Source organism: Salvelinus alpinus, chromosome 19, assembly GCF_045679555.1.
Source record: "Salvelinus alpinus chromosome 19, SLU_Salpinus.1, whole genome shotgun sequence".
Classification (NCBI taxonomy): Eukaryota; Metazoa; Chordata; class Actinopteri; order Salmoniformes; family Salmonidae; genus Salvelinus; species Salvelinus alpinus.
This window is the reverse complement of record NC_092104.1, coordinates 17,014,823-17,303,180: the sequence shown is the minus strand read 5'-3', so window position 1 is coordinate 17,303,180 and position 288,358 is coordinate 17,014,823. Positions and strand designations below refer to the sequence as shown.

Below are 288,358 nucleotides of genomic sequence, written 5' to 3'. Positions count from 1 at the left end.
TTCTAAACTAGGCATATGAAGACCTGTATCGAACCATTATTCCCGTTTCATGTGTTTTCTGTTCTCAAATTATGACATCTATAAACTCTTAATCACTGTTCATGCGTTTTCCTTTCACCATTTGGAGAATTTCTCGGTGTTGACAAAAAGCTACTTTTTTAGGCAAAAGCTGTGTCAGAAGAGAGATTTGAACCTTCGCCTCCAGTCGGAGACCAGAATACCCTTATAACCAGGAAGTTTTCTCACCTTGAGTCTGGCGCCTTAGACCACTCGGCCATCCTGACAACTATGACCCATAAAATTCATATTTTTTCAGGATTCTGTAACGTAAAGTCTGATATGTCTGATGGAAACATGCAGATCTTAAGATACAAAGAACGGAAAAGATTTTTTTTTTAAAAGGTAATGAAAGATATAGTAAAAAACATTTTTATTAAAGGAATTGAGTAACTACTGAATTCTAAACTAGGCATATGAAGACCTGTATCGAACCATTATTCCCGTTTCATGTGTTTTCTGTTCTCAAATTATGACATCTATAAACTCTTAATCACTGTTCATGCGTTTTCCTTTCACCATTTGGAGAATTTCTCGGTGTTGACAAAAAGCTACTTTTTTAGGCAAAAGCTGTGTCAGAAGAGGGATTTGAACCCTCGCCTCCAGTCGGAGACCAGAATACCCTTATAACCAGGAAGGTTTCTCACCTTGAGTCTGGCGCCTTAGACCACTCGGCCATTCTGACAACTCTGACCCATAAAATTCATATTTTTTCAGGATTCTGTAACGTAAAGTCTGATATGTCTGATGGAAACATGCAGATCTTAAGATACAAAGAACGGAAAATAACATTTTTTTAAAAGGTATTGAAAGATATAGTAAAAAACATTTTTTTAAAGGAATTGAGTAACTTATTGAATTCTAAACTAGGCATATGATGACCTGTATCGAACCATTATTCCCGTTTCATGTGTTTTCTGTTCTCAAATTATGACATCTATAAACTCTTAATCACTGTTCATGCGTTTTCCTTTCACCATTTGGAGAACTTCTCGGTGTTGAACAAAAGCTACTTTTTTAGGCAAAAGCTGTGTCAGAAGAGGGATTTGAACCCTCGCCTCCAGTCAGAGACCAGAATACCCTTATAACCAGGAAGGTTTCTCACCTTGAGTCTGGCGCCTTAGACCACTCGGCCATCCTTACAACTATGACCCATAAAATTCATATTTTTTCAGGATTCTGTAACGTAAAGTCTGATATGTCTGATGGAAACATGCAGAACTTAAGATACAAAGAACGGAAAAGATTTTTTTTTAAAAAGGTAATGAAAGATATAGTAAAAAACATTTTTATTAAAGGAATTGAGTAACTACTGAATTCTAAACTAGGCATATGAAGACCTGTATCGAACCATTATTCCCGTTTCATGTGTTTTCTGTTCTCAAATTATGACATCTATAAACTCTTAATCACTGTTCATGCGTTTTCCTTTCACCATTTGGAGAATTTCTCGGTGTTGACAAAAAGCTACTTTTTTAGGCAAAAGCTGTGTCAGAAGAGGGATTTGAACCCTCGCCTCCAGTCGGAGACCAGAATACCCTTATAACCAGGAAGGTTTCTCACCTTGAGTCTGGCGCCTTAGACCACTCGGCCATTCTGACAACTCTGACCCATAAAATTCATATTTTTTCAGGATTCTGTAACGTAAAGTCTGATATGTCTGATGGAAACATGCAGATCTTAAGATACAAAGAACGGAAAATAACATTTTTTTAAAAGGTATTGAAAGATATAGTAAAAAATTTTTTTTTAAAGGAATTGAGTAACTTATTGAATTCTAAACTAGGCATATGATGACCTGTATCGAACCATTATTCCCGTTTCATGTGTTTTCTGTTCTCAAATTATGACATCTATAAACTCTTAATCACTGTTCATGCGTTTTCCTTTCACCATTTGGAGAACTTCTCGGTGTTGACCAAAAGCTACTTTTTTAGGCAAAAGCTGTGTCAGAAGAGGGATTTGAACCCTCGCCTCCAGTCAGAGAACAGAATACCCTTATAACCAGGAAGGTTTCTCACCTTGAGTCTGGCGCCTTAGACCACTCGGCCATCCTTACAACTATGACCCATAAAATTCATATTTTTTCAGGATTCTGTAACATAAAGTCTGATATGTCTGATGGAAACATGCAGAACTTAAGATACAAAGAACGGAAAAGAAAAAAATGTTAAAAGGTAATGAAAGATATAGTAAAATACATTTTTTTTAAAGGAATTGAGTAACTACTGAATTCTAAACTAGGCATATGAAGACCTGTATCGAACCATTATTCCCGTTTCATGTGTTTTCTGTTCTCAAATTATGACATCTATAAACTCTTAATCACTGTTCATGCGTTTTCCTTTCACCATTTGGAGAATTTCTCGGTGTTGACAAAAAGCTACTTTTTTAGGCAAAAGCTGTGTCAGAAGAGGGATTTGAACCTTCGCCTCCAGTCGGAGACCAGAATACCCTTATAACCAGGAAGTTTTCTCACCTTGAGTCTGGCGCCTTAGACCACTCGGCATTCCTGACAACTATGACCCATAAAATTCATATTTTTTCAGGATTCTGTAACGTAAAGTCTGATATGTCTGATGGAAACATGCAGATCTTAAGATACAAAGAACGGAAAATAACATTTTTTTAAAAGGTATTGAAAGATATAGTAAAAAACATTTTTTTAAAGGAATTGAGTAACTTATTGAATTCTAAACTAGGCATATGATGACCTGTATCGAACCATTATTCCCGTTTCATGTGTTTTCTGTTCTCAAATTATGACATCTATAAACTCTTAATCACTGTTCATGCGTTTTCCTTTCACCATTTGGAGAACTTCTCGGTGTTGACCAAAAGCTAATTTTTTAGGCAAAAGCTGTGTCAGAAGAGGGATTTGAACCCTCGCCTCCAGTCAGAGACCAGAATACCCTTATAACCAGGAAGGTTTCTCACCTTGAGTCTGGCGCCTTAGACCACTCGGCAATCCTTACAACTATGACCCATAAAATTCATATTTTTTCAGGATTCTGTAACATAAAGTCTGATATGTCTGATGGAAACATGCAGAACTTAAGATACAAAGAACGGAAAAGATTTTATTTTAAAAAGGTAATGAAAGATATAGTAAAAAACATTTTTATTAAAGGAATTGAGTAACTACTGAATTCTAAACTAGGCATATGAAGACCTGTATCGAACCATTATTCCCGTTTCATGTGTTTTCTGTTCTCAAATTATGACATCTATAAACTCTTAATCACTGTTCATGCGTTTTCCTTTCACCATTTGGAGAATTTCTCGGTGTTGACAAAAAGCTACTTTTTTAGGCAAAAGCTGTGTCAGAAGAGGGATTTGAACCTTCGCCTCCAGTCGGAGACCAGAATACCCTTATAACCAGGAAGTTTTCTCACCTTGAGTCTGGCGCCTTAGACCACTCGGCATTCCTGACAACTATGACCCATAAAATTCATATTTTTTCAGGATTCTGTAACGTAAAGTCTGATATGTCTGATGGAAACATGCAGATCTTAAGATACAAAGAACGGAAAATAACATTTTTTTAAAAGGTATTGAAAGATATAGTAAAAAACATTTTTTTAAAGGAATTGAGTAACTTATTGAATTCTAAACTAGGCATATGATGACCTGTATCGAACCATTATTCCCGTTTCATGTGTTTTCTGTTCTCAAATTATGACATCTATAAACTCTTAATCACTGTTCATGCGTTTTCCTTTCACCATTTGGAGAACTTCTCGGTGTTGACCAAAAGCTAATTTTTTAGGCAAAAGCTGTGTCAGAAGAGGGATTTGAACCTTCGCCTCCAGTCGGAGACCAGAATACCCTTATAACCAGGAAGTTTTCTCACCTTGAGTCTGGCGCCTTAGACCACTCGGCATTCCTGACAACTATGACCCATAAAATTCATATTTTTTCAGGATTCTGTAACGTAAAGTCTGATATGTCTGATGGAAACATGCAGATCTTAAGATACAAAGAACGGAAAATAACATTTTTTTAAAAGGTATTGAAAGATATAGTAAAAAACATTTTTTTAAAGGAATTGAGTAACTTATTGAATTCTAAACTAGGCATATGATGACCTGTATCGAACCATTATTCCCGTTTCATGTGTTTTCTGTTCTCAAATTATGACATCTATAAACTCTTAATCACTGTTCATGCGTTTTCCTTTCACCATTTGGAGAACTTCTCGGTGTTGACCAAAAGCTAATTTTTTAGGCAAAAGCTGTGTCAGAAGAGGGATTTGAACCTTCGCCTCCAGTCGGAGACCAGAATACCCTTATAACCAGGAAGTTTTCTCACCTTGAGTCTGGCGCCTTAGACCACTCGGCATTCCTGACAACTATGACCCATAAAATTCATATTTTTTCAGGATTCTGTAACGTAAAGTCTGATATGTCTGATGGAAACATGCAGATCTTAAGATACAAAGAACGGAAAATAACATTTTTTTAAAAGGTATTGAAAGATATAGTAAAAAACATTTTTTTAAAGGAATTGAGTAACTTATTGAATTCTAAACTAGGCATATGATGACCTGTATCGAACCATTATTCCCGTTTCATGTGTTTTCTGTTCTCAAATTATGACATCTATAAACTCTTAATCACTGTTCATGCGTTTTCCTTTCACCATTTGGAGAACTTCTCGGTGTTGACCAAAAGCTAATTTTTTAGGCAAAAGCTGTGTCAGAAGAGGGATTTGAACCCTCGCCTCCAGTCAGAGACCAGAATACCCTTATAACCAGGAAGGTTTCTCACCTTGAGTCTGGCGCCTTAGACCACTCGGCAATCCTTACAACTATGACCCATAAAATTCATATTTTTTCAGGATTCTGTAACATAAAGTCTGATATGTCTGATGGAAACATGCAGAACTTAAGATACAAAGAACGGAAAAGATTTTATTTTAAAAAGGTAATGAAAGATATAGTAAAAAACATTTTTATTAAAGGAATTGAGTAACTACTGAATTCTAAACTAGGCATATGAAGACCTGTATCGAACCATTATTCCCGTTTCATGTGTTTTCTGTTCTCAAATTATGACATCTATAAACTCTTAATCACTGTTCATGCGTTTTCCTTTCACCATTTGGAGAATTTCTCGGTGTTGACAAAAAGCTACTTTTTTAGGCAAAAGCTGTGTCAGAAGAGGGATTTGAACCTTCGCCTCCAGTCGGAGACCAGAATACCCTTATAACCAGGAAGTTTTCTCACCTTGAGTCTGGCGCCTTAGACCACTCGGCATTCCTGACAACTATGACCCATAAAATTCATATTTTTTCAGGATTCTGTAACGTAAAGTCTGATATGTCTGATGGAAACATGCAGATCTTAAGATACAAAGAACGGAAAATAACATTTTTTTAAAAGGTATTGAAAGATATAGTAAAAAACATTTTTTTAAAGGAATTGAGTAACTTATTGAATTCTAAACTAGGCATATGATGACCTGTATCGAACCATTATTCCCGTTTCATGTGTTTTCTGTTCTCAAATTATGACATCTATAAACTCTTAATCACTGTTCATGCGTTTTCCTTTCACCATTTGGAGAACTTCTCGGTGTTGACCAAAAGCTAATTTTTTAGGCAAAAGCTGTGTCAGAAGAGGGATTTGAACCTTCGCCTCCAGTCGGAGACCAGAATACCCTTATAACCAGGAAGTTTTCTCACCTTGAGTCTGGCGCCTTAGACCACTCGGCATTCCTGACAACTATGACCCATAAAATTCATATTTTTTCAGGATTCTGTAACGTAAAGTCTGATATGTCTGATGGAAACATGCAGATCTTAAGATACAAAGAACGGAAAATAACATTTTTTTAAAAGGTATTGAAAGATATAGTAAAAAACATTTTTTTAAAGGAATTGAGTAACTTATTGAATTCTAAACTAGGCATATGATGACCTGTATCGAACCATTATTCCCGTTTCATGTGTTTTCTGTTCTCAAATTATGACATCTATAAACTCTTAATCACTGTTCATGCGTTTTCCTTTCACCATTTGGAGAACTTCTCGGTGTTGACCAAAAGCTAATTTTTTAGGCAAAAGCTGTGTCAGAAGAGGGATTTGAACCCTCGCCTCCAGTCAGAGACCAGAATACCCTTATAACCAGGAAGGTTTCTCACCTTGAGTCTGGCGCCTTAGACCACTCGGCCATCCTTACAACTATGACCCATAAAATTCATATTTTTTCAGGATTCTGTAACATAAAGTCTGATATGTCTGATGGAAACATGCAGAACATAAGATACAAAGAACTGAAAAGATTTTATTTTAAAAAGGTAATGAAAGATATAGTAAAAAACATTTTTATTAAAGGAATTGAGTAACTACTGAATTCTAAACTAGGCATATGAAGACCTGTATCGAACCATTATTCCCGTTTCATGTGTTTTCTGTTCTCAAATTATGACATCTATAAACTCTTAATCACTGTTCATGCGTTTTCCTTTCACCATTTGGAGAATTTCTCGGTGTTGACAAAAAGCTACTTTTTTAGGCAAAAGCTGTGTCAGAAGAGGGATTTGAACCCTCGCCTCCAGTCGGAGACCAGAATACCCTTATAACCAGGAAGGTTTCTCACCTTGAGTCTGGCGCCTTAGACCACTCGGCCATCCTGACAACTATGACCCGTAAAATTCATATTTTTTCAGGATTCTGTAACGTAAAGTCTGATATGTCTGATGGAAACATGCAGATCTTAAGATACAAAGAACGGAAAAGAACATTTTTTTAAAAGGTATTGAAAGATATAGTAAAAAACATTTTTTTAAAGGAATTGAGTAACTTATTGAATTCTAAACTAGGCATATGATGACCTGTATCGAACCATTATTCCCGTTTCATGTGTTTTCTGTTCTCAAATTATGACATCTATAGACTCTTAATCACTGTTCATGCGTTTTCCTTTCACCATTTGGAGAACTTCTCGGTGTTGACCAAAAGCTACTTTTTTAGGCAAAAGCTGTGTCAGAAGAGGGATTTGAACCCTCGCCTCCAGTCGGAGACCAGAATACCCTTATAACCAGGAAGGTTTCTCACCTTGAGTCTGGCGCCTTAGACCACTCGGCCATCCTTACAACTATGACCCATAAAATTCATATTTTTTCAGGATTCTGTAACATAAAGTCTGATATGTCTGATGGAAACATGCAGAACTTAAGATACAAAGAACGGAAAAGATTTTATTTTAAAAAGGTAATGAAAGATATAGTAAAAAACATTTTTATTAAAGGAATTGAGTAACTACTGAATTCTAAACTAGGCATATGAAGACCTGTATCGAACCATTATTCCCGTTTCATGTGTTTTCTGTTCTCAAATTATGACATCTATAAACTCTTAATCACTGTTCATGCGTTTTCCTTTCACCATTTGGAGAACTTCTCGGTTTTTGACCAAAAGCTACTTTTTTAGGCAAAAGCTGTGTCAGAAGAGGGATTTGAACCCTCGCCTCCAGTCGGAGACCAGAATACCCTTATAACCAGGAAGGTTTCTCACCTTGAGTCTGGCGCCTTAGACCACTCGGCCATCCTTACAACTATGACCCATAAAATTCATATTTTTTCAGGATTCTGTAACATAAAGTCTGATATGTCTGATGGAAACATGCAGATCTTAAGATACAAAGAACGGAAAAGAACATTTTTTTAAAAGGTATTGAAAGATATAGTAAAAAACATTTTTTTAAAGGAATTGAGTAACTTATTGAATTCTAAACTAGGCATATGATGACCTGTATCGAACCATTATTCCCGTTTCATGTGTTTTCTGTTCTCAAATTATGACATCTATAAACTCTTAATCACTGTTCATGCGTTTTCCTTTCACCATTTGGAGAACTTCTCGGTGTTGACCAAAAGCTACTTTTTTAGGCAAAACTGTGTCAGAAGAGGGATTTGAACCCTCGCCTCCAGTCAGAGACCAGAATACCATTACAACCAGGAAGGTTTCTCACCTTGAGTCTGGCGCCTTAGACCACTCGGCCATCCTTACAACTATGACCCATAAAATTCATTTTTTTTCAGGATTCTGTAACATAAAGTCTGATATGTCTGATGGAAACATGCAGAACTTAAGATACAAAGAACGGAAAATAATTTTTTTTTAAAAGGTAATGAAAGATATAGTAAAAAACATTTTTATTAAAGGAATTGAGTAACTACTGAATTCTAAACTAGGCTTATGAAGACCTGTATCGAACCATTATTCCCGTTTCATGTGTTTTCTGTTCTCAAATTATGACATCTATAAACTCTTAATCACTGTTCATGCGTTTTCCTTTCACCATTTGGAGAATTTCTCGGTGTTGACAAAAAGCTACTTTTTTAGGCAAAAGCTGTGTCAGAAGAGGGATTTGAACCCTCGCCTCCAGTCGGAGACCAGAATACCCTTATAACCAGGAAGGTTTCTCACCTTGAGTCTGACGCCTTAGACCACTCGGCCATCCTGACAACTATGACCCATAAAATTCATATTTTTTCAGGATTCTGTAACGTAAAGTCTGATATGTCTGATGGAAACATGCAGATCTTAAGATACAAAGAACGGAAAATAATTTTTTTTTAAAAGGTATTGAAAGATATAGTAAAAAACATTTTTTTAAAGGAATTGAGTAACTTATTGAATTCTAAACTAGGCATATGATGACCTGTATCGAACCATTATTCCCGTTTCATGTGTTTTCTGTTCTCAAATTATGACATCTATAAACTCTTAATCACTGTTCATGCGTTTTCCTTTCACCATTTGGAGAACTTCTCGGTGTTGACCAAAAGCTACTTTTTTAGGCAAAAGCTGTGTCAGAAGAGGTATTTGAACCCTCGCCTCCAGTCGGAGACCAGAATACCCTTATAACCAGGAAGGTTTCTCACCGTTGGGCCTGGCGCCTTAGACCACTCGGCCATCCTGACAACTATGACCCATAAAATTCATATTTTTTCAGGATTCTGTAACGTAAAGTCTGATATGTCTGATGGAAACATGCAGAACTTAAGATACAAAGAACGGAAAAGAAAAAAATGTTAAAAGGTAATGAAAGATATAGTAAAAAACATTTTTATTAAAGGAATTGAGTAACTACTGAATTCTAAACTAGGCATATGAAGACCTGTATCGAACCATTATTCCCGTTTCATGTGTTTTCTGTTCTCAAATTATGACATCTATAAACTCTTAATCACTGTTCATGCGTTTTCCTTTCACCATTTGGAGAATTTCTCGGTGTTGACAAAAAGTTACTTTTTTAGGCAAAAGCTCTGTCAGAAGAGGGATTTGAACACTCGCCTCCAGTCGGAGACCAGAATACGCTTATAACCAGGAAGGTTTCTCACCTTGAGTCTGGCGCCTTAGACCACTCGGCCATCCTGACAACTATGACCCATAAAATTCATATTTTTTCAGGATTCTGTAACGTAAAGTCTGATATGTCTGATGGAAACATGCAGATCGTAAGATACAAAGAACGGAAAAGAACATTTTTTTTAAGGTATTGAAAGATATAGTAAAAAACATTTTTTTAAAGGAATTGAGTAACTTATTGAATTCTAAACTAGGCATATGATGACCTGTATCGAACCATTATTCCCGTTTCATGTGTTTTCTGTTCTCAAATTATGACATCTATAAACTCTTAATCACTGTTCATGCGTTTTCCTTTCACCATTTGGAGAACTTTTCGGTGTTGACCAAAAGCTACTTTTTTAGGCCAAAGCTGTGTCAGAAGAAGGATTTGAACCCTCGCCTCCAGTCGGAGACCAGAATACCCTTATAACCAGGAAGGTTTCTCACCTTGAGTCTGGCGCCTTAGACCACTCGGCCATCCTGACAACTATGACCCATAAAATTCATATTTTTTCAGGATTCTGTAACGTAAAGTCTGATATGTCTGATGGAAACATGCAGAACTTAAGATACAAAGAACGGAAAAGAAAAAAATGTTAAAAGGTAATGAAAGATATAGTAAAAAACATTTTTATTAAAGGAATTGAGTAACTACTGAATTCTAAACTAGGCATATGAAGACCTGTATCGAACCATTATTCCCGTTTCATGTGTTTTCTGTTCTCAAATTATGACATCTATAAACTCTTAATCACTGTTCATGCGTTTTCCTTTCACCATTTGCAGAATTTCTCGGTGTTGACAAAAAGCTACTTTTTTAGGCAAAAGCTGTGTCAGAAGAGGGTTTTGAACCCTCGCCTCCAGTCGGAGACCAGAATACCCTTATAACCAGGAAGGTTTCTCACCTTGAGTCTGGCGCCTTAGACCACTCGGCAATCCTGACAACTATGACCCATAAAATTCATATTTTTTCAGGATTCTGTAACGTAAAGTCTGATATGTCTGATGGAAACATGCAGATCTTAAGATACAAAGAACGGAAAATAACAATTTTTTAAAAGGTATTGAAAGATATAGTAAAAAACATTTTTTTAAAGGAATTGAGTAACTTATTGAATTCTAAACTAGGCATATGATGACCTGTATCGAACCATTATTCCCGTTTCATGTGTTTTCTGTTCTCAAATTATGACATCTATAAACTCTTAATCACTGTTCATGCGTTTTCCTTTCACCATTTGGAGAACTTTTCGGTGTTGACCAAAAGCTACTTTTTTAGGCAAAAGCTGTGTCAGAAGAGGGATTTGAACCCTCGCCTCCAGTCAGAGACCAGAATACCCTTATAACCAGGAAGGTTTCTCACCTTGAGTCTGGCGCCTTAGACCACTCGGCCATCCTTACAACTATGACCCATAAAATTCATATTTTTTCAGGATTCTGTAACATAAAGTCTGATATGTCTGATGGAAACATGCAGAACTTAAGATACAAAGAACGGAAAATAAAAAAATGTTAAAAGGTAATGAAAGATATAGTAAAAAACATTTTTATTAAAGGAATTGAGTAACTACTGAATTCTAAACTAGGCATATGAAGACCTGTATCGAACCATTATTCCCGTTTCATGTGTTTTCTGTTCTCAAATTATGACATCTATAAACTCTTAATCACTGTTCATGCGTTTTCCTTTCACCATTTGGAGAATTTCTCGGTGTTGACAAAAAGCTACTTTTTTAGGCAAAAGCTCTGTCAGAAGAGGGATTTGAACACTCGCCTCCAGTCGGAGACCAGAATACGCTTATAACCAGGAAGGTTTCTCACCTTGAGTCTGGCGCCTTAGACCACTCGGCCATCCTGACAACTATGACCCATAAAATTCATATTTTTTCAGGATTCTGTAACGTAAAGTCTGATATGTCTGATGGAAACATGCAGATCTTAAGATACAAAGAACTGAAAAGAACATTTTTTTTAAATGGTATTGAAAGATATAGTAAAAAACATTTTTTTTAAGGAATTGAGTAACTTATTGAATTCTAAACTAGGCATATGATGACCTGTATCGAACCATTATTCCCGTTTCATGTGTTTTCTGTTCTCAAATTATGACATCTATAAACTCTTAATCACTGTTCATGCGTTTTCCTTTCACCATTTGGAGAACTTTTCGGTGTTGACCAAAAGCTACTTTTTTAGGCAAAAGCTGTGTCAGAAGAGGGATTTGAACCCTCGCCTCCAGTCAGAGACCAGAATACCCTTATAACCAGGAAGGTTTCTCACCTTGAGTCTGGCGCCTTAGACCACTCGGCCATCCTTACAACTATGACCCATAAAATTCATATTTTTTCAGGATTCTGTAACATAAAGTCTGATATGTCTGATGGAAACATGCAGAACTTAAGATACAAAGAACGGAAAATAAAAAAATGTTAAAAGGTAATGAAAGATATAGTAAAAAACATTTTTATTAAAGGAATTGAGTAACTACTGAATTCTAAACTAGGCATATGAAGACCTGTATCGAACCATTATTCCCGTTTCATGTGTTTTCTGTTCTCAAATTATGACATCTATAAACTCTTAATCACTGTTCATGCGTTTTCCTTTCACCATTTGGAGAATTTCTCGGTGTTGACAAAAAGCTACTTTTTTAGGCAAAAGCTCTGTCAGAAGAGGGATTTGAACACTCGCCTCCAGTCGGAGACCAGAATACGCTTATAACCAGGAAGGTTTCTCACCTTGAGTCTGGCGCCTTAGACCACTCGGCCATCCTGACAACTATGACCCATAAAATTCATATTTTTTCAGGATTCTGTAACGTAAAGTCTGATATGTCTGATGGAAACATGCAGAACTTAAGATACAAAGAACGGAAAAGAAAAAAATGTTAAAAGGTAATGAAAGATATAGTAAAAAACATTTTTATTAAAGGAATTGAGTAACTACTGAATTCTAAACTAGGCATATGAAGACCTGTATCGAACCATTATTCCCGTTTCATGTGTTTTCTGTTCTCAAATTATGACATCTATAAACTCTTAATCACTGTTCATGCGTTTTCCTTTCACCATTTGCAGAATTTCTCGGTGTTGACAAAAAGCTACTTTTTTAGGCAAAAGCTGTGTCAGAAGAGGGTTTTGAACCCTCGCCTCCAGTCGGAGACCAGAATACCCTTATAACCAGGAAGGTTTCTCACCTTGAGTCTGGCGCCTTAGACCACTCGGCAATCCTGACAACTATGACCCATAAAATTCATATTTTTTCAGGATTCTGTAACGTAAAGTCTGATATGTCTGATGGAAACATGCAGATCTTAAGATACAAAGAACGGAAAATAACAATTTTTTAAAAGGTATTGAAAGATATAGTAAAAAACATTTTTTTAAAGGAATTGAGTAACTTATTGAATTCTAAACTAGGCATATGATGACCTGTATCGAACCATTATTCCCGTTTCATGTGTTTTCTGTTCTCAAATTATGACATCTATAAACTCTTAATCACTGTTCATGCGTTTTCCTTTCACCATTTGGAGAACTTTTCGGTGTTGACCAAAAGCTACTTTTTTAGGCAAAAGCTGTGTCAGAAGAGGGATTTGAACCCTCGCCTCCAGTCAGAGACCAGAATACCCTTATAACCAGGAAGGTTTCTCACCTTGAGTCTGGCGCCTTAGACCACTCGGCCATCCTTACAACTATGACCCATAAAATTCATATTTTTTCAGGATTCTGTAACATAAAGTCTGATATGTCTGATGGAAACATGCAGAACTTAAGATACAAAGAACGGAAAATAAAAAAATGTTAAAAGGTAATGAAAGATATAGTAAAAAACATTTTTATTAAAGGAATTGAGTAACTACTGAATTCTAAACTAGGCATATGAAGACCTGTATCGAACCATTATTCCCGTTTCATGTGTTTTCTGTTCTCAAATTATGACATCTATAAACTCTTAATCACTGTTCATGCGTTTTCCTTTCACCATTTGGAGAATTTCTCGGTGTTGACAAAAAGCTACTTTTTTAGGCAAAAGCTCTGTCAGAAGAGGGATTTGAACACTCGCCTCCAGTCGGAGACCAGAATACGCTTATAACCAGGAAGGTTTCTCACCTTGAGTCTGGCGCCTTAGACCACTCGGCCATCCTGACAACTATGACCCATAAAATTCATATTTTTTCAGGATTCTGTAACGTAAAGTCTGATATGTCTGATGGAAACATGCAGATCTTAAGATACAAAGAACTGAAAAGAACATTTTTTTTAAATGGTATTGAAAGATATAGTAAAAAACATTTTTTTTAAGGAATTGAGTAACTTATTGAATTCTAAACTAGGCATATGATGACCTGTATCGAACCATTATTCCCGTTTCATGTGTTTTCTGTTCTCAAATTATGACATCTATAAACTCTTAATCACTGTTCATGCGTTTTCCTTTCACCATTTGGAGAACTTCTCGGTGTTGACCAAAAGCTACTTTTTTAGGCAAAAGCTGTGTCAGAAGAGGGATTTGAACCCTCGCCTCCAGTCAGAGACCAGAATACCCTTATAACCAGGAAAGTTTCTCACCTTGAGCCTGCCGCCTTAGACCACTCGGCCATCCTTACAACTATTACCCATAAAATTCATTTTTTTTCAGGATTCTGTAACATAAAGTCTGATATGTCTGATGGAAACATGCAGAACTTAAGATACAAAGAACGGAAAAAAAAAAAAATGTTAAAAGGTAATGAAAGATATAGTAAAAAACATTTTTATTAAAGGAATTGAGTAACTACTGAATTCTAAACTAGGCATATGAAGACCTCTATCGAACCATTATTCCCGTTTCATGTGTTTTCTGTTCTCAAATTATGACATCTATAAACTCTTAATCACTGTTCATGCGTTTTCCTTTCACCATTTGGAGAATTTCTCGGTGTTGACAAAAAGCTACTTTTTTAGGCAAAAGCTGTGTCAGAAGAGGGATTTAGAACCCTCGCCTCCAGTCGGAGACCAGAATACCCTTATAACCAGGAAGGTTTCTCACCTTGAGTCTGGCGCCTTAGACCACTCGGCCATCCTGACAACTATGACCCATAAAATTCATATTTTTTCAGGATTCTGTAACGTAAAGTCTGATATGTCTGATGGAAACATGCAGATCTTAAGATACAAAGAACGGAAAAGAACATTTTTTTAAAAGGTATTGAAAGATATAGTAAAAAACATTTTTTTAAAGGAATTGAGTAACTTATTGAATTCTAAACTAGGCATACGATGACCTGTATCGAACCATTATTCCCGTTTCATGTGTTTTCTGTTCTCAAATTATGACATCTATAAACTCTTAATCACTGTTCATGCGTTTTCCTTTCACCATTTGGAGAACTTCTCGGTGTTGACCAAAAGCTACTTTTTTAGGCAAAAGCTGTGTCAGAAGAGGGATTTGAACCCTCGCCTCCAGTCAGAGACCAGAATACCCTTATAACCAGGAAGGTTTCTCACCTTGAGTCTGGCGCCTTAGACCACTCGGCCATCCTTACAACTATGACCCATAAAATTCATATTTTTTCAGGATTCTGTAACATAAAGTCTGATATGTCTGATGGAAACATGCAGAACTTAAGATACAAAGAACGGAAAATAAAAAAATGTTAAAAGGTAATGAAAGATATAGTAAAAAACATTTTTATTAAAGGAATTGAGTAACTACTGAATTCTAAACTAGGCATATGAAGACCTGTATCGAACCATTATTCCCGTTTCATGTGTTTTCTGTTCTCAAATTATGACATCTATAAACTCTTAATCACTGTTCATGCGTTTTCCTTTCACCATTTGGAGAATTTCTCGGTGTTGACAAAAAGCTACTTTTTTAGGCAAAAGCTGTGTCAGAAGAGGGATTTAGAACCCTCGCCTCCAGTCGGAGACCAGAATACCCTTATAACCAGGAAGGTTTCTCACCTTGAGTCTGGCGCCTTAGACCACTCGGCCATCCTGACAACTATGAAAACTTTAAATTCATATTTTTTCACGATTCTGTAACATAAAGTCTGATATGTCTGATGGAAACATGCAGAACTTAAGATACAAAGAACAGACAACAATATTTTTTTAAAAGGTAATGAAAGACATAGTAAAAAACATTTCTTTAAAGGAATTGAGTAACTTATTGAATTCTAAACTAGGCATATGATGACCTGTATCGAACCATTATTCCCGTTTCATGTGTTTTCTGTTCTCAAATTATGACATCTATAAACTCTTAATCGCTGTTCATGCGTTTTCCTTTCACCATTTGGAGAATTTCTCTGTACTTTTTTAGGCAAAAGCTGTGTCAGAAGAAGAATTTGAACCCTCGCCTCCAGTCTGAGACCAGAATACCCTTATAACCAGGAAGGTTTCTCACCTTGAGTCTGGCGCCTTAGACCACTCGGCAATCCTGACAACTATGACCCATAAAATTCATATTTTTTCAGGATTCTGTAACGTAAAGTCTGATATGTCTGATGGAAACATGCAGATCTTAAGATACAAAGAACGGAAAAGAACATTTTTTTTAAATGGTATTGAAAGATATAGTAAAAAACATTTTTTTAAAGGAATTGAGTAACTTATTGAATTCTAAACTAGGCATATGATGACCTGTATCGAACCATTATTCCCGTTTCATGTGTTTTCTGTTCTCAAATTATGACATCTATAAACTCTTAATCACTGTTCATGCGTTTTCCTTTCACCATTTGGAGAACTTCTCGGTGTTGACCAAAAGCTACTTTTTTAGGCAAAAGCTGTGTCAGAAGAGGGATTTGAACCCTCGCCTCGAGTCAGAGACCAGAATACCCTTATAACCAGGAAGGTTTCTCACCTTGAGTCTGGCGCCTTAGACCACTCGGCCATCCTTACAACTATGACCATAAAATTCAATTTTTTTCAGGATTCTGTAACATAAAGTCTGATATGTCTGATGGAAACATGCAGAACTTAAGATACAAAGAACGGAAAAGAAAAAAATGTTAAAAGGTATTGAAAGATATAGTAAAAAACATTTTTTTAAAGGAATTGAGTAACTTATTGAATTCTAAACTAGGCATATGATGACCTATATCGAACCATTATTCCCATTTCATGTGTTTTCTGTTCTCAAATTATGACATCTATAAACTCTTAATCACTGTTCATGCGTTTTCCTTTCACCATTTGGAGAACTTCTCGGTGTTGACCAAAAGCTACTTTTTTAGGCAAAAGCTGTGTCAGAAGAGGGATTTGAACCCTCGCCTCCAGTCTGAGACCAGAATACCCTTATAACCAGGAAGGTTTCTCACCTTGAGTCTGGCGCCTTAGACCACTCGGCCATCCTGACAACTATGAAAACTTAAAATTCATATTTTTTCACGATTCTGTAACATAAAGTCTGATATGTCTGATGGAAACATGCAGAACTTAAGATACAAAGAACAGACAACAAAAAAATGTTAAAAGGTAATGAAAGATACAGTAAAAAATATTTTTTTAAAGGAATTGAGTAACTTATTGAATTCTAAACTAGGCATATGATGACCTGTATCGAACCATTATTCCCGTTTCATGTGTTTTCTGTTCTCAAATTATGACATCTATAAACTCTTAATCACTGTTCATGCGTTTTCCTTTCACCATTTGGAGAATTTCTCGGTGTTGACCAAAAGCTACTTTTTTAGGCAAAAGCTGTGTCAGAAGAGGGATTTGAACCCTCGCCTCCAGTCGGAGACCAGAATACCCTTATAACCAGGAAGGTTTCTCGCCTTGAGTCTGGCGCCTTAGACCACTCGGCCATCCTGACAACTATGAACCATTAAAATTCATATTTTTTCACGACTCTGTAACATAAAGTATGATATGTCTCATGCAAACATGCAGAACTTAAGATACAAAGAACGGATTTTTTTTTTTTTTTAAAGGTAATGAAAGATATAGTAAAAAACATTTTTTTAAAGGAATTGAGTAACTTATTGAATTCTAAACTAGGCATATGATGACCTGTATCGAACCATTATTCCCGTTTCATGTGTTTTCTGTTCTCAAATTATGACATCTATAAACTCTTAATCACTGTTCATGCGTTTTCCTTTCACCATTTGGAGAACTTCTCGGTGTTGACCAAAAGCTACTTTTTTAGGCAAAAGCTGTGTCAGAAGAGGGATTTGAACCCTCGCCTCCAGTCGGAGACCAGAATAGCCTTATAACCAGGAAGGTTTCTCACCTTGAGTCTGGCGCCTTAGACCACTCGGCCATCCTGACAGCTATGAACCCATAAAATTCATATTTTTTCAGGATTCTGTAACATAAAGTCTGATATGTCTGATGGAAACATGCAGAACTTAAGATACAAAGAACAGACAACAAAAAAATGTTAAAAGGTAATGAAAGACATAGTAAAAAACATTTCTTTAAAGGAATTGAGTAACTTATTGAATTCTAAACTAGGCATATGATGACCTGTATTGAACCATTATTCCCGTTTCATGTGTTTTCTGTTCTCAAATTATGACATCTATAAACTCTTAATCGCTGTTCATGCGTTTTCCTTTCACCATTTGGAGAATTTCTCTGTACTTTTTTAGGCAAAAGCTGTGTCAGAAGAAGAATTTGAACCCTCGCCTCCAGTCTGAGACCAGAATACCCTTATAACCAGGAAGGTTTCTCACCTTGAGTCTGGCGCCTTAGACCACTCGGCAATCCTGCCAACTATGAACCCTTAAAATTCATATTTTTTCACGACTCTGTAACATAAAGTCTGATATGTGTGATGGAAACATGCAGAACGTAAGATACAAAGAACGGAAAAGAAAAAAATGTTAAAAGGTAATGAAAGATATAGTAAAAAACATTTTTTTTAAGGAATTGAGTAACTTATTGAATTCTAAACTAGGCATATGATGACCTGTATCGAACCATTATTCCCGTTTCATGTGTTTTCTGTTCTCAAATTATGACATCTATAAACACTTAATGACTGTTCATGCGTTTTCCTTTCACCATTTGGAGAATGTCTCGGTGTTGCCCAAAAGCTACTTTTTTAGGCAAAAGCTGTGTCAGAAGAGGGATTTGAACCCTCGCCTCCAGTCGGAGACCAGAATACCCTTATAACCAGGAAGGTTTCTCTCCTTGAGTCTGGCGCCTTAGACCACTCGGCCATCCTGACAACTATGACCCATAAAATTCATATTTTTTCAGGATTCTGTAACGTAAAGTCTGATATGTCTGATGGAAACATGCAGAACTTAAGATACAAAGAACAGACAACAAAAAAATGTTAAAAGGTAATGAAAGATACAGTAAAAAACATTTTTTTAAAGGAATTGAGTAACTTATTGAATTCTAAACTAGGGATATGATGACCTGTATCGAACCATTATTCCCGTTTCATGTGTTTTCTGTTCTCAAATTATGACATCTATAAACACTTAATCACTGTTCATGCGTTTTCCTTTCACCATTTGGAGAATGTCTCGGTGTTGACCAAAAGCTACTTTTTTAGGCAAAAGCTGTGTCAGAAGAGGGATTTGAACCCTCGCCTCCAGTCAGAGACCAGAATACCCTTATAACCAGGAAGGTTTCTCACCTTGAGTCTGGCGCCTTAGACCACTCGGCCATCCTGACAACTATGAAAACTTAAAATTCATATTTTTTCACGATTCTGTAACAGAAAGTCTGATATGTCTGATGGAAACATGCAGAACTTAAGATACAAAGAACAAACAACAAAAAAATTTTAGAAGGTAATGAAAGACATAGTAAAAAACATTTCTTTAAAGGAATTGAGTAACTTATTGAATTCTAAACTAGGCATATGATGACCTGTATCGAACCATTATTCCCGTTTCATGTGTTTTCTGTTCTCAAATTATGACATCTATAAACTCTTAATCGCTGTTCATGCGTTTTCCTTTCACCATTTGGAGAATTTCTCTGTACTTTTTTAGGCAAAAGCTGTGTCAGAAGAAGAATTTGAACCCTCGCCTCCAGTCTGAGACCAGAATACCCTTATAACCAGGAAGGTTTCTCACCTTGAGTCTGGCGCCTTAGACCACTCGGCAATCCTGCCAACTATGAACCCTTAAAATTCATATTTTTTCACGACTCTGTAACATAAAGTCTGATATGTGTGATGGAAACATGCAGAACGTAAGATACAAAGAACGGAAAAGAAAAAAATGTTAAAAGGTAATGAAAGATATAGTAAAAAACATTTTTTTTAAGGAATTGAGTAACTTATTGAATTCTAAACTAGGCATATGATGACCTGTATCGAACCATTATTCCCGTTTCATGTGTTTTCTGTTCTCAAATTATGACATCTATAAACACTTAATCACTGTTCATGCGTTTTCCTTTCACCATTTGGAGAATGTCTCGGTGTTGCCCAAAAGCTACTTTTTTAGGCAAAAGCTGTGTCAGAAGAGGGATTTGAACCCTCGCCTCCAGTCGGAGACCAGAATACCCTTATAACCAGGAAGGTTTCTCACCTTGAGTCTGGCGCCTTAGACCACTCAGCCATCCTGACAACTATGAAAACTTAAAATTCATATTTTTTCACGATTCTGTAACAGAAAGTCTGATATGTCTGATGGAAACATGCAGAACTTAAGATACAAAGAACAGACAACAACAAAAAATTAAAAGGTAATGAAAGACATAGTAAAAAACATTTCTTTAAAGGAATTGAGTAACTTATTGAATTCTAAACTAGGCATATGATGACCTGTATCGAACCATTATTCCCGTTTCATGTGTTTCCTGTTCTCAAATTATGACATCTATAAACTCTTAATCGCTGTTCATGCGTTTTCCTTTCACCATTTGGAGAATTTCTCTGTACTTTTTTAGGCAAAAGCTGTGTCAGAAGAAGAATTTGAACCCTCGCCTCCAGTCTGAGACCAGAATACCCTTATAACCAGGAAGGTTTCTCACCTTGAGTCTGGCGCCTTAGACCACTCGGCAATCCTGCCAACTATGAACCCTTAAAATTCATATTTTTTCACGACTCTGTAACATAAAGTCTGATATGTGTGATGGAAACATGCAGAACGTAAGATACAAAGAACGGAAAAGAAAAAAATGTTAAAAGGTAATGAAAGATATAGTAAAAAATATTTTTTTTAAGGAATTGAGTAACTTATTGAATTCTAAACTAGGCATATGATGACCTGTATCGAACCATTATTCCCGTTTCATGTGTTTTCTGTTCTCAAATTATGACATCTATAAACTCTTAATCACTGTTCATGCGTTTTCCTTTCACCATTTGGAGAATTTCTCGGTGTTGACCAAAAGCTACTTTTTTAGGCAAAAGCTGTGTCAGAAGAGGGATTTGAACCCTCGCCTCCAGTCGGAGACCAGAATACCCTTATAACCAGGAAGGTTTCTCACCTTGAGTCTGGCGCCTTAGACCACTCGGCCATCCTGACAACTATGAACCATTAAAATTCATATTTTTTCACGACTCTGTAACATAAAGTATGATATGTCTCATGCAAACATGCAGAACTTAAGATACAAAGAACGGATTTTTTTTTTTTTTTTAAAGGTAATGAAAGATATAGTAAAAAACATTTTTTTAAAGGAATTGAGTAACTTATTGAATTCTAAACTAGGCATATGATGACCTGTATCGAACCATTATTCCCGTTTCATGTGTTTTCTGTTCTCAAATTATGACATCTATAAACTCTTAATCACTGTTCATGCGTTTTCCTTTCACCATTTGGAGAACTTCTCGGTGTTGACCAAAAGCTACTTTTTTAGGCAAAAGCTGTGTCAGAAGAGGGATTTGAACCCTCGCCTCCAGTCGGAGACCAGAATAGCCTTATAACCAGGAAGGTTTCTCACCTTGAGTCTGGCGCCTTAGACCACTCGGCCATCCTGACAGCTATGAACCCATAAAATTCATATTTTTTCAGGATTCTGTAACATAAAGTCTGATATGTCTGATGGAAACATGCAGAACTTAAGATACAAAGAACAGACAACAAAAAAATGTTAAAAGGTAATGAAAGACATAGTAAAAAACATTTCTTTAAAGGAATTGAGTAACTTATTGAATTCTAAACTAGGCATATGATGACCTGTATTGAACCATTATTCCCGTTTCATGTGTTTTCTGTTCTCAAATTATGACATCTATAAACTCTTAATCGCTGTTCATGCGTTTTCCTTTCACCATTTGGAGAATTTCTCTGTACTTTTTTAGGCAAAAGCTGTGTCAGAAGAAGAATTTGAACCCTCGCCTCCAGTCTGAGACCAGAATACCCTTATAACCAGGAAGGTTTCTCACCTTGAGTCTGGCGCCTTAGACCACTCGGCAATCCTGCCAACTATGAACCCTTAAAATTCATATTTTTTCACGACTCTGTAACATAAAGTCTGATATGTGTGATGGAAACATGCAGAACGTAAGATACAAAGAACGGAAAAGAAAAAAATGTTAAAAGGTAATGAAAGATATAGTAAAAAACATTTTTTTTAAGGAATTGAGTAACTTATTGAATTCTAAACTAGGCATATGATGACCTGTATCGAACCATTATTCCCGTTTCATGTGTTTTCTGTTCTCAAATTATGACATCTATAAACACTTAATGACTGTTCATGCGTTTTCCTTTCACCATTTGGAGAATGTCTCGGTGTTGCCCAAAAGCTACTTTTTTAGGCAAAAGCTGTGTCAGAAGAGGGATTTGAACCCTCGCCTCCAGTCGGAGACCAGAATACCCTTATAACCAGGAAGGTTTCTCTCCTTGAGTCTGGCGCCTTAGACCACTCGGCCATCCTGACAACTATGACCCATAAAATTCATATTTTTTCAGGATTCTGTAACGTAAAGTCTGATATGTCTGATGGAAACATGCAGAACTTAAGATACAAAGAACAGACAACAAAAAAATGTTAAAAGGTAATGAAAGATACAGTAAAAAACATTTTTTTAAAGGAATTGAGTAACTTATTGAATTCTAAACTAGGGATATGATGACCTGTATCGAACCATTATTCCCGTTTCATGTGTTTTCTGTTCTCAAATTATGACATCTATAAACACTTAATCACTGTTCATGCGTTTTCCTTTCACCATTTGGAGAATGTCTCGGTGTTGACCAAAAGCTACTTTTTTAGGCAAAAGCTGTGTCAGAAGAGGGATTTGAACCCTCGCCTCCAGTCAGAGACCAGAATACCCTTATAACCAGGAAGGTTTCTCACCTTGAGTCTGGCGCCTTAGACCACTCGGCCATCCTGACAACTATGAAAACTTAAAATTCATATTTTTTCACGATTCTGTAACAGAAAGTCTGATATGTCTGATGGAAACATGCAGAACTTAAGATACAAAGAACAAACAACAAAAAAATTTTAGAAGGTAATGAAAGACATAGTAAAAAACATTTCTTTAAAGGAATTGAGTAACTTATTGAATTCTAAACTAGGCATATGATGACCTGTATCGAACCATTATTCCCGTTTCATGTGTTTTCTGTTCTCAAATTATGACATCTATAAACTCTTAATCGCTGTTCATGCGTTTTCCTTTCACCATTTGGAGAATTTCTCTGTACTTTTTTAGGCAAAAGCTGTGTCAGAAGAAGAATTTGAACCCTCGCCTCCAGTCTGAGACCAGAATACCCTTATAACCAGGAAGGTTTCTCACCTTGAGTCTGGCGCCTTAGACCACTCGGCAATCCTGCCAACTATGAACCCTTAAAATTCATATTTTTTCACGACTCTGTAACATAAAGTCTGATATGTGTGATGGAAACATGCAGAACGTAAGATACAAAGAACGGAAAAGAAAAAAATGTTAAAAGGTAATGAAAGATATAGTAAAAAACATTTTTTTTAAGGAATTGAGTAACTTATTGAATTCTAAACTAGGCATATGATGACCTGTATCGAACCATTATTCCCGTTTCATGTGTTTTCTGTTCTCAAATTATGACATCTATAAACACTTAATCACTGTTCATGCGTTTTCCTTTCACCATTTGGAGAATGTCTCGGTGTTGCCCAAAAGCTACTTTTTTAGGCAAAAGCTGTGTCAGAAGAGGGATTTGAACCCTCGCCTCCAGTCGGAGACCAGAATACCCTTATAACCAGGAAGGTTTCTCACCTTGAGTCTGGCGCCTTAGACCACTCAGCCATCCTGACAACTATGAAAACTTAAAATTCATATTTTTTCACGATTCTGTAACAGAAAGTCTGATATGTCTGATGGAAACATGCAGAACTTAAGATACAAAGAACAGACAACAACAAAAAATTAAAAGGTAATGAAAGACATAGTAAAAAACATTTCTTTAAAGGAATTGAGTAACTTATTGAATTCTAAACTAGGCATATGATGACCTGTATCGAACCATTATTCCCGTTTCATGTGTTTCCTGTTCTCAAATTATGACATCTATAAACTCTTAATCGCTGTTCATGCGTTTTCCTTTCACCATTTGGAGAATTTCTCTGTACTTTTTTAGGCAAAAGCTGTGTCAGAAGAAGAATTTGAACCCTCGCCTCCAGTCTGAGACCAGAATACCCTTATAACCAGGAAGGTTTCTCACCTTGAGTCTGGCGCCTTAGACCACTCGGCAATCCTGCCAACTATGAACCCTTAAAATTCATATTTTTTCACGACTCTGTAACATAAAGTCTGATATGTGTGATGGAAACATGCAGAACGTAAGATACAAAGAACGGAAAAGAAAAAAATGTTAAAAGGTAATGAAAGATATAGTAAAAAACATTTTTTTTAAGGAATTGAGTAACTTATTGAATTCTAAACTAGGCATATGATGACCTGTATCGAACCATTATTCCCGTTTCATGTGTTTTCTGTTCTCAAATTATGACATCTATAAACACTTAATCACTGTTCATGCGTTTTCCTTTCACCATTTGGAGAATGTCTCGGTGTTGCCCAAAAGCTACTTTTTTAGGCAAAAGCTGTGTCAGAAGAGGGATTTGAACCCTCGCCTCCAGTCGGAGACCAGAATACCCTTATAACCAGGAAGGTTTCTCACCTTGAGTCTGGCACCTTAGACCACTCGACCATCCTGACAACTATGAAAACTTAAAATTCATATTTTTTCACGATTCTGTAACATAAAGTCTGATATGTCTGATGGAAACATGCAGAACTTAAGATACAAAGAACAGACAACAAAAAAATGTTAAAAGGTAATGAAAGATACAGTAAAAAATATTTTTTTAAAGGAATTGAGTAACTTATTGAATTCTAAACTAGGCATATGATGACCTGTATCGAACCATTATTCCCGTTTCATGTGTTTTCTGTTCTCAAATTATGACATCTATAAACTCTTAATCACTGTTCATGCGTTTTCCTTTCACCATTTGGAGAATTTCTCGTTGTTGACCAAAAGCTACTTTTTTAGGCAAAAGCTGTGTCAGAAGAGGGATTTGAACCCTCGCCTCCAGTCGGAGACCAGAATACCCTTATAACCAGGAAGGTTTCTCACCTTGAGTCTGGCGCCTTAGACCACTCGGCCATCCTGACAACTATGAAAACTTAAAATTCATATTTTTTCACGATTCTGTAACAGAAAGTCTGATATGTCTGATGGAAACATGCAGAACTTAAGATACAAAGAACAAACAACAAAAAAAATTTAGAAGGTAATGAAAGACATAGTAAAAAACATTTCTTTAAAGGAATTGAGTAACTTATTGAATTCTAAACTAGGCATATGATGACCTGTATCGAACCATTATTCCCGTTTCATGTGTTTTCTGTTCTCAAATTATGACATCTATAAACTCTTAATCGCTGTTCATGCGTTTTCCTTTCACCATTTGGAGAATTTCTCTGTACTTTTTTAGGCAAAAGCTGTGTCAGAAGAAGAATTTGAACCCTCGCCTCCAGTCTGAGACCAGAATACCCTTATAACCAGGAAGGTTTCTCACCTTGAGTCTGGCGCCTTAGACCACTCGGCAATCCTGCCAACTATGAACCCTTAAAATTCATATTTTTTCACGACTCTGTAACATAAAGTCTGATATGTGTGATGGAAACATGCAGAACGTAAGATACAAAGAACGGAAAAGAAAAAAATGTTAAAAGGTAATGAAAGATATAGTAAAAAACATTTTTTTTAAGGAATTGAGTAACTTATTGAATTCTAAACTAGGCATATGATGACCTGTATCGAACCATTATTCCCGTTTCATGTGTTTTCTGTTCTCAAATTATGACATCTATAAACACTTAATCACTGTTCATGCGTTTTCCTTTCACCATTTGGAGAATGTCTCGGTGTTGCCCAAAAGCTACTTTTTTAGGCAAAAGCTGTGTCAGAAGAGGGATTTGAACCCTCGCCTCCAGTCGGAGACCAGAATACCCTTATAACCAGGAAGGTTTCTCACCTTGAGTCTGGCGCCTTAGACCACTCAGCCATCCTGACAACTATGAAAACTTAAAATTCATATTTTTTCACGATTCTGTAACAGAAAGTCTGATATGTCTGATGGAAACATGCAGAACTTAAGATACAAAGAACAGACAACAACAAAAAATTAAAAGGTAATGAAAGACATAGTAAAAAACATTTCTTTAAAGGAATTGAGTAACTTATTGAATTCTAAACTAGGCATATGATGACCTGTATCGAACCATTATTCCCGTTTCATGTGTTTCCTGTTCTCAAATTATGACATCTATAAACTCTTAATCGCTGTTCATGCGTTTTCCTTTCACCATTTGGAGAATTTCTCTGTACTTTTTTAGGCAAAAGCTGTGTCAGAAGAAGAATTTGAACCCTCGCCTCCAGTCTGAGACCAGAATACCCTTATAACCAGGAAGGTTTCTCACCTTGAGTCTGGCGCCTTAGACCACTCGGCAATCCTGCCAACTATGAACCCTTAAAATTCATATTTTTTCACGACTCTGTAACATAAAGTCTGATATGTGTGATGGAAACATGCAGAACGTAAGATACAAAGAACGGAAAAGAAAAAAATGTTAAAAGGTAATGAAAGATATAGTAAAAAACATTTTTTTTAAGGAATTGAGTAACTTATTGAATTCTAAACTAGGCATATGATGACCTGTATCGAACCATTATTCCCGTTTCATGTGTTTTCTGTTCTCAAATTATGACATCTATAAACACTTAATCACTGTTCATGCGTTTTCCTTTCACCATTTGGAGAATGTCTCGGTGTTGCCCAAAAGCTACTTTTTTAGGCAAAAGCTGTGTCAGAAGAGGGATTTGAACCCTCGCCGCCAGTCGGAGACCAGAATACCCTTATAACCAGGAAGGTTTCTCACCTTGAGTCTGGCACCTTAGACCACTCGACCATCCTGACAACTATGAAAACTTAAAATTCATATTTTTTCACGATTCTGTAACATAAAGTCTGATATGTCTGATGGAAACATGCAGAACTTAAGATACAAAGAACAGACAACAAAAAAATGTTAAAAGGTAATGAAAGATACAGTAAAAAATATTTTTTTAAAGGAATTGAGTAACTTATTGAATTCTAAACTAGGCATATGATGACCTGTATCGAACCATTATTCCCGTTTCATGTGTTTTCTGTTCTCAAATTATGACATCTATAAACTCTTAATCACTGTTCATGCGTTTTCCTTTCACCATTTGGAGAATTTCTCGTTGTTGACCAAAAGCTACTTTTTTAGGCAAAAGCTGTGTCAGAAGAGGGATTTGAACCCTCGCATCCAGTCGGAGACCAGAATACCCTTATAACCAGAAAGGTTTCTCACCTTGAGTCTGGCGCCTTAGACCACTCGGCCATCCTGACAACTATGAACCCTTAAAATTCATATTTTTTCACAACTCTGTAACATAAAGTATGATATGTCTCATGCAAACATGCAGAACTTAAGATACAAAGAACGGATTTTTTTTTTTTTTTTAAAGGTAATGAAAGATATAGTAAAAAACATTTTTTTAAAGGAATTGAGTAACTTATTGAATTCTAAACTAGGCATATGATGACCTGTATCGAACCATTATTCCCGTTTCATGTGTTTTCTGTTCTCAAATTATGACATCTATAAACTCTTAATCGCTGTTCATGCGTTTTCCTTTCACCATTTGGAGAATTTCTCTGTACTTTTTTAGGCAAAAGCTGTGTCAGAAGAAGAATTTGAACCCTCGCCTCCAGTCGGAGACCAGAATACCCTTATAACCAGGAAGGTTTCTCACCTTGAGTCTGGCGCCTTAGACCACTCGGCAATCCTGCCAACTATGAACCCTTAAAATTCATATTTTTTCACGACTCTGTAACATAAAGTCTGATATGTCTGATGGAAACATGCAGAACTTAAGATACAAAGAACAGACAACAAAAAAATGTTAAAAGGTAATGAAAGACATAGTAAAAAACATTTTTTTAAAGGAATTGAGTAACTTATTGAATTCTAAACTAGGCATATGATGACCTGTATCGAACCATTATTCCCGTTTCATGTGTTTTCTGTTCTCAAATTATGACATCTATAAACTCTTAATCACTGTTCATGCGTTTTCCTTTCACCATTTGGAGAATTTCTCGGTGTTGACCAAAAGCTACTTTTTTAGGCAAAAGCTGTGTCAGAAGAGGGATTTGAACCCTCGCCTCCAGTCGGAGACCAGAATACCCTTATAACCTGGAAGGTTTCTCACCTTGAGTCTGGCGCCTTAGACCACTCGGCCATCCTGACAACTATGAACCCTTAAAATTCATATTTTTTCACGACTCTGTAACATAAAGTATGATATGTCTCATGCAAACATGCAGAACTTAAGATACAAAGAACGGATTTTTTATTTTTTTTTAAAGGTAATGAAAGATATAGTAAAAAACATTTTTTTAAAGGAATTGAGTAACTTATTGAATTCTAAACTAGGCATATGATGACCTGTATCGAACCATTATTCCCGTTTCATGTGTTTTCTGTTCTCAAATTATGACATCTATAAACTCTTAATCACTGTTCATGCGTTTTCCTTTCACCATTTGGAGAACTTCTCGGTGTTGACCAAAAGCTACTTTTTTAGGCAAAAGCTGTGTCAGAAGAGGGATTTGAACCCTCGCCTCCAGTCGGAGACCAGAATACCCTTATAACCAGGAAGGTTTCTGACCTTGAGTCTGGCGCCTTAGACCACTCGGCCATCCTGACAGCTATGAACCCATAAAATTCATATTTTTTCAGGATTCTGTAACATAAAGTCTGATATGTCTGATGGAAACATGCAGAACTTAAGATACAAAGAACAGACAACAAAAAAATGTTAAAAGGTAATGAAAGACATAGTAAAAAACATTTCTTTAAAGGAATTGAGTAACTTATTGAATTCTAAACTAGGCATATGATGACCTGTATCGAACCATTATTCCCGTTTCATGTGTTTTCTGTTCTCAAATTATGACATCTATAAACTCTTAATCGCTGTTCATGCGTTTTCCTTTCACCATTTGGAGAATTTCTCTGTACTTTTTTAGGCAAAAGCTGTGTCAGAAGAAGAATTTGAACCCTCGCCTCCAGTCGGAGACCAGAATACCCTTATAACCAGGAAGGTTTCTCACCTTGAGTCTGGCGCTTTAGACCACTCGGCAATCCTGCCAACTATGAACCCTTAAAATTCATATTTTTTCACGACTCTGTAACATAAAGTCTGATATGTCTGATGGAAACATGCAGAACTTAAGATACAAAGAACAGACAACAAAAAAATGTTAAAAGGTAATGAAAGACATAGTAAAAAACATTTCTTTAAAGGAATTGAGTAACTTATTGAATTCTAAACTAGGCATATGATGACCTGTATCGAACCATTATTCCCGTTTCATGTGTTTTCTGTTCTCAAATTATGACATCTATAAACACTTAATCACTGTTCATGCGTTTTCCTTTCACCATTTGGAGAATGTCTCGGTGTTGACCAAAAGCTACTTTTTTAGGCAAATGCTGTGTCAGAAGAGGGATTTGAACCCTCGCCTCCAGTCGGAGACCAGAATACCATTATAACCAGGAAGGTTTCTCACCTTGAGTCTGGCGCCTTAGACCACTCGGCCATCCTGACAACTATGAAGACTTAAAATTCATATTTTTTCACGATTCTGTAACAGAAAGTCTGATATGTCTGATGGAAACATGCAGAACTTAAGATACAAAGAACAGACAACAAAAAAAAATTAAAAGGTAATGAAAGACATAGTAAAAAACATTTCTTTAAAGGAATTGAGTAACTTATTGAATTCTAAACTAGGCATATGATGACCTGTATCGAACCATTATTCCCGTTTCATGTGTTTTCTGTTCTCAAATTATGACATCTATAAACTCTTAATCGCTGTTCATGCGTTTTCCTTTCACCATTTGGAGAATTTCTCTGTACTTTTTTAGGCAAAAGCTGTGTCAGAAGAAGAATTTGAACCCTCGCCTCCAGTCTGAGACCAGAATACCCTTATAACCAGGAAGGTTTCTCACCTTGAGTCTGGCGCCTTAGACCACTCGGCAATCCTGCCAACTATGAACCCTTAAAATTCATATTTTTTCACGACTCTGTAACATAAAGTCTGATATGTGTGATGGAAACATGCAGAACGTAAGATACAAAGAACGGAAAAGAAAAAAATGTTAAAAGGTAATGAAAGATATAGTAAAAAACATTTTTTTTAAGGAATTGAGTAACTTATTGAATTCTAAACTAGGCATATGATGACCTGTATCGAACCATTATTCCCGTTTCATGTGTTTTCTGTTCTCAAATTATGACATCTATAAACACTTAATCACTGTTCATGCGTTTTCCTTTCACCATTTGGAGAATGTCTCGGTGTTGCCCAAAAGCTACTTTTTTAGGCAAAAGCTGTGTCAGAAGAGGGATTTGAACCCTCGCCTCCAGTCGGAGACCAGAATACCCTTATAACCAGGAAGGTTTCTCACCTTGAGTCTGGCGCCTTAGACCACTCGGCCATCCTGACAACTATGAACCCTTAAAATTCATATTTTTTCACGACTCTGTAACATAAAGTATGATATGTCTCATTCAAACATGCAGAACTTAAGATACAAAGAACGGATTTTTTTTTTTTTTTTAAAGGTAATGAAAGATATAGTAAAAAACATTTTTTTAAAGGAATTGAGTAACTTATTGAATTCTAAACTAGGCATATGATGACCTGTATCGAACCATTATTCCCGTTTCATGTGTTTTCTGTTCTCAAATGATGACATCTATAAACTCTTAATCACTGTTCATGCGTTTTCCTTTCACCATTTGGAGAACTTCTCGGTGTTGACCAAAAGCTACTTTTTTAGGCAAAAGCTGTGTCAGAAGAGGGATTTGAACCCTCGCCTCCAGTCGGAGACCAGAATACCCTTATAACCAGGAAGGTTTCTCACCTTGAGTCTGGCGCCTTAGACCACTCGGCCATCCTGACAACTATGAACCCATAAAATTCATATTTTTTCAGGATTCTGTAACATAAAGTCTGATATGTCTGATGGAAACATGCAGAACTTAAGATACAAAGAACAGACAACAAAAAAAAATTAAAAGGTAATGAAAGACATAGTAAAAAACATTTCTTTAAAGGAATTGAGTAACTTATTGAATTCTAAACTAGGCATATGATGACCTGTATCGAACCATTATTCCCGTTTCATGTGTTTTCTGTTCTCAAATTATGACATCTATAAACACTTAATCACTGTTCATGCGTTTTCCTTTCACCATTTGGAGAACTTCTCGGTATTGACCAAAAGCTACTTTTTTAGGCAAAAGCTGTGTCAGAAGAGGGATTTGAACCCTCGCCTCCAGTCGGAGACCAGAATACCCTTATAACCAGGAAGGTTTCTCACCTTGAGTCTGGCGCCTTAGACCACTCGGCCATCCTGACAACTATGAACCCATAAAATTCATATTTTTTCAGGATTCTGTAACATAAAGTCTGATATGTCTGATGGAAACATGCAGAACTTAAGATACAAAGAACAGACAACAAAAAAATGTTAAAAGGTAATGAAAGACATAGTAAAAAACATTTCTTTAAAGGAATTGAGTAACTTATTGAATTCTAAACTAGGCATATGATGACCTGTATCGAACCATTATTCCCGTTTCATGTGTTTTCTGTTCTCAAATGATGACATCTATAAACTCTTAATCACTGTTCATGCGTTTTCCTTTCACCATTTGGAGAACTTCTCAGTGTTGACCAAAAGCTACTTTTTTAGGCAAAAGCTGTGTCAGAAGAGGGATTTGAACCCTCGCCTCCAGTCGGAGACCAGAATACCCTTATAACCAGGAAGGTTTCTCACCTTGAGTCTGGCGCCTTAGACCACTCGGCCATCCTGACAACTATGAACCCATAAAATTCATATTTTTTCAGGATTCTGTAACATAAAGTCTGATATGTCTGATGGAAACATGCAGAACTTAAGATACAAAGAACAGACAACAAAAAAAAATTAAAAGGTAATGAAAGACATAGTAAAAAACATTTCTTTAAAGGAATTGAGTAACTTATTGAATTCTAAACTAGGCATATGATGACCTGTATCGAACCATTATTCCCGTTTCATGTGTTTTCTGTTCTCAAATTATGACATCTATAAACACTTAATCACTGTTCATGCGTTTTCCTTTCACCATTTGGAGAACTTCTCGGTATTGACCAAAAGCTACTTTTTTAGGCAAAAGCTGGGTCAGAAGAGGGATTTGAACCCTCGCCTCCAGTCGGAGACCAGAATACCCTTATAACCAGGAAGGTTTCTCACCTTGAGTCTGGCGCCTTAGACCACTCGGCCATCCTGACAACTATGAACCCATAAAATTCATATTTTTTCAGGATTCTGTAACATAAAGTCTGATATGTCTGATGGAAACATGCAGAACTTAAGATACAAAGAACAGACAACAAAAAAATGTTAAAAGGTAATGAAAGACATAGTAAAAAACATTTCTTTAAAGGAATTGAGTAACTTATTGAATTCTAAACTAGGCATATGATGACCTGTATCGAACCATTATTCCCGTTTCATGTGTTTTCTGTTCTCAAATTATGACATCTATAAACTCTTAATCGCTGTTCATGCGTTTTCCTTTCACCATTTGGAGAATTTCTCTGTACTTTTTTAGGCAAAAGCTGTGTCAGAAGAAGAATTTGAACCCTCGCCTCCAGTCGGAGACCAGAATACCCTTATAACCAGGAAGGTTTCTCACCTTGAGTCTGGCGCCTTAGACCACTCGGCAATCCTGCCAACTATGAACCCTTAAAATTCATATTTTTTCACGACTCTGTAACATAAAGTCTGATATGTCTGATGGAAACATGCAGAACTTAAGATACAAAGAACAGACAACAAAAAAATGTTAAAAGGTAATGAAAGACATAGTAAAAAACATTTCTTTAAAGGAATTGAGTAACTTATTGAATTCTAAACTAGGCATATGATGACCTGTATCGAACCATTATTCCCGTTTCATGTGTTTTCTGTTCTCAAATTATGACATCTATAAACACTTAATCACTGTTCATGCGTTTTCCTTTCACCATTTGGAGAATGTCTCGGTGTTGACCAAAAGCTACTTTTTTAGGCAAAAGCTGTGTCAGAAGAGGGATTTGAACCCTCGCCTCCAGTCGGAGACCAGAATACCATTATAACCAGGAAGGTTTCTCACCTTGAGTCTGGCGCCTTAGACCACTCGGCCATCCTGACAACTATGAAGACTTAAAATTCATATTTTTTCACGATTCTGTAACAGAAAGTCTGATATGTCTGATGGAAACATGCAGAACTTAAGATACAAAGAACAGACAACAAAAAAAAATTAAAAGGTAATGAAAGACATAGTAAAAAACATTTCTTTAAAGGAATTGAGTAACTTATTGAATTCTAAACTAGGCATATGATGACCTGTATCGAACCATTATTCCCGTTTCATGTGTTTTCTGTTCTCAAATTATGACATCTATAAACTCTTAATCGCTGTTCATGCGTTTTCCTTTCACCATTTGGAGAATTTCTCTGTACTTTTTTAGGCAAAAGCTGTGTCAGAAGAAGAATTTGAACCCTCGCCTCCAGTCTGAGACCAGAATACCCTTATAACCAGGAAGGTTTCTCACCTTGAGTCTGGCGCCTTAGACCACTCGGCAATCCTGCCAACTATGAACCCTTAAAATTCATATTTTTTCACGACTCTGTAACATAAAGTCTGATATGTGTGATGGAAACATGCAGAACGTAAGATACAAAGAACGGAAAAGAAAAAAATGTTAAAAGGTAATGAAAGATATAGTAAAAAACATTTTTTTTAAGGAATTGAGTAACTTATTGAATTCTAAACTAGGCATATGATGACCTGTATCGAACCATTATTCCCGTTTCATGTGTTTTCTGTTCTCAAATTATGACATCTATAAACACTTAATCACTGTTCATGCGTTTTCCTTTCACCATTTGGAGAATGTCTCGGTGTTGCCCAAAAGCTACTTTTTTAGGCAAAAGCTGTGTCAGAAGAGGGATTTGAACCCTCGCCTCCAGTCGGAGACCAGAATACCCTTATAACCAGGAAGGTTTCTCACCTTGAGTCTGGCGCCTTAGACCACTCGGCAATCCTGCCAACTATGAACCCTTAAAATTCATATTTTTTCACGACTCTGTAACATAAAGTCTGATATGTGTGATGGAAACATGCAGAACGTAAGATACAAAGAACGGAAAAGAAAAAAATGTTAAAAGGTAATGAAAGATATAGTAAAAAACATTTTTTTTAAGGAATTGAGTAACTTATTGAATTCTAAACTAGGCATATGATGACCTGTATCGAACCATTATTCCCGTTTCATGTGTTTTCTGTTCTCAAATTATGACATCTATAAACTCTTAATCACTGTTCATGCGTTTTCCTTTCACCATTTGGAGAACTTCTCGGTATTGACCAAAAGCTACTTTTTTAGGCAAAAGCTGTGTCAGAAGAGGGATTTGAACCCTCGCCTCCAGTCGGAGACCAGAATACCCTTATAACCAGGAAGGTTTCTCACCTTGAGTCTGGCGCCTTAGACCACTCGGCCATCCTGACAACTATGAACCCATAAAATTCATATTTTTTCAGGATTCTGTAACATAAAGTCTGATATGTCTGATGGAAACATGCAGAACTTAAGATACAAAGAACAGACAACAAAAAAATGTTAAAAGGTAATGAAAGACATAGTAAAAAACATTTCTTTAAAGGAATTGAGTAACTTATTGAATTCTAAACTAGGCATATGATGACCTGTATCGAACCATTATTCCCGTTTCATGTGTTTTCTGTTCTCAAATTATGACATCTATAAACACTTAATCACTGTTCATGCGTTTTCCTTTCACCATTTGGAGAATGTCTCGGTGTTGACCAAAAGCTACTTTTTTAGGCAAAAGCTGTGTCAGAAGAGGGATTTGAACCCTCGCCTCCAGTCGGAGACCAGAATACCCTTATAACCAGGAAGGTTTCTCACCTTGAGTCTGGCGCCTTAGACCACTCGGCCATCCTGACAACTATGAAAACTTAAAATTCATATTTTTTCAGGATTCTGTAACAGAAAGTCTGATATGTCTGATGGAAACATGCAGAACTTAAGATACAAAGAACAGACAACAAAAAAAAATTAAAAGGTAATGAAAGACATAGTAAAAAACATTTCTTTAAAGGAATTGTGTAACTTATTGAATTCTAAACTAGGCATATGATGACCTGTATCGAACCATTATTCCCGTTTCATGTGTTTTCTGTTCTCAAATTATGACATCTATAAACTCTTAATCGCTGTTCATGCGTTTTCCTTTCACCATTTGGAGAATTTCTCTGTACTTTTTTAGGCAAAAGCTGTGTCAGAAGAAGAATTTGAACCCTCGCCTCCAGTCGGAGACCAGAATACCCTTATAACCAGGAAGGTTTCTCACCTTGAGTCTGGTGCCTTAGACCACTCGGCCATCCTGACAGCTATGAACCCTTAAAATTCATATTTTTTCACGACTCTGTAACATAAAGTCTGATATGTCTGATGGAAACATGCAGAACTTAAGATACAAAGAACAGAAAACAAAAAAATGTTAAAAGGTAATGAAAGACATAGTAAAAAACATTTCTTTAAAGGAATTGAGTAACTTATTGAATTCTAAACTAGGCATATGATGACCTGTATCGAACCATTATTCCCGTTTCATGTGTTTTCTGTTCTCAAATTATGACATCTATAAACACTTAATCACTGTTCATGCGTTTTCCTTTCACCATTTGGAGAATGTCTCGGTGTTGACCAAAAGCTACTTTTTTAGGCAAAAGCTGTGTCAGAAGAGGGATTTGAACCCTCGCCTCCAGTCGGAGACCAGAATACCCTTATAACCAGGAAGGTTTCTCACCTTGAGTCTGGCGCCTTAGACCACTCGGCCATCCTGACAACTATGAAAACTTAAAATTCATATTTTTTCAGGATTCTGTAACAGAAAGTCTGATATGTCTGATGGAAACATGCAGAACTTAAGATACAAAGAACAGACAACAAAAAAAAATTAAAAGGTAATGAAAGACATAGTAAAAAACATTTCTTTAAAGGAATTGAGTAACTTATTGAATTCTAAACTAGGCATATGATGACCTGTATCGAACCATTATTCCCGTTTCATGTGTTTTCTGTTCTCAAATTATGACATCTATAAACTCTTAATCGCTGTTCATGCGTTTTCCTTTCACCATTTGGAGAATTTCTCTGTACTTTTTTAGGCAAAAGCTGTGTCAGAAGAAGAATTTGAACCCTCGCCTCCAGTCGGAGACCAGAATACCCTTATAACCAGGAAGGTTTCTCACCTTGAGTCTGGTGCCTTAGACCACTCGGCCATCCTGACAACTATGAACCCTTAAAATTCATATTTTTTCACGACTCTGTAACATAAAGTCTGATATGTCTGATGGAAACATGCAGAACTTAAGATACAAAGAACAGACAACAAAAAAATGTTAAAAGGTAATGAAAGACATAGTAAAAAACATTTCTTTAAAGGAATTGAGTAACTTATTGAATTCTAAACTAGGCATATGATGACCTGTATCGAACCATTATTCCCGTTTCATGTGTTTTCTGTTCTCAAATTATGACATCTATAAACACTTAATCACTGTTCATGCGTTTTCCTTTCACCATTTGGAGAATGTCTCGGTGTTGACCAAAAGCTACTTTTTTAGGCAAAAGCTGTGTCAGAAGAGGGATTTGAACCCTCGCCTCCAGTCGGAGACCAGAATACCCTTATAACCAGGAAGGTTTCTCACCTTGAGTCTGGCGCCTTAGACCACTCGGCCATCCTGACAACTATGAACCCTTAAAATTCATATTTTTTCACGACTCTGTAACATAAAGTCTGATATGTCTGATGGAAACATGCAGAACTTAAGATACAAAGAACAGACAACAAAAAAATGTTAAAAGGTAATGAAAGACATAGTAAAAAACATTTCTTTAAAGGAATTGAGTAACTTATTGAATTCTAAACTAGGCATATGATGACCTGTATCGAACCATTATTCCCGTTTCATGTGTTTTCTGTTCTCAAATTATGACATCTATAAACACTTAATCACTGTTCATGCGTTTTCCTTTCACCATTTGGAGAATGTCTCGGTGTTGACCAAAAGCTACTTTTTTAGGCAAAAGCTGTGTCAGAAGAAGAATTTGAACCCTCGCCTCCAGTCGGAGACCAGAATACCCTTATAACCAGGAAGGTTTCTCACCTTGAGTCTGGCGCCTTAGACCACTCGGCCATCCTGACAACTATGAAAACTTAAAATTCATATTTTTTCACGATTCTGTAACAGAAAGTCTGATATGTCTGATGGAAACATGCAGAACTTAAGATACAAAGAACAGACAAAAAAAAAAAAAAAAAGGTAATGAAAGACATAGTAAAAAACATTTCTTTAAAGGAGTTGAGTAACTTATTGAATTCTAAACTAGGCATATGATGACCTGTATCGAACCATTATTCCCGTTTCATGTGTTTTCTGTTCTCAAATTATGACATCTATAAACTCTTAATCGCTGTTCATGCGTTTTCCTTTCACCATTTGGAGAATTTCTCTGTACTTTTTTAGGCAAAAGCTGTGTCAGAAGAAGAATTTGAACCCTCGCCTCCAGTCGGAGACCAGAATACCCTTATAACCAGGAAGGTTTCTCACCTTGAGTCTGGCGCCTAAGACCACTCGGCCATCCTGACAACTATGACCCATAAAATTCATATTTTTTCAGGATTCTGTAACGTAAAGTCTGATATGTCTGATGGAAACATGCAGAACTTAAGATACAAAGAACAGACAACAAAAAAAATTTAAAAGGTAATGAAAGATACAGTAAAAAACATTTTTTTAAAGGAATTGAGTAACTTATTGAATTCTAAACTAGGCATATGATGACCTGTATCGAACCATTATTCCCGTTTCATGTGTTTCTGTTCTCAAATTATGACATCTATAAACTCTTAATCGCTGTTCATGCGTTTTCCTTTCACCATTTGGAGAATTTCTCTGTACTTTTTTAGGAAAAATTTCTCTGTACTTTTTTAGGCAAAAGCTGTGTCAGAAGAAGAATTTGAACCCTCGCCTCCAGTCTGAGACCAGAATACCCTTATAACCAGGAATGTTTCTCACCTTGAGTCTGGCGCCTTAGACCACTCGGCAATCCTGCCAACTATGAACCCTTAAAATTCATATTTTTTCACGACTCTGTAACATAAAGTCTGATATGTGTGATGGAAACATGCAGAACGTAAGATACAAAGAACGGAAAATATTTTTTTTTTAAAAGGTAATGAAAAATATAGTAAAAAACATTTTTTTAAAGGAATTGAGTAACTTATTGAATTCTAAACTAGGCATATGATGACCTGTATCGAACCATTATTCCCGTTTCATATGTTTTCTGTTCTCAAATTATGACATCTATAAACACTTAATCACTGTTCATGCGTTTTCCTTTCACCATTTGGAAAATGTCTCGGTGTTGACCAAAAGCTACTTTTTTAGGCAAAAGCTGTGTCAGAAGAGGGATTTGAACCCTCGCCTCCAGTCGGAGTCCAGAATACCCTTATAACCAGGAAGGTTTCTCACCTTGAGTCTGGCGCCTTAGACCACTCGGCCATCCTGACAACTATGAAAACTTAAAATTCATATTTTTTCACGATTCTGTAACATAAAGTCTGATATGTCTTATGGAAACATGCAAAACTTAAGATACAAAGAACAGACAAAAAAAAAAATTAAAAGGTAATGAAAGACATAGTAAAAAACATTTCTTTAAAGGAATTGAGTAACTTATTGAATTCTAAACTAGGCATATGATGACCTGTATCGAACCATTATTCCCGTTTCATGTGTTTTCTGTTCTCAAATTATGACATCTATAAACTCTTAATCGCTGTTCATGCGTTTTCCTTTCACCATTTGGAAAATGTCTCGGTGTTGACCAAAAGCTACTTTTTTAGGCAAAAGCTGTGTCAGAAGAGGGATTTGAACCCTCGCCTCCAGAATACCCTTATAACCAGGAAGGTTTCTCACCTTGAGTCTGGCGCCTTAGACCACTCGGCCATCCTGACAACTATGAAAACTTAAAATTCATATTTTTTCACGATTCTGTAACATAAAGTCTGATATGTCTTATGGAAACATGCAGAACTTAAGATACAAAGAACAGACAACAAAAAAAAATTAAAAGGTAATGAAAGACATAGTAAAAAACATTTCTTTAAAGGAATTGAGTAACTTATTGAATTCTAAACTAGGCATATGATGACCTGTATCGAACCATTATTCCCGTTTCATGTGTTTTCTGTTCTCAAATTATGACATCTATAAACTCTTAATCGCTGTTCATGCGTTTTCCTTTCACCATTTGGAGAATTTCTCTGTACTTTTTTAGGCAAAAGCTGTGTCAGAAGAGGGATTTGAACCCTCGCCTCCAGTCGGAGACCAGAATACCCTTATAACCAGGAAGGTTTCTCACCTTGAGTCTGGCGCCTTAGACCACTCGGCCATCCTGACAACTATGACCCATAAAATTCATATTTTTTCAGGATTCTGTAACGTAAAGTCTGATATGTCTGATGGAAACATGCAGAACTTAAGATACAAAGAACAGACAACAAAAAAATGTTAAAAGGTAATGAAAGATACAGTAAAAAACATTTTTTTAAAGGAATTGAGTAACTTATTGAATTCTAAACTAGGCATATGATGACCTGTATCGAACCATTATTCCCGTTTCATGTGTTTCTGTTCTCAAATTATGACATCTATAAACTCTTAATCGCTGTTCATGCGTTTTCCTTTCACCATTTGGAGAATTTCTCTGTACTTTTTTAGGAAAAATTTCTCTGTACTTTTTTAGGCAAAAGCTGTGTCAGAAGAAGAATTTGAACCCTCGCCTCCAGTCTGAGACCAGAATACCCTTATAACCAGGATTGTTTCTCACCTTGAGTCTGGCGCCTTAGACCACTCGGCAATCCTGCCAACTATGAACCATTAAAATTCATATTTTTTCACGACTCTGTAACATAAAGTCTGATATGTGTGATGGAAACATGCAGAACGTAAGATACAAAGAACAGAAAAGATTTTTTTTTTAAAAGGTAATGAAAAATATAGTAAAAAACATTTTTTTAAAGGAATTGAGTAACTTATTGAATTCTAAACTAGGCATATGATGACCTGTATCGAACCATTATTCCCGTTTCATATGTTTTCTGTTCTCAAATTATGACATCTATAAACACTTAATCACTGTTCATGCGTTTTCCTTTCACCATTTGGAAAATGTCTCGGTGTTGACCAAAAGCTACTTTTTTAGGCAAAAGCTGTGTCAGAAGAGGGATTTGAACCATCGCCTCCAGTCGGAGTCCAGAATACCCTTATAACCAGGAAGGTTTCTCACCTTGAGTCTGGCGCCTTAGACCACTCGGCCATCCTGACAACTATGAAAACTTAAAATTCATATTTTTTCACGATTCTGTAACATAAAGTCTGATATGTCTGATGGAAACATGCAGAACTTAAGATACAAAGAACAGACAACAAAAAATTTTTAAAAGGTAATGAAAGACATAGTAAAAAACATTTCTTTAAAGGAATTGAGTAACTTATTGAATTCTAAACTAGGCATATGATGACCTGTATCGAACCATTATTCCCGTTTCATGTGTTTTCTGTTCTCAAATTATGACATCTATAAACTCTTAATCGCTGTTCATGCGTTTTCCTTTCACCATTTGGAGAATTTCTCTGTACTTTTTTAGGCAAAAGCTGTGTCAGAAGAAGAATTTGAACCCTCGCCTCCAGTCTGAGACCAGAATACCCTTATAACCAGGAAGGTTTCTCACCTTGAGTCTGGCGCCTTAGACCACTCGGCAATCCTGCCAACTATGAACCCTTAAAATTCATATTTTTTCACGACTCTGTAACATAAAGTCTGATATGTGTGATGGAAACATGCAGAACGTAAGATACAAAGAACGGAAAAGAAAAAAATGTTAAAAGGTAATGAAAGATATAGTAAAAAACATTTTTTTTAAGGAATTGAGTAACTTATTGAATTCTAAACTAGGCATATGATGACCTGTATCGAACCATTATTCCCGTTTCATGTGTTTTCTGTTCTCAAATTATGACATCTATAAACACTTAATCACTGTTCATGCGTTTTCCTTTCACCATTTGGAGAATGTCTCGGTGTTGCCCAAAAGCTACTTTTTTAGGCAAAAGCTGTGTCAGAAGAGGGATTTGAACCCTCGCCTCCAGTCGGAGACCAGAATACCCTTATAACCAGGAAGGTTTCTCACCTTGAGTCTGGCGCCTTAGACCACTCGGCCATCCTGACAACTATGACCCATAATATTCATATTTTTTCAGGATTCTGTAACGTAAAGTCTGATATGTCTGATGGAAACATGCAGAACTTAAGATACAAAGAACAGACAACAAAAAAATGTTAAAAGGTAATGAAAGATACAGTAAAAAACATTTTTTTAAAGGAATTGAGTAACTTATTGAATTCTAAACTAGGCATATGATGACCTGTATCGAACCATTATTCCCGTTTCATGTGTTTCTGTTCTCAAATTATGACATCTATAAACTCTTAATCGCTGTTCATGCGTTTTCCTTTCACCATTTGGAGAATTTCTCTGTACTTTTTTAGGAAAAATTTCTCTGTACTTTTTTAGGCAAAAGCTGTGTCAGAAGAAGAATTTGAACCCTCGCCTCCAGTCTGAGACCAGAATACCCTTATAACCAGGAATGTTTCTCACCTTGAGTCTGGCGCCTTAGACCACTCGGCAATCCTGCCAACTATGAACCCTTAAAATTCATATTTTTTCACGACTCTGTAACATAAAGTCTGATATGTGTGATGGAAACATGCAGAACGTAAGATACAAAGAACGGAAAATATTTTTTTTTTAAAAGGTAATGAAAAATATAGTAAAAAACATTTTTTTAAAGGAATTGAGTAACTTATTGAATTCTAAACTAGGCATATGATGACCTGTATCGAACCATTATTCCCGTTTCATATGTTTTCTGTTCTCAAATTATGACATCTATAAACTCTTAATCACTGTTCATGCGTTTTCCTTTCACCATTTGGAAAATGTCTCGGTGTTGACCAAAAGCTACTTTTTTAGGCAAAAGCTGTGTCAGAAGAGGGATTTGAACCATCGCCTCCAGTCGGAGTCCAGAATACCCTTATAACCAGGAAGGTTTCTCACCTTGAGTCTGGCGCCTTAGACCACTCGGCCATCCTGACAACTATGAAAACTTAAAATTCATATTTTTTCACGATTCTGTAACATAAAGTCTGATATGTCTGATGGAAACATGCAGAACTTAAGATACAAAGAACAGACAACAAAAAAATGTTAAAAGGTAATGAAAGACATAGTAAAAAACATTTCTTTAAAGGAATTGAGTAACTTATTGAATTCTAAACTAGGCATATGATGACCTGTATCGAACCATTATTCCCGTTTCATGTGTTTTCTGTTCTCAAATTATGACATCTATAAACTCTTAATCGCTGTTCATGCGTTTTCCTTTCACCATTTGGAGAATTTCTCTGTACTTTTTTAGGCAAAAGCTGTGTCAGAAGAAGAATTTGAACCCTCTTCTCCAGTCTGAGACCAGAATACCCTTATAACCAGGAAGGTTTCTCACCTTGAGTCTGGCGCCTTAGACCACTCGGCCATCCTGACAACTATGAACCCTTAAAATTCATATTTTTTCACGACTCTGTAACATAAAGTCTGATATGTGTGATGGAAACATGCAGATCGTAAGATACAAAGAACGGAAAAGATTTTTTTTTAAAAAGGTAATGAAAGATATAGTAAAAAACATTTTTTTTAAGGAATTGAGTAACTTATTGAATTCTAAACTAGGCATATGATGACCTGTATCGAACCATTATTCCCGTTTCATGTGTTTTCTGTTCTCAAATTATGACATCTATAAACACTTAATCACTGTTCATGCGTTTTCCTTTCACCATTTGGAGAATGTCTCGGTGTTGCCCAAAAGCTACTTTTTTAGGCAAAAGCTGTGTCAGAAGAGGGATTTGAACCCTCGCCTCCAGTCGGAGACCAGAATACCCTTATAACCAGGAAGGTTTCTCACCTTGAGTCTGGCGCCTTAGACCACTCGGCCATCCTGCCAAATATGACCCATAAAATTCATATTTTTTCAGGATTCTGTAACGTAAAGTCTGATATGTCTGATGGAAACATGCAGAACTTAAGATACAAAGAACAGACAACAAAAAAATGTTAAAAGGTAATGAAAGATACAGTAAAAAACATTTTTTTAAAGGAATTGAGTAACTTATTGAATTCTAAACTAGGCATATGATGACCTGTATCGAACCATTATTCCCGTTTCATGTGTTTTCTGTTCTCAAATTATGACATCTATAAACTCTTAATCGCTGTTCATGCGTTTTCCTTTCACCATTTGGAGAATTTCTCTGTACTTTTTTAGGCAAAATTTCTCTGTACTTTTTTAGGCAAAAGCTGTGTCAGAAGAAGAATTTGAACCCTCGCCTCCAGTCTGAGACCAGAATACCCTTATAACCAGGAATGTTTCTCACCTTGAGTCTGGCGCCTTAGAGCACTCGGCAATCCTGCCAACTATGAACCCTTAAAATTCATATTTTTTCACGACTCTGTAACATAAAGTCTGATATGTCTGATGGAAACATGCAGATCTTAAGATACAAAGAACGGAAAAGAAAAAAATGTTAAAAGGTAATGAAAAATATAGTAAAAAACATTTTTTTAAAGGAATTGAGTAACTTATTGAATTCTAAACTAGGCATATGATGACCTGTATCGAACCATTATTCCCGTTTCATATGTTTTCTGTTCTCAAATTATGACATCTATAAACACTTAATCACTGTTCATGCGTTTTCCTTTCACCATTTGGAGAATGTCTCGGTGTTGACCAAAAGCTACTTTTTTAGGCAAAAGCTGTGTCAGAAGAAGAATTTGAACCCTCGCCTCCAGTCTGAGACCAGAATACCCTTATAACCAGGAAGGTTTCTCACCTTGAGTCTGGCGCCTTAGACCACTCGGCAATCCTGCCAACTATGAACCCTTAAAATTCATATTTTTTCACGACTCTGTAACATAAAGTCTGATATGTGTGATGGAAACATGCAGATCGTAAGATACAAAGAACGGAAAAGATTTTTTTTTTAAAAGCTAATGAAAGATATAGTAAAAAACATTTTTTTTAAGGAATTGAGTAACTTATTGAATTCTAAACTAGGCATATGATGACCTGTATCGAACCATTATTCCCGTTTCATGTGTTTTCTGTTCTCAAATTATGACATCTATAAACACTTAATCACTGTTCATGCGTTTTCCTTTCACCATTTGGAGAATTTCTCGGTGTTGACCAAAAGCTACTTTTTTAGGCAAAAGCTGTGTCAGAAGAGGGATTTGAACCCTCGCCTCCAGTCGGAGACCAGAATACCCTCATAACCTGGAAGGTTTCTCACCTTGAGTCTGGCGCCTTAGACCACTCGGCCATCCTGACAACTATGAACCCTTAAAATTCATATTTTTTCACGACTCTGTAACATAAAGTCTGATATGTCTGATGGAAACATGCAGAACTTAAGATACAAAGAACAGACAACAAAAAAATGTTAAAAGGTAATGAAAGACATAGTAAAAAACATTTCTTTAAAGGAATTGAGTAACTTATTGAATTCTAAACTAGGCATATGATGACCTGTATCGAACCATTATTCCCGTTTCATGTGTTTTCTGTTCTCAAATTATGACATCTATAAACACTTAATCACTGTTCATGCGTTTTCCTTTCACCATTTGGAGAATGTCTCGGTGTTGACCAAAAGCTACTTTTTTAGGCAAAAGCTGTGTCAGAAGAGGGATTTGAACCCTCGCCTCCAGTCAGAGACCAGAATACCCTTATAACCAGGAAGGTTTCTCACCTTGAGTCTGGCGCCTTAGACCACTCGCCCATCCTGACAACTATGAAAACTTAAAATTCATATTTTTTCACGATTCTGTAACATAAAGTCTGATATGTCTGATGGAAACATGCAGAACTTAAGATACAAAGAACAGACAACAATTTTTTTTTAAAAGGTAATGAAAGACAGTAAAAAACATTTCTTTAAAGGAATTGAGTAACTTATTGAATTCTAAACTAGACATATGATGACCTGTATCGAACCATTATTCCCGTTTCATGTGTTTTCTGTTCTCAAATTATGACATCTATAAACTCTTAATCGCTGTTCATGCGTTTTCCTTTCACCATTTGGAGAATTTCTCTGTACTTTTTTAGGCAAAAGCTGTGTCAGAAGAAGAATTTGAACCCTCGCCTCCAGTCTGAGACCAGAATACCCTTATAACCAGGAAGGTTTCTCACCTTGAGTCTGGCGCCTTAGACCACTCGGCCATCCTGACAACTATGACCCATAAAATTCATATTTTTTCAGGATTCTGTAACGTAAAGTCTGATATGTCTGATGGAAACATGCAGAACTTAAGATACAAAGAACAGACAACAAAAAAATGTTAAAAGGTAATGAAAGATACAGTAAAAAACATTTTTTTAAAGGAATTGAGTAACTTATTGAATTCTAAACTAGGCATATGATGACCTGTATCGAACCATTATTCCCGTTTCATGTGTTTTCTGTTCTCAAATTATGACATCTATAAACACTTAATCACTGTTCATGCGTTTTCCTTTCACCATTTGGAGAATGTCTCGGTGTTGACCAAAAGCTACTTTTTTAGGCAAAAAGCTGTGTCAGAAGAGGGATTTGAACCCTCGCCTCCAGTCGGAGACCAGAATACCCTTATAACCAGGAAGGTTTCTCACCTTGAGTCTGGCGCCTTAGACCACTCGGCCATCCTGACAACTATGAAAACTTAAAATTCATATTTTTTCAGGATTCTGTAACATAAAGTCTGATATGTCTGATGGAAACATGCAGAACTTAAGATACAAAGAACAGACAACAAAAAAATGTTAAAAGGTAATGAAAGATACAGTAAAAAATATTTTTTTAAAGGAATTGAGTAACTTATTGAATTCTAAACTAGGCATATGATGACCTGTATCGAACCATTATTCCCGTTTCATGTGTTTTCTGTTCTCAAATTATGACATCTATAAACTCTAAATCACTGTTCATGCGTTTTCCTTTCACCATTTGGAGAATTTCTCTGTACTTTTTTAGGCAAAAGCTGTGTCAGAAGAAGAATTTGAACCCTCGCCTCCAGTCTGAGACCAGAATACCCTTATAACCAGGAAGGTTTCTCACCTTGAGTCTGGCGCCTTAGACCACTCGGCAATCCTGCCAACTATGAACCCTTAAAATTCATATTTTTTCACGACTCTGTAACATAAAGTCTGATATGTGTGATGGAAACATGCAGAACGTAAGATACAAAGAACGGAAAATATTTTTTTTTTAAAAGGTAATGAAAAATATAGTAAAAAACATTTTTTTTAAGGAATTGAGTAACTTATTGAATTCTAAACTAGGCATATGATGACCTGTATCGAACCATTATTCCCGTTTCATGTGTTTTCTGTTCTCAAATTATGACATCTATAAACTCTTAATCACTGTTCATGCGTTTTCCTTTCACCATTTGGAGAACTTCTCGGTGTTGACCAAAAGCTACTTTTTTAGGCAAAAGCTGTGTCAGAAGAGGGATTTGAACCCTCGCCTCCAGTCGGAGACCAGAATACCCTTATAACCAGGAATGTTTCTCACCTTGAGTCTGGCGCCTTAGACCACTCGGCAATCCTGCCAACTATGAACCCTTAAAATTCATATTTTTTCACGACTCTGTAACATAAAGTCTGATATGTGTGATGGAAACATGCAGAACTTAAGATACAAAGAACGGAAAATATTTTTTTTTTAAAAGGTAATGAAAAATATAGTAAAAAACATTTTTTTTAAGGAATTGAGTAACTTATTGAATTCTAAACTAGGCATATGATGACCTGTATCGAACCATTATTCCCGTTTCATGTGTTTTCTGTTCTCAAATTATGACATCTATAAACTCTTAATCACTGTTCATGCGTTTTCCTTTCACCATTTGGAGAATTTCTCTGTACTTTTTTAGGCAAAATTTCTATGTACTTTTTTAGGCAAAAGCTGTGTCAGAAGAAGAATTTGAACCCTCGCCTCCAGTCTGAGACCAGAATACCCTTATAACCAGGAATGTTTCTCACCTTGAGTCTGGCGCCTTAGACCACTCGGCAATCCTGCCAACTATGAACCCTTAAAATTCATATTTTTTCACGACTCTGTAACATAAAGTCTGATATGTGTGATGGAAACATGCAGAACGTAAGATACAAAGAACGGAAAAGAATTTTTTTTTAAAAGGTAATGAAAAATATAGTAAAAAACATTTTTTTTAAGGAATTGAGTAACTTATTGAATTCTAAACTAGGCATATGATGACCTGTATCGAACCATTATTCCCGTTTCATGTGTTTTCTGTTCTCAAATTATGACATCTATAAACTCTTAATCACTGTTCATGCGTTTTCCTTTCACCATTTGGAGAATTTCTCGGTGTTGACCAAAAGCTACTTTTTTAGGCAAAAGCTGTGTCAGAAGAGGGATTTGAACCCTCGCCTCCAGTCAGAGACCAGAATACCCTTATAACCAGGAAGGTTTCTCACCTTGAGTCTGGCGCCTTAGACCACTCGGCCATCCTGACAACTATGAACCCTTAAAATTCATATTTTTTCACGACTCTGTAACATAAAGTATGATATGTCTCATGCAAACATGCAGAACTTAAGATACAAAGAACGGATTTTTTATTTTTTTTAAAAGGTAATGAAAGATATAGTAAAAAACATTTTTTTAAAGGAATTGAGTAACTTATTGAATTCTAAACTAGGCATATGATGACCTGTATCGAACCATTATTCCCGTTTCATGTGTTTTCTGTTCTCAAATTATGACATCTATAAACTCTTAATCACTGTTCATGCGTTTTCCTTTCACCATTTGGAGAACTTCTCGGTGTTGACCAAAAGCTACTTTTTTAGGCAAAAGCTGTGTCAGAAGAGGGATTTGAACCCTCGCCTCCAGTCGGAGACCAGAATACCCTTATAACCAGGAATGTTTCTCACCTTGAGTCTGGCGCCTTAGACCACTCGGCAATCCTGCCAACTATGAACCCTTAAAATTCATATTTTTTCACGACTCTGTAACATAAAGTCTGATATGTGTGATGGAAACATGCAGAACGTAAGATACAAAGAACGGAAAATATTTTTTTTTTAAAAGGTAATGAAAAATATAGTAAAAAACATTTTTTTTAAGGAATTGAGTAACTTATTGAATTCTAAACTAGGCATATGATGACCTGTATCGAACCATTATTCCCGTTTCATATGTTTTCTGTTCTCAAATTATGACATCTATAAACACTTAATCACTGTTCATGCGTTTTCCTTTCACCATTTGGAGAATGTCTCGGTGTTGACCAAAAGCTACTTTTTTAGGCAAAAGCTGTGTCAGAAGAGGGATTTGAACCCTCGCCTCCAGTCGGAGACCAGAATACCCTTATAACCAGGAAGGTTTCTCACCTTGCGTCTGGCGCCTTAGACCACTCGGCCATCCTGAAAACTATGAAAACTTAAAATTCATATTTTTTCACGATTCTGTAACATAAAGTCTGATATGTCTGATGGAAACATGCAGAACTTAAGATACAAAGAACAGACAACAAAAAAATGTTAAAAGGTAATGAAAGATACAGTAAAAAATATTTTTTTAAAGGAATTGAGTAACTTATTGAATTCTAAACTAGGCATATGATGACCTGTATCGAACCATTATTCCCGTTTCATGTGTTTTCTGTTCTCAAATTATGACATCTATAAACTCTTAATCACTGTTCATGCGTTTTCCTTTCACCATTTGGAGAATTTCTCGGTGTTGACCAAAAGCTACTTTTTTAGGCAAAAGCTGTGTCTGAAGAGGGATTTGAACCCTCGCCTCCAGTCGGAGACCAGAATACCCTTATAACCAGGAAGGTTTCTCACCTTGAGTCTGGCGCCTTAGACCACTCGGCCATCCTGACAACTATGAACCCTTAAAATTCATATTTTTTCACGACTCTGTAACATAAAGTATGATATGTCTCATGCAAACATGCAGAACTTAAGATACAAAGAACGGAAAATATTTTTTTTTTAAAAGGTAATGAAAAATATAGTAAAAAACATTTTTTTTAAGGAATTGAGTAACTTATTGAATTCTAAACTAGGCATATGATGACCTGTATCGAACCATTATTCCCGTTTCATGTGTTTTCTGTTCTCAAATTATGACATCTATAAACTCTTAATCACTGTTCATGCGTTTTCCTTTCACCATTTGGAGAATTTCTCGGTGTTGACCAAAAGCTACTTTTTTAGGCAAAAGCTGTGTCAGAAGAGGGATTTGAACCCTCGCCTCCAGTCAGAGACCAGAATACCCTTATAACCAGGAAGGTTTCTCACCTTGAGTCTGGCGCCTTAGACCACTCGGCCATCCTGACAACTATGAACCCTTAAAATTCATATTTTTTCACGACTCTGTAACATAAAGTATGATATGTCTCATGCAAACATGCAGAACTTAAGATACAAAGAACGGATTTTTTATTTTTTTTAAAAGGTAATGAAAGATATAGTAAAAAACATTTTTTTAAAGGAATTGAGTAACTTATTGAATTCTAAACTAGGCATATGATGACCTGTATCGAACCATTATTCCCGTTTCATGTGTTTTCTGTTCTCAAATTATGACATCTATAAACTCTTAATCACTGTTCATGCGTTTTCCTTTCACCATTTGGAGAACTTCTCGGTGTTGACCAAAAGCTACTTTTTTAGGCAAAAGCTGTGTCAGAAGAGGGATTTGAACCCTCGCCTCCAGTCGGAGACCAGAATACCCTTATAACCAGGAATGTTTCTCACCTTGAGTCTGGCGCCTTAGACCACTCGGCAATCCTGCCAACTATGAACCCTTAAAATTCATATTTTTTCACGACTCTGTAACATAAAGTCTGATATGTGTGATGGAAACATGCAGAACGTAAGATACAAAGAACGGAAAATATTTTTTTTTTAAAAGGTAATGAAAAATATAGTAAAAAACATTTTTTTTAAGGAATTGAGTAACTTATTGAATTCTAAACTAGGCATATGATGACCTGTATCGAACCATTATTCCCGTTTCATATGTTTTCTGTTCTCAAATTATGACATCTATAAACACTTAATCACTGTTCATGCGTTTTCCTTTCACCATTTGGAGAATGTCTCGGTGTTGACCAAAAGCTACTTTTTTAGGCAAAAGCTGTGTCAGAAGAGGGATTTGAACCCTCGGCTCCAGTCGGAGACCAGAATACCCTTATAACCAGGAAGGTTTCTCACCTTGCGTCTGGCGCCTTAGACCACTCGGCCATCCTGAAAACTATGAAAACTTAAAATTCATATTTTTTCACGATTCTGTAACATAAAGTCTGATATGTCTGATGGAAACATGCAGAACTTAAGATACAAAGAACAGACAACAAAAAAATGTTAAAAGGTAATGAAAGATACAGTAAAAAATATTTTTTTAAAGGAATTGAGTAACTTATTGAATTCTAAACTAGGCATATGATGACCTGTATCGAACCATTATTCCCGTTTCATGTGTTTTCTGTTCTCAAATTATGACATCTATAAACTCTTAATCACTGTTCATGCGTTTTCCTTTCACCATTTGGAGAATTTCTCGGTGTTGACCAAAAGCTACTTTTTTAGGCAAAAGCTGTGTCAGAAGAGGGATTTGAACCCTCGTCTCCAGTCGGAGACCAGAATACCCTTATAACCAGGAAGGTTTCTCACCTTGAGTCTGGCGCCTTAGACCACTCGGCCATCCTGACAACTATGAACCCTTAAAATTCATATTTTTTCACGACTCTGTAACATAAAGTATGATATGTCTCATGCAAACATGCAGAACTTAAGATACAAAGAACGGAAAATATTTTTTTTTTTAAAGGTAATGAAAAATATAGTAAAAAACATTTTTTTTAAGGAATTGAGTAACTTATTGAATTCTAAACTAGGCATATGATGACCTGTATCGAACCATTATTCCCGTTTCATGTGTTTTCTGTTCTCAAATTATGACATCTATAAACTCTTAATCACTGTTCATGCGTTTTCCTTTCACCATTTGGAGAATTTCTCTGTACTTTTTTAGGCAAAATTTCTATGTAGTTTTTTAGGCAAAAGCTGTGTCAGAAGAAGAATTTGAACCCTCGCCTCCAGTCTGAGACCAGAATACCCTTATAACCAGGAATGTTTCTCACCTTGAGTCTGGCGCCTTAGACCACTCGGCAATCCTGCCAACTATGAACCCTTAAAATTCATATTTTTTCACGACTCTGTAACATAAAGTCTGATATGTGTGATGGAAACATGCAGAACGTAAGATACAAAGAACGGAAAAGAATTTTTTTTTAAAAGGTAATGAAAAATATAGTAAAGAACATTTTTTTTAAGGAATTGAGTAACTTATTGAATTCTAAACTAGGCATATGATGACCTGTATCGAACCATTATTCCCGTTTCATGTGTTTTCTGTTCTCAAATTATGACATCTATAAACTCTTAATCACTGTTCATGCGTTTTCCTTTCACCATTTGGAGAATTTCTCGGTGTTGACCAAAAGCTACTTTTTTAGGCAAAAGCTGTGTCAGAAGAGGGATTTGAACCCTCGCCTCCAGTCAGAGACCAGAATACCCTTATAACCAGGAAGGTTTCTCACCTTGAGTCTGGCGCCTTAGACCACTCGGCCATCCTGACAACTATGAACCCTTAAAATTCATATTTTTTCACGGCTCTGTAACATAAAGTATGATATGTCTCATGCAAACATGCAGAACTTAAGATACAAAGAACGGATTTTTTATTTTTTTTAAAAGGTAATGAAAGATATAGTAAAAAACATTTTTTTAAAGGAATTGAGTAACTTATTGAATTCTAAACTAGGCATATGATGACCTGTATCGAACCATTATTCCCGTTTCATGTGTTTTCTGTTCTCAAATTATGACATCTATAAACTCTTAATCACTGTTCATGCGTTTTCCTTTCACCATTTGGAGAACTTCTCGGTGTTGACCAAAAGCTACTTTTTTAGGCAAAAGCTGTGTCAGAAGAGGGATTTGAACCCTCGCCTCCAGTCGGAGACCAGAATACCCTTATAACCAGGAATGTTTCTCACCTTGAGTCTGGCGCCTTAGACCACTCGGCAATCCTGCCAACTATGAACCCTTAAAATTCATATTTTTTCACGACTCTGTAACATAAAGTCTGATATGTGTGATGGAAACATGCAGAACGTAAGATACAAAGAACGGAAAATATTTTTTTTTTAAAAGGTAATGAAAAATATAGTAAAAAACATTTTTTTTAAGGAATTGAGTAACTTATTGAATTCTAAACTAGGCATATGATGACCTGTATCGAACCATTATTCCCGTTTCATATGTTTTCTGTTCTCAAATTATGACATCTATAATCACTTAATCACTGTTCATGCGTTTTCCTTTCACCATTTGGAGAATGTCTCGGTGTTGACCAAAAGCTACTTTTTTAGGCAAAAGCTGTGTCAGAAGAGGGATTTGAACCCTCGCCTCCAGTCGGAGACCAGAATACCCTTATAACCAGGAAGGTTTCTCACCTTGCGTCTGGCGCCTTAGACCACTCGGCCATCCTGAAAACTATGAAAACTTAAAATTCATATTTTTTCACGATTCTGTAACATAAAGTCTGATATGTCTGATGGAAACATGCAGAACTTAAGATACAAAGAACAGACAACAAAAAAATGTTAAAAGGTAATGAAAGATACAGTAAAAAATATTTTTTTAAAGGAATTGAGTAACTTATTGAATTCTAAACTAGGCATATGATGACCTGTATCGAACCATTATTCCCGTTTCATGTGTTTTCTGTTCTCAAATTATGACATCTATAAACTCTTAATCACTGTTCATGCGTTTTCCTTTCACCATTTGGAGAATTTCTCGGTGTTGACCAAAAGCTACTTTTTTAGGCAAAAGCTGTGTCAGAAGAGGGATTTGAACCCTCGCCTCCAGTCGGAGACCAGAATACCCTTATAACCAGGAAGGTTTCTCACCTTGAGTCTGGCGCCTTAGACCACTCGGCCATCCTGACAACTATGAACCCTTAAAATTCATATTTTTTCACGACTCTGTAACATAAAGTATGATATGTCTCATGCAAACATGCAGAACTTAAGATACAAAGAACGGATTTTTTTTTTTTTTTTAAAGGTAATGAAAGATATAGTAAAAAACATTTTTGTAAAGGAATTGAGTAACTTATTGAATTCTAAACTAGGCATATGATGACCTGTATCGAACCATTATTCCCGTTTCATGTGTTTTCTGTTCTCAAATTATGACATCTATAAACACTTAATCACTGTTCATGCGTTTTCCTTTCACCATTTGGAGAATGTCTCGGTGTTGACCAAAAGCTACTTTTTTAGGCAAAAGCTGTGTCAGAAGAGGGATTTGAACCCTCGCCTCCAGTCGGAGACCAGAATACCCTTATACCCTTATAACCAGGAAGGTTTCTCACCTTGAGTCTGGCGCCTTAGACCACTCGGCCATCATGACAACTATTAAAACTTAAAAATCATATTTTTTCACGATTCTGTAACATAAAGTCTGATATGTCTGATGGAAACATGCAGAACTTAAGATACAAAGAACAGACAACAAAAAAATGTTAAAAGGTAATGAAAGACATAGTAAAAAACATTTTTTTAAAGGAATTGAGTAACTTATTGAATTCTAAACTAGGCATATGATGACCTGTATCGAACCATTATTCCCGTTTCATGTGTTTTCTGTTCTCAAATTATGACATCTATAAACACTTAATCACTGTTCATGCGTTTTCCTTTCACCATTTGGAGAATGTCTCGGTGTTGACCAAAAGCTACTTTTTTAGCCAAAAAGCTGTGTCAGAAGAGGGATTTGAACCCTCGCCTCCAGTCGGAGACCAGAATACCCTTATAACCTGGAAGGTTTCTCACCTTGAGTCTGGCGCCTTAGACCACTCGGCCATCCTGACAACTATGAAAACTTAAAATTCATATTTTTTCACGATTCTGTAACATAAAGTCTGATATGTCTGATGGAAACATGCAGAACTTAAGATACAAAGAACAGACAACAAAAACATGTTAAAAGGTCATTAAAGATACAGTAAAAAACATTTTTTTAAAGGAATTTAGTAACTTATTGAATTCTAAACTAGGCATATGATGACCTGTATCGAACCATTATTCCCGTTTCATGTGTTTTCTGTTCTCAAATTATGACATCTATAAACACTTAATCACTGTTCATGCGTTTCCCTTTCACCATTTGGAGAATGTCTCGGTGTTGACCAAAAGCTACTTTTTTAGGCAAAAGCTGTGTCAGAAGAGGGATTTGAACCCTCGCCTCCAGTCGGAAAACAGAATACCCTTATAACCAGGAAGAATTCTCACCTTGAGTCTGGCGCCTTAGACCACTCGGCCATCCTGACAACTATGAACCCTTAAAATTCATATTTTTTCACGACTCTGTAACATAAAGTATGATATGTCTGATGCAAACATGCAGAACTTAAGATACAAAGAACGGAAAATATATATTTTTTAAAAGGTAATGAAAGATATAGTAAAAAACATTTTTTTAAAGGAATTGAGTAACTTATTGAATTCTAAACTAGGCATATGATGACCTGTATCGAACCATTATTCACGTTTCATGTGTTTTCTGTTCTCAAATTATGACATCTATAAACACTTAATCACTGTTCATGCGTTTTCCTTTCACCATTTGGAGAATGTCTCGGTGTTGACCAAAAGCTACTTTTTTAGGCAAAAAGCTGTGTCAGAAGAGGGATTTGAACCATCGCCTCCAGTCGGAGACCAGAATACCCTAATAACCAGGAAAGTTTCTCACCTTGAGTCTGGCGCCTTAGACCACTCGGCCATCCTGACAAATATGAAAACTTAAAATTCATATGTTTTCACGATTCTGTAACATAAAGTCTGATATGTCTGATGGAAACATGCAGAACTTAAGATACAAAGAACAGACAACAAAAAAATGTTAAAAGGTAATGAAAGACATAGTAAAAAACATTTCTTTAAAGGAATTGAGTAACTTATTGAATTCTAAACTAGGCATATGATGACCTGTATCGAACCATTATTCCCGTTTCATGTGTTTTCTGTTCTCAAATTATGACATCTATAAACTCTTAATCGCTGTTCATGCGTTTTCCTTTCACCATTTGGAGAATTTCTCTGTACTTTTTTAGGCAAAAGCTGTGTCAGAAGAAGAATTTGAACCCTCGCCTCCAGTCTGAGACCAGAATACCCTTATAACCAGGAAGGTTTCTCACCTTGAGTCTGGCGCCTTAGACCACTCGGCAATCCTGCCAACTATGATCCCTTAAAATTCATATTTTTTCACGACTCTGTAACATAAAGTCTGATATGTGTGATGGAAACATGCAGAACGTAAGATACAAAGAACGGAAAAGAAAAAAATGTTAAAAGGTAATGAAAGATATAGTAAAAAACATTTTTTTAAAGGAATTGAGTAAATTATTGAATTCTAAATTAGGCATATGATGACCTGTATCGAACCATTATTCCCGTTTCATGTGTTTTCTGTTCTCAAATTATGACATCTATAAACACTTAATCACTGTTCATGCGTTTTCCTTTCACCATTGGGAGAATGTCTCGGTGTTGACCAAAAGCTTCTTTTTTAGGCAAAAAGCTGTGTCAGAAGAGGGATTTGAACCCTCGCCTCCAGTCAGAGATCAGAATACCCTTATAACCAGGAAGATTTCTCACCTTGAGTCTGGCGCCTTAGACCACTCGGCCATCCTGACAACTATGAACCCTTAAAATTCATATTTTTTCACGACTCTGTAACATAAAGTATGATATGTCTGATGCAAACATGCAGAACTTAAGATACAAAGAACGGAAAATATATATTTTTTAAAAGGTAATGAAAGATATAGTAAAAAACATTTTTTTAAAGGAATTGAGTAACTTATTGAATTCTAAATTAGGCATATGATGACCTGTATCGAACCATTATTCCCGTTTCATGTGTTTTCTGTTCTCAAATTATGACATCTATAAACACTTCATCACTGTTCATGCGTTTTCCTTTCACCATTTGGAGAATGTCTCGGTGTTGACCAAAAGCTACTTTTTTAGGCAAAAAGCTGTGACAGAAGAGGGATTTGAACCCTCGCCTCCAGTCGGAGACCAGAATACCCTTATAACCAGGAATAATTCTCACCTTGAGTCTTGCGCCTTAGACCACTCGGCCATCCTGACAACTATGAACCCTTAAAATTCATATTTTTTCACGACTCTGTAACATAAAGTATGATATGTCTGACGCAAACATGCAGAACTTAAGATACAAAGAACGGAAAATATATATTTTTTAAAAGGTAATGAAAGATATAGTAAAAAACATTTTTTTAAAGGAATTGAGTAACTTATTGAATTCTAAACTAGGCATATGATGACCTGTATCGAACCATTATTCCCGTTTCATGTGTTTTCTGTTCTCAAATTATGACATCTATAAACACTTAATCACTGTTCATGCGTTTTCCTTTCACCATTGGGAGAATGTCTCGGTGTTGACCAAAAGCTACTTTTTTAGGCAAAAAGCTGTGTCAGAAGAGGGATTTGAACCCTCGCCTCCAGTCAGAGACCAGAATACCCTTATAACCAGGAAGATTTCTCACCTTGAGTCTGGCGCCTTAGACCACTCAGCCATCCTGACAACTATGAACCCTTAAAATTCATATTTTTTCACGACTCTGTAACATAAAGTATGATATGTCTGATGCAAACATGCAGAACTTAAGATACAAAGAACGGAAAATATATATTTTTTAAAAGGTAATGAAAGATATAGTAAAAAACATTTTTTTAAAGGCATTGAGTAACTTATTGAATTCTAAATTAGGCATATGATGACCTGTATCGAACCATTATTCCCGTTTCATGTGTTTTCTGTTCTCAAATTATGACATCTATAAACACTTAATCACTGTTCATGCGTTTTCCTTTCACCATTTGGAGAATGTCTCGGTGTTGACCAAAAGCTACTTCTTTAGGCAAAAAGCCTTGTCAGAAGAGGGATTTGAACCCTCGCCTCCAGTCGGAGACCAGAATACCCTTATAACCAGGAATAATTCTCACCTTGAGTCTGGCGCCTTAGACCACTCGGCCATCCTGACAACTATGAACCCTTAAAATTCATATTTTTTCACGACTCTGTAACATAAAGTATGATATGTCTGACGCAAACATGCAGAACTTAAGATACAAAGAACGGAAAATATATATATTTTAAAAGTTAATGAAAGATATAGTAAAAAACATTTTTTTAAAGGAATTGAGTAACTTATTGAATTCTAAACTAGGCATATGATGACCTGTATCGAACCATTATTCCCGTTTCATGTGTTTTCTGTTCTCAAATTATGACATCTATAAACACTTAATCACTGTTCATGCGTTTTCCTTTCACCATTTGGAGAATGTCTCGGTGTTGACCAAAAGCTACTTTTTTAGGCAAAAAGCTGTGTCAGAAGAGGGATTTGAACCCTCGCCTCCAGTCGGAGACCAGAATACCCTTATAACCAGGAAGGTTTCTCACCTTGAGTCTGGCGCCTTAGACCACTCGGCCATCCTGACAACTATGAAAACTTAAAATTCATATTTTTTCACGATTCTGTAACATAAAGTCTGATATGTCTGATGGAAACATGCAGAACTTAAGATACAAAGAACAGACAACAAAAACATGTTAAAAGGTAATTAAAGATACAGTAAAAAACATTTTTTTAAAGGAATTTAGTAACTTATTGAATTCTAAACTAGGCATATGATGAGCTGTATCGAACCATTATTCCCGTTTCATGTGTTTTCTGTTCTCAAATTATGACATCTATAAACACTTAATCACTGTTCATGCGTTTTCCTTTCACCATTTGGAGAATGTCTCGGTGTTGACCAAAAGCTACTTTTTTAGGCAAAAGCTGTGTCAGAAGAGGGATTTGAACCCTCGCCTCCAGTCGGAGACCAGAATACCCTTATAACCAGGAAGGTTTCTCACCTTGAGTCTGGCGCCTTAGACCACTCGGCCATCCTGACAACTATGAAAACTTAAAATTCATATTTTTTCACGATTCTGTAACATAAAGTCTGATATGTCTGATGGAAACATGCAAAACTTAAGATACAAAGAACAGACAACAAAAAAATGTTAAAAGGTAATGAAAGATATAGTAAAAAACATTTTTTTAAAGGAATTGAGTAACTTATTGAATTCTAAACTAGGCATATGATGACCTGTATCAAACCATTATTCCCGTTTCATGTGTTTTCTGTTCTCAAATTATGACATCTATAAACACTTAATCACTGTTCATGCGTTTTCCTTTCACCATTTGGAGAATTTCTCGGTGTTGACCAAAAGCTACTTTTTTAGGCAAAAGCTGTGTCAGAAGAGGGATTTGAACCCTCGCCTCCAGTCGGAGACCAGAATACCCTTATAACCAGGAAGGTTTCTCACCTTGAGTCTGGGGCCTTAGACCACTCGGCCATCCTGACAACTATGAACACTTAAAATTCATATTTTTTCACGATTCTGTAACATAAAGTCTGATATGTCTGATGGAAACATGCAGAACTTAAGATACAAAGAACGGAAAATATATATTTTTTAAAAGGTAATGAAAGATATAGTAAAAAACATTTTTTTAAAGGAATTGAGTAACTTATTGAATTCTAAACTAGGCATATGATGACCTGTATCAAACCATTATTCCCGTTTCATGTGTTTTCTGTTCTCAAATTATGAAATCTATAAACACTTAATCACTGTTCATGCGTTTTCCTTTCACCATTTGGAGAATGTCTCGGTGTTGACCAAAAGCTACTTTTTTAGGCAAAAGCTGTGTCAGAAGAGGGATTTGAACCCTCGCCTCCAGTCGGAGACCAGAATACCCTTATAACCAGGAAGGTTTCTCACCTTGAGTCTGGCGCCTTAGACCACTCGGCCATCCTGACAACTATGAAATCTTAAAATTCATATTTTTTCACGATTCTGTAACATAAAGTCTGATATGTCTGATGGAAACATGCAAAACTTAAGATACAAAGAACAGACAACAAAAAAATGTTAAAAGGTAATGAAAGATATAGTAAAAAACATTTTTTTAAAGGAATTGAGTAACTTATTGAATTCTAAACTAGGCATATGATGACCTGTATCGAACCATTATTCCCGTTTCATGTGTTTTCTGTTCTCAAATTATGACATCTATAAACACTTAATCACTGTTCATGCGTTTTCCTTTCACCATTTGGAGAATTTCTCGGTGTTGACCAAAAGCTACTTTTTTAGGCAAAAGCTGTGTCAGAAGAGGGATTTGAACCCTCGCCTCCAGTCGGAGACCAGAATACCCTTATAACCAGGAAGGTTTCTCACCTTGAGTCTGGGGCCTTAGACCACTCGGCCATCCTGACAACTATAAACACTTAAAATTCATATTTTTTCACGATTCTGTAACATAAAGTCTGATATGTCTGATGGAAACATGCAGAACTTAAGATACAAAGAACGGAAAATATATATTTTTTAAAAGGTAATGAAAGATATAGTAAAAAACATTTTTTTAAAGGAATTGAGTAACTTATTGAATTCTAAACTAGGCATATGATGACCTGTATCGAACCATTATTCCCGTTTCATGTGTTTTCTGTTCTCAAATTATGACATCTATAAACACTTAATCACTGTTCATGCGTTTTCCTTTCACCATTTGGAGAATTTCTCGGTGTTGACCAAAAGCTACTTTTTTAGGCAAAAGCTGTGTCAGAAGAGGGATTTGAACCCTCGCCTCCAGTCGGAGACCAGAATACCCTTATAACCAGGAAGGTTTCTCACCTTGAGTCTGGCGCCTTAGACCACTCGGCCATCCTGACAACTATGAAAACTTAAAATTCCTATGTTTTCACAATTCTGTAACATAAAGTCTGATATGTCTGATGGAAACATGCAGAACTTAAGATACAAAGAACAGACAACAAAAAAATGTTAAAAGGTAATGAAAGACATAGTAAAAAACATTTCTTTAAAGGAATTGAGTAACTTATTGAATTCTAAACTAGGCATATGATGACCTGAATCGAACCATTATTCCCGTTTCATGTGTTTTCTGTTCTCAAATTATGACATCTATAAACTCTTAATCGCTGTTCATGCGTTTTCCTTTCACCATTTGGAGAATTTCTCGGTGTTGACCAAAAGCTGCTTTTTTAGGCAAAAGCTGTGTCAGAAGAGGGATTTGAACCCTCGCCTCCAGTCGGAGACCAGAATACCCTTATAACCAGGAAGATTTCTCACCTTGAGTCTGGCGCCTTAGACCACTCGGCCATCCTGACAACTATGAACGCTTAAAATTCATATTTTTTCACGACTCTGTAACATAAAGTATGATATGTCTGATGCAAACATGCAGAACTTAAGATACAAAGAACGGAAAATATATATTTTTTAAAAGGTAATGAAAGATATAGTAAAAAACTTTTTTTTAAAGGAATTGAGTAACTTATTGATTTCTAAATTAGGCATATGATGACCTGTATCGAACCATTATTCCCGTTTCATGTGTTTTCTGTTCTCAAATTATGACATCTATAAACACTTAATCACTGTTCATGCGTTTTCCTTTCACCATTTGGAGAATGTCTCGGTGTTGACCAAAAGCTACTTTTTTAGGCAAAAAGCTGTGTCAGAAGAGGGATTTGAACCCTCGCCTCCAGTCGGAGACCAGAATACCCTTATACCCTTATAACCAGGAAGGTTTCTCACCTTGAGTCTGGCGCCTTAGACCACTCGGCCATCATGACAACTATTAAAACTTAAAAATCATATTTTTTCACGATTCTGTAACATAAAGTCTGATATGTCTGATGGAAACATGCAAAACTTAAGATACAAAGAACAGACAACAAAAAAATGTTAAAAGGTAATGAAAGATATAGTAAAAAACATTTTTTTAAAGGAATTGAGTAACTTATTGAATTCTAAACTAGGCATATGATGACCTGTATCGAACCATTATTCCCGTTTCATGTGTTTTCTGTTCTCAAATTATGACATCTATAAACACTTAATCACTGTTCATGCGTTTTCCTTTCACCATTTGGAGAATTTCTCGGTGTTGACCAAAAGCTACTTTTTTAGGCAAAAGCTGTGTCAGAAGAGGGATTTGAACCCTCGCCTCCAGTCGGAGACCAGAATACCCTTATAACCAGGAAGGTTTCTCACCTTGAGTCTGGCGCCTTAGACCACTCGGCCATCCTGACAACTATGAAAACTTAAAATTCATATTTTTTCACGATTCTGTAACATAAAGTCTGATATGTCTGATGGAAACATGCAAAACTTAAGATACAAAGAACAGACAACAAAAAAATGTTAAAAGGTAATGAAAGATATAGTAAAAAAATTTCTTTTAAAGGAATTGAGTAACTTATTGAATTCTAAACTAGGCATATGATGACCTGTATCGAACCATTATTCCCGTTTCATGTGTTTTCTGTTCTCAAATTATGACATCTATAAACACTTAATCACTGTTCATGCGTTTTCCTTTCACCATTTGGAGAATTTCTCGGTGTTGACCAAAAGCTACTTTTTTAGGCAAAAGCTGTGTCAGAAGAGGGATTTGAACCCTCGCCTCCAGTCGGAGACCAGAATACCCTTATAACCAGGAAGGTTTCTCACCTTGAGTCTGGCGCCTTAGACCACTCGGCCATCCTGACAACTATGAACGCTTAAAATTCATATTTTTTCACGACTCTGTAACATAAAGTATGATATGTCTGATGCAAACATGCAGAACTTAAGATACAAAGAACGGAAAATATATATTTTTTAAAAGGTAATGAAAGATATAGTAAAAAACTTTTTTTTAAAGGAATTGAGTAACTTATTGATTTCTAAATTAGGCATATGATGACCTGTATCGAACCATTATTCCCGTTTCATGTGTTTTCTGTTCTCAAATTATGACATCTATAAACACTTAATCACTGTTCATGCGTTTTCCTTTCACCATTTGGAGAATGTCTCGGTGTTGACCAAAAGCTACTTTTTTAGGCAAAAAGCTGTGTCAGAAGAGGGATTTGAACCCTCGCCTCCAGTCGGAGACCAGAATACCCTTATACCCTTATAACCAGGAAGGTTTCTCACCTTGAGTCTGGCGCCTTAGACCACTCGGCCATCATGACAACTATAAAAACTTAAAAATCATATTTTTTCACGATTCTGTAACATAAAGTCTGATATGTCTGATGGAAACATGCAAAACTTAAGATACAAAGAACAGACAACAAAAAAATGTTAAAAGGTAATGAAAGATATAGTAAAAAACATTTTTTTAAAGGAATTGAGTAACTTATTGAATTCTAAACTAGGCATATGATGACCTGTATCGAACCATTATTCCCGTTTCATGTGTTTTCTGTTCTCAAATTATGACATCTATAAACACTTAATCACTGTTCATGCGTTTTCCTTTCACCATTTGGAGAATTTCTCGGTGTTGACCAAAAGCTACTTTTTTAGGCAAAAGCTGTGTCAGAAGAGGGATTTGAACCCTCGCCTCCAGTCGGAGACCAGAATACCCTTATAACCAGGAAGGTTTCTCACCTTGAGTCTGGCGCCTTAGACCACTCGGCCATCCTGACAACTATGAAAACTTAAAATTCATATTTTTTCACGATTCTGTAACATAAAGTCTGATATGTCTGATGGAAACATGCAGAACTTAAGATACAAAGAACGGAAAATATATATTTTTTAAAAGGTAATGAAAGATATAGTAAAAAACTTTTTTTTAAAGGAATTGAGTAACTTATTGAATTCTAAACTAGGCATATGATGACCTGTATCGAACCATTATTCCCGTTTCATGTGTTTTCTGTTCTCAAATTATGACATCTATAAACACTTAATCACTGTTCATGCGTTTTCCTTTCACCATTTGGAGAATGTCTCGGTGTTGACCAAAAGCTACTTTTTTAGGCAAAAAGCTGTGTCAGAAGAGGGATTTGAACCCTCGCCTCCAGTCGGCGACCAGAATACCCTTATAACCAGGAAGGTTTCTCACCTTGAGTCTGGCGCCTTAGACCACTCGGCCATCCTGACAACTAAGAAAACTTAAAATTCATATTTTTTCACGATTCTGTAACATAAAGTCTGATATGTCTGATGGAAACATGCAGAACTTAAGATACAAAGAACAGACAACAAAAACATGTTAAAAGGTAATGAAAGATATAGTAAAAAACATATTTTTAAAGGAATTGAGTAACTTATTGAATTCTAAACTAGGCATGTGATGACCTGTATCGAACCATTATTCCCGTTTCATGTGTTTTCTGTTCTCAAATTATGACATCTATAAACACTTAATCACTGTTCATGCGTTTTCCTTTCACCATTTGGAGAATGTCTCGGTGTTGACCAAAAGCTACTTTTATAGGCAAAAAGCTGTGTCAGAAGAGGGATTTGAACCCTCGCCTCCAGTCAGACACCAGAATACTCTTATAACCAGGAAGAATTCTCACCTTGAGTCTGGCGCCTTAGACCACTCGGCAATCCTGCCAACTATGAACCCTTAAAATTCATATTTTTTCACGACTCTGTAACATAAAGTCTGATATGTGTGATGGAAACATGCAGAACGTAAGATACAAAGAACGGAAAATATATATTTTTTAAAAGGTAATGAAAGATATAGTAAAAAACTTTTTTTTAAAGGAATTGAGTAACTTATTGATTTCTAAATTAGGCATATGATGACCTGTATCGAACCATTATTCCCGTTTCATGTGTTTTCTGTTCTCAAATTATGACATCTATAAACACTTAATCACTGTTCATGCGTTTTCCTTTCACCATTTGGAGAATGTCTCGGTGTTGACCAAAAGCTACTTTTATAGGCAAAAAGCTGTGTCAGAAGAGGGATTTGAACCCTCGCCTCCAGTCAGACACCAGAATACCCTTATAACCAGGAAGAATTCTCACCTTGAGTCTGGCGCCTTAGACCACTCGGCAATCCTGCCAACTATGAACCCTTAAAATTCATATTTTTTCACGACTCTGTAACATAAAGTCTGATATGTGTGATGGAAACATGCAGAACTTAAGATACAAAGAACGGAAAATATATATTTTTTAAAAGGTAATGAAAGATATAGTAAAAAACTTTTTTTTAAAGGAATTGAGTAACTTATTGATTTCTAAATTAGGCATATGATGACCTGTATCGAACCATTATTCCCGTTTCATGTGTTTTCTGTTCTCAAATTATGACATCTATAAACACTTAATCACTGTTCATGCGTTTTCCTTTCACCATTTGGAGAATGTCTCGGTGTTGACCAAAAGCTACTTTTTTAGGCAAAAAGCTGTGTCAGAAAAGGGATTTGAACCCTCGCCTCCAGTCGGAGACCAGAATACCCTTATAACCAGGAAGGTTTCTCACCTTGAGTCTGGCGCCTTAGACCACTCGGCCATCCTGACAACTATGAAAACTTAAAATTCATATTTTTTCACGATTCTGTAACATAAAGTCTGATATGTCTGATGGAAACATGCAGAACTTAAGATACAAAGAACAGACAACAAAAACATGTTAAAAGGTAATTAACGATATAGTAAAAAACATTTTTTTAAAGGAATTGAGTAACTTATTGAATTCTAAACTAGGCATATGATGACCTGTATCAAACCATTATTCCCGTTTCATGTGTTTTCTGTTCTCAAATTATGACATCTATAAACACTTAATCACTGTTCATGCGTTTTCCTTTCACCATTTGGAGAATGTCTCGGTGTTGACCAAAAGCTACTTTTTTAGGCAAAAAGCTGTGTCAGAAGAGGGATTTGAACCCTCGCCTCCAGTCGGAGACCAGAATACCCTTATAACCAGGAAGCTTTCTCACCTTGAGTCTGGCGCCTTAGACCACTCGGCCATCCTGACAACTATGAACCCTTAAAATTCATATTTTTTCACGACTCTGTAACATAAAGTATGATATGTCTGATGCAAACATGCAGAACTTAAGATACAAAGAACGGAAAATATATATTTTTTAAAAGGTAATGAAAGATATAGTAAAAAAACATATTTTTAAAGGAATTGAGTAACTTATTGAATTCTAAACTAGGCATGTGATGACCTGTATCGAACCATTATTCCCGTTTCATGTGTTTTCTGTTCTCAAATTATGACATCTATAAACACTTAATCACTGTTCATGCGTTTTCCTTTCACCATTTGGAGAATGTCTCGGTGTTGACCAAAAGCTACTTTTATAGGCAAAAAGCTGTGTCAGAAGAGGGATTTGAACCCTCGCCTCCAGTCAGACACCAGAATACCCTTATAACCAGGAAGAATTCTCACCTTGAGTCTGGCGCCTTAGACCACTCGGCAATCCTGCCAACTATGAACCCTTAAAATTCATATTTTTTCACGACTCTGTAACATAAAGTCTGATATGTGTGATGGAAACATGCAGAACGTAAGATACAAAGAACGGAAAAGAAAAAAATGTTAAAAGGTAATGAAAGATATAGTAAAAAACATTTTTTTAAAGGAATTGAGTAACTACTGAATTCTAAACTAGGCATATGATGACCTGTATCGAACCATTATTCCCGTTTCATGTGTTTTCTGTTCTCAAATTATGACATCTATAAACTCTTAATCATTGTTCATGCGTTTTCCTTTCACCATTTGGAGAATTTCTCGGTGTTGACCAAAAGCTGCTTTTTTAGGCAAAAGCTGTGTCAGAAAAGGGATTTGAACCCTCGCCTCCAGTCGGAGACCAGAATACCCTTATAACCAGGAAGATTTCACACCTTGAGTCTGGCGCCTTAGACCACTCGGCCATCCTGACAACTATGAACGCTTAAAATTCATATTTTTTCACGACTCTGTAACATAAAGTATGATATGTCTGATGCAAACATGCAGAACTTAAGATACAAAGAACGGAAAATATATATTTTTTAAAAGGTAATGAAAGATATAGTAAAAAACTTTTTTTTAAAGGAATTGAGTAACTTATTGATTTCTAAATTAGGCATATGATGACCTGTATCGAACCATTATTCCCGTTTCATGTGTTTTCTGTTCTCAAATTATGACATCTATAAACACTTAATCACTGTTCATGCGTTTTCCTTTCACCATTTGGAGAATGTCTCGGTGTTGACCAAAAGCTACTTTTTTAGGCAAAAAGCTGTGTCAGAAGAGGGATTTGAACCCTCGCCTCCAGTCGGAGACCAGAATACCCTTATAACCAGGAATAATTCTCACCTTGAGTCTGGCGCCTTAGACCACTCGGCCATCCTGACAACTATGAACCCTTAAAATTCATATTTTTTCACGACTCTGTAACATAAAGTATGATATGTCTGACGCAAACATGCAGAACTTAAGATACAAAGAACGGAAAATATATATTTTTTAAAAGGTAATGAAAGATATAGTAAAAAACATTTTTTTAAAGGAATTGAGTAACTTATTGAATTCTAAACTAGGCATATGATGACCTGTATCGAACCATTATTCCCGTTTCATGTGTTTTCTGTTCTCAAATTATGACATCTATAAACACTTAATCACTGTTCATGCGTTTTCCTTTCACCATTTGGAGAATGTCTCGGTGTTGACCAAAAGCTACTTTTTTAGGCAAAAATCTGTGTCAGAAGAGGGATTTGAACCCTCGCCTCCAGTCGGAGACCAGAATACCCTTATAACCAGGAAGGTTTCTCACCTTGAGTCTGGCGCCTTAGACCACTCGGCCATCCTGACAACTATGAAAACTTAAAATTCATATTTTTTCACGATTCTGTAACATAAAGTCTGATATGTCTGATGGAAACATGCAGAACTTAAGATACAAAGAACAGACAACAAAAACATGTTAAAAGGTAATTAAAGATATAGTAAAAAACATTTTTTTAAAGGAATTGAGTAACTTATTGAATTCTAAACTAGGCATATGATGACCTGTATCAAACCATTATTCCCGTTTCATGTGTTTTCTGTTCTCAAATTATGACATCTATAAACACTTAATCACTGTTCATGCGTTTTCCTTTCACCATTTGGAGAATGTCTCGGTGTTGACCAAAAGCTACTTTTTTAGGCAAAAAGCTGTGTCAGAAGAGGGATTTGAACCCTCGCCTCCAGTCGGAGACCAGAATACCCTTATAACCAGGAAGGTTTCTCACCTTGAGTCTGGCGCCTTAGACCACTCGGCCATCCTGACAACTACGAACCCTTAAAATTCATATTTTTTCACGACTCTGTAACATAAAGTATGATATGTCTGATGCAAACATGCAGAACTTAAGATACAAAGAACGGAAAATATATATTTTTTAAAAGGTAATGAAAGATATAGTAAAAAACATATTTTTAAAGGAATTGAGTAACTTATTGAATTCTAAACTAGGCATATGATGACCTGTATCGAACCATTATTCCCGTTTCATGTGTTTTCTGTTCTCAAATTATGACATCTATAAACACTTAATCACTGTTCATGCGTTTTCCTTTCACCATTTGGAGAATGTCTCGGTGTTGACCAAAAGCTACTTTTTTAGGCAAAAGCTGTGTCAGAAGAGGGATTTGAACCCTCGCCTCCAGTCGGAGACCAGAATACCCTTATAACCAGGAAGGTTTCTCACCTTGAGTCTGGCGCCTTAGACCACTCGGCCATCCTGACAACTATGAAAACTTAAAATTCATATTTTTTCACGATTCTGTAACATAAAGTCTGATATGTCTGATGGAAACATGCAGAACTTAAGATACAAAGAACGGAAAATATATATTTTTTAAAAGGTAATGAAAGATATAGTAAAAAACTTTTTTTTAAAGGAATTGAGTAACTTATTGAATTCTAAACTAGGCATATGATGACCTGTATCGAACCATTATTCCCGTTTCATGTGTTTTCTGTTCTCAAATTATGACATCTATAAACACTTAATCACTGTTCATGCGTTTTCCTTTCACCATTTGGAGAATGTCTCGGTGTTGACCAAAAGCTACTTTTTTAGGCAAAAAGCTGTGTCAGAAGAGGGATTTGAACCCTCGCCTCCAGTCGGCGACCAGAATACCCTTATAACCAGGAAGGTTTCTCACCTTGAGTCTGGCGCCTTAGACCACTCGGCCATCCTGACAACTATGAAAACTTAAAATTCATATTTTTTCACGATTCTGTAACATAAAGTCTGATATGTCTGATGGAAACATGCAGAACTTAAGATACAAAGAACAGACAACAAAAACATGTTAAAAGGTAATGAAAGATATAGTAAAAAACATATTTTTAAAGGAATTGAGTAACTTATTGAATTCTAAACTAGGCATGTGATGACCTGTATCGAACCATTATTCCCGTTTCATGTGTTTTCTGTTCTCAAATTATGACATCTATAAACACTTAATCACTGTTCATGCGTTTTCCTTTCACCATTTGGAGAATGTCTCGGTGTTGACCAAAAGCTACTTTTATAGGCAAAAAGCTGTGTCAGAAGAGGGATTTGAACCCTCGCCTCCAGTCAGACACCAGAATACTCTTATAACCAGGAAGAATTCTCACCTTGAGTCTGGCGCCTTAGACCACTCGGCAATCCTGCCAACTATGAACCCTTAAAATTCATATTTTTTCACGACTCTGCAACATAAAGTCTGATATGTGTGATGGAAACATGCAGAACGTAAGATACAAAGAACGGAAAATATATATTTTTTAAAAGGTAATGAAAGATATAGTAAAAAACTTTTTTTTAAAGGAATTGAGTAACTTATTGATTTCTAAATTAGGCATATGATGACCTGTATCGAACCATTATTCCCGTTTCATGTGTTTTCTGTTCTCAAATTATGACATCTATAAACACTTAATCACTGTTCATGCGTTTTCCTTTCACCATTTGGAGAATGTCTCGGTGTTGACCAAAAGCTACTTTTATAGGCAAAAAGCTGTGTCAGAAGAGGGATTTGAACCCTCGCCTCCAGTCAGACACCAGAATACCCTTATAACCAGGAAGAATTCTCACCTTGAGTCTGGCGCCTTAGACCACTCGGCAATCCTGCCAACTATGAACCCTTAAAATTCATATTTTTTCACGACTCTGTAACATAAAGTCTGATATGTGTGATGGAAACATGCAGAACTTAAGATACAAAGAACGGAAAATATATATTTTTTAAAAGGTAATGAAAGATATAGTAAAAAACTTTTTTTTAAAGGAATTGAGTAACTTATTGATTTCTAAATTAGGCATATGATGACCTGTATCGAACCATTATTCCCGTTTCATGTGTTTTCTGTTCTCAAATTATGACATCTATAAACACTTAATCACTGTTCATGCGTTTTCCTTTCACCATTTGGAGAATGTCTCGGTGTTGACCAAAAGTTACTTTTTTAGGCAAAAAGCTGTGTCAGAAAAAAGATTTGAACCCTCGCCTCCAGTCGGAGACCAGAATACCCTTATAACCAGGAAGGTTTCTCACCTTGAGTCTGGCGCCTTAAACCACTCGGCCATCCTGACAACTATGAAAACTTAAAATTCATATTTTTTCACGATTCTGTAACATAAAGTCTGATATGTCTGATGGAAACATGCAGAACTTAAGATACAAAGAACAGACAACAAAAACATGTTAAAAGGTAATTAACGATATAGTAAAAAACATTTTTTTAAAGGAATTGAGTAACTTATTGAATTCTAAACTAGGCATATGATGACCTGTATCAAACCATTATTCCCGTTTCATGTGTTTTCTGTTCTCAAATTATGACATCTATAAACACTTAATCACTGTTCATGCGTTTTCCTTTCACCATTTGGAGAATGTCTCGGTGTTGACCAAAAGCTACTTTTTTAGGCAAAAAGCTGTGTCAGAAGAGGGATTTGAACCCTCGCCTCCAGTCGGAGACCAGAATACCCTTATAACCAGGAAGGTTTCTCACCTTGAGTCTGGCGCCTTAGACCACTCGCCCATCCTGACAACTATGAACCCTTAAAATTCATATTTTTTCACGACTCTGTAACATAAAGTATGATATGTCTGATGCAAACATGCAGAACTTAAGATACAAAGAACGGAAAATATATATTTTTTAAAAGGTAATGAAAGATATAGTAAAAAAACATATTTTTAAAGGAATTGAGTAACTTATTGAATTCTAAACTAGGCATGTGATGACCTGTATCGAACCATTATTCCCGTTTCATGTGTTTTCTGTTCTCAAATTATGACATCTATAAACACTTAATCACTGTTCATGCGTTTTCCTTTCACCATTTGGAGAATGTCTCGGTGTTGACCAAAAGCTACTTTTATAGGCAAAAAGCTGTGTCAGAAGAGGGATTTGAACCCTCGCCTCCAGAATACCCTTATAACCAGGAAGAATTCTCACCTTGAGTCTGGCGCCTTAGACCACTCGGCAATCCTGCCAACTATGAACCCTTAAAATTCATATTTTTTCACGACTCTGTAACATAAAGTCTGATATGTGTGATGGAAACATGCAGAACGTAAGATACAAAGAACGGAAAAGAAAAAAATGTTAAAAGGTAATGAAAGATATAGTAAAAAACATTTTTTTAAAGGAATTGAGTAACTACTGAATTCTAAACTAGGCATATGATGACCTGTATCGAACCATTATTCCCGTTTCATGTGTTTTCTGTTCTCAAATTATGACATCTATAAACACTTAATCATTGTTCATGCGTTTTCCTTTCACCATTTGGAGAATTTCTCGGTGTTGACCAAAAGCTGCTTTTTTAGGCAAACGCTGTGTCAGAAGAGGGATTTGAACCCTCGCCTCCAATCGGAGACCAGAATACCCTTATAACCAGGAAGATTTCTCACCTTGAGTCTGGCGCCTTAGACCACTCGGCCATCCTGACAACTATGAACGCTTAAAATTCATATTTTTTCACGACTCTGTAACATAAAGTATGATATGTCTGATGCAAACATGCAGAACTTAAGATACAATGAACGGAAAATATATATTTTTTAAAAGGTAATGAAAGATATAGTAAAAAACTTTTTTTTAAAGGAATTGAGTAACTTATTGAATTCTAAACTAGGCATATGATGACCTGTATCGAACCATTATTCCCGTTTCATGTGTTTTCTGTTCTCAAATTATGACATCTATAAACACTTAATCACTGTTCATGCGTTTTCCTTTCACCATTTGGAGAATGTCTCGGTGTTGACCAAAAGCTACTTTTTTAGGCAAAAAGCTGTGTCAGAAGAGGGATTTGAACCCTCGCCTCCAGTCGGCGACCAGAATACCCTTATAACCAGGAAGGTTTCTCACCTTGAGTCTGGCGCCTTAGACCACTCGGCCATCCTGACAACTATGAAAACTTAAAATTCATATTTTTTCACGATTCTGTAACATAAAGTCTGATATGTCTGATGGAAACATGCAGAACTTAAGATACAAAGAACAGACAACAAAAACATGTTAAAAGGTAATGAAAGATATAGTAAAAAACATATTTTTAAAGGAATTGAGTAACTTATTGAATTCTAAACTAGGCATGTGATGACCTGTATCGAACCATTATTCCCGTTTCATGTGTTTTCTGTTCTCAAATTATGACATCTATAAACACTTAATCACTGTTCATGCGTTTTCCTTTCACCATTTGGAGAATGTCTCGGTGTTGACCAAAAGCTACTTTTATAGGCAAAAAGCTGTGTCAGAAGAGGGATTTGAACCCTCGCCTCCAGTCAGACACCAGAATACTCTTATAACCAGGAAGAATTCTCACCTTGAGTCTGGCGCCTAAGACCACTCGGCAATCCTGCCAACTATGAACCCTTAAAATTCATATTTTTTCACGACTCTGCAACATAAAGTCTGATATGTGTGATGGAAACATGCAGAACGTAAGATACAAAGAACGGAAAATATATATTTTTTAAAAGGTAATGAAAGATATAGTAAAAAACTTTTTTTTAAAGGAATTGAGTAACTTATTGATTTCTAAATTAGGCATATGATGACCTGTATCGAACCATTATTCCCGTTTCATGTGTTTTCTGTTCTCAAATTATGACATCTATAAACACTTAATCACTGTTCATGCGTTTTCCTTTCACCATTTGGAGAATGTCTCGGTGTTGACCAAAAGCTACTTTTATAGGCAAAAAGCTGTGTCAGAAGAGGGATTTGAACCCTCGCCTCCAGTCAGACACCAGAATACCCTTATAACCAGGAAGAATTCTCACCTTGAGTCTGGCGCCTTAGACCACTCGGCAATCCTGCCAACTATGAACCCTTAAAATTCATATTTTTTCACGACTCTGTAACATAAAGTCTGATATGTGTGATGGAAACATGCAGAACTTAAGATACAAAGAACGGAAAATATATATTTTTTAAAAGGTAATGAAAGATATAGTAAAAAACTTTTTTTTAAAGGAATTGAGTAACTTATTGATTTCTAAATTAGGCATATGATGACCTGTATCGAACCATTATTCCCGTTTCATGTGTTTTCTGTTCTCAAATTATGACATCTATAAACACTTAATCACTGTTCATGCGTTTTCCTTTCACCATTTGGAGAATGTCTCGGTGTTGACCAAAAGTTACTTTTTTAGGCAAAAAGCTGTGTCAGAAAAAAGATTTGAACCCTCGCCTCCAGTCGGAGACCAGAATACCCTTATAACCAGGAAGGTTTCTCACCTTGAGTCTGGCGCCTTAAACCACTCGGCCATCCTGACAACTATGAAAACTTAAAATTCATATTTTTTCACGATTCTGTAACATAAAGTCTGATATGTCTGATGGAAACATGCAGAACTTAAGATACAAAGAACAGACAACAAAAACATGTTAAAAGGTAATTAACGATATAGTAAAAAACATTTTTTTAAAGGAATTGAGTAACTTATTGAATTCTAAACTAGGCATATGATGACCTGTATCAAACCATTATTCCCGTTTCATGTGTTTTCTGTTCTCAAATTATGACATCTATAAACACTTAATCACTGTTCATGCGTTTTCCTTTCACCATTTGGAGAATGTCTCGGTGTTGACCAAAAGCTACTTTTTTAGGCAAAAAGCTGTGTCAGAAGAGGGATTTGAACCCTCGCCTCCAGTCGGAGACCAGAATACCCTTATAACCAGGAAGGTTTCTCACCTTGAGTCTGGCGCCTTAGACCACTCGCCCATCCTGACAACTATGAACCCTTAAAATTCATATTTTTTCACGACTCTGTAACATAAAGTATGATATGTCTGATGCAAACATGCAGAACTTAAGATACAAAGAACGGAAAATATATATTTTTTAAAAGGTAATGAAAGATATAGTAAAAAAACATATTTTTAAAGGAATTGAGTAACTTATTGAATTCTAAACTAGGCATGTGATGACCTGTATCGAACCATTATTCCCGTTTCATGTGTTTTCTGTTCTCAAATTATGACATCTATAAACACTTAATCACTGTTCATGCGTTTTCCTTTCACCATTTGGAGAATGTCTCGGTGTTGACCAAAAGCTACTTTTATAGGCAAAAAGCTGTGTCAGAAGAGGGATTTGAACCCTCGCCTCCAGAATACCCTTATAACCAGGAAGAATTCTCACCTTGAGTCTGGCGCCTTAGACCACTCGGCAATCCTGCCAACTATGAACCCTTAAAATTCATATTTTTTCACGACTCTGTAACATAAAGTCTGATATGTGTGATGGAAACATGCAGAACGTAAGATACAAAGAACGGAAAAGAAAAAAATGTTAAAAGGTAATGAAAGATATAGTAAAAAACATTTTTTTAAAGGAATTGAGTAACTACTGAATTCTAAACTAGGCGTATGATGACCTGTATCGAACCATTATTCCCGTTTCATGTGTTTTCTGTTCTCAAATTATGACATCTATAAACACTTAATCATTGTTCATGCGTTTTCCTTTCACCATTTGGAGAATTTCTCGGTGTTGACCAAAAGCTGCTTTTTTAGGCAAACGCTGTGTCAGAAGAGGGATTTGAACCCTCGCCTCCAGTCGGAGACCAGAATACCCTTATAACCAGGAAGATTTCTCACCTTGAGTCTGGCGCCTTAGACCACTCGGCCATCCTGACAACTATGAACACTTAAAATTCATATTTTTTCACGACTCTGTAACATAAAGTATGATATGTCTGATGCAAACATGCAGAACTTAAGATACAAAGAACGGAAAATATATATTTTTTAAAAGGTAATGAAAGATATAGTAAAAAACTTTTTTTTAAAGGAATTGAGTAACTTATTGATTTCTAAATTAGGCATATGATGACCTGTATCGAACCATTATTCCCGTTTCATGTGTTTTCTGTTCTCAAATTATGACATCTATAAACACTTAATCACTGTTCATGCGTTTTCCTTTCACCATTTGGAGAATGTCTCGGTGTTGACCAAAAGCTACTTTTATAGGCAAAAAGCTGTGTCAGAAGAGGGATTTGAACCCTCGCCTCCAGTCAGACACCAGAATACCCTTATAACCAGGAAGAATTCTCACCTTGAGTCTGGCGCCTTAGACCACTCGGCAATCCTGCCAACTATGAACCCTTAAAATTCATATTTTTTCACGACTCTGTAACATAAAGTCTGATATGTGTGATGGAAACATGCAGAACGTAAGATACAAAGAACGGAAAAGAAAAAAATGTTAAAAGGTAATGAAAGATATAGTAAAAAACATTTTTTTAAAGGAATTGAGTAACTACTGAATTCTAAACTAGGCATATGATGACCTGTATCGAACCATTATTCCCGTTTCATGTGTTTTCTGTTCTCAAATTATGACATCTATAAACTCTTAATCATTGTTCATGCGTTTTCCTTTCACCATTTGGAGAATTTCTCGGTGTTGACCAAAAGCTGCTTTTTTAGGCAAAAGCTGTGTCAGAAAAGGGATTTGAACCCTCGCCTCCAGTCGGAGACCAGAATACCCTTATAACCAGGAAGATTTCACACCTTGAGTCTGGCGCCTTAGACCACTCGGCCATCCTGACAACTATGAACGCTTAAAATTCATATTTTTTCACGACTCTGTAACATAAAGTATGATATGTCTGATGCAAACATGCAGAACTTAAGATACAAAGAACGGAAAATATATATTTTTTAAAAGGTAATGAAAGATATAGTAAAAAACTTTTTTTTAAAGGAATTGAGTAACTTATTGATTTCTAAATTAGGCATATGATGACCTGTATCGAACCATTATTCCCGTTTCATGTGTTTTCTGTTCTCAAATTATGACATCTATAAACACTTAATCACTGTTCATGCGTTTTCCTTTCACCATTTGGAGAATGTCTCGGTGTTGACCAAAAGCTACTTTTTTAGGCAAAAAGCTGTGTCAGAAGAGGGATTTGAACCCTCGCCTCCAGTCGGAGACCAGAATACCCTTATAACCAGGAATAATTCTCACCTTGAGTCTGGCGCCTTAGACCACTCGGCCATCCTGACAACTATGAACCCTTAAAATTCATATTTTTTCACGACTCTGTAACATAAAGTATGATATGTCTGACGCAAACATGCAGAACTTAAGATACAAAGAACGGAAAATATATATTTTTTAAAAGGTAATGAAAGATATAGTAAAAAACATTTTTTTAAAGGAATTGAGTAACTTATTGAATTCTAAACTAGGCATATGATGACCTGTATCGAACCATTATTCCCGTTTCATGTGTTTTCTGTTCTCAAATTATGACATCTATAAACACTTAATCACTGTTCATGCGTTTTCCTTTCACCATTTGGAGAATGTCTCGGTGTTGACCAAAAGCTACTTTTTTAGGCAAAAATCTGTGTCAGAAGAGGGATTTGAACCCTCGCCTCCAGTCGGAGACCAGAATACCCTTATAACCAGGAAGGTTTCTCACCTTGAGTCTGGCGCCTTAGACCACTCGGCCATCCTGACAACTATGAAAACTTAAAATTCATATTTTTTCACGATTCTGTAACATAAAGTCTGATATGTCTGATGGAAACATGCAGAACTTAAGATACAAAGAACAGACAACAAAAACATGTTAAAACGTAATTAAAGATATAGTAAAAAACATTTTTTTAAAGGAATTGAGTAACTTATTGAATTCTAAACTAGGCATATGATGACCTGTATCAAACCATTATTCCCGTTTCATGTGTTTTCTGTTCTCAAATTATGACATCTATAAACACTTAATCACTGTTCATGCGTTTTCCTTTCACCATTTGGAGAATGTCTCGGTGTTGACCAAAAGCTACTTTTTTAGGCAAAAAGCTGTGTCAGAAGAGGGATTTGAACCCTCGCCTCCAGTCGGAGACCAGAATACCCTTATAACCAGGAAGGTTTCTCACCTTGAGTCTGGCGCCTTAGACCACTCGGCCATCCTGACAACTACGAACCCTTAAAATTCATATTTTTTCACGACTCTGTAACATAAAGTATGATATGTCTGATGCAAACATGCAGAACTTAAGATACAAAGAACGGAAAATATATATTTTTTAAAAGGTAATGAAAGATATAGTAAAAAACATATTTTTAAAGGAATTGAGTAACTTATTGAATTCTAAACTAGGCATGTGATGACCTGTATCGAACCATTATTCCCGTTTCATGTGTTTTCTGTTCTCAAATTATGACATCTATAAACACTTAATCACTGTTCATGCGTTTTCCTTTCACCATTTGGAGAATGTCTCGGTGTTGACCAAAAGCTACTTTTTTAGGCAAAAAGCTGTGTCAGAAGAGGGATTTGAACCCTCGCCTCCAGTCGGAGACCAGAATACCCTTATAACCAGGAAGGTTTCTCACCTTGAGTCTGGCGCCTTAGACCACTCGGCCATCCTGACAACTACGAACCCTTAAAATTCATATTTTTTCACGACTCTGTAACATAAAGTATGATATGTCTGATGCAAACATGCAGAACTTAAGATACAAAGAACGGAAAATATATATTTTTTAAAAGGTAATGAAAGATATAGTAAAAAACATATTTTTAAAGGAATTGAGTAACTTATTGAATTCTAAACTAGGCATGTGATGACCTGTATCGAACCATTATTCCCGTTTCATGTGTTTTCTGTTCTCAAATTATGACATCTATAAACACTTAATCGCTGTTCATGCGTTTTCCTTTCACCATTTGGAGAATGTCTCGGTGTTGACCAAAAGCTACTTTTTTAGGCAAAAAGCTGTGTCAGAAGAGGGATTTGAACCCTCGCCTCCAGTCGGAGACCAGAATACCCTTATAACCAGGAAGGTTTCTCACCTTGCGTCTGGCGCCTTAGACCACTCAGCCATCCTGACAACTATGAACCCTTAAAATTCATATTTTTTCACGACTCTGTAACATAAAGTATGATATGTCTGATGCAAACATGCAGAACTTAAGATACAAAGAACGGAAAATATATATTTTTTAAAAGGTAATGAAAGATATAGTAAAAAACATATTTTTAAAGGAATTGAGTAACTTATTGAATTCTAAACTAGGCATGTGATGACCTGTATCGAACCATTATTCCCGTTTCATGTATTTTCTGTTCTCAAATTATGACATCTATAAACACTTAATCACTGTTCATGCGTTTTCCTTTCACCATTTGGAGAATGTCTCGGTGTTGACCAAAAGCTACTTTTTTAGGCAAAAAGCTGTGTCAGAAGAGGGATTTGAACCCTCGCCTCCAGTCGGAGACCAGAATACCCTTATAACCAGGAAGGTTTCTCACCTTGAGTCTGGCGCCTAAGACCACTCGGCCATCCTGACAACTATGAAAACTTAAAATTCATATTTTTTCACGATTCTGTAACATAAAGTCTGATATGTCTGATGGAAACATGCAGAACTTAAGATACAAAGAACAGACAACAAAAACATGTTAAAAGGTAATTAAAGATATAGTAAAAAACATTTTTTTAAAGGAATTGAGTAACTTATTGAATTCTAAACTAGGCATATGATGACCTGTATCAAACCATTATTCCCGTTTCATGTGTTTTCTGTTCTCAAATTATGACATCTATAAACACTTAATCACTGTTCATGCGTTTTCCTTTCACCATTTGGAGAATGTCTCGGTGTTGACCAAAAGCTACTTTTTTAGGCAAAATGCTGTGTCAGAAGAGGGATTTGAACCCTCGCCTCCAGTCGGAGACCAGAATACCCTTATAACCAGGAAGGTTTCTCACCTTGAGTCTGGCGCCTTAGACCACTCGGCCATCCTGACAACTATGAACCCTTAAAATTCATATTTTTTCACGACTCTGTAACATAAAGTATGATATGTCTGATGCAAACATGCAGAACTTAAGATACAAAGAACGGAAAATATATATTTTTTAAAAGGTAATGAAAGATATAGTAAAAAACATATTTTTAAAGGAATTGAGTAACTTATTGAATTCTAAACTAGGCATGTGATGACCTGTATCGAACCATTATTCCCGTTTCATGTATTTTCTGTTCTCAAATTATGACATCTATAAACACTTAATCACTGTTCATGCGTTTTCCTTTCACCATTTGGAGAATGTCTCGGTGTTGACCAAAAGCTACTTTTTTAGGCAAAAAGCTGTGTCAGAAGAGGGATTTGAACCCTCGCCTCCAGTCGGAGACCAGAATACCCTTATAACCAGGAAGGTTTCTCACCTTGAGTCTGGCGCCTAAGACCACTCGGCCATCCTGACAACTATGAAAACTTAAAATTCATATTTTTTCACGATTCTGTAACATAAAGTCTGATATGTCTGATGGAAACATGCAGAACTTAAGATACAAAGAACAGACAACACATTTTTTTTAAAAGGTATTGGAAGATACAGTAAAAAACATTTTTTTAAAGGAATTGAGTAACTTATTGAATTCTAAACTAGGCATATGATGACCTGTATCGAACCATTATTCCCGTTTCATGTGTTTTCTGTTCTCAAATTATGACATCTATAAACTCTTAATCACTGTTCATGCGTTTTCCTTTCACCATTTGGAGAATTTCTCGGTGTTGACCAAAAGCTACTTTTTTAGGCAAAAGCTGTGTCAGAAGAGGGATTTGAACCCTCGCCTCCAGTCGGAGACCAGAATACCCTTATAACCAGGAAGATTACTCACCTTGAGTCTGGCGCCTTAGACCACTCGGCCATCCTGACAACTACGAACCCTTAAAATTCATATTTTTTCACGACTCTGTAACATAAAGTATGATATGTCTGATGCAAACATGCAGAACTTAAGATACAAAGAACGGAAAATATATATTTTTTAAAAGGTAATGAAAGATATAGTAAAAAACATATTTTTAAAGGAATTGAGTAACTTATTGAATTCTAAACTAGGCATATGATGACCTGTATCGAACCATTATTCCCGTTTCATGTGTTTTCTGTTCTCAAATTATGACATCTATAAACACTTAATCACTGTTCATGCGTTTTCCTTTCACCATTTGGAGAATGTCTCGGTGTTGACCAAAAGCTACTTTTTTAGGCAAAAAGCTGTGTCAGAAGAGGGATTTGAACCCTCGCCTCCAGTCGGAGACCAGAATACCCTTATAACCATGAAGGTTTCTCACCTTGAGTCTGGCGCCTTAGACCACTCGGCCATCCTGACAACTATGAAAACTTAAAATTCATATTTTTTCACGATTCTGTAACATAAAGTCTGATATGTCTGATGGAAACATGCAGAACTTAAGATACAAAGAACAGACAACAAAAACATGTTAAAAGGTAATTAAAGATATAGTAAAAAACATTTTTTTAAAGGAATTGAGTAACTTATTGAATTCTAAACTAGGCATATGATGACCTGTATCAAACCATTATTCCCGTTTCATGTGTTTTCTGTTCTCAAATTATGACATCTATAAACACTTAATCACTGTTCATGCGTTTTCCTTTCACCATTTGGAGAATGTCTCGGTGTTGACCAAAAGCTACTTTTTTAGGCAAAAAGCTGTGTCAGAAGAGGGATTTGAACCCTCGCCTCCAGTCGGAGACCAGAATACCCTTATAACCAGGAAGGTTTCTCACCTTGAGTCTGGCGCCTTAGACCACTCGGCCATCCTGACAACTATGAACCCTTAAAATTCATATTTTTTCACGACTCTGTAACATAAAGTATGATATGTCTGATGCAAACATGCAGAACTTAAGATACAAAGAACGGAAAATATATATTTTTTAAAAGGTAATGAAAGATATAGTAAAAAACATATTTTTAAAGGAATTGAGTAACTTATTGAATTCTAAACTAGGCATGTGATGACCTGTATCGAACCATTATTCCCGTTTCATGTGTTTTCTGTTCTCAAATTATGACATCTATAAACACTTAATCACTGTTCATGCGTTTTCCTTTCACCATTTGGAGAATGTCTCGGTGTTGACCAAAAGCTACTTTTTTAGGCAAAATGCTGTGTCAGAAGAGGGATTTGAACCCTCGCCTCCAGTCGGAGACCAGAATACCCTTATAACCAGGAAGGTTTCTCACCTTGAGTCTGGCGCCTTAGACCACTCGGCCATCCTGACAACTATGAACCCTTAAAATTCATATTTTTTCACGACTCTGTAACATAAAGTATGATATGTCTGATGCAAACATGCAGAACTTAAGATACAAAGAACGGAAAATATATATTTTTTAAAAGGTAATGAAAGATATAGTAAAAAACATATTTTTAAAGGAATTGAGTAACTTATTGAATTCTAAACTAGGCATGTGATGACCTGTATCGAACCATTATTCCCGTTTCATGTGTTTTCTGTTCTCAAATTATGACATCTATAAACACTTAATCACTGTTCATGCGTTTTCCTTTCACCATTTGGAGAATGTCTCGGTGTTGACCAAAAGCTACTTTTTTAGGCAAAAAGCTGTGTCAGAAGAGGGATTTGAACCCTCGCCTCCAGTCGGAGACCAGAATACCCTTATAACCAGGAAGGTTTCTCACCTTGAGTCTGGCGCCTAAGACAACTCGGCCATCCTAACAACTATGAAAACTTAAAATTCATATTTTTTCACGATTCTGTAACATAAAGTCTGATATGTCTGATGGAAACATGCAGAACTTAAGATACAAAGAACAGACAACACATTTTTTTAAAAAGGTATTGGAAGATACAGTAAAAAACATTTTTTTAAAGGAATTGAGTAACTTATTGAATTCTAAACTAGGCATATGATGACCTGTATCGAACCATTATTCCCGTTTCATGTGTTTTCTGTTCTCAAATTATGACATCTATAAACTCTTAATCACTGTTCATGCGTTTTCCTTTCACCATTTGGAGAATTTCTCGGTGTTGACCAAAAGCTACTTTTTTAGGCAAAAGCTGTGTCAGAAGATGGATTTGAACCCTCGCCTCCAGTCAGAGACCAGAATACCCGTATAATCAGGAAGATTTCTCATCTTGAGTCTGGCGCCTTAGACCACTCGGCCATCCTGACAACTATGAACCCTTAAAATTCATATTTTTTCACGACTCTGTAACATAAAGTATGATATGTCTGATGCAAACATGCAGAACTTAAGATACAAAGAACGGAAAATATATATTTTTTAAAAGGTAATGAAAGATATAGTAAAAAACATATTTTTAAAGGAATTGAGTAACTTATTGAATTCTAAACTAGGCATATGATGACCTGTATCGAACCATTATTCCCGTTTCATGTGTTTTCTGTTCTCAAATTATGACATCTATAAACACTTAATCACTGTTCATGCGTTTTCCTTTCACCATTTGGAGAATGTCTCGGTGTTGACCAAAAGCTACTTTTTTAGGCAAAAGCTGTGTCAGTAGAGGGATTTGAACCCTCGCCTCCAGTCGGAGACCAGAATACCCTTATAACCAGGAAGGTTTCTCACCTTGAGTGTGGCGCCTTAGACCACTCGGCCATCCTGACAACTATGAGCCCTTAAAATTCATATTTTTTCACGATTCTGTAACATAAAGTCTGATATGTCTGATGGAAACATGCAGAACTTAAGATACAAAGAACAGACAACAAAAAAATGTTAAAAGGTAATGAAAGATACAGTAAAAAACATATTTTTAAAGGAATTGAGTAACTTATTGAATTCTAAACTAGGCATATGATGACCTGTATCGAACCATTATTCCCGTTTCATGTGTTTTCTGTTCTCAAATTATGACATCTATAAACACTTAATCACTGTTCATGCGTTTTCCTTTCACCATTTGGAGAATTTCTCGGTGTTGACCAAAAGCTACTTTTTTAGGCAAAAGCTGTGTCAGAAGAGGGATTTGAACCCTCGCCTCCAGTCGGAGACCAGAATACCCTTATAACCAGGAAGGTTTCTCACCTTGAGTCTGGCGCCTTAGACCACTCGGCCATCCTGACAACTATGAAAACTTAAAATTCATATTTTTTCACGATTCTGTAACATAAAGTCTGATATGTCTGATGGAAACATGCAAAACTTAAGATACAAAGAACAGACAACAAAAAAATGTTAAAAGGTAATGAAAGATATAGTAAAAAACATTTTTTTAAAGGAATTGAGTAACTTATTGAATTCTAAACTAGGCATATGATGACCTGTATCAAACCATTATTCCCGTTTCATGTGTTTTCTGTTCTCAAATTATGACATCTATAAACACTTAATCACTGTTCATGCGTTTTCCTTTCACCATTTGGAGAATGTCTCGGTGTTGACCAAAAGCTACTTTTTTAGGCAAAAAGCTGTGTCAGAAGAGGGATTTGAACCCTCGCCTCCAGTCGGAGACCAGAATACCCTTATAACCAGGAAGGTTTCTCACCTTGAGTCTGGCGCCTTAGACCACTCGGCCATCCTGACAACTATGAACCCTTAAAATTCATATTTTTTCACGACTCTGTAACATAAAGTATGATATGTCTGATGCAAACATGCAGAACTTAAGATACAAAGAACGGAAAATATATATTTTTTAAAAGGTAATGAAAGATATAGTAAAAAACATATTTTTAAAGGAATTTAGTAACTTATTGAATTCTAAACTAGGCATATGATGACCTGTATCGAACCATTATTCCCGTTTCATGTGTTTTCTGTTCTCAAATTATGACATCTATAAACACTTAATCACTGTTCATGCGCTTTCCTTTCACCATTTGGAGAATGTCTCGGTGTTGACCAAAAGCTACTTTTTTAGGCAAAAAGCTGTGTCAGAAGAGGGATTTGAACCCTCGCCTCCAGTCGGAGACCAGAATACCCTCATAACCAGGAAGGTTTCTCACCTTGAGTCTGGCGCCTAAGACCACTCGGCCATCCTGACAACTATGAAAACTTAAAATTCATATTTTTTCACGATTCTGTAACATAAAGTCTGATATGTCTGATGGAAACATGCAGAACTTAAGATACAAAGAACAGACAACAAATTTTTTTTAAAAGGTATTGGAAGATACAGTAAAAAACATTTTTTTAAAGGAATTGAGTAACTTATTGAATTCTAAACTAGGCACACACCTGTATCGAACCATTATTCCCGTTTCATGTGTTTTCTGTTCTCAAATTATGACATCTATAAACTCTTAATCACTGTTCATGCGTTTTCCTTTCACCATTTGGAGAATTTCTCGGTGTTGACCAAAAGCTACTTTTTTAGGCAAAAGCTGTGTCAGAAGAGGGATTTGAACCCTCGCCTCCAGTCGGAGACCAGAATACCCTTATAACCAGGAAGATTTCTCACCTTGAGTCTGGCGCCTTAGACCACTCGGCCATCCTGACAACTATGAACCCTTAAAATTCATATTTTTTCACGACTCTGTAACATAAAGTATGATATGTCTGATGGAAACATGCAGAACTTAAGATACAAAGAACGGAAAATATATATTTTTTAAAAGGTAATGAAAGATATAGTAAAAAACATATTTTTAAAGGAATTGAGTAACTTATTGAATTCTAAACTAGGCATATGATGACCTGTATCGAACCATTATTCCCGTTTCATGTGTTTTCTGTTCTCAAATTATGACATCTATAAACACTTAATCACTGTTCATGCGTTTTCCTTTCACCATTTGGAGAATGTCTCGGTGTTGACCAAAAGCTACTTTTTTAGGCAAAAGCTGTGTCAGTAGAGGGATTTGAACCCTCGCCTCCAGTCGGAGACCAGAATACCCTTATAACCAGGAAGGTTTCTCACCTTGAGAGTGGCGCCTTAGACCACTCGGCCATCCTGACAACTATGAACCCTTAAAATTCATATTTTTTCACGACTCTGTAACATAAAGTATGATATGTCTGATGCAAACATGCAGAACTTAAGATACAAAGAACGGAAAATATATATTTTTTAAAAGGTAATGAAAGATATAGTAAAAAACATATTTTTAAAGGAATTGAGTAACTTATTGAATTCTAAACTAGGCATATGATGACCTGTATCGAACCATTATTCCCGTTTCATGTGTTTTCTGTTCTCAAATTATGACATCTATAAACACTTAATCACTGTTCATGCGTTTTCCTTTCACCATTTGGAGAATTTCTCGGTGTTGACCAAAAGCTACTTTTTTAGGCAAAAGCTGTGTCAGAAGAGGGATTTGAACCCTCGCCTCCAGTCGGAGACCAGAATACCCTTATAACCAGGAAGGTTTCTCACCTTGAGTCTGGGGCCTTAGACCACTCGGCCATCCTGACAACTATGAACACTTGAAATTCATATTTTTTCACGATTCTGTAACATAAAGTCTGATATGTCTGATGGAAACATGCAGAACTTAAGATACAAAGAACGGAAAATATATATTTTTTAAAAGGTAATGAAAGATATAGTAAAAAACATTTTTTTAAAGGAATTGAGTAACTTATTGAATTCTAAACTAGGCATATGATGACCTGTATCAAACCATTATTCCCGTTTCATGTGTTTTCTGTTCTCAAATTATGACATCTATAAACACTTAATCACTGTTCATGCGTTTTCCTTTCACCATTTGGAGAATGTCTGGTGTTGACCAAAAGCTACTTTTTTAGGCAAAAAGCTGTGTCAGAAGAGGGATTTGAACCCTCGCCTCCAGTCGGAGACCAGAATACCCTTATAACCAGGAAGGTTTCTCACCTTGAGTCTGGCGCCTTAGACCACTCGGCGATCCTGACAACTATGAACCCTTAAAATTCATATTTTTTCACGACTCTGTAACATAAAGTATGATATGTCTGATGCAAACATGCAGAACTTAAGATACAAAGAACGGAAAATATATATTTTTTAAAAGGTAATGAAAGATATAGTAAAAAACATATTTTTATAGGAATTGAGTAACTTATTGAATTCTAAACTAGGCATATGATGACCTGTATCGAACCATTATTCCCGTTTCATGTGTTTTCTGTTCTCAAATTATGACATCTATAAACACTTAATCACTGTTCATGCGTTTTCCTTTCACCATTTGGAGAATGTCTCGGTGTTGACCAAAAGCTACTTTTTTAGGCAAAAAGCTGTGTCAGAAGAGGGATTTGAACCCTCGCCTCCAGTCGGAGACCAGAATACCCTTATAACCAGGAAGGTTTCTCACCTTGAGTCTGGCGTATAAGACCACTCGGCCATCCTGACAACTATGAAAACTTAAAATTCATATTTTTTCACGATTCTGTAACATAAAGTCTGATATGTCTGATGGAAACATGCAGAACTTAAGATACAAAGAACAGACAACAATTTTTTTTTAAAAGGTATTGGAAGATACAGTAAAAAACATTTTTTTAAAGGAATTGAGTAACTTATTGAATTCTAAACTAGGCATATGATGACCTGTATCGAACCATTATTCCCGTTTCATGTGTTTTCTGTTCTCAAATTATGACATCTATAAACTCTTAATCACTGTTCATGCGTTTTCCTTTCACCATTTGGAGAATTTCTCGGTGTTGACCAAAAGCTACTTTTTTAGGCAAAAGCTGTGTCAGAACAGGTATTTGAACCCTCGCCTCCAGTCGGAGACCAGAATACCCTTATAACCAGGAAGGTTTCTCACCTTGAGTGTGGCGCCTTAGACCGCTCGGCCATCCTGACAACTATGAACCCTTAAAATTCATATTTTTTCACGACTCTGTAACATAAAGTATGATATGTCTGATGCAAACATGCAGAACTTAAGATACAAAGAACGGAAAATATATATTTTTTAAAAGGTAATGAAAGATATAGTAAAAAACATATTTTTAAAGGAATTGAGTAACTTATTGAATTCTAAACTAGGCATATGATGACCTGTATCGAACCATTATTCCCGTTTCATGTGTTTTCTGTTCTCAAATTATGACATCTATAAACACTTAATCACTGTTCATGCGTTTTCCTTTCACCATTTGGAGAATGTCTCGGTGTTGACCAAAAGCTACTTTTTTAGGCAGAAGCTGTGTCAGTAGAGGGATTTGAACCCTCGCCTCCAGTCGGAGACCAGAATACCCTTATAACCAGGAAGGTTTCTCACCTTGAGTGTGGCGCCTTAGACCACTCGGCCATCCTGACAACTATGAAAACTTAAAATTCATATTTTTTCACGATTCTGTAACATAAAGTCTGATATGTCTGATGGAAACATGCAGAACTTAAGATACAAAGAACAGACAACAAAAAAATGTTAAAAGGTAATGAAAGATACAGTAAAAAACATATTTTTAAAGGAATTGAGTAACTTAATGAATTCTAAACTAGGCATATGATGACCTGTATCGAACCATTATTCCCGTTTCATGTGTTTTCTGTTCTCAAATTATGACATCTATAAACACTTAATCACTGTTCATGCGTTTTCCTTTCACCATTTGGAGAATGTCTCGGTGTTGACCAAAAGCTACTTTTTTAGGCAGAAGCTGTGTCAGTAGAGGGATTTGAACCCTCGCCTCCAGTCGGAGACCAGAATACCCTTATAACCAGGAAGGTTTCTCACCTTGAGTGTGGCGCCTTAGACCACTCGGCCATCCTGACAACTATGAAAACTTAAAATTCATATTTTTTCACGATTCTGTAACATAAAGTCTGATATGTCTGATGGAAACATGCAGAACTTAAGATACAAAGAACAGACAACAAAAAAATGTTAAAAGGTAATGAAAGATACAGTAAAAAACATATTTTTAAAGGAATTGAGTAACTTAATGAATTCTAAACTAGGCATATGATGACCTGTATCGAACCATTATTCCCGTTTCATGTGTTTTCTGTTCTCAAATTATGACATCTATAAACACTTAATCACTGTTCATGCGTTTTCCTTTCACCATTTGGAGAATGTCTCGGTGTTGACCAAAAGCTACTTTTTTAGGCAAAAAGCTGTGTCAGAAGAGGGATTTGAACCCTCGCCTCCAGTCGGAGACCAGAATACCCTTATAACCAGGAAGGTTTCTCACCTTGAGTCTGGCGCCTTAGACCACTCGGCCATCCTGACAACTATGAAAACTTAAAATTCATATTTTTTCACGATTCTGTAACATAAAGTCTGATATTTCTGATGGAAACATGCAGAATTTAAGATACAAAGAACAGACAACACATTTTTTTTTTAAGGTATTGGAAGATACAGTAAAAAACATTTTTTTAAAGGAATTGAGTAACTTATTGAATTCTAAACTAGGCATATGATGACCTGTATCGAACCATTATTCCCGTTTCATGTGTTTTCTGTTCTCAAATTATGACATCTATAAACACTTAATCACTGTTCATGCGTTTTCCTTTCACCATTTGGAGAATGTCTCGGTGTTGACCAAAAGCTACTTTTTTAGGCAAAAAGCTGTGTCAGAAGAGGGATTTGAACCCTCGCCTCCAGTCGGAGACCAGAATACCCTTATAACCAGGAAGGTTTCTCACCTTGAGTCTGGCGCCTTAGACCACTCGGCCATCCTGACAACTATGAAAACTTAAAATTCATATTTTTTCACGATTCTGTAACATAAAGTCTGATATTTCTGATGGAAACATGCAGAACTTAAGATACAAAGAACAGACAACAAATTTTTTTTAAAAGGTATTGGAAGATACAGTAAAAAACATTTTTTTAAAGGAATTGAGTAACTTATTGAATTCTAAACTAGGCATATGATGACCTGTATCGAACCATTATTCCCGTTTCATGTGTTTTCTGTTCTCAAATTATGACATCTATAAACTCTTAATCACTGTTCATGCGTTTTCCTTTCACCATTTGGAGAATTTCTCGGTGTTGACCAAAAGCTACTTTTTTAGGCAAAAGCTGTGTCAGAAGAGGGATTTGAACCCTCGCCTCCAGTCGGAGACCAGAATACCCTTATAACCAGGAACATTTCTCACCTTGAGTCTGGCGCCTTAGACCACTCGGCCATCCTGACAACTATGAACCCTTACAATTCATATTTTTTCACGAATCTGTAACATAAAGTATGATATGTCTGATGCAAACATGCAGAACTTATGATACAAAGAACGGAAAATATATATTTTTTAAAAGGTAATGAAAGATATAGTAAAAAACATATTTTTAAAGGAATTGAGTAACTTATTGAATTCTAAACTAGGCATATGATGACCTGTATCGAACCATTATTCCCGTTTCATGTGTTTTCTGTTCTCAAATTATGACATCTATAAACACTTAATCACTGTTCATGCGTTTTCCTTTCACCATTTGGAGAATGTCTCGGTGTTGACCAAAAGCTACTTTTTTAGGCAGAAGCTGTGTCAGTAGAGGGATTTGAACCCTCGCCTCCAGTCGGAGACCAGAATATCCTTATAACCAGGAAGGTTTCTCACCTTGAGTGTGGCGCCTTAGACCACTCGGCCATCCTGACAACTATGAAAACTTAAAATTCATATTTTTTCACGATTCTGTAACATAAAGTCTGATATGTCTGATGGAAACATTCAGAACTTAAGATACAAAGAACAGACAACAAAAAAATGTTAAAAGGTAATGAAAGATACAGTAAAAAACATTTTTTTAAAGGAATTGAGTAACATATTGAATTCTAAACTAGGCATATGATGACCTGTATCGAACCATTATTGCCGTTTCATGTGTTTTCTGTTCTCAAATTATGACATCTATAAACTCTTAATCACTGTTCATGCGTTTTCCTTTCACCATTTGGAGAACTTCTCGGTGTTGACCAAAAGCTACTTTTTTAGGCAAAAGCTGTGTCAGTAGAGGGATTTGAACCCTCGCCTCCAGTCGGACACCAGAATATCCTTATAACCAGGAAGGTTTCTCACCTTGAGTGTGGCGCCTTAGACCACTCGGCCATCCTGACAACTATGAACCCTTAAAATTCATATTTTTTCACGACTCTGTAACATAAAGTATGATATGTCTGATGCAAACATGCAGAACTTAAGATACAAAGAACGGAAAATATATATTTTTTAAAAGGTAATGAAAGATATAGTAAAAAACATATTTTTAAAGGAATTGAGTAACTTATTGAATTCTAAACTAGGCATATGATGACCTGTATCGAACCATTATTCCCGTTTCATGTGTTTTCTGTTCTCAAATTATGACATCTATAAACTCTTAATCACTGTTCATGCGTTTTCCTTTCACCATTTGGAGAATTTCTCGGTGTTGACCAAAAGCTGCTTTTTTAGGCAAAAGCCGTGTCAGAAGAGGGATTTGAACCCTCGCCTCCAGTCGGAGACCAGAATACCCTTATAACCAGGAAGATTTCTCACCTTGAGTCTGGCGCCTTAGACCACTCGGCCATCCTGACAACTATGAAAACTTAAAATTAATATTTTTTCACAATTCTGTAACATAAAGTCTGATATGTCTGATGGAAACATGCAGAACTTAAGATACAAAGAACAGACAACAAAAAAATGTTAAAAGGTAATGAAAGATACAGTAAAAAACATTTTTTTAAAGGAATTGAGTAACTTATTGAATTCTAAACTAGGCATATGATGACCTGTATCGAACCATTATTCCCGTTTCATGTGTTTTCTGTTCTAAAATTATGACATCTATAAACACTTAATCACTGTTCATGCGTTTTCCTTTCACCATTTGGAGAATGTCTCGGTGTTGACCAAAAGCTACTTTTTTAGGCAGAAGCTGTGTCAGTAGAGGGATTTGAACCCTCGCCTCCAGTCGGAGACCAGAATACCCTTATAACCAGGAAGGTTTCTCACCTTGAGTGTGGCGCCTTAGACCACTCGGCCATCCTGACAACTATGAAAACTTAAAATTCATATTTTTTCACGATTCTGTAACATAAAGTCTGATATGTCTGATGGAAACATGCAGAACTTAAGATACAAAGAACGGAAAATATATATTTTTTAAAAGGTAATGAAAGATATAGTAAAAAACATTTTTTTAAAGAAATTGAGTAACTTATTGAATTCTAAACTAGGCATATGATGACCTGTATTGAACCATTATTCCCGTTTCATGTGTTTTCTGTTCTCAAATTATGACATCTATAAACACTTAATCACTGTTCATGCGTTTTCCTTTCACCATTTGGAGAATGTCTCGGTGTTGACCAAAAGCTACTTTTTTAGGCAAAAAGCTGTGTCAGAAGAGGGATTTGAACCCTCGCCTCCAATCGGAGACCAGAATACCCTTATAACCAGGAAGGTTTCTCACCTTGAGTCTGGCGCCTTAGACCACTCGGCCATCCTGACAACTATGAAAACTTAAAATTCATATTATTTCACGATTCTGTAACATAAAGTCTGATATGTCTGATGGAAACATGCAGAACTTAAGATACAAAGAACAGACAACAATTTTTTTTTAAAAGGTAATGAAAGATACAGTAAAAAACATTTTTTTTAAAGGAATTGAGTAACTTATTGAATTCTAAACTAGGCATATGATGACCTGTATCGAACCATTATTCCCGTTTCATGTGTTTTCTGTTCTCAAATTATGACATCTATAAACTCTTAATCACTGTTCATGCGTTTTCCTTTCACCATTTGGAGAATTTCTCGGTGTTGACCAAAAGCTACTTTTTTAGGCAAAAGCTGTGTCAGAAGAGGGATTTGAACCCTCGCCTCCAGTCAGAGACCAGAATACCCGTATAATCAGGAAGATTTCTCATCTTGAGTCTGGCGCCTTAGACCACTCGGCCATCCTGACAACTATGAACCCTTAAAATTCATATTTTTTCACGACTCTGTAACATAAAGTATGACATATCTGATGCAAACATGCAGAACTTAAGATACAAAGAACGGAAAATATATTTTTTTTAAAAGGTAATGAAAGATATAGTAAAAAACATATTTTTAAAGGAATTGAGTAACTTATTGAATTCTAAACTAGGCATATGATGACCTGTATCGAACCATTATTCCCGTTTCATGTGTTTTCTGTTCTCAAATTATGACATCTATAAACACTTAATCACTGTTCATGCGTTTTCCTTTCACCATTTGGAGAATGTCTCGGTGTTGACCAAAAGCTACTTTTTTAGGCAGAAGCTGTGTCAGTAGAGGGATTTGAACCCTCGCCTCCAGTCGGAGACCAGAATACCCTTATAACCAGGAAGGTTTCTCACCTTGAGTGTGGCGCCTTAGACCACTCGGCCATCCTGACAACTATGAAAATTGAAAATTCATATTTTTTCACGATTCTGTAACATAAAGTCTGATATGTCTGATGGAAACATGCAGAACTTAAGATACAAAGAACAGACAACAAAAAATGTTAAAAGGTAATGAAAGATACAGTAAAAAACATTTTTTTAAAGGAATTGAGTAACTTATTGAATTCTAAACTAGGCATATGATGACATGTATCGAACCATTATTCCCGTTTCATGTGTTTTCTGTTCTCAAATTATGACATCTATAAACACTTAATCACTGTTCATGCGTTTTCCTTTCACCATTTGGAGAATGTCTCGGTGTTGACCAAAAGCTACTTTTTTAGGCAGAAGCTGTGTCAGTAGAGGGATTTGAACCCTCGCCTCCAGTCGGAGACCAGAATACCCTTATAACCAGGAAGGTTTCTCACCTTGAGTGTGGCGCCTTAGACCACTCGGCCATCCTGACAACTATGAAAACTTAAAATTCATATTTTTTCACGATCCTGTAACATAAAGTCTGATATGTCTGATGGAAACATGCAGAACTTAAGATACAAAGAACGGAAAATATATATTTTTTAAAAGGTAATGAAAGATATAGTAAAAAACATTTTTTTAAAGAAATTGAGTAACTTATTGAATTCTAAACTAGGCATATGATGACCTGTATTGAACCATTATTCCCGTTTCATGTGTTTTCTGTTCTCAAATTATGACATCTATAAACACTTAATCACTGTTCATGCGTTTTCCTTTCACCATTTGGAGAATGTCTCGGTGTTGACCAAAAGCTACTTTTTTAGGCAAAAAGCTGTGTCAGAAGACGGATTTGAACCCTCGCCTCCAGTCGGAGACCAGAATACCCTTATAACCAGGAAGGTTTCTCACCTTGAGTCTGGCGCCTTAGACCACTCGGCCATCCTGACAACTATGAAAATTTAAAATTCATATTTTTTCACGATTCTGTAACATAAAGTCTGATATGTCTGATGGAAACATGCAGAACTTAAGATACAAAGAACAGACAACCATTTTTTTTTTAAAAGGTAATGAAAGATACAGTAAAAAACATTTTTTTAAAGGAATTGAGTAACTTATTGAATTCTAAACTAGGCATATGATGACCTGTATCGAACCATTATTCCCGTTTCATGTGTTTTCTGTTCTCAAATTATGACATCTATAAACTCTTAATCACTGTTCATGCGTTTTCCTTTCACCATTTGGAGAATTTCTCGGTGTTGACCAAAAGCTACTTTTTTAGGCAAAAGCTGTGTCAGAAGAGGGATTTGAACCCTCGCCTCCAGTCAGAGACCAGAATACCCGTATAATCAGGAAGATTTCTCATCTTGAGTCTGGCGCCTTAGACCACTCGGCCATCCTGACAACTATGAACCCTTAAAATTCATATTTTTTCACGACTCTGTAACATAAAGTATGACATATCTGATGCAAACATGCAGAACTTAAGATACAAAGAACGGAAAATATATATTTTTTAAAAGGTAATGAAAGATATAGTAAAAAACATATTTTTAAAGGAATTGAGTAACTTATTGAATTCTAAACTAGGCATATGATGACCTGTATCGAACCATTATTCCCGTTTCATGTGTTTTCTGTTCTCAAATTATGACATCTATAAACACTTAATCACTGTTCATGCGTTTTCCTTTCACCATTTGGAGAATGTCTCGGTGTTGACCAAAAGCTACTTTTTTAGGCAGAAGCTGTGTCAGTAGAGGGATTTGAACCCTCGCCTCCAGTCGGAGACCAGAATACCCTTATAACCAGGAAGGTTTCTCACCTTGAGTGTGGCGCCTTAGACCACTCGGCCATCCTGACAACTATGAAAACTTAAAATTCATATTTTTTCACGATTCTGTAACATAAAGTCTGATATGTCTGATGGAAACATGCAGAACTTAAGATACAAAGAACAGACAACAAAAAAATGTTAAAAGGTAATGAAAGATACAGTAAAAACATTTTTGTAAAGGAATTGAGTAACTTATTGAATTCTAAACTAGGCATATGATGACCTGTATCGAACCATTATTCCCGTTTCATGTGTTTTCTGTTCTCAAATTATGACATCTATAAACTCTTAATCACTGTTCATGCGTTTTCCTTTCACCATTTGGAGAATTTCTCGGTGTTGACCAAAAGCTGCTTTTTTAGGCAAAAGCTGTGTCAGAAGAGGGATTTGAACCCTCGCCTCCAGTCGGAGACCAGAATACCCTTATAACCAGGAAGAATTCTCACCTTGAGTCTGGCGCCTTAGACCACTCGGCCATCCTGACAACTATGAACCCTTAAAATTCATATTTTTTCACGACTCTGTAACATAAAGTATGACATATCTGATGCAAACATGCAGAACTTAAGATACAAAGAACGGAAAATATATATTTTTTAAAAGGTAATGAAAGATATAGTAAAAAACATTTTTTTTAAGAAATTGAGTAACTTATTGAATTCTAAACTAGGCATATGATGACCTGTATTGAACCATTATTCCCGTTTCATGTGTTTTCTGTTCTCAAATTATGACATCTATAAACACTTAATCACTGTTCATGCGTTTTCCTTTCACCATTTGGAGAATGTCTCGGTGTTGACCAAAAGCTACTTTTTTAGGCAAAAAGCTGTGTCAGAAGAGGGATTTGAACCCTCGCCTCCAGTCGGAGACCAGAATACCCTTATAACCAGGAAGGTTTCTCACCTTGAGTCTGGCGCCTTAGACCACTCGGCCATCCTGACAACTATGAAAACTTAAAATTCATATTTTTTCACGATTCTGTAACATAAAGTCTGATATGTCTGATGGAAACATGCAGAACTTAAGATACAAAGAACAGACAACAATTTTTTTTTAAAAGGTATTGAAAGATACAGTAAAAAACATTTTTTTAAAGGAATTGAGTAACTTATTGAATTCTAAACTAGGCATATGATGACCTGTATCAAACCATTATTCCCGTTTCATGTGTTTTCTGTTCTCAAATTATGACATCTATAAACACTTAATCACTGTTCATGCGTTTTCCTTTCACCATTTGGAGAATTTCTCGGTGTTGACCAAAAGCTACTTTTTTAGGCAAAAGCTGTGTCAGAAGATGGATTTGAACCCTCGCCTCCAGTCAGAGACCAGAATACCCGTATAATCAGGAAGATTTCTCATCTTGAGTCTGGCGCCTTAGACCACTCGGCCATCCTGACAACTATGAACCCTTAAAATTCATATTTTTTCACGACTCTGTAACATAAAGTATGATATGTCTGATGCAAACATGCAGAACTTAAGATACAAAGAACGTAAAATATATATTTTTTAAAAGGTAATGAAAGATATAGTAAAAAACATATTTTTAAAGGAATTGAGTAACTTATTGAATTCTAAACTAGGCATATGATGACCTGTATCGAACCATTATTCCCGTTTCATGTGTTTTCTGTTCTCAAATTATGACATCTATAAACACTTAATCACTGTTCATGCGTTTTCCTTTCACCATTTGGAGAATGTCTCGGTGTTGACCAAAAGCTACTTTTTTAGGCAGAAGCTGTGTCAGAAGAGGGATTTGAACCCTCGCCTCCAGTCGGAGACCAGAATACCCTTATAACCAGGAAGGTTTCTCACCTTGAGTGTGGCGCCTTAGACCACTCGGCCATCCTGACAACTATGAAAACTAAAAATTCATATTTTTTCACGATTCTGTAACATAAAGTCTGATATGTCTGATGGAAACATGCAGAACTTAAGATACAAAGAACAGACAACAAAAAAATGTTAAAAGGTAATGAAAGATACAGTAAAAAACATTTTTGTAAAGGAATTGAGTAACTTATTGAATTCTAAACTAGGCATATGATGACCTGTATCGAACCATTATTCCCGTTTCATTTGTTTTCTGTTCTCAAATTATGACATCTATAAACTCTTAATCACTGTTCATGCGTTTTCCTTTCACCATTTGGAGAATTTCTCGGTGTTGACCAAAAGCTGCTTTTTTAGGCAAAAGCTGTGTCAGAAGAGGGATTTGAACCCTCGCCTCCAGTCGGAGACCAGAATACCCTTATAACCAGGAAGATTTCTCACCTTGAGTCTGGCGCCTTAGACCACTCGGCAGTCCTGACAACTATGAAAACTTAAAATTAATATTTTTTCACAATTCTGTAACATAAAGTCTGATATGTCTGATGGAAACATGCAGAACTTAAGATACAAAGAACAGACAACAAAAAAATGTTAAACGGTAATGAAAGATACAGTAAAAAACATTTTTTTAAAGGAATTTAGTAACTTATTGAATTCTAAACTAGGCATATGATGACCTGTATCGAACCATTATTCCCGTTTCATGTGTTTTCTGTTCTCAAATTATGACATCTATAAACTCTTAATCACTGTTCATGCGTTTTCCTTTCACCATTTGGAGAATTTCTCGGTGTTGACCAAAAGCTAATTTTTTAGGCAAAAGCTGTGTCAGAAGAGGGATTTGAAACCTCGCCTCCAGTCAGAGACCAGAATACCCGTATAACCAGGAAGTTTTCTCACCTTGAGTCTGGCGCCTTAGACCACTCGGCCATCCTGACAACTATGAACCCTTAAAATTCATATTTTTTCACGACTCTGTAACATAAAGTATGACATATCTGATGCAAACATGCAGAACTTAAGATACAAAGAACGGAAAATATATATTTTTTAAAAGGTAATGAAAGATATAGTAAAAAACATTTTTTTAAAGAATTGAGTAACTTATTGAATTCTAAACTAGGCATATGATGACCTGTATTGAACCATTATTCCCGTTTCATGTGTTTTCTGTTCTCAAATTATGACATCTATAAACACTTAATCACTGTTCATGCGTTTTCCTTTCACCATTTGGAGAATGTCTCGGTGTTGACCAAAAGCTACTTTTTTAGGCAAAAAGCTGTGTCAGAAGAGGGATTTGAACCCTCGCCTCCAGTCGGAGACCAGAATACCCTTATAACCAGGAAGGTTTCACACCTTGAGTCTGGCGCCTTAGACCACTCGGCCATCCTGACAACTATGAAAACTTAAAATTCATATTTTTTCACGATTCTGTAACATAAAGTCTGATATGTCTGATGGAAACATGCAGAACTTAAGATACAAAGAACAGACAACAATTTTTTTTTAAAAGGTAATGAAAGATACAGTAAAAAACATTTTTTTAAAGGAATTGAGTAACTTATTGAATTCTAAACTAGGCATATGATGACCTGTATCAAACCATTATTCCCGTTTCATGTGTTTTCTGTTCTCAAATTATGACATCTATAAACACTTAATCACTGTTCATGCGTTTTCCTTTCACCATTTGGAGAATTTCTCGGTGTTGACCAAAAGCTACTTTTTTAGGCAAAAGCTGTGTCAGAAGAGGGATTTGAACCCTCGCCTCCAGTCAGAGACCAGAATACCCGTATAATCAGGAAGATTTCTCATCTTGAGTCTGGCGCCTTAGACCACTCGGCCATCCTGACAACTATGAACCCTTAAAATTCATATTTTTTCACGACTCTGTAACATAAAGTATGATATGTCTGATGCAAACATGCAGAACTTAAGATACAAAGAACGGAAAATATATATTTTTTAAAAGGTAATGAAAGATATAGTAAAAAACATATTTTTAAAGGAATTGAGTAACTTATTGAATTCTAAACTAGGCATATGATGACCTGTATCGAACCATTATTCCCGTTTCATGTGTTTTCTGTTCTCAAATTATGACATCTATAAACACTTAATCACTGTTCATGCGTTTTCCTTTCACCATTTGGAGAATGTCTCGGTGTTGACCAAAAGCTACTTTTTTAGGCAGAAGCTGTGTCAGTAGAGGGATTTGAACCCTCGCCTCCAGTCGGAGACCAGAATACCCTTATAACCAGGAAGGTTTCTCACCTTGAGTCTGGCGCCTTAGACCACTCGGCCATCCTGACAACTATGAAAACTTAAAATTAATATTTTTTCACAATTCTGTAACATAAAGTCTGATATGTCTGATGGAAACATGCAGAACTTAAGATACAAAGAACAGACAACAAAAAATGTTAAAAGGTAATGAAAGATACAGTAAAAAACATTTTTTTAAAGGAATTGAGTAACTTATTGAATTCTAAACTAGGCATATGATGACATGTATCGAACCATTATTCCCGTTTCATGTGTTTTCTGTTCTCAAATTATGACATCTATAAACTCTTAATCACTGTTCATGCGTTTTCCTTTCACCATTTGGAGAATTTCTCGGTGTTGACCAAAAGCTACTTTTTTAGGCAGAAGCTGTGTCAGAAGAGGGATTTGAACCCTCGCCTCCAGTCGGAGACCAGAATACCCTTATAACCAGGAAGGTTTCTCACCTTGAGTGTGGCGCCTTAGACCACTCGGCCATCCTGACAACTATGAAAACTTAAAATTCATATTTTTTCACGATTCTGTAACATAAAGTCTGATATGTCTGATGGAAACATGCAGAACTTAAGATACAAAGAACAGACAACAAAAAAATTTTAAAAGGTAATGAAAGATACAGTAAAAAACATTTTTTTAAAGGAATTGAGTAACTTATTGAATTCTAAACTAGGCATATGATGACCTGTATCGAACCATTATTCCCGTTTCATGTGTTTTCTGTTCTCAAATTATGACATCTATAAACTCTTAATCACTGTTCATGCGTTTTCCTTTCACCATTTGGAGAATTTCTCGGTGTTGACCAAAAGCTACTTTTTTAGGCAGAAGCTGTGTCAGAAGAGGGATTTGAACCCTCGCCTCCAGTCGGAGACCAGAATACCCTTATAACCAGGAAGGTTTCTCACCTTGAGTGTGGCGCCTTAGACCACTCGGCCATCCTGACAACTATGAAAACTTAAAATTCATATTTTTTCACGATTCTGTAACATAAAGTCTGATATGTCTGATGGAAACATGCAGAACTTAAGATACAAAGAACAGACAACAAAAAAATGTTAAAAGGTAATGAAAGATACAGTAAAAAACATTTTTTTAAAGGAATTGAGTAACTTATTGAATTCTAAACTAGGCATATGATGACCTGTATCGAACCATTATTCCCGTTTCATGTGTTTTCTGTTCTCAAATTATGACATCTATAAACTCTTAATCACTGTTCATGCGTTTTCCTTTCACCATTTGGAGAATTTCTCGGTGTTGACCAAAAGCTGCTTTTTTAGGCAAAAGCTGTGTCAGAAGAGCGATTTGAACCCTCGCCTCCAGTCGGAGACCAGAATACCCTTATAACCAGGAAGATTTCTCACCTTGAGTCTGGCGCCTTAGACCACTCGGCCTTCCTGACAACTATGAAAACTTAAAATTAATATTTTTTCACAATTCTGTAACATAAAGTCTGATATGTCTGATGGAAACATGCAGAACTTAAGATACAAAGAACAGACAACAAAAAAATGTTAAAAGGTAATGAAAGATACAGTAAAAAACATTTTTTTAAAGGAATTGAGTAACTTATTGAATTCTAAACTAGGCATATGATGACCTGTATCGAACCATTATTCCCGTTTCATGTGTTTTCTGTTCTCAAATTATGACATCTATAAACTCTTAATCACTGTTCATGCGTTTTCCTTTCACCATTTGGAGAATTTCTCGGTGTTGACCAAAAGCTACTTTTTTAGGCAAAAGCTGTGTCAGAAGAGGGATTTGAACCCTCGCCTCCAGTCGGAGACCAGAATACCCTTATAACCAGGAAGATTTCTCACCTTGAGTCTGGCGCCTTAGACCACTCGGCCATCCTGACAACTATGAACCCTTAAAATTCATATTTTTTCACGACTCTGTAACATAAAGTATGATATGTCTGATGCAAACATGCAGAACTTAAGATACAAAGAACGGAAAATATATATTTTTTAAAAGGTAATGAAAGATATAGTAAAAAACATATTTTTAAAGGAATTGAGTAACTTATTGAATTCTAAACTAGGCATATGATGACCTGTATCGAACCATTATTCCCGTTTCATGTGTTTTCTGTTCTCAAATTATGACATCTATAAACACTTAATCACTGTTCATGCGTTTTCCTTTCACCATTTGGAGAATGTCTCGGTGTTGACCAAAAGCTACTTTTTTAGGCAGAAGCTGTGTCAGAAGAGGGATTTGAACCCTCGCCTCCAGTCGGAGACCAGAATACCCTTATAACCAGGAAGGTTTCTCACCTTGAGTGTGGCGCCTTAGACCACTCGGCCATCCTGACAACTATGAAAACTTAAAATTCATATTTTTTCACGATTCTGTAACATAAAGTCTGATATGTCTGATGGAAACATGCAGAACTTAAGATACAAAGAACAGACAACAAAAAAATGTTAAAAGGTAATGAAAGATACAGTAAAAAACATTTTTTTAAAGGAATTGAGTAACTTATTGAATTCTAAACTAGGCATATGATGACCTGTATCGAACCATTATTCCCGTTTCATGTGTTTTCTGTTCTCAAATTATGACATCTATAAACTCTTAATCACTGTTCATGCGTTTTCCTTTCACCATTTGGAGAATTTCTCGGTGTTGACCAAAAGCTGCTTTTTTAGGCAAAAGCTGTGTCAGAAGAGGGATTTGAACCCTCGCCTCCAGTCGGAGACCAGAATACCCTTATAACCAGGAAGATTTCTCACCTTGAGTCTGGCGCCTTAGACCACTCGGCCATCCTGACAACTATGAACCTTTAAAATTCATATTTTTTCACGACTCTGTAACATAAAGTATGATATGTCTGATGCAAACATGCAGAACTTAAGATACAAAGAACGGAAAATATATATTTTTTAAAAGGTAATGAAAGATATAGTAAAAAACATATTTTTAAAGGAATTGAGTAACTTATTGAATTCTAAACTAGGCATATGATGACCCGTATCGAACCATTATTCCCGTTTCATGTGTTTTCTGTTCTCAAATTATGACATCTATAAACACTTAATCACTGTTCATGCGTTTTCCTTTCACCATTTGGAGAATGTCTCGGTGTTGACCAAAAGCTACTTTTTTAGGCAGAAGCTGTGTCAGAAGAGGGATTTGAACCCTCGCCTCCAGTCGGAGACCAGAATACCCTTATAACCAGGAAGGTTTCTCACCTTGAGTGTGGCGCCTTAGACCACTCGGCCATCCTGACAACTATGAAAACTTAAAATTCATATTTTTTCACGATTCTGTAACATAAAGTCTGATATGTCTGATGGAAACATGCAGAACTTAAGATACAAAGAACAGACAACAAAAAAATGTTAAAAGGTAATGAAAGATACAGTAAAAAACATTTTTTTAAAGGAATTGAGTAACTTATTGAATTCTAAACTAGGCATATGATGACCTGTATCGAACCATTATTCCCGTTTCATGTGTTTTCTGTTCTCAAATTATGACATCTATAAACTCTTAATCACTGTTCATGCGTTTTCCTTTCACCATTTGGAGAATTTCTCGGTGTTGACCAAAAGCTGCTTTTTTAGGCAAAAGCTGTGTCAGAAGAGGGATTTGAACCCTCGCCTCCAGTCGGAGACCAGAATACCCTTATAACCAGGAAGATTTCTCACCTTGAATCTGGCGCCTTAGACCACTCGGCCATCCTGACAACTATGAAAACTAAAAATTAATACTTTTTCACAATTCTGTAACATAAAGTCTGATATGTCTGATGGAAACATGCAGAACTTAAGATACAAAGAACAGACAACAAAAAAATGTTAAAAGGTAATGAAAGATACAGTAAAAAACATTTTTTTAAAGGAATTGAGTAACTTATTGAATTCTAAACTAGGCATATGATGACCTGTATCGAACCATTATTCCCGTTTCATGTGTTTTCTGTTCTCAAATTATGACATCTATAAACTCTTAATCACTGTTCATGCGTTTTCCTTTCACCATTTGGAGAATTTCTCGGTGTTGACCAAAAGCTACTTTTTTAGGCAAAAGCTGTGTCAGAAGAGGGATTTGAACCCTCGCCTCCAGTCGGAGACCAGAATACCCTTATAACCAGGAAGATTTCTCACCTTGAGTCTGGCGCCTTAGACCACTCGGCCATCCTGACAACTATGAACCCTTAAAATTCATATTTTTTCACGACTCTGTAACATAAAGTATGATATGTCTGATGCAAACATGCAGAACTTAAGATACAAAGAACGGAAAATATATATTTTTTAAAAGGTAATGAAAGATATAGTAAAAAACATATTTTTAAAGGAATTGAGTAACTTATTGAATTCTAAACTAGGCATATGATGACCTGTATCGAACCATTATTCCCGTTTCATGTGTTTTCTGTTCTCAAATTATGACATCTATAAACACTTAATCACTGTTCATGCGTTTTCCTTTCACCATTTGGAGAATGTCTCGGTGTTGACCAAAAGCTACTTTTTTAGGCAGAAGCTGTGTCAGAAGAGGGATTTGAACCCTCGCCTCCAGTCGGAGACCAGAATACCCTTATAACCAGGAAGGTTTCTCACCTTGAGTGTGGCGCCTTAGACCACTCGGCCATCCTGACAACTATGAAAACTTAAAATTCATATTTTTTCACGATTCTGTAACATAAAGTCTGATATGTCTGATGGAAACATGCAGAACTTAAGATACAAAGAACAGACAACAAAAAAATGTTAAAAGGTAATGAAAGATACAGTAAAAAACATTTTTTTAAAGGAATTGAGTAACTTATTGAATTCTAAACTAGGCATATGATGACCTGTATCGAACCATTATTCCCGTTTCATGTGTTTTCTGTTCTCAAATTATGACATCTATAAACTCTTAATCACTGTTCATGCGTTTTCCTTTCACCATTTGGAGAATTTCTCGGTGTTGACCAAAAGCTACTTTTTTAGGCAGAAGCTGTGTCAGAAGAGGGATTTGAACCCTCGCCTCCAGTCGGAGACCAGAATACCCTTATAACCAGGAAGGTTTCTCACCTTGAGTGTGGCGCCTTAGACCACTCGGCCATCCTGACAACTATGAAAACTTAAAATTCATATTTTTTCACGATTCTGTAACATAAAGTCTGATATGTCTGATGGAAACATGCAGAACTTAAGATACAAAGAACAGACAACAAAAAAATGTTAAAAGGTAATGAAAGATACAGTAAAAAACATTTTTTTAAAGGAATTGAGTAACTTATTGAATTCTAAACTAGGCATATGATGACCTGTATCGAACCATTATTCCCGTTTCATGTGTTTTCTGTTCTCAAATTATGACATCTATAAACTCTTAATCACTGTTCATGCGTTTTCCTTTCACCATTTGGAGAATTTCTCGGTGTTGACCAAAAGCTGCTTTTTTAGGCAAAAGCTGTGTCAGAAGAGCGATTTGAACCCTCGCCTCCAGTCGGAGACCAGAATACCCTTATAACCAGGAAGATTTCTCACCTTGAGTCTGGCGCCTTAGACCACTCGGCCTTCCTGACAACTATGAAAACTTAAAATTAATATTTTTTCACAATTCTGTAACATAAAGTCTGATATGTCTGATGGAAACATGCAGAACTTAAGATACAAAGAACAGACAACAAAAAAATGTTAAAAGGTAATGAAAGATACAGTAAAAAACATTTTTTTAAAGGAATTGAGTAACTTATTGAATTCTAAACTAGGCATATGATGACCTGTATCGAACCATTATTCCCGTTTCATGTGTTTTCTGTTCTCAAATTATGACATCTATAAACTCTTAATCACTGTTCATGCGTTTTCCTTTCACCATTTGGAGAATTTCTCGGTGTTGACCAAAAGCTACTTTTTTAGGCAAAAGCTGTGTCAGAAGAGGGATTTGAACCCTCGCCTCCAGTCGGAGACCAGAATACCCTTATAACCAGGAAGATTTCTCACCTTGAGTCTGGCGCCTTAGACCACTCGGCCATCCTGACAACTATGAACCCTTAAAATTCATATTTTTTCACGACTCTGTAACATAAAGTATGATATGTCTGATGCAAACATGCAGAACTTAAGATACAAAGAACGGAAAATATATATTTTTTAAAAGGTAATGAAAGATATAGTAAAAAACATATTTTTAAAGGAATTGAGTAACTTATTGAATTCTAAACTAGGCATATGATGACCTGTATCGAACCATTATTCCCGTTTCATGTGTTTTCTGTTCTCAAATTATGACATCTATAAACACTTAATCACTGTTCATGCGTTTTCCTTTCACCATTTGGAGAATGTCTCGGTGTTGACCAAAAGCTACTTTTTTAGGCAGAAGCTGTGTCAGAAGAGGGATTTGAACCCTCGCCTCCAGTCGGAGACCAGAATACCCTTATAACCAGGAAGGTTTCTCACCTTGAGTGTGGCGCCTTAGACCACTCGGCCATCCTGACAACTATGAAAACTTAAAATTCATATTTTTTCACGATTCTGTAACATAAAGTCTGATATGTCTGATGGAAACATGCAGAACTTAAGATACAAAGAACAGACAACAAAAAAATGTTAAAAGGTAATGAAAGATACAGTAAAAAACATTTTTTTAAAGGAATTGAGTAACTTATTGAATTCTAAACTAGGCATATGATGACCTGTATCGAACCATTATTCCCGTTTCATGTGTTTTCTGTTCTCAAATTATGACATCTATAAACTCTTAATCACTGTTCATGCGTTTTCCTTTCACCATTTGGAGAATTTCTCGGTGTTGACCAAAAGCTGCTTTTTTAGGCAAAAGCTGTGTCAGAAGAGGGATTTGAACCCTCGCCTCCAGTCGGAGACCAGAATACCCTTATAACCAGGAAGATTTCTCACCTTGAGTCTGGCGCCTTAGACCACTCGGCCATCCTGACAACTATGAACCTTTAAAATTCATATTTTTTCACGACTCTGTAACATAAAGTATGATATGTCTGATGCAAACATGCAGAACTTAAGATACAAAGAACGGAAAATATATATTTTTTAAAAGGTAATGAAAGATATAGTAAAAAACATATTTTTAAAGGAATTGAGTAACTTATTGAATTCTAAACTAGGCATATGATGACCCGTATCGAACCATTATTCCCGTTTCATGTGTTTTCTGTTCTCAAATTATGACATCTATAAACACTTAATCACTGTTCATGCGTTTTCCTTTCACCATTTGGAGAATGTCTCGGTGTTGACCAAAAGCTACTTTTTTAGGCAGAAGCTGTGTCAGAAGAGGGATTTGAACCCTCGCCTCCAGTCGGAGACCAGAATACCCTTATAACCAGGAAGGTTTCTCACCTTGAGTGTGGCGCCTTAGACCACTCGGCCATCCTGACAACTATGAAAACTTAAAATTCATATTTTTTCACGATTCTGTAACATAAAGTCTGATATGTCTGATGGAAACATGCAGAACTTAAGATACAAAGAACAGACAACAAAAAAATGTTAAAAGGTAATGAAAGATACAGTAAAAAACATTTTTTTAAAGGAATTGAGTAACTTATTGAATTCTAAACTAGGCATATGATGACCTGTATCGAACCATTATTCCCGTTTCATGTGTTTTCTGTTCTCAAATTATGACATCTATAAACTCTTAATCACTGTTCATGCGTTTTCCTTTCACCATTTGGAGAATTTCTCGGTGTTGACCAAAAGCTGCTTTTTTAGGCAAAAGCTGTGTCAGAAGAGGGATTTGAACCCTCGCCTCCAGTCGGAGACCAGAATACCCTTATAACCAGGAAGATTTCTCACCTTGAATCTGGCGCCTTTGACCACTCGGCCATCCTGACAACTATGAAAACTAAAAATTAATACTTTTTCACAATTCTGTAACATAAAGTCTGATATGTCTGATGGAAACATGCAGAACTTAAGATACAAAGAACAGACAACAAAAAAATGTTAAAAGGTAATGAAAGATACAGTAAAAAACATTTTTTTAAAGGAATTGAGTAACTTATTGAATTCTAAACTAGGCATATGATGACCTGTATCGAACCATTATTCCCGTTTCATGTGTTTTCTGTTCTCAAATTATGACATCTATAAACTCTTAATCACTGTTCATGCGTTTTCCTTTCACCATTTGGAGAATTTCTCGGTGTTGACCAAAAGCTACTTTTTTAGGCAAAAGCTGTGTCAGAAGAGGGATTTGAACCCTCGCCTCCAGTCGGAGACCAGAATACCCTTATAACCAGGAAGATTTCTCACCTTGAGTCTGGCGCCTTAGACCACTCGGCCATCCTGACAACTATGAACCCTTAAAATTCATATTTTTTCACGACTCTGTAACATAAAGTATGATATGTCTGATGCAAACATGCAGAACTTAAGATACAAAGAACGGAAAATATATATTTTTTAAAAGGTAATGAAAGATATAGTAAAAAACATATTTTTAAAGGAATTGAGTAACTTATTGAATTCTAAACTAGGCATATGATGACCTGTATCGAACCATTATTCCCGTTTCATGTGTTTTCTGTTCTCAAATTATGACATCTATAAACACTTAATCACTGTTCATGCGTTTTCCTTTCACCATTTGGAGAATGTCTCGGTGTTGACCAAAAGCTACTTTTTTAGGCAGAAGCTGTGTCAGAAGAGGGATTTGAACCCTCGCCTCCAGTCGGAGACCAGAATACCCTTATAACCAGGAAGGTTTCTCACCTTGAGTGTGGCGCCTTAGACCACTCGGCCATCCTGACAACTATGAAAACTTAAAATTCATATTTTTTCACGATTCTGTAACATAAAGTCTGATATGTCTGATGGAAACATGCAGAACTTAAGATACAAAGAACAGACAACAAAAAAATGTTAAAAGGTAATGAAAGATACAGTAAAAAACATTTTTTTAAAGGAATTGAGTAACTTATTGAATTCTAAACTAGGCATATGATGACCTGTATCGAACCATTATTCCCGTTTCATGTGTTTTCTGTTCTCAAATTATGACATCTATAAACTCTTAATCACTGTTCATGCGTTTTCCTTTCACCATTTGGAGAATTTCTCGGTGTTGACCAAAAGCTGCTTTTTTAGGCAAAAGCTGTGTCAGAAGAGGGATTTGAACCCTCGCCTCCAGTCGGAGACCAGAATACCCTTATAACCAGGAAGGTTTGGCATGGCATGGCACCTGGCATGATGACTCCTTGCTGTCCCCAGTCCACCTGGCCTTGCTGCTGCTTCAGTTTCAACTGTTCTGCCTGCAGCTATGGAACCCTGACCTGTTCACTGGACGTGCTAAAAAAGCCAACTGACATTTACTCCTGAGATGCTGACTTGCTGCACCCTCAATAACTACTGTGATTATTATTATTTGACCATGCTGGTCATTTATGAACATTTGAACATCTTGGCCATGTTCTGTTATAATCTCCACCCGGCACAGCCAGAAGAGGACTGGCCACCCCTCATAGCCTGGTTTCTTCCTAGGTTTTGGCCTTTCTAGGGAGTTTTTCCTAGCCACCGTGCTTCTACACCTGCATTGCTTGCTGTTTGGGGTTTTAGGCTGGGTGTCTGTACAGCACTTTGAGATATCAGCTGATGTACGAAGGGCTATATAAATACATTTGATTTGATTTGATCTGTAGGTAGGATGCAGACAGGACTTAAGCTATAAAGAACTGAAAACAAAAAAATGCTGAAACCTAATACAACAGATAGTAAAACAATTTTTTTTAAGTAAAGGACATATGTGAGTGAATTCTAATCTAGGCAAATGATGACCTGTATCAAACGATTATTCCCGATTCATGTTTTCTTTTCGCAATTGGTGACGTGTATCAAACTATTCATCACTGTTCATGTGTTTTCCTTTCACCATTTGGAGAAATTCTCTGTGTATATTACCAGCTATTTATATAGTCACGATGGCAGAGTAAACCTATAGGTTCCATTCACACGGTTGTCACACAATCTCCTTCAGTGATTGTGGCTCTGCACGTTGAATCTGGAGTGTTCACTCTGGTTATTCACAGGTAACTCAGACTCTTGTAAATTATGCACCGACGTTAATGGGAGATTTACATTAACATTTTAGTTTCACATGGGCATCTCAAGCTAGGATCCAGCCACCTTGTTTATATTCTGAGGAATGAGCAGCCTTTTCGGTGAATCATTAAACATGTAAACAAGTGCATGAAGCGTAATTATTAACATAGTAGTTAGTGCCCAAGTCCTTGGACAGCCATCAGGAACATTTATGTCTCACTTTCCTGACCACTCACTGGCTCACAGTGGAAACAGGTGCTTGTGGTATCACCCTGTGGAGGCATATATTTAGTTGAGTGTTTTAGGAACCAATGTATAACATACTGAATTTGTCTGTGAAGTTGATGATGTTTAGGTGTTAATGGAAAACAGGTGATATGGCCTCATCTTTGGGGTTTTATATTGTGAATAATCACATTTTATTTGTCATATGCGCCGGATAGTCGAGGTAATTGAGGTAATATGTACATGTAGGTAGAGTTAAAGTGACTATGCATAGATAATAAACAGAGAGTAGCAGAAGCGTAAAAGAGGGGACTGGGTAGCCCTTTGATTAGCTGTTCAGGTGTCTTATGGCTTGGGGGTAGACGCTGTTAAGAAGCCTTTTGGACCTAGACCCGGCGCTCCGGTAACTGGTGCCTGGAGTCGTTGACAAATTTTAGGACCTTCCTTTGACACCGCCTGGTATAGAGGTCCTGGATGGCAGGAAGCTTGGTCCCAGTGATGTACTGGACCGTACGCACTACCCTAATTAGTGCCTTGCAGTTGGAGGCCGAGCAGTTGCCATACCAAGCAGTGATGCAACCAGTCAGGATACTCTCGATGGTGCAGCTGTGGAACATTTTTAGGATCTGAGGACACATGACACATTTTTTCAGTCTCCTGAGGGGGAATAGGTGTGGTCGAGCCCTCTTCACGACTGTCTTAGTGTGTTTGGACCATGACAGTTTGTTGGTGATGTGGACACCAAGGAACATGAAGCACTCAACCTGCTCCACTGCAGCCCCGTCGATGAGAATGGGGGCATGCTCGATCCTCCTTTTCCTGTAGTCCACAATCCTCTCTTTTTCATGTTGAGGGAGAGGTTGCTGTCCTGGCACCACACGGCCAGGTCTCTGACCTCCTCCCTATAGGCTGTCTCATCATTGTTGGTGACCAGGCCTACCACTGTTGTGTCATCGGCAAACTTGATGATGGTGTTGGAGTCGTGACTGGCCATGCAGTCATCACTGAACACGTTGACGATCAGCGTGGCGGATGTGTTTGTTACCTACCCTTACCACCTGGGGGCGGCCCGTCAGGAAGTCCAGGATCCAGTTGCAGAGGGAGGTGTTTAGTCCCAGGGTCCTTAGCTAGGTAATGAGGTTTGAGGGCACTATGGTGTTGAACCCTGAGCTGTAGTCAATGAATAGCATTCTCACATAGGTGTTCCTTTTGTCCAGGTGGGAAAGGGCAGTGTGGAGTGCAATAGAGAGTGCATCATCTGTGGATCTGTTGGGGCGGTATGCAAATTGGTGTGGGTCTAGGATTTCTGGGATAATGGTGTTGATGTGAGCCATGACCAGCCTTTCAAAGCACTTCATGGCTACAGACGTGAATGCTACGGGTCAGTAGTCATTTAGGCAGGTTAACTTAGTGTTCCTGGGCACAGGGACTATGGTGGTCTTGAAACATGTTGGTATTACAGACTCAGTCAGGGACAGGTTGAAAATGTCAGTGAAGACACTTGCCAGTTGGTCAGCGCATGCTCGGAATACACGTCCTGGGAATCCCTCTGGCCCTGCGGCCTTGTGAATGTTGACATGTTTAAAGGTATTACTCATATCGGCTACGGAGAGCATGATCACACAGTCGTCCGGAACAGCTGACGTTCTCATGCATGTTTCAGTGTTGCTCTCCTCAAAGCGCGCATAGAAGTAATTTAGCTGTGCTTCCCTTTTTAGTCTGTAATAGTTTGCAAGCACTGCCACATCCGACGAGTGTCGGAACCGGTGTAGTACGATTCGATCTCAGTCCTGTATTGATGCTTTGCCTGTTTGATGGTTCGTCGGAGGGCATAGAGGGATTTCTTGTAAGCTTCCGGGTTGGAGTCCCGCTCCTTGAAAGCTGCAGCTCTACTCTTTAGCTCAGTGCGGATGTTGCTTGTAATTCATGTCTTCTGGTTGGGGTATGTACGTACAGTTTCTGTGGGGACGACGTCATCGATGCACTTTTTGATGAAGCCAGTGACTGATGTGGTGTACTCCTCAATGACATTGGAAGAATGTCGGAACATATTCCCAGTCTGTGCTAGCCATACAGTCCTGTAGCTTAGCATCTGCTTCATCTTACCACTTTCTTATTGACAGAGTCACTGGTGCTTCCCGCTGTAAGCAGGAATCAGGAGGATAGAATTATGGTCAGATTTTCCAAATGGAGCGCGAGGGAGAGCTTTTTACACGTCTCTGTGTGTGGAGTAAAGGTGGTCTAGAGTTTTTTTCCCCCTCTGGTTGCACATTTAACATGATGGATAGAAATGAAATAAAACGGATGAGATTTTCCCTGCATTAAAGTCCCCGGCCACTAGGAGTGCCGCCTCTGGATGAGCGTTTTCCTGTTTGCTTATGGCCGTATACAGCTCATTGAGTGCGGTCTTAGTGCCAGCATCGGTTTGTGGTGGTATATAGACAGCTATGAAAAATACAGATGAAAACTCTCTTGGAAAATAGTGTGGTCTACAGCTTATCATGAGATACTCTACCTCAGGTGAGCAAAACCTCGAGACTTCCTTAGATTTCGTACACCAGCTGTCGTTTACAAATATACATAGACTGTTCTATCCTGCCGAACAAGCTTAAAACCCACCAGCTGTATGGTATTCATGTCATTCAGTCACGACTCGATGAAACATAAGATATTACAGTTTTTAATGTCCCGTTGGTCGGATATACGTGATTATAGTTTGACTATTTTTATTATCGATTGTTTGTATGTTGGCTAATAGGACCGATGGTAACGGTAGATTACCCTCTCGGCAAAGGATCCTTACAAGGCACCCGGACCTTCGTCCCCGATACCTCCGTCTCTTTCTCCTGCGAATGACGGGGACGAGGGCCTTGTCGGGCGACTGAAGTAAATCCTTCCCATCTGTCCGACTCGTTGAAGAAAATGTATTCCTCCAGTACAGGGTGGATAATCGCTGTCCTGCTATCTAGAAGCTCTTTTCGGTCATAAGACACGGTGGAAGAAACGTTATGTACATAGTAAGTTAGAAATAACGTGAAAAACATACACAATAGCACAATTGGTTACGGGATCGTAAAACGGCAGCTATCTCCTTCGGCGCCATTCTAATATGTGAATCATTTAGCTTAATAAGCCCATTAATCAGGTTAAGTAAGTAAGCCTTTTCAATAAAGTTTCTTATCTAGACCCAGCACTACCTCCCTTTCATTCCCATCTCACAGGTTGTACAGTATGTCTAGTTTGTCTATAAATCATTTTATGATTATTTCATTCAACTATATTTGCTAGTTCCACTCTTTGTCAGGTTGAGTGTTGTGATTATACTCTACTTCATCAAACGTAAAAAGGTTAATTTGTTTACATACTGCTACGGTACTGTAGCCCTACCTCTCTCTCTCAATGTTGCCCAGTGAGAGTGTGCAAAGATGTCATCAAGGCAAAGGGTAGCTACTTTGAATAATCTCAAATATAAAATATATTTTGATTTGTTTAATACTTTTTTGGTTACTACATAATGCCATATGTGTTATTTCATAGTTTTGATGTCTTTACTATTATTATAAAATGTAGAAAATAGTAAAAATAAAGAAAAAATCCTGTAATCAGTAGGTGTGTACAAACTTTTGACTGGTACTGTATATCATGACCATGTCAGGAGGGCAGTAGAATTGCTGTGTCCCCAGAGTCTGAGGGCTCCCTCGTAACTCATACTTACTGTAGGGTCACTCAGACAGTATCTACATCAAAGCTCTCTCTTCACAACTTTCACACCATTGTTTGTATATCCAGTTATTAAAGCTATAGCTATACAGGATTAGAAGTAGTAGGTTATTCATTGGTTTAAATTGAATGACTTCAAAGGTATGTGTTTAATTTCAAGCCATGTCTGGAGGCTGAAGGAACTTCTGTCAGATCCTACTACCAGTCAGGAGATACTGTTTATGTAGGCTACTGTTTTTGGAAGAAAGTGAATATAGAGAGAAATTAGAGAGCAATGAGAGTAATCTCATTTGTAAATGCAGATTTTATGTTTTCACGTTTGCCATGTTTGTGCAATATTCTGTAAAAACATAACACGTCTGCAAACCCTCAAAACAAATCAATTTGATCTTATTTGCTCTCATGAATCTTTTAGCAGGCTTTAATTGGTTAAATATGCAGCATTTTTCTTGATGAATTACTTTAGATTAATAAACACTTCTCTCCAGAGACACCAGTGCTGCGAGATGCTGAGCCAACAAAAACATACCCTTGCAGCATCTTATCCTAAAGTATTTACAGACACAGCACACACAGGGGAGATGCTGTCATGTCACAAGCTGCAGAAAATGTTCTCTTCCCATTACATCTGGACCCCAAGAAGAGTAGCTGCTGCCAAGTCAGCTAATGGGGATCCTTAGTAAATACAAATACAAATCTGTACGTCACATCTAGAAATCAAGATAGAGAAGAGTTCTGGGAACTTCAACTTGTAATTCCAGAAAACAAGCAGCACAGGGGAGGAATAGAATAACATGAGCATTTGTTGATCAAGCATTTTTGAGGACCCGCACTACAGTCGTTTGAGGGAACACTGAGTTTTCTACAGGGGTGATGGAACACTCTTCTGAAGTCAAGAGGTTTTCTCAGTTTCTAAATAGCCATCACTCATTAATGTGTCATATCAGAAAACATATTTAAACAGGATGACATATAACATTCCTTTAGACAAGCAGTTAATGTACAGTATGTTTTATAATGTATATTAGTTCAGATACAGTAGAAATGTATTTAATAGAACATTGATGATCTTATGTTGTGTGCTATAGAGCATTTTGACACCTCATTTATTACATTTTTATCTGCATTGTTCTAAAACCACACTGGAAATACAATACCAGTCAAAAGTTTGGACACACCTACTCATTCAAGGGTTTTTCTTTATTTTTTTACAATGTTCTACATTCTAGAATAGTCGTGAAGACATCAAAACTATGAAATAACATATGGAATCATGTAGTAACCCAAAAAGTGTTAAACAAACAAAAAATAAATGTTCTATTTTAGATTCTTCAAAGTAGCCATACTTTGCCTTGATGACAGCTTTGAACACTCTTGGCATTCTCTCAACCAGATTCACCTGGAATGCTTTTCCAACAGTCTTGAAGGAGTTCCCACATATGCTGAGCACTTACTGGCTGCTTTTCCTTCACTCTGTGGTCCAACTCATCCCAAACCATCTCAATTGGGTGAGCCTGATGTGATGCAGCCTGGATTCAAACCAGGGACTGCAGTGATGCTTCTTGCACTGAGATGCAGTGCCTTAGACCGCTGCGCCACTCGGGAGCCCAGTGGTGAATGCTGTGAATGCTGTGGTAGCCATGCTGGTTATGTGTTCCTTGAAATCTAAATAAATTACAAACAGTGTCACCAGCAAAGCAGCCCCCACAACATCACACCTCCTCTGTGCTTCACGGTGGGAACCACACATGCGGAGATCATCCATTCACCTACTTTGCGTTTCACAAATACACGGTGGTTGGAACCAAAACTCTCAAATTTGAACTCATCAGACCAAAGGACAGATTTCCACCAGTCTAATTTCCATTTCTCATGTTTCTTGGCCCAAGCAAGTCTCTTCTTCTTTTTGTGTCCTTTAGTAGTGATTTCTTTGCAGAATTTCAACCATGATGGCCTGATTCACAGTCTCCTCTGAACAGTTGATGTTGAGATGTGTCTGTTACTTGAACTCTGTGAAGCATTTACAAGATACTTTAGTCTTCTTACTATACTGTTATGCCACTGTTGATACTGTCGATTTCCAGACGACACATAAAGAAAGACCTGTCAACTTCTAAACAAGGGCCAAGCAATTCACCTCCGATCTGGATCTGTGACGGTGTGTTTTTCTTTGTGGCAATGGCCGACAGGATAAGGCTAAGAAATTCAACTGTATTCATGCACGTGTAAAGAACAAACTTTGTTTTCCCTAGATCAGTCATCAGCTCCCCTAGGATTGTATAACACCCCCCCCCACACACACACACACAAAGGTCTACATGTGCTCTCACAAACACCTCCATCTGAGAGAAGAGAGGAAATGGAGTGGGAGGATGTGAAGCCATGATTTCCCCCGCTTTCCTCCTTTTCTGCTTACATGAGGTCATAGTGGCCATCAGGCTTAACAATCACTAGACTGGAGCTAGACCAAAAACATCAAGTTGCTGTCCACAACAGGAAATACAACATATTTTCAAAGAAAACTCAGAAATCTTAAGAAACCTAAGCTAAGGATGAAATAGAGGTTACGAGTCTTATGTGTAACAATGCATGTAACTATAAACTAAGCTCTCTGATTTGTTCATATTTGAGTATAAAGCAAGTCAAGAATCATCATTATTTGTTGATCATGATAATTTAATACAGACAAAATTCTATCATGGGGAGTTGACATCTTGTTCACGGTACATTGCTAAACTGTGAATGGCATTTGTACAAAAGACACAAACAAAAAGGTTACATGAAATAAACTGATTTCAGGAGACAACAGATTATATTACATATTTCAAAAACGACCCTCACTTTTCATGTATGTTTCACTGCAGACGATGTAGGGACCCCACAGGTTATGAAAAAGTACCAGTAATATGTATTGATGCTTTGTGGTGGTATACACTGCAAGGAATGCACCATGAACACCCTCTAGCTGTGTGTTCAGCGCTATTGTGCGGCTGCCTTGGCTGCCTGACGGGCCTGTCTCTCTTCCTCAGCCCTCTCCCTCATCTCCTTCTCTCTTCTGATGAGCTGCTGCCTCTCTGCCTCCCACTCCCCTACCTTCCTCTGGTACTGCTCCATGTCAGGGCCCTCTGCTGAGGCCAGGCCCTGCTGGACCAGGCTGGAGACCAGCACCTGCAGGGGACTAGGGTCCACCTTACCCCGAGACTGGAGCTGCCCACTCAGCTCCTACACACGGTCAGAGGAGAGGAGGTGGTTAGAAATGGGGTCTAGGGAAAAGGAGCGATTAAGTGTAACTGTTGTTATAGACTAAGAGTGCTTAATAGCAATATATTCACCTTCTTAAAATGAGAAATCTGTAATCATAACACAACATACATGTACTGTCCATACACACTCTTTCCCTGTTTGACTGATTGATCTTTGCCCAGTCTCTACCTTGAACCTGCTGGCATAGAGCGGTAGTTTTTCTCTCTCTTCCTGGTCGTCTTCATCCTCCTCCTCCTTCTTCCCCTCCTCCTCCTCTCCTCCTAACTCGTCCTTACCAGAGGAGGACTTGGAGTCCAAGGCAGAGGAGAGGTCCTGTAGCAAGCCCTCCAGGTAATCAACCTAAGAGAAACACACACACACACACAGATATAAGGAAAAACACAACTGGGACCGCCAGACCTGCACTCAGACAGACACAATAACTTGCGAAGCGAAGCCACACTGGAGCATCCTCTCAGAAGTCCATCAGGACAAAAGACAGACATAAAAACAAACAAACGCAAACAGACAATGACACACAATTAATAGGTCCTGTCTGTCCTGACCTACACAGAGGCATCAGGTCTGACACTGTCCTGCTTTCTAGCAAACCTGGTTTGGTGCCCAAAGGACAGATTCTTACAGATTTCCCCTGGGCTCCAGACTCCCATAAATCATATTACTTTGTTCAGAGTTGAACTATTTAACTAGACAGGGCTAGAAGAGTGCTGCACTGACGTGTGTCAGGGTATAAATAACACAGACATGACAGTGTCGCTCCATCTCAACCCTAAGCCCTGCAGAGAAAGACTCAGACTGCGTCATACATCATACCTGGACAGTAACAGCTTTCCACTGCCACCATGTTTGTGTCATATGGTAACTGTGTTATTTGATGAGTTAACTGAAATTGCTAACGATAAGCTCTGTAGCAGTATAAACTGCATGCTTCTTACTCGTGGTGCATGCTTTACAAAGAGTTACTATTATAATGTAATGTGTTACTAACAATGTTGTTAGTGTGAGACAGTAATTGAACAATTGCAGAAAGTACAGCACTGAGACATGTATTGGTAAGTAGGCAACGTACGGCATCCTTTGATAGTTTGCTATCTCCAGGAGCGGCAGCTACTCTCTCCATAATGGCCAGGGCCCGGCCCAGATACCCTGGGTTCCACATCAGAGGCATGCCCCTGAACACAGCATGGATCCCAGCTGCCATCTCCACCTTACCTAGAGACAGACAAAGAGAGAGGAGCAGGGAGAGGAAACTATCAGAGACTTGATCAGCACAACATGAGGCAAAGACCATGTGGCATGGAGAGAGAGAGAGGTTGATTTCAATGATGTTTGACAAGAAGATGAAGAGAAGGGATTCTTGAGAAATGGAGAGAAAACCTCCTCCTGCCATCACCAAAGGGTTAGGAACATGAGGAAGGGCTTGATTTAGGCCCAGGTCTGTGGTATGACTGGAGGAACACATACCTAGCAGAGCACAACCCAACAGTTGAGCGCTGAGGCCTGTAGAGTTGTCCTGCTTCAGACCACATATCAGCAGTGCTGCTCCCAGAGCCCTCTGCTCTGACACCTGTAGTGAACCAACACACACACACACACACACTTCAGACAGCACTAGCACAACGTTTACAAAAAGCATAATAACTAATTTATACAGAAAAAAACTGTGGCTGCTGAATTCAAACTCCGGCATATGCATATTTTGTTATGGGAATGATGTTGTGCTGGGATCAGACTTAACTTCTCTACACAAATAGGATTATGTCCTCCTTAAGTTTCCAACAATCGTTCAGTTCTACATAATTCAAACATTCCAAATGTACTTTGGCACGATAACTTCTCCAAACATGTTGGTACACACACAGTACCAAGCAGCGAATGCTACTTTACTTACACTGAGCTCTGGTTTGGTTGCTAGGTAACTGCTCAGTGCATACATGGACAGGATCTGTGTTGATGGTAGATCAAAAGACTCCTGAAGCATCACCTCTTCCACGACAGAACAGGCACCTACAGAAGAGGACCAACCTTTTTAGGTTTTAAGGTAGATATTATGTGTGTGAATATAGAATATACACAACCGTTCAAAAGTTTGGGGTCACTTATTGCATCTTTAAATCAGCACCACAGTTTTCAGCTGTGCTAACATCATTGCAAAAGGGTTTTCTAATGATCAATTAGCCTTTTAAAATTATAAATTTGGATTAGTTAATTAACACAACGTGCCATTGGAACACAGGAGTGATGGTTGCTAATAATGGGTCTCCGTAAGCCTATGTAGATATTCCATGTAAAAAATCTGCCGTTTCCAGCTACAATAGTCATTTACAACATTAACAATGTCTACACTGTATTTCTGCTCAGTTTGATGTTATTTTAATGGACAAAAAAATAGCTTTTCTTTCAAAAACAAGGACATTTCTAAGTGACCCCAAACTTTTGAACGCTAGTGTACATTATTGGTTTCGTTGAGTTTAACTGAGTTTTTCCAAAGGGGTCCTGGGATAACTTTACAGTTTGACAAATACTAATTTCAGATGTCATAGACTCTTCACCTTTGAAGTCTTCATCTTTAATGAATGAATCTATCAGCAGGTTGAATGTGAAATCATCTGGGAACATTCCATATTGCACCTAAATACAGAAACAGAAAATGTTAATAAAAAAAAAATCAATAAATAAAAATACCCCCGGCAATATTATAGTCCACCTCAGAAATGGAAGTTGTCAAACTCTTTAGAATGTAGGTTTTCAACAGGCACCATGTATTGGACAATACAACTGTAGTTAGAATGCAAATTATTTTATGTTCATTAATGCGTTTAATCACCATTTTATCTCTGCAGGCTATATATTTGAATGTATTTCAAAGCCAGCTCTTTAAAAGTGTAGTTTGGATGTTGATGGTGAAAATCTATTGAATGATACTGAACATGCTGGTCAGGAGTTCTCTTTTGGGAAATTCATTGATAATGAAGTCCTGGATGCTTCGCTAACACTAGACAAAATAAAATCCACAGGGGCTGATCATTTGAAGCATGGTCTGCTTAAGCGTGCAGCTCCCTTTATTGCTGACTCAGTAGGCCGCATGTTTTATTTAACATTGTAATCAGGAAGTATTCCAAAAGCCTGGAAATCCGCATATGTGCTACCACTCCATAAGGGTGGGGGAAAAATTATCTTGACAACTATCGCCCCATTTCAAGACTACCTTCTTTAGCTGAGATTCTTGAATCCTTGGTTAATGTACAACTTCGTTCCTTTTTATCTGATAATTGTATTTTTAATATAAACCAATCAGGGTTTAGGCCTGGGCATAGTGCTACCACAGCAACCACGCTAGTTGTTAATGATCTTGTCAATGCCTTGGATGCTAAAAAGAGCTGTGCTGCCTTGTTCATTGACCTGTCAAAGGCGTTCAACACTGTTGATCATTCTGTTTTGCTGAAGAAGTTATCAAAAATAGACCTGGGATATACAGCCTGTTCATGGTTTCAGAATTACCTTGGCGACAGACCTCAGGCCATCTTGACAGATGGGGTTAAATCTGAATTTCTTGAGATTCAAAAAGGTGTAACTCAGGGTTCGATTTTTGGTCCATTATTGTTCACCTTGTATATTAATGACATAGGAAACACTGTTAATACTTGTAACATTCATCTCTATGCAGATGACACAGTTTTGTGGTCCTGTGCCACCTTGGTGCAGGAGGCCATTCGTGAACTTCAGCATGACTTGATTCAATTCAGAAATTGCTTACAGATCATAAATTAGTGTTAAATACAAGTAAAATCAAGCTCATGCTGTTCTCTAGGTCACGAAATGTTGACCCTGAGGACCTGCATATTTGCGCAACAAATGGTGCCCAAATTGGCTCTAACCCAAAGTACCTGGGTGTCTGGATTGATGACAAGTTGTCCTTGGTAACGCATATGAAAATCTGACTAAGAAGCTTAGATCCAAGATAGTTTTTTTATATCGAAATAAATCATGCCTCAGTATTGAAAATAGGAGAAAGATTGTTCAAACAACGCTTCTCCCTGTATTGGATTTTGGTGATATTGTTTACATGCATGCTGCAACCTCTGTTTTGAAACCGTTGGACGCAGTCTACCATTCCGCAATACGTTTTATCACAGGGGACAATTTTAGGACTCATTTTAGTCTGTATAAAAATGTCTGTAAGAAGAGAGCTACATTCTCTTTTATTTATTTACAAATCAATCTTACAGAAATTGCCTCCATATTTTTTTTATTTAACCTTTATTTAACTAGACAAGTCAGTTAAGAACAAATTCTTATTTACAATGATGGCCTAGGAACAGTGGGTTAACTGCCTTGTTCAGGGGCAGAACAACAGATTTTTACCTTGTCAGCTCGGGGATTCAATCTAGCACCTTTCGGTTACTGGTCCAACGCTCTAACCACTAGGCTACCTGCCACCCCCAAACATATGTAACTTCCTTAATTAAGTTAAGACTCATAAGTTACCAAACCCGTTCTCAGGAATGGACAACATTAGAGATCCCTTCAGTCCCCACAGATTCAGGAAAATCTGCATTTAGTTTTTTTGCCCCTAATTTGTGGAACAATCTGCAGAGTTCACTGCAGTTAGATGTGCTGGTGTCACTCAGGCAGTTTACATTATTGATTATGCAGTTGAATGTGATTGCTTTTATTAAATATGTTTAGTTTGTTATTGTGTGCTGAATTACATTGTTTTATACATTGTTCTACTTGCACATCATCATCTGCACATCTATCACTCCAGTGTTAATGCTAAATTGTCATTATTTCGCCTCTATGGCCTATTTATTGCCTACCTCCCTACTCTTCTCCATTTGCACACACTGTACATAGATTTTTCTATTTTGTTATTGACTGTACGTTTGTTTATGTGTATCTCTGTGTTGTTGTTTTTGTCGCACTGCTTTGCTTTATCTTGGCCAGGTCGCAGTTGTAAATGAGATCTTGTTCTCAACTGGCCTACCTGGTTAAATAAAGGTGAAATAAATAAATAAATACACATATTGAAGTGTATGGTTTATTACTCTGTTTTTATTGTAATGTATACAGGGCTCTCTTGTAAAATAGATTTTTAATCTCAATGTGACTCCCTGTTTAAATAAAGGCTAAATATATATATATTTTTTAAAGAATGGTATGGCCATGTGTAACAGTATAACTTTACGTCCGTCCCCTCGCGAACCAGGGACCCTCTGCACACATCAACAACAGTCACCCACGAAGCATCGTTACCCATCGCTCCACAAAAGCCGCAGCCCTTGCAGAGCAAGGGGAACCACTACTTCAGGGTCTCAAAGCGAGTGACGTCACCGATTGAAACGCTATTAGTGCGCAGCACCGCTAACTAACTAGCCATTTCACATCCGTTACACTCACCCCCCTTTCGACCTCCTCCTTTTCCGCAGCAACCAGTGATCCGGGTCAACAGCATCAATGTAACAGTATAACTTTACGTCCGTCCCCTCGCCCAGACCCGGGTGCGAACCAGGGACCCTCTGCACACATCAACAACAGTCACCCACAAAGCATCGTTACCCATCACTCCACAAAAGCCGCGGCCCTTGCAGAGCAAGGGGAACCACTACTTCAGGGTCTCAAAGCGAGTGACGTCAACGATTGAAACGCTATTAGCGCGCAGCACCGCTAACTAACTAGCCATTTCACATCCGTTACACATGGAAGGTTGTGTGCCACAATGGAGGACAGTTTGTGGAACCTTGTTTCTATGGCTCTGCTCGGCATAATATAGAACTACCTTGTTCTTGAGGGTGTGTAAGGCCTTGTCTCTGGCCCCATATCTGAGACACTGTCTCACCCAGCTGTGGACGGTCCAGTCTCTGAGGTACCAACAGTTTGGGCTGTGGCGAAATCTACAGGAGAGAAATGTTCAAACATTAAAAAACAACAACAAACAAGACATGAATGTTTATGACTTCTGTTATGTAATTATTATGATGCCTTTATGATAGATGGGTCAAGTCAAGTGTAATTGCTTCTTAATCCATAGGCTTGCAACACAATATTAATGTAAATCTTTTAATCACATAAGAAACAGATTCCAGAGAAGTGGAAAACAGGAAAGCTCTAACACAGCACAGAACAAAGAAACATGCATGTGACTGAACATAAACACGCCCAAAAAGACTAGGACAAAACAGAGGACTGAACATAGAGGATTAGCCAGCAACTTAGACCAGAAAGTGAACACCCTAACAAATAAATAATTTTACAGGGCGTGCAAATGAGGCTTACTTATAAAGATAGTACTCTGCTTGATCAACCTCTTCTCTTGACGATATGTTGTCAACAAACTGAAAAAGAAAATACACAGAGAAATTATGGATTAATATCTCACTTATTTGACTACAGGTTGATCAGAACATAAATCATATTAGCTAGGGTGCCCACTAGATTCTGTTTCGGCAAGGGTTGCACAATTCCAGGAACTTTCAATAAATTGGTTTTCCAGAAATTCTAGTTGGGAGGATTTCAGATTTCTTTCTTATTCCCCCCTTATTCCAGGAATCCTCCAACCGGGATTTCGGGAAAACGACGGAATTTATTGAAAGTTTCTGAAATTTTGCAACCCTAGTTTTAGCCAACATATCGGATTCTGTTTTAGCCTGAATGTACCAGATATGACAATGAAGCAGTTTTCTAAAGGAGAAACAGGCTGACATCTGGGCTAGAAGGGTGTAATCTCTCTGCACTCTAACATGCTCTTACCCGTGATATTGTCAGAGAGCTGACAGGGAAATTTCGGTCATAAATCCTGTCCATCAAGGCGGCCATCAATGCTGTAGAATAGCGTACTCACATTAAGCTTTACTTTCACAACAACTAGTCCAAGCTCAAACTCTCTGCCATTTAAAAATATGATTTCAACCCTTGAAACATTTTACAGTATGAATGACACAGTATAGTAACTGTCAATATGTAGCTAGCTAACACTGCCCTCCTGTGTTCATTTGGTGCAGACACTCACAGACATTGTCATCGACTTACAGTTGTTATGTCTTCGGGTACTTATGCACAGAATGTCTATTCTATATTCACATGGGTTTCAGAAAACTAAAACGCAACTGATGTCATGTCCACTTACTTGACAGCTAATGTGTGACAGATGTGTTTGAGATCCACTTTTTATTAGTTGTGATGGGTAGTGACAAAGGGGATGGTTAGTAATGAACAATACATAATTGGTAATGAGTGTATTGGGTTACCCAGCTTACCCAGATTTTGATGATCTTTCTCTCTCTCCTCCCATAATTTGGTGTCTGTGTATGCTGCTGAAAGTAGACATCTTCTGTCTGTAGGATATAAACAATAATCATTACAAGTTACATTGGGTAACTTGCTGGAACTGAAGATAACAAGCACAATGCAATTAATTGCGATTTCAGTACAAGCAAATACTAAGGTCAATCATTGAACAAACGGGAGAAGATGCATCTTATTTAGACAGTTATGAGTTATGTCAGAATGGATTAATTTTAGGAAGCTAGCATTAGCTGGCTAGCCATATGCTCACTTGGAAAAATAAAAATAGTTCGGGGAAAAATGAATGAATCAATGATAGCAAATGTTACTGATTTAAATACTTATATTTTACATATACAAATATGTACCTATAAAACTGTAAGTCCCACATTTATGGATAACTTTGACAGCTCCTAAACAGCGTTGCAACAGGGAGGCTGCCATCTTGGGACGATACCACCATGACAGAGGGGGGCAACAATTTTGAGTGAGAAAGAGCCGTGCTCAAATACATTTGTAATACATTTGTAACACTATAAAAAACGGAATATAAAATAATGAAATAGAAACTACGTTAATATTTCTAAATACTGCAATTATGTACGTTTAATTTAAGATATCAAACATAACATTTGAATGAACACCTTTCTATGTATTGGTACGGCCTCAAGCGCCTGTTGTCGTGAACATCCAATGTCAATTGCCCCAGTGGCTAATTCATTGGTAATATCAAGTGTGTAGCAGCAGTTTGTAGGCCCTACTTAGTGCCTTCTGTCTACTAGTCTTTTTCTTCACACATAGTCGTCAATCTGTGTCTTTTGTTCTTCTATGCTCTTGTATGTTTATGTAAATTGTTCTATCCCCCCTCCTCTTATTGGAAAGTCCAGTGAAGCAAGTGTTGCCAACTGTCCTGTACTAGCCGGGATGTCCATTATATTGGGCTAAATTGGTTTGTCCCATACGGGATCTCCCTTGCCCAGTATATTCATCCAATCACAGTAATAGAGTAAACGCGCCAATTCCTGCAAAGTAATTTCTGTTGTTGTTCGGTCTGTTTGGCATATCAAGGAAATATGGATAAACCTGCAAAAAAGAAAAGTCCAGGAGCCTGTATCTGGGTATGAACTTGAGCAAACAATGGGAAGCAAAAAAGACGTGGGTTAAGGCTGTCAGTGGTGACTCGACGACAGCTTTCTGTACTTTATGCCGTCGGGAATTCTCAATTGGCCATGGAGGGGAGAGTGACCAAACTCAGCATGCATCCACAGAAATGCACACCGCCAGGCTAGCTAAAGGTGCTAGCAATATCTGTGCATTCTTCGTGACGCCTACTGCGGAGAATGACGATCTGCCTCCTACGGAAGGTGAGGCGGTGTATTTCTCAGTTGCCAGTGATGCCTCAAACAAGGGAAATAGAAACATGTTTGCAGTGTTTGTGAGATATTTCTCTGTGTCTGATGGAGTGCAGTGCAAGTTACTTGACTTTTATATAGACAGTGATGAAACTGCAAATGGCATACATCAAGCTCTGATGAACTGTCTGGAAAATGATGAACTGGATATTAGACAGATAATGCCAATGTCAACTTTGGAAAACACCACTCCGTTTACCAGTTATTGAGCAGTGACAACAATCGCATTCTGAAAGCTAATTGCCCAGCTCACATAACTCATAATGCCTTTTGCCTTTCCAATTGAATAAGACTATGAATATACACTGTATTTTAATTCCCATAACACCATACCCACACCGCCGTGTCACCATGCACTGGCACGCCACCTTTTGGCCCTTATTTGGTAGTGAGAAAGTTGGCAACCCTAAGTGAAGCTGATCAATGCCTTTGGGGAAACTGATGACAAAAGGGGGACCAAGGAGGTGAACCTGCTCAAGTTCATACCCAGATACAGGCTCCTGGACATCAATTATCTGGAATTTGTTGGGGAGAATGTAAGAATGACCTCACGCACATGATGTCCTGTAAAAGGATCATGTTGTCCCTCTAGGTCAGCCACAGCAGGACTTTTAGTTTGAAGTAAAGTACTGTATTTTACTTTACTCTTGGGCAGGAACAGGTCAAACCTGAATGAAATGGAATTGATTTGATATTGGTATTGGGTGGTGGTATCCTTAGCTTACAACATGTGACTGGAACAGAATGGACTGGCAACACATAGTATTAACACAGTACGTCCTCTTCCATTGCCAGTTACTGTCCCTGTCGAACATACAGTACATACTACCACTGCAAGGTCACAAAGGTGCCAAAGCTCAACAGGAAAAATCACATCATTTGTGTAAATTACCCCTCTTTCATTTTATGGTCTAAGCATTTTACAATTATGTCATACGTTTATCCCTAAAGATTTCTGAAATCTCTTACCTTTCCCTGCTCCTTCCCATGTTTCCCTCTCTCTCTATCGATCTCAGATTGAGCACCTGGACCTGGTCCACCACATGTTGCTCTATGGCTGCCCCTTGTCTTTGAACCAGACCCACGTGCAGAAATGCTTCACGGGGGGACCAGCGGACGAATGCTTCAGAGTGGTGTTTGCCTGGGGTGTGGGAGGAGGGGTAAGAGACTGCCCCGTTATGGGGACATTAATACATACACACGCATGTTGTCTGAGCTCTGTCTCTTCAGTGTCTTCTCCATTCCAGGCTTTCGATCTTCCAGAAATTCGCTGGCATCCCTATTGGAGGACAGGATTATGATGACTTCTACAGGCTGGTAATTTACTACAGCAACCCAGCCCAACAACCCATTTCACTAGCTACTAGCTGGTAATAAGAAACATTTTCCAAACCACTGATATAGGATCATCGTGCTTACCCTGCTCCAATCTTCATGATTAGGTGCAGGGCCGGTTCTAGCCTTTTGGGGGCCTTAAGTGAGATTTGGTTGCCCCACCTCACGCCAAAAATTTTAGTGGCCCTAAAATTAGTTTTAAAGTTCATTTCCTGCGATATAATAATTTTTCCATGGGGGTGTAGAGAAAATGTTGCCTTTTAAAGCAAGATTTCTACAATTCTACACATTTTGCCATGGGGTTAAGTGAAATGTTTGCTATTTTAAAGTTAATTTCCTGCAATTCTACATATTTTCTTATGACTTATGCCATGTTGATATGATATCTGAGTGAGAATGACTAAGAAAATCAATGGGGGCCCCCTGGAGGTCAGGGCCTCTGAGCACATACCGGTCGGTATTCGGTATTTAGATACAGTGCCTTTAGAAAGTATTCACACCCCTTGACATTGTCTATATTTTGTTGTGTTACAGCCTGAATTTAAAATTGATTACATTTATATATATTTTTGTCACTGGCCAACACACAATACACTATAATGTCAAAGTGGAAATACGTTTTTCTATATTAAAAAAATAAATAAAAAATGGTGGAAAAAATATCAAAATTGGGCTGCCTGCCTAAAAGCAGCCAAGGATGTCCAGAAAGGAAGGCAGTTGCTGGCCTGAGCTATGTTCCCTGCAAGCTTGATCTGATCAATGTTAAAGGTAGACTAATTCATGTTAATTATCTTGTATTGTTCACCTTGTGTAAACCTGCCTGATTTAAAAGCATTTGCAGAAACCTAGAACTGCTAACATTCTTATGTTAAATAATGTAGGTACTTGAAAAGAAACTGACATAGGCTGCATTTACATGCACCCCACTTCTGATGTTTTTTCCACTAAGTGGTCTTTTGACCAATCACATCAGATCTTTTTCACATTAGATCTGAATGGTCAAAAGACCAATTACAGGAAAAACACAAATAATTGAAAAAAGTATCAGAATTAAACTACATACAAATATGCTTTATTTAATATTTTTCCAGGTTTTTAGGTAGGATGCTTTTTTTAAGTACTTTTGTTGATAATGGAGGTACAGGTAACGGAAGTACCACAAATCCAATTCTAAATCCTGATTTACTTTAATTAAACCCATGAACGAATAATTTGTACACATTCAATATTTTAAAGTAATGTCCAATCATAAAGTATAAGCGATAATAATGTTTCTAATGTACATACTGGAGATGCCATTTGCTGTAGTAAAAAAGGGGAAAACTTACAACAGTCATGCTTTATGTTGTACAAAGTAACACTGTTTAAACACACCATCATAACTTTTGATAGGATCCAGTTACAAACAAAATTAGGTGTACTCCAGACTGTATCACAACCGGCCGTGATTGGGAGTCCCATAGGGCGGCGCACAATTGGCCCAGCGTCGTCTGAGTTTGGCCGGTGTAGGCCGTCATTGTAAATAAGAAATTGTTTTTAACTGACTTGCCTAGTTAAATAAAGGTCAAATCATTTAAAAAAAAATGTAATGGTAAAAAGCAGTTTCTCATTGTATACACTGAACACAAAATATAAATGCAACATGAAACAATTTGAAAGATTTTACTGAGTTACAGTTATATAAGGAAATCATCAATTGAAATAAATACAGATATGCATCTGTTGGTCACAGACACCATAAAACCAAGGTAGGGGTGTGGATCAGAAAACCAATCAGAATCTTGTGTGACCACCATTTGCCTCACACAGAGTTGGTCAGGCTGTTGATTGTGGCCTGTCTAAAGTTGTGCTTTGCTTTCACCAAGCACACCTTATAACACAGAACTCTGGTAGGCTCTATTTATACATACTCCAGATAACATCAGTATTTATTTTCTCTCCTTCAGGATTATCATGCCACAAGCAATGGATTCCCCTTGGTGGATGAGAAACAGAACTACACCCTCCTGACTGAGGCAGATGGTCAAACCACATTGACCTTCTGGAGGACCATCCAATCATGTGACGAGGAAAACTTCCGCATCACTGCGAGTCAACTGTTTCGCAGACAAACTGTTAAAAAGTAAAGCGAACTGAAAGCGCTGTAATGGGAATTGTAATGTTTGTGCTTTTCTTATAACTAATTTCTGTGTTCTACTCATGTGCTGTTCTTATAACTAAGATTGACTTCGAGTGTCCCTGTGTAAGAATTTCCACAACAGTGCTAAAAGTATTAAAGCGTAACATCATGTTCCCTTATCATTGACTTTCTATTCAGAAAAGGTTTGCTAATATCGACTCAACCTAAAGCCTGCTGAGCAGTTGCCCTTTTACCTAAATGCATGTATTCTGCAGAACGAAGTTAGATAAGTTTCTCAAGGGAGGATGGGCCAAAATATCCTTCCCCAGGAGGAAATTTGTGCCACGGTAATAATGGCATGGCCTTTTATACTAGACCATGGATCTCCAACCCTTTTCCTACAGAGCTACCGTTCTGTAGTGTTTTTCACTCCAACCCTTATCCATCATGCATTTTTAATCAGCTGTTTGGTAAGGTAAATCGGGTGAGTTTTAAGAGGTTGGAGTGACCCTAAAGGTGGGTAGTTTTCCAGGAACAGTGTTGGAGTGACCCTATAGGAGGGTACTCTCCAGGAACAGTGTTGGAGTGACCCTATAGGAGGGTACTCTCCAGGAACAGTGTTGGAGTGACCCTATAGGAGGGTACTCTCCAGGAACAGTGTTGGAGTGACCCTATAGGAGGGTACTCTCCAGGAACAGTGTTGGAGTGACCCTATAGGAGGGTACTCTCCAGGAACAGTGTTGGAGTGACCCTATAGGAGGGTACTCTCCAGGAACAGTGTTGGAGTGACCCTATAGGAGGGTACTCTCCAGGAACAGTGTTGGAGAGCCCTGCGCTGGACCATTGTTTCCTGGGTTCACGTTTAGATTTTTGCCCTAGAAATCCACAACTGATTCAAATAACCAACTAATCAAGCTTAGACTATTTGAATCGGCTGTAGTGCTAGGGTAAAAACTGGGACACAGGACTGAGTTTGAGGGGGGGACTGTGCTAGTGTTGCATCGACCTACTGGTTATTTTATTTGTAGTAATTTGCCAAAAACGACAGCATGAACACAGGGACGCTTGCAAACATTATCAAAAGTGAGCTGTTGTAACCCTACATAGTTCCCGAGGTATTCAGAAATCTATGCAGTTTAAATGGCCTTATTAAAGACGGTGGTGTCATAACTTCAATGACTCAACATTATGTAGACACTACTAGGAATTTTCTAAATGGTCCTTAACAAAGGGAAACAAAAGGAAACCCAGACACGAGCTGCCCAGTGACGTGAGCCTACCAGACAAGCTAAATGCCTTTCATGCTCGCTTCGAGGCAAGCAACACTGAAGCATGCACGAGAGTACCAGCTGTTCTGGATGACTGTGATAACGCTCTCGGTAGCCAAAGTGAGCAAGACCTTTAAACAGGTCAACATTCACAAAGCCGCTGGGCCAGATGGATTACCAGGACGTGTACTCAAGCATGCGCGGACCAACTGGCAAGTGTCTTCACTGACATTTTAAACCTGTCCCTGACTGAGTCTGTAATACCTACATGTTTCAAGCAGACCACCATAGACCCTGTGCCTAAGAACAACAAGGTAACCTGCCTAAATGACTACCGACCCGTAGCACTCACATCTGTAGTCATGAAGTGCTTTGAAAGGCTGAATATGACCCTGGGACTAAACATCTCCCTCTGCAACTGGATCCTGCACTTCCGGACGGGCCGCCCCCAGGTGGTAAGGGTAGGCAACAACACGTCTGCCACGCTGATCCTCAACACTAGGGCCCCTCAGGGGTGTGTACGTAGTCCCCTCCTGTACGCCCTGTTCACTCACGAGTGCGTGGCCAAACACGACTCCAACACTATCATTAAGTTTGCTGATGACACCACAGTGGTAGGCCTGATCACTGACAACGATGAGACAGCCTATAGGGAGGAGGTCAGAGAACTGGCAGTGTAGTGCCAGGACAACAACCTCTCCCTCAATGTGAGCAAGACAAAGTAGCTGATTGTGGACTACAGGAAAAGGCAGGCCGAAAAGGAATGCGCTGTCTTACACTGATCCAGAGCATTCCAAACATGTTCAATGGGTGACATCTGTAAGGCCATGGCATAACTGGGATATTTTCAGCTTCCTGGAATTGTGTACAGATCCTTATGACATGGGGCTGTGCATTGTTGCAACATGAGGTGATGGTGGTGGATGGATGACATAAATGGACCTCAAAATCTCAAAGGATCACTGCATTTAAATTGACATTGATTTAAAATACTTGTCTGTAGCTAATGCTTGCCCATGCCAAAGCCACTCTGTTCACAACGTTGACATCAGCAAACCGCTCGCCCGCATGACATACGATCTGCCTGTTGAAACTGGGAGTCATCCATGATGAGCACGCTTCACCATGCTAGTGGCCATTGAAGGTGACCACTTGCCCACTGAAGTCTGTTACGACGCCAAACTGTAGTCAGGTCAAGATCCTGGTAAGGACGATGCGCCTACCTGAGACAGTTTATGCAGAAATTCTTCCGTTGTGCACACCCAGTTTCATCAGCTGTGTGGGTGGCTGGTCTCAGATGATCCCGCAGGTGACGCAGCTGGATGTGGAGATCCTGGGCTGGCTTGGTTACGTGTGGTCTGCAGTTGAGGCCGGTTGGATGTACTGCCAAATTATCGAAATTGATGGCAATGGCTTATGGTAGAGAAATTAACATTAAATTATCTGGCAACAGCTCTGATTGGCATTCCTGCATTCAGCATGCCAATTGCACACTCCCTCAATTTGAGACATCTGTGGCCTTGACCACCCCACTAATTTTGTGGCCTTTTATTTTCACATCAATCAGGTGGATGGATTATCTTGGCAGAGGAGGAATGCTTACAAACAGGGATGTAAACATTTGCGCAAAGAATTTGACAAATACGCTTTTCATGCCTATGGAGCATTTCTGGGATCTTTATTTTATCACTTTACATATGTTTTATATTTCGTTCAGTATAATTTAATGAAATCAAAGTCTAGCTATTTTGAGTCTAAGATTTATGGCTTCACTCCTGTGTAATGTATGGCTCTTCCAGTAGATGGCAACATTGATCCATAACCCTACTGAATCAAACAGAATTGGGGAAACCCTAAACCAGCATCTAACCCGAGCGGCAACATTGCGAAACCTCTGGGAACGCTTGTGAATCAGACTAAGCAGACCTGGTTTGGGAATTCAATGGGAGAGGTGAGAAATTCTAACTTTGTTAATTTTCTCAATCTGAAGGCACACACTAGATTCCAAAAAGAAAAAGAGAGCCGCACACTAGGTGCTGAGATGCAGTAATTTAATACCAACGTTTTGACAGCAAACCTCTCTTCCTCAGCGTATAATGACAAGCACCGCCGGTCACTAGATATTGGCCTATAGTTTTAAAGGACACACACAGATGTCTGTCTTGATTTCATTGGTCTATTTACAGCTAAACTCAGCAAAAAAAGAAACGTCCTCTCACTGTCAACTGTTCATTTTCAGCAAACTTAACGTGTAAGTATTTGTATGAGCTTAACAAGATTCAACAACTGAGACATAAACTGAACAAGTTCCACAGAATAATGTGGAATAATGTGTCCCTCAACAAAGGTGGGGTCAAAATCAAAAGTAACAGTCAGTATCTGGTGTGGCCACCAGTTGCATTAAGTACTGCAGTGCATCTCCTCATGGACTGCATCAGATTTGCCAGTTCTTGCTGTGAGATGTTACCACACTCTTCCACCAAGGCACCAGCAATTTCCCTGACATTTCTGGGGGGAATGGCCCAAGCCTTCACCCTCCGATCCAACAGGTCCCAGATGTACTCAATGGGATTGAGATCCGGGCTCTTCGCTGGCCATGGCAGAACACTGACATTCCTGTCTTGCAGGAAATCACGCACAGAACGAGCAGTATGGCTGGTGGCATTGTCATGCTGTAGGGTCATGTCAGGATGAGCCTGCAGGAAGGGTACCACATGAGGGAGGAGGATGTCTTCCCTGTAACGCACAGCGTTGAGATTGCCTGCAATGACAACAAGCTCAGTCCGATGATGCTGTAACACACCGCCCCAGACCATGACGGACCCGCCACCTCCAAATTGATCCCGCTCCAGAGTACAGGTCTCGGTGTAACGCTCATTCCTTCGATGATAAACGCGAATCCGACCATCACCCCTGGTGAGACAAAACCATGACTCGTCAGTGAAGATCACTTTTTGCCAGTCCTGTCTAGTCCAGCGACGGTGGGTCTGTGCCCATAGGCGATGTTGTTGCCGGTGATGTCTGGTGAGGACCTGCCTTACAACAGGCCTACAAGCCCTCAGTCCAGCCTCTCTCAGCCTATTGCGGACAGTCTGAGCACTGATGGAGGGATTGTGCATTCCTGGTGTAACTCGGGCAGTTGTTGTTGCCATCCTGTACCTGTCTCGCAGGTGTGATGTTCGGATGTACCGATCTTGTGCAGATGTTACACGTGGTCTGCCACTGCGAGGACAATCAGCTGTCCGTCCTGTCTCCCTGTAGCGCTGTCTTAGGCGTCTCACAGTACGGACATTGCAATTTATTGCCCTGGCCACATCTGCAGTCCTCATTCCTCCTTGCAGCATGTCTAAGGCAGGTTCACGCAGATGAGCAGGGACCCTGGGCATCTTTCTTTTGGTGTTTTTCAGTGAGTAGATTGGCCTCTTTAGTGTCCTAAGTTTTCATACCTGTGACCTTAATTGCCTACCGTCTGTAAGCTGTTAGTGTCTTAACAACCATTCCACAGGTGCATGTTCATGGTTCATTGAACAAACATGCGAAACAGTGTTAAAACCCTTTACAATGAAAATCTGAAGTTATTTGGATTTTTACGAATGATCTTAGAAAGACAGGGTCCTGAAAAAGGGACATTTCTTTTTTTGCTGAGTTTATAAATAGAACATAGGCTATAAAAAGCATGAATGGCTACATAGGCCTACAAACATTATTTACAATGGATAGCAAAAAAACACAATCACAAAAATGTCTTCAGCTCTAACTCTATATTGAGACCGAAGGGAACACGGGTCTTTAAATTAAAGATGCAGACAGCCCCTAATTTTAACAAATTGTCAAGGTCACCCCCTCCTAGGGAGGATGTGTTCGATGCCAATATAGCTAAGGGAGGAAATAGTGGTGCTCTTCCAAATACCACACCCTAGATTCAAGCCAGTCTTATGTAGTTGAACATGAAAGTGACAAACTGACACTGTCATTTTCATTAACAACGTTATACAGAGTGCACTTGACGACCTGCACATGCACAGTTTGGCGCGAGACAACCATTGGATCCGATTAGCTGTTTCTGCGCATGAGTTTAGCTAGCCAATGTCGCCATGACGATGCCTACAAATGTGATCGGGGATTTCTATTGGAGAAGAAGTTTCTGCCCATCTTCATACTGTAGGCTCTAGCCAACGTCTCATATTGTGTACTAGGGTTAACTAGCCACCCTAATAACTATTATCTAATTGCTGACACAAAAAAGCAATGTTTGGAAAAAAATACACACCATTTAAATTTTAGACAAGCGATTGCAATGTTAGGATGGGAGACTATAGCTAAATTTCAATCCAAGTGACACCATTTCCACACTGTTTCCACTAAATCAAATGTTTTTGGTCATATACACATGGTTAGCAGATGTTAATGCGAGTGTAGCGAAATGCTTGTGCTTCTAGTTCCGACTATGCAGTAAAATCTAACAAGTAATCTACCAAATTCACAACTACCTTATACACACAAATGTAAAGGGAAGAATATGTACATATAAATATATGGATGAATGATGGTGTGCGGCATAGGCACGATGCAATAGATAGTGTAGAATACAGTATATACATATGAGATGAGTAATGTAGGATATGTAAACATTGTTAAAGTTGCGTTATTTAAAGTGACTAGTGGTACCTTTATTAAGTCCGTTAAATTAAGTGGCCAGATATTTGAGTCTGTATGTTGGCAGCAGCCTCTATGTTAGTGATGGCTGTTTAACAGTCTGATGGCCTTGAGGTAGAAGCTGTTTTTCAGCGTCTTGGTCCCAGCTTTGATGCACCTGTACTGACCTCGCCTTATGGATGATAACGGGGTGAACAGGCAGTGGCTCGGTTGGTTGTTGTCCTTGATGATCTTTTTTGGCCTTCCTGTGACATCGGGTGCTGTAGGTGTCCTGGAGGGCAGGTAGTTTGCCCCCGGTGATGCGTTGTGCAGATCTCACTCCCCTCTGGAGAGCCTTGCGGTTGAGGGTGGTGCAATTGCCACCTTCTTCACTATTGTCCTGTCGAAACAGCTCCCTCTGTTTCCTGAAGTCCACGATCATCTCCTTTTGTTTTGTTGACGTTGAGTGAGAGGTTATTTTCCTGACACCACACTCCGAGGGCCCTCACCTCCTCCCTGTAGGCTTTCTCATCGTTGTTGGTAACCAAGCCTACCACTGTAGTGTCGTCTGCAAACTTGATGATTGAGTTGGAAGCGTGCATGGCCACGCAGTCGTGGGTGAACAGGGAGTACAAGAGAGGGCTGAGAACGCACCCTTGTGGGACCCAGTGTTGAGGATCAGCGGGGTGGAGATGTTGTTTCCTACCTTCACCACCTTGGGGCTGCCCTTTATTGCAACAACCCCACTAAGCGGCCTTGTTGCAATACAAATCAGTGCGTGATGACAGTGCACACAATGTACTTTTTTGATTAAGTTTTCATGTACCCAAATAAAAATCTAAAGTTCAATGTGTTTCTATCGCATTTTCAACTCTACCAATAGTTTTGTCACACCGTTGCATTAAATAGGCACCTGCGCTCTGGCCAACAGCTCGCATATACAGTGCTGGTTGGCTAGTCTACATGAGATTGTTATGGATAGCCAATTAGAGAATATTTGTCAAACAGCAGTCAAGTATCGATCAGGTCATCAGAATAAGACCCTCGATATTTATTGGAAAGCATCATCAAGCTCATCACCATGCACTTTCAGCACCCTGTGAAGTGTATTTATTTATTCTGTAACCTAATAAACTGCATGGTTTCCTGAGTCATAGTGGGAGGACCCCACACCATATCATCACATGACTCTAAATGTACTTCTATATGATGGCTATTATATAAACATTACACTGATACAATAAATTGTTGTTTGTATGTGGATGTTTGTTTGGAGAAACACAATTAAAAATGTAATATAAAAAAAAGAAGAAATGCGTGTTTTTCTTTTCCGTTAGGTTGTGTGCTATTTATGATCTATTTATGATCTTGATGTCATACCTTGCCCTCTGTCACCTGTTTAGGTACTGTGGCTGCGGATGAGCCAATGAAACGACAGGCTCTCCTGTGGATCTCAGCTGCCCTAACAAAACTTTTCTTCCCCTGCAAAAAAAAAGGACCCAGAAGGTAGTTGTATCAGTACCAACTTATTTAAGTGCAGTTGCCACCTCTCCACAAACTTGAAGCTAACGAGAGGGAGACAAACCCATTTCATTCAATACATGTAAAGTACTTCCATCTATTATGGTCCTCTTGATTCTGAAGTGCAAGTATTTTTGACTGTTTACTGTGCCAGTCATTGTAGCCAATTTAGGATAATAGTCATTGCCCTAACTGAATTGCAGTTGACACAAGTTAGTGTAACTGCTATGTATCCCACCCTGACTCCACCACTCACATATAGGCTACCTCAAATTCAAGAGAACTTTAATGGCTTAATCTTCTCTGAATCAATTGAATAAATGAATTTACCAAAGGTAAGGCATAGAGCAGGCCTTTCTAACCAAAGACCATATAGCTACTAAAGTAGTCTAAGGTATTTGTGTCAGATCACAGTCCTTGAATTTGAGACAATGTTTTTATATTCATAACATAGTGTAATCTATTTGTTAACAAAATCAAATAACATTTGATTTGTCACATGCTTTGTAAACAACAGGTGTAAACTAACAGTGGAATGTTTTCTTACTTGGGGAAACCATGACCGATGTATGTGAACTTCTTGGTCTAGGGGGGTGACAGGTCGTGCCCTGGGTGGGTCTTTGTTATTAAACAAAAGAGGGAATAATTTCTGTACACTTTAGTCCAGTGACCACTGAAACAGGAAGTCCTTACCTGAGAAACGTGCCAAAGAGAACACACAGGAAGTGAACCGTTTCGGTCACAACAGTGGGGCTGCAGACAGAATGCTGTCCCTCATCCAGAGACACACACTATTGCCTCTGTGAAACTTTGTGTGTTCCTGGCAATAGTGAATGCAAAGACGGAGAGAAGCTACACACCCAACTTTAAATGTCTTAAGGCATTTTATAAAGGCCTGTCAGAAATATCTCTACACATGCATTGATTCAAGTCACAAACTCTTATTTTTTATTGACCTTCCAAGTCTAAAAAGGTTTTCTCCGTGACTGTGAGGCAGTGATAAGAATCCAGAAGTAATCTTTTTCAGTACCTTAAGTGGCTTTCATCCCGTAAACTGGTTCCTCTTTATTCCAAGCTAAATGTAGCCTGATTTGTGTGTACAATCTATCCCCACAATCTGTATAGTTTAACTGAGCCATTCATGGTGATTACTGATAATACACTCATCTATTATTACATATTGTCCAAATTTAACATCAAACTGCACACTGAAACACTCTCAGGACTCTAATAACAGTTTGGAACTCTACAACCCAGTTTGGGGCTCTGATGACAATTACAACCAAGTTGCAAGGACACGATCCTCCCCATGAGAACAGACAGAAGGTCTGGCCAGGGGAGAAGAAAGGAATGGTAGAAATGTACATTGAATAAGGCAGCGGAAGTGTCTGTATTTGAAAACAGAAGAGGTTGTATCAATCATTTCAGATGCAATCGAACGATAACACATTAAGTAGAAAAACACAAAATGGTGACAGTAACTGCCTACAACTCTAGCTGCTGTGGTTCAATACATTCACCAAAATACACAGTGTACAAAACATTAGGAACTCTTTCCATTACATCGACTGACCAGGTGAAGCCTATGATCCCTTATTGATGTCACTTGTTAAATCCACTTCAATCAGTGTAGATGAAGTGGAGGAGACAGGTTAAAGAAGGATTTTAAATTGTGTATGTGTGCCATTCAGAGGGTAAATGGACAAGAAAAAATATTTAAGTGCCTTTGAACGGGGTACGGCAGTAGGTGCCAGGCGCACCGGTTTGAGTGTGTCAAGAACGGCAACGCTGCTGGGTTTTTCAAGCTCAACAGTTTCCCATGTGTATCAAGAGTGGTCCACCACCTCAAGGACATCCAGCCAACTTGATGCAACTGTGGGAAGCATTGGAGTCAACATGGGTTAGCATCCCTGTGGAACACTTTCGACACCTTGTAGAGTCCATCCCCTGACTAATTGAGGCTTTTCTGACGGCAAAGGGGGGTGCAACTCAATATTAGGCATGTGTTCCTAATGTTTTGTACACTGTGTGTATATCTGGCTTTGAAATGGAATTCAGCTTTGTTATGTTGATTGACACCGTAAGGTCTGGTAAGGTAAGGCCTGGTAAGGTCAAAACAGAACCCTTTCGGGCCAATCACTAACGGCCACATTAACTTTTCTTCAACGACAGGACACCTTTTCCAGTGAGTGACTCATTTACCAGAATGCCTTTGTCCTGACTCCCCCAACAGTTTCACTTCTGCAGAACCTGAGCTAGAGTGAACCCCACTACCTCTTTCAGAGGTATTCTCTCTGTGGTCGATCTGGACCAGCAAGAAGTTGCCCTTAAAGGAAAACTCCACTCAAAAACAATATTTTGGGATTTGATTTCATTAGTCCACTGTTGATACAGCCCCACACTGTTTTGCATGTCAGCAGTCAAGTTTTCAAGATCTTGGACTTTCAAGAAGCAAAGTGCAAAATGCATCATATGATGCAAAACACATCATCATGATGATGTGGTATGTCACACTGCTTTTTAAAAGTCCAATATCTTGAAAACTTGACTGCAGACATGCAAAACATTTTGGGACTGTAACAACAGTGGACTAATGAAAACAATGACAAAATAGTTTTGGAGTGGATTTTTACTTTAACTGCTGATGTAATGTTAGTTTAGCATTTTCCCTCTCATGGTTAAGGTTCAGATTGGGGGAGGTTGAGCTGATCCTAGATCTGTGCCTACTAACTTCTACCTAGAACCTTCTCTGCCTTTTACTTTCTGTGTCGTTTAGCTGGTGGTTGGGATCGAAACATTTAGGTCAAGAGAGAAGAGAAGAAGAGGAGGATCTGAGAAGTTCCTCTTACCATTTGCAGTTTCATCCCTGGGATTTGGTGGTCTCTCTTGATAGAATAGGGAAGCATTCATACTTCGTTGTCAAGCAAATTACCTGAGATCACAAATGGTGGTTTGGCTGTTCCAAATGTCCAATGATCAACATGTTAGTGATCAAGAACTGGCCTTGACTTTCAAAATAACACTAAGTTAAACTCACAAGTACAATGCACACACTCCCCTTTTCCTACAATCAACAACAAAATGCTTTATTCTGAATCACGTAAGAGTTCTGGAGACGTGTTGTCTGGGACACCCACAGAGTCTAGTGAACAATTGTTTGATCAGGACCTAAAAGAGGTATGAGGAGAGATGTTTTCTCTTCCTCTTCCTCTCCTTTGTGAGAGAAGTGAGAGATCTCTGTTCCCGGAGAAGAAAGGCAACTCATTTGAAAGTCATTGTGATCATCTCTGGTTCTGTATTGTTCAGTTTCAGAGAGAAGGTAATGTGGCAGGTGGATGATACTTAGTGCCTGGGGGGGAACAGGAGACACGAGTCTTACATTCGTATGTCTGTTAGTCTCCTAAGTACACCTCCTATTATGGGTGTCTCACTGTTTCTGATGTCACAATGCTACGCTATTGCCTAGCCAATAAATACAACTATGAATTGTCTAAAGCAGAAACAAACTGGCACCATTGCAAAGCCTAAGTGGGGAAATACTGTCAGTGTGCATATATATATATATATATACAGTGGGGCAAAAAAGTATTTAGTCAGCCACCAATTGTGCAAGTTCTCCCACTTAAAAAGATGAGAGAGGCCTGTAATTTTCATCATAGGTACACTTCAACTATGACAGACAAAATTAGAAAAGAAAATCCAGAAAATCACATTGTAGGATTTTTAATGAATTTATTTGCAAATTATGGTGGAAAATAAGTATTTGGTCACCTACAAACAAGCAAGATTTCTGGCTGAGTTTGAAGGTAGGCCTTGAAATACATCCACAGGTACACCTCCAATTGGCTCATATGATGTCAATTAGCCTATCAGAAGCTTCTAAAGCCATGACATCATTTTATGGAATATTCCAAGCTGTTTAAAGGCAATGTCAACGAAGTGTATGTAGACTTCTGACCCACTGGAATTGTGATACAGTGAATTATAAGTGAAATAATCTGTCTGGAAGCAATTGTTGGAAAAATTACTTGTGTCATGCACAAAGTAGATGTCCTAACCGTCTTGCCAAAACTATAGTTTGTTAACAAGAAAATGGTGGAGTGGTTATAAAACAAGTTTTAATGACTCCAACCTAAGTGTATGTAAACATCCGACTTCAACTGTATATATATACAGTACCAGTCAACGGTTTTGACATACCTACTCATTCCAGGGTTTTTCTTTATTTTTACAATTTTCTACATTGTAGAATAATATTGAAGACATCACAACTATGAAATTACACATATGGAATCATGTAGTAACCAAAAAAGTGTTAAACAAATCAAAATATATTTCATATTTGAGATTCTTCAAAGTAGCCACCTTTTACCTTGATGACAGCTTTGCTCACTCTTGGCATTCTCTCAACCAGCTTCATGAGGGAGTCACCTGGAATGCATTTCAATTAACAGGTGTGCCGTGTTAAAAGTTCATTTGTGGAATTTCTTTCCTTCTTAATGCGTTTGAGCCAATCAGTTGTGTTGTGACAAGGTAGGGGTGGTATACAGAAGATAGCCCTATTTGGTAAAAGACCAAGTCCATATTACGGCAAGAACAGCTCAAATAACCAAAGAGAAATAACAGTCCATCATTACTTTAAGACATGATGGTCAGTCAATCCAGAAAATGTCAAGGACTTTGAAAGGTTCTTTTTTGCAGTCGCAAAAAACATCAAGCGTTACGATGAAACTGGCTCTCATGAGGAGCTCCACAGGAAAGGAAGACCCAGAGTTACCTCTGCTGCAGAGGATACGTTCATTAGAATAACTGAACATCAGATTGCAGCCAAAATAAATGCTTCACAGTGTTCAAATAACAGATACGTCAACTGTTCAGAGGAGACGGCGTGAATCAGGCTTTCATGGTCACACTGCAAAGGAACCACTACTAAAGGACACCAATAAGAAGAAGAGACTTGCTTGGGTCAAGAAACACGAGCAATCGACATTAGACCAGTGGAAATCTGTCCTTTGTTCTGATTAGTCCAAATTTGAGATTTTTGGTTCCAACTTCCGTGTCTTTGTAAGACACAGAGTAGGTGAACGGATGATCTCCGCATGTGTGGTTCCCTCTGTGAAGCATGGAGGAGGATTAGTGAGGGTGTGGGGGTGCTTTGCTGGTGACACTGTCGGTGATTTATTTATAATTCAAGGCACACTTAACGAGCATGGCTACCACAGCATTCTGCAGCGATACGCCATCCCATCCGGTTTGCCCTTCTTAGCAGCCGACTTGATGTTTGACCACTATTTTTTATGGTGTTATCACTGTCCCTTGCCATACCCCATACGGCAGAGACAAACTCAGCCACTCTCGCTCTCATCCTCTCTTTTTGGTCCCGGCAGTGCCCACACAGTTTTTGAGTCTCCCCAACAGCAACCTTTTCCTGGCTGCTATTTCCTCCACCATCACAGCAATCTTTTCCATTTCTGTTTTTGACATAGCTAGTCTGATGGCTATAATGTGTGAAACAATAACATTTGTTTTTGTGCATAAAAGGTTCGCGAGCAAACATTTGTTTTTATCTTGAGACATAAAGCAGATAAATAAATGTAATCAAATAGAAATATCAACACTTTATTGTAGTGGTCCAAATCCTATCATCCCTGTCACAAAGGGTTATTTATTGGTTTCAAGCACGTCACCAATGTCAATGTCACTTAAGAAGATATTTACGAAGTTCTTAGGAAAGATATTTACAAAGTTCCTAAGAAAACTATGAATTCCTAAGAACATTTTGAGGAATTGCACTTACGGACTATCTTAAGAAACTTCTTAAGTTTTTTCGTAAGTAATGTTTTGTGAATCCGGTCCCAGATTCACAAAACCTTATTAAGAAGAAATGTTTTCTTAACTGCCATATTTTCCTTAACTATAGATTTAAGAAGAAAGTTAAGCAAAGTTGCTATTCCTCAAAAAGGTTATTGAACATTCATTGTGCTATTTCTTATGTTTCTCCTTAAGAAAAAAGTTAAGAAGAAATTAGATTCTTCAAAATAAGGTTATTGGAAATGTTCTTAATTCCAAGATAGCTAAACACTTGTTTTAAACTCAGGGCAGTTAGAGAAAAAGCTAATGAAAGCAACTGAACATGTTCATTTACTCACAAACTTAATCTGAAAGTATTGATTATTTTAACCCCAAGAACATGTTTTAGAACAGTAATCTCAGTAAGAAATATGCTAACATGATTGCCATAGCTAGCTAGATAGCTAGCTAAAATGTTTGCCTAGCAACAAACATCTTAAGAAGATTTGTAAGAGATATTTGAAAAGTTAGTGAGAAAATAAAAAAAATCTTAAGATATTGTTGAGGAATTACACTTATGAACTATCTTATGAACTTCTTATTTTTTCTCTTAAGTTTTTGCATAAGAAGTGTTTTGTGAATCTGTACCCTGGCCTCCACAATCACCCGACCTCAAACCAATTGAGATGGTTTGGGATGAATTGGACCGCAGAGTTAAGGAAAAGCAGCCAACAAGTGCTCAGCATATGTGGGAACTCCTTCAAGACTGTTGGAAAATCATTCCAGGTGAAGCTGGTTGAGAGTATGCCAAGAGTGTGCAAAGCAGTCATCAAGGCAAAGGGCGGCTACTTTGAAGAATCTCAAATATAAAATATATTTTGATTTGTTTCACACTTTTTTGGTTTCTACATGATTCCATATGTGTTATTTCATAGTTAGATGTCTTCACTATTATTCTACAATGTAGAAAATCGTAAAGAAATTAAGAAGAACCCTTGAATGCGTAGGTGTGTCCAAACATTTGACTGGTACTGTATATATTTTTATGCTGTTTCACATGACAGGCTAGAAATGGAAATTCACTATTCATTATTCCAGTGTTGTCATTTTTCTCTTTTATCGTCAGCCATACCGTAGTTGCTATAGAATGCAAATGTGGATACATTACTGGTAGATTACTGGCAATTCCATCACTGCCTGGTATGGCAACTGGTCGGCCTCCGACCACAAGGCACTACAGAGGGTAACGCGAACGGCCCAGTACATCACTGGGTCCATGCTTCCTGCCATCCAGGACCTCTAGACCAGTCGGTGTCAGAGGAAGGCCCTAAAAATTGTCAAAGACTCCAGCCACCCTAGTCATAGACTGTTCTCTCTGCTACCGCACGGCAAGCAGTACCGGAGCGCCAAGTCTAGGTCCAAGAGCCTTCTAAACAGCTTCTACTCCCAAGCCATAAGATGCCTGAACCACTAATCAAATGGCTACCCAGACTATTTGCATTCCCCCCCCCTTTTCACTGCTGTTACTCTCTGTTGTTATCATTTATGCATAGTCACTTTAATAACTCTACCTTCATGTACATATTACCTCAACTAACCGGTGCCCCCGCACATTGACTCTGTACCAGTACCCCCCTGTACATAGTCTCACTATTGTTATTTTACTGTTGCTCTTTAATTACTTTGTACTTTTTTTCTTATTCTTATCCATATTTTTTTTAACTGCTTTGTTGGTTAGGGGCTCGTTAGCATTTCACCGTAAGGTGAATACAATTTGATTCGATTTGAATTATCAGCAGGACATTTCGCCATATACACAAGGCTTTGACAGAGTCATATTGAAAGATGCTGTGGAGTTGATAAGACAGGAAGGGACTACAGATAGGGTATCTGCCCCATATAGAGTTGAGTAGTAGCCTATGTGGCCCAGGGAGGCTGTACTACTATGGCTGACACTTTAAAACAATACATTTTACTGCATTTATCTGGGGTATATGACTATATATTATAGCCTTCCTACCTTGTGGTGTGCCTTCTCACTATCCTCTACACGTGGAAATATAAAACACAACCTTGTGTTTTAAAATCTCAGTTCATTTTTTATAAATACAGATTACAGACACTCATTTATTTCAAAGTCAGTCACTCAAGTGTTTACAAGAAATCACAAAATCATGGCTTCCCTAAACTTTTGTTGACTCATTACATCACACAACAAAACAACACAATTTACAGACTGATGAAAACTTTCAGTAGAAAATCATTTAAAACTACCATTACAAAAGATAAATGATTGTTATCACATTGAAATCCCATGCTCATTCATTACAGATTGGCTTTATAAAAGTACTAGTTAAAAAATAACAATTTAGGACAAAATATTTTCATATTTTCTTAACAATTTTCATTATATTTACATCATAATTTCATGCAAATGTAAGCTTAACATTTTCTTAAAGACACATATTTTCACATGCACAAGTATTGTCAGTCCTATCAGTCTGAAATACAATACGCTTCACAGCTTATTCAAGGTACTACTTAATTATCTCCCCACCCCTTTTGGAATAGTCCTCGACCCTCTTCTCTTCAGCACAGTAGCCTATTCCCTACTCCTCCTGCTAAGAATGTCAATGCTTCTTCCTCTGTTCTTCCTTTACCCTGCTTCCAGCTCTCACCATATCCTATTCTTTCTCCTTATCAGGCCCTATGGTTTCTGATAATAAACACCTGGGTCTGAGTGGTAGTCTCTTTCACATGGTTCAGGTGTGTCCATCATCTCTTCACCTGCATCAGAATGGTAAACCTGGTCACCTATCTCTAGCTGGTCAGGGTCAGGCTTATACAACTGGTCATCTAACTCTGAATCTGAGTGGTACACATGTTTACCTGTATTACCTGACCCAGGGTAACGCACATTGTCACCGATGTGGTGTCCACCTGCCTCTTGTTCATACAGCTGGCCCCCCAGCTCGGAGTCGGAGTCATACACCTGTCTACCTGTCACACGCTGGTACACCTGTTCCTCTGCAACACCTGGATCTGACACAGGCTGATTAACCTCTTCACCTGCCCTAGGCGGGTACACCTGTCCACCTGTTCCCATGTCCTGTCCATACACCTGTCTATCTGTTTCAGACCTGTACCCCTGTCCACCTGTCTCCATGTTCTGTCCATACACCTGTCTATCTGTATCAGACCTGTACCCCTGTCCCCCAGTGTGGTGTTGGTAGACCTCGGGGCTGTACTGGCTCCTCCTGTACAGGCTGTCTTCCTCATCCTCCTCCTGGCAGGAGCTCCCCGGGACGCTCTCCCCGTCCGACTGGGAGAGGCGCAGGCTGGGCCGCGGCGGCCGGGGCTTCTGGGAGAGGTCAAAAGGCTCTTCCTGGCTGGAGCGGGTCCGAAGACCCAGAGGGGCCGACAAGCAGAACCGCCCCCGCCGCCTGAACACTGGAGGAGAGACACATGATACAATCTGAATTTGCTGAACACTGGAGAACAGAGACACATATCACAACAGAGGTACGTATTTAGTATTTTATTAGGATCCCCAATTAGCTGCTGTCAAGGCAGAGGCTACTCTTCCTGGGGTCCAAACAGGAAACAAAACACAACAAATAGAATACATAAAATACATATTATACATGACACACCTAATACAATTTAAAATACAATACATAACACAATATATAAATCAATATATAATACAATACATAATACAAAATATGATACATTATATAATTCAATATATAATAAAATACATAATACAATATAGTATAATACAATATATAATACAACATATAATACAATACACAATCCAATATATAATGCAATATAGAATACAATATATAATAAAACAAAGACCAATAGTGTGCAATCAATCTCTACTCAACTTTGAGCCAGGAGAGATAGACATGCATGTCAAGACATTCGCCCTCCGTGTACATCTAAGTGCAATACGTGCTGCTCTGTTCTGGGCCAACTGCAATTTGCCTATGTCCTTCTTTGGTGCACCTGACCACACAACTAGGTAGTAGTCCAGGTGCGACAAAACGAGGGCCTGTAGGACCTGTCTGGTGATTGAGATGTCACTTATTTACATAAGTATTCAGACCCTTTGCTATGAGACTCGAAATTGAGCTCAGGTGCATCCTGTTTCCATTGATCATCCTTGAGATGTCTCTACAACTTGATTGAAGTACACCTGTGTTAAATTCAATTGATTGGACATGATTTAGAAAGGCCCACACCTGTCTATATAAGGTCCCACAGTTGGCAGTGCATGTCAGAGCAAAAACCAAGCCACGAGGTCGAAGGAATTGTCCGTAGAGCTCCGAGACAGGATTGTGTCGAGGCACAGATCTGGGGAAGGGTAGGAAAAAATGTCTGCAGCATTGAAGGTCCCGAAGAACACACTGACCTCCATCATTCTTGAATGGAAGAAGTTTGAAACCACCAAGACTATTCCTAGAGCTGGCCATCTGGGCCAAACTGAGCAATTGGGGGAGAAGGGCCTTGGTCAGGGAGGTGACCAAGAACCCGATGGTCACTCTGACAGAGCTCCAGAGTTCCTCTGTGGAGATGGGAGAACCTTCCAGAAGGACAACCATCTCTGCAGCACTCCACCAATCAGGCCTTTATGGTAGAGTGGCCAGACAGAAGCCACTCCTCAGTAAAAGGCTCATCTGTGGGAATGTTTTTCAGTGGCAGGGACTGGGAGACTAGTCAGGATCGAGGCAAAGATGAATGGAGTAAAGTACAGAGAGATCTTTAATGAAACCTGCTCCAGAGCGCTCAGGACCTTAGACTGGGGCAACGTTTCACCTTCCAACAGGACAACAACCCTAAGCACACAACCAAGACAATGCCCGAGTGGCTTCGGAACAAGTCTCTGAATGTCCTTGAGTGGCCCGGACTTGAACCCAATTAAAAATCTCTGGAGAGACCTGAAAATAGCTGTGCAGCAACACTCCCCATGCAACCTGACAGAGCTTGAGAGGATCTGCAGAGAAGAATGGGAGAAACTCCCCAAATACAGGTGTGCCAAGCTTGCAGAGTCATACCCAAGAAGACTCAAGGCTGTAATTGCTGCCAAAGGACCTTCAACAAAGTACTTATGTTAATTATATATTGCCGTTTTATTTATTTATATAAATTAGCAAACATTTGCAAAAATATGTTTTTTCTTTGTCATTATGGGGTATTGTGTGTAGATTGATGAGAGGAAAAAACAATTCAATACATTTTAGAATAAGGTTGTAACCTAACAAAATGTAGAAAAGTAATTTCCGAAGGAACTGTTTATCCCAATTTGACTGGCTGATTCTGATTTAGCTTCAGGGTAGGAAGGTTATAGAAAGTCTCACTGCAGAAAGGGAGGAACCATATGATGCATTTATCCATAGCCTGGACTGCTTACCTCTTGCATTCAGGCCCATGTCCATGATCCCGTGTTTGACCTTCATATGGCGGGTGAGGTTCCCCTTCAGAGTGAACTTGCTGGGGCAGTAGCGGCACTTGAAGGGCCTGCTGTCAGAGTGCAGGTGCATATGGCCCATCAGGTTATGCATTCTGTTGAACTCCTTCCCACACAGCTGAAAACAAGGAAGAACAAAAATAAAATTGTCAGATATGTGCTCACGGACGAACCAATAAGGCACATGAATTGAAGAACAAACAGAATGTGGAACAGATTTATTTTCGGCATTAAAAGACTTCATCAGGCTCCTAGGAAAGCAGTGCATGTGCTTGGAAGCAACAGACAATCAGCTGATAAACCCAAACCAGCAATTTGGCAAATAATTATTGTAATTTTTCCTCAAACAAATGCATTGAATACCAACTATTGAAATAGTTTGTGTACACATTCCTTGATTACAATTTGGGAATTCCATTATTCCTCGAACCACATCATAGCACTTCCTGGTATAGTAAACACCATTCAAGGGCAGAAAAACGACGGCAAGTCTAGAACTGTGTCCACTTATCAAACCTTCCTCTCTATCAAACAACTGATGTGTTAGATGACGAATCCTCAAAGCATTCAGAGCTGTAATAGGAGCTGGACGCAATCATGAACGTATGTGTGCACACAGACAGACACACACACACACACACACACACACACACACACACAGACAGACAGACAGACAGACAGACAGACAGACAGACAGACAGACAGACAGACAGACAGACAGACAGACAGACAGACAGACAGACAGACAGACAGACAGACAGACAGACAGACAGACAGACAGACAGACAGACAGACAGACAGACAGACAGACAGACAGACAGACAGACAGACAGACAGACAGACAGACAGACAGACAGACAGACAGACAGAGAGAGAGAGAGAGAGAGAGAAAGGGCCAGAAGAGGAGGGATGGGAAGGGCAACTCCTGCGCTGTCCTTCCTCTGTATTCTTTTTGATTAGGGTTTCCTTCAGGAGGAGAGCGGGACTGTAAACTGTCCAAGAGGACCGTGAGAAAACAGGAAGTGTTCCCTCCAGCAGCAGAGAAAGCGAGATGAAATCTATTTTCGGGGCCTGATCTCCGGGGAGGCTGGGGGCCATTGTTAGAGAGGCAGTTTGTGCAGCGATATCCTTCCTATGGAAGAGGAGGGATCTCACTGCCAAATCTTCTCTCTGTCTACATTCTCCTCATCGTCTCAACTCTTCTATTAGTGAACAAGGTCATACAGACACTCAGAAACAGTGTTGAGCTGCTTCAGAGTGTCTATTGGCTTCTCTAGACTTTATATTATAGTAATAAAACTATTGTTTGTGTTATTTTTTATTTATTTTTTTATTCCCAATTTTGTGATATCCAATTGGTAGTTACAGTCTTGTTCCATCGCTGCCACACCTGTGCGGACTCGGGAGAGGCGACGTTCGAGAGCCATGTGTCCCCTGAAGCCACACTGCTTCTTGACACACTGCTCCCTCAACCCGGAAGCCAGCCGCACCAATGTGTCGGAGGAAAGATACCCCGGCTTTAATAAAAGGAGTTGTTGCAGTTGATTTTGAAATGTCATAAATGAAACTGTCTCTAGCGCTCTCCTCAACATATTGTACCATAAGAACACTCACCTTGCATTTGTAGGGTTTAATGTCAGAGTGGACGATCATGTGGGCCTTGAGGGTCTGTTTCTGGACAAAGCTCTTGAAGCAGAGGTGACACTGGTAAGACCTGATGTTAGTATGGATCAAGACGTGGCGCTTCATATTTGCCAAGAGGGTGAACTCCCGACCACAGATACGACACTTGTGCTCCTTCACCCCCTGAGAGAGAGAGAGAGAGAGAGAGAGAGAGAGAGAGAGAGAGAGAGAGAGAGAGAGAGAGAGAGAGAGAGAGAGAGAGAGAGAGAGAGAGAGAGAGAGAGAGAGAGAGAGAGAGAGAGAGAGAGAGAGAGAGAGAGAGAGAGAGAGAGAGAGAGAGAGAGAGAGAGAATGTTTTAATTAATTGTTAATTTGTTTAAATAACCATCATAGTGGAAAATTGTCTTACATGTTGACAAGCAAGGCCATCAGGGACAAGAAGGACAAGAAAGACATGTTAGCTTGACAACAAGAGAGTGGATGCCTTGTATCGCCGGAAAAAGTCAGAATAATAGGATTCTCACAATATTACATGACTGAACTTGTAGCCACGGTTACTGTAGCATGCACTCACATCTCTCTCTAAAGTGTCATTTGTCTGTTTGCTGGGCTCAAGGTTTTTGAGGAGATCTGCTCTTTGTCCTGGCTTCACCATGTAGTACTAAAAGACAGTTTGAAGCAGAAACAATGATGTGAAATTTGTAGTGTGAAAGTCATCATACTGTCATGTACGTATATCCCATAAAAAAAACATTTAATGTCAACAAATGTAAAGGCCCTTGATGTAGGCTACGTGTCATGGCACCAGCCAGCTGATGCTGTCAACAGATAAAGCCTGCCTTAACACCCCTTTGACCCACAGACACTTAATCTCCACAACACAACACAACCTAGCCATGTAAAGACACGTCCCTCCAAACACACATGTTGACATTAGTGGACAGTATGAAAACCCCACCAGTCTTACCTTATGTGTGAGTGTGTGCTGTTTGAGGTGATGGGACTGTATAAACTCCATGCCACACTCGCTGCAGATGTATGGCCGGATGTCTTTGTGCTTCATCATGTGGTTCTGCAGCTGGCTGGGGTACTGGAAGCTCTTCTGGCACTCACTACACCTGGACAGAAAACAGACACTCACTACACCTGGACAGAAAACAGACACTCACTACACCTGGACAGAAAACAGACACTCACTACACCTGGACAGAAAACAGACACTCACTACACCTGGACAGAAAACAGACATTCACTACACCTGGACAGAAAACAGACACTCACTACACCTGGACAGAAAACAGACACTCACTACACCTGGACAGAAAACAGACACTCACTACACCTGGACAGAAAACAGACACTCACTACACCTGGACAGAAAACAGACACTCACTACACCTGGACAGAAAACAGACACTCACTACACCTGGACAGAAAACAGACACTCACTACACCTGGACAGAAAACAGACACTCACTACACCTGGACAGAAAACAGACATTCACTACACCTGGACAGAAAACAGACACTCACTACACCTGGACAGAAAACAGACACTCACTACACCTGGACAGAAAACAGACACTCACTACACCTGGACAGAAAACAGACACTCACTACACCTGGACAGAAAACAGACACTCACTACACCTGGACAGAAAACAGACACTCACTACACCTGGACAGAAAACAGACACTCACTACACCTGGACAGAAAACAGACACTCACTACACCTGGACAGAAAACAGACACTCACTACACTTGGACAGAAAACAGACACTCACTACACCTGGACAGAAAACAGACACTCACTACACCTGGACAGAAAACAGACACTCACTACACCTGGACAGAAAACAGACACTCACTACACCTGGACAGAAAACAGACATTCACTACACCTGGACAGAAAACAGACACTCACTACACCTGGACAGAAAACAGACACTCACTGCACCTGGACAGAAAACAGACACTCACTACACCTGGACAGAAAACAGACACTCACTACACCTGGACAGAAAACAGACACTCACTACACCTGGACAGAAAACAGACACTCACTACACCTGGACAGAAAACAGACACTCACTACACCTGGACAGAAAACAGACACTCACTACACCTGGACAGAAAACAGACACTCACTACACCTGGACAGAAAACAGACACTCACTACACCTGGACAGAAAACAGACACTCACTACACCTGGACAGAAAACAGACACTCACTACACCTGGACAGAAAACAGACACTCACTACACCTGGACAGAAAACAGACACTCACTACACCTGGACAGAAAACAGACACTCACTACACTTGGACAGAAAACAGACACTCACTACACCTGGACAGAAAACAGACACTCACTACACCTGGACAGAAAACAGACACTCACTACACCTGGACAGAAAACAGACACTCACTACACCTGGACAGAAAACAGACACTCACTACACCTGGACAGAAAACAGACACTTGCTACACCTGGACAGAAAACTATCGAAATAGAATGAGAATTAGAATTGAGATAGAATGAAATAGAAGTATAATTCTATACAGAAAACCCACACTCTGATGTGGCCTGGATTTAGCCAAAAAGTAACAGTTTCCTGATAACCCGCTTGTTGTTTTTTTACTGTCAAACCCACAAATCTTCCAGTGGAGGTAATGTAAAATATCTACAAGCAGAAATTGGGGTAACAGACACATGAGGTAATGTGAAACCCATCGGGTGTTTCTGGGCATACGTAACGTAGGCTACCTGTAAAGGGTGGGTCCTCTGTGGGCCGTCAGGTGTCTCTTGAGCTGGGCCAGAGTGGGGAAGTCCAAACCACACTCCACACACACATTCTCCTGGCCTTTCTCATGCTTCAGCTCATGGGCCCGCAGCTCACTAGGGTAGGCAAAACCCCTCCCACACACCCCACAACTAGAGAGGAGAGGAGAGGATAGGAGTAGAACCCATACACAAAATTAATAATTTGACCAAATATTTCGGAAGAGGTCCTAATTTCATGGAGTCTGTGAAGGAAGAAACCACATGGAAAAAGTGATAAGCAAGTTACGTTAAAAATAACAACAGATTTATTGTGTTAGAGATTTCATGAAGCTTGTATCTAAACCAAAGTAAATAATTTTAAGATTGCTCTATGCATCAGTTGGGGTCTCTACACGCTTAGAAAAAAGGGTTCCAAAATGGTTATTCGGCTGTGCCCATAGGAGAACCCTTTTTGGTTCGAGGTAGAACCACGCTCAGTGGACAGTTTACTAGGTACACCCTATCTAGCACCGGGTTGGACCCCCCTTTGCCTCCAGAACAGACTGAATTCTCCAGGGCATGGAAACGTTACTCAATTCATATTAAAGGACCTAATGTGTGCCAGGAAGAAATTCCCCACACCATTACACCACCAGCCTGTACCATTGACACCAGGCAGGATGGGTCCATGGACTCATGCTGCTTAAGCCAAATCCTGAATCTTCCATCAGCATGATGCAACAGGAACCGGGATTTGTCGGACCAAGCAAGGTTTTTCCACTTCTCAATTGTCCAGTGTTGGTGATCGCATGCCCACTGGAGCCGCTTCTTCTTGTTTTTAGCTGATAGGAGTTGAACCCGGTGTGGACGTCTGCTGCAATAGCCCATCCATGACAAGGGCTGACTAATTGTGCGTTCCGAGATGCCGTTCTGCACACCACTGTTGTACTGCGCCATTACTTGCCTGTTTGTGGGCCGCATGTTAGCTTGCGCGATTCTTGCCGTTCTCCTTCGACCTCTTATCAACAAGCTGTTTTCGCCCACAGGTGTGCCGCTAACTGGATGTTTTATGTTTGTCACACCATTCTCGGTAAACCCTAGACACTGTTGTGCGTGAAAAGTCCTAGGAGGGCGGACATTTTTTTAGATACTGGATCCATTACGCCTTGTACCGATGATCATACCTCAAATCCTCTTAGGTCTCTCTTTTGCCCATTCTAACATTCAATTGAACAGTAACTGAATGCCTCGATGCCTGTCTGCCTGCTTTATATAGAAAGCCATGGCCACGTGACTCACTGTCTGTAGGAGTGAGCCATTTTCGTGAATTGGGTGATGTACCTAATAAACTGAGAAAACGGAGTCTATGTAGATACCTTTGTTAGAAAGAATACTATATTTCCCTTGATGGAGTGATGCTGAATGAAAACATTTAATGAACATTTTTGTCAACTTACCCCACTCTCCCATACTGATGACAATTCATGGACAGGTCTAAGTTTGTTCTATCCTTGGTCTGCGTTTGAGTCACAGACTAGGCATGTAATGTAAGGTCCTTGTTGAACTAATTTTCTTAATTCTCGGCTAGACTAAATAAAGAGTAACTCTAGTCTAGTAACTCGAGTAACTCTAATCTAGACAAAGATTACCATTACTGACCTGTACGGCTTCACGTCACTATGCTGCATCATATGTCTCTTCAGGTGGCTGGTCTGGGTGAAGGCCTTGTGGCACACCTGGCACTTGTGTGGCCGTGTGCCCTGGTGGGTGAGCAGGTGAGTGTGCAGGTGGCTCAGCTGCTTGAACCGATTCCCACACAGATGGCAGCTGTGAGGCTTGATACCGCTGTGGCCCAGGATGTGTGTCACCAGGTTATACTTGGATGTGTATGACTTCTCACACGTACGGCACTTCCAACGCTTCTGGTTTCCTCCTACATCTACGTGGTAGCTGTCGTCAATGCGGATGTTGAGACCCAGCTTCTCAGCGCTGGTCATCCCACCTCGGGGCCCTCCGTCTGGGCTGCGCCGACTAGGTCGTAGTGCCTCTCTGGGGTAGAAGGCTCCAGGAGAGAGGTGCATGATGGGCCCAGGCATGAAGAAGGGGAAGGGGAGGAGGCTGGTGTGGAGAGGGGGGAAGAATAGGGGAGGAGGGTGGTGATGGAGGAGAGGAGAGGGAGGCCACAAAGGTGAGGGGCTAAGTGGTTCCTGTTTCACCTGCAATGGGAGGCCCATAGTTGGCTCATATCTGGACATAGCCCTGTGGTGCAGCTGGAGCCGGCTCAGGTCGATCATACCTGGAATGGGCATGGGAGAGGGAGGGAGACGTGGGCGAGGAGGGAGGGAGAACGGAAGGTGGGAGAGATCAACAGTCCTGGTGTTGCCTCGACGCTCCACCTCCTCCATGTCTCCTGTAGGGGATTCGGAACCCTCCATTTTTTGTGGCCTCCTTTTGCGTTTTTGGGAACCTTCCCTCTGGGTGTAATGCATGCCCTCAGAGCCCAGGGGCCGATGGTGAGTCAGGGGGCTGTAGGCCTCTCTGGTCGGGAAGAGGGAGAGTTTGGTCGGGTTCAGGTAGAGTGGAGGTGGGCTCAGATAAAGACTGTGGTGAGAGACAGGTCTCAGGTCTTCCCTATGAGGACTCCTAGGTCTGAAACCTAGAATGTCTGTGTCCATCATTTACCTGCATGGGGAAATATACAGAGGAAATCAGTTATGTATGTCAACCATTACAATATGATTACCATAAGCATGCTTCTCCAACACCTGAGGAAGAGAAACAGTCCTTCTAGAGTTACCTACCTACTGCACAGGTAGCCGTGACAACACTAATCGCTGTCCTCTGTTACACCGTTATAACCTGTCACTTCCCGCTTCTGTACTACCATCCCTTCTTCCTCTACCATCCATTCCTCTGAAACAGGAACTAACGTTCACTTCTCCTCCTCTCTCTGCTTTGTTCATCTTTTTCCATGGATTGGTGGAAGGCCACTTCTCCTTTTGTCCTCCACTACAACTCTGTGTTAGATCTCTTACTTAGGTCTAGAGAAGCACAAGTTCCAAACAAATTGACCACTTTGTAGATCTGCATACTCTGCTTAAGACGAGCCAACCAACTACATCCACTATAGAGTGTGAATGATCGGATTAATGTTGGCATTTTTGTAGTTATGAGCTGAAGACAGTTGGACACAGGAGATTGGCTGTGACAGAGGGAATCAGACAATCAAACAATGAAGTGTTCAACTTCTGCAGTTCGGCTAAAAGAGGACGAGACAATACTGTTAGTAGCCCTTTCCTGCAGTCAATGACCAAAAGCGCTCTCTTTGGCTTCATGGGTGGAATGTTATTAATATTTTTCATCATTTTATTATTAATAAAGATGATAAAAAATACTGTGTTTCAATGTCAAATAAAGTGTAATATTGGAATGCAACCTCAAAATTGAATAGATTTCAACTCTACAGTGGATTCGGAAAGTATTCAGACCCCTTGACCTTTTCCACATTTTGTTACGTTACGGACTTATTCTAAAATGGATTAAGTAATTTTTTCCCCTCATCAACCTACACACAATACCCCATATTGACGAAGCATTGAAGGTCCCCAAGAACACAGTGGCCTCCATCATTCTTAAATGGCTGCACACAGCCAAGACAACGCAGGAGTGGTTTTGGGACAAGTATCTGAATGTTCTTGAGTGGCCGATGGAACATCTCTGGAGAGACTGTGCAGCAACACTCCCCACCCAACCTGACAGAGCTTGAGAGAATATGCAGAGAGGAATGGGAGAAATTCACCAAATACAGGTGTGCCAAACTTGTAGCGTCATACCCAAGAAGACTCGAGGCTATAATCGCTGCCAAAGGTGCTTCAACAAAGTAGTGAGTAAAGGGTTGAATACTTACATAAATGTGATATTTTTGTTTTTTATTTGCAATACGTTTGCAAAAATTTCTAAAAACCTGGTTTTGCTTTGTCATTTTGGGTTATTGTGTGTAGATTGATTAGGGGGGGAAACTATTTAATCCATTTTAGAATAAGGCTAAATGTGGAAAAAGTCAAGGTGCCAGAATACTTTCCGAATGCACTGTATATCTGACATTTTACAGGTGTCTTCTTTTTTGTTGTTTGTGCCCATAACCATGTGTGTCAGGTGTATACTTCTGTTTCAAAGTTGATTTCTTTTAGCCCACTGCTGTAAAAGGTTCATTAATAATGATGCCAGTTATGTAAATACAGAGTGTGATATTTCTCTGAACTGCTGTCAATCTACAGAGCAAAACCACTGAGGATTTCCAATGTTGATAGGGATTGGGATCGTGATGGTCATCATCAAGAATAAAGATTAGGTCACAATTAAATTATTGTTAATAAAAATACACTTAATAATGGGCTACTAAGCTTCAGTGTGTTATTCCAGTCACAGTGTGAAAGAATATCATGATGTAAAGTATGCGATATTAACATATTACGATATTATGAAAACCAGTTAAATCAAATGTTTCCTCAAATGCACACAGATGACAAGTAACCAGTCACAGGTAACCAGTCACCTGACTGTCAGACACTCAAGCAATTCATTATCAACCAGATGTCAATGCATATTCAAACACTTTCTCTATTAATTTTTATGAATCACCTCAAATACGTTCACTATATTACTCTGCTCCACACACAGTACTGTCAGATACACAAGTACTTACAATATCTCTATTTAGGCAATACACACCGTTTCTCAACATTTTTTAAATGCAAGAATGTTCTCCAGAACCATGCCCTTACTGTCTATTCTACACAGAACGGTGCAGTATTGAAAGACCACTCTGTCTCTTCCTCTCTCTCTCTGTCTGCCCTGCTAGTGTATATCCCCAGTGAATACAATATAACACAACTAAGACAATAAAACAAAAGCCCCCCCCTCACCCTCCTGTCATGCCATGCCCTGTTAGTCCTCAGCTGGACCTGAGAGACTCACCAGCTCAGTGTAGCTCAGTGTAGGCTTAACCTCTCTGTCCAGTGGTAGTGCAGTAGCTGTGTTAGGCTGTATTCCAGCTCCTGTAACGATCTCTCTGGCCTGCTGCTGTCCTGACAATGAGCCACCCGTCCACGGACAGCATTTGATGTGACTTAAGAAAGAGAACAGGAACAATCGCTTTGTTCTCATTTTTCAGATGAGTACCTTCGGAGAGAAGGAAGGAAGGGAGGGAGAGGAAGTCAACAAGCCTTCCTGCTGAAAAATAAGGAAACACTAGATAGACATCTCAATTTCTCTACAAAATAAGGATTTACACAGCTTTGGGAGAGACTGGATGAGGCTTGTTTTAAACAATTGAATAGTAGTACAATGCTGATTGAATGTTGTGCATTGGTAAACAAGCATGGAAGTCTAGGAGAGGAGTTTTCAACTGCCAAAACCAACAGTTCTGGGAATCACTTTCACAACCCTGTTTTTCCCATCCTGCAGATACCCCTCACATACTAGATTCACACTGCTTAAACATAACATCTGTGACGTTAGTTAGTGCAATAATGGCTTCAGGATGTGTGGAAAAAATGTGATGCTGGAAAGACAATTCTGCATAGATTATTTAATTGGCCAATTAGGAACCACCACAGAAAGGTAATGAATATGTTGTCATGTGAAGCTGGTGTATGCTCTGTGAATGCTCATGGTGATGATATAACGTTTAAGTGTCTTGATGACATGACAGTATTCCAAGTCATTTAGACGCACGTCTAAATCAAAGTGAAGCTCTGTCTGATTTACACATATACTAGGGTATCAACGTAACGACTAGGAATATTAGAGTATTTCAAGGTATTCATTTGTTCAACTAGTCTGCTTTAGCCTCTTGGGTGATGGGTAGATTTTATTCAGCATAAACAGAAGGATTGAGTTGGCTCATGTATGACAGTGTAACATGTAGTGAGTCAATACAGCCACATGTGGGAAGGATAACCCAACTGCACCATGGGAGAAGAGCTCAGTTGGGCCATTTCAAATACTCTTTAAAAGTGATGAAGGGTGCATATACAAAATATTTGAACTGGGCCAACATTAATCTCTCAGACAGGCCTATACACAAGCATATAGACATGTTCCTGGCAGCAACACCAAGCCTTTACTTGTCTTACCTCACAGTGACTCTTCATAGTGGGTACTGGCTCTTAAAGGTTGAAAACTGTGATATCACATACATCTTATGACACATGTATGCACCAATCATCCGACGTAAACTCGTCCCCCCCAATTTGAGTATATATTCACCCTGCCTTTCTGCATCAATACAGGATGACATAACCGGAAGGCACTAATTGAGCTCATCTCATTGGAAGAGTGAACGTCTCTCATAGGAAGCCGATTAGTGTTGTCTGTGTTAATGGACTCGGTTAATCAATTAACCTAAGACCTCGACAATGTGTACTAATTGCTATGAGGTACTAGAAAGTTTATTAAGGTGACATATCAGGTATATCTTGTGTGTGTGTGTGTGTGCTAGTGTGCCAATGTGTGTAGCCAATAAAAGCTCATAAAGTGCAGTAATAAGATAACCCCTAGTGCAGGGTTCACCAACTGGGCTGAATTTGGCCCATGGGTGGTTTTATTTGGCCCCCCAAGTTTTCTGAGCAAAAATAATAATAATAATAATCACTTAAAACAATTATAAAAATGGTGTGGAATTTTCATTGTTGGACACAGCAGGAAATCAGCTCTAAGTGATTTTAATTTAAGAAATAGTTGTTTAGTATTCCCACGCATAATACAGAGACACGTGATCATATACAAATATAAACAAGGTTTGAAATGATTACATTTTAGTCAAACATTTTATCTATTTGGGCTTCTTGTCAATTTTCAGTCCACAAATTATTTGTAATTACGTTCCGGCCACCGACCCTCTGCTCAAGCAAAAATTCGTCCCGCGACTGAATCTAGTCGATGAAATGGTGTATAATCTCAGTAGGTACAAATATGTCTTCTTATCCCATTACTACATGATGCTGTTTTCTCAATCCTTGAACTGGAACCATCTACAGGATGTAGCCAACTAGTCTGTCAGATAGTTAGCTAACACTGAAATACACTGCTCTCCAGTAATTGCCTCACAATCACCATCTCATTTCGTCATCTCTCTAATAATAGGTCATAGGTCATAGGTCCAGGTTCAACACATCCCCCCATCCCCATCTACACACCAAACACTTCCCGTCTGTCTCATTCTTCTGACACCTCTCCTCTTTCACATGCATAGTCACGGACACAGGCCCTCCACTAATGATTGTCTCTATGGCTGAGGCAGTGCCAGGCCACTCACTGTATGAATGTACTGCTGGCCAGGCATCTGCCAAGCCCAAGCCAGGGGCCAGCGCTATCAGGAGGGATGGGGAGTAAGACAGGTTCGTTAATTAACCCTAAGTGGATGTCAGGGGTCCGTGTCACTCCCCGGGCGAGAGGGGAGAGGGTATATAAGAGGTCTGGGTGCTACTGAAGATACAGAACTTCAACATTCACCTGGGAGTCACTCCGAAATGAAGAAACACATTCGACTTGTACTCTATTCCTCTTCTCCCAGTAGAGATGTGTCACGACCCCGGGCGGCGCTCGGCGCTCGTCGTTATCGGTCTACTAGCTGCCACCGATCCCCTTTTCTGTTTGTTATGTCTTATTGGTTGCACCTGTTTCTTGTTTGAGTTTTGTTTCAGGGCTATTTAAGCCTGTTAGGCCCGCCTGCTTTTGTGCGGGCTTGTTCTCTGTTTGTCTAGGTTGGTTGCATGTTATGTTCACTGACTGTTTGGTGTCCAGTTTTGGGTTGGACATATTTATTTTCGCCTGTCGTTTTTGGCGTTACTTTTGGATACCGTAATAAAGTTCGGTTTTCCCCATTATTCCTCTGCGCCTGACTCCGCACCCACCACTTCTAGCTGTGTGACAAGATGACTGGAGCCGCTGTGTCCTTGTGTTTATTCTTCCTCATGTCTTTCTGTTCACCCTGCTACATCTCCAACTGTCCCATCGGGGGCAAGAGGTCCGTCATGGACTCTCCACAACGCAAGGTGAGTGGCTAGATCTAGAATCTAGATCTACACTATTTAAATCTTATGTGTATTGTAAATAGCAGGTATGATTTGTCTTATGTATCAAGAGGAGTGGGAACTGAAAGTGAGGCTCTGTAGAAGCACTGAATTCTGAAGAAACTGAAATCTGAGATTTGACAATGAACCTTTACCTTCCCTGTGAAAAAAGGGAGTAAGAATGTTGATAAGAATCTATGTTTTTGAATGATGGTACAACTTAATACCCGATTGTCCCTTCTCTTCTCCTGCGGTGCATGTTGTGTGGGCCAGGGGAGCAGGGCCGCTGCTTCGGCCCCAGTATCTGCTGTGGGGAAGGGCTGGGCTGCTGGATGGGCTCCCCAGAGACGGCACGCTGCATGGAGGAGAACTACCTGCCCACCCCCTGTCAGGCAGGAGGGAGACCCTGTGGATCTGAAGCAGGATGCTGCGCCGCACCAAGCATCTGTTGTGACTCAGGTAAAGAAACTTCAATGTCATGTTTCTGGGATGATCTCTATGGTTATTCCACTGGTTCTAATAGAGCGGTGGATAAAATGCTTTGCTTTCTGTATCTCAGAGGGCTGCAGTGCGGACCAATCCTGTCTGGCAGAAGAGGAAGGCGACAATCAAATCAGCCAATCAGAGGGCAGCGATGACGTCCTCATCAGGCTCCTTCACTTGGCTGGCCACACCCCTCCTCATCGAGTCCACCAATGTGATGCCAGGGTTCCATGGGGGACACTTGAGAGATTTGTTGTTAGGATTTGTAGTTCAAAGTAACCTAGTTGTAGTTCATCGATCAATTCATCTATTTCACCTACCCACCCATTTACTGGCATTCTTCTTCAGTTTATAGGCAACCTCACTGGATTGGACCCTGAGCACTCCTCTGTAGATTGCCTTTGTATTGCATACTAATATAGTTTATGTACTGTATGTATAGGAATAGCTATGATTAATCTTACAAGTGTAAAGAGTCCACATGTGTATTTTAATAAAGCGTGAGAGTGTGCATGGTTTAGGCCTTTTTCTCTATCAGCTAAACAATTACCAGTTGTTTAACATCTACATCTGAAACATGAAATGAGTGGCTAAGTGCTCTGCATCATGTAGTTCTCATATTTACTGTAACATTAGGCTCAGTATTTAGGCCAGCACAAAGTTTTGTTATGTCACAATGGACCATGAAAAATCTGTTCTATGGACTTTACTCTCCTTCACTATCACAGCTGTCCTTATATAATAATAATAATAATAATACTACCACACAAACCTTTGAGCGGATATCCTGTAGGTCATTTAGATCCATAAACAGGAACTGGAATTGCTGAATTTGATATCCAAAATAGGTTGTAACTGGGATAGTGACCTTAGGTTTCAAATAAAAACCCAAATAAAACTTTTTGCATTACTACTACCAAGGTTAATATAGTAAACGAAAACTATTTAGTAAACTGAATTAAAATAATGAACCCATTTGAAAAACTATATTGAAACTATTATCTTTGACTCCAAAACGAACTAAAATAAAACCATCATGACTTCTCAAAAAAATATTATTTTTTTTGGGGGGGGGGGCTTTTCAAGCTACTTAAATCTGGCGGGTAACTGCGGCCAGGAGATGGCGATGTTTCAAAAAAGTTCTAGCTTGTGCATCCCTATCACTAGCTAACAGAGGGAAAAAAATGTCTAGGTATCGAACTTGATTATTCTTGTACTACTAAAGTAAAAGCATTGGATTGGTGAAACATGGCCAAGATAGAGTTTCCTTCCACCATATTTTATGCTCTGGTCTCGACGCTATTCCTTTTAAATCCAAGTCACATTGAGATTTTCTTTATAATTTAAAAACTAACCTGAGCTCTTGAGAACCCAAGGCAATACAGCCATAAGGTTCTAATTTGAACAATTGGCCTTATCTGTTCTGACACACTCAAATGCAATGTGGTTTTGGAAACCGCCAAAATTCTACTTTCAGAATGATTTACAAATACAATAGATACATATTTAGTGGAAATCTGTGGTTTAACAGCTAACAGTAGGTGTATAATTTGTAAGGTTATTTTTGAATGATAATCAACCTCTAAAAGTCTCAATCCCATGATTTGATGTATTGAATTTGGCCTTTATTACTATTGCCCGTAGAAACGCATGGAATAACACATTCATAAATGGCAAAAAAGGCAGTCAAATAATACATCATAAGGTTGAGGTGTCTGTCCTGTACCTAGGACATATATAAAAGCTCAGGAAATTGTGTTTTTTCTGACACATTTAACCCCTTGTTTTTGTTGGCACGAAACTACCTCCATACAAAATGTGACAAGGAATAGCGCAGACACTGCTGCAAAAAAATATGGAAGGAAACCCTCTTGCCCATGTTTACAACCAATACAATGCTTTTAAACTTTTGTAGTAGGCCTAGTATATGTAATGATGAAGTTAGCGACCTAGCCAATTTTCAGTGAAAGCTAGTGATAGTGATGCAGAAACTAGGCATTTTTTAAACATCTTCTCCTAGACGCATTTATCAGGAGCATTGAGTCAAACATAATTATTTCAGTATAGTTAGTTTTTCAAATGGGTTTGTTAATTATTTTATTTCAGTTTACTAAATAGTTTTTCCATGATTAGTTTCAGCTTTAGTTTACATTTACATTACATTTAAGTCATTTAGCAGATGCTCTTATCCAGAGCGACTTACAAACAGTTTACATAATATCCTTGCAGTATACCCACATCTAACAGCAGTTCAAAAACTCACGTTTTATTGTCCCGTATACATGATACAGCAGGTGTAAAACATTACAGTGAAATGCTTAACTTGTGAGCTCTTTACTAACAATGCACAATAAAAGGTAATACTTTAGATATAAAAAAACCCACATGAAACACAAGAAAAATAATAAGTGCTATGACCTCCTCCCTGTAGGACAAGTCATCACCATCATCACCACGTCATGTCATCAGCAAACTTGATGATGGTGTTTGAGTCCTGCTGACCACGCAGTGTAGCGAACACGATGGGAGAGAGCTGGTTTCAAGTGCAGGGCGCAGCAGGTGTTTATTTGTACAGGACCACAGGAGGAGGCAGGTGTCACAACCGTCGTATGAATAATTGGACCAAGGCACAGCGTGAGTAGAGTTCCACATTTTAATGATGGTGAAACTTCCAAAACAACAAAGATATATCAATCATGAAATACGTAGCACACATAGGCACTAATACAAAACAATATCCCCCATAGCAGGTGGGAAAAAGGACAGACTAAGTATGATCCCCAATTAGAGGTAATGATTATCAGCTGCCTCCAATTGGGAACCATACACACACACCAACATAGAAATATAATACCTAGAAACCCCCCTAGTCACGCCCTGACCTATTACACCATAGAGAACCCAGAGGGCTCTCTATGGTCAGGGCGTGACAGTACCCCCCCCCCCCCCAAAGGTGCGGACTCCGACTGCAAAACCTGAAACTAGATGTGGAGGGTTAGGGTGGGCAACTAGCGTCGGTGGCGGCTCCGGTGTGGAACGTAGCACCCGCTCAGACCGCGGATCCGGCCATGGAGCTGGGCTGGACGCCGTGCCTGGACTGGGCACCGGCGCAGAGGAAGGCTCCGGCCATGGAGCGGGACTGGACGCCGTGCCTGGACTGGGCACTGGAGGCCTGGTGCGTGGAGACGGCACAGGTTGCACCGGACTGATGACACGCTCTTCAGGGCGAGTGCGGGGAGCCGGCACAGGACGTACCGGGCTGGGGAGGCGCACTGGAGGCCTGGTGCTTGGAGCCGGCACAGGTTGCACCGGACTGATGACACGCTCTTCAGGGCGAGTGCGGGGAGCCGGCACAGGACGTACCGGGCTGGGAAGGCGCACTGGAGGCCTGGTGCTTGGAGCCGGCACAGGTTGCACCGGACTGATGACACGCTCTTCAGGGCGAGTGCGGGGAGTCGGCACAGGACGTACCGGGCTGGGAAGGCGCACTGGAGGCCTGGTGCGTGGATCCGGCACGGGTTGCACCGGACTGATGACACGCTCTTCAGGGCGAGTGCGGGGACCCGGCACAGGACGTACCGGGCTGGGAAGGCGCACTGGAGGCCTGGTGCGTGGATCCGGCACGGGTTGCACCGGACTGATGACACGCTCTTCAGGGCGAGTGCGGGGACCCGGCACAGGACGTACCGGGCTGGCAAGGCGCACTGGAGGCCTGGTGCGTGGATCCGGCACAGGTTGCACCGGACTGATGACACGCTCCTCAAAACGCCTGCGCTGCATCATACTCCTAGCCAACATCTCTCTCCGGTATCCCTCCTCAAACTGCTCCATCAACTCCCAGACGGTCTCTGGCTCTCTCCTCGGCTCGGACGACCGCCTCTTGTGCCGTCCCCCCCAAAAAACATGGGGTTGCCCTTGGGCTGTTTGTGGCCGCGGACCCCGGCGTCGTTGCTGTCCTCCTTTACTCCTCGGTGACTCCCGCCAAGGAAGGGTCTCGCATCCACCTAGTATCTCTTCCCATGACCCATGGCACGCTGCTTGGTCCTGACTATGGGGGATATTCTGTCACAACCGTCGTATGAATAATTTGACCAAGGCGCAGCATGAGTAGAGTTCCAAATTTTAATGATAGTGAAACTTCCAAAACAACAAAGATATAACGATGGTGAAATACGTAGCGCACATAGGCATTCATACAAAACAATATCCCCCATAGCAGGTGGGAAAAAGTACACACTAAGTATGATCCCCAATTAGAGGTAACGATTATCAGCTGCCTCCAATTGGGAACCATACACACACACCAACATTGAAATATAACACCTAGAAACCCCCCTAGTCACGTCCTGGTTGCACCATAGAGAACCCCGAGTGCTCTCTATGGAACCTGGGTCCAGGGGCAGGCAGTAGGTCATAAACAGGGGGTCCAAAAAGGCAACAGTACAGGCAGGTTAAAAGCTAGTAAGGTCATCTGGGAGATCAGGCATTAGCTTGATAGCAGGCTAAAGTACAGGCAGGGAATAGGCAAAAGGTGTTGCTAGTGAGGCAGGCCAAAACTATCATACACGGGAGGAGAAAATCACGGGAAACCCAGCGCTCCGAATAGAAGTGTGTCACAAAACAAACAATACCTCACAATGATGGGGTGCAAAGAACTGAACTAAATAGCGTATGATAATGACATACAGGTGTGTGAACAGGTGATCAGAATTCAGGTGATTGGGATCTGGAGAGTGAGCTGCGTTCAGGGGATCTATGTGTTTGAGAGTGTGAGCTGGAAGGTGGACTGGAAAGTGAGCTGCATTTAGGGGAGCTACATGTTTGAGAGTGTGAGTTGGAAGCAGACGTTAGACGCAGAGTGCTGAGAAGTTAAAAGTAACTTGATACATTACAACGTTACTTCCTTTAAAAGTAACTCGTTATGGTATAACATTATTTGCTGTGGAAAGTAACCCCAAAAAACGGACTTGTTGGTCATTCTTAGGGTATTTCCTTTACACTAGAAAAGCCAGGTCTTGTCACGCCCTGACCATAGAGAGCTTTTTATTCTCTATGTTGGTTAGGTCGGGGTGTGACTAGGGTGGGTTAACAAGGTGATTCTATTTCTATGTTGGTCTGGTATGGTTCCCAATCAGAGGCAGCTGTTTATTGTTGTCGGTGATTGGGGATCATATTTAGGCAGCCATTTCCCCATTGTGCTTTGTGGGATCTTGTCTATGTATAATTGCCTGCGAGCCCTATATTAGCTTCACGTTTTTATTTTGCGCATTATTGTTTTCTTTGAGTTTCACTTCCAAATAAAGAGGATGGAACCATATTACGCTGCATCTTGGTCCACTTATTACAACGCTCGTGACAGAAGTTCCCACCACAAACGGACCAAGCAGCGTGGCCAGGAGGAGCAGACATGGACATGGGAGGATATCTTGGACGGTAAGGGATCCTGGAGGTCGGAGGAGATCCTGGCCAGAAAGGATCGCCTTCCATGGGAGCAGAAGGTGCGTGTCACCAGCCCGGTGCCACTTGTACCGGCCCCAAGCATCAGGCCTCCAGTGCGCCTCCCCAGTCCAGTACATCCTGTGCCTGCTCCTCGCACTCGCCCTGAGGTGCGTGTCACCAGCCCGGTACCACCAGTGCCGGTCCCACGTACCAGGCTTCCGGCGACGATCCCAAATCCAGAGCTTCCGGCGACGTTTCACATTCCGGAACCTCCAGCGACGGTCCACAGTCCGGAACCTCCAACGACGGTCCACAGTCCGGAACCTCCAACGACGGTCCACAGTCCGGAACCTCCAACAACGGTCCACAGTCCGGAACCTCCAACGACGGTCCACGGTCCGGAACTTCCAACGACGGTCCACGGTCCGGAACCTCCAACGACAGTCCACGGTCCGGAACCTCCAACGACGGTCCACGGTCCGGAACCTCCAACGACGGTCCACGGTCCGGAACCTCCAACGACGGTCCACGGTCCGGAATCTCCAACGACGGTCCACAGTCCGGAACCTTCTGAGACGGTCCACGGTCCGGAACCTCCTGAGACGGTTCACGGTCTCTGAGACGGTCCACGGTCCGGAACCTCCTGAGACGGTCCACGGTCCGGAACCTCCTGAGACGGTCCACGGTCCGGAACCTCCTGAGACGGTCCACGGTCCGGAACCTCCTGAGACGGTCCACGGTCCGAAACCTCCTGAGACGGTCCACGGTCCCCTGAGACGGTCCACGGTCCGGAACCTCCTGAGACGGTCCACGGTCCGGAACCTCCTGAGACGGTCAACGGTCCGGAACCACCAGCAACGGTTGGCAGTGCAGAGCCTCCAGCGATGGTCTGCGGTCCAGAGCCTCCAGCGACAGTCTGCAGTCCAGAGCCTCCAGCGACAGTCTGCAGTCCAGAGCCTCCAGCGACAGTCTGCAGTCCAGAGCCTCCAGCGGGGGTTCCCAGTCCAGAGCCTCCTGCGAGGGTTCCCAGTCCGGAGCCTCCGGCGACGATCCATGGTACGGTTCCTCCGGCGACGATCCACAGTCCGGAGATCCCGGCGACGATTCACGGTCCGATTCCTCCGGCGACGAGCCACGGTCCGGTTCCCCCGGCGACGATCCACGGTCCGGAGCTTCTGGCGACGATCCCCGCACCAGAGCCGCCATTGAAGATGACGTATCCACGAGCAGAGTGGGTACTACGCCCCGCACCGGAGCCACCCCCGACGGTAGATCCCCACCCGGACCCTCCTCTATTGAGTCAGGTTTTGTGGTCGGAGTCCGCACCTTTGGGGGGGGGGGGGTACTGTCACGCCCTGACCATAGAGAGCTTTTTATTCTCTATGTTGGTTAGGCCAGGGTGTGACTAGGGTGGGTTATCTAGGTGATTCTATTTCTATGTTGGCCTGGTATGGTTCCCAATCAGAGGCAGCTGTTTATCGTTGTCTCTGATTGGGGATCATATTTAGGCAGCCATTTTCCCATTGTGCTTTGTGGGATCTTGTCTATGCGAGCACTATATTAGCTTCACGTTTTCGTTTTGTGCTTTATTGTTTTCTTTGAGTTTCACTTCCAAATAAAGAGGATGGAACCATACCACGCTGCATCTTGGCCCACTTATTACAACGATCGTGACAGGTCTTGATACCCCATAGGCTGCCTAAGTCATTGATACAGCTTCTTGATGTCAGCGTTCTAAGTCTAATAAATACATTTCATATAGGCCTATGTCTATCGCAAAAATAATAATTTGGTTGTGTTTATGAAGGTCTAAGGCAAATTTAGAATATGAAAGAAAATGTAGGCTATTTTAGTTTATATAGGCTAACTGTAGGCTATATGGAAAACACCACAATTCAAGTGTACTATAATCCATTAAATAAACAACATCACAAATATAATTCCTTATTAATTCATTAAGGGCAAGTCTTAAAGAACATTATGAAACTTTGAAAATTAATTTCAAAGGAACAGAATGGCATACTTTGAGTTTAAATATATTACTGTGCTTTGAGTGTTGCAAGTGCATGTGGGGAGTGCATGGAATCACAGTAATTCTGCCCAAAAGTAATATTTTGAAATAGAGCTCAGGGGGTCATTTTTATGAGTTGTTCGGCAAGTGTAGGTGATTTGGAAACTGCAGAATGTGTTTAGAAGTGTTTCATTTTAAATTTAGGCATTAACTCGGGAATGGTTAACGTAAGAGTTAAGGTTTGGGATAGGCTTAAAACAAAAATCTAAAAAACAACATTCTATCGCTGCATTCAAACTTGCAACCCTTGGAATCAGATGGTTACAATCCATGGCTGTGACAGCACCATTCTCTCAGTAGTTGGGTGAGTGAGAGAATGTATCTAGTTGAGCCGAACATGTCAGATCACACTGCCGTCTCATCCATGTCAATGATATTGCTCACCTTTATCTTATTTTGCACAATCTTTACGGTACTGACTGAAGTTCACTCTAACACAATTCATTTAGACCCGGCATTTATTTGAAACAGGCATTTATTTGCTGAAATGTGTGCCGATGCCCGGCTATGAAAAGGGACATTACATCCCCTCACATACCTGCTGCACACCTGTCAAATGAATTTTCCATACGTGACCATCCAATAAAATTGATGCAGAGACCAGTTGACCATGGTTGGTGTCCACTGATTTCAGATGTAACCTTTTAACCTCTCTGAAGGTCTCTCTGAAGGGGATCGAAAATGTCACAGATCTGGCGGATGTAAACACCATCGTCAACGTGAGTCTAGGGGCACATGTATGGGGGGTTCATTTAACAACACTATTTTAGGGTTCAGTTATCATTAAATTGTGAATTAATTAATTGTTTATGACTGATGTGAAATGAATGCAATTCAACCCTTTGCCGCCACCTGTGCTCTTATTACAGCCTTATTAGCCCTATAGGCCTACTGTACTGGCATGGATATATTGAGTGTAATGATTAAATGTATCCACTAGATGAAGCTCTTTCTCTTTTCCGATCATGACTGTAGCTGGCACCGCAGCAAACAAATGTGCATTGTGAATTAATATAATTTAAAAGGCATGGAATAGTCTGGTCTCACTGCAATGCATTGTAATAACATTTTACATACTTAGGTAGAACTTCAGGGAAAATTGAAATTCAGCAATAATGAGACACCAATGGTGGAATTTAGAAGAATATTGATCAGTGGATTAGTGGGATACAATGCATTAGGAAATCAGCACACAAGCCAACAATTGATTTTTCTCAACAATTTTAATGTGACTTTACTTTTTTTTTTATATAAAGTTAAAAAAGCCCAGCAGTGTAGAAAATAAAGCTAGAATTCTTAATTGAACCAATAACAAAGCAGTCACCCCTCCTCTGTTTTGGTATGAAGCCGATAGATGGGCCTGGAGAAATGTAACAACTGTCAAATTGATATACAGAGCTATGGATGCAAGGACTGACCATTCACAATATAATAATTATAGTTTTACCCACGTTTTAAAGCTATACAGTGTTTGTTTACATTTCCATTGTTTACAAACATTGGAGTAAAACCAGCTTTTATTTTGGGTTCTCATGGAGTGACAGTTGAACTAAGCTCATGAGGCATTTATAAGTTATATTCTTCAAGAATCAATAGGTATATATAATTGATTTATAAGTCCAAAAATAGATATAGCAACTAAGGATTCTAGCTTTAAAGGATTGGTAGGGCCATCCATCTAGTCTGTTACAATATAAGGGTTACCAGATAGGTTCGAATCCTTCCATTAAAGGGCCCATAATAGTTTAAAAGTGGCTTCCTCAAATTGCTAGTGATATTGAAAATGCAAGTTGGGTTAAAGCAATGGTGGATGTGTTTTGGGAATTTGCTTTTACTATCTCTTTCACACCAGTGTAGCTGACAAGGGGATAAAGAGAGGGGATATGAGGGTGAGGCGTTTCCCAGCTACAGTATGGTTGGTGAGGAGCCATGGATGTTGGAACTGAGAAGGGTTGATTCCTCTGACAATCTGTATGTAAACTGATATCAAGGTGTGTACTGTGTACACTGCTATGCTATTGTGTGTGTCTGTGTGTCTGTGTGTGTGGTGTGTGTGTGTGTGAGATCACTTCTTCTGCCGGCGGAAGAGATTCTTGACGCTCTCCGCCATAGGTTCGTTCATCATGCTCATTGGCTGGTTCTTCAGGGCAGCCTCCCGCATACTTTTGTAAATATACTCATTCTCTCTAAACATCCTCAACTCCATTTCTGTCTGCATACGCATAGCCTAGGGAGAGGGGGAGGGATCAGGTCGTCAAGGTGACTTTAATCTTGGAGATCGTTCCCTGTGTGTGTGCGTTTCTGTGTGAGAATGCATGTGTGTGTGTGCATGTCTCATGTCTTACCTCAAGGTCTTTGGTGATGGGATGTGTGGGTCCGTGTGTTCTCTGCAGGATGGCATAGGCCTTACAGATCATGCCGTGTCCCACCTCTATCTTCCCTGCCTGCCAGTGGGTCACTCCTGCCCTCATGGTTGCCATCCCCAGGTGGGCGTTGCATGGATGGTATAGCTTGCTGTCAAAATGTGATACAGTGATACATTTAATTACACCATTTTTTCTTCTAAACTCTGTTAAGAGGTTTCTTATGGTCAATTGTACTTACTTGTATCCGTCCACCATTTTGCGTGCATAGTCAGCGGCCTCGTCAATAAACTGCAGGTAGGCTGACACTTCGCTGGCTGTGCTCCACATCCTTAGCTGGTAGATGTGTGTATCAGCCAACACTGGCTCCTGTTTCTCCATACACTCCCTGCATATCTTAATAACCTGGGAGGAGAGAGGAGGAGAGCGGGAGGGTTGATTTAGGCTTGGAATCCTGTGTGTGTGTGTGTGTGTGTGTGTGTGTGTGTGTGTGTGTGTGTGTGTGTGTGTGTGTGTGTGTGTGTGTGTGTGTGTGTGTGTGTGTGTGTGTGTGTGTGCGTGCGTGCGTGCGTGCGTGCGTGCGTGCGTGCGTGCGTGCGTGCGTGCGTGCGTGCGTGCGTGCGTGCGTGCGTGCGTGCGTGCGTGCGTGCGTGCGTGCGTGCGTGCGTGCGTGCGTGCGTGCGTGCGTGCGTGCGTGCGTGCGTGCGTGCGTGCGTGCGTGCGTTTATGTTGTACCTCATGGTAGTTCCCCTCCAAGCGAGCCTTATCCATCTTCTGCAGCATCTGCAGACTGTACTCTGTTACCTCCTTCACCTGCTCCTCTGGTACCTACAGGACATGAGAGGACAGGAGAAGACATGAGAGGACAGGAGATGACAGGAGAGAAAAGGACAAGAGAGGACAGGAGAAAACAGGAGAGGACAGGAGAGGAGAGAAGAGGAGAGAAGAGGACAGGCGAGTACAGGAGAGGACAGTAGAGGAGAAAATAGGACAGGAGATGAGAGGAGAGAAAAGGCCAGGAGAGTACAGGAGAGAAGAGGACAGGAGAGGAGAGAAGAGGACAGGAGAGGAGAGAAGAGGACAGGCGGGGACAGGAGAGGACAGAAGAGGAGAGAAAAGGACAGGAGGAGAGAAGAGGACAGGAGAGGAGAGGAGGACAGGAGATGAGAGGAGAGAAGAGGACAGGAGAGGACAGGAGAGGAGAGAAGAGGACAGGAGAGGACAGGAGAGGTCAGGAGAGGAGAGAAGAGAAGCGGACAGGAGAGAAGAGGAGGACAGGAGAGGAGAGAAGAGAAGAGAACAGGAGAGGACAGGAGAGGAGAGTAGACGACAGGAGAGGTCAGGAGAGGTCAGGAGACGAGAGAATAGGATAGGGGAGGAGAGAAGAGGACAGGAGATGAGAGAATAGGACATGAGAGGAGAAAAAAGGACAGTAGATGAGAGGAGAGAACAGGAGTGGAGAGGACAGGAGAGGTCAGGAGAGGAGAGAAGAGAACATGAGAGGGGAGAAGAGGACAAAAGAGGAGAGAAGAGGACAAAAGAGGAGAGAAGAGGACAGTAGAGGACAGTAGAGGACAGTAGAGGACAGGGGAGGAGAGAAAAGGAGAGGAGAGGAGAGGAGGACAGGAGATGAGAGGAGAGAAGAGGATAGGACAGTAGAGGTCAGGAGAGGTCAGGAGAGGAGAGAATAGGACAGGAGAGGAGAGAAGAGGACAGAAGATGAGAATAGGACAGGAGAGGACAGTAGAGGAGAAAAAAGGACAGGAGATGAGAGGAGAGAAGAGGACAGGAGTGGAGAGAAGAGGACAGGGGAAGAGAGAAGAGGACAGGAGAGGACAGTAGTGGACAGGTGAGGAGAGAATAGGACAGGAGAGGAGAGAATAGGACAGGGGAGGAGAGAAGAGGACAGGAGAGGACAGTAGAGGACAGGGGAGGAGAGAATAGGACAGGAGAGGAGAGAAGAGGACAGGAGATGAGAGAATAGGACATGAGAGGAGAGAAGAGGACAGGAGATGAGAGAATAGGACAGGATAGGACAGTAGAGGTCAGGAGAGGAGCCCTGGTTTAGAGAAAAATATTCTTCTTCTGCTCTGCTCCCACCTCCCCCAGACAACACACACACACACACACACACACACACACACACACACACACACACACACACACACACACACACACACACACACACACACACACACACACACACACACACACACACACACACACACACACACACACACTCATTGGAAGGAGCACAGTCAGCCGCAGTGCAGTGTTCCTGGAGCTTGTCTAAGTGCCTTGCTCAAATCAAATCACATTTTATTGGCCGCATACACATATTTACTAGATGAAATTGTGGATGTAGCGAAATGCTTGTGTTTTTAGCTCCAACAGTGCAGTAATATCTAGCCATACGCAGCAATCCACACAAATGTAAAAAGTTAAATAATGGAATTAAGAATGTCCAATGACTACGGAGTATAAATATACAGTACCAGTCAAAAGGTTGGACACACCTGCTCATTCATGGGTTTTTCTTTATTTTTACTGTTTTCTACATTGAAGAATAATAGAGAAGACATCAAAACTATGAAATAACACATATGGAATAATGTAGTAACCAAAAAAGTGTTAAACAAATCTAAACATATTTTAAATGTGACATTCTTGACAGTAGCCACCCTTTGCCTTGATGACAGCTTTGCGTTCTCTTGGCATTCTCTCAACCAGCTTCATGAGGTAGTCACCTGGAATGCATTTCAATTAACAGGTGTGCCTTGTTAAAAGTTAATTTGTGGAATTTCTTTCATTCTTAAAACTTCTTCAGGATCAGTGGGCCCCCGGTGGGACGGTTGAGCTAACATAGGCTAATGCGATTAGCATGAGGTTGTAAGTAACAAGAACATTTCCCAGGACATAGACATGTCTGATATTGGCAGAAAACTTAAATTCTTGTTAATCTAACTGCACTGTCAAATTTACAGTAGCTATTACAGTGAAAGAATACCAAGCTATTGTTTGAGGAGAGTGCACAGTTTTGAACATGAAAAGTTATTAATAGACGAATTAGGCACATTTGGGTGGTCTAGATACAACATTTTAAACAGAAATGAAATGGTTCATTGGATCAGTCTAACACGTTGCAAATACACTGCCTCCATCTACTGGCCAAAATATATATTGCATCTGGGCTGGAATAATACATTATGGGTTTTCACTTGAATTTCAAAGATGATGGTACAAAAAAAATACTATAAAACGTTTTTTTCTTTGTATTATCTTTTACCAGATCTAATGTGTTATATTTTCCTACATTCCTTTCACATTTACACAAACGTCAAAACGTTTCCTTTCAAATGGTACCAAGAAAATGCATATCCTTGCTTCAGGGCCTGAGCTACAGGCAGTTAGATTTGGGTATGTCATTTTAGGTGAAAATTGAAAAAAGGGACAGAGTCTTAAGAGTTTGAGCCATTAAGTTGTGTTGTAACAAGGTAGGGGTGGTATACAGAAGATAGCCTTATTTGGTAAAAGACCAAGTCCATATTATGGCAAGAACAGCTCAAATAAGCAAAGAGAAAAAACAGTCCATCATTACTTTAAGACATGAAGGTCAGTCAATCCGTAAAATTTCAAGAACTTTGAAAGTTTCTTCAAGTGCGGTAGCAAAAACATTAAGCGCTATGATGAAACTGGCTCTCATGAGGACCACCACATAAAAGGAAGACCCAGAATGACCTCTGCTGCAGAGGATAAGTTCATTAGAGTTAACTGCACCTCAGATTGCAGCCCAAATAAAGTTCAAGTAACAGACACATCTCAACATCAACTGTTCAGAGAAGACTACATGAATCAAGCCTTCATGGTTTGATTGCTGCAAAGAAACCCCCACTAAAGGACACCAATAATAAGAAGAGACTTGCTAGGGCCAAGAAACACGAGCAATGGACACTAGACCGGTGGAAATCTGTCCTTTGGTGTCATGAGTCCAAATTTGAGATTTTTGATTGCAACCGCCTTGTCTTTGTGAAATGCAGAGTAGGTGAACGGATGATCTCTGCATGTGTGGTTCCCACCGTGAAGCACGGAGGAGGACGTGTGATGTGTGGGGGTGCATTGCTGGTGACGCTTTCAGTGATTTATTTAGAATTCAAGGCACACTTAACCAGCATGGCTACCACAGCATTCTGCAGCGATGTGCCATCCCATCTGGTTTGCGCTTAGTGGGACTATCATTTGTTTTTCAACAGAACAATGACCCAACACACCTCCAGGCTGTGTAAGGGCTATTTGACCAAGGAGAGTGATGGATTGCTGCATCAGATAACCTGGCTTCCACAATCACCTGACCTCAACCCAATTGAGATGGCTTGGGATGAGTTGGACTACAGAGTTATGGAAAAGCAGCCACACGTGCTCAGCATATGGAAAAGCATTCCTCATGAAGCTGGTTGAGAGAATGCTATAAGTGTTTAAAGCTGTCATCAAGGCAAAGGGTGGCTACTTTGAAGAATCTCAAATATAAAATATATTTTGATTTGTTTTATACTTTTTTGGTTGGTACATAATTCCATATGTGTTAGTTCATAGTGTTGATGTCTTCGCTATTACTCTATAATGTTGAAAATAGTAAAATAAAGAAAAAACCTCGAATGAGTAGGTGTTTGCAAGCTTTTGACTTGTTCTATATATATATATATACACACAAATGGACCACAGAGTGAAGGAAAAGCAGCCAACAGGTGCTCAGCACATGGAAAAGCATTCCTCATGAAGCTGATTGAGAGAATGCCAAGAGTGTGCAAAGCTGTCATCAAGGCAAAGGGTGGCTACTTTCAGGAATCTGAAATATAAAATATATTTTGAATTGTTTAACACTTTTTTGGTTACTACATAATTCCATATGTGTTATTTCATAGTTTTGATGTCTTCACTACTACTCTACAATGTAGAAAATAGTAAAAATAAAGAAAAACCCTTGAATGAGTAGGTGTTCTAAAACTTTTGACTGGTAGTGTATGTATGCTGGAATACATGTGGGGGTAGTATATAATGTATCACTAGACATGTCTCACATGTCAGTCTGGTCTTGTCAAAATTACACTCTGATTGACACCGATGACAACACGTTATTATCACGTGACAATATATTGTGCCTTGTTACCAATGTCACCGTTGCAGATGCTCAATAATGTTCTCAATAATGTTCTCTGTTTTCATAATGATGCCATATGTGAACATACTGACTGACAAAAGCCCTAGGAACAGAATTCTAATTCTATAGTCCCAGTACTCTAATGTTAGGGTATTGCTTTCATGATCGTAGTCGTCGAGGGCAGCTGTCTTGGCTGGCTTTTGTCCTGAGTCTGACCTCTCAAGCAGTGACTCATCTAGATGTAGGAAAGAATGTGAGTGGACCTATTAGCAACTTTAAAGTGGTTTGATATTATGTTACAGCTAGCAGTGATTTAGCCTACAGCAAGTCAACACATTCCCACAAGGCCTAGTACAGGATATGATGTTCATAAATCGAAAGCAACACAAGGTTCAGTTCTTTTCACTTTAAACAATAATCAGTCCTAGGACCCATCATTTGATCCTATCATAATAAGTAATGCACTGAACCCAGTGGGATATTTGCTGGTCAAATTTAAATCACATACATGGGTGGATTTCACATTCACATGCCCCTACCTTGACCCCGTCCACCTCCTTGCCTCCCATCTTGAGGTCGTCTTTAATGTGACCTTTACAGTGTTCACAGGTACAGTCAAAGAAGTAATGCATTTTCAGCTGTCTCTGTCTGTCCTCAGTCACGTTCAGGAAATCCACGTAGGACACTGTCACCTCCTCACCCGGCTCGATCTTGCCCAGGGCACGCAGCTCAATCCTGGGGTGAGGAGAGGGGCAGTGAGTGGGTTATGTGGGGTGCGCCGGAGGCAAAGGACAGGGTGCATCTCAATAGTCTAAAATGGAATTCTGAGATTAACCTGTAGCTACAGTTGTAGATCACGGACATGTGACAATGCACAGATCACCTGAGGGGTCTTAGGCAACATTTGGTAAAATTTTTATACAGATCTTTTCATCAATATTTCCAAATACCAGCATAGAATTTGCTACTATCTACTATCACTCACATGGCACTCTGTTCAAGACAGACAAGGAGACAGGGGGAGATAGACAGAGAGACAGAGAGAAAGGGAGACAGACGGAGACAGAGCGAAGGAGAGACAGAGAGAAAGGGAGACAGAGGCAGATAGAGGGTGACAGAGGCAGATAGAGGGTGACAGAGGGAGACAGAGGGTGACAGAGGCAGACAGAGATAGACAGACAGCGGGAGACAGCGGGAGACGGAGGGAAACCCAAACACAATGTTCAGAGACGAGCCAACAGCACAAATGGTGAAGGAAGACATGATGACAGGTGGACATTCCTTATGTTTGCTGAGCTAGCAAACAGGTGGTGCTAGTGACTTGCAGGACTGGAGTGGTGGAAAGGGGGAGGGCAGAGCCATATATATCTAAAGATATGGATCTGGGAGAGGTAGGTGGAGTTGTAACAGAATTAGTAAGTTAGCAAGTGTAGCAAATGAGGATTTGTGAATTTCACTCCTCATTTACAATGGTGCCCTGACCCCAATCTGCAATTGCTCTAAGATCAATGCTGGGGTCGCTGCGGAGTGAGTTTAGGAGGTGAATGTAGCTTTTGGGGATCTGTGAAAATCCTCCACCTGAAGTGTCTCCACTTGTGCTGCGTCACGACTGGGTAAGACACTTCAGGAAGGTGGTCATGTGTTTTTGCGAGGCAGAGGTCCTGGGTTCGAGCCTCAGTATGGGTCGAATCAGGAGGAAGCAGTGTGATGTCCTTTACACAAGCAACCATTTTTGATATGGTGAAGCAACTCAATTTTAAACTTGAAGTCAGGTCTATGAAGAACCCTGTTTCAAGTTTATCTCTGATAGTGATGCATCATAGGAGGGATGGTGATTCATGATGGTGAGATTTTAATTGATGATATTTAGGAAGTTGTTGGGGTTATACTATTGTACCAGAAAGACCCACCTCATCTGAGAGTGATACACAGTATTCACAGCCGACTGACTGAAAGACAAAGCAAGAAGCAGTTTACACCAAACACACACACACACACACACACACACACACACACACACACACACACACACACACACACACACACACACACACACACACACACACACACACACACACACACACACACACACACACACACACACACACACACACACACACACACACACACACACACACACACACGCTCATGGTGTCCCTATTGTTATTGAATTACAGTACATACTTGCCATGGTTGAGGATGACAGTGCAGTTAGGCCAGCAGTCATGGTTGACCAGACACAGGTTAGGGAACAGACCCACTCCCACGGCATTTAGACCTCTCTGGTCACTCACTGTGAAGCCATTACAGTTGATCTACAGAGGGATGGAGAGGAACAGATGGACAGATGAAAAAAGGAAAGTGATAGAATAAGAAGAAACAGGAAGAGAAACAGGAAGAAATGGAGAGAAGAAAGAGAAGAGGGAAGAACCTACCACTCCAAAGATGTGCGAGATGTCGTCTACACGGTGTTGCTTGCTGTTGCGTGGCCAGTAGTCCAAGAAGTTGTGGATGTCCACCTTCAGCTCCTTCAGATCATCCTCAGGCATGTCACTGATGTGGTTCTCCAGATCGTCCAATGAGGTCATCTGCATGTCTGACATGACACTGCCCTCTTTATCGAGGCGCCACATGATGCGGGCGGCCAAACTGACAGGGACACGGAGCATGAGTTGTTAGGTCAAACCTTAATGCTCATCCATAACATGATAATGACTCAATTGACAGTAAACTATTCAACATTGCACACTTTCTATCCCCCTGCATCCCCCATCTCTCGCTCCCCATGCACCCCCCTAAGTCTTTGGCTCCTCTCTCTCTCTCTCTCTGCTTATCTCCCAGACGCCCTCCTCATCCCTCTATTCCCCCTCACCTCACCTCACCCACAAGTGCCACCCACACACACAATCCCTCCTCACCGGATGTTCTCATTGGGTGCCTTGCCGAAGTTGTCCCCGATGGCCCCGAAAGCCTTGATGGCTCCACACTCCAGCTTGTGTTCCTTCCAGCCAGCGCTCTGGCATGTCTTGTCACAGTACTGGGCGAACTTACACTGGCCACAGCGCTGCAGCTTGTCCTGTCTGCGGAAACAGCTGTGGCAGATCTTGTCTGCAAGACTGGAGAGAGAGAGAGAGGAGAGAGAGGAGAGAGAGGAGAGAGAGGGAGCGAGAGAGAGGGAGCGAGAGAGAGAGAAAAGAGAGAGAGAGAAAAGAGAGAGAGAGAAAAGAGAGAGAGAGACAGACAATAGAAAGTGAGGGGAGTATGAAGGATGTGAATGGAAGAGAGGGATATATAGAGTTATAGAGTTCCTATAGGCCTACTGCAGGCTACATGAGGTTTAACCAACTCAGTGGCCTTGTGGTTCTATACAGGGGGTGTACTTGTACAACAGAGAAGGCTGTTGAGAGGAGCTATATTAGGAAACGCTCATTGTAATGGTTGGAATGGAATAAATGGAACGATATCAAACACATCAAACATATGGAAACCACGTTTGACGACTCCGTTCCATTAACTCCATTTCAGCCAATACAATGAGCCCGTCCTCCTATTGCTCCTCCCACTAGCCTCTTCTGTTGTACACACTACAGAAATAGGAGATTTGGGCCTTCTGGCTCCAGCAAAGTGTACTTGTCCAATGCTTACTTACTTACATGAGATTGAGGCTAGTTCCATGATCCACAGCAGGGGAAGAAGGATGGGAAAGTACATCACCACATGACTTCATGTGATGACTTTGACCCCATGTCTCTGTCCCCTGCTGAGGTCATAGCACTCTGATCTTGTTGTTCACAAACTGATTTGTACCTATAATATCTTGTGAAGTTTGTTGTGTCTCTCCAGATAAAAACAAAATGCTCCACCACAATAATAATATATTTTGCTTCTTGAGACCTAACCTGTCCCGGCCTGTCCCACTGCCCTGAGAACATGTGGTGTGACAACAGGCCAATTCATATGGCTGTCATCTAACTGTCATGTCCAATCATGTGCAGATGACAGAGAGAACTACAGCATAGTACAGTATAGAACAATACAGTACAGTAATATGGTAAAGTGCTGTATCTTCAACTAAACGATGGCAGGCTTTAGCCTATGTGTCAGCATGCATGGGACCTGTGTGTGACCTGTCCTCATCACCATTTTACACTATGTAAATGTTTTGAACTAATTATATGTGGCTGTGAATAACACATGTTAATGGTTGCAGCCCAATTCTGATCTTTTGCCCAATAATTGGCAAAAGATTTGATCAGATTGGCCAAAATATCAATAAGTCGCAAAGTTTCAGAATTGGGCTGCCTGTGTAAACGCAGCCATTAAGACATATAACACGGGATCGGTATATTGGGCTCATGTGTGGTCGCCCATGCATTAGGAGTTAGTCATGTCTCATGTGCCAAGCCAAACCCCATCCATACTGCAGCATCTTCTTACCTGTCAAACACAACTGCAGCAAAAGGGGGTTCTGAGAAAAGAACGTCTCCGGAAAGCAGCTCCTTAGTGGCTCTAAGGCCCCTCCCCTTTCCGGGTGAGTCAAACACCTCAATGTTGTCCATGTCAGGTGTGGTGGTCCGGTCCGAGAGACAGAGAAACAGTCCGTTAGGTTCAGGAGACAGAGAGAGAGAGACTGGAAGCGAGTACTGTATGGGTGTCCTCTACAAAGTATATCTTCCACGTTCTTCAACAACTGCACATTCCACACCCCAATCTACTAAAATAGAATTCCACCACTTGAGCTGAACTAAGTCAGATAGAGAAGGGGGTTGGTGTGGGTTTGAAGGGTGCCACTAAATTAGTCTTGAAGGAACCCTAGACCAAAATCACTACAATCACATTCTAATGTCCTTAAAGCTCATCTACCATTTTTGAGAAAGTTACCGTTACTATAAAGGTTTTATTGTTATTTTCCTTTGATCTGTTTAATCCCCCCCCCCCCCCCCCCCCACCCCCACACACACACATTGTCCTGAGTTGGTATCTCCTGGGTCCTGGGGAGTATTTTGGTCTCTCAGTTGGACCTGTCTGTCAGGAGTCAGTTGTGGTGACGTTGGACAGCTGCTGGAAACTAGTCAGACCCAGCACCACACTATCTCCTTTCCTCCACCACGTTCTGGTACTTTCTCTCTCTATCTCTTTCTGTCTCTTTCTATCTCTATCTATGACTAGGTGGGGTGTCAAGTATGATATCATAAGGCCAGGCGAATATCATTAACCCCTGTATAAGATCTTTAGGGCGACCATGTCCAAGAATATGAGATTGACAGTGTTACTTTAAACAAATTAAATAAGATATCTTCATAAACTTGACAGAAGTCAAAGTCTATTTAAAAAAAGTCTTACTTTAGTCCTACTCTAGTCTCCTTCTCAGCTCATTTATCACCTGATTTATCACCTGATTAACAAAAGGCACATTTCAATAGGTGGTCCAGGTATCCTCATGACATGGCACAGGTTTTGTTCCTCATGCAAGGGGGAAGGCCGATGACACCAGAAATCCCCAACAGACCAATTCCTTGAGATCCCACCTCCTTGAAGTTTGCAGTTGTGTCTAGAAAACACTATTTAGCTAAAAACACATTTTTTGAGCTTGGCATCACAAATAATTCACATGATCATTTGTAGCAACATATGTAAGGAGGTTATATTCTGATTCCGTTCTGATTGTGACCCCATTTACACTTTGAAACGTAAAACATTGAAGGGCCTCTATCACCATGAAGGATCTGTTCAGTGCACTGTTCTTTTAGCCAGGAGTCAGCAGTCAGGACAGAGACGAAAACATCTCAAGTCTGATAACAATAGACATTCGGTTTATAGAAAAGCACACGGTTTTAGATACAAAGAGTAGGCTTTGAATTTGAAATGCTTCAAACAGAAGTAAGGCTATTAGACTTCTATTCTAGCTGTCTTTACCCTTAAGGAAAACCCACATGAAGTGTTCCGAAAACACATGACATTTAATGTCAAATGATGTGATCTTATGTGAAGTTAATGTGATAACATGTGACAACATGTAAAGCAGCATGTGATAACATGAAACTAAACATGAAAATATGTGAAGTGTTCAGAAAACACGTGAAATTTCAAATATAATGTCAAATAATGTGTTTTTTTCTGTAGGGGTAGACTTACACCACGTTACTCAGTGGGTTTGTTTCTTATTTGACCTTTGTCTGTCTCAGTCCTGTCTTTGACATTGGGTTAGGTTTCATAAGACACTGTGTCAGCCCTAAGGCATGCATGTACCGGTAATAGACCTGTTATCAGTGACAGCCTTCCTCAAAGGAATACCACAGTAGCATGGGAACATTTGAAAAACATGTTTGAATATAGTAATACAGTATGGTAACTAAGCACAACACAATAATATTCCTAAAACAGCCCCAGTAATTGGCCAGAGAATGAATTTTATCTACCTGTCAATGGGACCTTGTTTCTGTGTTTGAAAGAGCAAGTATACAATTTGTCATTTAGACTAAGGACGTTATAACCCAACCTACATTTTTGTGGTACCGCCTTTTATGTTTTAAAAATTATGTTACGATTTGTTGTGTCTATGGAGAGCGTGTAACACTTTTTATACTTACTGGATTTGAAAGAGGTAGCACTTAAGACCGTTGGGCCAGTAACTGAAATGTTGCTGGTTTGAATCCCCGAGCTAACTATGTGAAAACTCTGTCAATGTGCCCTTGAGCAAGGCACTTAAACCTAATTGCTCTGGATAAGAGCATCTGCTAAAATGAAAGAGAGATATAACAAACATGTTCTTGTTTGAATTGAATCATTGCTAATCTTGGTTAACCTAAAACTAAATCAATCCGTAATTGGTAAACTGCTGGATTAAGTTCTGGGTTCATACATTTTAAAGAGTGGCTGAACTTTCTGATTTTGCCTTGTTTTTCAGCTTGGTCATTAAGAAATGCAGTAGCCATGACTGAAGCCAAACAAGAGTTGTGGTCGTCTATTGTGTGTGTGTACATTCACTCTACCAAAACAGTACAAAGTTACAGTCATTCACCCTTCTAGATAACGTGAAACAGTGTAACCAGGTCTTGTGTCTTGAAGTCGCCTAGACTAGCTAGCAAGCAAGCCAACTTCTTTCGCCAATTAGCTTCAGCAGCTGGTGTGCCACTGTGGCAAAGTTGGTTTGACATTGGATAGCCTATCTTTGGGGCTAGTTAGGGACCGTCAATAATTTACATTTATATTTTCATGTTGCAGATCTTTCAGTTGTCCCATTTAATGATTTCAATATTTGTAAATTAATTTCTAAAATGTTGGTTTGAGGTTTTTAAGTCATTGATATTTGAAGCTATTGACATTTTTTACTATTGTCCCATGTATATTGTGTACTTTACTGATAGTCCCTAATAAGCCCAATAGGGATATTGAATGTCAAATCAAATTGATCATGGACAGTGGTGTAAAGGACTTATTAAGTAAAAATGCTTTAAAGAACTACTTAAGTCGTGTTTTTGGATATCTGTACTTTACTTGACTATTTATATTTTACTTTCACTTCACTACATTCCTAGAGAAAATAATGTACTTTTTTCTCCATACATATATCAGCCATATCTCAGACTGGCCAATAAAAATAAAAGATTAAGATGGGCAAAAGAACACAGACACTGGACAGAGATATGGCTTTTTCTTTGCAACTCTGCCTAGAAGGCCTGCATCCCGGAGTCGCCTCTTCACTGTTGACATTGAGACTGGTGATTTGCGGGTATTATTTAATGAAGCTGCCAGTTGAGGACTTGTGAGGTGTCTGTTTCTCAAACTAGACACTCTAATGTACTTGTCCTCTTGCTCAGTTGTGCACCGGGGCCTCCAACTCCTCTTTCTATTCTGGTTAGAGACAGTTTGCACTGTTCTGTTAAGGGAGTAGTACACAGAGTTGTACGAGATCTTCAGTTTCTTGGCAATTTCTCGCATGGAATAGCCTTCATTTCTCAGAACAAGAATAGACTGACGAGTTTCAGAAGAAAGGTCTTTGTTTCTGGCCATTTTGAGCCTGTAATTGAACCCACAGATGCTAATGCTCCAGATGTCTATTTATTTAATTTTTGAAATGTTATTTCACCTTTATTTAACCAGGTAGGCCAGTTGACAACAATTTATCTTTCACAACTGCGACCTGGCCAAGATAAAGCAAAGCAGTGCGACACAAACAACAACACAGAGATACACATAAACAAACGTACAGTCAATAACACAATAGAAAAATCAATGTACAGTGTGTGCAAATGTAGAAGAGTAGGGAGGTAAGGCAATAAATAGGCCATAGAGGCGAAATAATGACAATTTAGCATTAACACCGCAGTGATAGATGTGCAGATGATGATGTGCAAGTAGAGATACTGGGGTGCAAAAGAGCAAGAGGATAAATAACAATTTGGGGATGACGTAGTTGGTTGTGCTATTTACAGATTGGCTATGTACAGGTACAGTGATCAGTAAGCTGCTCTGACAGCTGATGCTTAAAGTTAGAGAGGGAGATATAAGACTCCAGCTTCAGTGATTTTTGCAATTCGTTCCAGTCATTGGCAGCAGAGAACTGGAAGGAAAGGCGGCCAAAGGAAGTTTTGGCTTTGGGGATGACCAGTGAAATATACCTGCTGGAGCGTGTGCTATGGGTGGGTGTTGCTATGGTGACCAGTGAGCTGGGATAAGGTGGGGCTTTACCTAGCAAAGACTTATAGATGACCTGGAGCCAGTGGGTTTGGCGACGAATATGTAGTGAGGGCCAGCCAACAAGAGCATACAGGTTGCAGTGGTAGGTAGGATATGGGGCTTTGGTGACAAAACGGATGGCACTGTGATAGACTACATCCAGTTTGCTGAGTAGAGCGTTGGAGGCTATTTTGTAAATGGCATCGCCGAAGTCAAAGATTGATAGGATAGTCAGTTTTATGAGGGTATGTTTGGCAGCATGAGTAAAGGAATCTTGGTTGTGAAATAGGAAGCCGATTCTAGATTTAATTTTGGATTGGAGATGCTTAATGTGAGTCTGGAAGGAGAGTTTACAGTCTAACCAGACACCTAGGTATTTGAGGTTGTCCACATATTCTAAGTCAGAACCGTCCAGAGTAGTGATGCTGGACAGGCGGGCAGGTGCGGGCAGCGATCAGTTGAAGAGCATGCATTTAGTTTTACTTGCATTTAAGAGCAGTTGGAGGCCACGGAAGGATAGTTGTATGGCATTGAAGCTCGTCTGGAGGTTAGTTAACACAGTGTTCAAATAAGGGCCAGAAGTATACAGAATGGTGTCGTCTGCATAGAGGTGGATCAGAGAATCACCAGCAGCAAGAGCGACATCATTAATATACACAGAGAAACGAGTCGGCCTGAGAATTGAACCCTGTGGTACCCCCATAGATACTACCACAGGTCCGGAAAACAGGCCCTCCGATTTGACACACTGAACTCTATCTGAGAAGTTGTTGGTGAATCAGGCGAGGCAGTCATTTGAGAAACCAAGGCTATTGAGGCTGCCAATAAGAATGTGGAGATTGACAGAGTTGAAAGGCTTGGCCATGTCGATGAAGACGGCTGCACAGTACTGTCTTTTATCGATGGCGAATATGATATCGTTTAGGACCTTGAGCGTGGCTGAGGTGCACCCATGACCAGCTCGGAAACCAGATTGCATAGTGGAGACGGTACGGTACGGCATAGTGGAGACGGTACGGTGGGATTCGAAATGGTCGGTGATCTGTTTGTTAACTTTGGGCTAGGCGTGCCTCAAGCGACCCACCTCGACAACATCCGGTGAAATTGCAGAGCGCCAAATTCAAATGACAGAAATTGTAATATTAAATATTCATGAAAATACAAGTGTCATACATCATTTAAAAGCTTACCTTCTTGTTAATCCAGCCGCTTTGTCAGATTTCAAAAAGGCTTTACGGCGAAAGCACACCATGCGATTATCTGAGGACAGCGCCCCGTATACAAAAGCATTAAAAACATTTTCCAACCAAGCAGATGCATCGCGAAAGTCAGAAATAGCGATAAAATAAATCCCTTACCTTTAAAGATCTACATCTGGTTGCAATCACAAGCGTCCCAGTTACATAACAAATGGTCCTTTTGTTCGATGAAGTCCTTCTTTATATCCCAAAAAAGTATGTTTATTTGGCGCGCTTCATTGAACAATCCACCTTTTTTACCCTCGTTCAAAATGCATACAAAATTAATCCCAAACGTTACCAATGAACTTGGTCCAAAAATGTCAAACAACGTTTCTAATCAATCCTCAGGTAGCCTAATATGTAAATAAACTATAAAAGTTCAGACGGAAAATAGTATATTCAATACCGGAGATAAATAACCAAGTGTGCGCCCTCACCGGAGCGCGTCACAAACATTTTCCAAACAAGCAGATGCATCACGAAAGTCAGAAATAGCGATAAAATAAATCGCTTACTTTTGAAGATCTTCATTTTTTTGCAATCCCAAAGGTCACAGTTACACAATGAATGGTCGTTTTGTTCGATAACGTCCTTCTTTATATCCCCAAAAGGTCTGTTTATTTGGTGCGTTTGATTCAGAAATACACATGTTCCAACTCGCCCAACATGCCTACAAAGGAATGTAAAAAGTTACTTGTAAACTTGGTCCAAACATTTCAAACAACGTTTCTAATCCAACCTCAGGTACCCTAATATGTAAATAATCTATACAATTTAAGACGGAATAAACTGTTTTCAATACCGGAGAAAAAGAACGAGGAGCACTCATTCACGCGCACCAAAAGACAAGAGTCCTTCTGAGTGACACTTAGAAAGAATACGAATACTTCTTCATTTAAAAAAACATAAACATTTAACAATTTCTAAAGACTTTTGACATCTAGTGGTAGCCATAGGAACTGAAATCTGGGTCCTATCCAATAGTACCATGCATATCCTAGCTTCTGGGCCTGAGTAACACACAGTTTACTTTGGGCACCTCAGTCATCCAAACTTCTGAATACTGCCCCTTGCCTTATAAAGTTTTAACTTGGCTTTTGAAGACCTTAGAAAGGCAGGGCAGGATGGATATAGGTTTATAACAGTTTGGGTCTAGAGTGTCTCCCCCTTTGAAGAGAGGGATGACCGCGGCAGCTTTCCAATCTTTGGCCATCTCAGACGATATGAAAAAGTGGTTGAACAGGCTAGTAATAGGGGTTGCAACAATTTCAGCGGATAATTTTAGAAAGAGAGGGTCCAGATTGTCTAGCCCAGCTGATTTGTACGGATCCAGATTTTTCAGCTCTTTCAGAACATCAGCTGTCTGGATTTGGGTGAAGGAGAAACAAAGGGCAAGTTGGGCAAGTTGCTGCAGGGGGTGCTGAGCTGTTGGAAGGGGTAGGTAGGTAGAAAGCATGGCCAGCCGTAGAAAAATGCTTATTGAAATGGTCGATTATTGTAGATTTATCGGTGGTGATAGTGTTTCCTAGCCTTAGTGCAGTGGGCAGCTGGGAGGAGGTGCTCTTATTCTCCATGGACTTTACAGTGTCCCAAAATTCCCTGAACCGGTTCCATCCCCTGATCAATACACCCAGTCACTACAAAGATATAGGCGTCCTTCCAAACTCAGTTAACGGAGAGGAAGGAAACAGCTCAGTGATTTCACTATGAGGCCAATGGGGATTTTAAACCAGTTGCAGAGTTAACTGGTTGTGATAGGAGAAAACTGAGGAGAAAACTGAGGATGGATCAACAACATTGTAGTTACTCAACAATACCAACCTAAATGACGGATGAAAAGAAAGGTTGAACAGAAAATATTCTTAAAAATGCATCCTGTTTGCAATAAGGCACTAAAGTAAAACTCGCAAAAATGTGGCAACTTTTCAATAGACACTTGGAAACAAATCCGCCTTTCAGCAGGGGAATAGCCTAAAACGCAAGGCCAAATATACACTGAGTGTACAAAACTTTACCTTCCTAATCTTGAGTTGCACTCCCCCTTTTGACTTCAGAACAGCCTCAATTCGTCTGGGCATGGACTACAAGGTGTCGAAAGCATTCCACAGCAATGTTGACTCCAATGCTTTGCACAGTTGTGTCAAGTTGGCTGGATGTCCTTAGGGTGGTGGACCATTCTCGATACACATGGGAAACGAGTGTGAAAAACCCCACTGCATTGCAATTCTTGACACAAACCGGTGCACCTGGCTGTCAGAAGGTCAGTGTAGCTGGTGCATGAAGTCAGGCGCAGGAGAGCAGAATGAGTGAGCAATGTACTTTACTCAATAAGGCACAAGGTAACAATTACACTTGATAAAAATAAGACGGTAACGATGACGCACGGGTGAACACAGCACCCGTCGAAATAAACCAGCCATACACAAAAACCTAACTGAACAATAAAATTATCCCGCAAATAAAACAGAGGGTTTAAATACAGGAACCAATAATGTGAAATGGAAAACAGGTGTGTGAAAACAAAGACAAAACCAAAGGAAAAATAACCGTGGATCGGCGATGGCTGGTAGACCGGCGACGCCGAGCGCCGAGGGGACGACCCGGAGGACGAGGTGCAGGGCAATCCGGATGGAGACGGTGGAACTCCCTCAGCATCGCAGGGTCCAACACGTCCTCCACCGGCACCCAGCATCTCTCCTCCAGACCGTACCCCTCCCAGTCCACGAGGTACTGAAGGCCCCTCGCACGACGCCTCGAGTCCAGTATGGACGAAATGCATACGGAACCTCCCACACCTCAGCTTCCTGGAGTGGACCAGCCACCACCGGCCTGAGGAGAGACACATGGGGGGAAGCTGTAATCTGTAACATACCTCGTTCAGACTCCTCAGGACTTTAAATGGCCCCACAAACCCGGGACCCAGCTTCCGGCAGGGCAGGCGGAGGGGCAGGTTTCGGGTAGAGAGCCAGACCCGGTCCCCCGGTGCGAACACCGGGGCGACGCTGCGGTGGCGGTCAGCGCCCTCTTTTTTCCGCCTGTTGTAGGTGCACATGGGCGGCGTCCCAGGTCTCCTCCGAGCACTTGAACCATTCGTCCACCGCAGGAGCTTCGATCTGGCTCTGATGCCACGGTGCCAGAACCGGCTGATAACCCAGTATGCACTGGAAAGGCGAGAGGTTAGTGGAGGAGTGGCGGAGTAAGTTTTGGGCCATCTCTGCCCAGGGGATGAACGCCGCCCACTCCCCCGGCCGGTCCTGGCAATATGACTGCAGAAACCTACCCACATCCTGGTTAACTCTCTCCACCTGCCCGTTAATCTCGGGGTGAAAACCCGAGGTGAGGCTGACCGAGACACCCAGACGTTCCATAAACGCTCTCCAGACCCTGGACGTGAAATGGGGACCTCGTTCAGAGACTATGTCCTCAGGCACCCCGTAGTGCCGGAAGACATGAGTGAACAGGGCCTCCGCAGTCTGTAGGGCCGTAGGGAGACCGGGCAAAGGGAAGAGACGGCAGGACTTAGAAAACCGATCCACAATGACCAGGATCGTGGTGTTGCCCTGTGAGGGAGGAAGATCCGTCAGGAAGTTCACCGACAGGTGCGACCACGGCAATTGTGGAACAGGTAGGGGTTGTAATTTCCCTCTGGGCAGGTGCCTGGCAGCCTTGCACTGGGCGCACACCGAGCAGGAGGAAACAAACCCTCATGCCCTTGGCCAAAGTGGGCCACCCGTACTTCCTACTAAGGCAACGCACCGTTCGCCCGATGCCAGGATGACCAGAGGAGGGTGACGTATGGGCCCAATAGATCAAACGGTCGCGGACAGTTGACGGAACGTACAGGCGCCCAGCTGGACACTGGGGCGGAGTGGGCTCTGTGTGTAACGCCCGCTCGATGTCCGCGTCCAGCTCCCATACCACCGGTGCCACCAGGCAAGAGGCCAGAAGTATGGAAGTGTATTCCAGGGACTGCTCCTCTGTGTCATACATCCGGGATAGTGCGTCTGCCTGAGCGTTCTGGGAACCTGGTCTGTAGGAGAGGGTGAAAACAAAACGGGTAAAGAACATATCCCACCTTGCCTAGCGAGGGTTCAGTCACCTCGCCACCCGGATGTACTCCAGATTGTGGTGGTCAGTCCAGATGAGAAAAGGGTGTTTAGCCCCCTCAAACCAATGTCTCCACGCCTTCAGAGCCTTGACAACAGCCAACAGCTCCCGGTCCTTTGGTGGCGTGCACGAGTGCTGAGAGAGCACGGCTCCTATCCCAGCCTCGGACGCGTCCACCTCAACTATGAATGCCAAAGAGGGATCCGGATGAGCCAGCACGGGAGCCGAGGTAAACAGAGCCTTCAGGTGACCAAGAGCCCTGTCCGCCTCAGCCGACCACTGCAGCCGCACCGGTCCTCCCTTCAGTAGTGAGGTAATGGGAGCTGCTACCTGACCAAACCCCCGGATAAAGCAGTTGGCAAACCCTAGAAACTGCTGCACCCCCTTTACCGTGGTGGGAGTTGGCCAATTAGGCACGACTGAAATGCGGTCACTCTCCATCTCCACCCCTGACATGGAAATGCGGTACCCTAAGAAGGAGACGGACTGTTGGAAGAACAGACATTTCTCAGCCTTGACGTACAGGTCATGCTCCAACAGTCAACCAAGCACCTTGCGCACCCGGGACACATGCTCGCGCGTGAAGCGGGGTATATCAGAATGTCATCAATATACACCACTACACCCTGCCCGTGCAGGTCCCGGAAAATCTCGTCAACAAAGGCCTGGAAGACTGATGGAGCATTCATCAACCCGTACGGCATGACGAGGTACTCATTGTGCCCTGAGGTGGTACTAAATGCCATCTTCTACTCGTCCCCCTCCCGGATACGCACCAGGTTGTAAGCGCTCCTGAGATCAAACTTTGTGAAGAAGCGTGCTTCGTGCATTGACTCGATCTCACTGGCGATGAGAGGCAGTGGGTAGCTATACCTCACAGTGATGTGATTTATCCCTCGGTAGTCAATACACGGGCGCAGACCCCCATCCTTCTTCTTCACAAAAAATAAACTTGAGGAAGCAGGTGAAGTGGAGGGCCGAATGTATCCCTGCCCCCCGGATTCAGAGACATATGTTTCCATAGCTGCCGTCTCCTCCTGTGACAGAGGATACACGTGACTCCTGGGAAGGGCTGCGTCTACCAGGAGATTTATCGCACAATCACCCCGTCGATGAGGTGGTAATTTAGTCGCCCTCTTCTTACAGTAGCGAGAGCCAAATCGGCATATTCTGAGGGGATGCGCACGGTGGAGACCTGGTCTGGACTTTCCACCGTAGTCGCACCAATGGAAACCCCCACACCTCCCTGAGCACTCTCGTGACCACCCCTTGAGAGCCCTCTGTTGCCACGAAATAGTGGGGTCATGACAGGCCAACCAGGGTAAGCCCAGCACCACGGGAAACGCAGGAGAATCAATAAGTAAGAGACTGATTCTCTCCTCATGATCCTCCTGCGTAACCATGTCAAGTGGAGCGGTGGCCTCCCTAATCAGCCCTGACCCTAATGGTTGACTATCTAGGGCGTGCACAGGGAAAGGTATATCCACAGGAACAAAGGGAATCCCTAAACTATGAGCAAATGAACAATCAATAAAATTCCCAGCTGCACCTGAATCTACTAGTGCCTTATGCTGGGAATGCCGGGAAAACTCAGGAAATGAAACAAACACATACATGTGAGCAACAGGGGGCTCTGGGTGAGCCTGGTGCCGACTCACAAGGGGGGGCACAATAGTGCCCTGCCTGCTGCCTCGACTCCCTGAGGAACCCCTCCAGCACTGACCAGCAGTGTGCCCTCTGCGGCCCCAGATAGTGCATGGGATGGCCCCTCCTCCGGTCGCCCTAAGTGCAGCACCTCCCAGCTCCATGGGCGTTGGAGCGGAGGTGCTGGGGGATGGAACTGACAGGCCCCAATCTGGACGTCCACGGCAGTCAGCAGGTTGTCCAGCCGGATGGAGAGGTCCACCAGCTGGTCCAATGTGAGGGTGGTGTCTCGGCAGGCCAACTCCCAACGGACGTCCTCGTGCAGACTGCACCGGTAGTGATCGATCAGGGCCCTGTCGTTCCATCCCACGCTGGCGGCCAGGTTCCGGAAGTCCAAGGCAAAATCCTGCCCGCTCCTCGTCCCCTGCCTCAGGTGGAACAGACGTTCACCCGAAAGCGGCGGGCGAACTCTGTGTAATTGTCCACCGCCGCGTCTCCCTCACTCCATACGGCGTTGGCCCACTCCAGGGCTTTGCCTGAGAGGCAGGAGACGAGGGCAGACACGCTCTCATGCCCCGAAGGAGCCGGGTGGAGTAGGAACCCCTGGCATCCAGCAGCCGTCCCATCATACTCCCTCGGGAGCGCGAGTTGAATCCCGCTGGGACTGGGTGAAGGAGGGGTGAGTAGAGGTGTCCTTGGTGGTACTGTTGGAGGCGCTGGAGGACCTCCTCTTCTCTCCCAGAGTTCCAGATTCAGCAGGACGCGATCCATGGTGATGCCGAGATGTTGTATCATATCCTCCTGTTGCTGGACGCGCTCATCGACCCCAACACCGGGGTTGTCTGCTCCTGCTGACTCCATATATAGTGGTGCGGGATTCTGTCAGAAGGTCAGTGTAGCTGGTGCATGAAGTCAGGTGCAGGAGACCAGAATGAGTGAGCAACGTACTTTACTCAATAAGGCACAAGGTAACAATTACACTTGACAAAAATAAGACGGTAACGATAACACACGGGTGAACACAGCACCCGTCGAAATAAACCAGCCATACACAAAACCTAACTGAACAATAAAATTATCCCGCACAAACCCATGAGGAAAACAGAGGGTTTAAATACAGGAACCAATAATGTGAAATGGAAAACAGGTGTGTGAAAACAAAGACAAAACCAAAGGAAAAAGAACAGTGGATCGGCGATGGCTAGTAGCCCGGCGACGCCGACCGCCGAGCGTCGCCCGAACAAGGAGAGGCACCGACTTCGGCGGAAGTCGTGACACTGGCACCTACTACCATTCCCCATTCAAAGGCACTTACATGTTTTGTTTTTCCCATTCACCCTTTGAATAGCACACATACACAACCCGTGTCTCAATTGTCTCAAGGCTTGAAACTTATTTAATCTGTCTCCTCCCCTTCGTCTATACTGATTGAAGTGGATTTAACAAGTTACATTGATAAGGAATCATAGCTTTCACCTGGATTCACCTGGTCAGTCTATGTCATGGAAAGAGCAGGTGTTTATAATGTTTTCTACACTCAGTGTACTCTGGAGTGACTTACCAAGACAACATGGTTTAGTTACAGTCTTGACTTAAATCAGCTTCAAAATCTATGGCAAGACTTGAAAATGCCTGTTTAGCAATGATCAACAATCAACTTGACAGAGCTTGAAGAATTTCAAGGATCAGGATTGCAAAGCTCTTCGAGATTTACCCAGAAAGAGGATTCACAGCTGCACATGCTGTCAAAGGTGATTCTAACATGTATTGGCTCATGGGGTTGAATATTTATCTAATCAAAATATATTCGTGTTTTATTTTTTACTCGGGAACAGGAGAGGATAAATACGATTTCTTTATTTCAGCATCTTGAGAGAATGCGAATGCGCGGTCCTCTGTAGAGGGGCTATCTTTATCAGCATCATAGTTGAAGGTTGATAGTGTTTCAACTACAATAAATATGCATCCAAGCAGAACTGAAATCTTATCAGAAACATGTTAGGTCGTTTCACAGCTTTATATATCCTTAGAACCGGTCAAACTGATGTCATTTGGAAATCGTTCCCGTTTTTTTTGTTGTTAGGCTATTGCATCTTCTCTCCGGTCCCTGGGCGTTTTTGCTCGGTGAAAGAAGCAGAGATTACAGAAAAAAACTTCAGCGATGGCAATTAGATTCATTCTATCTCTTTATGATGTTTTTCTGGTGCTCAATGGTTTATTTAGTCTTCTAGGGCAACATACTGTATACTGACAGAAGAGAAGCTGCGTGTATCTAATAATAGACAAGTTGTCTAACAAAACCCCAATCAAAATGTCATAAATTATAAGCAGATACATATCTAAATCACAACAACAAAAAACTGTCAAAAAAATCATTCTGCCATTTCTGACTGCAGCCTACACCACATTTTCTATATTAGCGGGTTTGGGTGCGGGCCTCCGATTTTCACTTTGTCACGTATAGTTGCAGATGGGTTATTATCAATTGCGGACGGGGTGCGGGTGAACGAACAGCTGACCTGCGCACCACTACTGTAGACCTACATATAGCCCTTGCTCATGTATGGTTGAGTGGCGTAAAAAGTGGCGTTTCTGCCGTGCACAAGGAGGGGCGTGTCTGAGTTGTGTGTGGTTACAGCTGATAGTCGCATCCACCGCTGCCTCCATCATCATCGGTACGACACCGATCGTGGCTGAAGTTGATAATATAGATAATATCGAGAGAAAAAAACATCCACTGACCACATCCTAGGGTCCTCCATAACCGACCGGAAAGAGGCCATGGTTGTTTTCTAACGGACAAACGACTGTGGTGCTGCAAATAGTACGTATCTTGTAGACAGGGCATACGGGTTTGCTGGGGGATACGGTATCCCAGGCTACATCAAAGCGGCTCGCTCTATGATAAATACATGTCCGTTTGAGAAGGATAACAATTCCAATCTAATAACCGTGAGTGTTTCGGGGTACGCAGTCGATTCAGTCTTGGTGCGAGTTGAATGCTGATATAGTCGCGTTGGGATGGAGGGGAGGAGTGAGAGAGTTGGATAGAATCGTGAAGGGCGGGAGTGAGAGGAGAGATCAGATCAGTAGAGAGACAGTGTGTTAGGCTGCTACTACAACTCACCGCTGGAAGTAAATATTGTAACACATTGACACGGGAGGGGATTATGCCTGTGGCAAGAGCAACTCTCTCTCTCTCTCTCTCTCTCTCTCTCTCTCTCTCTCTCTCTATTTCTTTCTCTCTCTCTTTTTTTTCTCTCTCTCTCTCTGTCGCTCTCTTCCTCTCTCATATCAAGGCATTGAGGGCACCAGGGTAGTGTACTGTATGCCAACACACACACATTATGTAGTAGGAGAGAGTTAGTGAGAAGGGCTGTACTCCTGCCTCCTTTTGCAGCAATCACTCCATCTAGAATGCATAGTAGATTGAGATGTGCAATCGTAGCCAGCTGTTACCTGATGTAGCTGTCAACATCTGTAGACCTATACACAGACATACACACACATGCACACACACGTGTTGCATCCATAAGTAACTTATAAACTCAGAAACTACCGTAATAGTAACTGTAAAATTGGATGTTGCATACTACAACACTATTTGACTGGAGCTACACTGCATTTCACTGTGTATAATTGTTCAGATGATCCAACTCCATTCATTGTGTAAATATTACTGCCTCTGCCTTCTTCTTCCATCTGGATGAACATTGTGTGTGAGGGTACTTATGAACAGAACATGTTTAACTACTTTCTCTCTCTCTTTCTCTCTCTTTCTTTCTTTCTTTCTCTCTCTCTCTCTCTCTCTCTCTCTCTCTCTCTCTCTCTCTCTCTCTCTCTCTCTCAGTCTCTCTCTCTGTCTCCCTGTCTCTCTCTCTCTCGGTCTGTCTCTCTCTCTCTCTCTCTCTCTCTCTCTCTCTCTGTCTGTCTCTCTGTCTGTCTCTCTTTCTGTCTCTCTTTCTGTTTCTCTGTCTTTCTCTGTCTTTCTCTGTCTTTCTCTGTCTCTCTCTCTCTCTCTCTCTCTCTCTCTCTCTCTCTCTCTCTCTCTCTCTCTCTCTCTCTCTCTCTCTCTCTCTCTCTCTCTCTCTCTCTCTCTCTCTCTCTCAATTCAATTCAATTCAATTCAAGGGGCTTTATTGGCATGGGAAACATGTGTTAACATTGCCAAAGCAAGTGAGGTAGATATTATACAAAAGTGAAATAAACAATACAAATTAACAGTAAACATTACACATACAGAAGTTTCAAAACAATAAAGACATTACAAATGTTATGTTATATATACACAGTGTTGTAACAATGTACAAATGGTTAAAGCACACAAGTTAAAATAAATAAGCATAAATATGGGTTGTATTTACAATGGTGTTTGTTCTTCACTGGTTGCCCTTTTCTTGTGGCAACAGGTCACAAATCTTGCTGCTGTGATGGCACACTGTGGAATTTCTCCCAGTAGATATGGGAGTTTATCAAAATTGGATTTGTTTTCAAATTCTTTGTGGATCTGTGTAATCTGAGGGAAATATGTCTCTCTAATATGGTCATACATTGGGCAGGAGGTTAGGAAGTGCAGCTCAGTTTCCACCTCATTTTGTGGGCAGTGTGCACATAGCCTGTCTTCTCTTGAGAGCCATGTCTGCCTTTCTCAATAGCAAGGCTATGCTCACTGAGTCTGTACATAGTCAAAGCTTTCCTTAAGTTTGGGTCAGTCACAGTGGTCAGGTATTCTGCCACTGTGTACTCTCTGTTTAGGGCCAAATAGCATTCTAGTTTGCGCTGTTTTTTTTGTTAATTCTTTCCAATGTGTCAAGTAATTATCTTTTTGTTTTCTCATGATTTGGTTGGGTCTAATTGTGCTGTTGTCTCTCTCTCTCTCTCTCTCTCTCTCTCTCTCTCTCTCTCTCTCTCTCTCTCTCTCTCTCTCTCTCTCTCTCTCTCTCTCTCTCTCTTCAGTGTGTGTGCATCCGGTTCCCTCTTTAACCCATGATGACCCACACTGCTTTCCAGTGTGTGAGGCAGAGTGACTCTCTGTCCCCCTTAACTCCTCACCCCTGACCCCTGACCCCTCGCCATGGGCAGTGTGGGTAGCGGAGTGGCAGGGGAGCAGGAGTTTGCCATGAAATCAGTGGGCACTAGGACCACCCTGCCCCGCGCCCCGGGCCTGTCTCGCCATTGCCCCGCTGACCGTAGCTGCAGGACCGAACGACTCCCCCCAGAGACAGTCTCAGAGGGAACCGCATCTAGTGACGAAAGAGGAAGTGTTAGTATTGGTACCGGGACTGGAAATGGGACTGGAACAGACCGGCCACCGGACTCTGACACAGACCATACCACTACAACGGCATCCAACTGTGACCAGGAGGATCCATGGGTGGGATGCGGGAACGGAGCGGGAAGGAGGGAGAGGGAGTGGGAGAGAGAGAGGAAGAGTAGAAGGAGGGAAATGGAGAGCAAAGAGATGGAGAGAGAAAGAGTGTGGGAGAGAGAAAGGGAGAGGGCTGAGAGAGAGAGGGAAACTGAGAGAGCAGAGAGGGATAGAGACAGGGTAGAGAGGGAGAGAGAGCGGGAGAGGGTTGAGAGAGAAAGGGAAAGAGAGAGGGTAGAGAGGGATGGAGAGCGGGAGAGGGTTGAGGTAGAGAGGGAAAGAGACAGGGTGGAGTGCGAAAGAAAGACACAAGGAGGTTTTGTGAGTCTGGATGTATGCAGTAACGTGGTGGGACTGGGGGGGAATGACAGTGGTACTGGGATGACTCCCCACCAACACAGAGAAACTGGAGAGAACAAAACCGACAATCACAACAACCCTCTAACCCACAACCCACCCAAAATCCTGCCTGTCTCTGGCAAACTAGAGCAGGTATGTTCCTCTTCTCAAACAAGTACTGTATGTGTGTAGCTATAGGGTCCTGTGGCTTATTGGCATATTGGGTTAGCTCACAATTAGATCACAGCAACACATAAACGCTGCTGTATCATTATATCATTGCAGTTACATTATGACTTCATAATTACACAGTTACATAAAGACTTTATTTTCTTATAACAGCTAATGAAATAGAATGGTGAAAAGGTCTTACAAATAATTATTGGCATAGTATTTGATAATGATTTCTATTGTCTACCGATTTAAGACAGTAATGTAAAGGCTTTAATGTGTTGTTATGCTAACAGTTTCCTTTCCAGTTTCTTTAGAACTGTCTTTACTCATATCCCTCTACGCAAACCGTTTTCTCCCCCTCTATCTCCCTTTCTCTCTTTGCCTCTTCCTGGCCTTCAACCCTTCAGAACAACTCGGGGCTGGTTCGTCCCTCTGCCTTCAAACCAGTGGTTCCCAAGAGCTTTCATTCCATGCAGAACCTCCTTGGCCCAACCAGTGGGAGTGGAGGTGAGGGTAGGGGTGGGGGGGGACAGAGAGAAGGAGGAGCAGGGGGAGGAGAACTAGTGGCAGTCCCAGAGGCCCTCCTCCTAGACCAGGGCAGCCCAGGGAGGGGCAGATGCCTGGCAGAGGGAGCAGGAGGGGGTAAGGGTAACGGAGGGGTCCATGGAGGGATGTCAGTTTCGGGGAGGAACTCCCTGACCAGCCTGCCCACGTATGCAGGCTCTGGTTTGGGCTATGGGCCTCAAGAGGCCCTGGGGTCTCTCAGTGCTTCTACCAGCAATATCAACAGACTAGGGACCACAGCTGGAGCTGCAGTGGCTTTGGAAAAGCTGGAGCAACCAGGCTACCAGGTGGGTGCATTGCTTGCTGCTCCGCAAATGGGATTTTGTAAACGTAATGAAAGCAACTGCAGTCGACTCCTGATGAGTGCTAACATCCTTTTAGTGCAGTGCAGCTCACCAGTAGCAATTCATGTACATTTGTTTTACTTTCTCTGGGTATCTGCATCTATCCAGTTTGGTACACTATCATACCAAAGCCACAGCAGGAGTGGACTGTATATAAATGTATGCAACTATTCCAGAACGGGCTGAGTGCCTCATACAGTGACCGCTCCTCTTCAGTAAAGAGCTCCTCGTCCTATCAGCAGCTGAACCACCTGGGGGACACCCCAGCACCCCAACGTCCCGCTCCTTCCTCCTCTGATGTCATCCAAGACCTGGAGAACCGGCTCTGGGAGAAGCAGCAAGAGGTGAGAGCTGAAAGATCATTTTGGGGTCAATGTTCATGCGTGATTTATTTTCATAGATTTCATCAATGTAGCAATTGTCATTGCTTTGGGTTAGTCCCAAAAATCCTGTCCTCCTCTTCTGTCCTCTTTTTATTTTCTACTCCCTCTCATCCCCTTTCCCAGGTGCAGCACATGCGTCGTAACTTGGAGCAGAGCGAGGCCGCCATCGTCCAGGTGTTTGAGGAGAAGCAGCGTGTGTGGGAGAGACAGATGGATGAGCTGGGGCAGAACTACGCCTCCCGTCTGCAGCAGGTGACTACACATTCCACAGCAGCGGTAACCAATAACAGTCTACCAAATGTTGATACTCTCTTCCTCTGTGTGCAGGTGACCCGTCGCGCCCAGCGCTCCCAGAATGCCCTGCAGGCCCAGATCACCCATCTGTCGCAGGACAAGCGACGTCTGCAGGAGGAGATGGCTGCCCTGCTGGCCCAGAGAGAGGATCTGGAGAGGAAGTGTCTGCACTTCAGGATGGAACAGACTGACATACTGCCACGCCTGGATGAGACCAAGTGGGAGGTGTGTTTGTGTGTGTGTTTGTGTGTGTTTGTGTGTGTTTGTATGTGTGTGTGTGTGTGTGTGTGTGTGTGTGTGTGTGTGTGTGTGTGTGTGTGTGTGTGTGTGTGTGTGTGTGTGTGTGTGTGTGCGACTGTGTGAACAGCCTCCCCATAACACTGACCTAATATGTGTGGTCCAGGTGTGTCAGAAGGCAGGGGAGATCTCCCTGCTGAAGCAGCAGCTGAGGGAGAGCCAGGCAGAGGTGACCCAGCGGGCGGGGGAGATGGTGGCCCTCAGGGGCCAGCTGAAGGAGGCCAATGCCCAGCTTAGGGACCGGGAGGAGGCCATGCTGGGCCTCAAGAACTCATATAGCTCCAAGAGCCTGGAGCTGGAGCGCTGCCAGGGAGAGCTGAGGAGGACGCTGACCGAGGTACCTACACCCTGTTAGGTTCTTATTTTTCAGTAAATAACCCACGGACACCAGAGAAGCTTTAAACAAGTTTCATTCTTCCCAAAGGTGCTGTACAGCTGTAATCAGACAGCAAAACATTTCTCTCCATCACAGTTATATACATCCTAGTTAAGACACGCCCTCTTTCCAATCCTTACAGTTTATGCCCAACAGGAAGAAGGTAACCAGATACTAAACCCTGATTACTCCCTTAAGGGGAACTGACCTCACCCCTCACCTCCTGACCTTAACCCCTCCTTCACCTAATCCACAGATATCCATCTGTCTTCCCTATATCAACACGTCGCTCTCCTCTCCTCCATCAAACATATTCCAAAGCCTTCTGGCTTTCTACAGAGAACCCTTAACTTCTGACATAAAACCCATTCTCTTCCACTCTTTCTATTCAAGGCTTCTTCTCTATAATTTATTTAATATCTCAATGTTCAAAGTTTAGCTGATTCCAACAACCCATACACATAGAAACCTGTAAGTCACCTATCTGATGACACTAATGTGTACACTACAGTAGAGTTATCCTGTCCGTTCAGAGTTAGGGATGGAAGTGAAACTGAACCATGCACACACATATTGACAGACTCATACTATTCCTCATTCCCTTTGTCAGGTGTCTATCCTGAGGGAGAAGCTGGGTGTGTTTGAGGCTGAGGTGCTGGGTCTTAAACAAGCTCTGTGGGAGATGGGCGGAGGGGTTGATCCTGCCATAACCCAAACCCTAGGAGCTGTGGGGCTACTCCCACCCTGGGGGGCTCTCTACTGCCCCCGCACCCCCCCAGAGCCCTCGTCCACCCCTCTCACCCCCACCTCAGATGCCCTGCTCAGCCTCCAGAGTGACGAGGCAAAAGCCCAGAGGCAAGAGGTGCAGAGACAAGAGAGGCAGCAGCGTGAAGAGGCCCAGTGGCGTGACATGCAGCAGTGCCAGGAGGCCCACCAGCGCCTGAAAGCCCATCTATATCAGGAGGCTCATCTCCACCAGGAAGCCCAACTGCGCAAGGAACCTCGACTTCATCAGTGGGCCCACTTGTGTCAGGAGGCCCACTTCCACCAGGAGGCCCAGCTTAAGTGCCAAGAGGCCCAGGTGGAATCAGGGAACCTGCGTGAGCAGCTGGATCAGCTCCAGGGGGCCTTACGTCTAGAACGTCAACAGAGAGAGCGCCAGACCCTTAGTTTCGACCAGGAACGACATACCTGGATTGACGAGAAGGAGCGTGTGCTGAAATATCAGGCACAGCTTCAGGTCAGCTATGTGGAGACTCTACAGAAGAACCAGGCTCTGGAGCAACAGGTGGGACAGCTGGGGTCCAAACCCACCCCCACCCCCTCATCCTCCAGCTCCCCTCCCCCACCACCGACCCTGTCAACTTTCCCTCCCCTGCCCTCAGTCCCTCTCCCTGCTCCCATTGCCCTAACCCTCTCCCCACCACCTTGTGAGGACGTGAAAGGTTCCCCTTCCCTCCTCCAGCTGCCCACCCCCTGGGCCGGACCCTCACGTCTAGAGAGGATAGAGTCCACTGAGATTTAGAGAGGCTCCATTTTACTTAATATCAACTTGATTACAAACTACACAATTGGATAGGCTACAAGACAGATTAAACTACAACACAGTTAGAACTGCACAATATATAGTGAAAACAACCAATGCAAACTGAACAGCAGAGAACCATACAAAAGAGTTTAGACTATGAACACAAACTATAAAGAACATAGAAGTACAAAAGAACATAAGCTGAACTGCTACACTGTAGAATGCAATATAAACTATCATTGACATGGTTTAGGTTAAATATTGAAATTCTTTGCCTTTAATGTAAAGTATCCAGGAAGTCTTGGTGGGAAGCAGGGAAGCAAGGATGGCACCAAAAGTTTCAAGACAATAACATTGTAGTTTGATAACGTTATTCCTCTGGAAGGTTTAGTGCCAACCTGGAGGGTAGTTTGATAACGTTATTCCTCTGGAAGGTTTAGTGCCAACCTGGAGGGTAGTTTGATAACGTTATTCCTCTGGAAGGTTTAGTGCCAACCTGGAGGGTAGTTTGATAACGTTATTCCTCTGGAAGGTTTAGTGCCAACCTGGAGGGTAGTTTGATAACGTTATTCCTCTGGAAGGTTTAGTGCCAACCTGGAGGGTAGTTTGATAACGTTATTCCTCTGGAAGGTTTAGTGCCAACCTGGAGGGTAGTTTGCCAAATTGCATATCTATGGTAATGAGACATGAGGTCGGGGGATAGCAAAATCATATTTAAGAAGATTTTAGATGATAATCAGGAGTGATGTTTTGGAGAATGTGCTTGTCTTTTGCATTTCTGGGGTGATGTTACTCTCAGAAGGTGTGTGACGGGATGGTTTGGAGACAGTGGTTAAAATTGGGGATGAAGACTCACAAGTGTTTTTTAATATGAGGAAATGAGGAAAATAGCGGTAAAGTTCATTGGTAGTTGGTTGGTTCCATTTCAGAAAATTTCCTCAAATGGCTTGAGATTAAAGGTAGTTGACTCTGAATGGTTCTTAGTGTGGGGTAATTGGAGAGCCTGGCTCTAAGACACTGCAAACCGTCTGCGGTGCCTAAAGATGAACACAAGGGGTCAGCATTAAGTTGTGTCAGGGCTGGAGCCCAACCGATTATATAGGTTCACTGATATTATCTGCCAATAGTGGCCTTTTAACACTATATTGGTATCGTCCGATAACTCCAACGATAACCGATATTCAAGAAATAGTGTGAAAGAAAAGGGAATCTAATGCATATCTGTACACTTGCAGCCATTCTCATGATGTGTCATTATTGTCACAATGTATGAAATCAACATTTGAAGCATAGTTATTAGACCGTTTTGGATGGCTATTTATGAGAATTCAGTGTGGAAAAATTACATTTTTTCATTTCCCTGATGTAAAACAGTATATCGGCGGATATGTTGTATCGCTATGTTTTGGGGAGCTTGTCAGGGCTCCCCACCAGCAGAGAAAATGACTTGAAAATGACTTCATTCCATGGTCTGGGAAAGAGACATGGCAGCACCCTGGCTTTACTCTGATATTGTTGTTATTTATACTTTCAGATAATGCTTTTATGACCAAAAGTGGGATGAGAAAGAGACAATAGTGAGCATAAAGAGAAAGGACAGAGGTGAAACTGCCTTCACATGTAAAGATAGACGAGTGAGAGCACTGTGTCCAGACCTTTTAAATCAGCAAGGCTGGGTGCACGTTTTCAAAGTGGGATGCAGCTCAAAGAGTTAGAGAGCCAGGTAAAGAAAGACATTGCCTTCCTTAGATATGGTTCAGATCTACTGCACTATGTCCTGCTGAGGAGGTCAGACAGATTGTGGACATGTTTATTCCAGCATACCAAGATAGTAAGACACTACGTGTGAATATTTTTTTAAAGTTAATTGTGACTATTATCATCGTTATTATTGTTGTGAATCGGCAGAGTGTTACAAGCTTTTCTTTAATGTTTTTTACTGTATACATTAATGCTATATGACTCTACTACATGTTACAACCACATCAACCATCTCCAAAGCCATTGTTTGTTGACTTTTAATGTTGTTGATATCAGTGTAATTAATATATTGTTTTAGAGAGCGAATTGTTATTTACATTTTTTTATATTTATGTTACTGTAACGGCTTGACAAAGTCTTTCCTGGCTAAATCAAACTGAATCAATAAAGATGCAAGTAAATCAACATTATTTAGTCTCCGGTGCTTGTCTGTAATGGATTTGTATATCAATACAAAGGAAATAAAATGCTTCTCTCTTAAATATACAGTACTTACATAAATATGGATGTGATATATCAGCCGGTATATATCAGTCAATATACACTACCATTCAAAAGTTTGGGGTCATTTAGAAATGTCCTTGTTTTTTAAAGAAAAGCAATTTTTTTTGTCCATTAAAATAACATCAAATTGATCAGAAATACAGTGTAGACATTGTTAATGTTGTAAATGACTATTGTAGCTGGAAAAGGCTGAGTTTTAATGGAATATCTACATAGGTGGGTTCGATTACAGGCTCAAAATGGCCAGAAACGAAGACCTCTCTTCTGAAACTCGTCATGCTATTATTGTTATGAGAAATTAAGGCTATTCCATGCGAGAAATTGCCAAGAAACTGAAGATCTCGTACAACGCTGTGTACTACTCCCTTCACAGAACAGCGCAAACTGTCTCTAACCAGAATAGAAAGAGGAGTTGGAGGCCCCGGTGCACAACTGAGCAAGAGGACAAGTACATTAGAGTGTCTAGTTTGAGAAACAGACACATCACAAGTCCTCAACTGGCAGCTTCATTAAATAGTACCCGCAAAACACCAGTCTCAACATCAACAGTGAAGAGGCGACTCCGGGATGCTGGCCTTCTAGGCAGAGTTGCAAAGAAAAAGCCATATCTTTGTCCAGTGTCTGTGCTTTTTTTCCCATCTTAATCTTTTATTTTTATTGGCCAGTCTGAGATTATTCAGAAGAAAAATAAATAAATAATTATCTCTACTATTATTCTGACATTTCACATTCTTAAAATAAAGTGGTGATCCTAACTGACCTAAGGCACAGAATTTGTACTTGGATTAAATGTCAGGAATTGTGAAAAACTGAGTTTATATGTATTTGGCTAAGGTGTATGTAAACTTCTGACTTCAACTGTATGTATCTATAAAATATGAAACATCTTAATGGGTGTCATTTGGCTCTGTACTGGTGCCCTCTGCAATTTCTCCAGTGCACCAGGAGCTGGTCTCCCGAGCCATCGTGCTCTCGTTCCCTTTCTGGACTGCTGTCGCCTGGCTAGCCAGAGAGGCTACGTTTCTTGCCAGCGATGACGTCACAGCCTTGATGGTGCAAGCTGTGCTCTGGCTGTCAGTGATGGGAGCCTCCAGCTGTGATAGCCCTACATCCAGCAGGGCTGAGATGTCTTTATACACAGCGATCACTATGGCACCCAGGACTTTCTCCCCTCTGAAAACTTTGCTTTCTTGATGAAAGCTGATGACTGTAAGTTCCTTGTATGTGGCCAGATGCTGCAGCAACTGATCAAAGATTGTTACCGAGACCAGAATATGGCTGGGGAACTTCGAGCTGAAAATTAGGATTAGGATCTTTCTAATGATCTTGCGTAAAGTCTCTTGATTCATGACACTGGAGCTGTCCTTCTCTAATCCGCTCTGTCTGCTGGATCCTGGGGCCTTCACCCCATACCTATCTAGGTTTAGCCTGCACTGCGATGAAGTCCTCCATGTCTGGGAATATTGGCAGGTCCACTGCTGCCTCTGCTGCACAGCTAAGGGAGCTGGAGCTGCTCTCTACAGAAAGGTCAACGCTTCCTATCTGCTCTACTGTGGTAGAGTATGGCTGAGGTGTCACCTGGATAGCCAGATATGCATTGTTTCTTGCCAGTGATGATGTTATGGTTTTCATAATGCTGGTTATCTTTTTGCTGTCAGAGATGGGATCCTCCAACTGCTCCCGCCCCAGCCCAAGCAGGGCTGAGTTGTCCATATCAACAGCAGTGATAATGGTGTCAAAAACTCTGTCCCCTCCAAACACTTTGTTCTCAAATTAAGAACCTACATCTGTATATGCCTATAGGTTAAACCAGTCATTTTTCCTGACCACACAGTCAGTAAAACTCTAGTTGGAGTCACATGTTTTTCCTGGTCAGGTCACATGGTTAGAAACAACTCATGGGCTGCGGTCCAAACACTTAAAAGACACACCATATCCCCTCAGCAGTGAAACCAAACACTTAAAAGACACACCATATCCCCTCAGCAGTGAAACCAAACACTTAAAAGACACACCATATCCCCTCAGCAGTGAAACCAAACACTTAAAAGACACACCATATCCCCTCAGCAGTGAAACCAAACACTTAAAAGACACACCATATCCCCTCAGCAGTGAAACCAAACACTTAAAAGACACACCATATCCCCTCAGCAGTGAAACCAAACACTTAAAAGACACACCATATCCCCTCAGCAGTGAAACCAAACATGATATATCCCGTGCTTGATATAGTGGACTGATATAGATGCCATTAGGCTATTCATTTTGGGTACCGACAGGAATTATTTTTAGGTCCCAGAACCCAGCAATATTATAAAGCTAATATTTTATAAGAGGTGTTGGAACTCAAGCAGAAGAACATTTGAGGTGCCCAAGTCAAGCACTGATGATTGCCTATCTAATAAAGTTAAGGCACTGCTGCTCTTTCTGATTTAATATCCTCCGTTTGTTACAACAAAACTATTAATTATTTATCCATAGCAATGAAGCAATGTGAAGAGGGCACGACAAAATCTATTGCCCCGCAGGAGACAGAAAAGATTTGGCATGGGTCCTCAGATCCTCAAAAGGTTCTGCAGCTGCACCATCAAGAGCATCCTAACTAGTTGCATCACTGCCTGGTATGGCAACTGCTCGGCCTTTGACCGCAAGACACTACAGAGGGTATTAGGAATGGCCCAGTACATCACTGGGGCCAAGCTTCCTGCCATCCAGGGCCTCTATACCAGGCGATGTCAGAGGAAGGCCCAAAAATTTGTCAAAGACTCCAGCCACCCTAGTCATAGACTGTTCTCTTTGCTACCGCACGGCAACCAGTACCGGAGCGCCAAGTCTAGGTCCAAGAGGCTTCTAAATAAGAGGCTTCTACCCCCAAGCCATAAGACTCCTGAACATCTAGTCAAATGGCTACCCAGACTATTTGCAGTGCCCCCCCCACACCACTGCTACTCTCTGATGTCATCTACGCATACTCACTTTAATAACTCTACCTACATGTACATACTACCTCAATGTGCCCCCGCACATTGACTCTGTATCGGTACCCCCCTGTATATAGTCTCCCTATAGTTATTTTACTGCTGCTCTTTAATTACTTGTTACTTTTATCTCTTATTCTTATCTATATATTTTTTAAACTGAATTGTTGGTTATGGGCTCGTAAGTAAGCATTTCACTGTAAGGTCTACAACTGTTGTATCCGGCACATGTAACTAATACAATTTGATTTGACATATGTTTTCGTTTAAGAACAACTAACCCACAAGCGTTACACCAAAGAGAATTTGCTTAAATAGTGTTTACAATATGTGTGTTTGTTTTCAGCTAATCACTTCTGTCAGACAGGTTGCCAACAGATACATGAAACAACTAGGAGAGAGGCCTTACACAGTTTAATTGCAATATTTTTTATTTGAGAAAAAAAATTGGGGTGAAAAACAAAAAGCCATACATTAGATAATAGTGAATAATAATGCAAAGACAAGTGTTATGATATGGTAGCCTAACCAACCTGGTGGTGAATACCTATCTATAGCCTACCATCACACTTTAGCTCCTTTGGGCAAGTTCTGTAGTACCATGGAGAGCTCCCGTGGTGCTTAATTTATCCATGAGCTTGCATTACAGCAGGCTTCCTGGTCATCACTTGTTACTGCAACCACAAATGCCTAAACCCCGCCTATTTCAACAATTTATTTTCTTGAAATCAGATTTTAAACCTAACTCTAACCTTAACCCTAACATTAACCACACTGCTAACCTTATTCCTAACCCTAACCTTTAATTAAGACCAAAAAAGCACATTTACATGAATTTCATGAATTTTGTTTTCATGAATTGTTGGGATTTAGACCATTTTGACTTTGTGGCTGTGGTAACAAGTGACAACTCATGTTCCTCGATCGTGTTTTATGCACAGTTCCCATTGGTTAAAGAGAGCACAGGTAACACCCCATGCCGTACCTAATTCTTAACAGAAACTGTCACTCATTGGGATTCCTATGTTGCGAGCTGGCTGGTGGGGAAGCGAAGTGGCAATAGTCATCTGTGACAACGCTACAGGGGAAAAGAGGTGTCCTCCGAAATTAATTATTTCGGCGATTTTGCCCATACGCTCGTTGAATCGCCGTCTGCATGTAGTCCAGTCAGAAAGGTAAGGGGATATGGGTGTTTCGTTGTGTCTTATGCAAGTGCATAGATGACAGGTTGTCCAACAGGCTTATGTAGCCTACGTAAATTGAATAGCAATATTCTGGGGAATGCATTCTCACGATGCTTATGTCTAGATGACACCGCTTCTGGCTGGTTGGTTGCTTATACACTACTGGGAATTTAGCAAAAGCCAGAAGTTAGGCCTATGTAATAGCATTGACTTGAGGCACACTGTGCCTTAGATAACGAAGATTAACTGAGCATTACTGATTAGACTGATGCTCTAATGTGGAGGGAGACTGTGTGTGTAAAATATGATGAAGGGGATATTTGATTCAAACCTACCTAATGTGGAATCAGGAATGAGGATGGGGTAAATTATTTGTGTGGTCTTTATACCTGATTTGTGAACAAAAATGTGCAACTGCCCTGGTAGCAAACATGGGTTGTCTGAGAAATCTAAGAATGCCTTCTTCATCCTGAGCTAAAGCTTAGTTGTTTGGTCTGGGGGTTAAAAAGATGCTTCTGATCCACCCCATTATAAATACATAACCACTGCGGTGAATAGGACTACTATAAACACTAAAACGTAGGTAGCCTATACTGTTGTGTGACGTAGAGGGAAATGGTCCAGCAGACTGCGTGTACTGTTGTGTGTCTGTTAGGCAAACTGTCAGCTGTTTCCTTTGCCTTTGATGCTTCATCAGTCGTAGCACATTAAACATTTCTCTGACATGTCTTGGATAAAAGCTGCTTTAAAGTGTTCAGATTAGATAATAGAGGAGACACAATGCAGCGGAAATGGCTCTTGTCACTGTTCAAAGAACGTAATGGGCCAAACTTCGGCTTCGTCCTGGATTCATCTTTTATCCATACGCAAAGCACTATGAAATCAAGGCACTTTATAACTTCTTAATCCTTTTTCTTTTTCTCTATTTTGTAGATCATTGCATTTATTCAATAAGATGCCCCAAATAGATTCATGATGAGGTAGAGACCATAGAGTTGAATAGAACATGTGTATGCTAAATGTAATGTAGAATATCATCTTCTTTAATCTGTTTTCATTGCCCTGGCTGGAATTCACTACCTACCACTTATGCTTTGATGATGCATCATGGATAGGATACTGATTATTGGACTTACTTGAATTACAATGAATGTGTCACTAGTGATATCTCGTCCAAGTGATTTTATTTGGCATGTGTGTGCTCCCCGGAGTAATTACAGCGGTGTGAAAACACCTCTCTCCATGTGTACAGCGTCATGGTAACTTATTCGGCGCCCTGGGGATATATGTGTGTGTGTGTGTGTGTGTGTGTGTGTGTGTGTGTGTGTGTGTGTGTGTGTGTGTGTGTGTGTGTGTGTGTGTGTGTGTGTGTGTGTGTGTGTGTGTGTGTACACATGTAGGCCAGAATAACAGACTTGATGTCTCAATTTTTCTGTCTCTTCCATCACGAACAGAGCACAAAACCAGTGTTTCCCCTAGGAGTTTCTTTCCAGCAGTGGTAGCAGAGTTAAGCTACTAAATGTATATTTGGGAAACACTGAAAGAACATTTGTTTTTGTATTTATTAATGATTTCTTTTAGCAGCTACTCTTCCAACATTAAGGCAGTTATATACATCTTCAAATATTACATGACATTACAATTCATAAAACTTTACCCAATACATTTAGAATGTTCCTTTAGGCCACTACTCCACTATCACATATTTACAATACAACATTTATGTATATGTGTGTGAATAGTGAGTGTCTTATCATGTGTAGCGCTGCACCCCGTATTATCGGCATATTCGGCATATTCAACTACATTGTTGATTAAGGGCTTGTAAATAAGCATTTCACTGTAAGGTCTATCTATACCTGTTGTATTCGGCGCATGTGACAACTACAATTTGATTTGATTTGTTTAAGAAATATATTACCTTCAACAGTGTTAACTTGTGACGAAGCCATCAATGTTTTGTGATTATTGGTGTCGTTAAAATGTTAGCTAATGGGTTCATAATTAGCATGTTTGACATTTCAGTGGAAATACTACTACTATCAGCTTTTTGATAAGTGGTTTAGCAAAAAACATAAGTCCCGTATTATCGGCATACGGTCCCAAGTTATTGGCCACCTTACTATTTTGTTCAATTACAAGATATATCCGTCTAATTATGTTAAAAAAGGAGGCACCAACCTCGTATCCGAGGTGTTTACTAGATAGTTGACTAGTTGGCTCGTCTTCTGGTAAAAAAAAAAATACTTGCCTGAAATCTTATATTTCAGAGGTAAAAAGTTGGATATTAAATGATGTGTGGTCTGTCGCACAGTCGAATATTACAATATAGAGCGTGTCCCACAAAATGTGTATATATCTAACTTTTTTGAAAACTCTCAAAACCTAATTTTGCAATAAAAATTGAGGGTCAGCTTGCTAGTCCATTTAAATGTTGAACTCGAGGTGATTTAATCCGCTAACCGCTAGAGAGTGTCTGAAGTTAGGGGTGTCCGATGTTGGGCGAAAATTAGCTATGTGTGTGTGTCTTCGCAGTACCTGCTGTTCCAAAAATCCGAATTAGGGATAGCCCCCTTTTTTTCGATTCTTGCCTAAATGACATACCCAAATCTAACTGCCTGTAGCTCAGGCCCTGAAGCAAGGATATGCATGTTCTTGGTACCATTTGAAAGGACACACTTTGAAGTTTGTGGAAATGTGAAATGAATGTAGGAGAATATAACACAATAGATCTGGTAGAAGAAAATACAAAGAAAAAACCAACCTGTCTTTTTCTACCTCCATCTTTGAAATGCAAGAGAAAGGTCATATTTATAGCCATCACTCTGGTTGTAATTCCGATAGTGTCCACAAGATGACAGCAGTGTATGTGCAAAGTGTTAGATAGATAACATAAAAAATGACTGAACAGCAAGACGTTTAGTGTCAAGTCCCCAGGTACATTTGGGAAAATCGTGAATGAGACATTCGCATTCATATTACATTTTTCTGCAAGAATATCGTCAAATCCGTATACTTGGACTTTGAATTAGCTTTCCAAGTATTAGTAGCCATATTATAAGTTCAACATTTGCAAAAAACCCAGTTTTCATAACTTCATAACTCTGAATATTCGTATACGTTGTGTCCAAAAGGAAAAGGCATGCTGTCGCAAAAGGTTTGCGCCTACATTTTGAGACAGGGTTTCCGGATACTCCTGTAAAGCCCAGCTCATTGGCTATCTAGCTAGCTTTGTTTGACCCCAATTAGTGCTTATTTGACAAAGATACAGCCCTTCAAAGGATGGCTGCCCGCGTCATCGGCGTGCCATGAAGGCGTCGCTCTCTGACCAAATATGTTGTCTTATAGGATATACTACAAACCTAATGAAAGTGAAGTCTTGTTACCTTCTAGGATCTCTGAGGAATACATACGGATGTGATTTGACTCATTCAAATAACGTTTAGGGTGAGATTTTCACAGATTCCTTTCTTTGCAAATTGAACGAGTGGAAATACAAAATCGATCTCACGTGCTATATGGACCTTTTTAGGATATGAAAAATGATTTTATCTAACAAAACGACACTTCATGTTATCTCTGGGACTCTTTGGATTATAAATCAGAGCAAGATTTCAGAATGTAAGTACACATTTCATCTTCAGAGGTGATTTTATCAAACCTATCGCGTTGAAAAATGTTTTGTTGTTAGGAGCTCTCCTCAAACAATAGCATGGCATTTTTTCGCAGTAATAGCTACTGTAAATTGGACAGTGCAGTTATATTAACAAGAATTTAAGCTTTCAGCCGATATAAGACACTTCTATGTACCGACATTTGTTGTTACTCTAAGATCTGCGATCTTGATTTAACGTGCTGCATGATTTACAACTGAACGCCGTTCCTTAAATAAGGTGTATTTGTATCCGTTTTAAAAAATCTGATTCTACTGCTTGCATCAGTTACCTGATGTGGAATAGAGTTCCATGTAGCCATGGCTCTATGTAATACTGTGTGCCTCCCATAGACTGTTCTTGACTTGGGGATTGCGAAGAGACCCTGGCATGTCTTGTGGGGTATGCACAGGTGTCTGAGCTGTGTGCTAGTTGTTTAAACAGACACCTCGATGCATTCAGCATGTCAACACTTCCTACAAAACAAGTATAGATGAAGTCAATCTCTCCTCCACTTTGAGCCATGCGAGATTTATATGCATTTTATTTATGTTAGCTCTCCATGTACATTTAAGTGCCAGCCCTGCTGCCCTGTTCTGAGCCAATCGTAATTTTCTGAGGTCCCTCTTTGTGGCACCTGACCACAGGGCTGAACAGTAGTCCAAGTGTGACAAAACTAGAGCCTTTGGGACCCCTGCCTTGTTGATAGTGTTGTTTAAAAGGCAGAGGAGCACTTTAATATGGACAGACTTCTCCCCATCTTAGCTACTGTTGTATCAACATGTTTTGTCCATGACAGTTTACAATCCAGGGTTACTCCAAGCAGTTTAGTCACCTCAACTTAAATAAGTTAAATAAGTGGCCTAGACCGCTGCCCTGGGGAATTCCTTATTCTACTTGGATTATGTTGGCGAGACTTCTATTAAAGAACACCCTCTGTGTCCTGTTGGACAGGTAACACTTTAATAACAATATAGCAGGGTGTGTAAAGCCATAACACATACGTTTTTCCATCAGCAGACTATGATTGATAATGTCAAAAGCCGTACTGAAGTCTAACAAAACAGCTCCCACAATCTTCTTATCATCCATTTCTCTCAGCCAATCATCAGTAATTTGTGGAAGTGCCGTGCTTGTTGAATGCCCTTTCCTATAAGTGTGCTGAAAGTCTGTTGTCAACTTGTTCACAGTAAAACAGCATTGTATCTGGTTAAACACAATTTTTCCCAAACATTTTCTAAGGGTTGGTAACAGGCTGATTGATCAGCTATTTGAGCCAGTAAAGGGGGCTTTACTATTCTTGGGTAGCGGAATTATGTTGTCCGCTATTATTTGTTTTTCACTTCTTCCACAATAACTTCACGAAATCCAAAATTACAATGCTTGTCTTTCATAATTTAATAAATTATACTTGGATGTGTAGTGCCAGCGTTTGTTGCTGGCATGTCATGCCTAAGTTTACTTATCTTGCCAATGAAAAAATCATTAAAGTAGTTGGCAATATCAGTGGGTTTTGTAATGAATGATCCTTCTGATTCAATGAACGATGGAGCTGAGTTTGCCTTTTTGCCCAAAATGTCATTTAAGGTGCTCCAAAGCCTTTTATTATCATTCTTTATTTATATTTGTTTCATAGTATAGTTATTCTTCTTTTTATTCAGTTTAGTCACATGATTTCTCAATTTGCAGTACGTTTGCCAATCGGTTGTGCAGCCAGACTTATTTGCCATTCCTTTTGCCTCATCCCTCTCAACCATAATATTTTTCAATTCCTCATCAATCTACAGGGATTTAACAGTTTTACAATAATTTTCTTAATGGGTGCTTGCTTACTAGTAACTGGAATAAACAATTTCATAAATGTGTCAAGTGCAGCATCTGGTTGCGCCTCATTACACATCACAAACCAACAAATATTATTTACATCAACAACATAGGAATCATTACAAAACCTTTTGTATGACCTCTTATACACTATATTTGGCCCAGCCTTTGGAACTTTGGTTTTCCTAGATATGGCCACTATATTGTAATCACTACATCCGATGGATTTGGATACTGCTTTCAAGCAAATTTCTGAAGCGTTAGTAAAGATATGATCAATACATGTTGATAATTTAATTCTTTGGCTGTTTGTAACTACCCTGGTAGAATGACTGATAACCTGAACCAGATTGCAAGCACTAGTTACAGTTTAAAGCTTTTTCTTGAGTGGGCAGCTTGATGAAATCCTGTCGCTATTTAAATCACCCAGGAAATATACCTCTCTGTTGATATCACATACATTATCATCAAGCATTTCACACGTGTTATCCAGATACTGACTGTTAGCACTTGGTGGTCTATAGCAGCATCCCACCAGAATGGGCTTTAGGTGAGGCAGATGAACCTGTAGCTATATTAGTTCAACAGTATTTAACATGAGATCCTCTCTAAGCTTTACAGGAATGTGGTTCTGAATATAAACGATAACACCTCCACCTTTGGCATTTCTGACTTTTCTGTAGATGTTATAACCATGTATTGATACTACTGTATTATCAAAAGTATTATCTAAGTGAGTTTCAGAGATTTTCAGAATATTAATGTCATCTGTTACAAATAAATAATTAATTGTATGAACCTAGTTTCTTAAGATACATATGTTAACGTGGGCTATATTTAGCACTTTTCTGGGATGCTTGATTGTATTCATTGCTTTCCTGGGAAGCTTAGCAGAAGTAGATACTCTCATGTTTTTTATGTTAGTGCGGGGTGAGCTGCACACAGTGGACTTCCTACTAAGGCACACCGCCTCAGTGCTAACAGTATAACTCTGGTTCATAGGCACATGATTACTGTGTACAATAGCTGTAGGATCAGCAGAGGCATTCAGGGCAGTTAGAGGGACATAAATTAGGTTACTTATGTTGTGTCTTTTAACGCCCCTGGGATAATGTACATTTGCTGAAGCATTATAAAACTCAGCGACACAATGGTAAGGATTAACTGAGCTGGGCTTCATAATGGCTTCATAAACTCAGCCTTATAATGCTTTGAAAGGATACAGGAACCCAAATGTTTTGGGTGGATCCCATCCTCCTTATAAAACAAGCTTTGTTTCCAGAAGGTATATCAAAAGTGTCAATAAATGTTACACCCATAGAGCTGCAATAGTCTTGTAGTCAGTTATGGAGGGATAAAAGTCTGATGAAACACTCAATGCCACGTTTGTTGGTGTCAAGCAGAGACCCAATCAGTTCTTTAAAATCCATCTTTAGCTGTTCTGAGCTGCCCTTCATAATGTCATTGAATTCCACATCAATCAATCAATCAAGTTTATTTTATATAGCCCTTCGTACATCAGCTAATATCTCGAAGTGCTGTACAGAAACCCAGCCTAAAACCCCAAACAGCAAGCAATGCAGGTGTAGAAGCACGGTGGCTAGGAAAAACTCCCTAGAAAGGCCAAAACCTAGGAAGAAACCTAGAGAGGAACCAGGCTATGAGGGGTGGCCAGTCCTCTTCTGGCTGTGCCGGGTGGAGATTATAACAGAACTATGCCAAGATGTTCAAAATATTCATAAGTGACAAGCATGGTCAAATAATAATCATGAATAATTTTCAGTTGGCTTTTCATAGCCGATCATTAAGAGTTGAAAATAGCAGGTCTGGGACAGGTGGCGGTTCCATAACCACAGGCAGAACAGTTGAAACTGGAATAGCAGCAAGGCCAGGTGGACTGGGGACAGCAAGGAGTCATCATGCCTGGTAGTCCTGACGTATGGTCCTAGGGCTCAGGTCTGGTGGCACAGACGCTGTTTCTTCCTTTCCTACACTGAAATACCCTTGCCTAACGATTGCGTCTGAAGCTGGGCTTGCAGCACAGCTATCGTCGCCGTAAGGCGATCATTCTCCTGTATATTATGAGTACAGCGAATGCAATTAGAAGACATCATGTTAATGTTACTACTTAGCTTCGGCTGTTGAAGGTGCTGACGAACCATGTCCAGATAAAGCGTCCGGAGTGAAAAAGTTGAATGAGAGAAAAAAAGTTGTGATGGAAAAACTAAAAATATAAACGGTAATTAAAAAGAAGAAAAAAAACGTAAAGTTGTCAGCTAGCAAAGCAAAGCTAGCAAAGTAAAGTTGGCAACAAAACGCACAGCAACAAAACGCACAGCAACACGTCTGCAAATTCAATTAAATTGTCCCTCTACACATGAACTATGATAGACTCAATTTCCTTTTGCAGGTCTAAAATGTTTGGGAGCAGCTTATTGATATCCTGTACTCGTGCTCCTGGATAGCACAACGTTTTTGCTCCAGTGACTGAGGCTTTTCTCACCATTGAACTGCCCAATACAATGGCCGGAGAACAGAATGGAGAAATCCGCCCATTTCTATCCCTGACACAATTGGTTGAACCCTTCACGGGCCAACGAGAAGAAGGACAGCATACGCCCGCTGCTCCTACAGCAGGCAGTGCCCATCAGATCCAGAGAGAGGGAAAGGAGCCAAACTAGACAACGAATTCGCTGCTGGAGTCAGCACAGCTGTTCCGGACACAGGCAATCCCAGCGATGAAGGAGCAGGGAGATCAGGCACCAGTGTGGCGAAGCTATTCCTTATGTTAATCTGCTTCTAACCTCTCACAGACACTCCAGTCTGCTTAGCAGCCTTCGGTTTCCACGACTTGTGACACGGGACCTGCACTGATTGGAACAATCCTCTTGCTGTTCTCCATCTACTCTACTACAAGATGGAGGAGGAGAAGCAGAAGAGATGACTTCCTTGGCAGGCAAGTCCTAGGTAGCACAGGCCATTCGGATAGGGATAGATGACAAGGCGGGGATACATCCATCAGGCCCGAGCTGCGTTCAGTCACAGGAGTTGAGAACAAAAAAGTTCAAATTTGTGTTTTCCCCATAAATTTACGCAAAATTGAAATTTACTTGCTAAGGATAGCCACCTCATAGCTAGTTAGCTGACTAGTTGGTAGCAGGTGTTGACACAAACACTCCTGTCACAAAATTAAAACAAAATAACACTTTGTAAACAACAAGCCGAAACATCCGTTTGAGGCGCAGCAGGTATCCGAGTTCATGACAGGAGTTTGTGAAACATACATTATACTAGAATGTAGATCTATTCAGATCTAGTGTCAAAGGAAGATTCTCTTTGATCTGTTTCCAGACGTACTTCCTCTTGGTCAGCAGTGGTCTCTCAAGGGGCTCACTACAGACAACCTTTACTCCACACACAAAGACGCGTACCACGCTCTCACTGCTATTCATTGAATACAGCTCAGCGTTCAACACCATAGTGCCCTCAAACCTCATTACTAAGCTAAGGACCCGGGGACTAAACACCTCCCTCTGCAACTGGATCCTGGACTTCCTGACAACCTGCCCTCAGGTGGTGAGGGTAGCAACACATTTGCCACACTGATCCTCAACACTGGAGACCCTCAGGGGTGCGTGCTCAGTCCACCTCCTGTACTCCCTGTTCACTCATGACTGCATGACTCCAACACCATCATCAATTTTGCCAATGACACAACAGTGGTAGGCCTGATCACAAATAACGATGAGACAGCCTATAGGGAGGAGGTCAGAGACCTGGTCGTGTGGTGCCAGAACAACAAAAAAAAATTACATTTTAGTCATTTAGCAGACGCCCTTATCCAGAGCAACTTACAGTAGAGTGCATACATTTTTATTACATTTTACATACTGAGACAAGGATATCCCTACCGGCCAAACTCTCCCTAACCCGGACGACGCTATGCCAATTGTGCGTCGCCCCACGGACCTCCCGGTTGCGGCCGGCTGCAACAGTGCCTGGGCGCGAACCCAGCCCAGCCTGGGCGCGAACCCAGAGACTCTGGTGGCGCAGCTAGCACTGCGATGCAGTGCCCTAGACCACTGCGCCACCCGGGAGTACAACCTCTCCCTCAACGTGATCAAGACAAAGGAGATGATTGTGGACTACAGGAAAAGGAGGACCGAGCACACCCCCATTCTCATTGATGGGGCTACAGTGGAGCAGGTTGAGAGCTTCAAGTTCCTTGGTGTCCACATCACCAACAAACTATCGTGGTCCAAACACACTAAGACAGTTGTGAAGATGGCACGACAAAGCCTATTCAGGGGACTGAAAAGATTTGGCATGGGTCCTCAGATCCTCAAAAGGTTTTACAGCTGCACCATTGAGAGCATCCTGACTGGTTGCATCACTGCCTGCTATGGCAACTGCTCGGCCTCCGACCGCAAGGCACTACAGAGGGTAGTGCGTACGGCCCAGTACATCACTGTGGCCAAGCCTCCTGCCATCCGTGGACTTCTATACCAGGCGGTGTCAGAAGAAGGACCTAAAACTTGTTAAAGACTCCAGCCACCCTAGTCATAGACTGTTCTCTCTGCTACCGCACAGCAAGCGATACCGGAGCGTCAAGTCTAGGTCGAAAAGGCTTCTTAACAGCTTCTACCCCCAAGCCACAAGACTCCTGAACAGCTAATCAAAGGGCTACCCAGACCCCTCTTTTACGCTGCTGCTATTCTCTGTTTATTATCTATGTATAGTCACTTTATCTCTACCTACATGTACATATTACCTCAATTACCTTGACTAACAGGTGCCCCCGCACATTGACTCTGTACCGGTACCCCCTGTATATAGCCTCGCTATTGTTATTTTACTGCTGATGTTTAATTATTTGTAACTTTAATTTTAAAATGTTTTACTTATCTATTTTTATTTAACTTATTTTTTTCTTAAAACTTCTTAAAGCATTGTTGGTTAAGGGCTTGTAAGTAACCATTTCCCTGTAAGGTCTACACTTTTATTCAGTGCGTGACAAATAAAATGAGATTTTATTAAAATGTTTATTTAACCTTTATTTAACTAGGCAAGTCAGTTTTTGATTTGATTTGATTCATGTTAATTCTTATTCTGATCAGCTCTACACCCCATCCTGCGGCGACGGGGACTGGGTTTAAAAATAAAAATAATATATAAATATAGGACAAAACACACATCACGACTAGAGAGACAACACACCACTACATAAAGAGAGACCTAAGACAAGAACATAGCAAGGCAGCAACACATGACAACACAGCATGGTAGCAACACAACATGACAACAACATGGTAGCAACACAACATGGTAGCAGCACAAAACATAGTACAGACATTATTGGGCACAGACAACAGCACAAAGGGCAAGAAGGTAGAGACAAAAATACATCACGCAAAGCAGCCACAACTGTCAGTAAGAGTGTCCATGTCTTTCTGATCCTAACTGATCAAAAATCCTAACTGATCCTAACTGATCCTAACTGATCCTAACTCCTCTAACCTCTGAAGGTGATTCATATGATTGTTCTAATCAAGTCTGCTGGGTTGTTGTTTACATCCTCTGTTCTTTATCTGGAATGTTCACAGAGATATGGTCATTCTGATGGTGTGGAGGACCACTTGTGTCTGTCTAGTCTATATCTCTACGTTCATTTGTCAGTAATGCTTTATTTTACAGTCCTGATTCAGATGGAATTTACCTTATTATTTTTGTGGATACTTTCTGAGACTTACTTCAAGCCTGGCAGTACCAGTATAATAAAAGTAATAATACTCTAGTTTCTGAATATGTATACCAGGTATATGCTATTTGTCTTTACTTGGTCACATTTACATAGCCTATGGATGGTCTGTTCTGTTGACAAACAGTAAAAACAGCACTGATAACATCCCAGGCCTCGTGTACCTCACAAGGCCTGTAGAAATGCCCATATAATGTTGCTTTGGCCGGGACTCTGTGACTCAGAGCAAAGGGGTGGGGATTAGAACATTGTATGTGTGTATAACCCCAAGAGAAGGGGTTATAGCAGTAGGGGGATTGGGGTCAGTCCTTTTTGGAAATGTGAAATGTTTGTCCAACAGATTCCAGAGAGGCCTGTCTGTCTGTTCCTAAGGCCCACAGCCCCTGTTGTCCCTGTCCTTTCACCGCTCAGCTCTTTATTCTCCACTACTTTGCGTCTCAATTAACACACAGGGGAGCTTTGTGTGGCCAGAGTGCTGTGTGTGTGCGTGTGTGTCTGTTAGTGTGTGTTTGTGTGTGTGTGCGTGCGTGCGTGCGTGCGTGCGTGCGTGCATGTGTGTGTGTGTGTGTGAAAGAGATAAATTGACAGTGAAAATTACAGACATACACAGGCAGACCAAGAGAGAGAATGCAGAGAGAGGGAGCGAGAGAGAGAACTCAGAGAGAGAGAGAGATAAAAAGAAAGAGAAAGTGAGGGAGAAGAGAGTTTTACCCAGAGGAAGAGGAGGATCCCTTTCATAAAGAGCATTTCCCCATAGCTACCTGGCGTTGTGAGCTGCAGTACCAGTGTCCCTCTCAAGTAAAGGACATCCTCTCATACAACTGGTAGCCTACATGTAGGTAGAGTGCAGTGCACTTCAGATCTGTGTTACGTGCTCTGTATCGATTCTTATGTTATGGTTATCATCATTGTTATTGCAGAATAAAGGAAGAGGATGTGATGCTAGGAGCCTGATCAGCAGAGGTTGGACCAGCTCTCCACCACTAACCACCTTAAAGGATCCTTAGCCACTGTCTGCTGCTATTGGACTGGTGAGTTGACATGTAGCCTCCTCTCCACATGGCTTGTGAATAACTATTGCCGTGTTGATTTCATCCGATGTAGTTAGTACCATAAAAAAGGTAGCATCATTTAGCTAGACAGTGCTCTGCTCTGCTCTCTCTCTCTCTCTACATAACAGTAGATGGTTAATTATCATGGTCAAGTCAACAAAGTTGTTGTGAAGATGGGGAGGGGTAGCCTATGTCTGTTATAAAAAGATGTTCTGCGTTTTTGTTGTTCAGGCTCTGGTCTTGTCCCATCTTGATTACTGTCTGGTAATATGGTCAAGTGCAGCAAATAAAGACCTAGCAAAGCTGCACCTGGCTCAACACAGAGCAGCACGCCTTGACCTTAACTGCACATACAGAACTAACATCAACAACATGCAGGCCAGTATTTCCTGGTTGAGGGTTGACAAGAGATAAACTGCTTCTCTTCTATTTTTTATGAGAGTGTCTGCATAATCAAACAACTTACAGCTCAGACACCCATACATACCCCACCAGACATGCCACCAGGGGTCTCTTCAAAGTCCAAATTCACGGCAACGAACAATATTATACAGATCCATGATCACATTGAACTCCCTTCCATCTTGAATTTTCAATTTAAAGTTTGATTCAGTTTTCTTGTTTTTTCAATCAACAAACAAAACACATTCCACATTCCCAGAGGTGGCAGACATAAATAATATGATAAAATAAAAAACAAACAAACAAACAAACTTGCAGCACTATCTGTGATCATGTTAGTGTAACGGATGTGAAATGGCTAGCTAGTTAGCGGGTACGCGCTACTAGCATTTCAATCAGTTACGTCACTTGCTCTGAGACTTAAGTAGGGTTTCCCCTTGCTCTGCAAGGGCCGCGGCTTTTGTGGAGCGATGGGTAACGACGCTTCGTGGGTGTCAGTTATTGATGTGTGCAGAGAGTCCCTGGTTCGCGCCCGTGTCTGGGCGAGGGGACGGTCTAAAGTTATACTGTTACATTGATGCTGTTGACCCGGATCACTGGTTGCTGCGGAAAAGGAGGAGGTTGAAAGGGGGGTGAGTGTAACGGATGTGAAATGGCTAGCTAGTTAGCGGGTACGCGCTACTAGCATTTCAATCAGTTACGTCACTTGCTCTGAGACTTAAGTAGGGTTTCCCCTTGCTCTGCAAGGGCCGCGGCTTTTGTGGAGCGATGGGTAACGACGCTTCGTGGGTGTCAGTTATTGATGTGTGCAGAGAGTCCCTGGTTCGCGCCCGTGTCGGGGCGAGGGGACGGTCTAAAGTTATACTGTTACATTAGCTATGTCCAGCTTTAGCTGAGACAACGAGCAAATAATTAGTTTTACAGCGCCATACACAACATGTATATACACACATATTTCCTTAGTCACCCCATTCACTCTGTCCAATTTGAAATATAGTTGAGTAGTGGAGACCAGAGTCTATCAAACCTGGGATGTCTGTTGTGGAGGTCATAAATGAGCTTTTCAGATGGAATAAAGTCAACAATCTGTTCAATCCACATTTTAAATGTAGGAGAGGAATTACAAGTATGTGATAGTCATAAACAAATGTTCTCTGTCAGGATCAAGAACAAAGTCCTGCTGGGCATTATGAAGATAGATACACAGGGTCATATCAAACTGTACATCTAGTATTTTCTGTGCAGCAGTATGTATAGATTGCCAAAATCTGGTAATCGCTCTACAACTCCAAAATACATGCATATAGGTTCCACTTTCAGAGGTACATCTTTTACAAGCAGGATAAATGTCTGTATTCATTCTATGGAATCTCACTGGGGTATGATAAAATCTGTACAAAAATGTGTAATTATAATTTTTCATTTTTATATTAGTAGAGGAGCAGTATACCCTGTCGCAAACATCCGCCCATAGCTCATCACTGACAAAGGTCCTTTTCCCAGATTACTTTCAAAGGAGTAAAGGAGTAGCCCACATTCTCAGAAAGGAGTCTGTAGATATATGAGAATTTGCCTTTGATGGATTGTGCTGTAGCATGAAGGGTCTCAACTTCATTCAGCTGAGCTCTAAACCTCCCCTTGGAAGTGAATGAGGAAATTACGTGTGTAATTTGAAGATATATATAAAAAATGTATCTTGGCACATTGAATTCACTGCAGAGCTCTTGAGAGTATTTCAGTGTAGTTGTGTTCTGATGTAACAGGTCTGAAAAGGTCCTGATACCTAGAGGATGCCAAAGATGAAAATTGGCATCACTCAGGGCTTTTGGCAAGTCTGGGTTGCATACTATAGGCGAGTGAGAGCATATCTGGGAGGAAATGCAAAGGTATTTCCTACAGTCCTTCCATGCTACTAGGGTTTTGTAAATCACAAAGGTTTTGGGTATGTTTCCCACTTTAGTTATTAATTAATATAATTGAGCATAGGGGCAATGAATCACAGGATTGGGTTCTGAATCTACTTTGAATCTTGCAGCCGAAACGCGTCAGAGTTTTAAACATTGTTTCCATTGAACATGCCATACAAATAAAGGCATGTTAATTAAATATATGAAGAGTGCTTTGGTCCTCCTTTCTTTTTGATGACCACATTGAATCTTGTCTGTTTGTGATCCATGTTGCGGATTTGGGCAGACCTGTAGTACAATTGAAGGCAGGGAATGGCAAGACCACCCTTAGATTCAGGTTTCGATAGAGTGGAGAACTTGATCCTAGGTTTTTTATTGCCCCATATAAATTTGGTGATACTTTGGTTGTTTGTTTTGAAAAAGGAAACTGGGAGATAGCATGGGAGCATCTGAAATAAATAGTTAAATCTAGGCAGGTTGTTCATATGATAACATTGATTCTTTCCGACTAAGCTAATTGGGAGGGAGATCCAGGTTCGGAGATCATTCTTGATTTGATCCAGGAGTGAGAGATAATTTTTCTTGAAAAGCCAATTCAGATCTGGTGTTACAAAAATTCCAAGGTATTGAAACCCCTGTGTCTTCCATTGGAACAGACAGAGTGTCTTCATAGAGCTGGTGAGTGGAAGATTGATAGGGCAAACAATGGACTTGTTAAAATGTATCTGAGCAATTGTGTCTGAAATGGGAGGAAGGGATTTCTCAGGGTTGGATATGTAGAGCAAGACATCATCCGCGTTGAGTGACATCTTGTGCTGAAGGCCGCCTGCAGAAACCTCTCAACTCTGCTTAAGGCTCTGCCCCCAACAAGTAGAGCAGGGGGGACAGCGAGCATACTTATCTTCTGTCAGAGTTCAGACCGTTAGTAGACACCATTGCATTTGGATGAGAATATAGGTACTTAAACCATTTAATAAAGTTTGTGCCCATATTGAACTTCTCTAAGACTGAGGACAGAAAGCTTAGCGCCATCCTGTCGAACGCTTTCCCAGCATCCAGTGAAGACAGCAGGACAGAGGTCTTCCGTGCGTTTACTTGATCTATAATATCAAAAGACGGTGAATGTTATCAAAAGAGTACCTGTTTCTAATAAATCCAGTTTGGTCCGCTTTTATTATTTTGGGAAGAACAGTGTTTAGGCTTTTGATAAGCAATTTGGTAATTATTTTGTAGTTGAAATACAACAAGCTTATGGGCCGGAAGGACAAGCAGGATAGAGGGTCCTTGTCTTTTTTGAGCAACACTGTAATGTGGGCTGTGTACATAGAGTCTGGGAGAACTCAGTTTTAGCAAAAATCATCCAGCATTGGCATGACAATAGGGCTAAACTGGGGCCAAAAAGCTTTAAAGAACTCTCTGGGGAATCCATCTGGGCCTGGGGACTTGTTAGGTGGCATGGAGGTAATTGCCTCCAGGACCTCCTCGGTGTGGAGGGGGAGTTGAGATTTTCTTGGTCGGTCTCTGATAGTTTTGGTAGCGAGATTCCCTCTATGAAGGAATGGAGTTCTGCATCTGTATGTTTTCTCTCAGAAGTATAGAATTTGCAGTAAAAATCATGAAAAGTTAAATGTATCTTATTTGGATCATATGTGACCTCGTCATCTGCTGTTTGGATTACCCATGATTGTACGCTCTGACTGCTCTTTTTTGAAACGGTATGCAAGCAATCTGCTAGGCCTACTGCTATACTTATGGTATTTCTGTTTCGTAAAGAAAACGTTTTATTTTATGTCTCGAGCATAGTCCAAGTTTAGTTTGGCTGGCTGCTTTAAGTTGACTCCAGGAGGCGCTGTCTGGGGATTGTTTATTTACTTTTTGCATCGTTCCAGCTCCCTCTCAAGATCTAACCGATGCTTCCATTGCTTTTTCTTAGAGGAAGCATATTGTGGCCAAAGAAACTTTGTTGTCTTGTGTGTAGTTGTCTATCCATGTAGTGACCAATGTATGGAATGCTTCGTTTGATAAGATGAAGGTGTTGAATTTCCAGCTCTTTGACCTTGGTTGTTTTTACAGTGGACAAAGGCATGTTCTGAAAGTGCTATGGGTCCAATTGTACAAGTGGCAGAATTTATTAAAATGTTTGGGATGAAAGTGTAATCTATACGAGACTAGGTGTTATGGATATTTGAGTAGTGTGTATAGTCCATAGATAAGCCATTAGTCTCTCTCCAGATATCTATCAGTCCCATCTCTTTAGTAAGAGAGTTCAACATCTTTGCTGATCTAGGGTTTGTGGTGGTGAATTGAGATAATTTGTCCAGAGTTGAGTTGAAGGTACAATTAAAATCTTCAGCCAGCACTCCAAAGGAAACACACAGGGTTATCTTTTTCGACATGAAAGCAGGAGTATCTGTGTTAGGGGCGTATATATTTAAGATAGTAATTTATTATTTGAGTAAATCTCCCCCTCTGGATCAGATTTGTTTTTGTGAATTTTGAATGGAACATGCTTATGATTAAGTGTAGCTGTGCCTCTACTGTCAGATTTGAAAGGTTAGAAATACACCTGTCCCACCCAAGCTCTGCGGAGTCTAGCATGTTTGGCATCACAGATGTGTGTCTCTTGAAATAGCGCAATGTCAGATTTTTCCTTTTTGAGAGCATATTTTATATTTTTCCATTTAATTGCATGACCGAGCCCGTGGAAGTTCCATGTCAGTAGATTTAAGGTACTAGTCAACGTCATCGTACAGTATTCAAACTCTAGTGCAAGTCAGCTCTGCGTATAGTTGGATAATAGTTACGGCTGCAATCATATAAAATAAAAAATAAATGGTGTACATAAAATAGCAATCTCTGAACACCCCAGCCGAATTCCAAACAACTCAGTCACAATTCGGTGTTCCAAAAAACGGGAACAGTTCGCAACGCACAACGTCTCCCGAGAGAGAGAGAAAAAAAGTCTCATCCTCTCCATTAAATGAGTGACAATGTAGCCCCCGTCCAGACCACACGAAAAAAGAGAGCGAGGAATAAAGTAAATAAAATCAATAGTCCAGCCTACAAATACATCCCCCAAAGGATATAGGCCTAATCATTTGGACTTAATAACACAGAAATTTGGTAGCAATGGTTTAATAGAACACAGTTATTCCTTCGCTCCTATCTTCAAGGTCCTCTGTTTTCTCATCCAGATGCTGTATTTGCTATTGTTTCCATGGCGTCTGCCTGTGAGCCTCATCCAGGTACCCCGCGTTTATGGTTATCTTGTTGTTGATGTCAGGCAAGGCATTTTCCAGGGTTGTCACCTTGCCCCCAATCGCACTGAGCTGAGAGTTAATGCCATCTAGTTTGATGTTGAGTTCTGTACGTTTGGATCTCTGCTCAGAAAGGATGTCTTCAACAGAGGAATGTTTTTCAAAGGCACACGTAGCCTACATCTCAATACATACACAAAAACTATCTAGGTCCAAAAGGGGAGAGGCGTTGTGCCGTGTTGCTTTATCTGTTTTTTGAAACCAGGTTTGCTGTTTATTTGAGCGATATGATATGGAACGGAGTTCCATGCAATAATGACTTTATATAATAACTTAATCCAGAATAGAGACAAACATGCTCACTGTCCATCGCCAGGCAACCAAGTGAAGTTGTCAACCATACCCTAAACACAAACATTTCCAATTGATTTACTGAGTTTACTTTTTATATAATCTGTACTCTCCGATGTATTAGCTGCTAAATAAAATGCATAAACAACTCATTTTCAGTGTGTGTGTGTGGGTGTGTGTGTGTGTGTGTGTTTGCGTGTCTGCCTATGTTTTTCACCACATGTGCCGTGTCTTCACGCTCACATAAAAGACTAATTTGCAGAGCAGTGTTCGCTTTGTGCTGTAAAAGCGGAGGCCTCTTCTCTCTTGGCGAGTCCTTTTAGCCTCCCTCAGATCAATGGCTAGATATTCATACCAGAGAGACACAGGAAGGCACGGAGGTGTTTGAAGGTTGGGCAGACGGGAGAGCTCACAAAGGGAATCACTTTGATTTGCTATGCTCCACCTCCACTGCTCCCCTTCAGTAGAAACAAGTGATATCCTGTATTGCGATATCACTCATCATAATGAGTTGTTTATATAAGATCATTATTATTTAGATTTAGATTGGTTATGGCTGCGGAATTGTACGACAGTTGTATATCCTCGAAATTCAAACTAAGACAGTGAATGCCGAGGATTGTACTGAAAACCTTCATATACAGGCATCCCTCATCTATTGACTTAGTGATTCCGCTTTGTTTGTTTGTCTGTGAAGGTGTATGGCTGGTCATGTCTGAGATACATCAGTGTTGTATTAGAGACGACCAGTCTGGTTGTGTGGTGCTTAGGCTGATGCTAGAGGAACTAACCCCCTCCTATGGTGGAGAGAATCAGGCTGCATTACTTCAGGATGCATTAGTTCTGCTCATTTAGAGGCTATAGGGGTTATAGTTAGTGATGGGGGAAAAATTGATTCCATTACATATCACAATATTATTATGGACAATATTATATTGATATTGTGACTCCATGTATCAAAAAAATGTTTTTCAAAGCATTGTTAGCTAGTGCTAATCAGATGTACCTGAATTAAATTTTAATGAATGACATTTTTGAATTAATGACATTTTATTTTCGTGTCAAATCTCCAATTGGCAACCCATCCCTTATGGGATTAATTTACACATAAACAAACATTAGAATAATTCACTGTGATAATCTTCTTCTGGTGTTCTCTGCATTGCGCATCGCATAAAGAGTAAAACGTTTAAAAATGAAATAAAGAAAAAGTAAGGTAAAAATCAATACATAATAGTATATTACATCCCTAGAGCAGTGAAATAATATACTGTACATACATACATACATGCACACTGTATATATACACATACAGTGGGGCAAAAAAGTATTTAGTCAGCCACCAATTGTGCAAGTTCTCCCACTTAAAAAGATGAGAGAGGCCTGTAATTTTCATCATAGGTACACTTCAACTATGACAGACAAAATGAGAAAAAGAAAATCCAGAAAATCACATTGTAGGATTTTTAATGAATTTATTTGCAAATTATGGTGGAAAATAAGTATTTGGTCACCTACAAACAAGCAAGATTTCTGGCTCTCACAGACCTGTAACTTCTTCTTTAAGAGGCTCCTCTGTCCTCCACTCGTTACCTGTATTAATGGCACCTGTTTGAACTTGTTATCAGTATAAAAGACACCTGTCCACAACCTCAAACAGTCACACTCCAAACTCCACTATGGCCAAGACCAAAGAGCTGTCAAAGGACACCAGAAACAAAATTGTAGACCTGCACCAGGCTGGGAAGACTGAATCTGCAATAGGTAAGCAGCTTGGTTTGAAGAAATCAACTGTGGGAGCAATTATTAGGAAATGGAAGACATACAAGACCACTGATAATCTCCCTCGATCTGGGGCTCCACGCAAGATCTCACCCCGTGGGGTCAAAATGATCACAAGAACGGTGAGCAAAAATCCCAGAACCACACGGGGGGACCTAGTGAATGACCTGCGGAGAGCTGGGACCAAAGTAACAAAGCCTACCATCAGTAACACACTACGCCGCCAGGGACTCAAATCCTGCAGTGCCAGACGTGTCCCCCTGCTTAAGCCAGTACATGTCCAGGCCCGTCTGAAGTTTGCTAGAGAGCATTTGGATGATCCAGAAGAAGATTGGGAGAATGTCATATGGTCAGATGAAACCAAAATATAACTTTTTGGTAAAAACTCGTCGTGTTTGGAGGACAAAGAATGCTGAGTTGCATCCAAAGAACACCATACCTACTGTGAAGCATGGGGGTGGAAACATCATGCTTTGGGGCTGTTTTTCTGCAAAGGGACCAGGACGACTGATCCGTGTAAAGGAAAGAATGAATGGGGCCATGTATTGTGAGATTTTGAGTGAAAACCTCCTTCCATCAGCAAGGGCATTGAAGATGAAACGTGGCTGGGTCTTCCAGCATGACAATGACCCGAAACACACAGCCAGGGCAACCAAGGAGTGGCTCCGTAAGAAGCATCTCAAGGTCCTGGAGTTGCCTAGCCAGTCTCCAGACCTGAACTCAATAGAAAATCTTTGGAGGGAGCTGAAAGTCCGTATTGCACAGCGACAGCCCCGAAACCTGAAGGATCTGGAGAAGGTCTGTATGGAGGAGTGGGCCAAAATCTCTGCTGCAGTGTGTGCAAACCTGGTCAAGAACTACAGGAAACGTAAGATCTCTGTAATTGCAAACAAAGGTTTCTGTACCAAATATTAAGTTCTGCTTTTCTAATGTATCAAATACTTATGTCATGCAATAAAATTCTAATTAATTACTTAAAAATCATATAATGTGATTTTCTGGATTTTTGTTTTAGATTCCGTCTCTCACAGTTGAAGTGTACCTATGATAAAAATTACAGACCTCTACATGCTTTGTAAGTAGGAAAACCTGCAAAATCGGCAGTGTATCAAATACTTCTTCTCCCCACTGTATGTATGTGTTGGAGTGTCAGTGTAGTTTGTGTGGGTAGAGTCTGGTGAGTGTGCATAGAGCCAGTGCAAGAGTCAGTGCAGAAAAAGGGGATCAATGCAAATAGTCTGTGTAGCCACTTGACTAACTGTTCAGCAGTCCCAGAATTGGCACTCTGGTACCGCTTGCCATGTTTCCAGACAAGAACTGAAAACAATAGAAAAAACTAGGAACCAGGCCTGGTATTCATAGCTGACTTGGAAAAGGCCTACCCTATGTATAAAGGTGAGATTCCCACATTTAACATGTTTTTGGTGCGATCGTGAATACAATACGAGAAATTTGCATTTTGCAGCGTAGATAATGGGTTTGACAGGATGAATTGAGCAGGGCTCTCGGTTTTTCCCTCAACAACACAACAAGTTATTCTCTGTGTTTTCATCCATAGGTGGTGCCTTGCACCAGAACCCCTTCCAGCCATGAGCTAAGCCCCCCCTATCCTAAGCATCCTGGGTAGGATGACGGCTGTGTGCCCTGCTGGGGTGGGACCTGCTGGGGCTACAGTGGGGTGCTCCAGGGGGTCTGGGGCTGGGGTTTTGACTGGGAGTACAGGGGGTCAGGATAAGAGATACGCACGCTGGAGCCACTTGGAGAGCTCGGACATCACTGCAGATGACGAGGGGGTCCCTGGCCACCGCGTCACCCCCCTGGAGAGGCTAAACCTGGACATGTGCCAGGACGACAGGTAGGGCCAGGATGACAGGTACGGCCAGGACGACCGGTAGGAGCAGGACGACCGGTAGGAGCAAGATGACAGGTAGGAGAAGGATGATAGGTAGGAAAAGGATGACAGGTAGGAGAAGGATGATAGGTAGGAGAAGGATGACAGGTAGGAGAAGAATGACAGGTAGAGGAAGGATGACGGGTAGGAGCAGGATGACAGGTAGGAGAAGGATGATAGGTAGGAGAAGGATGACAGGTAGGAGAAGAATGACAGGTAGGTGAAGAATGACAGGTAGAGGAAGGATGACGGGTAGAAGCAGGATGACAGGTAGGAGAAGGATGATAGGTAGGAGAAGGATGACAGGTAGGAGAAGAATGACAGGTAGAGGAAGGATGACGGGTAGGAGCAGGATGACAGGTAGGAGAAGGATGATAGGTAGGAGAAGGATGACAGGTAGGAGAAGAATGACAGGTAGGTGAAGAATGACAGGTAGAGGAAGGATGACGGGTAGAAGCAGGATGACAGGTAGGAGAAGGATGATAGGTAGGAGAAGGATGACAGGTAGGAGAAGAATGACAGGTAGGTGAAGAATGACAGGTAGGTGAAGAATGACAGGTAGGAGAAGGATGACAGGTAGGAAGGAGCAAGACAATGCTATCTAACAAAAAAACATGAAAGAAGATGAATTATCACATGTATTATTATTCTGGATAATTTGTAAGTGCTGTTTATTTTATTAACAGGGTGGTCCGTGAGCTCACCTTGGGCCGGCGTATCGGCTTCTACAAGGTCCGTGGGGAGATCGGCTGTGGAAACTTTTCCCACGTCAAACTGGGGATCCACGCCCTCACAAAAGGTAAGGAAGACACCTGCCAGGCAGGAAACACATTACCTGATATTTAACACACACAGCCCTGCTTTACTGCAGATGCTCACCAAACCTTTGCATCTTTGAATTATGCATTCATGGACAATAAAAAAGTGAAAAGATACAGTATGTAGGCCGCCTGGCCAATCTTCACTAAATATGCTGGCTTGAGTTAAATATTTATTGGAAAACCCAGCTCCTCTGCTCCAGCAAAATCTCAAAGCGCAGTGATGTTTTCAAGCTGTTCTCATCAATGAGCTAATAATACATTTCCTTAGATAGCTGTTTGCTATTGAGCCAGTGGTTTGCCACTGGGCACAGATGTCATTTCAACATCTAGTTTTGATTTAGTTTTGGTTGAGTTGTCTACTAACGTGTATTCAGTGTGAAATCAACAACAACAAAAAGACTACATTCCCTTACGTTGATGACTTTTTGGAAACAAAATCAGTTTTCCACATTGATTCCATGTCATAACATAGATTTTTTTTGATGATGTGGAAACACTTTATTCAACCAGTTTTTGACCCAGTGGGTTAAGCCTGTAGTCTGAATCTTCCACAGAAAGACAGCCTGTCTGACTGCTGCCCTGGAAGATATGGATTCATTAGAGATCTTGTGTTTGCCTAGGGATGGGTGGAATTCCTGCATGCTTCATCAAAGACTGAAGTGTGTATGTGTGTTTGTGTGTGTGGTATCACTTGCTTAGTACTACAAAGCAAAATGAGCCCCAGGGCATTAAAGGCTGTCACTGAAAGCTGTGGCAGAAAGAGAAGACTAATACTAGTCTTAATTAATAATGCATGTCAAAATAAAGTTAGATATCTCAGCACCATCTCACCACTTAATAGACTTTTCCATACTCTGTTACAGGGTCTTTGTTTATTCGTTCTATTGATATGAGGTATATGGGTGTAATGGGAGAGGTTTCCCTTAAGCACAGATCTAGGCTCAGTTTACCGTTCCCAAAGCCAAACCATAACCAACTTCACCCATCTCCTAAATGGGTTGAATTGGATGTGTTCATGTTATATTTCTTCATTGAAGATCGATCTACAGTATTGTGTAGGTTGGTTATGTCTGGTCATAATTTCCGGTTGGTTATTTCAGCTTTCTCCTGTCATCTCATTGTCATGACGTTGGCCTGGGGGTAGGTTTATGACAGTCATAAATACCTATCCTCCCCTTTTTCCTCTCTCTACCCTACTGATGTGACATTTGAAAATCCCTTGGTTAACATAGAGATTCTGGGAACATCAGAAGGTGGGGGGAAATTAACCATATTTTGGTAATCCGACCAGTTGAACATATGCGTTGGTACTTAATGAATATGATGTCAGTTCGGTTGTCATCTGAGACATTCTCATCAATGATAGGATGACATAAACTCTACAGTGGAAAGTCTACACATTAGAGTTATCAGACTCACATGGAATTGTTGGCCAATTTAAATGTTTGAATACAATAAATTAGACGAGGTACGATCATGAATATGCTACCAACGGGACATCAACAACTGTGATATCTTATGTTTCACCGAATCATGGCTGAATGACGACATGGAAAACATTCAGCTAGCGGGATATGCGCTGCACCGGCTAGACAAAACAGCACACTCTGGTAAGACGAGGGTGGGCGGTCTGTGCATATTTGTAAACAACAGCTGGTGAACGAAATCTAAGGAAGTCTCTAGATTTTGCTCGCCTGAAGTAGAGTATGTCATGATAAGCTGTAGACCACGCTATTTGCCAAGAGTTTTCATACATTTTTTTTGTCACTGTTTTTTTACTACCACAGATGGACGCTGGCACTAAGACCGCACTGAGTCAGCTGTATAAGGAAATAAGCAAACAGGAAACTGCTCACCCAGAGGCGACGCTCCTTTTGGCCGGGGACTTTAATGCAGGGAAACTTAAATCAGTTTTGCCTAATTTCTATCAGTATGTTAAATGCGCAACCAGAGGGAAAGAAATTCTAGATCACCTTTACTCCACACACAAAGACGCGTAAAAAGCTCTCCCTCGCCCTCCATTTGGCAAATCTGACCATAATTCTATCCTCCTGATTCCTGCAAATAAATTAAAGCAGGAAGCACTAGTGACTCGGTCTATTAAAAAGTGATCAGATAAAGCAGATGCTAAACTACAGGACTGTTTTGCTAGCACAGACTGGAATATGTTACAGGATCTGTCCGATTGCATGGAGGAGTACACCACTCAGTCACTGGCTTTGTCAATAAGTCCATCGAGGACGTTGTCCCCACAGTGACTGTACGTACATACCCCAACCAGAAGCCATGGATTACAGGGTAGAGGGTAGAGGGTATAGCTGCCACTTTCAAGGTGCGTCACTCTAACCTGGAAGCTTATTAGAAATCCTGCTATACCCTCCGACGAACCATCAAACAGGCAAAGCGCCCATACAGGACTAAGATGGAATCGTACTACACCGGCCCCGACGCTCGTTGGATGTGGCAGGGCCTGCAAACTATTTCAGACTACAAAGGGAAGCACAGCTGCGAGCTGCCCTGTGACACGAGTCTAACAGATGAGCTAAATCACTTCTATGCTCGCTTCGAGGCAAGCAACACTGAGGCATGCATGAGAGCATCAGCTGTTCCGGACGACTGTGTGATCACGCTCTCCGTAACCGACGTGAGTAAAACCTTTAAACAAGTCAACATTCACAAGGCCGCTGGGCCAGACGTTTAACCAGGCCGTGTGCTCCGGGCATGTGCTGACCAACTGGCAAGTGTCTTCACTGACATTTTCAACATGTCCCTGATTGAATCTGTAATACAAACTTCAGGCAGACCACCATAGTCCCTGTGCCCAAGAGCACTAAGGTAACCTGCATGAAGGACTACAGATCCGTAGCACTCACGTCCATAGCCATGAAGTGCTTTGAAAGGCAGGTAATTGCCCACATTAACACCATTATCCCAGAAACCCTAGACCCACTCCAATTTGCATACCGTTCAAACAGATCCACAGATGATGCAATCTCTATTGCACTCCACACTGCCCTTTCCCACCTGGACAAAAGGAACACCTATGTGAGAATGCTATTCATTGACTACAGCTCAGCGTTCAACACTATAGTGCCCTCAAAGCTCATCACTAAGCTAAGGACCCTGGGATTAAACACCTCCCTCTGCAACTGGATCCTGGACTTCCTGACGAGCCACTTTCAGGTGATGAGGGTAGGTAGCAACACATCTGCCACGCTGATCCTCAACACTGGAGCCCCTCAGGGGTGCGTGCTCAGTCCCCTCTTGTACTCTCTGTTCACCCATGACTGCATGGCCAGGCACGACTCCAACACCATCATTAAGTTTGCAGATGACACAACAGTGGTAGGCCTGATCACCGACAATGACGAGACAGCCTATAGGGAGGAGGTCGTAGACCTGGCCTGGTGGTGCCAGAATAACAACCTTTCCCTCAACGTAATCAAGACAAATGATATGATTGTGGACTACAGGAAAAGGAGGACTGAGCACGCCCCCATTCTTATCGACGGGGCTGTAGTGGAGCAGGTTGAGAGCTTCAAGTTCCTTGGTGTCCACATTACCAACCAACTAGAATGGTCCAAACACACCAAGACAGTCGTGAAGAGGGCACAACAAAATATATTCCCCCTCAGGAGACTGAAAAGATTTGGCATGGGTGCCCCTGCACATTGACTCTGTACCAGTACCACCTGTATATCGCCTCGCTATTGTTTTCACTGTCATTTAAACTTTTTTGTTGTTGTTTTCTTTACTTCTCTATTGCTTACGTAATACCTATTTTTTACTTAAAAATTGCACTGTTGGTTAGGGCTTGTAAGTAAGCATTTCACTACACCTGTTGTATTCTGCGCACTTGACAAATACACTTTGATTTGATTTAATCTGAATCAGGGTTTGGCAGCTGGGGTGAAAAAGGTGCGATTGCGATAGAGGAAACCAAGTCTAGATGTAACTTTAGCCTGCAGCTTTGATATGTGCTGAGAGAAGTACGCTGTACCGTCTAGCCATACTCCCAAGTACTTGTATGAGGTGACTACCTCAAGCTCTAAACCCTCAGAGGTAGTAGTCACACCTGTGGGGAGAGGGGCATTCTTCTTACAAAACCACATTACCTTTGTTTTGGAGGTGTTCAGAACAAGGTTAAGGGTAGTGAAAGCTTGTTGGAAATAACACAACATCCGGGGAGGGGCCAGCTGAGTATAAGACTGTATCATCTGCATATAAATGGATGAGAGAGCTTCTTACTGCCTGAGCTATGTTGTTGATGTAAATTGAGAAGAGCGTGGGGCCTAGGTTTGAGCCTTAGGTTACTCCCTTGGTGACAGACAGTAGCTGAGACAGCAGATTTTCTGACTTTATACACTGCACTCTTTGAGAGACATAGTTAGCAAAGACCCCTCAGAGACACCAATACTCCTTAGCCAGCCCACAAGAATGGAATGGTCTACCATATCAAAAGTTTTGGCCAAGTCAATAAAAATAGCAGCACAACATTGTTTAGAATCAAGGGCAATGGTGACATCATTGAGGACCTTTAAGGTTGCAGTGACACATCCATAACCTGAACAGAAACCAGATTGCATTACAGAGAGAATACTATAGACATCAAGAAAGCCAGTCAGTTGATTATTGACAAGTTTTTCCAACACTTGATAAACAGGGCAAAATAGAAATAGGCCTATAACAGTTATGATCAGCTTGATCTCCCCCTTTAAATTAAAGATGAACCGTGGCTGCCTTCCAAGCAATGGCAGCCTCCCCATAAAGGAGAGACAGGTTAAACAGGTCGGAGATAGGCTTGGAGATGATAGGGGCAGCAACCTTAAAGAAGAAAGGGTCTAAACCATCTGACCCAGATGTATTTTAGGGTCAAGATTCAGGAGCTCCTTTAGCACCTTGGAGTCAGTGACTGCCTGCAGGGAGAAACTTTGTAGCGAGGCAGGGGAAAAAGAGGGAGAAGCATCGGTTGATAGTCGCAGTAGAAGGGGTGGGAGATGAGGAAATGTTGGATGGACAAGGAGGCATGGCTGAGTCAAATAGGAATCCTGACTTAATGAAGTGGTGATTAAAGAGCTTAGCCATGTGCTTCTTGTCAGTAACAACCACATCATCAACATTAAGGGACATGGGCAGCTGTGAGGAGGAGGGTTTATTCTCCAGATCTTTAACCGTTTTCCTGAACTTCTTGAGGTTAGACCCACAGAGAGACAACTGCTCCTTAAAGTAACTAACTTTGGCCTTCCGGATAGCCTGAGTGCACTTATTTCTCATTTGCCTGAACGAGAGCCTGTCAGCCAGAGTATGCGTGTGCCGAGCCAAGCGTCTTCGACAGAGGGGATCAAGCTGATTCTATACCATTTTACAGAAGCCAGTTCATGAAGGAAGGCTTGCTCATTCAAGTTTTTTAGCAAGCGTCTATAACAAATCAGGACAGGTCGTTTCACTGAACAGCCATTACGAACACAAGCTAAAACAGTGAGCACTATGGTCATTACAGAAAACACCAGACTGATACATATCAGGATTATTTGTGAGGATAACATCACAGGCTCCCGAGTGGTGCAGTGGTCAGAGGCACTGCATCTCAGTACATAGAGGTGTCACTACAGTACCTGGTTTGAATCCAGACTGTATCACATCTGGCTATGATTGGGAGTCCCATAGGGCAGTGCACACTTGGCCTGGGTTTGGCTGGGGTAGGCTGTCATTGTAAATAAGAATTAGTTCTTAACTGACTTGCCTGGTTAAATAAAAAAAAGGAGATTATCCCTTTCTGGGTGTTTGGAGTTATATTTTGTGGGATTGGTAATAATCTGAGAAAGATTTAGGGAGTCCCATTGCTTTAGGACTTGGTCAGGTGGTTTAAGCATGTCCCAGTTTAGGTCACCTAGCAGGACAAATTCAGACTTAGTGTAAGGGGCCAGGAGAGAGCTTAAGGCAGGTAGGGTACAGGCTGGTGCTGATGGAGGACGATAGCACCCAGCAACAGTCAACAAAGAGCTATTTGAAAGTTTAATGCTTAAAAACAGCAAATCAAATTGTTTAAGGACAGACTTGGTGGAGACAATCGAGCACTGAAGCTGATCCTTGGTAAAGATTGCCACCTTTGGAAGATCTGTCTTATCGAAAAAGTTTATAACCAGAAAGGTTAACATCAGTATTCAAAACACTCCACCACGTCTCAGTAATGACCAACACATCTGGATTGGAGCTGTGAACCCACACTTTCAATTGATGCATTTTAGGTAATAAGCTTCTAGATAACATGCAGAAAACCCAGGTTTTTACGAGAGCAGAAATCAGTGAAGCAGATATCAGAGCACAAGTCATAATTGGGGCTACAACAGTAGATGGGCCAGGGTGTACATGCACATTTCCAGATATCATCAACAGTAATATTATGACATCATAATTGAGCAAGCCACCTAGCGTTGTGTTTATTTATGTTTGGCTTGGAATGTTATAGAACGCACATGTTTTATCAGCCACATAGCTTGCTAATGCATAGAGATATATAAATATGAAGTGTGTGTTAACATCCACAAAATATTGCACCGTTTTATCTATAGAGAATAAAACACCAAAAGCTAAAACAGGAATATCTCTTTATTTTTGCCTAACTCTTCTCTCAATGTCTGCTTTTTATTTCTACATTCTATGTTGACCTCAGGTATATAACAAAGGCTTAAAGCTGACCCCAGGGAGAGTAGCTGCTGCATCAGGAACAGCTAATGGGAATCCTAATAAATAAATGAACATGTCCCTTTGTTCTCCTTCAGACAAGGTGGCCATTAAAATCCTGGATAAGACCAAGCTGGACCAAAAGACCCAGAGATTACTATCTAGAGAGATATCCAGCATGGAGAGACTGCAACACCCCAACATCATACGCCTTTACGAGGTGGGTCACACGCACGCACGCACGCACGCACGCACGCACGCACGCACGCACGCACGCACGCACGCACGCACGCACGCACGCACACACACACACACACACACACACACACACACACACACACACACACACACACACACACACACACACACACACACACACACACACACACACACACACGGCCTCCCAGGCCTTGTTAAACATCTATTACTGATAAGTAATGAGTTACACAAAGCATGGTCAGAAACTAATATCATCAGTGCAGTGCACTTTTAAACAGAGTAGTGTCATTAAACAGAGTAGTGTAATTAAACAGAGTAGTGTAATTATCAGTAGATGACTTGACCATCCTCTCTGTTTCTTCCTGGTGGGTGGCAGGTGGTGGAGACATTGTCACGGTTACATCTGGTGATGGAGTATGCAGGCGGAGGAGAGCTCTACACCAAGATCAGCACAGAGGGGAAACTGTCCGACATCGACAGCAAGATCGTCTTCTCTCAGATCCTCTCAGCTGTCAAACACATGGTATTTTCCTGGCCCAGGGCTACAGTCCTGCTCACATACACTTTAATATAGCTTATTATGTGTCCATACTGTATGTGTTTGAGTCAGTAATATCACAAGGCTTCCTGACCTCATTTGCTTTCTTTGAAACTTGTGTCATCGTTTCCCAAATAAATATTATGCTGGGGTCATAAGAACAATTCAGACTCCACATCCGTAGATGCAAAGTGCTTAAAAACATTGTCTATTTTCTGTGCTGCAACATTGAATGCAGTGGAGGCTGCTGAGGGGAGATCGGCTCATGATAATGGCTGGAACGGCGCAAATGGAACGGCATCAAACACCTGGAAACCATGTGTTTGATACCATCCCACTGATTCCGCTCCAGTCATTACCACGAACCTGTTCTCCCAAATTAAGGTGCCACCAACATCCTGTGATTGAATGTAATTTAAAGAGTCTGAGATGTATTTACAGTATATACCGGTGTATTAACCAGATCATCTTTGACCTGCCCCACAGCATGACAACAGCATCATCCACCGTGACTTGAAGGCAGAGAACGTCTTCTACACCTGCAGCACCTGCGTCAAGGTGGGAGACTTCGGATTCAGCACGCTGAGCCGCCGCGACGAGACTCTAAACACCTTCTGCGGCTCCCCGCCCTACGCCGCGCCAGAGCTCTTCCGGGATGAAAATTATCTGGGCGTCTTCGTAGACATCTGGGCTCTGGGCGTCATGCTGTTCTTCATGGTGACAGGAAGCATGCCCTTTAGGGCGGACACGGTTGCCAAGTTGAAGCGCTGTATCCTGGAGGGGGCCTATGTGCTGCCCTCCTGGATACTGGAGCCCTGCCAGAGGCTGATCAGAGGCATCCTCCAGCCCCAGCCCTCAGATCGCTGCAGTGTAGAGCAGATGATGGGCTGTGAGTGGCTGCTGAGTGTAGACTTCCCCCGGGCCATGGAGCCCTTTAAACTGGACCCGTCCTATCTGGCCGAGAGCACACCTTCAGAGTTGGAGGAGGACGAGGCGGAGGTGAGGGGGGCACTGGAGACACTAGGGATCACCACGGAGCATGTCTTGAATAATCAGGGGAAGGACTGTAGGAGTTCTATAACAGGTGTTTATAGGATTCTGTTGCACCGTGCTCACAATAGGCGGGCAGTGGATAGCATGCCTGCGGTTACGCATGTGGTCGGGGCCAGAGTGAGTAAAAAGGACCGGCTAAAGGCGTACCGCAGCTTACGGCACACCTCCAAGCTCTGTGTGATTCTGTGATGAAAAGCCTTTACTCCTATAGTTGAACTTTATTGTATTTTTTTTTCAAACGATTAGAATGTATGTTACTGTGAATGAGGAATGAGATGGTGAATTTTAAATCAGTTTGATTTCTGTCTTCAAATCAAATCAAATGTATTTATATAGCCCTTCGTACATCAGCTGATATCTCAAAGTGCTGTACAGAAACCCAGCCTAAAACCCTTAACAGCAAGCAATGCAGATGTAGAAGCACGGTGGCTAGGAAAAACTCCCTAGAAAGGCCAAAACCTAGGAAGAAACCTAGAGAGGAACCAGGCTATGAGGGGTGGCCAGTCCTCTTCTGGCTGTGCCGGGTGGAGATTATAACAGAACATGGCCAAGATGTTCAAATGTTCATAAATGACCAGCATGGTCAAATAATAATAATCACAGTAGTTGTCGAGGGTGCAGCAAGCCAGCACCTCAGGAGTAAATGTCAGTTGGCTTTTCATAGCCGATCATTAAGAGTATCTCTACCGCTCCTGCGGTCTCTAGAGAGTTGAAAACAGCAGGTCTGGGACAGGTAGCACGTCCGGTGAACAGGTCAGGGTTCCATAGCCGCAGGCAGAACAGTTGAAACTGGAGCAGCAACAGGTGGACTGGGGACAGCAAGGAGTCATCATGCCAGGCCGTCCTGAGGCATGGTCCTAGGGCTCAGGTGCTCCGAGAGAGAGAAAGAAAGAGAGAAAGAGAGAATTAGAGAGAGCATACTTAATTTCACACAGGACACCGGATGAGACAGGAGAAGTACTCCAGATATAACAAACTGACCCTAGCCCCCCGACACATAAACTACTGCAGCATAAATACTGGAGGCTGAGACAGGAGGGGTCAGGAGACACTGTGGCCCCATCCGATGATACCCCCGGACAGGGCCAAACAGGAAGGATATAACCCCACCCACTTTGCCAAAGCACAGCCCCCACACCACTAGAGGGATATCTTCAACCACCAACTTACCATTCTGAGACAAGGCAGAGTATAGCCCACAAAGATTTCCGCCACGGCACAACCCAAGGGGGTCTTGAATGTTGATCGGCAAAACATTCATCGCAGATGCTCTAAGAAAGACTAAAAAAGTCTTCAAGTTGGGATTCAGGTGAGAATTTGTCTTTGTGAGAATATACTTTAGCCTGGGTGCCAGTCTTTCCCTATTTTATCTCACCAGAAAAGGCAAACATGTAACATATGGTTATCCAGCAGACATTTCAAAGGAACCTGGGCGATTCCAGCATAATATTTGCACACAAAATCACAACTTAAATGTCTCACAGAATGGACAAACAAAATATAAATACAATGTTGATGTGTGTGTCTATAGTACCCACCATGTAATCCCCCAAAAATGGACTTCTAAATATTAGCATGTTGGAGAAATAAAGCAAATAAGAAGTGTTCTGGATGTTACATGAAATGCACAACCCACTGGGTACAGACATCAAATCAACGTTTATTCCATGTTGGTTCAAAACTATTTCTTTGAAATGATGTGGAAACAACATTGATTCAACCAGTGTGTGCCCAGTGGTAAGCTTCTTGGAAAGATTAAACACATTAGCAAAATTCTGTGAGTTTGTAAGTCTTAGGTCAAAACATGGATAGCCATTTCGAAGGAAAGGCTTGGCTGAACATAAAAACGCTAGTTTTGAAAAGATTGCAAATTCCATGATTATTTTAGGGTGGAAAACTTATCGTTATGGATGTTACAGAGTCTGAAGGAGACATTCAAATCTTAAAGATTTCGTGATCAAAATCTATCCTAACACATTTGTTGTCATTTGGAATGTTTTTAAAATGTCAGCAGAAGGCATAGTACCTTGGGATTGCGTAATTACAGGTAGCTTGAATAGTATAGGCAGCACCACACCCTAAAGGTAATTATTTTAAGATAGATTAAAATAATTACCTTTGACTCATGTCGTAACTAAAAACATTTTAACAAATCAAAATGTATTTTATATTTCAGATTCTTCAAAGTAGCCACCCTTTGCCTTGATGACAGCTTTGCACACTCTTGGCATTCTCTCAACTAGCTTCATGAGGTAGTCACTTGGAATGCATTTCAATTAACAGCTGTGCCTTGTTTGAAGTTAATTTGTGGAATATCTTTCCTTCTTAATGTGTTTGAGCCAATCAGTTGTGTTGTGAGAAGGTAGAGGTGGTATACAGAAGATAGCCCTATTTGGTAAAATACCAAGTCCATTATGGCAAGAACAGCTCAAATAAGCAAAGGGAAACGACAGTCCATCATTACTTTAAGACATGAAGGTCAGTCAATCTGGGAAATGTCAAACGTTGAAAGTTTTTTCAAGTGCAGTCTCAAAAACCATCAAGCGCTATGAGGAAACTGGCTCTCATGAGGACCACCCCAGAAAAGGAAGACCCAGAGTTACCTCTGCTGCAGAGGATAAGTTCACTAGTTACCAGCCTCAGAAATTGCAGCCCAAATAAATGCTTCACGGAGTTCAAGTAACAGACACATCTCAACATCAACTGTTCAGAGGATACTGCGTGAATCAGGCCTTCATGCTTGAATTGATGCAAAGAAACCACTACTAAAGGACACCAATAAGAAGAAGAGACTTGCTTGGGCCAAGAAGCATGAGCAATGGACATTAGACCGGTGGAAATATGTCCTTTCGTCTGATGAGTCCAAATTTGAGAGTTTTGGTTCCAACCGCCGTGTCTTTCTGAGTAGGTGAACGGATGATCTCTGCATGTGTGGTTCCCACCGTAAAGCATGGAGGAGGAGGTGTTATGATGTGGGGGTGCTTTGCTGGTGACACTGTCGGTAATTTATTTAGAATTCAAGGCACACTTAACCAACATGGCTACCACAGCATTCTGTAGCGATACACCATATCTGGTTTGCGCTTAGTGGGACTACCATTTGTTTTTCAACAGGACAATGACCCAACACACCTCCAGGCTGAGTAAGGGCTATTTGACCAAGAAGGAGAGTGATGGAGTGCTGCATCAGATGACCTGGCCTCCACAATCACCTGACCTCAACCCAATTGAGATGGTTTAGGATGAGTTGGACCACTGAGTGAAGGAAAAACAACCAATAAGTGCTCAGCATATGTGGGAACTCCTTCAAGACTTTTGAAAAAGCATTCCAGGTGAAGCTGGTTGAGAGAATGCCAAGAGTGTGCAAAGCTGTCAACAAGGCAAAGGGTGGCTACATTGAAGAATTTCAAATAGAAAATATATTTTGATTTGTTTAACACTTTGTTGGTTACTACGTGATTCCATATGTGTCCAAACTTTTGACTGGTATGATATATATATTTATATACACACAATACTGATCAAAAGTTTTAGAACACCTACTTTAGGTTACTACATAATTCCATATGTGTTATTTCATAGTTTTGATGTCTTCACTATTATTCAACAATGTAGAAAATAGTAAAAATAAAGAAAATCCCTTGATTGAGTAGGTGTTTTTGACCGGTAGTGCATATCAAAAGTAACCTTTACCAGTTGAATGTAGAATATTTTCTGAAATATTGCAATACAATATGCAAATTTAACAATATACATGTGCCAATCCACTTTTCTGAACACTTGATGAAGTCAGTATTTTTGGGTGGCTTTCATTTGAAAAAGACACTTCAAGACTATTCATAGATTTTTGCTAAATACTTCTCATCTTTCTATCTATAAAACAGTACTGAAATGTATGAGAAATGCACTTCAGAATATATTTTCTGAGAGAATCTTAGCTAGAACACATCATTTTGAAGATAATTTTCGACAACAATTGCTTCAGTAAAAATCTGAAGAATACATCTTAGAACAAGCACACAAAATGTGGGATATGCACAAGCTTCTGAAGCTAAGACAATGTACATCAATATTCATCACATCCACACCTGTTGTGGATGTTACGTATATCATATAATGCTAAAAAAGGATACTGACAATGATGCAGCAATCAACCCCATAAATCTGATGCTGCAATTTCATAAATATATATTTTTTACTTACATAGGCAAGTCAGTTAAGAACCAACTCTTATTTACAATGACGGCCTATCCAAGCCAAACCCAGACAGATGGCATACAGCCTGGATTTAAACTAGGGACTGTAGTGACACCTCTTGCACTGAGATGCAGTGCCTAAGACCACTGTGCCAATCGGGAGCCCAATCACTACATGAAGTGACTGAGCCTTGGTAACCCAGATGTAGCATTGTTGAATGCAGAAAGAGTCTCAGCTAATGAGAATGAAGAATGTGATGATTTCTGTCTTGAATGTTCTATTGCACTTTTCCATGCCTTCGCTTTTCTTTCCAGTTACATTAGGCCAACACCACGACTCAATAGAAAATGTGATCTTCTATTTCATAAATGCATGTCAATGTAATGCTTTGCACTCATTTTCCAGGAATCATGATATAGCCTGAGTGCCGGTCTGTTTGCGCTAAAATGCTTTGGCTTGACGATGAACAATGGAGTTGCCAAGAGCACAAACAGATCTGGGACCAGGCTAGACAACTCCAGGTCAATGGTTGAAATTAACACATTGGCCTATTGGCCTGGTTGGGTTGAAAGTTACTTTGTACACCATACCTCTCAACTCCAAGGATTCGATTTTTTGATTGTTATGATGCCATATTATTGCCCTATATGTCTTGTTAAAATATTAAATACAATTATGAAATGCTACGTTTGTTCTCTTGTAATGTTTTGATAAACTTGACTTGTGTTTTTTACTAAACTTTTTGTAAAGTTCCTTTGTGGTTAATGAGTTTATATTATGGAAAATAAAGATGCTGAAGGTACTGTGATAAGAAACGACCCTTGTCTTACTTTCACTTTAACTGAGGAGGACATGAAGCGTAAGCCTAATTTGTATGCTCTCTTCACACATCTCAATATTTTTTTGAAGAAACTAAAATATCAAACATGAGAAATGGCATTGTGTCATATCAACATCCACTTCATTAGCAGCACATCTCGTCCCAGCAGCACACACCATACTACATTTCCCATAAGGACAAGGGCGAAATCTTACACTTGTCTTTACTGATGACGCAATAACTGTCTTGTTGGAAGGTGATTTAATCTGTGTACCAGACAGAAACTTCGAAGAGACAACAAGAAAAATAATTGCACTGACTCACACGAATGCTATCCTACCTTATCAGGCTGTATACTGAGAAAGGTAAGAACATTTGAGGCATGAGAAATGGATGCTTTTTATTTGATTCGTAAATGAAAACATACAACGACCACGCCCTCTCAGCAACATTTGCTCATAGGAATCTATCGTGTTTGCTTTTTTTTCAAACAAACCAGCTCATTGTTCTATCTGTGGCCGACGTGTGCAGTTAATTATGACCATCGATTCTTCATATTTAATGGAGATGTAATTTATCAAATTGGTTGGCCATGGAGCGTGCATTGCATTGGCTGGTCAGCTAAGCAGAAAATCATATTTTTTCAAACAAACTCTTGATTAGCTATCTTGCTAGCTAATCTGATTGCCCAGTGCCTACCTACTAGCTAACTACTCATCCTTGTGCCTGTCACTGTCAGTGCATCGTGTCTATGCAAACAATGCTCTTGTAGCTAGCTAGGTAACGTTAGCAAGATAAACTACCAGGACAATGACAATGTAACGTAAACTGGCTACCCTCTTAGCTAACTTGCTAACCTCCAGCCTACTGAGTATAGAAACTGGTGTTAAAATAGTTTACTAGCTCGATTGACAGCATTATGGTATGTAGCTAATTAACTTGAAATGTAACTACTTTATCCATATTTGAAGTGCAATGTTTGTGTCTTCTATACTAACATTTGTGGGCTCACTCCTGCTTGTTTTGTTGATTCTCGTGTGACAAAAGGGGAAAGTGGGCGGGGCGAAGTATAGGAATGCGCTCGTTCATGGAGTGATGTCTAGAAGGGATACAGCTTTTGTCAAAATTTACTTTTCGTAGCAGGTTTAGGAGAATTTACGCAGCAGGTTAGGAAAAGGGTAAGGAGTTAGCTAAAATATATAAAAACAACTTTTGACATAAAATTTGACAAAAGCTGCATCTCATCTAGACATGACCTGCATCTGCTGTGTACTGTGTGGTAGCTGCCAAACACTAGGACGTGGCAACTCTCAATGCAGTCTCTCTTAAGAAAACCTCCTGTCCAGAAATGACATGTTAACGATAGTTATAATTCAGTTATATATTGTAGGATATTCCTACTTACCTATTACTTTAACAAATCAATTAGTTCTGTCTCATTGTTTTTCCAGAATGTATTTATTTATTGCTGATTGTGTTTGCCAGATGTCAGTCACTGAGGATGTTCCTGATATGGATGGGGCGGATCTTCTGGGGATCCTGTTCCAGGAAGGAGATACGGGAGTTAACGACCCCGTCTTCCCATATGGAAGTGGGCTAGAAAACTGGCTCTCTGAGCAAGATGTATGTCTCCCACTCAGGAATAACACTGTTTTATGTTTACTAACCGGTAATAGTTTGATTGACAGGAAACAAACCTTTCATTTAAAGGCATGTCGTACTAGTAAAGCAGAAGTAGTTTGTTATTGAATTACATCAAAATGTGACACTTCCTTATTTTAAAGCAGAGGAACTCTATTTCACAATAATTGTTCTTTGTGAGATAAACGAGTCATGTTGAATATAATGGACACTAACTTCCTGCTGTATTGTAGATGCTGACAGGCATGGACACTGAGGACTTCCTGTCCAGCTTGCTTGAGGGAGAAAACAACATGGCCACCTCCTGTCTCTCCCACTCTCCACAGGGCAGCGATAGCGGCATCTCTGAAGACAGCAGCACTGGCGGCATAGTCGGACAGAATTTCCTGGCCTTCACCAGTTCCCAGGGGAGTGACGGTGACCCTGCGCCCAGCCCAGGGTACTCCCAGTCCAGCCCAGACTACTCCAACAATCGCCTGATTGCCCTGGAGCTCCAGGCTGAGAACCCTCAAGCCCTGACCGTGCAGACAGACCACAGCTACTATCTGCTCCAGGAAGAGGACATGGATGCTCTACAGAGCGTGAGGGCAGAGAAGCTGGATATGGATGTCTTTATTGATCTGGGTAAGTGTTGATCTAGACCTTTATACTTGGCTAACAGGTTCATAGCTTTGGGTGGTATGAAGGAGTAGTTGCATGACAACAATGGCCGTTGACAGTTCAATTAATTGAATAGTTTGTTGGTAGTTTGAGCATCTGCAGACTAACTCTAGGGGGCTACACATGAAGGGGTTCCCAGGTGTGTAACCATACACTGCCCCCAGCCCAGCTGGTCATGAATCCTGAAGAATGTAGTACGCCAGCCAATCAGCAATCAGATGATCAGTTAGGTGGAATTAGGTGGTGCCGGTCTTTCTTTTTCCCATGCTTTTGAGATTAATTTCAGCCGATTTGAGTTCAGAGTCACTTGACTCATCCTTGGATTAGAACATTTCACAGAAATATCCTTGTAAGGTTCCATAACTTTACTGTTCATGTGAGACAATAAAGATCTGGTGTTCTCTCGTGTTCATCAGATGACCTGGACAGTGAGGGGATGGAAATGGAACAGGATTATTCCAGTGAAGAACTACCCTGCACTTTTTCCATAGAGGACTCTACACAGGACAACCAAGCGGATCTGGTGAGCTTCACTTAGTTTCACATCATCAAATGGGTATTATAGACGAGAAAAGCAGAAGCACTATTGTCAAACCCAAAGATCAAACACGTATTTAATATGCTTGTCAAACTTATTCTCATTGTTTTAATAAGAATGGCATTAACTGTACTTGAGTTCATGAAAAATGTAAATTTCACAAGACATAATCTTACAGTTTTGTCGCCACCCCGTGGCAAAGTTATGTAACTGCTGAAGATCTGTTGAAGGCCTCGTCTCTTAAAAATGTCTGTTTTCTTCCCTTCAGTTCCAGTTCAAGGAGATCATCCTGACCGATGAGGAAAAGAGACTTCTTGTTAAAGAAGGAGCAGCCATACCGTCTTGCATGCCTCTTACTAAGGTCATTTCCTCCAGTTATTACAAGTGTTTGTTGACACTGTGGAGACCACCGAAACCATTGTGAACTTTGGTCCAAATGCCATACACTCCTTAAGAATGACAAAGCCAGATGATGGTGTTATCCAAGGACAGGGCAGACAATGGCTAATGAGGTTCACAAGGGAGATGTGACACTAGGTACTTTGTAGCTGCCTTAGTATTGAGGCTGCTAATATCAAGGGATAGCCAATGACTAGTGAACAGAATATGTCTATTAAATTACTCCTGTCTCCTGCAGAAACAATTCCAATCACACTAAATGAGAACTTCCCAGACAGCTTGTTTGTCTCTAGCAGTGAGACCACAGACTGCTCCTCAGCACTGTGTACATTACCATGTCAATTGAGTAGTCTGTCTTTCGCTGTCTCAGACTGAGGAGAGGACACTGAAGAGGGTGAGGAGAAAGATCCGCAACAAGCAGTCGGCCCAGGAGAGTAGGAAGAAGAAGAAGGTGTATGTGGATGGCCTGGAGAACAGGTGAGAGAGGGAATGGATGGAGAGATTTCTGAAAATGAAATCAAAGGCACACAGTGCATTAGTCATTATATGATTTAGACTATTTCACTTCACCAACGTTTAGCCTGCTGTGTCTTCATTGGGTCAAAAGGTGTTTGTTTTAAATAAAGTTTGGTTGGTTGACTGAGTGTATTGCTGATTGGTCCCTAGGGTTTCCATCTGCACTGCTCACAACCAGGATCTGCAGAAGAAGGTCCAACTGCTGCAGAAGCAAAACATGTAAGACGCCACTATTGCCATTACCATGATTATGGAACAACTGTTCTTATGTATGATACGCATCTGAGAATGAATTTACATTTTTACATTTACATTTTTAGTCATTTAGCAGACGCTCTTATCCAGAGCGACTTACAGTAGAGTGCATACATTTTATTACATTTTTACATACTGAGACAAGGATATCCCTACCGGCCAAGAGCAGACGCTCTTATCCAGAGCGACTTACAGTAGAGTGCATACATTTTATTACATTTTTTACATACTGAGACAAGGATATCCCTACCAGCCAAACCCTCCCTACCGGCCAAACCCTCCCTAACCCGGACGACGCTATGCCAACTGTGCGTCGCCCCACGGATCTCCCGGTTGCGGCCGGCTGCGACAGAGCCTGGGCGCGAACCCAGCCTGGGCGCAGCTAGCACTGCGCCACCCGGGAGTGAATGAATGACGTTTGTAGACTAGTATTGTTCATTGAGAAAAATGTTTCTGATGGTTATTATTATTCCCCCCCCCCGTCTAGGTCTCTAATAGAGCAGCTGAGGAAGCTGCAGGGCATGATGAAGATGTCTACCATGAAGACAACCACCACCAGCACATGTGTCATGGTAAGAGGACTAACACACAGAGTAGAGCTTAACCCTCACACCACTTCATGGCCTCTGTTTGGCATGCTGGGAATTAGAGCTTGTAGTAATTTACTGGTACTGAAAGAATCTCACAAGTTTATGTCTGCAGATGTATTTGGTTGACAGTTTGGTTGTCAATCTTTTCCAAATTGAAGTTAAACTTTGTTAACACGGTGTGTGCTGAGGTGACTTGCTACATCCTGTTCTTTCAGGGTGCCAGCTCAGCCTGTATGTTGACATTATTATAAATGATTGGGACATTATAGTAATATCAACCCAGATTGAGGCTTGATTATGTTTTTCATATGGTGCTCCAGATTTAGCTCATTGGTTTTAAGTGTCTCCCACTTAAGGACCAGGAGTGGATGTACTGTACTAGTGTACTATTGAGGCTAAAGCCATTATATTGTCCCACTGCCAAATAATGGTATGTTGGAACAATAAACCAACAAGTACTTACGCTTTAGTTAATAAAGACTGGAGCCTTGCTTGGGTCTATAATGAGAAGAATGATATTCTTATACAAGACTATTTTATTTTAGCATAGAAAAACTAATGGAAGATATATATTTTTAAATTACGCAAATACTTCTTGCATAATTCTTTGTAGACGGATGTACCTCATGTATTGGGTTTGTAAGCCTAGGTTGCACACATTTGTCAGCTTTCTTACAGTTTTCTCTTCTCTCTGCTCAGGTGTTCCTGCTGTCTTTCTGCCTCATCGTCTTCCCCTCTGTCAACCCGTTTGGCCGCAGCCCTGGACAGAAGGAGATATACACCCCCTCCTCCGGTAAGTTAAAAAAACGAGGATGGTCTGAAATGCTAAAGCTATGTTTAAAAAATAATATGAATAAAATGTTCTTCTGTTCAAAATAGCTCTTTATTCTTTAACTTCTCTAGGATAGGGGGCAGCATTTGGAATTTTGGATGAAAAGCATGCCCAAATTAAACTGCCTGCTACTCAGGCCCAGAAGCTAAGATATGCATATTATTAGTAGATTTGGATAGAAAACACTCTGAAGTTTCTAAAACTGTTTGAATCATGTCTTTGAATCATGTCTGTGAGTATATCAGAACTTATTTGGCAGGCGAAACCCCGAGGACAAATCATTCAGATTTTATTTTTGAGGTCACTCTCTTTTCAATGAGTTTTCTTTGGGAATCCAGATTTCTAATCGACTTTCTTGCAGTTCCTATCGCTTCCACTGGATGTCAACAGTCTTTAGAAATTGGTTGAGGTTTTTCCTTTGAGAAATGAAGAAGTAGCACTGTTCAGAACAAGGCTAGAGGGAAGTGTAATCTTTGTTAGAGGTGCGTTACACATTGTTTTCCTCCGGTATTGAACACAGTATATCCAGTCTTAAATTTTGTTGTATTAGGAAGTAGTTTGAAATGTTTGGACAAAGCTTACAGGTAACTTTTGTAGTCATGTTGCGCAAATATCTTTAATTCTGCGTTTTGTGTCGCGCCTGGAGGGTTGATATATTATGGTCTGTGTTTGTTTGCTGGGGTGCTGTCCTCAGATAATAGCATCGTTGCTTTCGCCGTAAAGCCTTTTTGAAATCTGACACGTTGGCTGAATTCACAACAAGTGTAGCTTTAATTTGGTGTATTGCATGTGTGATTTTATGAAAGTTAAATTTTTATAGTAATTTATTTGAATTTGGCGCTCTGCATTTTCACTGGATGTTGGCCAGTTGGGACGCTAGCGTCCCACATATCCCAGAGAGGTTAAAGTAATGTTATGTATACAACAATAAATAACATCTAAAATTCTTAACAAATATTTCCTGTCTCTTCCCGTTATTAACTTCATATGGCTGTAATCCCGCTAACGGGATCGATATGACAACAGCCAGTCGAAGTGCAGGGCGCCAAATTCAAAAGGCAGAAATCTCATAATTAAAATTCCTCAAACATACATGTATCTTATATCATTTTAAAGGTAATCTTGTTGTTAATCCCACCAAAGTGTCCGATTTCAAATATGCTTTTCAGCAAAAGCACTACAAACGATTATGTTAGGTCACCACCAAACCACAATAAGCACAGCCAGTTTGCCAGCGATAGATAGCTTTCACAAAAAGCAGAAATAGAGATAAAATTAATCACTAACCTTTGATCTTCATCAGATGACACTCATAGGACTTCATGTTACACAATACATGTATGTTTTGTCATATTTATATAAAAAAAATCTGATTGGCGCGTTACATTCACTAGTTCCAAAAACATCAAGTGATTTTGCATAGCCACATCGTTTCAACAGAAATACTCATCATAAATGTAGATGATAATACAAGTTATACACATGGAATTATAGATATACCTCTCCTTAATGCAACCGCTGTGTCAGATTTCAAAAAAACTTTACGGAAAAAGTAAACCATGCAATAATCTGAGACGGCGCTCAGAACAATAGCCAAATTAGCCGCCATGTTGGAGTCAACAGAAACCAGAAAATACATGATAAATGTTTCCTTACCTTTGATGATATTCATCAGAATGCATTCCCAGGAATCCCAGGTCCACAATAAATGCTTGATTTTGTTCGATAATGTCCGTTATTTATGTCCAATTAGTTACTTTGGTTAGCGCGTTTGGTTAACAATTCCAAAGTCACAAAGCGCGTCCACTATAACGTGACAATGTCCAAAAGTTCCATAACAGTCAGTAGAAACATGTCAAACGATGTACTGAATCAATCTTTAGAATGTTGTTAACATCTTGAATAACGTTCCAACCGGAGAATTACATTGACTTCTGTTGAGCGATGGAACGGAGCTGCCTATCACGTGAACGCGCGTGGTCAAAGCATGGTCAGCTCGTGGCAGTGGTGACTAATTCCTGTCTACTTCGGCCCCCCTTCACATTAGAGTCATCAGACAAAGTTCTATTGACTGTTGACATCTAGTGGAAGCCGTAGGAAGTGAAACCTCATCCATATCTCGCTGTAATTTCAATGAGAGCTTGGTTGAAAATCTGCCACCCCCAGAAAAAATCCAAACAGGAAGTGGAACTTCTCAGGTTTTTGCCTGCCATATGAGTTCTGTTATACTCACAGACATAATTCAAACAGTTGTAGAAACGTCAGAGTGTTTTCTATCATATACTAATAATAATATGCAAATATTAGCAACTATGACTGAGGAGCAGGCCGTTTACTCTGGGCACCTCTGTGCACCTTTCATCCAAGCTACTCAATACTGACCCTGCAGCCATAAGAAGACGAGTGCTGTATTTAAGATTCAAGCAGATGTTAAACCTTTCCCCTCTCTTGTAGTTGTCTCCAGGACCCTGCGCTCTGTTGCTGTTGATGACACCCCATACCCTCTGCCCCTGGCTTACTCTGAGCCTGGGGAGGAAGTAGATGATGCTGAGCCTCCCCCTCTCAGTCTCCTCCTAGTGGCCAAGGTGGAGAACACCAAGGCCATGTTCACTGGTGGGCAGAACCACACACCAGACTACCAGAAAGTGGAGCAGTCTGAATCTGAGAGTGGGTTCAACAGCAACTCGTCTGCAGACTTCCCCAGTCCTGGTCAGGCCGAGCTGAAGCCGGGGGCCGGACCCGGGGCTGGGGGCCTGCAGGAGGGATCCAGGGATCCAGTGGGAACGGCTGTGGCTTATGAGGTTCCAGGGACCAAGGAGAACTGGACTGACAGGAAGCCTACATCCATCATTATACAGCAACACCGCTCGGACGAGATGTAAACAGAAGAGCTGGTGGTGAATGAACTAAAGAAGGGAATGGTGGGAGAGGGTTAATTAAAGGTTTCAGTCGTTATTGATCATGTTAATTGAAACTTGGTGGATGAAGAGAAAAGGGTATTGGGACGTTTTGTTATTACAGTATCCTCTGTCTTTACCTGATTGTCCTCCTTTTCCTGGTAATACTACTGTTCTTCTTGGAGCACTTTGTTCTAATGCCTTGTTCAAGTGCTAGAATGGACTGCTGAGATTTCCATTGTTATGCATAGTCATCATCCTCTCATCGAGGGGAAAAAGCGCACTATGAAAATGAGTAGTAATGTGTTGACATCCCATGATTGCTGAAGACTTTCTAAAACCTGAATTCTCTATTGAAAAACAAAACAAACTGACAACAGTTAATTCTGTCCACCTGTGTGGTGCATCTCCAGCATGTGTTGATATGTACCTTGCTAGCGATTTACCAGTTCCTTTCATAGTGTATAGTTAAGTTCTCTGTTAGTTTGAACAGTCAACATCCATAGTATAAATGCATTCTCATGATTCTAGATCAAAACTGTTGATCTGTATACACTGCTTTAGCCATTGCAGGACATTTGGCCATTTTAGATTTTGTGTAAAAAAATATATATATATATATATGTATTTCCCTTGTAACAAGGGTATTCGTGCTTTCTTTGATTTGTTTTGCTTTTGGTACAAATTTAAATATGACAAATAGTGCTCTGTAATTAATCCCCATTTTCAGGAGCCAGTGGCTGAACCATTTTCACAAGTTTAGACCTTTTTAGTTAAGAGCTGTTTCAGTCCTTTATCCAGTGGTTCACAGTCTGGACCTGTTTTTACCCCTGTACACCTCTGGATACCTTTCAAAGTCTGTGTCATATGGAGAGGTGAACATTTAACATATGTTAATTCAGTGTTGCAGTTTAACTATTCTCAAATGTAATGACCTGTCAGTCCATTCAGTGAGGCATTTTTGTTAGTATTAGAGTACATTGTGTATTTTCTGGGTTATCAGTGATTTATGAAGTCTAAATGGTATTGGAACATTTGGTTATTTTTGTACCTATCAAAGAGATTTAATTTGGCTTAATCAGGTTAAAAGAAATCACTAATCCCGGTTTGAAATGTAAATCGGACGGAATGATTGTAATGTGCGTTTTCAACTCTTATTGTTTGACACTGATCGTCATTAAAAGTCCCTTTTTTTTAGAGCTTTGTTAAAATGTGGCTACAATAATTGCGTTATGTACATGTTACGATGTCACACCCACCGAAAGCTTTAAAAGGTGAGCGCACCAATCATTTGGTATAGTCTATGAAAATGCCCAAACGGAGATGCTCCTCAGCCTGTGCCGTCCACAGAAGGCGCAGGTCTGCATGGAAGGCGCCAGGACCCGGCTCTTGCCTTTTGGATGCCACCCAGCCCACCTCCCAGTAAAAAAATGTAGTGGCCCCCTTAACGGTGGAAAGAATTTTAAAGTTAATTTCCTGCAATTCTACACATAGGGTTTAGAGAAAGCTTTGCGGTTTTAAAGCCAGATTCCTTCAATTCTACACATTTTGTAATGACTCATGCCAATATATATGTGAGAATGTTTTAAAAAATCAATGAGGGCCCTCTGCGGCCATAATTACTACAAGTTTACATAGCTGGCTAGACTAACTACCAATCCAAAAAAAATGGTTAGCTGAAATGGCTAATTGACTATCAGTTACTGACATAAGATAACTGCTGATGCAATAACACATTTTGAAATTGCACCTGGTGTATACTCTTCTTACTCTCAATAGTAAGTTGAGACCCAGACTGAACTCCATAAGTGACCGCTTATGCCTGGAACCGGCCCTGGAAGGTGTGGAGGCAGGAGGAGACGTTATATTTAACCTTTAGGCTACCTATCACCACCACCTGGCTTCTATTTGCTTTTTGGGCTGCTAATCTCAAATATGAGGGCTTTGAATTGACATTGACAAATTGTTATTATTTGATGGTTCCATTTTTGTTTTAGTCAATTGGGAAATAAGAGCTATTGGGCCAACTATGTTTTTAAGTTAGACATTCAATTCCATTTTTTAAACACAGTATACATGTAGAAATTGTTAGAACAAATAGAATGATATTGAGGCTATCATGTCAACTGCCATTCATCATGTCAAACATTTTCAAGGTTGGTTTGACCATGTCAGCAAGGGATTGCAAGAGCACAAACAGATTTGGGACCATTAAAGCTGGCCCAATTTTCAACATTTGTAGGCTACTTCACTTGAAAGATGATGGAGTGATGAAAGGATGTATGATGGTGGATGGAGGGATGGAGGGAATTAAGGATAGTGTGTGATAGCATCATTGATTCAACACTCATACCAGAAGAGAGAATAACAGCACATGATTATCACTTTCTGTAAGGAACATGACTCACAATGGAGTGTCATCATCTTTGTTATTCAGCAAACTTTGACTGGTTTTATAGGGGAATGGTCATTCTCATGTACTACCACCAAGGGGCGACTTCTGCACAGTTTTACCATTATGCATCCTTTGACTAATGCCCAACACCGTGTAAAGGGTGGCCTGCCCATGTTAGCTTATATTGTATATCAGATCTAATAATAGTCACTGTATTATAATAACACTTTAATCCTATGTATTATCTAACTTTCTATTGGTTTGCGTTTGAGAAGCCTAATCAGACTAAATGTGCGTAGGCCTGTAGCCTGTAGTAGACTAAGTGTTTGGAGGCAATCGCAGACAGAGACAACTGACGATGCACTCTATGAATAGGTTAGGCTAAATTAATATTTATAAAGAAAACATAAAAATAGTCCTAGTGGAGTCCCTATAGGATTAGCCGTAAATTGCATTCCAATTGCAGTGTGCGGTAGGCCAGAGCTAATAGTTAGGGATCGATTCAATCCATAATGCTGAATATCAGCTTTGTAGCGCTATTGATATTTACAGGAAATGTTCCCGCATTAGCGGAGACTGCATTCACGGTAAATGCTGCATATGTCGGAAATTACCTTTAAATTTCAAGCATGCTATTAGTGCTGAACTTTGGCGAGCCAATGAGATTGGCCTATCGAGTCTTTTTTCATGCTCTGACAGATTACTGAAAAGAGTGGATAGGTAAAACGTATCAATCAAACAATCAATCAGAATGAGCGCATGCATCTGTCCGCATCGGTTTCAGTTGACTCCCACCACACACACACACACACACACACACACACACACACACACACACACTGCCTCCACCGAGCCCCCGTCCTCATCTTGAAAGAACAGGAGGCAGGTGGGGCACGCGCCTATTATTCTGACAGAGCCGCTTTTGTATTGGCGATAAAACGCCACGCGCCAAGAAGGGCAATTATATGCTTGCTCCCTCAGACGCGAAACAAAACACAGGCGTGTGCCGGGTGCAAGCTGTTGTCCTCCGCTTGTCATTGTCCCGTGAAAAAAACGTTTATTTTTCAGTAAGCGACACTGCTAAAATTAGTATTGGAGCCAATAACAACTTTATGGAACTAGATATGGCATAAGTTTTATATTTGACATTGCTGTAAGTAGCCTATATCAACATCTTTACGTTTGGTTTTAGTGCAATCGTAAAAAAAATCGTCCATGACCATTTGCATAAGTAAAAGCATTGCACATATAAAACAAGGTGGAGGCTAAGAGGCACTAAAATGCACACATGTTCAGGGAGTGCATAACAATTATACAACTCAACAAAATATAACAGGTTAGAAGCTTGATTCAGTTACAGCTCATCAAGGCTCGTTGCTCTTTGCGGTGATATGTTTTCAAATCGACAGAAAGGGGGACTTTTAGTTTTTCACAGTACTGATGTTGACAACAAGCCAAGAGTGAGGTGGGGGAGATTTCTTGTAACATTGTAATCCTACCCCCACTTGGGGTCGTCAAGAAACGCTACTGTAACACGTTGGAGTCGTCACATACCCTAAGCACATCACCACAGTCAGGAGGGGAAACCACGCCTCTTGCCGAGAAACTCCGCTGCCCTGATATATAAGCACTGAAGGACTGCCATACCTCAGAATAACGCAAGAACTACTGGTGAACACCGAATCTGTATCTGTCTGTATCTATCTGTCTATTCTTTAACAATCCCGATACACACTTGGATTACAATCATGACACTGGAACTGGAAGAGATCTTTGGACAGGAGAGCGCACTCGACACCACTGATAGGTAAATACACATTTTAACATTCTTAATACGAATGCAAACCTAGGCTACAGTAGTCGGAAATGTTTGATAATGTTTTACTTACTATGTAATGACTTTATAATAATACCGGTGTCTTTTTTTCGTCTTCAGAGTGCAAAGTGCAGGCACAGCCCTGGAGGAGTTGTTGGTGTCTGCAAAGAAGCAGGACTACCTTACGGTTGGAGTCTACGAGTCTGCCAAAATTATGAATGTGTAAGTACACCCCTATTGTTTTATATGTCATGCAGAATAATTATTCATGCACAGATATGCTACATAGCCAAGTCTACAATTGCATAGGACCGGCTTCTAAACAGCTACTATTGTTCATGCCAACAGTGATCCAGACAATGTGGCATTCTGCGTTCTGGCGACAGACGAGGAGTACGAATGCGACATCGCTCTCCAGATCCACTTCACCCTCATCCAGGCTTTCTGCTTCGATAACGACATAAACGTGGTACGCGTTAACGATATCGAGCGCCTGGCTGACCTCGTGGGCACAGAAGAGGCCGGCGAACCCAAGGACGCACATTGCATTCTTGTCACGGTACGTCCTGATCTACCGGTTTGAACACGAGTCATCCAGTCAGCATATTTTCCCCGTGCGCATAGTTATTGCGTATAACAGTCGCCCTGTGCGCTGTCAAAGCAATCTGTCAATGCAATCAGAATGTCAATTCAATCTAATTCGATATTATATAGTTTAGCTGTCTATCTGATGTCATTGTCATGATTCTAATCATCTCTCCCTCTCTTTCTCACAGAGCCCTGGTGCTGAGTCATGGAAAGACCCTGCTCTGGACAAACTGCATCTGTTTTGTGAGGAGAGCCGCAGTGTATATGACTGGGTTCCCACCATCACTCTCCCTGAACGCTGAACAACCAACCCTCTGCATGCTTCATTTGTTGATGATGAAGATGATGAAGAGAGCATAAAATGACCGGAACCTCAGGGTTTGAAGTCTGCCTATTGGAATACACGGCTGTGGCTGTAACCCAGGACTCAATGTGCAGTCTGGGATGGCAGTGCAGGTTTTGGATTACCCTGTGGAGGGGTCAGGGCTCACATGTGGACTGGCTCAGGTGTATGTGGACTGGGCCCATGTCATGTCATTAAAGCCCGGACCAGGGTGAGGAGTTGAACTGGACTGGACTCTGCAGTACATAGATCATGATCCTATAGCTGCCCTGACAAGGGCCAATGGTAAGGGGTGAACTGAGGAGATCGTCAGAGAAAGAAGGAGAAGGGAGAAGAAACGGATGAGTGAAAATGTGTAACATGGCTGGATGTAAGGTGGTGGCAGAAAGACGTGTGAAAGAAGGTGAATAACACAAGAGAAAGGAAAATATTGGACTTTTCTAAAGCCAATGGGCAATGCCCGGATTGAAACTCAAACATTCACTTTCTTAACATTATTATTTTCTTTATTATGTTTGCTGTCAAATGATGCTAAAACACATGCAACGTTGTTCTGTTTGTTATGAAACTGTAAAAGCATTTTACACAATTTCTTAATAAATGCTTTAAACTTTACTCAAGTTCTGTGCAAAAGTTATTGTCCTGTGCAGTCATCACCAGGGATGAGCAGTTTGCACTCATTGGACCCAGTCTCCGATAGAGTGGAATCTGATAGGATTAACCTGCTGCAGAGTGGCTTCTGATTGAACAGAGATAGCTGAGGCAGGAAGTGTGGCACAAAGAACCCCAGGCTGCAGCAAAGAAAGCAAGATAGAGAGAGGGGGGAAGGGGGTGGGGTGACAGAGAGAGCGAGTAACAGAAGGGGAGGGTAAGAATGGTAGAGGGAGGGAGTAAGTTGCAACACAATAGCAGTTCAGATACATGCTTTTTCAGACAGACAGTGACCTTTCCCATCCCATATACCAGCTGCTTACTGCGACAGCTTGCACGACCGCCGGAGCCAGGAACCAGGGCTGTGGGCCAGCGGGCTGGGGGGTGAGAGGGCTGGGGGAAAGGGGCTTGGGCCTGGGCCTCTCTTTTGTCTCCAGAGCATGGCTTCTGCACTGTCAGTGAGGTGCTGGTGGTGCGTGTGTGTGTGGCTGGGGAGGATTGTGTGTCCAGAAAAGTGTGCAAACTGGATTTTGTGAGGAAATCATGAAGTTAACTTGCAAACACTATCTATAACTGACAGGGATTGAATGCTTTTAGGAAATAGCAACGCACACTTGTACATCCTGAGTGACAGATTTCACAGATGCTGTAGCTATTGTAAAGGAAAGATTCAAACTTTTTCAAGAGGGAAAGTGAGTGTAGCTCTGAGTAATCAGCACATTGTTCCAGTAAAACACACACCTTGACATGACAGGAAATGGTTTTTAGAGTCACGATTGGGCCATGTTACTTGGAAAGCGGGCCAGGCGGTCACAGGAAAGGAGGTTGAGGTGTGGGCTTGAGCTGACACTAAACAATGTTCCACATCAAAGAGTCTGGCTATTTCGCATTATATTCTAGGTAAACAGAATGGCCTTGGCTAGTAGCATTTCATTGATAATTGTTGGAAAGCTCCCTGACCCAGTTTAGATGGGGCCGTATACGATTGCCTTTAATGAAATGTTAGATCCTAGGAGAATAAGCTACCTTCCTTGGAAATTAGATAGTATCTTAACAAGACCTATCAAGGTGAAATGAAAACAAAGGATCACTGCTACTGTTGTTGGCTGAGTGGAGAAACGGCTCCTTTGTGCCAAGAAAAAAAAATTGTCTGTTCAGCTCCTCTCTTTACAGGTGCATCATGTGGCCAGTGTGGGGAAGAAGTGTCTGTTGGCTGGAATATAGAGCTCCAGCTGAAGAACAGACAGACAGGCTGTTTTTGTGGTTTACTAAAAGGTTCCCTCCTCGTGCTGCTTTCCGTTTTGTTCCACTAAACCCCCTGCAGCAACAGGCATCCTTTAAGATAGACACATACTGACTGTCTATGCTGAGATCTGTGCTAGATGGAGAGGGAGAGAAAGTAAAACAGAGATGGAGAGTTATCAGCCAGTTGGTTAGTCCAGACACTGTTCTCCCTCCCTGTGTGAAAGCTTAAAGGTCTCTAAACAATAACTATCTAAAGATGTACTATCTATCTATCTATCTATCTATCTATCTATCTATCTATCTATCTATCTATCTATCTATCTATCTATCTATCTATCTATCTATCTATTCAATTCAATTCAATTCAATTCAATGGGCTTTATTGGCATGGGAAACATGTGTTAACATTGCCAAAGCAAGTGAGGTAGATATTATACAAAAGTGAAATAAACAATACAAATTAACAGTAAACATTACACATACTGAAGTTTCAAAACAATAAAGACATTACAAATGTTATATTATATATATACAGTGTTGTAACAATGTACAAATGGTTAAAGCACACAAGTTAAAATAAATAAGCATAAATATGGTTTGTATTTACAATGGTGTTTGTTCTTCACTGGTTGCCCTTTTCTTGTGGCAACAGGTCACAAATCTTGCTGCTGTGATGGCACACTGTGGAATTTCTCCCAGTAGATATGGGAGTTTATCAAAATTGGATTTGTTTTCAAATTCTTTGTGGATCTGTGTAATCTGAGGGAAATATGTCTCTCTAATATGGTCATACATTGGGCAGGAGGTTAGGAAGTGCAGCTCAGTTTCCACCTCATTTTGTGGGCAGTGTGCACATAGCCTGTCTTCTCTTGAGAGCCATGTCTGCCTACGGCGGCCTTTCTCAATAGCAAGGCTATGCTCACTGAGTCTGTACATAGTCAAAGCTTTCCTTAAGTTTGGGTCAGTCACAGTGGTCAGGTATTCTGCCACTGTGTACTCTCTGTTTAGGGCCAAATAGCATTCTAGTTTGCTCTGTTTTTTTGTTAATTCTTTCCAATGTGTCAAGTAATTATCTTTTTGTTTTCTCATGATTTGGTTGGGTCTAATTGTGCTGTTGTCCTGGGGCTCTGTGGGGTGTGTTTGTGTTTGTGAACAGAGCCCTAGGACCAGCTTGCTTAGGGGACTCTTCTCCAGGTTCATCTCTCTGTAGGTGATGGCTTTGTTATGGAAGGTTTGGGAATCGCTTCCTTTTAGGTGGTTGTAGAATTTAACGGCTCTTTTCTGGATTTTGATAATTAGTGGGTATCGGCCTAATTCTGCTCTGCATGCATTATTTGGTGTTCTACGTTGTACACGGAGGATATTTTTGCAGAATTCTGCATGCAGAGTCTCAATTTGGTGTTTGTCCCATTTTGTGAAATCTTGGTTGGTGAGCGGACCCCAGACCTCACAACCATAAAGGGCAATGGGCTCTATGACTGATTCAAGTATTTTTAGCCAGATCCTAATTGGTATGTTGAAATTTATGTTCCTTTTGATGGCATAGAAGGCCCTTCTTGCCTTGTCTCTCAGATCGTTCACAGCTTTGTGGAAGTTACCTGTGGTGCTGATGTTTAGGCCGAGGTATGTATAGTTTTTTGTGTGCTCTAGGGCAACGGTGTCTAGATGGAATTTGTGGTCCTGGTGACTGGACCTTTGGAACACCATTATTTTGGTCTTACTGAGATTTACTGTCAGGGCCCAGGTCTGACATAATCTGTGCAGAAGATCTAGGTGCTGCTGTAGGCCCTCCTTGGTTGGTGACAGAAGCACCAGATCATCAGCAAACAGTAGACATTTGACTTCGGATTCTAGTAGGGTGAGACCGGGTGCTGCAGACTGTTCTAGTGCCCGCGCCAATTCGTTGATATATATGTTGAAGAGGGTGGGGCTTAAGCTGCATCCCTGTCTCACCCCACGACCCTGTGTGAAGAAATGTGTGTGTTTTTTGCCAATTTTAACCGCACACTTGTTGTTTGTGTACATGGATTTTATAATGTCGTATGTTTTACCCCCAACACCACTTTCCATCAATTTGTATAGCAGACCCTCATGCCAAATTGAGTCGAAGGCTTTTTTGAAATCAACAAAGCATGAGAAGACTTTGCCTTTGTTTTGGTTTGTTTGGTTGTCAATTAGGGTGTGTAGGGTGAATACATGGTCTGTTGTACGGTAATTTGGTAAAAAGCCAATTTGACATTTGCTCAGTACATTGTTTTCATTGAGGAAATGTACGAGTCTGCTGTTAATGATAATGCAGAGGATTTTCCAAGGTTACTGTTGACGCATATTCCACGGTAGTTATTGGGGTCAAATTTGTCTCCACTTTTGTGGATTGGGGTGATCAGTCCTTGGTTCCAAATATTGGGGAAGATGCCAGAGCTAAGGACGATGTTAAAGAGTTTTAGTATAGCCAATTGGAATTTGTTGTCTGTATATTTGATCATTTCATTAATTTCATTTATAGATTTCATCTATCTATCTATCTTCATTCTGCATGCTCTGGATATACAACATGCTCCAGTTTAGAATTCAGAAAACCCCCAAACCATTGTACATATCAGGGGTCAACTGTAATACTGGTATGTATTCTTGGCTAGGTAGAGCACCCTGGTTCTTCTCATATGTGCTTTAGCCAACCTCACTGACTATTGTTGTCATGCCATTCTTGTGAGATCGGTTAGGCTAAAGTACATAGACATCTGGGAGCAGGTAGGCAGACAGGTTAGAGGAATAGAGTGGCTTCCCACTCCCTGCTCCTCCTTCCCGACATTAAACACCAAGCCAGTGGCATTCCAGCTGTCCCCTGGTTTAATGCCATGAGGCTGAGCTCATGTGCTGCTAATCTAAGCAGGTGTCACATACTGTAAAGAAGGGGCTGTACTCTGGAGCTCTGCTTACTGACGTACAGGCCCTGGTTCACTACCTTGCTCCTTGTTTTGGATAGGGAATAATGATTTCACTGTTAACATGGTGGGGACTGGGGATTCTACTTACTTTTCACTGTCTGGTTCTAAGTAGATATTTTCTTATTTAATCCTCCAGTTAAATTTACTGAGAACACATTCTCATTTACAGCAACAACCTGGGGAATAGCCCATTTGGAAGCTGTGGATGATGCCCAGATTGGGATTTTAGCCAGGATTTCAGGGTTAGCACTCCTACAATAAGTGCCATTTGCTCTTCAGTGACCACAGTGTCAGAACACCCATTTTAACAGACAGCTCTTTACACAAGGCAATGTCCCCATTCACTGCCCTCCAGCACCAGAAGAAAGAGTGCCTCATACTGGCCTCCAGCACCACTTCTAGCAGCATCTGGTCTCCCATCCAGGAGCAACCCTGCTTAGCTGTAGAGGCAAACCATGAGTGGTATGCAGGGTGGTATGCTGCTGGTCAGATTTAACGGTAGAGGTATAGGTAGAGGTAGAGTTAAATGTATAGTGGTAGAGGTTTAGATAGAGTTATAGATAGAGGTAGGGGTATAGTTAGAGGTATAGATAGAGGTAGGGGTATAGTTAGAGGTATAGATAGTGGTAGGGGTATAGTTAGAGGTATAGGTAGAGGTATAGGTAGAGGTATAAATAGAGGTATGGGTATAGTTAGAGGTATAGATAGAGGTATAGATAGAGGTAGGGGTATAGTTAGAGGTATAGATAGAGGTATAGATAGAGGTAGAGGTATATATAGAGGTATAGATAGAGTTATATATAGAGGTAGGGGTATAGTTAGAGGTTTAGATAGAGGTAGGGGTATAGACAGAGGTATATATAGTATAGGGGGGGTGTGGGGTAGGGGGGGGCTATAGGAAAATGGACTCATTGTAATGGCTGAAATGAAATTACTGAAACGTAGGCAAACGTGGTTTCTATCTGTTTGATGTGTTTGGTTCCGTTCCATTGATGCCATTCCAGCCATTACAAGGAGCCCATCCTCCTATAGCTCATCTCACCAGCCTCCTCTGGATGACACATACTGAAAGTCTTGTATTAGATCATGGTCTTTGGTCTAGTCTTCATTAGTGGTCACCAACTGCGGACAAGCAAACAGCAAAATGCATGAAGAATGCACACATGATAACACAACCTCAAACAATCTCACTAGCAACTAAACAGTACACGTTCACATTTGAAGTTTGTTTTTATTCGTAGTGCATTTTATACATGGTCCCAACCCATTTAACAATTGTACAAATCTAAAACATTTAAAACAACTAAAACATAATGGTTTGAAACACAATAAAATGTGAAGCATTGAGATAGACATGTCTTACTGTGAACCCAACCCAGTGTAGGCCAGGTCCTAGTACCTTGAGGTGCTGTCAGGCAAAACACATTCCCCTCCTGTTGATCGCATTAGTCTGGGGGTCCAGGCCTGTCCCCTTACGTATGCTGACATGAGATAAGTGTAAATGAGAGAGCGCTCCTTAAATATCCTAGGGAGGCCACACTGCCAAGCCACAGCCTGGTTTAGCCTGCCTCTCCTGGTATGGGCACACAGCTTGGCAGCGGAAGCATGGAGAGATTCGGGAAAATGGATACATAACTGAGATATACAGTATAGTTTTGCAAACTGAGTTTTATAATGTTCATGGGTGCTAATGGAGTTGGGTGGTGCAAACACGTAGTTGGGGGCAAGCAGTTATTTTCGTGAAGGAGAAAGTGCCAGCCACAATGCAGAAAACAACAGCCCTTTCCTTACCCCCACCCTACACCTCTCCCCACATGCAACCCATATTTGCTAGTTTATCGTGGATGCCAGTCATGCCTTGACAGGGATATGCTAAGCATTCGCCCAGATATGGGATGCAGAGCAACACTTAGCATGAATCCTCACACATTACTGACATAGTTGACCCTAGCCCATCAGGAACACATGTCTCTAGGACATGCCAGGAATCCCCAGTCCCCAGCCAGTCATGGCCATAGGTGTAGGTCCTGGGGTGTAATGCCATAGACTGCTGTTGTAACGGTTGACCATGAAATTGGCTCATCCACATACTGTAGAAGACAGCTGCCCTGCAGATGCAGTCTGTTGCTTCATTTGCATATTCATTTGATGACAGGTTCTGGTGTCTGGGTATTCAGACTTACAGGCAGGCAGATTGGCTAGTATAAAAACTGGTGGGATGGATGGAAGGATAGATAGATACATTGCATTCGGAAACTATTCAAATCTGTTGACTTTTTCCACATTTTGTTACGTTGTTACGTCTTATCAATCTACCCCATAATGACAAAGCAAAAACTATTTTTTTAGACAATTTTGCTAATTTATTTAAATTTAAAACTGAAATATTACATTTACATAAGTATTCAGACCCTTTACTCAGTACTTTGTTGAAGCATATTTGGCAGCAATTATAGCCTTGAGTATGACGCTATAAGCTTGGCACACCTGTATTTCAGGAGTTTCTTCTATTCTCCTCTGCAGATCCTTTCAAGCTCTGTCAGGTTGGATAGGGAGCATTGCATGAACAGCTATTTTTAGGTCTCTCCAGAAATGTTCATCAGGTTCAAGTCTGGACCCTGGCTGGGCAACTCAGGGAAATTCAGAAACCTGTCCCGAAGCCACTCCTGCGTTGTCTTGGTTGTATGCTTAGGGTTGTCCTGTTGGAAGGTGAACCTTCACCCCCAATCTGAGGTCCTCAGCGCTCTGGAGTAGGTTTTCATCAAGGATCTCTCTGTACTTTGCTCCGTTCATCTTTCCTTCGATCCCGACTATTCTCCCAGTCCCTGCTGCTGAAAAACATACCAATAGCATGAGGCTGCCACCACCATGCTTCACCATAGGGATGGTACCAGGTTACCTCCAAATGTGTTCTACCTTGGTTTCACCAGACCAGAGACTCTTGTTTCTCATGGTCTGAGTCTTTAGGTGCCTTTTGGCAAACTCCAAGCGGCCTGTCATGTGCCTTTTACTGAGGCGGGGCTTCTGTCTGGCCGCTCTACCATGGTTGTCCTGAATGGTTCTCCCATCTCCATAGAGGAACTCTGGAGCTCTGTCAGAGTGACCATCGGGTACTTGGTCACGTCCCTAGGACCAAGGCCCTTCTCCACCAATTGCTCAGTTTGGACTGCTGGCCATCTCTAGGAAGAGTCTTGCTGGACCTTCAATGCTGCAGAAATGTTTTGGTACCCTTCCCCAGTCTCTGAGCTCTACGGACAATTTCTTCGACCTCATGGCTTGATTTTTGCACTGACATGCACTGTCAACTGTGGGACCTTATATACATGTAGACAGGTCTGTGCCTTTCCAAATCATGTCCAATCAATTGCATTTATCACAGGTGGACTCCAATCAAGTTGTAGAAACATCTCAAGGATGATCAATGGAAATACGATGCCCCTCACCTCAATGTTGAGTCTCATAGCAAAGGGTCTGAATAAGGCATTTCTGGTTTTTATTTTTAAGAAATTTGCACAAATTGCTAAAAAGCTGTTTTCGCTTTGTCATCATGGGGTATTGTGTGTAGATTGCTGCTACGTTTTTTTATTTAATCCAATTCATAATAAGGCTGTAACTTAACAAAATGTGGAAAAAGTCAAGGGGTCAATACTTTCCAAATGCACTGTAAATGGCACCCAATCAAATATAAAACGCTCTGACATGTTAAAAAACAACAGATCCTAAAAAAAGTACAGGTCAAAGTAAAATGGACAATATGGAATGGACAATCATGCTACTCACAACTTTTGTCCAGGAGTTTCGTGATCAGTAGTTTTAAGTGTCTATCGGTAAATTTAATTGTGAAAGAGAAAATACTTCTGCATTTCCCGCTGTTCAAACACATTGCAAATAGGCTCAGGATAACTCCTCCTGATAAAGTTGGGTAGCTTATATTCAGAGCTTAAATAGCGAAATTGATTAGTCACAGGAATCAGGACTAATTAAGCCAACGCAACGGCCTGTTTTACAAGCAGTGGGCTTACCACATGGACAAGCATTCATAAAATTCCATTGCGGGCCAACATGGCAGGCTACACCCCAGTAAGGACGTATCAACACAGATGTCTTTTGGACGTCTTTTTTTGGTCCTGTCCGGACCGGCCATCTTTTGTTTTTTGTGTTTTACTAACGGTAGGCCTACCACATAGATGGGCATTCCTAAAATGTAATTTCAGGTGACATTGTAAGCCAGGGATGGACAATTCCAGTCCTCTAGGGCCTGGTTGGTGTCACACTTTTGCCCCAGCCCCAGCTAACACATCTGACACCAACAATCAACTAATCACGATATTCAGGTTAGAATGCAGTTAGTTTCATCAGCTGTATTAACTAGGAATGGGAAGAAAGTGTGACACCACTCCGCCCCCGAGGACTGGAGTTGCCCATCCCTGCTATAGGCAATTAGGGGAGCGATGACTCCTCACACAAACAGCTTATTTTTCATCAAGAGTGTGACAAGTGTGGACTGTGAAAGCATGCAAAATAGATTGATGTAACACTGGGCCATCACATGTTGTTTAATAAAGTGTGGAAGGGTGTATGATCTTTAGAAGATAACCAAAGAGTTGAAAACATTCCCTCCTGAACCATGATTACATGATCACATTAATGATGCTATGCCCCACTGACCACGTGAACAACATCATCTCTACAGGTCTATCAACTTTCAGAACAGTCCGTGGACTTACACATAGTACTGTGAGATGACAAGCAAACAGCAGCTGTGTTCATACTCACACACTCCTTCCCTCGGGAGAACAGTGGACTACAGTTATCACCACGAGCATGTGCACAGTGACGTTTAACAATAACAGTAAACTAGTATTAGCGACAAAGACAATATCAAGAGACACAGAATAAGTGTTTTTATTTGATCATTTTCTCCCATGCATGACTTAATAACAAAGTTTTTAAGAGTCTGCATGAAGACGTGTGAAACATTTAGAATTCCATTATCCCCCAAAGGATAAACTGAGGATAACATTTGTGTTTTGCTTATAGGGTAAAGTATGGGAGAAATGTTTTTCAGGTTTTTGGAGGAAATGATGCAATTGCCCCTCTTGGTTACACATGTGCTTTTTCCATAGCAACACATCACATTTGCCCTAGTAACACACCGAGATGTCCCTAGCAACAGTGCTTCATGCTTCATATCTCTCTCTCTCTCTCTCTCTCTCTCTCTCTCTCTCTCTCTCTCTCTCTCTCTCTCTCTCTCTCTCTCTCTCTCTCTCTCTCTCTCTCTCTCTCTCTCTCTCTCTCTCTCTCTCTCTCTCTCTCTCTCTCTCTCTCTCTCTCTCTCTCTCTCTCTCTCTCTCTCTCTCTCTCTCTCTCTCCTCCCCCCATGCCTTCAGATAGCCCAGCTAGTTCAAGCAAAACAAGCCCGGTGTTTATGGTTTCTCTGCTGCTAATGAAAAACAAAATAAGCTCTTTTTGTTTTGATGGTGTTACTTAATCTGTAGGGAAGGATAGAGAGGGGAAGGTGCTGAAGTGGTAGCAGCCAATCAGATCACAGAATCAGGCTCTGACAAACTCAAACACTGGTTGTTTGCTGTTGGTAACAGAGATGTGATTGGCTCAAAATGGTCTTGCACAATTGGATAGGTGTCCCAAAGTGTGTGGGTATTTTGAGCACTGTTATGATTGTGTTTATCTAATGCACTGGTGTTTAATAACCTTGTTATTATTATTCTCTCTCTCTCTCTCTCAGTTTTTTTTCTCTCACAGAGGAGGATCTGATGATAAAGTTTAGTTAAGTTCATACCTAAGCCTCTGATCTGTAGTTACCCTGTAGCTCTTAGTTACCTCTGTGTACTTACTGTTCTGGGCTTGTGATTGTAGCCTGGAGAGAGAGAGAGTGAGAGAGAGTACAACACAACAATGACTTGCATGGCCTATGGAACCAGAATGTCCTGTCAATGGCAAAAGCATTGGGCAGTCTGGAGAAGATGTGACGTTAGTGGTCGTGTGGGAGAGAGTGTGTGTGTGTGTGCACGCGTACGTGTGTGTGTGCATCTACTGCATACCTCAACTGACACATGACCACTATTGACTTTTCATCTCTCTGCAGCACAAGGTCATGTGGCATGGGGCCTCCCTCTAAACGTGATCACTCGTGTTCGTGTTCCAGCTCCCGTCAATATCCAACAACTTCGCACAGCCATTGAACAGGACTGGAACAACATTCCACAGGCCACAATCAACAGCCTGATCAACTCTATGCGAAGGAGATGTGTCAACTGGTGGACACACCAGACACTGACTGGTTTTCTGATCTACGCCACTACGTTTTTAAGGTATCTGTAAGCAACAGATGCATATTTCTTATTCCCAGTCATGAGAAATATATATAGGGCTTAATTTATTTATTTTAATTGACTGATTTCCTGATATACAGTAGGAACATTAACTCAGTTAAATCTTTGGAATTGTTGCATGTTGCATTTAGATTTTTTCTCAGTGTATGTATGTGACTCGTTTCAGGAAACTAGGCATATGTTGCGCATCACTACAGGAGAGGCATTTGAGAGTAAATGTCTTCTGGAACATTTTAACTTTCATTTTCCTTAATAACAAACGTGTATGCCATCTGTAAATACAAATACAAATTACGAGTTGGTTTAGCCACGGAGAAAGATAGGAACCTTCACACTAGCCATGATTGGCTGAGATCATGGGTGGGCTGGAGATGCCGAGAGATGAGTTTGGATTGGTCTGCTATGTAGGATGCTTCTGTCTATAACATAAGCTGCTCAGTATGTGTAGGTAATGCGGCTTTCTAACGCGGTTTCTTAAAAAGATATTATGAAGAACAGCAAAAAACACCTGTCTCCGGATTACATCTTCAAACTAAGAGCAACGGTGGCATCCATGACAGAGAGGGAAAAGCTTGTATACGGGTAAGATAATATAGCTAGCTACATTTTCAGTTATTGTACATTTCTATTTTTGTCAGAAAGTCATTTACATTGCAAGTTAAAGCGTACTGTTAGCTAGCTAGCTAACATTAGCTGGCTGGCTGGCTTGCTAGCTAACATTATGTGTATGATCTTGTGTAGTAATATAATTTGTATCTCAGAGCCATTAAGCCCATAATTTGGGCTTAATAAAAAAAACTATTATGCATTCCTACGTCTGGCTCCCTATCCTTCATGCCAACGTGACAGTGTCCAAGTTCTAAAATTCTCCAGTAGAATGCCCTGCTTTTATTTCATCACACTCACAACCGTAAGGTATTTTCTGTAATTAGCTCGCCTTTAACTTGTAAATAATGATATTGTTGTGAGTTTCTTTTCCTGTAATAATCAATACAAATTAGCTAAAGTTAAGATGCTGTCAGCTATATGAAATGGTCATTATTTGAACTGGCTAGTCAGCTAACTTAAAGTTAGCTAGCTAACTAGCAAGCTAGAAACAAATGCAAAACTTTGTTTAGAAAGTTTTGTGTTCATGCTTTTTGTGTTTATACAAGATTGATGACAATAGAATGTTCATGACGTCACTGGAACAACTGTATACAGACATCTTGATAGACGTAGTATAAACCAGCCTTTAATCTTGATATCTCTGGTTGTTTAGTACACTACAGTACTCACTCTGTTTAGCACATGGCCTCACATGTGAATCCTTAAAGAGATGGGTGGGGCTAAGGCTTAAAAGGGTGTGAATGATGCTGAATGGGTGTAGACAAAGAAGAGCTCTCTAGTAGGTTTACCAAAACATTAATCTGCATTTTCTCAAAAGCAGCATTACAGAACTGTAGTGTATGAAAAACCATTTTCTATCTCCGAGTATCTACTTTTATCCAATGTACAAAACACAATTTCAAATGTTGCTACATAAGACTGAATTGAGCCAGTCAGTCACATATTTAATACTGTCCATGGAAGTTTTTGTAGGTCAACTTTCTTCTTTTTTTATTCCGTTTTGATTTGTTTAAAAATAAGGTATTGTTTTATAGACATATTACATCTTGTCTTCCAAATCTTATGGTTCCCAATGCATATTATTGTTCACCATAGATCTTTAGTATTGTCATCCATGTGAGTATCAAAAACATGTGAGTATCAAAAACACAGTGAAAGACTGTCTTGGGATTTATACATACATCAAAATCAATACTTCTCATCAGATCCCATATTTCTTTAGTTCTGTAGCAGTTCAATAAAACGTGTTCTAAATTCTCTTCATGACTACAATTTGGCATAGGACAAAATTGACTTTTAACAAAACAGCTCTAGCTTCACTACAGAACGCTCTGGTAAAAGTCATACAGAATGATATTTTCTGGCATTTTCTGACAATTGTGTACTTTTTTTATACATTCTTTAGTTTCTGCTGGGGTCAGGTGCACACATGCACTGTGTACGACTTCGCCACCGTACATTTCATCAGATATCAATTTATAAATAGTTTTGTTCTAATCACCATTCCAGTTAATATTTAAATGTTGAAAGTCGTCAGTAAAGTTGCCATAGCACAACTTGTGATGAGGTACATTTTTTCTTGATTTTCTACATATTTTTTCCCCCCACAAAGACATCGCTGACACACACTGTAATTGACACATGCACTGTTTGTTTACATATTTACACAACGTTCCTTGCGTAGCCTAACTCTGCATTCTGATGTTGCTTTGGAGACAGGGCTCTGACAGCGGCCAATGGGCAGAGAGGATTATAATGAGTGTGTGTGAATGGGTGGAGAGAGTGTGTGTGAAACAAACAGCTCTATCAAACAGCATGTTGACAGAAGATGATTTTTTAATCTGCTCACTCAAAGAAGAAATCACAGAATAAGAACCAGGATAAAACAAACGCTGCTAAACCAATTAAATGCCATAGTCATAATCTGGACATCGGGGGCTAGCTAGTGAGAGAGTGTCTGTGTGTTTACTTATTAATACAGTTGTTATTGTTATGACAGTAAGACATTACTGAATGTGGCAACTCAGCTGTCCCTGGTTCTGATTTAACCTGTACATCAGGGGTCAGCCAGAGGTGTGTGTACGCGTGTGGTTCTCTGTGTGTGTTTGTGTGTGTATGTGTGTGTGTGTCTCACAAAAATGTGTCACTTTCTCATTAAAATGTTGTAGCTTTTTTCTAAATGAATCAATATTGTTGTTAGTACCGCTGTCCCCAATAACCGTCCCCGCAAACTGTCTGTATATTAAACTGTCTGTATATTAAACTGTCTGTATATTAAACTGTCTGTATATTAAACTGTCTGTATACTAAACTGTCTGTATATTAAACTGTCTGTATATTGCCTATTTATCTCATGAACACACACAGTGAAGCCTTCATATTTACTCTGCAATAAGATAAGAGGATATTACATACAACCCGTTATTCGAACAAGCAGCAAAACTTCCTTATGGGCAGAGTGGATTATTAATCTGACACATGGTAATCAAACAGAATGTTATCTGCTCAGTTGTGATTACACTATTAAGATTAAAAGACTTGGGATCACCCAGACAAAGAGTGATCTGCAACTGAGGCTTGTCATGTCTGGGGATTTGCTTTGACATCTTCTGAGCTAATTAATTATCACCTGTCAATCAAATGAAGTTCTAGAACTTTGATGTCTTTGTGTCTGTTGGTGTGTCTGCTCTGTGTTTACTTTTTGAGAAGACTTTATGGCAGTTGTCTTGGTTGTGTTTTTCAGCTTTCTTAACAAGTGTAAACATGCAGTGTGTGAATATATCTGTATGTGTGTGTATATGTGTGTGTATATGTGTGTGTTTGTGTGTGTGTGACAGGAAAGCCCTGTGGTTTCAGCCACACAGGATGCAGCTGCAGATAGTTTGAGTGTATGTGCAACTACAGCATGTACAGTATGTCCGTCTGTGTGTGTGTGTGTGTGTGTGTGTGTGTGTGTGTGTGTGTGTGTGTGTGTGTGTGTGTGTGTGTGTGTGTGTGTGTGTGTGTGTGTGTGTGTGTGTGTGTGTGTGTGTGTGTGTGTGTGTCTGTGTCTGTGTGTGTGTGTGTGTGTGTCTGTGTGTTTGTCAGCACGTCTTTGTGGATTTTGCCTTTCTCCAAATGTTGCTGTCAACATCAATGCCAATTGTTTTGTCTTGTCTCTCCTTGCCCCATGCACTCTCTCTCTCTTCTCTCAATTGAATTCAATTCAAGGATTTTATTGGCATGAAACATATGTTAACAATGCCAAAGCAAGTGAAGTAGAATTAAAAAAATTGAAATAAACAATAAAAATGTAGTATAAATATTACACTCACAGAAGTTCCAAAAGAATTAAGACATTTCAAATGTCATATTATGTCTATATACAGTGTTGTAATGATCTGCAAATAGTAAAAGTAAAAAAGGAAAAATAAATATGAATATGGGTTGTTTTTACAATGGTGTTTGTTCTTCACTGGTTGCCATTTTCTTCTGGCAACAGGTCACACGTATTGTTGCTGTGATGGCACACTGTGGTATTTCACCCAGTAGATATGGGAGTTTATCAAAATTGGGTTTGTTTTCAAATTCTTTGTGGATCTGTGTAATCTGAGGGAAATATGTGTCTCTAATATGGTCATGCATTTGGCAGGAGATTAGGAAGCGCAGCTCAGTTTCCACCTCATTTTGTGGGCAGTGTGCACATAGCCTGTCTTCTCTTGAGAGCCATGTCTGCCTACGGCGGCCTTTCTCAATAGCAAAGCTATGCTCACTGAATCTATACATAGTCAAAGCTATTCTTTAGTTTGGGTCAGTCACAGTGGTCAGGTATTCTGCCACTGTGTACTCTCTGTCTAGGGCCAAATAGCATTCTAGTTTGCTCAGTTAATTTGTCAAATCTTTCCAATGTGTCAAGTAATTATCTTTTTGTTTTCTGATGATTTGGTTGGGTCTAATTGTGTTGCTGTCCTGGTGCTCTGTGGTGTCTGTTTGTGTTTGTGAACAGAGCCCCAGGACCAGCTAGGGGACTCTTCACCAGGTTCATCTCTCTGTAGGTGATGGCTTTGTTATGGAAGGTTTGGGAATCGCTTCCTTTTATGTGGTTGTAGAATATTACAGTTTATTTCTGGATTTTGATAATTAGCGGTTATCGGCATAATTCTGCTCTGCATGCATTATTTGGTGTTTTACATTGTACACGGAGGATATTTTTGCAGAATTTTGCATGCACTCTCAATTTGGTGTTTGTCCCCTTTAGGGAATTAATGGTTGGTGATCGGACCCCAGACCTCACAACCATAAAGGGCAATGGGTTCAATAACTGATTCAAGTATTTTTTGCAAATTTTATGTTCCTTTTGATGGCATAGAAGGCCCTTCTCTCCTTGTCTCTCAGCTCGTTCACATATCTCTCTCTCTCTCTCTCTCTCTCTCTCTCTCTCTCTCTCTCTCTCTCTCTCTCTCTCTCTCTCTCTCTCTCTCTCTCTCTCTCTCTCTCTCTCTCTCTCTCTCTCTCTCTCTCTCTCTCTCTCTCTCTCTCTCTCTCTCTCTCTCTCTCTCTCTCTCTCTCTCTCTCTCTCTCTCTCTCTCTCGTAATTCGGCCCTAACTTACTTCGAGGTGTGCCTGACAGAGAGAGAGAGAGAGAAACAGCAGAAGGAGTGTAAAAAAAAGAGGGCAGTAGTAATCTAATAAGTAAGTTTGCAGCTTGGTTTGGTTCTCTGTCCTCTGACAGTCCTCTGAAACAAAAAAGTAACCACTGGCTGAGTGACTCCTGGACTACTTAGTCTACCCAGCAACCACACTCTACTCCTCTCCATCTGCTGAACCACATAAAGGAACAGAGAAAACAACTGTGTGTGAGTCTGGGCATGTGTGTGTGTGTAGATGGGCAGTGTGATGCTTATTTATGATGATCAGTATGTGTATTTGGTTTATATGTGTAGTTTGTGTATGTATGTGTGTGTGCCCATGTGGCTGAGCTGAATGGATAGGTCTAACAGGACAAAGACTCCTAAGTGAAATGGTCAGGGCAAATTTGCTTCTGACCTTCTGACCTGCCCCTGACCTATCTCCCTCTCCCTCTCTTTCTTGCGTTCATACCTTATGTCTCTATCTCTTTACCCTTCTCTAAATCTCCCCATACATCCATGCACCATTCAGCCAGGGAGGCTGCCCAAGCCCTCACCAACCTCCTGACAAACCCCCCAATGCCCTGACACCCTCACCAACCTCCTAACACCCCCACCAAACCCCAGACAGCCAACCAACCTCCTGACAACCCCACCAACCTTCTGACACCCCCACCAACCCCCTGACACTCCCACCAACCTCCTGACACCCCCACTAACTCTCTGACAACCCCACCAACCTCCTGACACCCACACCCACCTCCTGACACCCCCACCAAACCCCAGACACCCCCACCAACGTCCTGACACCCTCACCAACCCCCAGAGACCCCTACCAACTCCCAGACACCCCATACCAACTCCCAGACACCCCCACCAACCCCCTGACACCCCCACCAACCCCCAAAGACCCCCATCAACCTCCGGACACCCTCACAACCTCCTGACTCCCCCACCAACCTCCAGATACCCTCACCAACCCCCCGACACACTTATTACATATTCACTCTTCATCTCACTCACCCCAACCCAATGAAATCGCTCCCCCTCCATCGTTTGTACAACATCTCCTGAACACCCCCATCCCGCCCAGTCACAATCCATGACTGACTGTCTATGTAAGTATTCCAGATGGATTTTGGTTTCTGTCTCCAACTGGAGTGTGTCTGTCAGTCTGTCTGGAGCCTGGGGCAGCCACACCCGATGTCTCCATGCTTAACATGCTCCTGCTCTTAAAGAGACCTCAACCAGACCTCAAGAGACATACACACACACGTGCATGCACGCGCACACACACACACACAAATTAACGCACACACACACAGGCTAAGTTTACACAGGCAGCCCAATTCCACCAATTGGCCTTTTGACAAATCAGATCAGATCTGAAAAAGATCTGATGTGAAAAGACCTGATGTGATGGGTCAAAAGAACAATGCAGCCAAGGAGACACAACTGGCTGGGATACAGGGGCATTGAGAGACTCAAAGGTTGCGTTTACACAGGCAGCCCAATTCTGATATTTTTCCCAATTACACACAACCAAACACTCACACAACCACACAGTCAGCCATTAGCCCACAGCACACAACCACATGCTTACACTCATCAGCCACTCTTCCAGTCTCCATAGCTGCTGTTGTGTGCAGTACTTAGTATTCAGCTCCTCTACTATTCAGAATATACACACTCTACCATAGACAAAACTAAAGAACCAATCACAGACACAGCCTATTGGAAGTTAAGCCAATAAGAGAGCAGTAGAGCTAACCAATGACGGAGCCAGCAACAGACCTAGGCAGCTAGAGATTGAGGCACGCTTTGAGCCAATCTGAGATAGCGAACAACGGAAAGAGCTAGCCAATCAGAGAGGATTTCTTTGCTGTTGCAGCATGAGTATCTGACCAGACAGAGAGAGAGAGAGCAAGAGAAAGAGAGGAGTGAGTGTTATTGTGTACCTTATAGTCGATAGTTAGAATGGTGAGTGTACTTTACCACTTCCAAAATGTGTATCTTTCTACAAAACACCCAAATACTGCTTTCAAAATGTGTGTAAATGTGATTGATAATGTCTATGTGTGTGTGCGTGTGCGTGTGTGTGTATGTGTATGTGTATATGCATGTGTATGTGATGGTGTGTTTGTTACGTGGTGTCCATGCCGCCGGTGACCTCAAACCTTGTCTGGTGAACAATAACAGAGGGAAGCGTATCATTGAGACACGTGCTGCCAACTGTTGCTGAAACTCAGTTAACATAAAACCACTTTACTGACTGTGAAATTACCCCCCCACCACCACCCCCGGCACACTCCAACAGCACCCCCTCTCTCGACCCCTGTCCTGCCTCCATTGTCCCTCATGAATAGGATGAGGTGGCGGAGGGGTGTGTGTATGTTGTGTTGTGTTGTGTGTTGTGTTGTGCGTGTGTGTGTAAGGACAGCTGGGTGTCTGGCAGTGTCAGTAGCAGCTGCCCCAGGCCTGAACAGTGCAGATTAGAGGGCTGAGAGCACGTGCTGCCTGCTTTGGAGACCAACAATGGATGAATGGAAGGGGAGTCCTTATCCCCCCCTCCGCCTCTCTCTCTCTCTCTGTCTCTCTGTCTCTCTGTCTCCCTGTCTTTCTGTTGCTCTGCCCCTCTCCCTCTGTCTCTCTCTGCCCCTCTCTCTCTCTCTCTCTGCAGAAGAGAAGAGTTAGGAATAGAAAGAAGATAGCCATTGATAGATAGACAGAAGAATAGACAGAGACAGAAAGGGCGATATACAGCAGAATAGACAGAGACAGAAAGGGGGATAGACAGAAGACACAGAGGGTTTGGAGGATAGAGGGATGTAGACAGAGAGGAGAGTTGGGCCCCTATAAGGTGCTGAGAGGGCCATGGTGGCTTAGTGACGGCTGTTACTCCTGCAGAGAGATATTTGAGTAGGTTCCTTTCACAAATAAAGAATCTGAAAAATAAAGAGGGGCGAGGCGTGCATGTGTGTAATGGGTCTAAGGGTTTTGGGTGGGTCTGCACAGACATGAAGAGCGGCACACTTCAACCAAAACGTCTCTTTTGCTAATGAAAAGAGTGTTCTGGATGAGGGAGGGATTTAGGGGTGGAGAAAGGGAAGGGGGAGGAAGACTTTCACCACCTACAGAACAGATCACGTGGCTGTTTTGTCCATGCCAATCTATTACAACACAACAGAGTGCTGAGTCATAAAGGAGTCATCGTGTTCTTAGAAACAGACTGATATTTACCCTGCAATACAGTGCATTAGGCTGTATGCTCATCTGGCTGGCTCATCCTGAAAACTCACAATAGAAAGCTAATCTGACCATCTGGCACAATCAAACACAATCAGTTTGATTTTCCTACACATATCTCATAAAGGATACAGGGCACTCTTTCATGCTAGAAAACCCCAGTGGTCTATGATGCCAATGGAGCATGGAAAATGCAAAGAGAAATTGTAAACGCATTGGAGCCGTGAAAGTGTTTGCAATTTGAGTCATACTAAAGGTTATATGCAATCTATGATACAGTAATTCGAAATGGAACTTCCTGGAAAATGTCACTCACTTAAATGTTGACTGATGCGAAACGTTTGTGCTTCTCAGGTTAGACACATAGTCATTCATGCAGGGTCATCCAGGGTCACTCAAGGATTTGGCCTTCAGTGTTGGAGTGTGGTGTATGTGGTTGGACGCATGCAAAGAAACATTCTGCTCTCCACCTCCTACTTCTCCTTCTCCTCCTCCCACTTCATCTCATCCCCTCTTCCTCATCCTATTCCACAGCCTTCTTCCCTCTCCTCTTCCATCTCAACGTTCCTCCAAAATCCCGCTCTCTAGGCCTCGCCTTGTTGTCAGATGCACAGTGACAGACCCATTGAGGTTGACATTGTCTCCCGTGACAACTAATGAGCAAATGTCTAATTAGTGCAAATTATGCTCCAATGACTCAAATGACAGTTGATTCTGTCTCTCTCTTTTAATCAGTGGATTTGTGCTGCAGTATGTAAACTGGTATTTCTTAATGATCGTTTGATACACCTTTATGATGCTAATTCTGTGACTGACTGTTCTGTTTTGCACAGTCACAGAGGGACACATATACAATGCATCAGTTGAGGTCTTGATAGTATTTGACCCTACAATAATAGCAGTATAAACTTGAATTTAACCAACTGGAAAGGGCCAAGAATGGTCAGATAACCCCCCCTTTCAAGCCATGGGTAAATTAGGAGCAAGGAAACTTACAGCGGTTTGATGGAGTGGTTGTGGTCCTAGAAACCCCCAGGGGATTCTGCAAGGCTGTCCGGTAAGGCTGTTTCTTCCTCACTGTCCAGTAATGATGCCTATGTCAGGCTGTCCAGTAAGGATGTTTTTTCCTGGCTGTCCAGTAATGATGTTTTTTCCTGGCTGTCCAGTAAGGATGTTTCTGCCTGGCTGTCCAGTAAGGATGTTTCTGCCTGGCTGTCCAGTAAGGATGTTTATGCCTGCCTGTCCAGTCAGGATGTTTCTGCCTGGCTGTCTAGTAGGGATGTTTATGCCTGCCTGTCCAATCAGGATGTTTCTAACTGCCTGTCCAGTCAGGATGTTTCTGCCTGGCTGTCCAGTAAGGGTGTTTCTGCCTGGCTGTCCAGTAAGGATGTTTCTGCCTGACTGTCCAGTAAGGATGTTTCTGCCTGGCTGTCCAGTAAGGGTGTTTCTGCCTGGCTGTCCAGTAAGGATGTTTTTTTCCTGGCTGTCCAGTAAGGATGTTTCTGTCCGGCTGTCCAGTAAGGATGTTTCTGCCTGACTGTCCAGTAAGGATGTTTTTTTCCTGGCTGTCCAGTAAGGATGTTTCTGTCCGGCTGTCCAGTAAGGATGTTTCTGCCTGGCTGTCCAGTAAGGCTGTTTATGCCTGACTGTCCAGTAAGGATGTTTCTGCCTGGCTGTCCAGTAAGGATGTTTCTCTCCGGCTGTCCAGTAAGGATGTTTCTGCCTGGCAGTCCAGTAAGGATGTTTCTAACTGCCTGTCCAGTAAGGATGTTTCTCTCCGGCTGTCCAGTAAGGATGTTTCTGCCTGGCTGTCCAGTAAGGATGTTTATGCCTGACTGTCCAGTCAGGATGTTTCTGTCCGGCTGTCCAGTCAGGATGTTTCTGCCTGGCAGTCCAGTAAGGATGTTTCTAACTGCCTGTCCAGTAAGGATGTTTCTGCCTGGCTGTCCAGTAAGGATGTTTCTGTCCGGCTGTCCAGTAAGGATGTTTCTAACTGCCTGTCCAGTAAGGGCGTTTCTGCCTGCCTGTCCAGTAGGGATGTTTCTTCCTCACTGTTCAGTAATGATGTTTCTAACTGCCTGTCCAGTAAGGATGTTTCTAACTGCCTGTCCAGTCAGGATGTTTCTGCCTGGCTGTCCAGTAAGGATGTTTCTGCCTGGCTGTCCAGTAAGGATGTTTCTGCCTGGCTGTCCAGTAAGTTTGTTTCTGCCTGGCTGTCCAGTAAGGATGTTTCTGTCTGGCTGTCCAGTCAGGATGTTTCTGCCTGGCTGTCCAGTAAGTTTGTTTCTGCCTGGCTGTCCAGTAAGTTTGTTTCTGCCTGGCTGTCCAGTAAGTTTGTTTCTGCCTGGCTGTCCAGTAAGGATGTTTCAGCCTGGCTGTCCAGTAAGTTTGTTTCTGCCTGGCTGTACAGTAAGGATGGTTCTGCCTGGCTGTCCAGTAAGTTTGTTTCAGCCTGGCTGTCCAGTAAGGATGTTTCAGCCTGGCTGTCCAGTCAGGATGTTTCTAACTGCCTGTCCAGTAAGTGTGTGGTTTGCTGCACCTGATCAGAATGTGAGATGCCAAACTTCATTGCACCTGTAATAATTCTGTATATCTGTTTGAATGTTTCTTAACAGTAGAAACATGAAATATGGTATTTTTCACTCTGTTTGCTCTTTCAAAAAAAGTGTACTTAACACTCCTTGCTTGGCTGAAAATGATCAAAGTGGCTTTGATTTTGTCATTCATTTTAACAAGCTACATTTCTAGCGCCTTTGCACTGTTTTAAGTCTTGGTAACTTACCTAATCCACTACCAATGAGATATACACTATACAGTGGGGCAAAAAAGTATTTAGTCAGCCACCAATTGTGCAAGTTCTCCCACTTAAAAAGATGAGAGAGGCCTGTCATTTTCATCATAGCTGTAAGGATGATGGCTGTCCATCACCTCAACTATGACAGACAAAATGAGAAGAAAAAAAATCCAGAAAATCACATTGTAGGATTTTTTATGAATTTATTTGCAAATGATGGTGGAAAATAAGTATTTGGTCAATAACAAAAGTTTATCTCAATTCTTAGTTATATACCCTTTGTTGGCAATGACAGAGGTCAAACGTTTTCTGTAAGTCTTCACAAGGTTTTCACACACTGCTGCTGGTATTTTGGCCCATTCCTCCATGCAGATCTCCTCTAGAGCAGTGATGTTTTGGGGCTGTTGCTGGGCAACACGGACTTTCAACTCCCTCCAAAGATTTTCTATGGGGTTGAGATCTGGAGACTGGCTAGGCCACTCCAGGACCTTGAAATGCTTCTCACGAAGCCACTCCTTCGTTGCCCGGGCGGTGTGTTTGGGATCATTGTCATGCTGAAAGACCCAGCCACGTTTCATCTTCAATGCCCTTGCTGATGGAAGGAGGTTTTCACTCAAAATCTCACGATACATGGCCACATTCATTCTGTCCTTTACACGGATCAGTCGTCCTGGTCCCTTTGCAGAAAAACAGCCCCAAAGCATGATGTTTCCACCCCCATGCTTCACAGTAGGTATAGTGTTCTTTGGATGCAACTCAGCATTCTTTGTCCTCCAAACACGACGAGTTGAGTTTTTACCAAAAAGTTATATTTTGGTTTCATCTGACCATATGACATTCTCCCAATCTTCTTCTGGATCATCCAAATGCTCTCTAGCAAACTTCAGACGGGCCTGGACATGTACTGGCTTAAGCAGGGGGACACGTCTGGCACTGCAGGATTTGAGTCCCTGGCGGCGTAGTGTGTTACTAATGGTAGGCTTTGTTACTTTGGTCCCAGCTCTCTGCAGGTCATTCACTAGGTCCCCCCGTGTGGTTCTGGGATTTTTGCTCACCGTTCTTGTGATCATTTTGACCCCACGGGGTGAGATCTTGCATGGAGCCCCAGATCGAGGGAGATTATCAGTGGTCTTGTATGTCTTCCATTTCCTAATAATTGCTCCCACGGTTGATTTCTTCAAACCAAGCTGCTTACCTATTGCAGATTCAGTCTTCCCAGCCTGGTGCAGGTCTACAATTTTGTTTCTGGTGTCCTTTGACAGCTCTTTGGTCTTGGCCATAGTGGAGTTTGGAGTGTGACTGTTTGAGGTTGTGGACAGGTGTCTTTTATACTGATAACAAGTTCAAACAGGTGCCATTAATACAGGTAACGAGTGGAGGACAGAGGAGCCTCTTAAAGAAGAAGTTACAGGTCTGTGAGAGCCAGAAAATTGCTAGTTTGTAGGTGACCAAATACTTATTTTCCACCATAATTTGCAAATAAATTTATTAAAAATCCTACAATGTGATTTTCTGGAATTTTTTTCTCATTTTGTCTGTCATAGTTGAAGTGTACCTATGATGAAAATTACAGGCCTCTATCATCTTTTTAAGTGGGAGAACTTGCACAATTGGTGGCTGACTAAATACTTTTTTGCCCACTGTATGTACACAAGTATGTGGACACCCCTTCAAATTTGTGGATTTGGCTATTTCAGCCACATCATGGAGTGATGAATTACATTTCACCATCTGGCAGTCCGACTGACGAATCTGGGTTTGGCGGATGACAGGAGAATGCTACCTGTCCCAATGCATAGTGCAAACTGTAAACTTTGGTGGAGGAGGAATATTGGTCTGATGCTGTTTTTCATGGTTCGGGCTAGGCACCTTAGTTCCAGAAAAGGGAAATCTTAACGCTACAGCATACAATGACATTCTAGACGATTCTTTCCCCAAACTGGCAACAGTTTGGAAAGGCCATTTCCTGTTTCAGCATGACAATGCCCTCGTGCACAAAGCAAGGTCCATACAGAAACGGTTTATCGAGATCGGTGTGGAAGAACTTGACTGGCCTGCACAGAAACCTGACCACTACCCCATCGAACCCCTTTGGGATGAATTGGAAAGCCGACTGTGAGCCAGGCCTAATCGCCCAACATCAGTGCCCAACCTCACTAATGCTCAGAAGGGAAGCATGTTCCCGCAGAAATGTTCCAACATCTAGTGGAAAGCCTTCCCAAAAGAGTGGAGGCTATTATAGCTGCAAGGTGGGGACCAACTCCATATTAATGCCCATGATTTTGGAATGATATGTTCAATAAGCAGGCGTCCACATACTTTTGGTAATGTTGTATAGATGTGCCCATCATGGAGGAGGAATCCCATCATGCCTTACACCTGACACACGTCACACTGGATGACAGTTATGGAAGAAAACACTTTGTATCAGATTTACTCAGACAGACAGACAGACAGACAGACAGACAGACAGACAGACAGACAGGCACGCGCGCACACACACACACACACACACACACACACACACACACACACACACACACACACACACACACACACACACACACACACACACACACACACACACACACACACACACACACACACACACACACCTGTGTCTGCTACAGTGGTTTACAATAGAAGGGTTTACGGGCTGCTTAGTTTGCTGCCTGAAGTCATTGTAAAGACACCAGACTGTCAACTTTGTTAGCCTGCATGTGTGTGTGTTCATAAGGTTTTTACAGTATATGCAGCTGTCTGTGACTCCTTTCATGTTCTCCATAAACTTTTCCTTTGAGCAGCTGGACAGAGAATGGCACTGTATGTTTCAAAGTTGTGTGTATTCTGTTGCTCTCCAGGACTGTTGTTTCATTTGGAAACACTGTCAGTATCAAAGATTGTATATAGCCACTCCTGATGGGAATCTTATATACTGTACATGTCACTGGATGGACAGTAAAGCAGTCACGTAGTCAGTGCTGTCATCTAGTGACCAGCCTGGACAGGCAGGCAGATACGGAAACACCGTCAGGTGGGCGAGCAGACAGACTCTGCAGCCAGTCAGATGGTTATCAGGCTCTCTCTGAGCATTGTGTGTTATGAATTCAAACAGAAGAGACAGGAGAGCAGACTGTAAACAGACACACTTTTGAAATAGAGATTGTGTGTTGAGTGTGTGTGTGTTCATACAGTGCAAAAAATACCATATGGGCAGGCCTTGTAGCTAAATATTTCCCTTATCATATTGTGTGTGTGTGTGTGTGTGTTCAAACACAAAGAACATTATGCCGGCAAATGAATGAATAATTGGGAGTTGTATGAGAGAAACATAAGTATATGTGTCTTATACCTCCACATCTGACCGGTGAGTTTATAGTGAGGTAGAGTGTCTTATACCGCCACATCTGACTGGTAAATTTTTATAGAGTGAGGTAGAGTGTCTTATACCTCCTCATCTGACCGGTGAGTTTATAGTGAGGTAGAGTGTCTTATACCGCCACATCTGACTGGTACATTTTTATAGAGTGAGGTAGAGTGTCTTATACCTCCACATCTGACCGGTGAGTTTATAGTGAGGTAGAGTGTCTTATACCTACATCTGAGGGGTGAGTATATAGAGTTAGGTAGTGTCTTATATCTCCACATCTGACTGTTGAGTTTATAGAGTGAGGTAGAGTGTCTTTTTACTCCACATTTGAACGGTGAGTTTGTAGAGTGAGGTTGTCACGCCCTGTCCATAGATTGCTTTGTATGTTTCTATGTTTTGTTTGGTATGGGTGTGATGTGGGTGGGCATTCTATGTTGTATCTCTAGGTTGTCTGTTTCTATGTGTTTGGCCTAGTATGGTTCTCAATCAGAGGCAGGTGTGAGTCGTTGTCTCTGATTGGGAGCCATATTAAGGTAGCCTGTTTTTCATTGTGTTTTGTGGGTGATTATTTTCTGTTCAGTGTTTTTTTTGTATTCACCGCTCAGGACAGTTTCGTTTCGTTCTCGTTATTTTGTTTTTGTTCATGATAATAAATTATCAATATGGACACTTACCACGCTGCGCATTGGTCCTCCTCTTCTCATTCCAACGACGAGCGTTACAGAATCACCCACCACAACCGGACCAAGCAGCGTGGTACCCAGGAGCAGCGGGTTCAAGACTCCTGGACTTGGGAGGAGATCTTGGATGGCAAGGGACCCTGGGTACAGCCGGGAGAATATCGCCGCCCCAAGGCAGAGCTGGAGGCAGCGAAAGCCGAGAGGCGGCGTTATGAGGAGGCTGCAAGGCAGCGTGGCTGGAAGCCCGAGAGGCAGCCCCAAAAATTTCTTGGGGGGAAGGCACACGGGGAGTGTGGCTAAATCAGGTAGGAGACCTGAGCCAACTCCCCGTGCTTACCGTGGAGAGAAGTGGACCGGGCAGGCACCGTGTTATGCCGTGAGGCGCACGGTGTCCCCGGTGCGCAGGCATAGCCCGGTGCGTTATATAGCAGCGCCTCGTATCGGCCGGGCTAGAGTGGGCATCGAGCCAGGTGCTATGAAGCCAGCTCAGCGCATCTGGTCTCCAGTGCATCTCCTCGGCCCAGGGTATAGGGCACCAGCCCTATGCACGGTGTCCCCGGGTCGCCAGCACAGCCCAGTGCGGTCTGTTCCACCTCGCCGCACTGGCCGGGCTACGGGGAGCATCCAGCCAGGGAAGGTTCTGCAGGCTCGGTGCTCGAGACCTTCAGTGCGCCTCCACGGTCCGGTCTATCCGGTGCCTCCTCCACATACCAGGCCTCCGGTGGTAGCCCCACGCACCAGGCTGTCTCTCCATCTCCTTCCTCCAGGTGCTCCCGTCTGTCCAGCGCCGCCTGAGCCGCCCTCCTGTCCAGCGCCTCCTGAGCCGCCCTCCTGTCCAGAGCCACCTGAGCCGCTCGTGTGTCCTGAGCCGCATGATCCGCCCGTCTGTCCTGAGCCGCCCGTCTGTCCTGAGCCGCCTGAGCCGCCCGTCAGTCAGGAGCCGCCTGAGCCGCCCGTCAGTCAGGAGTCGCCTGAGCCGCCCGTCAGTCAGGAGCCGCCTGAGCCGCCCGTCAGTCAGCAGCCGCCTGAACCGCCCGTCAGTCAGGAGCAGCCTGAGCCGCCCGTCAGTCAGGAGCCGCCTGAGCCGCCCGCCAGTCAGGAGCCGCCTGAGCCGCCCGTCCGTCAGGAGCTGCCAGAGTCTCCCTCCAGTCCGGAGCTGCCCCTCAGTCCGGAGCTGCCCCTCAGTCCGGAGGCGCCCCTCAGTCCAGTGGTGCCCTTTAATAGGGTCCCCAGTCCAAGGTCGGCGGCGAGGGTCGCCGCTCCAAAGACACCACTTAAGCGGGCTAAGACTATGATGGAGTGGGGTCCACGTCCCTCGCCAGAGCCGCCACCGCGGACAGATGCCCACCCAGACCCTCCCTTATAGGTTCAGGTTTTGCGTCCGGAGTCCGCACCTTTGGGGGGGGGGGGTACTGTCACGCCCTGACCATAGATTGCTTTGTATGTTTCTATGTTTTGTTTGGTCAGGGTGTGATGTGGGTGGGCATTCTATGTTGTATGTCTAGGTTGTCTGTTTCTATGTGTTTGGCCTAGTATGGTTCTCAATCAGAGGCAGGTGTGAGTCGTTGTCTCTGATTGGGAGCCATATTAAGGTAGCCTGTTTTTCATTGTGTTTTGTGGGTGATTATTTTCTGTTCCGTGTTTTTTTTGTATTCACCGTTCAGGACTGTTTCGTTTCGCTCTCGTTATTTTGTTTTGTGTTCATGATAATAAATTATCAATATGGACACTTACCACGCTCCGCATTGGTCCTCGTCTTCTCATTCCAACGACGAGCGTTACTGAGGTAGAGTGTCTTATTCCTCCACATCTGAACGTTGAGTTTATAGAGTGAGGAAGAGTGTCTTATACCTCCACATCTGAACGGTGAGTTTATAGAGTGAGGTAGAGTGTCCCATACCTCCACATCTGAACGGTGAGTTTATAGAGTGAGGTAGAGTGTCCCATACCTCCACATCTGACCGGTATATAGAGGAAGATAGTATCTTATACCTCCACATCTGAACGGTGAGTTTATAGAGTGAGGTAGAGTGTCCCATACCTCCACATCTGACCGGTGAGTTTATAGAGTGAGGAAGAGTGTCTTATACCTCCACATCTGAACGGTGAGTTTATAGAGTGAGGTAGAGTGTCCCATACCTCCAAATCTGAACGGTGAGTTTATAGAGTGAGGTAGAGTGTCCCATACCTCCACATCTGACCGGTGAGTTTATAGAGTGAGGAAGAGTGTCTTATACCTCCACATCTGAACGGTGAGTTTATAGAGTGAGGTAGAGTGTCCCATACCTCCACATCTGACCGGTGAGTTTATAGAGTGAGGAAGAGTATCTTATACCTCCACATCTGAATGGTGAGTTTATAGAGTGAGGTAGAGTGTCCCATACCTCCACATCTGACCGGTGAGTTTATAGAGTGAGGAAGAGTGTCTTATACCTCCACATCTGAACGGTGAGTTTATAGAGTGAGGTAGAGTGTCCCATACCTCCACATCTGAACGGTGAGTTTATAGAGTGAGGTAGAGTGTCCCATACCTCCACATCTGAACGGTGAGTTTATAGAGTGAGGAAGAGTGTCCCATACCTCCACATCTGAACGGTGAGTTTATAGAGTGAGGTAGAGTGTCCCATACCTCCACATCTGAACGGTGAGTTTATAGAGTGAGGTAGAGTGTCCCATACCTCCACATCTGACCGGTGAGTTTATAGAGTGAGGTAGAGTGTCCCATACCTCCACATCTGAACGGTGAGTTTATAGAGTGAGGTAGAGTGTCCCATACCTCCACATCTGAACGGTGAGTTTATAGAGTGAGGTAGAGTGTCCCATACCTCCACATCTGACCGTTGAGTTTATAGAGTGAGGAAGAGTGTCTTATACCTCAACATCTGACCGTTGAGTTTATAGAGTGAGGTAGAGTGTCTTATACCTCAACATCTGACCGTTGAGTTTATAGAGTGAGGAAGAGTGTCTTATACCTCAACATCTGACCGTTGAGTTTATAGAGTGAGGAAGAGTGTCTTATACCTCAACATCTGACCGTTGAGTTTATAGAGTGAGGAAGAGTGTCTTATACCTCAACATCTGACCGTTGAGTTTATAGAGTGAGGTAGAGTGTCTTATACCTCAACATATGACCGTTGAGTTTATAGAGTGAGGAAGAGTGTCTTATACCTCAACATCTGACCGTTGAGTTTATAGAGTGAGGTAGAGTGTCTTATACCTCAACATCTGACCGTTGAGTTTATAGAGTGAGGAAGAGTGTCTTATACCTCAACATCTGACCGTTGAGTTTATAGAGTGAGGAAGAGTGTCTTATACCTCAACATCTGACCGGTGAGTTTATTAAGTGAGGAAGAGTGTCTTATACCTCAACATCTGACCGGTGAGTTTATTAAGTGATGTAGAGTGTCTTATACCTCCACATATATCCGGTCAGTTTATGGAGTAAATTAGATTGTCTTCTACCTCCACATCTGACCTGTGAGTTTATATAGTGAGGTAGAGTGTCTTAACTCCACATCTGACCAGTGAGTTTATTGAGTGAGTTAGAGTGTTTTATACCTCCACATTCTACCGGCGAGTTTATAGAGTGAGGTAGAGTGTCTTACACCTCCACATTCTACTGGCGAGTTTGTAGAGTGAGGTAGAATGTCTTACACCTCCACATCCGACCGGTGAGTTTATAGAGTGAGGTAGAGTGTCTTTAATCTCTACATCTGAATGGTGGGTATATAGAGTGAGGTAGAATGTTTTATACCTTCACATCTGACCGGTGAGTACATAGAGTGATGTAGAGTGTCCTATATCTCCACATATGACCGGTGAGTTTGTAGATTGAGGTGGAGTGTCGTATACCTCCACATCTGAACAGTGAGTTTACAGAGTGAGGTAGAATGTTTTATACCTTCACATCTGACCGGTTAGTACATAGAGTGATGTAGAGTGTCCTATACCTCCACATATGACCGGTGAGTTTGTAGATTGAGGTGGAGTGTCGTATACCTCCACATCTGAATGGTGGGTATATAGAGTAAGATAGTGTCTTATTCCTCCACATCTGAACGGTGAGTTTATAGAGTGAGGTAGAATGTCTTATAACTCCACATCTGATCGGTGAGTTTATGGAGTGAGGTAGAATGTTTTTTACCTCCTCATCCGACCGGTGGGTTTATTTTTGTATTTTTTTTATTTCACTTTTTTTTAAACTAGGTAGGCTAGTTGAGAACAAGTTCTCATTTACAATTGCGACCTGGCCAAGATAGCTGGTCAGGAGCTGCCAGAGTCTCCCTCCAGTCCGGAGCTGCCCCTCAGTCCGGAGCTGCCCCTCAGTCCGGAGCTGCCCCTCAGTCCGGAGCTGCACCTCAGTCCGGAGGCGCCCCTCAGTCAATTGCGACCTGGCCAAGATAAAGCAAAGCAGTGCGACACAAACAGCAACACAGAGTTACACATGGAATAAACAAACATGCATTTAATAATAGAATAGAAAAAGTATATATACAGTGTGTACAAATTAGGTAGGATAAGGGAGGTAAGGCAATACATAGGCCATAGTGGCAAAATAATTACAATATAGCAATTAAACACTGGAGTGATAGATGTGCAGAAGATGGTGTGCAAGTAGAGATACTGGGGTGCAAAAGAGCAAAATCAGTAAAATGAATAACAGTATGGGGATGACGTAGTTGGATGGGCTATTTACAGATGGGCTATGTACAGGTGCAGTAATCTGTGAGCTCTGACAGCTGGTGCTTAAAGTTTGTGAAGGAGATATGAGTCTCCAGCTTCAGTGATTTTTGCAGTTCGTTCCAATCATTGGCAGCAGAGAACTGGAAGGAAAGGCGGCCAAAGTAAGAATTGGCTTTGGGGGTGACCAGTGAGATATACCTGCTGGAGGTCGTGCTACGGGTGGGTGCTGCTATGGTGACCAGTGAGCTGAGATAAGGCGGGGGCTTTACCTTGCAAAGACTTATAGATGACTGCCAGTGGGTTTGGAGCCAGTGGGTTTGGCGATGAATATGTAACGAGGGCCAGCCAACGCGAGCATACAGGTCGCAGTGGTGGGTAGTATATGGGGCGTTGGTGACAAAACGGATGGCACTGTGATAGACGGCATCCAATTTGCTGAGTAGAGTGTTGGAGGCTATTTTGTAAATGACATCGCCGAAGTCAACGATCAGCAGGATAGTCAGTTTTACGAGGGTATGTTTGGCAGCATGAGTGAAGGATGCTTTGTTGCAAAATTGTTCGCAATTCTAGATTATTTTTGGATTGGAGATGCTTAATGTGAGTCTGGAAGGAGAATTTACAGTCTAACCAGACACCTAGGTATTTGAGGTTGTCCACATATTCTAAGTCAGAACCGTCCAGAGTAGTGATGCTGGACAGGCTGGCAGGTGCGGGCAGCGATCAGTTGAAGAGTATGTATTTAGTTTTACTTGCATTTAAGAGCAGTTGGAGGCCACGGAAGGATAGTTGTATGGCATTGAAGCTCGTCTGGAGGTTAGTTAACACAGTGTCCAAAGAGGGGCCAGAAGTATACAGAATGGTGTTGTCTGCATAGAGGTGGATCCGAGAATCACCAGCAGCAAGAACGACATCATCGATGTACACAGAGAAAAGAGTCGGCCCGAGAATTGAACCCTGTGGCACCCCCATAGAGACTGCCAGAGGTCCGGACAACAGGCCCTCTGATTTGACACACTGAACTCTGTCTGAGAAGTAGTTGGTGAACCAGGCGAGGCAGTCATTTGAGAAACCAAGGCTGTTGAATCTGCCGATAAGAATGTGGTGATTGACAGAGTCGAAAGCCTTGGCCAGGTCGATGAATACGGCTGCACAGTACTGTCTCTTATTGATGGCGGTTATGATATCGTTTAGGACCTTGAGCGTGGCTGAGGTGCACCCATGACCAGCTCTGAAACCAGATTGCATAGCGGAGAAGGTAGGAATAGGGATTGCATCAATTTCGGCTGATCATTTTAGAAATGAGAGGGTCCAGATTGTCTAGCCCAGCTGATTTGTAGGGGTCCAGATTTTGCAGCTCATTCAGAACATCAGCTATCTGGATTTGGGTGAAGGAGAAATGGGGGAGGCTTGGGCAAGTTGCTCTGGGGCTGCAGGGTTGTTGACCAGGGTAGGGGTGGCCAGGTGGAAAGCATGGCCAGATGTAGAAAATGCTTATTGAAATTCTCAATTATTGTGGATTTATCCATGATGACAGTGTTTCCTAGCCTCAGTGCAGTGGGCAGCTGGGAGGAGGTACTCTTATTCTCCATAGACTTTACAGTGTCCCAGAACTTTTTGGAGTTTGTGCTGCAGGATACAAATTTCTGTTTGAGAAAGCTAGCCTTTGCTTTCCTAACTGCCTATGTATATTGGTTCCTAACTTCCCTGAAAAGTTGCATATCGCGGGGGCTATTTGATGCTAATGCCGTACGCCACAGGATGTTTTTGTGCTGGTTAAGGGCAGTCAAGTCTGGAGTGAACCACGGGCTATATCTGTTCCTGGTTCTACATTTTAAATGGGACATGCCTATAAGATTGTGAGGAAAGCACTTTTAAAGAATAACCAGGTATCTTTTACTGACAGAATG

The 288,358-nt window shown here is 40.8% G+C and overlaps 7 protein-coding genes, 1 long non-coding RNA gene and 14 other non-coding genes across 26 annotated transcripts; 5 read left to right on the top strand and 17 right to left on the bottom strand.

Annotated features, from left to right (window-relative positions):
- Positions 1-6,584: 6,584 nt before the first annotated feature.
- Positions 6,585-6,696, bottom strand: trnal-caa (transfer RNA leucine (anticodon CAA)). Its single transcript has 2 exons — positions 6,659-6,696; positions 6,585-6,630 (listed from the first exon to the last, which is right to left on the bottom strand). It is a non-coding gene; the product is annotated as a tRNA-Leu (tRNA).
- Positions 6,697-17,111: 10,415 nt separating this feature from the next.
- Positions 17,112-17,223, bottom strand: trnal-caa (transfer RNA leucine (anticodon CAA)). The gene is made up of 2 exons: positions 17,186-17,223; positions 17,112-17,157 (listed from the first exon to the last, which is right to left on the bottom strand). It is a non-coding gene; the product is annotated as a tRNA-Leu (tRNA).
- A 346-nt stretch (positions 17,224-17,569) lies between these two features.
- On the bottom strand, positions 17,570-17,681 carry trnal-caa (transfer RNA leucine (anticodon CAA)). The gene is made up of 2 exons: positions 17,644-17,681; positions 17,570-17,615 (listed from the first exon to the last, which is right to left on the bottom strand). It is a non-coding gene; the product is annotated as a tRNA-Leu (tRNA).
- Positions 17,682-18,473: 792 nt separating this feature from the next.
- Positions 18,474-18,585, bottom strand: trnal-caa (transfer RNA leucine (anticodon CAA)). The gene is made up of 2 exons: positions 18,548-18,585; positions 18,474-18,519 (listed from the first exon to the last, which is right to left on the bottom strand). It is a non-coding gene; the product is annotated as a tRNA-Leu (tRNA).
- Positions 18,586-20,739: 2,154 nt separating this feature from the next.
- Positions 20,740-20,851, bottom strand: trnal-caa (transfer RNA leucine (anticodon CAA)). The gene is made up of 2 exons: positions 20,814-20,851; positions 20,740-20,785 (listed from the first exon to the last, which is right to left on the bottom strand). It is a non-coding gene; the product is annotated as a tRNA-Leu (tRNA).
- Positions 20,852-21,198: 347 nt separating this feature from the next.
- On the bottom strand, positions 21,199-21,310 carry trnal-caa (transfer RNA leucine (anticodon CAA)). The gene is made up of 2 exons: positions 21,273-21,310; positions 21,199-21,244 (listed from the first exon to the last, which is right to left on the bottom strand). It is a non-coding gene; the product is annotated as a tRNA-Leu (tRNA).
- Positions 21,311-22,102: 792 nt separating this feature from the next.
- On the bottom strand, positions 22,103-22,214 carry trnal-caa (transfer RNA leucine (anticodon CAA)). The gene is made up of 2 exons: positions 22,177-22,214; positions 22,103-22,148 (listed from the first exon to the last, which is right to left on the bottom strand). It is a non-coding gene; the product is annotated as a tRNA-Leu (tRNA).
- A 2,613-nt stretch (positions 22,215-24,827) lies between these two features.
- trnal-caa (transfer RNA leucine (anticodon CAA)) lies at positions 24,828-24,939 on the bottom strand. Its single transcript has 2 exons — positions 24,902-24,939; positions 24,828-24,873 (listed from the first exon to the last, which is right to left on the bottom strand). It is a non-coding gene; the product is annotated as a tRNA-Leu (tRNA).
- Positions 24,940-27,998: 3,059 nt separating this feature from the next.
- On the bottom strand, positions 27,999-28,110 carry trnal-caa (transfer RNA leucine (anticodon CAA)). Its single transcript has 2 exons — positions 28,073-28,110; positions 27,999-28,044 (listed from the first exon to the last, which is right to left on the bottom strand). It is a non-coding gene; the product is annotated as a tRNA-Leu (tRNA).
- A 347-nt stretch (positions 28,111-28,457) lies between these two features.
- Positions 28,458-28,569, bottom strand: trnal-caa (transfer RNA leucine (anticodon CAA)). Its single transcript has 2 exons — positions 28,532-28,569; positions 28,458-28,503 (listed from the first exon to the last, which is right to left on the bottom strand). It is a non-coding gene; the product is annotated as a tRNA-Leu (tRNA).
- Positions 28,570-38,465: 9,896 nt separating this feature from the next.
- trnal-caa (transfer RNA leucine (anticodon CAA)) lies at positions 38,466-38,577 on the bottom strand. The gene is made up of 2 exons: positions 38,540-38,577; positions 38,466-38,511 (listed from the first exon to the last, which is right to left on the bottom strand). It is a non-coding gene; the product is annotated as a tRNA-Leu (tRNA).
- A 346-nt stretch (positions 38,578-38,923) lies between these two features.
- Positions 38,924-39,024, bottom strand: trnal-caa (transfer RNA leucine (anticodon CAA)). Its single transcript has 2 exons — positions 38,987-39,024; positions 38,924-38,958 (listed from the first exon to the last, which is right to left on the bottom strand). It is a non-coding gene; the product is annotated as a tRNA-Leu (tRNA).
- Positions 39,025-71,043: 32,019 nt separating this feature from the next.
- Positions 71,044-71,155, bottom strand: trnal-caa (transfer RNA leucine (anticodon CAA)). Its single transcript has 2 exons — positions 71,118-71,155; positions 71,044-71,089 (listed from the first exon to the last, which is right to left on the bottom strand). It is a non-coding gene; the product is annotated as a tRNA-Leu (tRNA).
- Positions 71,156-90,789: 19,634 nt separating this feature from the next.
- trnal-caa (transfer RNA leucine (anticodon CAA)) lies at positions 90,790-90,901 on the bottom strand. The gene is made up of 2 exons: positions 90,864-90,901; positions 90,790-90,835 (listed from the first exon to the last, which is right to left on the bottom strand). It is a non-coding gene; the product is annotated as a tRNA-Leu (tRNA).
- Positions 90,902-114,396: 23,495 nt separating this feature from the next.
- Positions 114,397-122,767, bottom strand: LOC139545071 (small ribosomal subunit protein mS27-like). Its single transcript, XM_071352453.1, has 11 exons — positions 122,658-122,767; positions 122,262-122,339; positions 121,756-121,826; positions 121,282-121,340; positions 120,785-120,899; positions 117,558-117,636; positions 116,897-117,012; positions 116,470-116,572; positions 116,075-116,217; positions 115,174-115,344; positions 114,397-114,963 (listed from the first exon to the last, which is right to left on the bottom strand). The coding sequence occupies exons 1-11, from the start codon at positions 122,731-122,733 to the stop codon at positions 114,721-114,723; spliced, it is 1,254 nt and encodes a 417-aa protein (XP_071208554.1). The 5' UTR covers positions 122,734-122,767; the 3' UTR covers positions 114,397-114,720.
- Positions 122,768-123,186: 419 nt separating this feature from the next.
- LOC139545072 (uncharacterized) lies at positions 123,187-127,341 on the top strand. Its single transcript, XR_011668989.1, has 4 exons — positions 123,187-123,653; positions 124,718-124,861; positions 124,949-125,018; positions 126,983-127,341. It is a non-coding gene; the product is annotated as an uncharacterized lncRNA (long non-coding RNA).
- Positions 127,342-142,455: 15,114 nt separating this feature from the next.
- Positions 142,456-155,919, bottom strand: LOC139545070 (zinc finger protein 366-like). Its single transcript, XM_071352452.1, has 8 exons — positions 155,210-155,919; positions 151,892-152,914; positions 150,236-150,403; positions 148,436-148,586; positions 148,043-148,129; positions 147,460-147,651; positions 145,789-145,963; positions 142,456-143,819 (listed from the first exon to the last, which is right to left on the bottom strand). Exons 2-8 carry the CDS (start codon positions 152,908-152,910, stop codon positions 143,077-143,079), a joined length of 2,535 nt encoding a protein of 844 aa, XP_071208553.1. The 5' UTR covers positions 152,911-152,914; positions 155,210-155,919; the 3' UTR covers positions 142,456-143,076.
- Positions 155,920-167,504: 11,585 nt separating this feature from the next.
- Positions 167,505-178,510, bottom strand: LOC139545069 (histone-lysine N-methyltransferase SMYD1-like). 2 transcript variants are annotated; one of them, XM_071352449.1, is made up of 10 exons: positions 178,256-178,510; positions 176,737-176,934; positions 176,254-176,467; positions 176,003-176,133; positions 175,729-175,767; positions 174,358-174,553; positions 169,399-169,491; positions 168,905-169,068; positions 168,646-168,814; positions 167,505-168,527 (listed from the first exon to the last, which is right to left on the bottom strand). In XM_071352449.1, the coding sequence occupies exons 1-10, from the start codon at positions 178,375-178,377 to the stop codon at positions 168,366-168,368; spliced, it is 1,488 nt and encodes a 495-aa protein (XP_071208550.1). In that variant the 5' UTR covers positions 178,378-178,510; the 3' UTR covers positions 167,505-168,365. The 2 variants fall into 2 exon arrangements, with proteins under 2 accessions (XP_071208550.1, XP_071208551.1); XM_071352450.1 differs by lacking the exon at positions 175,729-175,767 and having other exon boundaries at positions 178,256-178,499.
- Positions 178,511-192,007: 13,497 nt separating this feature from the next.
- LOC139545068 (leucine zipper putative tumor suppressor 3-like) lies at positions 192,008-201,327 on the top strand. The gene is made up of 8 exons (XM_071352448.1): positions 192,008-192,313; positions 194,446-195,349; positions 195,778-196,221; positions 196,455-196,622; positions 196,785-196,913; positions 196,989-197,180; positions 197,359-197,589; positions 198,239-201,327. Exons 2-8 carry the CDS (start codon positions 194,564-194,566, stop codon positions 199,151-199,153), a joined length of 2,865 nt encoding a protein of 954 aa, XP_071208549.1. The 5' UTR covers positions 192,008-192,313; positions 194,446-194,563; the 3' UTR covers positions 199,154-201,327.
- Positions 201,328-205,394: 4,067 nt separating this feature from the next.
- LOC139545066 (serine/threonine-protein kinase NIM1-like) lies at positions 205,395-240,137 on the top strand. Its single transcript, XM_071352447.1, has 7 exons — positions 205,395-205,577; positions 217,742-217,852; positions 227,131-227,427; positions 228,150-228,262; positions 235,067-235,188; positions 235,564-235,710; positions 236,212-240,137. The coding sequence occupies exons 3-7, from the start codon at positions 227,201-227,203 to the stop codon at positions 236,965-236,967; spliced, it is 1,365 nt and encodes a 454-aa protein (XP_071208548.1). The 5' UTR covers positions 205,395-205,577; positions 217,742-217,852; positions 227,131-227,200; the 3' UTR covers positions 236,968-240,137.
- A 1,880-nt stretch (positions 240,138-242,017) lies between these two features.
- Positions 242,018-251,320, top strand: LOC139545065 (cyclic AMP-responsive element-binding protein 3-like). 4 transcript variants are annotated; one of them, XM_071352446.1, is made up of 10 exons: positions 242,018-242,160; positions 243,281-243,418; positions 243,763-244,060; positions 244,513-244,619; positions 244,903-244,995; positions 245,404-245,510; positions 245,700-245,768; positions 246,292-246,376; positions 247,094-247,187; positions 249,681-251,320. In XM_071352446.1, exons 2-10 carry the CDS (start codon positions 243,281-243,283, stop codon positions 250,106-250,108), a joined length of 1,419 nt encoding a protein of 472 aa, XP_071208547.1. In that variant the 5' UTR covers positions 242,018-242,160; the 3' UTR covers positions 250,109-251,320. The 4 variants fall into 4 exon arrangements, with proteins under 4 accessions (XP_071208547.1, XP_071208545.1, XP_071208546.1 ...); XM_071352444.1 differs by having other exon boundaries at positions 242,021-242,160; positions 243,670-244,060; XM_071352445.1 differs by lacking the exon at positions 242,018-242,160 and adding an exon at positions 242,599-242,717.
- Positions 251,321-254,161: 2,841 nt separating this feature from the next.
- Positions 254,162-255,880, top strand: LOC139545064 (growth arrest and DNA damage-inducible protein GADD45 gamma-like). Its single transcript, XM_071352441.1, has 4 exons — positions 254,162-254,325; positions 254,455-254,556; positions 254,683-254,893; positions 255,111-255,880. Exons 1-4 carry the CDS (start codon positions 254,267-254,269, stop codon positions 255,222-255,224), a joined length of 486 nt encoding a protein of 161 aa, XP_071208542.1. The 5' UTR covers positions 254,162-254,266; the 3' UTR covers positions 255,225-255,880.
- The last annotated feature ends 32,478 nt before the right edge of the window (positions 255,881-288,358 follow it).

What these genes read in the sequence shown, in the direction of transcription:
- LOC139545071 (XM_071352453.1), bottom strand. Translation starts at nt 122,733, where the DNA reads ATGGCAGCCTCCCTGTTGCAACGCTGTTTAGGAGCTGTCAAAGTTATC. An exon ending in TGGGACTTACAGTTTTATAG is followed by an intron (nt 122,340 to 122,657) that starts GTACATATTTGT and finishes TATATCCTACAG; the next exon opens with ACAGAAGATGTCTACTTTCA. An exon ending in TAAAGATGAAGACTTCAAAG is followed by an intron (nt 117,013 to 117,557) that starts GTGAAGAGTCTA and finishes CCTCTTCTGTAG; the next exon opens with GTGCCTGTTCTGTCGTGGAA.
- LOC139545070 (XM_071352452.1), bottom strand. Translation starts at nt 152,910, where the DNA reads ATGATGGACACAGACATTCTAGGTTTCAGACCTAGGAGTCCTCATAGG. An exon ending in AGAGGACCCACCCTTTACAG is followed by an intron (nt 148,587 to 150,235) that starts GTAGCCTACGTT and finishes TTTTCTGTCCAG; the next exon opens with GTGTAGTGAGTGCCAGAAGA. An exon ending in ATGACACTTTAGAGAGAGAT is followed by an intron (nt 147,652 to 148,042) that starts GTGAGTGCATGC and finishes TCTCTCTCTCAG; the next exon opens with GGGGTGAAGGAGCACAAGTG.
- LOC139545069 (XM_071352449.1), bottom strand. Translation starts at nt 178,377, where the DNA reads ATGGACAACATTGAGGTGTTTGACTCACCCGGAAAGGGGAGGGGCCTT. An exon ending in GCACCCAATGAGAACATCCG is followed by an intron (nt 176,468 to 176,736) that starts GTGAGGAGGGAT and finishes TGTCCCTGTCAG; the next exon opens with TTTGGCCGCCCGCATCATGT. An exon ending in GTGTATCACTCTCAGATGAG is followed by an intron (nt 174,554 to 175,728) that starts GTGGGTCTTTCT and finishes TCCTCACCCCAG; the next exon opens with GATTGAGCTGCGTGCCCTGG.
- LOC139545068 (XM_071352448.1), top strand. Translation starts at nt 194,564, where the DNA reads ATGGGCAGTGTGGGTAGCGGAGTGGCAGGGGAGCAGGAGTTTGCCATG. An exon ending in ACGCCTCCCGTCTGCAGCAG is followed by an intron (nt 196,914 to 196,988) that starts GTGACTACACAT and finishes CTCTGTGTGCAG; the next exon opens with GTGACCCGTCGCGCCCAGCG. An exon ending in TGAGGAGGACGCTGACCGAG is followed by an intron (nt 197,590 to 198,238) that starts GTACCTACACCC and finishes TCCCTTTGTCAG; the next exon opens with GTGTCTATCCTGAGGGAGAA.
- LOC139545066 (XM_071352447.1), top strand. Translation starts at nt 227,201, where the DNA reads ATGACGGCTGTGTGCCCTGCTGGGGTGGGACCTGCTGGGGCTACAGTG. An exon ending in GATCCACGCCCTCACAAAAG is followed by an intron (nt 228,263 to 235,066) that starts GTAAGGAAGACA and finishes GTTCTCCTTCAG; the next exon opens with ACAAGGTGGCCATTAAAATC. An exon ending in ACATCATACGCCTTTACGAG is followed by an intron (nt 235,189 to 235,563) that starts GTGGGTCACACG and finishes GGTGGGTGGCAG; the next exon opens with GTGGTGGAGACATTGTCACG.
- LOC139545065 (XM_071352443.1), top strand. An exon ending in GGATGTCTTTATTGATCTGG is followed by an intron (nt 244,061 to 244,512) that starts GTAAGTGTTGAT and finishes CGTGTTCATCAG; the next exon opens with ATGACCTGGACAGTGAGGGG. An exon ending in AGGACAACCAAGCGGATCTG is followed by an intron (nt 244,620 to 244,902) that starts GTGAGCTTCACT and finishes TCTTCCCTTCAG; the next exon opens with TTCCAGTTCAAGGAGATCAT.
- LOC139545064 (XM_071352441.1), top strand. Translation starts at nt 254,267, where the DNA reads ATGACACTGGAACTGGAAGAGATCTTTGGACAGGAGAGCGCACTCGAC. An exon ending in GCACTCGACACCACTGATAG is followed by an intron (nt 254,326 to 254,454) that starts GTAAATACACAT and finishes TTTCGTCTTCAG; the next exon opens with AGTGCAAAGTGCAGGCACAG. An exon ending in CACATTGCATTCTTGTCACG is followed by an intron (nt 254,894 to 255,110) that starts GTACGTCCTGAT and finishes TCTTTCTCACAG; the next exon opens with AGCCCTGGTGCTGAGTCATG.